Source organism: Schistocerca americana, chromosome 1 (assembly GCF_021461395.2).
Source record: "Schistocerca americana isolate TAMUIC-IGC-003095 chromosome 1, iqSchAmer2.1, whole genome shotgun sequence".
NCBI classification, from domain to species: Eukaryota; Metazoa; Arthropoda; class Insecta; order Orthoptera; family Acrididae; genus Schistocerca; species Schistocerca americana.
The window spans coordinates 1,013,823,080-1,014,111,437 of record NC_060119.1 but is presented as its reverse complement, the minus strand read 5'-3'; the positions used below and the strand labels follow the sequence as shown (position 1 = coordinate 1,014,111,437).

Here is a 288,358-nt window from a genome sequence, read left to right as displayed (position 1 = left end):
TTTATCTCAGTAAAAATGAATATTCAATAAATTAATAACTTGCATTTCACCGAATTTCATTTCGGTATATTCACTGCGCCATACGGCACGCGCAGCTAACAATCATACGGCACTACGGAGAGACTTTTGCAACACCCCGTATTTTATACACAGCGCGCGACTCACCGCCTTCTAACAGATTGTTCGCATGAACGCTGCTATTATGGAGAGAAAATACGCGTTTTTTTACGCAAACTGTAATGATTAATTGGTTCTCAGGGGTTACTAGTCATTTATGTACTAACTTTCACAAAGGAACATATTTTTAATGCTTGTTGTTGTTGTGGTCTACAGTCCTGAGACTGGTTTGATGCAGCTCTCCATGCTACTCTATCCTGTGCAAGCTTCTTCATCTCCCAGTACCTACTGCAACCTACATCCTTCTGAATCTGCTTAATGTATTCATCTCCTGGTCTCCCCCTACGATTTTTACCCTCCACGCTGCCCTCCAATACTAAATTGGTGATCCCTTGATGCCTCAGAACATGTCCTACCAATCGATCCCTTCTTCTGGTCAAGTTGTGCCACAAACTCCTCTTCTCCCCAATCCTATTCAGTACCTCCTCATTAGTTATGTGATCTACCCATCTAATCTTCAGCATTCTTCTGTAGCACCACATTTCAAAAGCTTCTATTCTCTTCTTGTCCAAACTATTTACCGTCCATGTTTCACTTCCATACAGGGCTACACTCCATACAAATACTTTCAGAAACGACTTCCTGACACTTAAATCTATACTCGATGTTAACAAATTTCTCTTCTTCAGAAACGCTTTCCTTGCCATTGCCAGTCTACATTTTATATCCTCTCTACTTCGACCATCATCAGTTATTTTGCTCCCCAAATAGCAAAACTCCTTTACTACTTTAAGTGTCTCATTTCCTAATCTAATACCCTCAACATCACCCGATTTAATTCGACTACATTCCATTATCCTCGTTTTGCTTTTGTTGATGTTCATCTTATATCCTCCCTTCAAGACACCATCCATTCCGTTCAACTGATCTTCCAAGTCCTTTGCTGTCTCTGACAGAATTACAATGTCATCAGCGAACCTCAAAGTTTTTATTTCTTCTCCATGGATTTTAATACCTACTCCGAATTTTTCTTTTGTTTCCTTTACTGCTTGCTCAATATACAGATTGAATAACATCGGGGAGAGGCTACAACCCTGTCTTACTCCCTTCCCAACCACTGCTTCCCTTTCATATCCCTCGACTCTTATAACTGCCATCTGGTTTCTGTACAAATTGTAAATAGCCTTTCGCTCCCTGTATTTTACCCCTGCCACCTTTAGAATTTGAAAGAGAGTATTCCAGTCAACATTGTCAAAAGCTTTCTCTAAGTCTACAAATGCTAGAAACGTAGGTTTGCCTTTCCTTAATCTTTCTTCTAAGATAAGTCGTAGTGTCAGTATTGCCTCACGTGTTCCAGTATTTCTACGAAATCCAAACTGATCTTCCCCGAGGTCGGCTTCTACTAGTTTTTCCATTCGTCTGTAAAGAATTCGTGTTAGTATTTTGCAGCTGTGGCTTATTAAACTGATTGTTCGGTAATTCTCACATCTGTCAACACCTGCTTTCTTTGGGATTGGAATTATTATATTCTTCTTGAAGTCTGAGGGTATTTCGCCTGTCTCATACATCTTGCTCACCAGATGGTAGAGTTTTGTCAGGACTGGCTCTCCCAAGGCCGTCAGTAGTTCCAATGGAATGTTGTCTACTCCGGGGGCCTTGTTTCGACTCAGGTCTTTCAGTGCTCTGTCAAACTCTTCACGCAGTATCGTATCTCCCATTTCATCTTCATCTATATCCTCTTCCATTTCCATAATATTGTCCTCAAGTACATCTCCCTTGTATAGACCCTCTATATACTCCTTCCCCCTTTCTGCTTTCCCTTCTTTGCTTAGAACTGGGTTTCCGTCTGAGCTCTTGATGTTCATACAAGTGGTTCTCTTATCTCCAAAGGTCTCTTTAATTTTCCTGTAGGCTGTATCTATCTTACCCCTAGTGAGATAAGCCTCTACATCCTTACATTTGTCCTCTAGCCATCCCTGCTTAGCCATTTTGCACTTCCTGTCGATCTCATTTTTGAGACGTTTGTATTCCTTTTTGCCTGCTTCATTTACTGCATTTCTTCTTCTACTGTATTTCTTTCCCCCATTCCTGTCAATTGTTCCCTTATGCTCTCCCTGAAACTCTGTACAACCTCTGGTTCTTTCAGCTTATTAAACGGAATATTTTTCTGTATTTACTATTCGTTATCTGCAAGACAAAAATCTCATCTGCCGTTAAGCGGCCAATCTTAAACATACTCAACTCATTCAGTACGAAAACATTAATGAATGGAATTTGTCTTTACTTTACTAGCTTTGAAACTATTAAAATATCAAAATAGAGAAGACTCCCGCATTTACATTTAATATTTCAGACTGAATTTCTAACTAAAAAATATCGTCAGCGTAATGGCCGACCAAATGCTGCTAGGGAAAGAGAGCTGCCCGCAACACGAAGTTCTGAAATAGAGTTGTTAATTACAATTAATGTTGGCTATTATAGGCGGTGCTCACTGCTCATTAGCAACACTTTTTAATAACAATTGGACATATATTCTGATAGCTTATAGACAGACTTACATTAATATAAGACTGTGACACAATGGCGGCCTTCCGCTAGACGAAACAAGCTAGGAAAAAAAAATCTAACCCAAAAAATTATCGCTGTTCTTCTTGATCTACATTACACAAATATTATAAACAAAAGGCTATTTGTTAAACGCATCGTTGTTTGCGAGCTTTACAGCTAATAAACTACACTTTGTAATATTTGATATTCATCACGCACCCGGACGCAGTCTTTCAATAATTTATAGTTCAATCGTCACTATTTTTTTAACACACAATAAACCTTTAACTTTTCTCGAAATGTCAATTTATGTGACGTTCCGTCACATAGTCTAATTTGAATAGTGGATTATTGATTAATTTATGTAGCAGTTTAGGGAAAAACTGTCACATTGTTAAGTCCTTTAGATACAACAGCTGGCTATCGATACATGTTACACTTCAAGACGAGCTGAGCAAGTTAACAAAATGGTTCAAATGGCTCTGAGCACTATGGGACTCAACTTCTGAGGTCATTAGTCCCCTAGAACTTAGAACTAGTTAAACCTAACTAACCTAAGAACATCACACACATCCATGCCCGAGGCAGGATTCGAACCTGCGACCGTAGCGGTCTCGTGGTTCCAGACCGCAGCGCCTAGAACCGCACGGCCACTTCGGCCGGCAGCAAGCTAACAGAATCAGTGCCAAACAAGAGGCAGGATGTCGAGAGAGCAGCACAGAAATTTGCAGAACAAACGTTGTTAAGGTACGGAATTCCGTCAGTGCTATTGACCGACCAGTGTTGAAGACGGTATGTAACTTATTAAGGTTCTGGAAGATCAATACCTCAGCATTTCACCAACTGACAAATGGGATGCTTAGAGCACACGGAATGCTAGTGGAACATTTGCGACACTTCATAAAAAGTATTTTTATATTTAATATAACGTCCCATAGTAGGACTGGGTACACACCGTTTAGGAAAAAGGAATCCTATAGGAAGTGTAAAGAGCTGTCGGGTATGAATATGTTTATGATATACAGGACATAAAATCCCGTCTGAGGCCTGCGATCATTTCTATGTTAATAATTGGCAACCAGTGCTGTACAATCGCAATAAAGTCAATTGACTCTCTTATTAGAACATGTTACGCGTTTCGGGATTACACCCATCTTCAGACATCTGTTACAAAAAAGTACAAAGCATAAGTGAACAGCACACTCAACATCAACGTTACAGAAAATAAGTCGGATCATATGCGTTATATACCACAAACTTCAACTCTATACTAACCAACTAGGCGTACAACCTTGACAACTCAAACAAAGTGCCCAATAACGTATAACTGCAACACAAGCAGTTTTGAAGCAGAGCGTATACTGACGCTAAACAAGTCAACTAGCAGCGAAGCGCCCACGGTAGGGGGCGCTGCATGGTCATGTGCTCCATACGTTCACATGTAATTTAATAATAACACACTCAGCATATAACATCTAGCAGGGTGTAATTACGACTAGCAACCGGAATGGTACTTCCGTACACGTTAACACTAAAGGGCTTTTTTAAAAATTTTTTTAGAAAGTTCAAAATTTTTACATTGGCATACATACCTATAGCCAGTAATGGCACTAAGCACAAGTCAAACCATATGTCAATATAAAATAAATAATAGGGGGGGGGGCGGGGGTGTTCCTTCATGAATAGACCTTTCAACCTACCATATCTCTAAAAGAATACCACCAAGTTAAAAACAACCAACATTATCCATCATAAACTAAGACCCTGTGATCGGCTCGCGTACACAAACGTCTTAGGCGCCATCTGTTAAAGCCAACGGCAACCACCTCGCCGGCAGCCGTCCGCCTATCAAATTACAGCCAAGTGATATTCATGTGCCATGATTGCCCAAATAGAAGCCCTCAGACAACAACTTACACCCACGTGTGTGTTTTGGGATTTTATGAAAATGTTCTTCCTCTCAGCATTAAACTCTTTCCAGTTGGTAGACGTTCAAACTGGCGTCCGGCCATCCAGAATTAAGTTTTCCGTGATTTTCCTAGATCGATACAGGCCAATGCCGGGAAGATTCCTTTGAAAGGACACGGCCAATTTCCTTCGCCATCTTGACACAATCCGATCTTGTGCTCCGTCTATAACGACCTCGATGTCGACGGGACGTTAAACCCAATCTTCCTTCCTTCCTTTAGAACGACAAGTTCTTTTATATGACAAGACGGTAAAATGAGGTTGTTCAGCGATATCTAGATGCACAATTCCATATGAAGTGGTTGCAGTGGGCCCACCCAATGTGACACTTAAGATGGTTAGAAATAAGCAGACGAAAATAAACGCAAACCGGTTGAAGCCTTTTTATTAACGACAAGAAGAGTCGATAGGAGACAGTAGCAGGAGGGACTGTTTTTATTTTACTGAACCTATGAGCCGCGGTCCAAACAAAACTGACCTCATGGGTGCTGATACCGCTAGCGGATGTTGAACACCAAATCACATGAAAACTCATCTGTGATTTATTACCATCATCAGTTCAAGGTAGATACCACGATTACCGCGGATAATTGTGATGTATGTGAATCTGGTCACCTAGAACTTAGAACTACTTAAACCTAACTAACCTAAGGACATCACACACATCCATGCCCGAGGCAGGATTCGAACCTGTGACCGTAGCAGTCACGCGGTTCCGGACTGAAGCGCCTAGATCCGCTCGGCCACCGCGGCCGGCTCGTCCAACAGTGCAGCGAAAGATTAAGCAACGTATATATCAGTAGAACAGAATGCAATTCTTTTAAGTAATGAATTGGATAGTAATGTAGCCAGATTAGAACAAAATAAATACTTAATTCAGCAGTTAACGAAACGTAGCGACCAATGAGTAAATATTAAAAAACTGTATGAATGAGCTGGATCAATTCATTGCATATTCACTAAATGCGACGGATGCAGGGCTAAAGAGAAAGGCTGTGTTCGTTACCATCAACAAAAAAATGAAACATATAGCCTCTTCATTTAAAGAGTTAAGTACTGAGTATAAGCAGTTGGTAACCGTCATCGTGCACACACAAAATGGGATTCTAGTGCAACACATCATGAACCCTATACAAAACTTAAAATATTTAAGATTAACTGAAGACGATCTTAGAAAAGTACGATTCACCATATCCTTGTCAGACGAATATGGATACATGCTTCTAAAATTAATCGATGTGGATTCGTTAGCAGTTTATAGTGGCGATGATCAATTTATATAGAATGTTGTACTCACAACAGCAGCAAAAGATGATACAGGGAAATAGATTTATATATAGCTAGAGTAAGAATATTTACTATTACATGATTTTAAGAACTTGTTTGCTAAACTCACAGCAGATCTATTACAATCCATTGCTAAGGGAACAAATATGTAAACATTCCTTTGTAATGCGATCCGTGTCCGAACAAGGCGAGTTGAATTTCAGTTGTTGCAAAGTAAGAAAATTCCAAGAATCTGTATCAGAAAATCAACTATTTCAGGAAATGTGTTAGTGATAATGAATGGCAAAACATTAGCCCACAGGACCATGGCCGTGACCATTTTGTTTGAGGAACAAGCTTCCAGGGCCATTCACTTACACGTTTTGGGATTATTAAAACCTCATACAAACTGGAAAGATTATAGATCCCTGGCATACATCCACTCATACAGAATAATACACCAGTGTCACTAGAAACGGGCATTGTCCCTAGTATCGCAATGGAAATCGATTGTTGTGAAAAACTAGAGAAGAAGTAAGTATATCAATGGTACCATTAGAATTGCCATGAAGACATGTAACAACTAGGTTAGATGACCTAAGGGTGGCAGGTAAAAGATTGGAGGATATGGACCAGTTGATTGATGATCATCATCATCTTCTTCCAAGGATTAAATATCGTAATTACCTCTTCCGGTCTCTATCATCCATCCATCTCTTACGAGGTCTACCTAGTTCTGTCTTTCCAGTCGGCCGATAGGCCATTATCTTTTTTGGCGATCTATTTTCGGTCATTCTCTCAAGATGATCCTTCCATTTCATTCTATTCTCTTCTGTCTTGCCATTAACTGAAAAGATTTTTAAATCTGATCTTATTGTTTCATTCCTTATTTTATCCATTTTATTACAGCCTCTTACATATCTCATGAGCTTCATCTCTGCTGCTTATACACACGACTTTTTTTGTTACTGCCCATGATTCGGAAACGCATAAAAGTAGGTACAGCCATAAATTTATAGAATTTCATTTTTGTTTTTTTCTTGTTTCTCTTCCCAAAGTTTTTCCAGTTGTTTGACAGACAGCTTGATATTTATTAACCTTCCTCTCAATATCTTTGTCATAGTTAAAACTAATGTCACACCTTCTTAACTGAAGTGGGATATTTGTTCAAAATTTTTCTCATTTGTTATTACTTTCGATCTGAGTGGATTCTTTGCTTTGAAAACCAGCTAACTGATACAGAGTAAAAGGAAATGGAGCAGAAGAGAAGTTTCCAGAATGAGATTTACACTCTGCAGCAGAGTGTGAACTGATATGAAACTTCCTGGCATATTAAAACTGTGTGCCGGATCAAAACTCTAGCTCAGGACCTTTGCCTTCCACGGGCAAGTGCTACACCATTTGAGCTACCCAAGCACGACTCATGACCCGCCCTCACAGCTTTACTTCCGCCAGTACCTCGTCTCTGGCTGTGAGAACGGGGCGTGAGTCGTGCTTGGGTAGCTCAGATGGCAAAGTTCCCGGGTTCGAGTCTCGATCCGGCACACAGTTTTAATCTTCCAGGAAGTTTCAGAAGAGCGGTGTCAAGTTCTGTAACTACATATAGATGCTTAATCTTAACCATAGTATTAGTTATAGGTTGCTGTTCCTTGCATTTCTCGTGTTGTAAATACATATATAGGTGTTCCAGACCTTTTTGGCAGTAAAAGTTGTTGTCCGTCAATGTGTGTAATAGTACTGTAGTTAATACATCTGCGTCTGCTCAGCTGAGAAGTACAAATGATGTCATCTGTGAGAGCCACCCTCATGAAGAAAAAGATAAAATATACTTAAATAGTAGAAGGTATAAAAAATATATGGATATCATGTAACTAGATTATAAGAAACATCAAGTAAAAACTAATTTATTTGTAGATTTAAATGAATTAATGACAAGCTGCATAAATGATCATGAATTCTTTGAAGAGGAAAGTGTCATGGCTGTCAAGGCCACAAATTTCCCCTCTGTGTTCCAAAATCATCTGTGCTAAGCATCCTAAGAAACCTCCTCTCTCACACTGCGTTAAAGAGTGACTTAGTAGACATCGGCCAACATTTCGTCGACTTCCTGATTGCGACACACAGGCCATACCTTATGACCGAGCAGGTGATAGGACGTGTGCCCGAACTCGACGAGTATTTGTAAAAAGTGAATGAAGGGGGAACAATTATGTCGTAATTTTATAATACAGTTGTTGACCTCAGACAGCGTCGTACAACACAGATAAATTTAAGTAACAATAAGTCACTTTCAGAATTTATTATTTTCATTTATTTGCGGTCAATCGAATGAAGCATCAAAATAACAGGCAGTTGATGTAAGACCGCACGCCTTCTTTATCCATCTCTTTCAATTCAATGAGTCCTGTCCATCGGCCTCATTGGCGCCTGTTTCTATAGTGCTGACGAGCAGACTGAACACGTGCACGTCACATGACGTCCTCACGGAGTCCCGCTGTCACACGGTCGGCAGAGAGTCGCAGGGCCCCCTGCGAAGCAGCTTCACGTCTGAAACACACACAGGCAGGTTTCAATTTCTAGAGCACTCCAGGTAGCTACTACTGTGGTTGATGTTGTTGTTGTTGTGGTCTTCAGTCCTGAGACTGGTTTGATGCAGCTCTCCATGCTGCCCTATTCTGTGCAAGCTCCTTTATCTCCCAGTACCTACTGCAACTTACATCCTTCTGAATCTGCTTAGTGTATTCATCTCTTGGTCTCCCTCTACGATTTTTACCCTCTACGCTGCCCTCCAATGCTAAATTTGTGATCCCTTGATGCCTCAGGACATGTCCTACCAACCGATCCCTTCTTCTAGTCAAGTTGTGCCACAAACTTCTCTTCTCCCCAATCCTATTCAATACCTCCTCATTAGTTACGTGATCTACCCACCTAATCTTCAACATTCTTCTGTAGCACCACATTTCGAAAGCTTCTATTCTCTTCTTGCCCAACCTATTTATTGTCCATGTTTCACTTCCATACATGGCTACACTCCATACAAATACTTTCAGAAACGACTTCCTGACACTTAAATCTATACTGTGGTTGATGCAGTAGAATATTTCACTTTCACACTTGTGACTGTACGGGAAATTAATCGCTATTTTCTCTTTTTGACAGTATATATAGAGAATGAAGTAGTTTCATGCAAAATCGGGGATAAATTACATCTTATGCAACACACCGGTTGATTACATCTGTTTTATCCACACGTGTTTCTGAATTTTCTGTTATATTCAGAGGGTTTTACTTTTTATTCATTCTCATATGACACTATCATTTATCACCTTTGATATTTTTATATCTGCTATGCATTCTAAAGCTTGTCATGATTTCCGATGCTGTAGACTTGCTTCCCTTCTTTCAGACATGTTAGAACACTTGCTTCTTCCGTTGTTGCTATTTATAACTTTTGCACACGCATTTCCTACATTTTATCATAAAAATGGAAACCATGATAAGCTGTAGAATCTATGATAAACATAAAAATACTAACGTAAATAACTGATAATGTCATGTGAGGAAGAATAATAAGTAAAACGCACTAAAGATAGCACATTCAGTGCCGCAACATGTTTAGGTAAAGTGAAACTAATCAAACGTTGTCTTGTATAAGACGTAATTTCTTTGCAATTTTTCTTAGCAAGCATGGGAAGTAAGAACACCTACCACAGCTGAAAGAGTATTAAACTTTTATGTTATTTAATATTTCATTTAGCACTATTAAAAATTTGTATTTTTGTAATATTACGATTACATTTTGTAAATGAATGTTTAAAAGTTGGGAACTGTTTGGCGTTAAGCTGGGATAAATATTCTCTGTAGGCGCAGTATGAAGTGCACATTATTCTGTGACTGCAGGAAAGCTTTCGGAACTTCTGGTATGTTACTACAAACATATTTTAATGTTTTTATATGTACCGTTGAAACCATAAGTCCTTTACAGCCTGTTATAAAAATAGGACTGGAGGCGAAACAAAGGGAGAAAATGACACGGACATGATACACGAGTAGCATTTATTAAAAGAATGGCGTTTTTCGTTACCACGGGATCACTTCCTCCTCCGAATTCCAAAATCGTGTAAAAAAAGTAAAATCAGAGCACTTAAAAAAAAAATCTGGGAGTTAATTTTCCCTTCGTGCTGTTCGAGAGTGGAGCGGTAGAGAAATAGTCTGAAAGCGTTGACTGGACCCTGTGCCAAATACTTACGTGTGAACTGCAGAGTAATCATGTAGAGGTAGATGTAGTAGTGTAAGCGTAAACGTGACAAAATTAGCTTAAACAGTATGAATGACACAATAAAATTTCTAAATGCATAATCACCTATTGTGTGGCTCCTTTTTTTTGTTGTAGTTCTCATTGTCTAATGTACTCGTAAGTGACATATGTAGCTACGAATGAATGATGAACTGATTACGTACCTGATCCTAATCACGAAAGTAGGTGGAAGCGTATAGACAACATCACCACAGTAAACAGCCGCAGTTATATCCTTCGTTTACATTTTAACTTTTGGAAATGAGTAGGTTTTTAGGACAAACTTCGCATCTTCTCACGATCAGACAAATGTTCATAACAATTAGTGTGGGCTACGTCAAAATTATATACAGGCAGTGTGTATGAGAAGACCATAATTGGGTAAAAGCATTGATTGCAGTACTTTCACAATATTCTCTTGTTTCTGATTCATCAAAACATGGAAATGTTCATTAACTCAAAACTTCGATGTACTAGATTTTTAACAACTTATATTAACGTAGAAAAAGTACTTTCTGTCACTCGTAATATGTTTATTTTTCACGCAAAATTTCATGTAATTTAATACTTTCTTGCATAATTTGCCTTGCCACCTCAATTGCCTTATCAGCTCTTAGTGAACTGAAGCTTGAGAATATATGTCAATTGCAATGAGCTTTTCCATCGGCTTGGTATACTACCAACAAAGCATATGAATTAAAATTTCTCGGTGATTGACGTCGCAGAATAACTGGCGTTATCTTCATGGTGGATATCATTCCTTCCATGGATGCTGCTATGCCATTATTTTTTAATCCCTTCCAAATATTTCTGGATAATTGTAACATTTAATTTTCCCCCGCCATGCGCTGCGGCTAGCGGAGTTTATGTGTGAGTGTAGATGTATATGGACGGCGTCCCACAAAAAAAAAGGCTAACGAGAAATTTGTGATCAAAAATTACATTATTGTTGCAAACATGACGGGAAAACTAATGGACAGCACTTCCACAGAACCACTTTACTTCGTTTACACCTCTGGAAAATAATTAGTAGTGTTACAATTCCATCGGAATGTGTTGTTACGTTCGCTATCCAAAAAATCCTCCCAGTGTGGTGATGTCCCAATTTACGATGGCCTTCAGAATCTCGAAAAATTGTCCGTCTTAATGCTTAATTTTAATATCAGCAATGAAGTAAGAAGCGTGCGGGCTTTTCAAATACATTATAATGAAATGGTATCAGTGTTGGTGGCCCTCAACTACGCACCCACAGACTCAGAGTTCAAATATTGTAAGTTGTGGCTGGTTTCGTTGTCTAGGGGCTGGGATACGTAGTTGTTGCATTACAAGCCAAATACTGCTGAATCTACAGTATACAATATGAATATACACATGAATCCAATGGTCGAAGGTTCCTATCACTCGGCAATTGCGAATGTAACGTAGAAATTTATAAATGAAAGACTGCAATTAAATAAAATCTGCAGGTACTATCTTAACGACTTTAAATGATGAGTATGATAGAAGTACTTTTGAGAATGTGGTCTATTTCTGCAAAACACTTACTGGTGTCGATGGTCCACCAATTAAATAAAATCTAAGTTGAATAACAGGGAAACAATAGATTCCTACTGCACGTAATTAGTTGTGAACAACAACATAGCCTGCGAGATATTCACTTCTAAACGCACACTACGTCTTCACTGTAGAAGCCACGGAAACCTCACAAGTGCACTAGTCGGCACTACGTAGTATTTCTATCTGCCGCAGCCACGCGCAAACCGTGCCACACTCTCCAAAGTCTCTGCCGCGGCTGTGCGTCTGTCGCGCCGTCGCGTCCAGCACTCCACGTGTCCTGCGCCATACCGCCCCCCGCGCTGCTCTCTTCAGAACTCTCCTCCATTCACCCCGGTAGTCGCCTCCCTTAGTAACGAGCGCATTAATTGGCGATAGCCCTTCCGTTATGTCTCCAAGCCAATGCACACTCACAAACATTTTGAAACACATTCGAAATACTGGATTTACATTTAAATAACTTGAAATTAAATAAATATTCCTATGGCTCAACCATAAACACGCTCTAACATACATTATTAAATACGTAAACAAATTAAATAAACATATATCAAAGGAGTGAACAAAAGGTAGGCCAGTAGCCTAATGTCTCTGTGCTTTCTGAAACACAGTGAATATTTGACCAAATTTCTTCATGAAGAGTATATATCGGATATAAACAAAGACATAAACGAATAAATATATTTATAAGCATGCTGCTACCGTTTTTTCGTGTAACATGGAGTAGTAATAGGCCACTTTGACCTCCAATAACGCATGTACTATTGAAGTTACATGCCTGTAATTCATACCAATTTAGGTTCACACTAATAGCTTTCAAAAGACATGTCGATCGGCGAAATCGGACGAATCGTTTAGCCTTTGGAAATTCGTTGCTGTGTGCTGCTTGTATAATTTACTGTCAGATATTAAACTTTAAACTAATAAAGATATTGAAAATCTGATTTCACCAACAAAATCGTAGGGCAAATAATAGTAGTATACATGTTTCTTTTTGAGGTATCACGATCCATCTGGCTACTATTAATTTCAATAGGAACTGTGAAAAAGACACAGAGTCAACATGGAATTCCCAGCCACGCGCTCGGGCTCGACCCTTTTTGCTTCGGCCAACGTCCGGAACCAAGTGGTGGGCCTGGAATATTTTCAGAGTGTCACAATTCGCCCGTTACCTCACAAACGTTAAGCTAGGTGTGTTCTTACTGCTAATCACCGCTTTCCATATTCGTGACATGTATGAATTGTTGTGCCTTCCAAGAATCTGATCATAAAAGCAAAGACTGCGACAAAATTATATTAAAAAGGAAAACTGTGGAATGATTCTTCAGAACAGCTTTGCGAGCTCGAACCGTGGCATGTAAGTCCAACATACTAGGTCTAATTATCAGACTTGGTAGAATGAAGGAAAATTATTATTTATAAACACTTAAATCAAGTTCATTAGTCACTCCTTAACAACTATAAACAATAGTATAAGTTGATCGGCTTCAAACAGTATTCTCAAATGTCCCTGAAATGTCGCACATAAAGAGGCTCGGATAAAACATTACTAAGAACTATTGATTGAAAAAGATGAAAAACAGGAAACAATTGCAACTTCAGAGAGAGAAAGGGATCATCTTGTGTTTCAAGGAGATGACACCACACCAGAGGCACTGAAACAGATGAACAACAAGAAAGTTGCAGGGCTGGTGATCTTAACATAGAACTCCTTCAAAAGGGATGATTAATGTCGCCACTAAGGCTCTTAACACCGCGCTCCGAAGAAGGAGGAAGAAATATCTGTGAGAACCATACAGGAACAACCCTACTAAGTACTTTTTACAAACTTTACCCAAGAATTATCCATAGCAGAGTGAGAAAGATAGTTGGCGCCCTCCTAATGGAAGGACAGAATCGTTTTACAAAGGGAGAATCTTGTAGCGACAATGTTGCTATTGCACGTCAGCCAATCGAAAAACGAGGCGAATACAACCTAGAGACTTACATTGTATTCATATGGAAAGGCATTCGAAGTGTAAACAGGATCTGGAACATTATGAGGAAATGATGGTATCCTACACATTTAATACAAGTAGCAAAGAGTTTTATCAGTACACAGAAACTGCAATAAATGCTGGGAAACAGAAGACAGGACCAATAGAGATCAGAGGAGTGCGACAAGGGTGTAGCCTTTCACCTTCCATATTCAATATAGACACACGTGACACTGTTTCGTAGTAAACAAGATGTCAGATTAATACCACGACACGTAAATGCTGTGCTGTTTGTCGATGACTAAATAATTATTCAAAAAAGAGGACATGACCTCCAGTTTACAACACATCACCTAAATCAAATTGGTAAGTACTGTAACGTAAAAATTTTAAGTAAAAATAACTGAAGAAATGGCCTCCAAAGGAAATTTTCAGTATGCTCCAAAACAGCACAAAGTAACCCATCAATAGAACAGGTGTCATTTTTTCAGCTGTTAGGCTACGTTATTAGCTATGAATATGAAAACGCCACTCATTAATTAGTTTCAAACGATATGTGGCACAAAACACAGAACACTGTGTGATAAGACAAGGGAGGATACAAAGCTAGAATTTTACGAATACAAAGCAATGGCTAATACAGTTCTAATATATGGGTGCAAATCATTTACATTAACTAAGATAGACAATAAAAGAATGCAATCGAATAAAAAGAAGATTTTAATGGCAGTTGAAGAATGTAATCTCAGAGATCAATTAATACTGAACAAGATTATAGGAGACGAACTTAAAGTATACCGCATAAATGCAAAAACAGAATAAGGATGCATAGAATGGAAACAGTACATCAACAGAATGATAGAGGACGTATTAGTTAAACAAGGTGACAAATTATAAACCAATACAAAATTTAGATGTGAAATGACTGAGGAAGAGATGGCTGAGGTGAAGGCAGTATAGGCTGTAAGCCCACTCCATGAAGGGAGAGGAAGAAGAACAAGAAGAAGAAGAAGAAGAAGAAAAATGGAATGAAATAATGGAAAAATAGAGGAAAACCAACACCAGAACAACACTCTCGATATAAATCACTAATATGGACTACGAACGTATGTTAATGAATGCCAGTTCATGATCACGCAATATTTCTTTATATTTAAAACACCTTAGCACAAATTTCCAAATTTCTGAAGGAAAGGTATATGTCTCCAAGGCATTCTACATTCACCAAAAAAATCTTCCTTTCCTCCCCAGTAATGACATTCACGTGCCTCATGACTGTCATATTTTTGCGGTCTTTCAAATATTTCCTAATATTTCAGTTTAGTCATTAATTTTCTTTCATTTACAGGAGCATAGAGACTTTTGATGTGGTTGTTACTTGCGCATTACTTAGTTCCCCTTTAGCAGCTCACCCTTTTATACACTGTCATATTCATAACACACTATTTTCTATAGATAGCAGATTATTTTTCCTCTCTCTCTTCCACATCTTACCTCGCTCTAGATTTTTTTTCAATTTCCTCGCAGCAGTCCATAGGTTGACTCTTATGACGTTCAGATTTGAATCCACAGTCGTGGATTACGCTTTGGGGCACTCAACATTTTTTATCTTTTGGTGCGATCGGCGAAAGTTCTATCTTATGGACAGTTTACATGGACAGTTTTTAGATATATCACAGCACAAGTGTGTAATTCCTAATCAGATAATTTTTTTGAGATTCCAAACACAAGGTTAGGAAGTAAAATTAAATATGCACATCGTAACTCCTTTGCTATATGAACATGACATTGTAATTTCAAGGCTGTTTCCAGTAGCCCGCATCTCGTGGTCGTGCGGTAGCGTTCTCGCTTCCCACGCCCGGGTTCCCGGGTTCGATTCCCGGCGGGGTCAGGGATTTTCTCTGCCTCGTGATGGCTGGGTGTTGTGTGCTGTCCTTAGGTTAGTTAGGTTTAAGTAGTCCTAAGTTCTAGGGGACTGATGACCATAGATGTTAAGTCCCATAGTGCTCAGAGCCATTTGAACCATTTTTTTGTTTCCAGTATAAGATGTGTTAGGAATTTATTACGTGTTTCAAGACTTATTTGAACATGTGTAACAGTTTTAAAATAAAAGACTTTCGCTTGGAGTTTCAAAATAGAAGTCCTACTGAACTACCAAAGAAGGAGCGGGTAGATATATGTGAAACGTATTGCTCGGTCAGTTAGATATTATCATCCTCAGCAACAGCGGAAAAAGCTTTCAACAAAAGTGCTTTGCTGGTAATGAGTGTCGAAATAGAAAATATAAAGAAGTTTTAGAAATTCAATCAATGGAGCAATATCATTGTATGGAAGTGAAATCTAGACGAATTATAGGGGCAGAACAAGATCTGAATACATTAAACTGATTTTGTAAAGTAATGACTGTCATTAGTATCCAGTAAAGATGGAGGACATCATATCTGTCGACCAATAGAATCGTATTGAAAAACGCTGAAGACACATGAAACATTTTACTTTGTTAACTACTTCAAAGGAAAATGACGTCAGTGGTATCTCCATCGACTAACCTTAGAATCAATATTTTACTTTCACTACTTCATGATAGTTAAGTAATCTTACTTCTAATTAGTTGAGCTACGTTATTCAAAGTTTGGACCGACGTAAGAAACGTGGACACATCCGTGCCCCGTCTCTACGAGAATCAAATAAAAACTGCACATTATCGGGGGGACAATTGATATGTTGAAGAACATCAGTAACACTATCTTTGGCAGTCAAAACTGTATACTGAAACGACTTTTCATAATGGCTTCCTAGGTGCTTAATAGATTTCCGTTCCGTCTCTGAGTAGTCGTTTGGTAGTCAGACTAAGCAATATGTGAACTTGTAATATTGGTAATTTTCGCCTCACAAACATTAGTACACGCTCAGTAGTAAACGCTCGATGGCCTGTAGCTATCAAACAATTGTAATGTAAAAGAAATGAACCGTCGCATAGCAGCGACAGAATCTATTATTCTTTATCTTTGCTGCTCCTGTGCGGCGGTTGTAAATCTCTGTGTACACGTATCGATTAATGATATAAAGAGAATTCTGCTGTTTCAAGACAAATGAGGCCTTGAGCGCTTCACCTTTTACTCTTTCTATTCCATGAAAGGCGGACGCGGACTTGCTGCCTTCAGCAATTTGTGTTTTATAATTTGTGGAAAGTATTCTGTAAATGTGCTAATTGTCTTCTTAATCAGAGAACATATCTGTTTATGTAATTAATTACGAGTAGGGACCATCAAGAGGACATTAATCTCAAGTATTTCCTGTCGTGTGCAAAGCTTTTGTTAATACGCACCAGCTACTTTAACTGTAATATAAGAAGGTACGTTGCATTAAAAAACGTGTGTTATATATGAAGTGAGCTTATTTAGACAAATTATCCTTAATTGTCTCCATCTCCTCATTTCTTGAATATTAATCATTTTGTATCAGTTTATCTCCAGAACTTACGATCATGCTGATGGACCGAACGCAGCATTGAGGCAGGAGGAACATAATCGTTTTCCTATCATTTCTGAATCAATCCGTTTTAATTGTGTAGTAATGTTTTGTCCGCCCCCGGTAGCTGAAGGGCACCGGCACGGTAGCTCAGCGTGTTCGGCCAGAGGGCCGGTTGGCCTCAGTAATAAAAAACTGAGTGGAAGGATCAACAAACGAACTTGAATGGATGTCATGTGACGTCCGCAACGGCCAAACACAACGATCAACAACAACAACAACAAAATGGTCAGCGTGACGGATTGTCAATCCTCTGTGCCCGGGTTCCATTCCCGGCTGAATCGGGGAATTTTCTCCGCCGAGGGACTGAGTGTTGTGCTGTCCTCATCATCGTCCTATCATCCTCATCGACTGCAGATCGCCGAAGTGGCGTCAAACTGAAAGACCGGCACCCGGCGAACGGTCTGCCCGACGGGGGGCTCTAGCCATACGATTAAAAAATAAAAGTATTGTTTTTCTTTTAAAGTCAGTAAATCTTTTGGTCCCATAGTGTCGATGTGGGTATGACTGCATCGCGGTCATGAAAACGCGCGGAAATGATAATGTTGCTTCCTACCAATCTCAAATAAATTAATCTGCTGCTCTATGTCCAAGGAATGTCAGGTATTTAAAAAATATTTATCAGGTGAAATAATCATTACAGTGACTTGTTACGATAAGACAATACAATCAATCTCATTATATCTTCAACACTATATTTTTTGTAACACTGCAAGCTACACTTCAGAGGGATCACATTGTCACGGAATTGATTGGAAGGTCAATGACTTTCAGTTCTTTTTCTTACTGTAAACCATTTCATTCCTCAGCTGTCTCATCTTAGTTCATTACATGTCAGCTGCCCTTTGCAACTTACTTAACTTAGTTTCCTCTCAGCTATCCTGCGAAATATGTTCGCTGGATGACCATTGCTTACTCTTAGTTTGTAAACAGTATTACCACTTTTAATTAACCAAGACACAGGGCCTCAAAACCGTAACTGAATTATTGTTGAATGTGTTCGAATGTTATTGGAAAATGGTTCCATGACGTTTCCTTCGGTTAATTACGAGTAATAACAACGGGCATTGAAATAAATGGTTGTAGCTCAGTCATAATTTGCATTAAGGAGTACCTTTTTTAATTTCCTGATGGTGACTAGTTTCGGACACCTAAGTCCATTTACAAACCATCCGTGTAGTGTGACAAAACAGGCGAAAGCCTATGTATAAAAATTGCCCCGGTACTATGGTCGATTCAACAACTGCAAATGGACCGCGTAGGACAGACATTGCATTGGATGTATTTCTTATGTGATCTGCTTACTGTTGTTGAACCGACCACAGTGCCGATTTGATTGTCTCTTCCGGGGCAGTTTTTGTACATAGGTCTGTATTGTCACACGATACGGATGGTTTCAAAATGGACATAGATGTGCGAAACTAATCACCATCAAGAAATAAAAAAAGGTTCTTCTGCCTTCTTATGACGGAACCACCACCATTTACTTCAATCATAAAACAATTTGCGGCCCTATTTTTTACCTGGAGCATGCTGGAAGTTCGTAAACATGAATTGTGCTGAAAGGATCACGATGATTTCTCCTTAAATTGTTGAAAAACCGTTTCCTGGGATGCTCTACACTTGTCCATATATTCAAATTCTTGAACAACCGCTATCAGTGCTGTCTTACCAGCCTTCACTTGGCTCACTTATCAGTCTTCATTCGGCTGACTCAAATTTTCAAATGTGTGTAAATTCCTAAGAAAATGAAGTGGCTCTGAGCACTATGGGACTCAACTGCTGAGGTCATAAGTCCCCTAGAACTTAGAACTACTCAAACCTAACTAACCTAAGGACATCACACACAGCCATGCCCGAGGCAGGATTCGAACCTGCGACCGTAGCGGTAGCGCGGTGCCAGACTGTAGCGCCAGAACCGCTCGGCCACCAGCGGCCGGCTAAATTCCTAAGAGACCAAACTGTTAAGGTCATCGATACCTAGGCTTACACCCTACTTAAACTAACTTAATGCTAAGAACACACACACCCATGCCCGAGGGAGGACTCGAACCTCCGGCGGGAGGGGCCTTCGGCCGACTCATCGGTCGCTGTTGTGGATTTTCTTGTCTTTTCTTAAGATGCGATCAGTACATTGTCTCCTCCTACGCATATCTCGCTAAAAGATCATGAATGTAAAATTAGGATTCAGGGTCAATTGGAGGCTTACTGACAGTCGTTCTCTTCTCGGATCAATCGCAACTGGACCTGGAAAGGGGGAAAGTGACAGTAGTACACAAGTAATCTCTGCTGCTCACCATAATGTGGCTTCTGGAACATAAGTGCACATCTGTACGACACTTAGAAAGGAACCACACTGTTTGTGATTCATTGGAGATGCATCTTACTATTAGATGCAGATCGGTAGGTGGACAAGAAGGTGGGCCATGTGGGGGTGAGGGTTTTATGTGCATGATGTTAATCTTGTGCCAGGATCGATATAGGAGTTTTGGTGTGGATATTCTGAGGATTGAGTTTTAGGAGTTTGGAGATGAGAGTACGAGAAAACGATGAGGTTACGAGTAATCCACAAAGAGGATGGGACTCGTAGGGAAAGTAGATGGTAATAAGAATACAATTTTGCACATATTGCAGGATTAGGTTTCTTGACTAGATGAGGAATATGTGTGTATTTGGGTTCAGGGTGTGTAAGATGTTGAGTGTGGCAGCCACACATGTTCAGTAACGAGTGAAGATATCATAGGACATTGCTGCTCAAGTTTGAAGAATGACTCGGACTTCCACAGGTGTTCTAGGGAATTTTGAGAAATAAGGGACATATTTACCTGTAAAGGGAGCATGTGACTGGAGGTAATCATAAGCTGACGGCGGGACTGGGAGCATAACGTTCAAGGATTAGCGAGGAGCGATAGATTTTGGAATGAGCGGAATTGCATGCCATAACAGTAAAGCTACAAATAGGTATGTAACAGTTTCGTTGCTATGAGGTATACTGATGGATGACTGTCACATTTTTGTCATGTCACCAGTTAACCCGCGTTTACTCAAGAGTCTACTACCTGTCTACCATCGCCCTTGGAAGAGACTAAGTCATGGTTCCCATTGAGGGGCGATACGATATGCGACGCAATAATCAGTATGACTCATGATACAACGCAGAAGAAACCTGCTTTGCTGGAGCACGTAGAAACATAACTGAAGCGACTTAATTGATTCAGACTGTGACGACAGCGATACAACACCGATACGGTTCTCTGTCGCATCCCCCACCGCAACACAGGGTGCTGGTTGCTCCACGCAACTGTATCATCCGATACATGGGGAGGGAAACTTAACGTCCTCTGATGTGCCTCAAAATTAATGGTTTTATGTAGATGAAGTAAAGCCGCATCTGTCTTGGTAGTTAGTTTATCAGTAAAACTTTCAGTTTTAGTGTGCAAATTAAAAATCACTGTTATGGAATTCGTACATGTTTCCCACGGTGCACTCTTTCTCATACGATTTTGAGGAAACTGTTGTGTAAAATTAAAAAAAAATTAAAAAATAGATTTTCTTAGCTTATTATAATCTGATATCACAGCTTGATAATAAACTGGTTTTCGTTTTAGTACTGCCCATTGTTAGAGTGATAATCCGTGCCTAAATTTTTGGGAACACTTTTGAAGGTGCTGAGGGAGGTAGAATGAGGCAGGTAGTGCTCTACTTTTCAGTCAATCTTTTAAGTATAGAGATACTGGCGTTTTTATTCTCCGATAGGACCATTTTTCCGCTGGTTTCCTTCTTTTCCCTGCTGCAGCAGTGCATTTAACTCATATAAGAGACATGTATTAGTCAGTAAAACTTTGGTAGTTTAATTATGTGGAATTGAAATAACGCAAAACCAATTTTACACCTCACACCGGATTTTACTATCAAAAGAATTTGCATGTGCTTCAGTACTACAATATGGGGTTCCAAGATGATAACGGAGATACTTTGGAGCAAATTTCTCCGTGGTAGTTCACTTTATAAGTTACGTTTTCGCCGCACATCGGATTTTACGTGGGTATTTTACGTATACAAGTAGAGTAACTTTGAACCTCTGTGTCTGGGAAACGGATGAAGATATCAAGAAAATTTACAAGGTTGTTCTGTTCGAGACAGGGATCTTAGGAGTACATGGTAAAAATGTCAGCCATTTTTTGTGTATAGCCATCTTGGAATCCTCGGCAGTGTTTTGGTCAGTTGGTGACGGTGAAAATATAGCAAAAACCCTTTTGGGGGGTTTTCCGGGGAAAAGCCCATGAACTAATGATGCCTCCGTAAGTCCCATCAGGCTCGCCGAACACCACATCAAAAATAACCAACCGATTTGCTCTAGCGTAATAACCGTGCTTTGACCCTGTACTGGAGGGTAGTGACACTAAGACGATCCTTCTGTTGGGTACACCAATAGATTCCTAGCCCAAGGGCTATCCAGAGTACTTGGCGCTACCTTTTTATCAACATTAGAACACGAGGTGTCAGCATGCTGTTCCATGCATACCGATATTCAATTTGATAATGGAGGATTGCGTGAGGGTAAAAACTGTAGAGCAAGTTCCAGTGGAATACGTTGCAGTGGTTATTGAGGGATTAAGAGGTTCAAAATGGTTCAAATGGCTCTGAGCACGATGGGACTTAACATCGAAGGTCATCAGTCCCCTAGAACTTAGAACTACTTAAACCTAACTAACATAAGGACATCACACACATCTATGCCCGAGGCAGGATTCGAACCTGCGACCGTAGCTGCCTAGAACCGCTCGGCCACGACGGCCGGCAATGAAGAGGCTCACAGTGTATAGACTAGCGTGGAATGCTGCATCAAACCAGTCTTCGGCCCGAGTATCGCAACAAAAAATGAGTTCTCGATGTTAATGACTGACTTCATGCCAAGGCAGTAAAGAAAACGTGACTCTCTCATTACAGTTGTATATAAGATTTGATGTTTCAGCTCTCTTAGTGAATGGTGTATGCGCGTGAGTGGTAACACACCTGACGCCACGAGGAGGCATTGGATGGCGCAGCTCAGGGCTTCAGCGTTGCTGTGTGTGTTGCCCTCGCTGTCACACACTGGGTCGGACACTGGCGGCGCGCTGCAGGTGCACGTGGCCACGCCAGCACCATCTGCTGGAGAGCCAAAGAGTCAGCAGAGTCAGGAGATGGCCGGCAGATAGCAGGGCACACTTACAATGTATTCTATAGCTAAAGCTGCAAGAGTTTGTGTGTCCCATGGATACCCAACTTCAGTGCTTAAAAGCTTTCAGCGTACGGTATCATTTAGCCTGTAACCGTCATTCATTTCCCTAGTACCTTTACGCCATTTTTATTTGTTGCAAAAAGTACATACATTTTGTGTTTTGTAACATTATCATTTATTTAGCTATTATATTGGTCTTTTCGATATGGCAGTGTTTGCCTTCCTGGGATTCCTTGTAATCTCAACAGTGAAACCCAGATTAACACACTATCCAACATATTTAATTAAGGAAAACTAATCGAATGATACTGCCTGAAAATCTCCACCATTTGGCTTAATGTTGAGTTATATTTGCCAACTGAAAATCATTTCCAGTCGTCACTGAGCATCTTATTCTCCTCTGTCACTACGAATCCACCGACATCTGAAATCGCTATTTTACCTCCATAAAATTTCCCCCTCACTTCAAACAAAACTTTCGACACCCGCATTATTACCAATGGCTAGATTACTGCTACTCTTCACGATTTCAACATACACAACAGTTCGTTTAAAACCCTCGTTCCACTCCTGCACGGAACAGGTCCAAACCAAAATCTATGGCTTACAGTGCCGTTGTATCACTAATGTCTTTGGTTGCCACTCTGATACAATTAGAAGCCGACCTCTTCTACATCACTCCCTTATAAGGTATCATTCAATCAGTATCCATACAGGTAGCCACTCAGCCTTATTTCAAAATATTCTGATCATTGGTCTCTCTCTGCTGCCTTTCTACAAAATCCCTGATGCAACAACTACTTATATTCTTGTCTTAATGATCTTGTTGATTTTCCCCCGTGCCTGAGCACATATTAAACCCTACTTAAGGGAATATGCCACAAGCAAAAGTCTGAAATCTACTAAATCTGAACTAAAGCGCACATATTAGGCAACTCAAGTTCACAAAGACTACCTGGTGTAACGCTGGTTTCAGCTTTGCACAGTAGTGTCGAATCCTGCATAACAGCCACAACAGCCATATTTTTCCTGACAAATTAAAGCCGACTTATTTGATTCCTGTCCATAAGAGAGGCGTTCAATCAAATCCATTTCATACTTTTTTATCAGTATACTAACATCGTTATTCCACCTATTGCTGTCAACTCCTAATACTTAAAAATCACAAAAACTTAGCCTGGAAACCTCATGTATCTATGAGGAAATTCACTACAGACTAGCGACAAAAGACCCTGATTCGACACAATCTCACTTTAGTCCACAGAGCCCCATAACGTACCCATTAGGACAGTGGGGCGAATTTTGGCGTTAATGGGCTATGGCAGCAGACGATCGACGAGAGTGCCTTTGATAAAAGCACAACATAGCCTGCAGTGCCTCTCCTGGCCACGTAACCATATCGGTTGGACCCTAGACATGGCCTGGTCAGATGAGTCGCGATTTCAGTTGGTAACACCTAATGGTAGGGTTCGAGTGTGGCGCAGACCCCATGAAGCCATGGACCTAAGTTGTCAAAAAGGCACTGTACAAGCTGGGAAGGAGGAGGGGGGCTCTATAACTGTGTGGGCTGTTTTTCCATGGGATGGACTGGATCATTGACTGGAAATGGTTACGTTCAGCTACTTGAAGACCATTTTCAGCCGGATTTTGCCACCTGTATCGCCCGGGTTGCCAAATCGAACGTTTATGGTGTGTAATCGAGAGGTCAGTTCGTGCACAAAATCTTGCACCGACAACACTTTGCTTTATGGACGTCTATAGATACAGCATTGATCAGTATTTCTACAGGCGACTTCCAACGGTTTGTTGAGTACATGCCGTGTCGAGCTGCTGCACTACACTGGGCAAAAGGAGGTCCGACCCGATACTAGGAAGTATCCCTTGACTTTTGTCACGTCAGTGTACGTATCGTGCCGTTTCTCACACAGCCAGCAACTCGCGATTCCAGTTGCGCATATCCCGAGAGGTCCCTCCTTCTTCACAGACTGCACACCTCGTGACAACTAAGTTCCCTCACTCTCGTAGACTAAAACGCTTTGAATCTAAATTTACTTATCTTGCCAAACATAGGACTTGGTTTCAGATAGAGGAAATTGACATACACATAGGTTATTAATATTTGTCTGAGACAATGGAAAATTTTTTCCCTAAAATAATTTGAAAATATTTTCAATCCTCCGCTGGCAAGGTTTTTAGGAGGTTACTCTTTATTACGAGAAAAATGCCGGAACTAGAAATCTCCTTCTGTAAATTCCTAGTTAAAAACTCCTTTACCCCATTTCCATCTTGCCGGGATTTCGCGGAAAAGAATAAGTTTCAAACCAGCTCGCCCTGCCCTCATGAAGAGGGAACGAACGATGTGAAGGACACAGAAGTACTCGAACCATTTCAGGGCCACAATCCCCATCCAGCAATCACTCAATCTTCTCCTCCTTTACAGCAGCGGAGCTATCCGTACCACTGCTGTGTAGATAGAGAACAACAGAGTAAAATTTGTACGATAGAAGGTAAACCCACACACAAAAGTTGAAAATATACTGTGCTCTGAGGAATAGTTTCATTTATATAAGAATAATGAAGAAAAGTTTAAAAGGGTACAGATTGTGGCCAAGTACAATTGAAGGCGGGGAGGACTTTCCGGCTGGTTTTATACTCGTACATATATTGTAAACGAGACATCTAATATATAAAAAAACTGGACAAGTCCGAGTAGGAATGGAGCCCTGAAAATTTCGCAAAAACTTCGTTATGTATATTGATAGTTCATCTGCACGTTATGGTGAGTGAGCTTGCGAGTATCAACATACGTGACAGAAATGGCTGATACGTTTTGATCGCATTGACTTATAATGGACCGTAGACCTAACTATTTGACATAAATTTCAACTTGATACCTCCACCCGACTTCACGCATAGCCGGACTGAGGCATATAGGCAGTCATTTTTCCCTCGTTCTGTTTGGGAGTGGAACAGGGAGAGAAGGTGGTAGTTGTGGTATGAGGTACCCTCCGCCACGCACCGTATGGTGGATTGCGGAGTATGATGTAGATGTAGGACTGACGGACGGACGACAAAGTAATAATGGTTCCGTTTTTACCGAGTGAGGTGCGGTACTCTAAAAATTAATATTTCTTTGTTTGTACGTCTTCTAAGCGTCCTGTACAATTCAGCCGATTATGATGAAATTTCTGTGAGTTGTAGGCGCGCCCACGAACGTTTCTGAGTATCAATAGATAAGGATCGATCAAAGAGTTTCCGTTTGAGGGCGTTTCTGCAGCGTACCGAGTCAGGTGGCGTAGTGGTTAGCACGCTGGACTGACATTCGGGAAGACGACGGTTCAAAACCCGCAACCAGCCATCCTGATTCACGTTTTCCGTGATTTCACCAAATCGCTTCAGGCAAATGCCCGGATGGTTCCTTTGAAAGGGCACAGCCGACTTCCTTTCGTAATTCGATCGGACCGGTAGCTTCGCTGTTTCATCTCCTCCCACCAAATATACCAACCAACCATCTGCAGAATATAAGCAACGTAGTGTGGCTCCGTTGCGGGTATACAGGGGCCAGAAACAGTCTGAAAAGCTTGTAAGGATGTTGCGAGGTAGGTTGTGCCGAGAAATAACTGTTAAGAAAAAAATTAGATACGTTGCGCCGTTTACGAGTTAAGTAACATTGAATTTAGCCAATCGGACCCAACGTGCTTGTTATTCTTTTCTTGCCTGCCATAGGACAGACACTGGTAGATATATATGCGCGTTTGACACCATGTCTGTCGAAAAACACCGTTGTGGAATGTTGCACCAAGGTTAAAATGGTTCAAATGGCCCTGAGCACTATGGGACATAACATCTGAGGTCATCAGTCCCCTAGAACTTAGAATTACTTAAACCTAACTAACCTAAGGACATCACACACATTCATGCCCGAGGCAGGATTCGAACCTGCGACCGTAGCAGCAGCGCGGTTCCGGACTGAAGCGCCTAGAACCGATCGTGCACAGCGGCCGGCTTGCGCCAAGGGATGCAAATTCCTTCATGATAACGCACGTCCCTGTATCGAAAATGCCGTAATGCAGATGTTACGCAAAATCAAGTACGAGACGCTCGAGCACCCGCCCTATAGTCCTGATCTCTCCCCACGCGATTATCACGCCTTCGGTCCCTTAGAAAAGGCCTTGAAGGGTCGACGATTCCTGTGGGACGAGGATGAGCAGCAGGCGGTTACAGACTTCTTCACGGCAGCAGAACACGGCGTTTCACCAAACGGATATCTTCGACTTGGTGCATCGGTGGTGTGATTCTCTCAATGCTCACGGCGATTTTGCCTGATTGGCATACCGATTCTTAGTTGTATGGCCGCAGAACGGAAACTATTCGATCGCCCCTTATACGAGGGTAATCTCAAAAGTAAGGTCCCTATTTGTTTATACGAGGGCTATCCATGAAGTACATTACGTTTTGTAATTAAAAATAAAAAAACTATTGGAATTTTTTTTATTATATAGAGATGAAAGCCACACTTAAATACTACTTTTCTACATAGTTGCCATTTAAATTAAGGCACTTATCGTAGCGATGGACGAGCTTGGAAATTCCTTCGTCGTAAAATTCGGCCGTCTGCGCCTTCAACCACGTGGTTACCTCTTCTTGAAGCTGTGCGTCGTCATCAAAACGCTGCATAGCCAACCACTTCTTCATTGCTGGGAATAAGTGGAAGTCGCTCGGTGCCAGGTCAGGACTGTACGGCGGATGAGGAAACAACTCCCACTTTAAAGATTCGAGAACTTTACGAGTGGCATTTGCCGTTTGGGCCCGGGCGTTGTCGTGAATCAGCAAGATCTTTGAGCCCAACTTTCCCCTGCGCTTGTTTTGTATTGCTCTTCTCAGGTTGCGCAGAGTTTGGCAATACCTTTGAGAGTTTATTGTAGTGCCTCTTTCCAGGAAATCCACAAAAATCACACCTTTTCTGTCCCAAAAGACAGTCGCCATCACCTTCCTTGCCGACATTGTCTGCATGCATTTCTTGGGTTTTGGGGGGGAATTTGTGTGCCCCCACTGCATTGACTGCAATTTTGTCTCGCAGCTCACATGCTTAACCCATGTTTCGTCACCAGTAACGATGCGATCGAGTAATGAGTCGCCATCTTTCTCGTAAGCGTCCAAAAAAGTTAACGCTGCAGCCATTCGCTGATTTTTGTGAATCTCTGTCAAGATTTTTGGTATCCATCTTGCACAAAACTTATGGTAACCAAGCTTTTCGGTAATGATTTCGTGCAACAAATTTGGTGAAATTTGTGGAAAACTCATAGAGAGTTCCGTTATTGTGAAATTACGGTTTTCACGGACCGCGGCATCGACTTCTTCAACAAGTTCGGCAGTCACTATGCGGGGTCTTCCACTTCGTTCTTCGTCGTGAACGTTAGTTCGACCATTTTTAAATTTTATGACCCATTCACGCGCTCCACCTTCAGTGATTATGTTGTCCCCATACACTTCACAAAGCTGCCGATAGATTTCTATCGGTGTACAGTTTTTTGCAGTCAGAAGCGTTATTACAGCACGCACTTCACACTTCGCGGCATTTTCAATTAACGCTGACATTTCAAACTGTCACAGTATCTCAACGGAGTACAGCACGAATCTCTCACTAGCACGGCAGGATGGCGACTGAGCGGCGGAATGCCATGACACCAAGATGGCCACGCTAGCCCTGCCCCTAACGGACACAAACGAAAACGTAATGTACTTTGTGGATAACCCTCGTAAGTACATAGACCTGTTTATTTCTACAATTGTTTACATCAGTTTACATCTTGAACATTTAGCTATTTTTCGACATAATCACCATTTCTGTCGATGCATTTTTGTAGACGCCGTGGCAGTTTTTGTATGCCCGTGTCATACCAGCTCGCCGCCATGCTGTCCAGAAAGTTAAGGATTTCTTCTTTCACCTCGTCGTCGGAGCTGAATCGCTTCCCGGCCAAATGTTCTTTTAACTTAGGTAACAGGTGCCAGCCACTGGGCGCCAAATCAGGACTGCAGGGTGGGTGGGTGAGTATGTTCCTCTGGTACTGTTGCAGGAGAGCAACGGTTTGCCGAGCGATGTGTGGGCGAGCGTTGTCATGGAGAATGTGTACGCTCTTGCTCAACATTCCTCTTCTCCTGTCCTGAATTGCCCATTTGATTTTTTTTCAGAGTCTCACAGTACCTGTCAGCGTTAATTGTGGTCCCAGTGGGCATAAAGTCGACCAAAATTACCCCTTTCCGATCCCAAAAATGGTTGTCATAACTTTATCGGCAGACTGTGTTTGTTTGAATTTCCGCGCCTTTGGCGAAGAAGGATGCAGCCACTGGCGTGATCGTTGCTTGGTCTCAGGTGTAAAGTGGTATGCCCAGGTTTCGTCACCCGTGGCAATTGAATCCAGAAAGTTGTCCTGTTCGGCTGCAAGGCGGTGAAGAAATGCGTGGGAAGCATCAACTCGTTGCCGCATGTGGCCCTCAGTCAGCATGCGTGGAACCCATCTTGGGCACACCTTCCGGTAGTTCAATGTTTCCGTTAAAATTCTGTGAGCAGTACTACGGGAAACCTCAGGAACCAACGTGCAGAGATGATCCAGGGTGATCCGCGAATCTTCACGCATGCTTTGCTCAACCTTCAACACTGTCTCCTCAGAAATTGACGGCCTCCCGCTCCTTTGTTCGTCGTGAATTTCGGTCCGACCAGCTCACTCACCGTAAATTTCCGTCAATTGGCGATGGATTTCAATCAGCGCAGAGCCCTTTGCGTTCAAAAACCGAATAACTGCAAGCAATTCGCACTTGGCGGTAACATCCAACGGCAGCTCCATTCTCAACGGCTGCCAAGCCAGGACTGAGCGCCTCAGCGCGGCGTGCGCATGTTTACACACAGCGCGTGAAGCACCCTTCATAACAGTGTGACCAACTGCCACACAAGCAGAGTCCTGTACTTACAAAAAAACAGGAAACCTTACTTTTGGGATTACCCTCGTAATTATAAAAAAATATTGTATGTATGTGTGTATCACACCAGTAGACTGGTTTCTATCAAACTTGGTAAACATTTTGAAAGAAGCACCGTGGGGATAAGAACCAAATGCCTCCTTAATGCTGGAGGTGGGGGTGGGGCGATCTGGGGTAACATAGAAGCGTAATGTAGGAATCTCTTTTCAACAAAATTTTGTATAGTCATGACTCTTTATTTGTATAACATTACTGTGTGAAAGGTATTCCCGTACTATTCCTAGAGGTGGCGGTGAGAAGACGTGACATATACAGCTGTTCGATAAAGACTGATGTTAGTATCGAATCCATAGTTTTCGTGGTCTCTAGTCTCATTGATGACAGCCCCGATGGCGTTTCTGGCCTAGGGCTCCGTAGAGGGTGGGGGTGAAAGGTAGTCCACATTCCTTAATTTCCGGAAAGCATTTATCATGGTGCCCCACTGCAGACCGCTGACAGAAGTCCGAGCATATAGATGACGTTCCCTGATATGTGAGTGGCTCGAAGACTTCGTGCGAAACAGAACCCGGTACGTTGTTCAAAAATGGCTCTGAGCACTGTGGGACTTAACATCTGAGGTCATTAGTCTCCCAGAACTTAGAACTACTTGAACCTAACTAACCTAAGGACATCACACACATCCATGCCCGAGGCAGAATTCTAACCTGCGACCGTAGCGGTAGCGCGGTTCCAGACTGAAGCGCCTAGAACCGCTCGGCCATAAAGGCCGGCCGGTACGTTGTCCTCGACAGCTAGTGTTCATCAGAGACAAAGGTATCTTCAGTAATGCCCCAGCGAAGTGTGACAGGAACGCTCTTAATCTCTGTACACACAAATTATTTGACGGATAGTGTGAAGCAGTCTTCGAGTTTGCCGAAGATACTACGGTGTACTGGAATGTTTCATCGTTGACTGCAGGAGAATACAAGACGGATGTTTTCTAGTTGGTGTGATTAACAGCAGCTTTCCCTAATGTACAAAAGTGTAAGTTAATGCAGATGAAAAGGAAAAACAATTCTGTAACGCTGGGATACAGCATTAGTACCGTGTTGCTTCACACAGCCATGTCGATTAAATATCTAGGTTTAACGTTGCAAAGCGATATGAAATGGAACCAGCATGTACAGAAGGTAGTACAGAAGGTGAATGGTTGACTTCGGTTTACTGGGAGAATTTTAGGGAAGTGTAGCTCAACTATCAAGGAGACCGGTTATAGAACAGCAGGGCAACTCGTTCTTGAGTATTGCCCCAGTGGTTGGGATCCCCAAAAGGTTCGATTAAAGGAAGACACAGCAAAATATTCAGAGGCGGGCTACTGGATTTGTTACGGGTAAATTCGATCAGCACGCTAGTGTTGTGGGAACGCTTCCTGGACTCAAATGGGAATCCGTGGAGGGAAGACGACATTCTATTTGCAAGGCGCTGTTGACAATATTTAGCCAACAGGCACTTGAAGCTGGCTACAGAAAGATTCAACTGTCACTGACATTTTGCGTAACGACCTCGAAGATAAGGTAAGAGAAATTAGGGTTCATACGGACGCATATAGGCAGTCGTTTTTCTCTCGCTCCATTTGCGAGTGGAACAGGAAAGAAAAACTATTAGTTGTGGTACAAAGTACACTCCGCCACGCACCATGCGATGGCTTGCGGAGTATGTATTTAGATGTAAATGGATGAAATGACTTATCGGCATTTCTCTGTAACGCCTAAGGCACTTTCTACTAAACTTGGGACACATATCATTTGGTACTGGGAAAAACATTACTGTTACTGTAAGACACCCGTAGTATCCCTGTGGCTGAAGGTGTAACGAGACGGGTGAGATGGAAACAGTAACTGAGGGACGCCTGGAGCTATACCTACCACATTTGGTAAACCGCTGATTCATTATTTGTGTTACAGGCTGTGAAAGCAACATATACCCTGTACTGCCCCCATGGAGGGGAATCGGGATGAGATGGGGTTAAATTGTAAAGAATGTTCCAAAACGACCTGTTGGTATTTCGTTTAGCTGACTAGAAATAGTTTAAAAGTACGAAGTACAAGTTGTCTCTTATTTGTTCTGCTCTTTGTCTCAACCATGCCACGAGAATGAGCACTGCATCGAGACGAAAGTTTTGTCAGCGTGTTTTGGGGACTCAAGATAATGCCGCACGGATGCATACATCTCTGAAGTGGCTTTGTGTAAATCAGCGAAAATTGTCTTGACTGATGTTCACTCAACTAGAACAATGGGTTCGGTCTTGATATTCCTCCGGTGCTACCATGAAGAAATGGAGGAATTTCTGAATGGAATCTTGACTGGGGACGAGGCAGTAAGTGGTCTCTGAAACTAATGCAGTAATTCCGCTAACAAGTCCAAAAAACGATGATTACAGTTGTTTGGTAGCGTAAAGAAATTTTGACAAGAGATTTCATGAGATTAAAGCCTGAGAATATCACAGGTTTACTATCTTCCTGTCAGGAAACTCCGAAAGTCAATCCAAAGCAAATTGCGCGGGAGATTACCGAAGAAATAATTTTCTTTCACGACAGTGAGCGACCTCTTAGTCTGAATCAAGGAAGGGAAAATTCAGACTTCTCAGACTTTCTGGCAGTAACATTTTTCAATGTCGTCCCTATAATACACTAAATAAAGGCCTATGAAACTTCTAACAACCTTTTTCTCAACACGTACTAATCGTATAAAGATGAATGAGGCAGCGATAGAAATTTTTTTAACCGAATTCTGACATTGCATGCCGATTGCACGCTAAAACTTATTATTTGTGGAATATTATAACATAAAAAGAGTCTTTTATCTATCATAGACAAATGCAGTTCGTAGCTTCCCTCTGTCGGTGGCAGTCAGTATTGTGAGAGGCCGACAACTCTTGCCATCTCGCGTCAGTTCCGTACACTACGTGGAGCCGAACGAGTGTCTATCTCCGCCTCTCCTTTTCATATTATCGTATTAAAGGTACCATTTTCTTTGTTTTAAGGTACTTGCTGACTGGATAATTTGTATCCGGCGGGGTCATAAGTAATAACTGTGTCCGCTGCAGTAGTCTATTACCTCACCCCGTCGTACAAGTTAACTTTTCTAAACGAATGTACTTTCCGAAATGACAAACACACATTGAGGTGACAAAAGTTATGGGACGCCTTCTAAAACCGAGTCGGACGTTCTGTTGCGCGGCATAGTGCAGCAACTCGACGTGGCATGGACTCCACAAGCCTCTACAGCCTCCCATAATTGCGAAAGTGTTGAAGGTGCAGGATTATGTGCACGAACTGACCTCTTGATTATGTCCCATAAATGTTCGATGGGCGACTAAAAGTTCTTCTAACCAGTCGTGAACAATTGTGGACTGGTGATATGCCGCATTTTCGTCCATAAAAATTCATTTCTGGTTTGGAAACATGAAGTCCATGAAAGGCTGCAGCTGGTCTCCCAGTAGCTGAACATAACCATTTCCAATCATTGATCGATTCAATTGAACCAGAGGAACCAGTCCATTCAATGTAAACACAGCCCTCACCATTATGGAACCTCCACCAGCTTGCGCAGAGTCTTGCTGACAACTTGGGTCCATTGCTTCGTGGCGTCTACAGCACACTGAAACCCTACTATCAGCTCTTACCAACTGAAATCGGGACTCATCTGACCAGTTCACGCTTTTCCAGCCATGTAGGGTCCAACTGACATGGTCACGAGCGCAGGCGCTGCAGGCGATGTCGTGCTATTAGCAAAGGCATTTGGTGAGTCGTCTGTTGCCATAGCCCATTAACGCCAAACTTCGCCGCACAGTCCTAAGTTACACATTCGCCATACGTCACACATTGTTTTTCACGTTTATTTTAACGCCGCGTTGCTTGCTTGTTAGCACTGACAACTCTAAGCAAACGTCGCTACTCTCGGTCGTTAAGTGAAGCCCCTCGGCCACTGCGTTGACTGTAGTGAGAGGTAATGCCAGAAATTTGGTACGCTCCGTATACTCTTGACACTCTTGATCTCGGAATATTGAATTACCTAATGATTTTCGAAATGGAATTACCCATGCGTCTAGCTCTAACTACGATTCTGCATTCAAAGTTTGTTAATTCCTGTCGTGCGGTCATAAGCACGTCGGAATCCTTTTCACGTGAATCATCTGAGTACAAATGACAGCTCCGCCAATCCACTTCCTTCTTGTACTTTGAGTGCTTAGCTGTGTGGTAAGGTGCTTGCCTCCCCTGCACTGGGCTTGGCTACGATTCCCGGCTGGGTTGGAGATTTGTCTCCGCTCGAGGACTTGGTGTTGTGTTGTCCTCATCATCATTTCATCCTCATCATCGGTCTCAAGTCGCCCAATGTGGTGCCGACTAAAAGAAGACTTGCACCTAGGCCGCCGAACCCGAGTGGGACCTCCTGGTCAACAATGCCATACGATCATTTCGTTTCACTTGGTTTATTTGTCATTGTCGCTTTGAATAGTGATTTACCTATTGCTACTACTTACTTCACGTCGTCCAATTCATTTTTAACACGTTTGCTTTTCATTCCCACAACTACCCTCATATCAATTGCTACACTTATTGCAAATACTGTTATTACGATTTACAACTACAGGAGTGCGATATTTGCGCATGGGTCCCCTATTTACAATTAATGCTCAGCTGACTGACACCGGGAAAACTTGTAATAGCACAGATAAACCTACCGCCATCTACTTACAAGAAGACAGTTTCTATTAAAACTACATTTGCGACCACTATAAACAAGCCGCAGGATTCTATTTACCGTATCCCGTCCTTACTCACAGACAATTGTGTATAGCTTTCTCAATGGTAACTAAATGAAGTAATATTTTTGTATCCGTTTTACAAAATGAAAAACAAAAAGTAGACGAAGATTACATTCTTACGTCAAATATCGTTTACACCCAGTTACTGTAATGCTCTGTAAACAATTTTGTTCAAAATTATGTACATAGAAATGTATATACTATGATGTATCATAAATTTATGATCATTATTTCACGTAGTTCGGCTCATTTTTAAAGGTGTTTTCATTCCCACAACTAGCATCATCCCAACGACAACATTTACTCCAAATACTGTAGTTATTTACCACTACAAAAGTGCGAAAATTTCGCACGGGTTTCCCGGTACTGCTGTAATGAGAAACTTAAATTATCAATGAAGAAATAGAGCGAAAAGGTACACAACAAGAGACGTGACGTGTAACTTACCATTAGTCGCACCTGCCACTGGTGTAGACGAACTCGCTGTGATGAAGGCTGGGATGGGCTGTTCTGTTGCCGTTGTGTTAGAGACGCCGGCAGTGGCAGTTGTCAGTGTATCGTTTGCTGCTGATATGATTGTCACAGTCGTCGGCGTGATGGCTGTGGGCGTAATGGGTGTCACCATGGTGGCCGTCGGTGTAATGAGTGATGGTGTTGTGACTCTCATCATGGTGTCCATCACCATGGCAGCTGCAGCCGCAGTGTTCGTCACCATGGTGTCTGCCACTGCGGTAACCGCCAGTGTAGGAACCGATGCTGTCGTACCTATTTCTGTGGACCGTGTTTCGACGAAGATCGTCTGCGTGACGGCCACAGGTGTGGTATCAGTCACCGTGGTGCCTGTGGCTGTGGTATCCACTGTTACGACATCAGCCACCCTTGTACTTGTCGTCACAGTACCTGTCATCGAGGTATCCATTCTCCTGGTACCCGTCGTCGTGGTACCTGCAATTGTGGTACCCATCGTCATGGTATCTGCAGTTGTGGTATCCTTTGTCATGGTACCAGTGCCGGTGGTAGCTGGAATTGTGGTATTCGTACTCGTGATATCCGTCTTCGTGGTATCTGTCGCCGGGATACCCGTTGTCGTGATACTCCTTGTCACGGTAGCAGCAGTCGTAGTACCTGATCTCGTGCTGTCCGTCACCGTGGCATGCATTGTTGTAGTGCCCGTCATCTTGGTAACCGTCGTCGTAGTACCCGTCGTTGTGGTACCCACTGCTGTGGCAGGCGTTACTGCGGGGACTCCCTCTGTGGAGACCACCAGTGTGGACTGCGTTGGCGCAGTGGCTGTCACCGTCGCGCTACTCGGTATCGCTTCTGTCGGCATGGTAGGGGTGGCCGTGGTGCCAGACAAAGTAGCGTGCGTCGGCGTGCTGGTTGTCAGTATGTCGTCAGGTTGCATTGCTTCTCTTAGTGTATTGAGTATCGTTAAGGTATCATTCGACTGGGTTACCGTTAGTGTCGATGTTGTTGCTGTTGCATCTTTCTCCTTTTTATGCTTCAGTGATTGGAATGCTTTCCTGATGGCTGCGAGGATGCCTCCATCCACAGTTGTGATCACCAACACTGTAAGAAGAGCGGGTCAGTTTAGTCATTTACAGCAGCCAGAAAATCAAACATCGTCACTAAATATGAAACTTCCTGGCAGATTAAAACTGTGTGCCCGACCGAGACTCGAACTCGGGACCTTTGCCTTTCGCGGGCAAGTGCTCTAGCATCTGAGCTACCGAAGCACGACACACGCCGGTACTCATAGCTTTACTTCTGCCAGTATCTCGTCTCCTACCTTCCAAACTTTACAGAAGCTCTCCTGCGAACCTTGCTGAACTAGCACTCCTGAAAGAAATGATATAGCGGAGACATGGCTTAGCCACAGCCTGGGGGATGTTTCCAGAATGAGATTTTCACTCTGCAGCGGAGTGTGCGCTGATATGAAACTTCCTGGCAGATTAAAACCGAGCGTGAGGCGAGCTTCGGTAGCTCAGATGGCAGAGCACTTGCCTGCGAAAGGCTAAGGTCCTGAGTTCGAGTCTCGGTCGGGCACACAGTTTTAATCTGCCAGGAAGTTTCATATCAGCGCACACTCCGCTGCAGAGTGAAAATCTCATTCTAGAATGGTCACTAAATATTTTGGATACCTTATGCATTACTGCATTTTCCGACATAGAAGGAGTATTATAATCAATTCAACAAATGCGTCATTTAACTTAGGATTTAGGGAAGCACCAATAGTACACAGTACATATTTTCTTTTAAATATGTATATGTATTACTTATTCTAGTTTTACAATATGTTCTCTGTCTTTATGAATCTCCTCATTACAGATCTACGAAACAGGAAATATATCTAATCTACTCTAATCAAGCATCCAAAAGTTATTGAAAATTACTATACCTTGCCGTTACATTCCTATAATTGTTGGTAATTCACGATTTATTTGCAGTTTCGGAAGATATTTCCAGTTCTGCCTGATATGTAGGCAAAGTCGACCCAAACAAAGACTTCCTTTTCTCTAGCTTTTTTTAAGATATTTTCAGTTCTGTTATTTCATTGTCGCTGTTGGTATAGTGCCAGTAGGTATGTTATCGCTCGCCTAGTTAGTGATGCCAGGCCACGTACCATCCGTGAGCATGAAGGCATCACTATATTGTCCATGGTCGTTGTGCATTTTGTTGCGGATGGTGTCGCCATTGTATTAGCCGTTTGGGCGGTAGAAGCTGAGGTGCCTGTAGAGCAGCCTAATGGCGGCTGATCGTTCGGTGTACATTGCGACTTTCAGTGACAACGGAAATATTTGCTTTGGCTCTCGTTGAGAACGAAATTGTTAAGTGTAATTTTATATATTAGGTAATAAAGTGGTCTCAAATTTGTCTAGTATTCCATTCACTTTGTAAGTAGGCTCTTTAGGTTTTTATGTTGGTAACGTCACGTAGCGCTCTGTATGAAAATCACTGACTGTGCGTGCTGTGCTGTGTGTAGTCGGTGGCTGGTTGGACTCATTGTTGGAATATTCGATATTGTAGTGTTGGGCAGTTGGACGCGAACAGCACGTAGCAGTTGGAGGTGAGCCGCCAGCAGTGGTGGATGTGGAGAGAGAAATGCTCGAGTTTTGAGAGGTTTCTATTAGTGGACGATCTGGAAGTGTGCCCGCCAGAAAAAAGAAATTTGCAAAGATGGAGGTCATGAATTAATATATATATATATATATATATATATATATATATATATATAACATCTTTTCTTTATATTATATATATATATATAATTATGTGGACATGTGTCCGGAAACGCTTAATTTCCATGTTAGGTCCCATTTTAGTTTCGTCAGTGTGTACTGTACTTCCTCGATTCACCGCCAGTTGGCCCAATTTAAGGAAGGCAATGTTGACTTCGGTGCTTGAGTTGACATACGACTCATTGCTCTACAGTACTAGCATCGAGCACATCAGTACGTAGCATCAACAGGGTAGTGTTCATCACGAACGTGGTTTTGCAGTCAGTGCAATGTCTACAAATGCGGAGTTGGCAGGTGCCCATTTGATGTATGGATTAGCACGGGGCAATAGCCGTGGCGCGGTACGTTTGTATCGAGACAGATTTCCAGAACGAAGGTGTCCCGACAGGAAGACGTTCGATGCAATTGATCGGCGTCTTAGGGAGCACGGAACATTCCAGCCTATGACTCGCGACTGGGGAAGACCTAGAACGACGAGGACACCTGCAATGGACGAGGCAATTCTTCGTGCAGTTGACGATGACCATAATGTCAGCGTCAGAGAAGTTGCTGCTGTACAAGGTAACGTTGACCACGTCACTGTATGGAGAGTGCTACGGGAGAACCAGTTGTTTCCGTACCATGTTCAGCGTGTGCAGGCACTATCAGCAGCTGATTGGCCTCCATGGGTACACTTCTGCGAATGGTTCATCCAACAATGACTCAATCCTCATTTCAATGCAAATGTTCTCTTTACGGATGAGGCTTCATTCCAACGTGATCAAATTGTTAATTTTCACAATCAACATGTGTGGGCTGACGAGAATCCGCACGCAATTGTGCAATCACGTCATCAACACAGATTTTCTCTGAACGTTTGGGCAGGCATTCTTGGTGATGTCTTGATTGGGCCCCATGTTCTTCCACCTACGCTCAATGGAGCACGTTAGCATGATTTCATACGGGATACTCTACCTGTGCTGCTAGAACATGTGCCTTTACAACATGTGGTTCACGCACGATGGAGCTCCTGCACATTTCAGTCGAAGTGTTCGTACGCTTCTCAACAACAGATTCGGTGACAGATGGATTGGTAGAGGCGGACCATTTCCATGCCCTCCACGCTCTCTTGACCTCAACCGTCTTGACTTTCATTTATGGGGGCATTTGAAAGCTCTTGTCTGCGCAACCCCGGTACCAAATGTAGAAACTCTTCGTGCTCGTATTGTGGACGGCTATGATAGAATACGCCATTCTCCAGGGCTGCATCAGCGCATCAGGGATTCCATGCGACGGAGGGTGGATGCATGTATCCTCGCTAACGGAGGACATTTTGAACATTTCCTCTAACAAAGTGTTTGAAGTCACGCTGGTACGTTCTGTTGCTATGTGTTTCCATTCCATGATTAATGTGATTTGAAGAAAAGTAATAAAATGAGCTCTAACATGGAAAGTAAGCGTTGCCGGACACATGTCCACATAACATATTTTCTTTCTTTGTGTGTGACGAATGTTTCCTGAAACCTGAAAGTTTGGCCGTACCTTTTTGTAACACCCTGTAATATATATATATATATATATATATATATATACAGGGTGAGTCACCTAACGTTACCGCTGGGCTGGATATATTTCGTAAACCACATCAAATACTGACGAACCGATTCCACAGACCGAACGTGAGGAGAGGGGCTAGTGTAATTGTTTAATACAAACCATACAAAAATGCACGGAAGTATGTTTTTTAACACAAACCTACGTTTTTTTAAATGGAACCACGTTAGTTTTGTTAGCACATCTGAACATACAAACAAATACGTAATCAGTGCCGTTTGTTGCATTGTAAAATGTTAATTACATCCGGAGATATTGTAACCTAAAGTTGACTCTTGAAACCTCCGACGTTCAGTTGCGTGGAGGACGTGGAGGACGCATAAATTGGCCAGCCCGTTCTCCTCATCTTACACCTCTGGACTTCTTTCTGTGGGGTACGTTAAAGGAGAATGTGTACCGCGATGTGCCTACGACCTCAGAGGATATGAAACAACGTATTGTGGCAGCCTGCGGCGACATTACACCAGATGTACTGCGGCGTGTACGACATTCATTACGCCAGAGACTGCAATTGTGTGCAGCAAATGATGGACACCACATTGAACATCTATTGGCCTGACATGTCGGGACACTCTCTATTCCACTCCGTAATTGAAAACGGAAACCACGTGTGTACGTGTACCTCACCCCCCATGGTAATGTACATGTGCGTCAGTGAAAAAGACCAATAAAAAGGTGTTAGCATGTGGACGTAATGTGCTGTTCCAGTCTCTTCTGTACCTAAGGTCCATCACCGTTCCCTTTGGATCCCTACGTAATTCGGTGCTCTCCGATACACACGATCGAACAGCGGAGGAGTGGTACTCAAGCGTCAACTTTAGGTTACAATATCTCCGGATGTAATTAATATTTTACAATGCAACAAACGGCACTGATTACGTATTTGTTTATATGTTCAGATGTGCTAACAAAACTAAGGGGGTTCCATTTAAAAAAACATAGGTTTGTGTTAAAAAACATACTTCCGTGCATTTTTTTATGGTTTGTGTTAACCAATTACACTAGCCCCTCTCCTCACGTTTGGTCTGTGGAATCGATTCGTCAGTATTTGACGTGGTTTACGAAATATATCCAGCGGTAATGTTAGGTGACTCACCCTGTATATATATGATGACTTTTGAACATTATTAAGGTAAATGCATTGTTTGTTCTCTATCAAAATCTTCATTTGCTAACTATGCCTATCAGTAGTTAGTGCCTTCAGTAGTCAGAATCTTTTATTTAGCTGGCAGTATTGGCGCTCGTTGTATTGCAGTAGTTCGAGTAACGAAGATTTTTGTGAGGTAAGTGATTCATGAAAGGTATAGGTTATTGTTAGTCAGGGCCATTCTTTTGTAGGGATTATTGAAAGTCAGATTGCGTTGCGCTAAAAATATTGTGTGTCAGTTTAGTGATGATAAGAATAAATAAAGAGAGAAATGTCTGTGTACGTTCAGTTTTGCTCAGCTGTTTGAAAATCAAATAACGTAAAAGTTTACCAGCACAGTGATTCATAATTTTTCTAAGGGGCCGTTTCATATGTCGACCCTTCGCCGAAGATACCTCACTGGAATCTTCTGATTTTTTCTTGTGGTTTGAGTAATTTATGTAGTTATTGTTTATCGCTAGCGCATAATTGTAGAGAGAATTTCCTTTGTAGTTGTAGTTTTTCATTGTTGTACTGTAAAACAGTTGTGACATAGATGTAGATTTGCTCCAAGTATTTCGCAGCCGCGACTCCAATTAAGTAGATGTTATTTTCAGTGCTATGTTAATGTTTATTTTTTATTTTTTTTATTTTACTCTTCAAATTTTCCTTTTCTGTGTTATCGCGTGAAATATTGTGACAATTGTGTAGGGATTATTGAAAGTCATATTGCGTTGCGCTAAAAATATTGTGTGTCAGTTTAGTGATGATCAGAATAATAAAGAGAGAAATGTCTGAGTACGTTCAGGTTTGCTCAGCTGTTTGAAAATCAAATAACGTAAGAGGTTTTCCAGTACTGTCATTTTAATTTTTTCTAAGGGTATGTTTCAACTTAAACATTTGTCAACAGAGACTGTAAAACACGAAGAATACTCAACATTTGCAGGAGCGACTGCTTGCAGCACTTGGGCCAAGCTGCGCCACATTCGTGGTACCGCCATACAGTACCCCTATTTTATCGCTGCTGGGAACACTGATATTCCTCGATTTTCCTTTAACTTAACATGGTACCAGACAAAGATGAAGCTAGTCTATTGACTGGCCCGACAAAATTCCATTTAAAGCAAACTTAAATTTGTAATAAAAACCAATTTACACTCATGAGCCAATGTACACGTTATGACAAAAAAAGACACACCGCGAAGGAATTATTCGAACGGGATGGAAATTGGTATTTGTGATGTATATGTACAGACAAACAACTGGGTACTGCTTCAGAAGAATTTGGCATTTATTCAAGAGAAAGAACTTAACAATTTGAGCAAGTGTATAATGCGTTGGTCCCCCTCTGGCCCTTAAGCAAGCAGTTAATTGGCTTGGGATTGGTGATAGAGTTGTTGGATGTCCTCTTGGGGAATATCGTGCCAAATTCTGTCCAACTCGTGCATTAGATCGTCAAAATCCCGAGCTAATTGAACGGCGCTGCACATAATTTTCCAGACGATCACAATTGCAGGGACCTTGCTAGCCAAAATAGGGTTTCACGAGCACAAAGAAAAGCAATAGAAACTTTCAGCGTATGTGGGCTTACATTGTCTTGTTGAAACGCAAGTCCAGGATAGCTTGCCATGAATGGCAATAAAACGCGGTATAGAACATCGTCGGGGCACTGCTCTGTTGTAAGTGTCCAGTGGATGACAACCAAAGCGGACCTGCTGTGAAATGAAATGGCGCCCCAGACCACCACTCCTGGTTGTCGCGCCATATGGCGGGTGACAGTCAGGTCGATACCGCACAGCTGTCTTAGCATCTCCAGACATATCTTCGACCTGGAAACACATTGACTGAGGAATATTGTCTGCAGTAACGAGTCTCGCTTCGAACTGAGCGATGATCAGAGAAGAGACGCCTCGGGCAGCGAGGAGATACCAATCTGACTGTCGCCCCCTTTACGGCCCAACAGCTAGGTTTGATGGTCCGCTATGCCATTTCATTTCATAGCAGGTCCGCTTTGGTTGTCATCCGAGGCACCTTGACAGCACAGTGGTATGTCGGCGATATTCACGCACCGTTTTGTTGCCTTTCATGGCAAGCCATCCTGGACTTAGCATTCGGCAAGATAGAGCCCGCTTGAACACGGTGAGTTTCTGTTGCTTGTATTCTCTCTTGCCAAACACTACCTTGGCCAGTACGGTGGCCAAATGTCAGCCCAATTGAGAACGTTTTGAGCATTATGGGCAGGGCCTTCCTACCAACTTGGAATTTAGATGATGTAAGGCGCAAATTGAACATAATTTGGCACGACATCCCTGAGAATGACATCCAAACTTTCTATCAATCAATGCCAAGCCGAACATCTGCTTGCGTAAGGACCAAAGGTGCACCAACGTGTTATTGACTTGCTCGATTTTTCGAAGCTCTTTCCCTTGAATAAATCATGTATTTTTTCTGAAATTTTAATAATTTGTTTGTCTGTACATGTGTATCACATCTACCGATTTCCGTCCGATTGCTTCATGGTGCATCATATCATTTGTTTTTTCCTTTGTCTTAGAGCGTATTGTGGCCACTATCCATCGTGAGATTAACTAACGTTTGGTAACTCAGGTGCGGCGATGATAGCATATAAGCGAAGCAGAGGAGAAAGGGGGTGTCATTCCAGCGACGATACGAACCGCAGACGGGGAATTCCACTAACATAAGCGACTTTATTATAGGGGATATTGTTATGGTCTGGCACCTGGGAATGAGTACCTCGGAAATGGCTTTTCGTGCTACTGTTGTGAGTGTCAATGGAAAGTGGTTGAAGGACTATGAAACCACGAGTAGACGGCAAGGTGTTGGACGTCCACCCATCATCACAGGATATGAAGGTCGCAAGCTTGACCGTTCTGATTATAAGGACAGGCGTTGAACTGTCGTGGATCCAGTTACAGAGGTCAGTATTGGTGCAGGCACAAGTGTTTCGCATCACACCGTTCGGCGCACATTGTTGGACACTGTGGTTACGAACGAAATCGTCAATTACTATTGCAGTGGACTGGACCGTGGGTCAATCGAAACGTGTCGCTTGGTCGGATAAATCGAGTTTCTTCCTACACCAGGTGTTTAGATACGCCAGGGTTCAGGCGAGGGCTGCTCGATACATGCTCCACGCTACAGTTACAAGCCGGTTGGAGCAATGTAATGCTTAGGGGAATATTCACGTGGGCTTCCACGGGACCTACGTTAATGACCGGCAGTGATGGCATCATCGAGCAGGATAACTATTCCTGTCATAAGACCAGAATCGTGCTACATTGGTTTGAGGAGCATGGTAATGAACTCACGTTGACGTCTTGGCCATCAAAATTGTCTGATGTGAGCGTGATGGAACAGACATGGGATGTCCTCGGCCACATGTTCCTAATTTACGGGAATTGTGTGCCCTGAGTGCAGACGTCTGGTGACACATACCTCTGAAAACATACCACCTAGTAGTGGTATCCATGCCACTGTGACGGTACAAACCACCGTTACTAGATGAATATTTCTAGCATGCGAGGATTGCTTTGTGGAGAGCGAGCGCGCTACATGGCGCGCAATTTGCGGAAGCGCGTGGCGCGCCCGCGCGAGATTTGCAACGGTTGATGGGATGGTCTCCGCCGCCGGGAGGCCACGTGGCCCGCAGCTTGGGACATTGTTTGGTTTTTCGCGCATTACGCGAAAACTATGTAACTTACGGTGAAGAGCGATGCGGCAGTGGATTGTGGGCAGCAATATGCACCTTCTGAAAGATCGGTCCTTATTTCAAGTCACGCAAAATTTATAGTAACCTCAAAATCGGTTAATATCACGACTACTGAAAGGTTAATGAAAATAGTAAATAACAACTTACAGGGATGAGCGAACACTCATTAAAAACGTTTCGTCATAGCGGATCGAGTCATATGTTAAGATTCATAAATAATTAAGCCCATAAAGAGCAATCAACAAAGTCTGAGGGAAAATTGTTCATAAAATTCAATAGAAAATTCGTGACGTAAAGAATGGCACTATATAATATTTTGGGTGGCATCACACGTATTTTAAACTAGTTAAGTTACACTATACACTTAACTTGCAATAGTTTTCATTGTTTGCAAATTATTATTAACATTTATCGTCCATAATTAATTAATTATTATAGATATGAAGATCTAGAGCAGCGCAATGTGTAGAACGCTATACATTACGTCTAAAAACGGTGCTCTATGCAGTTCCATTTTAAAACTTTGCAGCACAGATGTAAACAAACAAATTTGCGCTAAGTGGCGAAATTTTGCAAAAACTAAAACTTGATTTACGGGCGATAGAATAATCCTAGAAATTAATGTAATATAGTAAGTAAGATGTACTTTTTAGCGTGGTTCCGATGGTGTACTTGTTTCTGTCGAGGGATGTATGTATCAAAATTTGTAACCTTAACTGGTGAGAATGGTACTTAAATAACCAGGGTGGCTGACGTCCGAGCCTATATAAGCGAGCGGCCATCTTGAACAACGGTCATTCGTTGGTCAGTCGTTTGGGAGGGTGGGTGGCGAGCAACCCCACTTGAGGGTGGCCCATGTGCTTCTTTGAGAATTCTTTTTCGTGCCGATATATTTCGACAAAGAGTATTGTTTAATAGTGCAATTGTGCAAGCATATATTTGGTGAACTGGAAGTGCTACGATTATTTGTGTGAGTACGATTTACGAGGTATACATCGTCGTAAGTGAACATGTGGCGAACTGCGATTTCGCGCCAAAACTGTTAGAACAAATAGGGCAGTGGGACGTGTGGTTCTGTTCGAATTGATTAAGTAATTTTCGTTTATAGCAGCCTACATTACTGCTATTGGGGGCTCGGAGTCAAATTATTATTAAAGTAAAACTGTAAACCGTCTCACCAGTGCTAATTTCATTGTGTGAAAGAAAAGGACTACGCCAATAAATAGTGATTGAACTGTGTCGTAAAAATCTGATTTTGCTATAATAATCGCCTAATTTTTGTTCCCTAGCATAAACTGTACTCATGTCTGAGTGAATAATTAATTCAAAAACTATAACTAATGCGCGGGTGTGGATGATTATTATAGTAGATAGATGGAATATTTTGCCGGCCGAGGTGGCCGAGCGGTTCTAGGCGCTACAGTCTGGAACCGCGGTACCACTACGGTCGCAGGTTCGAATCCTGCCTCGGGCATGGGTTTGTGTGATGTCCTTAGGTTAGGTAGGTTTAATTAGTTCTACGTTGTAGGGGACTGATGACCTCGGAAGTTAAGTCCCATAGTGCTGAGAGCCATTTGAACCATTTGAAATATTTTGAGGTTGTCGGTTACTCTGAATTCAAATGCCGAACTGAACAGTCTACCTTTATCTGCCGAATTATTAAGTGCATTGTTAGCTGTACATTTTACTACGACAGAGAGTTATTGTACTACATAGGAAGAGTTAAAGAAATGTTTGACAGATTGAATATTTATAAAAAAAAAAAAGGTTAGAAGACTATTAATGAACATCTCTGTATAGTGTATTTCACGTAAATATACATGAACAGTCAAATAATCTGCAGCAATTAAAGCAAATTTAGCCAAAGATAGGAAATGAATAATCCGAGATATACATTATTACTTACGCACCAGTTGAGAAACCCTGCATTGTTCGGATATTTATTTATCGCTGTGCAGGAGCTGTTTTTGACTTATAAAGCTTCTTTGCAGACAACATTTGAAGTAGTATGATTGCAGAAATGAACGAAGAGCTTGTTTCCATCACTAAGACAGGGAGGTCTATGTTGAGCTGGCCGTGCGTGAGAAAAACAACTGACACTTAAGGTCCACGCCCGTAACAGGCAGCGTTTGAGCTTGTGCTTCGTTTATGGTCAAGGCATAACATGCGCTCACCAAGAATTGTTCACAAAACGCAATTGGTAAATCTGTATACTCTAGCCATGTGAATTCATTGTTATTATGTATTCGTAAGATATTATTGCGGCGCTTAATTCTGTCACTGGGGCAGACTGCCGAAAATACACCTATTAATGAGTTAAAAAAATAACAGCGGCGTGTTCAGTGTGCTACAAGACTCACAGCGCCTTCTACTTGGTGCTTAAAATAGGATTCCTTATTACTGGAGTAGACATCCGAAGTACAAAGTTGAGCTGACGATTTTGGATAAAAGGTTAAACTGCGATATCTTTCTTTTTTGTGTTACGATAAAGCCTGTATGTTTCCCCAAGCTACCCTCTGGTTATCTCTGAAAACCCCATGAAAATTTCTCTGGTAGCTTTGGCGATTAGCATCTTTAAACCGACATTAAATCCCTCTCTCTTTTTTCCGTGATCAGATTTTGATGAAATGAAGCTTACATGTCGCTCCAAGTCACGCCAAAGTTACATGTTAAAACACCACGAAAATTCTAGTAGTAATTTTTCAGTTTAGCGCGGTCAAACAGATAAAGACAGACACGACGATTTTACGGTTTTATTGTTGTTGTTGTTGTTGTGGTCTTTAGTACTGAGACTGGTTTGATGCAGCTCTCCACTCTGCTCTATCCTGTGCAAGCTTCTTCATCTCCCAGTACCTACTGCAGCCTACATCCGTCTGAATCTGCTTAGTGTATTCATCTCTTGGTCTACCTTTACGATTTTTACCCTCCACGCTTCCCTCCAATACTAAATTGGTAATCCCTTGATGCCTCAGAACATGTCCTACCAACTGACCCCTTCTTCTAGTCACGTTGTGCCACAAACTTCTCTTCTCCCCAATTCCATTCAATACCTCCTCATTAGTTATGTAATCTACCCATCTAATCTTCAGCGTTCTTCTGTAGCACCGCATTTTTAAAGCTTCTATTCTCTTCTTGTCCAAACTATTTATCGTCCATGTTTCACTTCCATACATGGCTACACTCCAAACAAATACTTTCAGAAACGACTTCCTAACACTTCAATCAATACTCGATGTTAACAAATTTCTCTCCTTCAGAAACGCTTTCCTTGCCATTGCCAGTCTACATTTTATATCCACTCTACTTCGACAATCATCAGTTGTTTTGCTCCCCAAATAGCAAAACTCCTTTACTACTTTAAGTGTCTCATTTCCTAATCTAATTCCCTCAGCATCACCCGGCTTAATTCGACTACATTCGATTATCCTTGTTTTGCGTTTGTTGATGTTCATCTTATATCCTCCTTTCACGACAATGTGCATTCCGTTCAACTGCTCTTCCAAGTCCTTTTCGGTCTCTGACAGAATTACAATGTCATCGGCGAACCTCAAAGTTTTTATTTCCCCACCGTGGATTTTAATACCTACTCCGAATTTTTCTTTTGTTTCCTTTACTGCTTGCTCAATATACAGATTGAATAACATCGGGGACAGGCTACAACCCTGCCTCACAGCCTTCCCAACCACTGCTTCCCTTTCATGTCCCTCGACTCTTACAACTGCCATCTGGTTTCTGTACAAATAGTAAGTAGCTTTTCGCTCCCTGTATATTACCCCTGCCACCTTCAGAATTTGAGAGAGAGTATTCCAGTCAACATTGTCAAAACTTTCTATAAGTCTACAAATGCCAGAAACGTAGGTTTGTCTTTCCTTAATCTATCTTCTAAGATAAGTCGTAGGGTCAGTATTGTCTCACGTGTTCCAACATTTCTACGGAATCCGCCTCATCTTCCCCGAGGTCGGCTTCTCCCAGTTTTTCCATTCGTCTGTAAAGAATTCGCGTTAGTATTTTGTAGCCGTAACATGATAAACTGATAGTTCGGTAGTTTTCACATCTGTCAACACCTGCTTTCTTTTGGACTGGAATTATTATATTCTTCTTGAAGTCTGAGGGTATTTTACCTGTCTCAAACATCTTGCTCACCAGATGGTATAGTTTTGTCAGGACTGGCTCTAAAGCTGCATGCCCTCGGGAAAAATTACGGCTGTAGTTTCCCCTTGTTTTCAGCCGCTCGCAGTACCAGCACAGCAAGGCCGTTTTGGTTAGTCTTACAAGGCCAGATACGTCAATCATCCAGACTGTTTCCCCTGCAACTATTAAAGTCTCCCCTGCAACTATTAAAAAGGCTGCTGCCTCTCTTCAGGAACCACACGTTTGTCTGGCCCCTCAACAGATACCCCTCCGTCGTAGTTACCTACGGTACGGCTATCTGTATCGCTGAGGCATGCAAGCCTCCCCACCAACGGCGAGGTCCGTGGTTCGTGGGAGGGGGGTGGGGACGGTTTTATTATTAGTATAGATGATGTGTCGACAGAAGTGCCGACACAGTGTGGTTTGAGGAGACCGAAATACACGCGATAAGCTCACGCAGGATGGCGTGAGGTCTGAAACAGGATACGTAATGAATGCTATAAAGAAAAGTACGTAGCTTCTGGAATACTTAACTTTAATCCATCATTGTGGTACATCGTTCTTGATGAGACATGCTTCATACGATAACTATCAATTGCTAGGGCGCCTTGCTAGGTCGTAGCCATTGACTTAGCTGAAGGCTATTCTAACTATCTGCTCTGCAAATGAGCGAAGCTTCGTCAGTGTGCATAGCTAGCTACGTCGTCCGTACAACTGGGGCGAGTGCTAGTAAGTCTCTCGAGACCTGCCGTGTGGTGGCGCTCGGTTTGCTATCACTGACAGTGGCGACACGCGGGTCCGACATGTACTACTGGACCGTGGCCGATTTAAAGCTACCACCTAGCAAGTGTGGTGTCTGGCTGTGACACCACAATAGATTTATACAAAGAAGCAGACAATCTATAATCAAGAATATCTCCGAAGCAGCAAAATCAGAGAATTACCACGCTTGTATAGCTTCAAAAAACTCAATATGACAAAACTAAATTTTTTGCGAGAAGTTTTCCCCTCCCATCAACTTAAGTGTACGAGATAGGTCGCAGAAATAGGTGTTAAGAAAGGTTATGAAAAAAATATTTATGAACAGTGACCACTCCTAACGAATGTCATGTACACGACGACGAGTGTTTGTAGCAATTCCCATTGCATTCGAGCGCTTATGTCTGCTGCATTGCATTTGGAATTGATGTTAAACTAGAGCGTAGTACTACACAGCCTAAGAGAACTGTCGGCCGTATATATATATATATATATATATATATATATATATATATATATATATATATATATATATAGCAGTATCGACCACCGTATATATATATATATATATATATATATATATATATATATAAGGTGGTCGATACTGCTACCTCTGAAAGTTTCTTGATATGATCCCTTAAACCTGCCCAAGCAATTTTCTTAAGCAAAAGTATTATTTTAATTCTTCGTCTCTTTTTGTATACTACCAAAATAGGGGATCACGAATTCTGTCAGTTCAGAAATATTACCATTACTATTTTTGCTACTATCAGTAATTTGAATATGTTTTATAATTGTTAACTTTTAAAAGGTAAATATGAATATGACAAAAATACTATTGAAATTTCCTGGCAGATTAAAACTGTGTGCCGGACCGGGACTCGAACATGGAACTTGAGTTCCGGTGCGGCACATGGTTTTATTATGACAGGAAGTTTCATCTACATCTACATATACGTGACTACTCTGCTATTCACAAAAAAGTGCCTGGAAGAGGTTTCAATGAACTACCTTCCACTCTCGAAAAGCGCGCGGGAAAAACGAGCACTTAAATTTTTCTGTTCGAGCCCAGATTTCTCTTATTTTATGGTGATGATCATTTCTGCCTGTGTAGGTGGGTCCCAACAGAATGTTTTCGCAATCGGAGGAGAAAACCGGTGATTGAAATTTCGTGAGAAGATCACGTCGCCACGAAAAACGCCTTTGTTTTAATGATTGCCCCTCCAGTTCACGTATCATGTCTGTGGCACTATCTCCCCATTTCGCGATAATGCAAAACGAGCTGCCATTCTTTGTACTTTTCCGATGCCATCTGTCAGTCCCACCTGATGCGGATCCCACACCGCACAGCAGTACCCCAGAATAGGGCGTACAAGCGTGGTGTAAGCAGTCTCTTTAGTAGACCTGTTGCACCGTATAATTGTTCTGCCAATGAATCGCTGTCTTTGGTTTGCTCTACCCACAACATTATCTGTGTGATCGTTCCAATTTAGATTATTTGTAACTGTAATCCCCAAGTATATAGCTGCATTTGCAGCCTTCAGATTTGTGTGACTTATCGCGTAATCGAAATTTAGCGGATTTCTTTTAGTACTCATGTGAATAACTTCACACTTTTCTTTATTCAGCATCAGTTACCACTTTTCGCACCTTACAAGTATCTTATCTAAATCATTTTGCAATTCGTTTTGGTCATATGATGACTTTACTTGACGGTAAATGACGGCATCATCTGCAAACAATCTAATAGGGCTACTCAGATTGTCTCCTATGTCGTTAATATAGATCAGGAACAACAGAAGGCCTATAACACTTCCTTGGAGAACGCCGGTATTGCTTCTGTTTTACTTGATGACTTTTCTTTTATTACTACGAACTGTGACCTTTCTGCCAGGAAATCACGAATCCAGTCGCACGTCTGAGGCGATATAGCATAGGCACGCAGTCTGATTAGTAGACGCTTGTGAAGAACTGTGTCGAAAGCCTTCTGGAAATCTAAAAATATGGAATCAATTTGACATCCCCTGTCGCTAGCATTCATTACTTCCTGAGTATAAAGAACTAGAGTTATGTGTCGCAAGAACGATGTTTTCTGAATCCGTGCTGAATATGTGTCAATAAATCCTTTTCTTCGAAGCACTTCGTAATGTTTCAATACAGTATATGTTCCAAAACCCTGCTGCAAATGGACGTTGATGATATGGGCCTGTAATTCAACGAATTACTCGTATTTTCCTTATATGGTTATTGGCGTGACTTCAACAATTTTCCAGTCTTTAAGTACGGATCTTCCTGTGAGCGAGCGGTTGTATGTAATTGCTAAATATGGAGCTATGGTAACTTCCTGGCAGATTAAAACTGTGTGCCGGACCGAGACTCGAAGTCGGGATCTTCGCATTTGCCGGCATCCACCCTCACAGCTTTAATTCTGCCAGTACCTCGTCTCCTACCTCGGCACACAGTTTTAATCTGCCAGGAAGTTTCATATCAGAACACACTCCGCTGCAGAATGAAAATCTCATTCTGTTCTTACCGTTGTTTACAGAGACTTGACGACTATTTCATGTATGTGTGTCCAATGGAAGTGTAGCGCAGCATTTAGTAAAAGTTACTTGGTCTGCCATAGTACCGCGTATCTTACTTTTCGAAGTGCCCTCGTATCTTGAGCTACCCAGCGTTAATGACGTTGTAATACCGAGTAACAGGAAGGGACGCACATAAAAATGCAGAACGTATTTTTAGTAAGATTTTAGAAAATACACTCAGGTTTATGTACTTCTGCGACTTGAATTGTGTAGAGACTAATTAGACGGGAAAAGACATATCCTTCATTGGGATAGCAACAGTATTTGACATTACTAGTAAATTTTTCTGGGCTGAAGATCGCTCCACGGAGTAATATGATGAATGAACTTTTCGGCCACTGTTCAGGTGGCTTTCTTTAGTGTATGTGACAATGTATTACATATTCCGGTGAAGAACGTTTAGAATAAAGGTACATCATTTTACTGTATGACGCTGCCATCAGCTCACTAGAATTTCGCGGGAACTGACTCCGGTCGCGAAAGGCTATGTACAACGGGTAGTGAGATGAAAAGGAAGTAGATGGAAAATAAAAACTGGCCAGGTGCGAGTATGACTCGTGCACTAACGGTTCCACTGAAACTTAATTATGTACCCAGACAGTTCGTCCACTCCGGGAATCGAGGACTTCGACCATTTTTGCCTGTTATCGACATTGATACTGGCAAGATATCGGTCCCAGGCAATCCAAGCTTTTCGAGAATGCTTTAATTTCAATAATGTAAATGTGACATAATGTCATGCAGGACGCAGGCGAGTATTATTATAATATTCATTCAAGATGACTGGGTCGCAGTGGTAAAAGTCAAACATCAGGCAAAATGACTTTATTGCTCATATGAAGCGTTTCGGAATTTATCGTTCATAAGATCTTGAGGATCGATTGCTGGGCGTAGACTAGAGCGCGAATGTTTGTTCCATGTACAGCTTGAAGCACCATATCTACGTACAGTAATCGCTGCTGGATATCAGATGTTGGATAAATTTCGAAACGCGTCATATGAGCAATAAAGTCATTCCTTGCTGATGTTTGACTTCCAGCTTTGCGACCTAGTTAGCCGGAAAGCATAACTACTGTTTATTTTAATTTCAGGTTTGACGTCGGACAACAGATGATAAGAGATATACACTCAAGCGCCAAAGAAACTGGTATAAGCATATGTATTCAAATACAGAGATATGTAAACAAGCAGAATACGGCGCTGCTGTCGGCAACGCCTATATATGACAAGTGTCCGGCGAAGTTTTTGGAAATTTGTGGTAAATTCAAAAATGGTTCAAATGGCTCTGAGCACTATGGGACTTAACTTCTGAGGTCATCAGTCCCCTAGAACTTAGAACTACTTAAACGTAACTAACCTAAGGACATCACACACATCCATGCCCGAGGCAGGATTCGAACCTGCAACCGTAGCGGTCACACGGCTCGACACTGTAGCGGCTAGAACCGCACGGCCACTCCGGCCGGCTGTGGTAAGTTCCTATGGTACCAAACTGCTGAGGTCATCGGTCCCTAGGCATACACACTACTTAATCTAACTTATACTAAGGACACAACACACACACATGCCCGAGGGAGGACTCGAACCTCCGACGGGAGGAGCTGCGCGATCCGCGACAAGGAGCCCGCGACTGCGCGGCTACCTGGCGCGGCCTGCTGCAGTCGTTAGATCGGTTACTGCTGGTACAATGGCAGGTTACCAAGACTTAAGTGAATTGGAACGTGGTGTTACATTCCGCGCACGAGCGACAGGACAGTACCTCCGAGGTAGCGATGAAGTGGGGATTTTCGGGTACGACCATTTCACGAGTGTACTATGAATATCAGGAATCTGGTAAAACATCAGTTCTCCAACATCACTACGACGGATAAAGATCCTGCAAGAACGGGACCAATGACGACTGAAGAGACTCGTTCAGCGTGACAGAAGTGCAACACTTCCGGAAATTGCTGCGGTTTCCATTTCTGAGCCATCAACAAGTGTCAGTGTGCGAACCATTCAACGAAACATCATCGATATGGGCTTTTGGGAGCCGAAGGCCCATTCGTGTATCCTTTATGGCTGCACGATACAAAGCTTTACGCCTCTCATGGGACGGCCAACACCGACATTGGACTGTTGATGACTGGAAACATGTTGCCTGCTCGGACGCTCTCATTTCAAATTGTATCGAGCAGATGGACTGTACGGGTATGGAGACAATGTCATGAATCCATGGACCCTGCGTGTCAGCAGAGGACTGTTCAAGCTGGTGGAGGCTCTGTAATGGTGTTGGGTGTGTGCAGTTGGAGTGATATGGGACCCCTGACACGTCTAGATACGACTCTGACAGGTGACATGTACGTAAGAATCCTGTCTGACCACTTGCATCCATTCATGTACATTCCGACGGACTTGGGCAATTCCAGCAGGACTATGCGACACCCCACACGTCCAGAATTGCTACAGAGTGGCTCCAGGAGCACTCTTCTGAGTTTAAACGCTTCCGCCGGCCATCAAACTCCCCAGACATGGACGTTATTGAGCATATCTGAGATGCCTTGCAACGAGCTGGTCAGAAGAGATCTCCACACCTCGTACTCTAAGGGATTTATGGGCATCCCTGTAGGATTCATGGTGTCAGTTTTCTTCAGCACTACTTCAGACATCAGTAGACTCCATGCTACGTCGTGTTGCGGCACCCCTGCGTGCTCGGGGGCCCCTACACGACATTAGGCAGGTGTACCAGTTTCTTTGGCTCGTCAGTGTATTTCTGTGTGATATAATTACAAATTAACAATTTTCCGGATTTCTGCCTTTACTTCTACTGTGGAATCTTGCTTGTTACCTAATTCCATGATTCCAGGTCAATGTGAAGTCCCCTACAGATTTTGATGAGTGAATTTGTGAGTATCAAAATATGTGACATAAATGGCCGCACCTTTTGATTGAAATGACTTAAAAGCTAATGTTTATTAGCATAGGGACTATAGAGCTTAGAACGTGACATAAAATTAAACTTGCGTGTACCCATGCTTGGGAAAAAGGCGTCGTAACAGATGGACAACAAGCGATCCTATAAGGGTTCCGTTTTCTACATTTAACCCACTGTGAGACAGTGTAGTCAGTCTTGCATGGAAAAATGTTTGCTGTTGCCTACGGAACCATGATTGTGCCCAGGCGTGCACCTCTTCGCCTGAAGCAAATCAACGGCCACGAATACGTTTCTTCGGGGTTCCAAAATAACAGAAATCTCGTGGGGATATATAGGGACTATGTTAGGTGGGCATGTCATTTTGATTTTTTTAAGTTATCAGTGTGCAAGTGTGTGTGTGAGAGCGAGAGAGGGAGAGAGCGTTATGTTAATGTTAAACAATCTTTGGTCTTGTTGTGGCACAGTCTTTGTCTCTGAGCAGTCTGATACATTCTTGGTTGAAGTGTGGGAGGTGATGGACGTATTCAGCATTGCCATGTTGCCTTACGATTGTATCTGTTAGATGAAGACAGATTTATTGCAACGGACAGCGAGAATGAACATGATGTATACATTGGAAGGCGAAAAGAATATAAATTTTGAATAATGGTTGTTATTTCCGAAGAGAAGATGTTTCAGGTAAGACTGCGGCACTGAGCAGTTAATTTGTGAGAACAAGTATTGTCAACTAGTTTACTCTCTTAGAGCTGAGAGAAAGACCACCCCACTACCTTGAGTCATTTACTAAGATATCAGCTAATTAAGCTGTTTGGTTTTTAATAGAAATTCTCTGTTGACGTTGTGCCCTTTTCAGATCATTGTTCACTTTGTTAAGCATAGTACTGTTCAGATCAACGTTATATGTGAAGATAACTGGAAGCTTTACTCTGTCTTTTTGAATACATACTTCATTCTAAAATCGTTGTTTTGGAACATCATTTCATAGCAATATTTACTCTGCCCATTCCACTGTTAAAGGTTTATCATTACGCATTACCACATTTACACCTTGTGGTATGCAACAGTTTGAATATTTATTTAGAAATAGAAAACTACCTTAGCCGCTGTCTGCTTGATGTTCGCTGTTGTGCTTTGAGCACTCTGCAACATTGTTGTCAAGAGATGAGGTAAGTGGAAATTTTGATTAGGATCAGATAATTGTTTTGTTTCAGTTATGCATTTAATATAAAGAGAAATTGTATTCAGACCAGTTACAGTTCAGTTCAAATTAGGTTCTGTTTAGTCAAAGGTTAGCGTTGTACTTTAAGTTGGATAACAGTTGCGAGTACATAGATTTGGTAATACGTAGAAGTTTTATAGAGTGGGAGGTAAAGTTGGGCTAAATTTCAGAGATAAACCTATAGTGGAGAGGTTACCATTGTATGGGTGACGTGTAAGGGGGTCCCAGCGAAACTTCTGCAGCGTACTCGATATAACCTTGGGAACATGTGGGCGGGTCGTGGAGCCTTGAAGAAAGATATCCGTGATTGTCAATTTGTTTCGCACGAAGAGGTGTACACCTCGGCACAGTCATGATTCCGTAGGCGACTGCAATCATTTTTCAATGAAGACGCTGATCATCTTGTCTCACTGTGGTATAAATGTATGAAAAATTATAGCGATTTCCTTTGAAATAATGAACAGTTTAATTACTTTTTAAGGTTTCTCACAACAATCGGTAAAAACGGTAGCCTTATAACATCACTTCGTTGTCAGTCAATCTGTATGTCTACCTGCCCGACTGTTAAGACCACTCCTTCTCAAGAGCGGGTAGAGGTACCAAGCCGAAATTTGTGTCGCATCATAAGGTTTACGGTCCCTTGACGGTGTAAAAATCATTAAGCTTCTAAGTCATTGCAATCAAAACATACGGCCATATAGTCATATTTTGATCCTCAAAAACACACTGATCAAAAACTGTAGATGAACTCTCTATATACATATTGATCCTGATAGTTTAGCGGTAAAGTACTTGCCTGGAAACTGACAGGTCGGAGTATCTAATCTCGGTCGGTCCACTGATGTCTGTCTTCGTTTTACCACTAGCCCTCACCTCTCACCGATGGAGGAGTTGCCAGAAACAACACGTGATTTGGACTCCTCGTGAAACTGCAGGTCCCCTTTCACCGGTTGGATAACTGGGATAGATTAGCGACACGCAAGTCGCCGAAGTGACGTCCAATAGAAAAGTTTGGACCAAGTCACTGAGTCGCACACACACACACACATACAGTATGTTGCTTTATCATTAAACCTTATAAAAATATAAGAACAATTAAATGTCAGCAGTAGACGAGACTCACCGCAGGTCAAGGCCAGGACTATAGACGGCTTCATGGCGCAAGGCTGCAGCGGCTACTGGCGAACAGTCGGTAGCTCACGGACTTGACCACACTTTCGATTGCCGTCCCATACCGTTAGCCGGGGGACGGCCCCAGGTATGCACGAGCTACTCCTACGTCACACGTTGCTAGCTTCTGTGACGCAGCAGGGAGTGAAGTAGCAGCAACACACGAGACCACATAGTTTACATCTTGTCGAGGACAGTCCTTGCGTCCGCAGCTCGTGGTCGCGCGGTAGCGTTCTCGCTTCCCGCGCCCGGGTTCGATTCCCGGCGAGGTCAGGGATTTTCTCTGCCTCGTGATGACTGGGTGTTGTGTGATGTCCTTAGGTTTGTTAGGTTTAAGTAGTTCTAATTTCTAGGGGACTGATGACCAAAGATGTTAAGTCCCATAGTGCTCAGAGCCATTTGAACCATTTGAACAGTCCTTGCGTAGCTAAAAATAGGTTCTACGTTTATCTGTATTCCATCTTTTACTGTTGAAAGCATACTCAAAATTCATTACCCTCCAAGCTCGAACAGGGAACGAAGCAAGGGGGAAATACTATTGTGTTTAATGTAGAATTAGCCAGTAATACAGGGTGATCAAAAAGTCAGTAAAAATTTGAAAACTTAATGAACCACGGAATAATGTAGATAGAGAGGTAAAAATTGACACACTTGCTTGGAATGACATGGGATTTTATTAGAACAAAAAAAAAAAAAACCGAAGTTCACAAAATGTCCGACAGATGGCGCTGGACAGCAAAACTGCTACCGTGACGGGTGAGAGGTACGCCGATATGTTACAGAATCGCATCAACCACAGCCTGGCTAATAAACACCAGCTGGAACGTACGATGTTTATGCAGGATGGCGCTCCACCCCATATTGCTAGACGCGTGGAAGATCTCTTGCGCGCGTCGTTTGGTGATGGTCGTGTGCTCAGCCGCCACTTTCGTCATGCTTGGCCTCCCGAGTTACCTGATGTCGCAAGTGTATCGTGATCGACCGACATCTCTAGGGATGCTGAAAGACAACATCCGACGCCAATGCCTCACCATAACTCCGGACATGCTTTACAGTGCTGTTCACAACATTATTCCTCGACTACAGCTGTTGTTGAGGAATGATGGTGGACATATTGAGGATTTCCTGTAAAGAACATCATCTTTACTTTGTCTTACTTTGTTATGTTAATTATTGCTATTCTGATCAGATGAAGCGCCATCTGTCGGACATTTTTTGAACTTTTGTGTTTTTTTTTTTGTTCTAATAAAACCCCATGTCATTCCAAGCATGTGTGTCAATTTGCACCTCTCTATCTACATTATTCCGTGATTTATTCAGTTTTCAAATTTATGCTGACTTTTTGATCACCCTGTATATCCGTTCTTTTTGCTTAGCAAAAATTGCCCAGAAAGTCGTGTTGTCTGGAGTAGTTTGAAATGTCGTTAAGTTTCTTCACCTGCACTACACGGGCAAGTGGAAAGGGGTGTGGCGGAGGGTACACTCGGCGTGGCAGTGTCATTTTCCCTTCTTGTTATTATATTCGGTAGCGGATGATGCGATGGGAAAACATCGTTGCTACAGCTGAGCATGAGCCAGAATTTCGCAATTTACATTGCATGAAATACGACGGCTGCTCAATAACTAATGCAACACATTTTTTTCTGAAAGCACGTTGCTTTTATTCAGGATTCCAATAAACTATGTTATTCCTCACTCTCTTAGCTTCAAAATACTGTTATTCAGCATAATTATGTTCAGTGCGATGGCTTTACGCCACCTTACCGGGAAAACTTGTATGTCCACATGGCACCACTCAACTGGTCGACGTCGGAATCATTGTCTAGCTGCATCAGTAACGTCCCCATCATCCATATACTGCATCCCGCAGAGTGCATCCTTCATTCGGCGAAACGGATGGAAGTCAGACGTTACGAGAACCGGGCTGTAGGGTGGATGAAGAAGAACGGTTCAGTGAAGTTTTCTGAGTTCCTCTCAGGTGCACAGAATTCTGTGAGGCCTTGATTTGTCACGTCAAATTCTTCCGCACTTTTGTAGCGACAAACACGCTGAAGTTGTTTCTTCAATTTTCTGAGATTAGCGCAATACACTTACACTGATATAGTAGTTGCGCCGTGACGGAGGACATCAAACAGAATAACCCATTTAGAATCCCAGAAGTCTGTCACCATGACGTAACCGGTCTTTTTCTTCGGAGGAGGAGAGATGGTGTGGTGCCACTCCATGGATTGCCTTTTTCTTCCCGTTCGAAATGATGAACCCATGTTTCATAGCCTGTGTCAAAGTTCGACAAAAAAATTGTCACCGTCAGCATCGTAACTAACTAGCACATATGGCCCTTCGTTGTTCTTCATGGTTCTCTGTAAGGCGGCGGCGTTGAACGCAATGGACACACATTACAGTACCCCAACTGGTGGATGAGTGTTTCATCACCGCCAACAGAGGTCCAGTTGTGTAACGAGGTGTTTGATTGTGATCCGTCGATCACCTCGAGTGAGAGTGTACTCACATTCCAAGATTGGAGGAGTCACCACTGTTGAACGGCCGGCCGGTACGCGACAGATCGGACGGATTTGTGGAACCTTGTTGCGATTATGATGGACGCATCGCCCAACGACTCACCGTGCTTTTGTTCACTGACAAGGCTACGTAGATGTACTGCAAGCATCTGTGAATACGTACAATGCTCCGTTTTTCCGCCAAAAGAAGCTCAGTTGCAGCTCTTTGCTTAGAATGCACCTCCTTTACAGATCCCGTTTTGAAGGCTATGTGTAGCGCTGCCACCTACGGGAAATTCTTGAAACTACAGGTACTGATGCGGGGAAATTCTCCGAAGTCCCACAACAAATTTCACAGTTTTCGAACTGAACCTGTCCAAGAAACAAATTCTTTGCGTTGCATTACTTAATGAATGTCCCTCGCAATATATTTCGTTTCGGAACTTGGATATGGGGGTCAACAACCACTGGTCTTGTTTGTTCGTTCATCTAATGATGATTAGTGAACACAGGGTTGTCGTAGATTGAATACTGTAATCCCCAAATCCTCGAAAAATAACAGAAAAATATACCTATTCAAAAAGCAGATAAAATTCAATTGACGGCTTCCTGAGAAACAATCTCCACTCATTCCAAATTAATAATATAAGTGTAGACCACATGTGGCTTAAATTCAAAGAAATAGTATCGGCAGCATTGAGAGATTTATACCAAATAAATTAACAAACGACGGAACTGATCCTCCTTGGTACACAAAACGGGTTAGAACACTGTTGCAGAAACAACGAAACAAACATGCCAAATTTAAACAGACGCAAAATCCCCAAGACTGGCGATCTTTCACAGAAGTTCGAAATTTAGCGCGGACTTCAATGCGAGATGCCTACAACGAAACTTTGTATAAAAACCTGACAGAAATTCCAAAGATATTCTGTTTGTATGTGAAGTGTGTTAGCGGCAAGAAACAATCAATACCTTCTCTGCACGATAGCAATGGAGATACTATCGAAGACAGTGCTGCCAAAGGAGAGTTACTAAACACAGCCTTCCGAAATGCCTTCATAAGAGGAGACGAAGTAAATATTCCAGAATTCGAATCGAGAATAGCTGCCAACATGAGTAACGTAGAAGTAAATATCTTCATAATAGTGGAGCAACTTAAATCACTTAATAAAAGTAAGTCTTCTGGTCCAGACTGTATACCAATTAGGTTCCTTTCGGAGTATGCTGTAGCATTAGCTCCATACTGAACAATCATATACAACCGTTCGCTCGACGAAAGATCCGTACCCAAAGACTGGAAAGTTCCACAGGTCGCACCAATATTCAAGACAGGTAGTAGGAGTAATAGACTAAATTACATGCCCATACCGTTAACGTCGACATGTAGCAGTATGTTGGAACGTATATTGTGTTCGAACATTATGAATTACCTCGAAGAAACGGTCTATTGACACACAGTCAACATGGGTTTAGAAAACATCGTTCCTGTGAAACACAATTATCTCCTTATTCACATGAAGTGTTGTGTGCTGTTGACAAGAGATTTCAGATCGATGTTGAGTTCCATAGTGCTCAGCGCCATTTGAACCATTTTGATTCCGTATTTCTGGATTTCAGGAAGGCTTTTGACACTGTAACACACAAGCGATTGTAGTGAAATCGCGTGCTTATGGAATATCGTCTCAGTTATGTGACTGGATTTGTGATTTCCTGTCAGAGAAGTCACAGTTCGTAGCAATTGACGGAAAGTCATCGAGTAAAACAGAAATGTTTTCTGGCGTTCCCCAAGGCCCTTTGCTGTTCCTTATCTATATTAACAATTTTGGAGACAATCTGAGCAGCCGTCTTCGGTTGTTTGCAGATGACGCTGTCGTTTATCGACTAATAACGTCATCAGAAGACCAAAACAAACTGAAAAACGATTTAGAAAAGATATCTGAATGGTGCGAAAAGTGGCAGTTGACCCTTAATAACGTAAAGTGTGAGGTCATCCACATGAGTGCTAAAAGGAACTGGTTAAACTTCGGTTACACGGTAAATCAGTCTAATCTAAAAGCCGTAAATTCAACTAAATACCTAGGTATTACAATCATGAAAAACTTAAATTGGAAGGAACACACAGAAAATGTTGTGGGGAAGGCTAACCAAAGGCTGCGTTTTATTGGCAGGACACTTAGAAAATGTAACAAGTCTACTAAGGAGACTGCCTACAATACGCTTGTCCGTCCTCTTTTAGAATACTGCTGTGCGGTGTGGGATCCTTACCAGATAGGACTGACGGAGTATATCGAAAAAGTTCAAAGAAAGGCAGCACGTTTTGTATTGGAATAATAGAGAATTGTGCAGGTGATTCGATGAACCCTCTGCCAGGCACTTGAATGTGATTTGCAGAGTATCCATGTAGATGTAGATGTAGCAGTTCTCGTTTATGGTAATAAACGATCTTTCTTGTTACTCACTTAACGAGGGCCAGCGGAACATCTATGGAGGTAACCAGAAAATAGCCAGGAAACTAATTACTTGTAATCTGCTGTCCTCTTGCTAGCATCTAAGCTACTGTGCAGAAAAATAACTATGTATAGCTTGAAGAGAAATTAAGCCGTAATTTACCTTATGGGAAATTCTGTGTTGAATTAACAAAAACTCCTTCAAGGATAAATAAATGAGTATTGATTCGAAACGTTCCACATAGCTGTAAGATCTTCACAAAAGATCAGTGACAGTACCTTGCAACTGTTGAAACTGAGTGCCTATGAAAGTTTCTTAGCCCAACACAACGACTCGAAAAGTTCTCGGCAGATCAATTCATCCCAAATGCTATAGACACGTTTAAACAATTTGATTTACAGTGAACATTTTTACGTTCCCTTATAACATGCGAAATGTTTTTTTCATGCCAAAACAGACATGAAATTTGTGAAAATACAAAAATACCCCGAAAAGTACGCTTACACACACACACACACATATATATATATATATATATATATATATATATATATATATATATATATATATATATATATTGGGCCACAGTATCGTAACATTATTCTGTTCCTGTCTTTAGTATAATGTATTACCGATAGTTTTTGTAATCGTTTTAAACGGTTATCATGTTACAAATAGGTTGAAATGACCCAGTCTTGAACACACTTCATCCATAAAATCTGTCGTTGAACGTGTGGGTGGTGCAATTTGGCAAGTCGATAGCGTTTTCAATAAAATATGCCTGTGTTCAGTTTTGTAGTATCAGGACATTTGTACGGCAAACTAATTACAAGTAACATAGACGATCCACCATTGTTAGATTTTAATTACTTATTACAAGATTGGACTATCTGTGGCTTCAACCATGAGCATTATATCAATTGACAATTCTGGAAATTAAGTACGTAAAATTGTTGATGCTTATTTTTATGAATTACAATTAACGTTTTAAAAAACTGAAGCTTGTTTATCAATAAAGGTTTCTTCTGATTCTAATTTCCACACAGAGTAATAGTTTTGTCGATTTGCGAAGATAATATCTCGCAAACATTCAGTTCGCACTGATTAAAGAATGCGTTACACAAAAATGTTAATCACTTTTAAATTGAGTTGATTCAAATACTACGACATATTTTCGGTAATATTACGTTAAAGGCTTCTAAAATACTATTGCTTTTCTTCCTGAAAATTCTAGAAGTGTGAATGTTTGCGCTTGTTTACACACCAGTTTCAGTTAAGAACTTTAATTTATACTTCACAATGAAATTACAATGTGAATCTGCTAATTATAGTCTAAAGTCATAGTTTTGACCAGAGGTCATCGATACACAATGATCAATGGGGGAATCGTACTTTATAGCTGACACGATATCGGTAAATATTGACTACGTTGTTCCATTCTGCTACATTACAAGGTGCTGCCTAACATGGGCGGCATCTTTCACGGGGACATTGCCCCAGAACACTCATATTTATGTCTGTTCAAGCGTAATTGAGGTCCATAGAAACTCCAGCCATCCTTTGACTCAGTGTAAACATTATACAATATCCGTCATATTGTCTTAAAGAAGAGAAAGTGATGCCGGTTTTCGCCTTTGGCTGCTACCGGAAGATCATTGGATAACAAATTCTACAGAATTACAGAATTTTTCTCCAAACGGATCAAAAATCACATGTATCCATTTTGTACGGGCTACACCTATGTTAGACGCCATTTTAATCAAGTTCTTTTGCTTATCCTTATTGTGATAGCTGTCTGTAAATAAACGCTACCAGTTGAGATGATTTTCATTACTGCCACGTGCAGAACTGAGGTGTTCTCATAACAGCCACACAGGTTCGTTAGGAATGCGTAAGAAAAGAATTTTTCGACATGCTGAGACGCGTCATTAGAATGTTCTTGAGCACACTGTGCAGCGTTTAGCCAACTTGCTGTGGAGTATGACCTAATAGATAATCGGTTGCTTTCACTAGTCGTCATTTGCGATTCTGCCTGCTCTACGCTTCAGATGAGTCAAGCAAGCTAAGAGTCACGCTATCGTAACAGCTGACTTTAATTTCACGTCCTTTTTGTTTTGGATTACTTCTAGTTTAAGTCTGAAAGGAAAAGTACGTAACTACAGTCTGCAAATAATTATCTCTCATATCTTACCAGATAGATACTTATAAAGGCAACAGAAGATATTTAAGCCTTTCCTGACAACAAACAGGTACCATTCAGCCACATTTTTGTAGAAGGCAAATTAGGGGTTAACATCCAGTCGACGATGAGATTAATAGAAAGTAAACAGAAGCTCGGACTGGTGAAAGATGGCAGTGCAAATCGTCCGTGGTCTCTCAAAGGAACCCCTTCGGGATTTGCCTTAAGAGGTTTAGGAAGCCCACGTATAAGCTCAGCTGGATGACCGGAATGAGACCTACATCTGCATTTACGTCTATATCTGTGCTCTGCAACTACTGTGAGTTTCATGGCAGAGGGCACGTCGCACAGTGCCGGTTACTAGGGCATTCTCTCGTTCCATTCACGTACGCAGCGCGGGGAGAATGATTGACTAAACGCATCTGAGCGTGAAGCAGTTAGTCTAATCTAGTCTTGCAGATCCCCAAGGGTGCGATACTTAGAGGGATGTAGCATACTCATAGATAGATACATCACTTAAAGTGTGTTCTAGAAACTTTCTAAGTAAGTTGTGCCGTGATAGTTTGCATCTGTCTTCAAGCTTCTGCAAGTTCACTTCTTTCAGCATCTTCGACATCCTCTCCCATGGATTAAACATATCTTTGATCATTCGTGTTGCCTTCTTTGAGTCCGTTGAGTATCATATGTTAGCAGTCCTATTTGGCACGGATCCCACACACTTGAGCAGTATTTGGACAAGTCGCAATCTCCTTTGTACAATGATCGCAATCCGCTAGTATTCTATCCATGAACGGCTTTCTGCTATCCGCTTTACCTACGCCTGAGACTATGTGATCGTTCTGTTTCATATTCACACAGGTGTTTGTATGAGTTGATTGATTCCAACCGTGATTCATTGATATTGTAGTCATAGGATACTATGTGTGTACGGTTCCGTACCCGAATCGGTAAAAACGGAGCCATTTTAGGATCACTTTTCGTCCGTCCGTCTGTGTGTCTGTCTTTCTGTCCGACTGTTAAAAATTGATTTTCTCAGAAACGGTTAGAGGTATCAAGTTAAAATTTATTCCTTGGTGGCGTAATAAATATACACTTTTAAGTCAATGTAACCAAAAGATATGCCCATGTATGTCACATACGTTGATACTCGCAAATTCACTTCAAAACCCATAGTATATTTTCAGTTGGTTCAGAATCACAAATTTGTAAAGAAGCAACCAAATTAAAAAATCTGAAAACCGTTAATTTATAATTGCATCACACGAAAAGGAGTTTTGTCATTTGTTATCAGACTGACTGACTGTCTGTCCGCCCGTCTTTTATGACCCTTTTTTCTCAGGAACGAGTTGATGTATCAGTTTCTCACATACTAATATCTGTGGTTTCTTGGCGCTAGAATAAGCGGTAGCTTCTAAGTAACTGGAAACAAAAAATACGACCATTTACGTCACATTTTTTATACTCGCAAATTTACTCATCAAAAGCTATTTTCCCTTTGCCCCAGAATCATGAAATTTTGCAAGAAGCAAGGTTTCACTATACAACCAAAGTAAAAAATCGGAAAATTGTGAATTTGTGGTTATATCACACAAAAAATTGCCATTTGTTATCTGACAGTCTGTCTATCCGTCAAGCGCCCTTTTCTCAAAAACTGGTAGACAAATTAAATTTAAACTCCTGTCACGTAGTAACGTCTATAGTGTCTTGGCTGTGTAATAAACGTAAGCTTCTAAGTAAATGCAGTCACATTTCTTGATGCTTGCAAACTCACTCATAAATATGTAGAGAGTACTTCATGTTGACCTAGAATTATGAAAATTGGCAAGAAGCAAAGTTTCGCAGTACAACCAAAGGACAAAATCCGAAATGGTTAATTTGTAATTATATCACACGATAAAAATATTTCTTTTTTCATTCGTTATCCGACTTCAAACTGGAAATTAAAATCTTCTCGAAAGTCTTGGAAGGCCTGAGAGCGATATCTTGTCAGTATCAATCTCCATAAGTGGCAAAAATTATCGAAATTCTCGATTCCTAGAATGGATGAACTGTCTGTAAACATAATTAAGAATTGTACGGAATCCTCGTGCAGAAGTCCTAGTCGTACTTGGCCATTTTTTCGTTTTGTGAAGTGCACAATTTTACATTCCTGAAAATTTGAAGGGAGAGTCTATTGCCTTTATTTCTGCGACACCTAGCCAGTTCATAACTGCATAGAGACTAGGAATTTGTGACCGCAGTCTACTATATGTTCCATCAGTATTCCGCTAGCCACCTGACTGTGAGTGACGGAGGGTACATCTGGTACCATTAACTGATCCCCTTCCCTGTTTCATTTGAAAACGGCTCGCGGGAATAATGACTGTCGGCAAATGCAAGTGTTGTGTGACTCGGGCCTCCCGTCGGGTAGACCGTTCGCCGGGTGCAAGTCTTTCGATTTGACACCACTTCGGCGACTTGCGCGTCGATGAGAATGAAATGATAATGATTAGAACAACACAACACCTCCAGTCCCTGAGTGGAGAAAATCTCCGGCCCAGTCGGGAATCGAACCCGGCCCCTTAGGACTGACAGTCTGTCGCGCTGATCACTCAGCTTCCGTGGACGGACTGACTGTCGGTAGGCTTTCCTATTAGCTCTAATACCTCGAATTTTCTCGTTATGGTCATTTCACGAGCCGCATGTTGGAGGAAGCAATATGTTATCCGACTTTGCCCGGAAAATACTCTCTCGAAATTTCCAAAGTAAACCTCTCCGTGATACACAACGCCTCTCTTGTAACGTCTGCCAATGGAGTTTGTTTAGTACCTCGCGCCAACTTGACAATCCTGTGACGGAACACGCAGAATTGATTATGGCGAACAAGCTGCCCAACAGCGAAGGAGAACATTCATGTTTGATTCACCTTTGAAGTAATAGCTGAAAATCTGACGCAACCCTATCCCGCCCCCAACCCTCCCCCCCTCCCTCCCCCCCCCACCCCCTCCCTCCCCCCCCACCCCCTCGCTCTTTTAAAAGGATAAATGCAGCTGCCGCAGTGGTTAAGAGACACCGTAATCTTATTCGGCAGGTCCGGCGTTTGAGAATTTAGGACATACTTCGACTGTTTAACACGCATTCAAAATGCGAGACCGTTTCAGTGGGGTCACCTTACCAAGTGCCTTGGCAAAATACTGCCAACATAAACTGACTAATTCAGAGATGTGGGCACTTTGCGTGATATTAATGTTTCAAATTGCTTCATACATTCTAAGACAAAAACACACCACGAAAGAAGTATCTGAATAGGACCGAAAACGGAAGTGTGATGTGCGAGGGTTGCCCAGAAAGCAATGCACCGCATTTTTTTCTCAGACGGAAACAATGCTACGAACCCGAAACGTTACGTACGTATTATTTGAAGTCTCCTGAGTGAGCGCGCCAAGTTTGCGTGGAGCAGTAGCGTAGCGGTAGCGTTTCTGCCTACCACCCAAGGGACCCGGGTTCGATTCCCGTCAGCGTACTGGGTGTTGTGTGTCCTTCATCTTCATTGACCCGCAAGTCGTCGGAGTGGCGTTAACTAAAAGGAACTTGCAATACGGCGGCCGAACTCCCCCACATGGGCCTCCCGGCCAACAATGCCACACGATCATTTCATTTCATTTCAGTTTCAAAATTGCCTTTCTAGGTGATGTATGTTCAAGCAACGTGCCGTCATTGAATTTCTCACTGTAGAGAAAGGAATTGTGGGAATATTCACAAACGCTTGTGTAAAGTCTATGGAGCATCTGCTGTAGACAGAAGTGCAGTTAGTCGCTGGACACGGAGGGTGAGGTCATCAGAAGGCGGTTTGGCGGAGCTTCATAATTTGCAGCGGTCGGGGAGACCATCCACGGCTGTCACACCTGTCACGTTGCAGCGAGCTTCTATTTGTTTGGGCCATTAAAGGATGCCATTCGTGAAAGACATTCTGAGGACGATGAGGGGCCCACAAAGTGAAGCACTGGGTCCGCCACCAGGACAGGGATACACGCCCTTGTTTCTCACTGGCTGAAGGCCATAGAACGGGATGGAGATTGTGTTGAAAAATAGGGTGTGTAGTTAAAACACCATTCTTTCAAATGGCTCTGAGTACTATGGGACTTAACTACTGTGGTCATCAGTCCCCTAGAACTTAGAACTACTTAAACCTAAGTAACCTAAGGACATCACACACATCCATGCCCGAGGCAGGATTCGAACCTGCGACCGTAGCGGGCACGCGGTTCCAGACTGTAGCGCCTATAACCGCACGGCCACTCCGGCCGGCGCCATTCTTTCATGAGTGTAGTTCTCATTATGTTCAATAAACAATTGTTGAAGAAAAATGCGGTTTATTACTTTCTGGGCGAACGTCGTACATGTAAACAAAAACAAATAACAGTTTCACAAAAACGGGATCATTTATTCAAGAGAAAAACATTCACAAACGGAGAAAGTCAATAACGCGCTGGTCAGTCTCTGCCCCCTATTCAATCAGTGCCTTGAATTGATTGACAGAGCTGTTGGATGTCCTCCTGAGGGATATCGTACGAAATTCTGTCCAATTGACGCGACTTATTAAGAAATAGAACCCAGTACGTTGTCCTCGATGGTGAGTGTTCATCGGAGGTGAGGGTATCATCTGGAGTGCCCCAGGGAAGTGTGGTAGGTCCGCTGTTGTTTTCTATCTACATAAATGATCTTTTGGATAGGGTGGATAGCAATGTGCGGCTGTTTGCTGATGATGCTGTGGTGTACGGGAAGGTGTCGTCGTTGAGTGACTGTAGGAGGATACAAGATGACTTGGACAGGATTTGTGATTGGTGTAAAGAATGGCAGCTAACTCTAAATATAGAAAAATGTAAATTAATGCAGATGAATAGGAAAAAGAATCCTGTAATCTTTGAATACTCCATTAGCAGTGTAGCGCTTGACGCAGTCACGTCGATTAAATATTTGGACGTAACATTGCAGAGCGATATGAAGTGGGACAAGCATGTAATGGCAGTTGTGGGGAAGGCGGATAGTCGTCTTCGGTTCATTGGTAGAATTTTGGGAAGATGTGGTTCATCTGTAAAGGAGACGGCTTATAAAACACTAATACGGCCTGTTCTTGAGTACTGCTCGAGCGTTTGGGACCGTTGGGAGCGTTAGGGCCCGTACAGAGGCATATAGAGAGTCATTTTTCCCTCGTTCTGTTTGGGAGTGGAACAGGGAGAGAAGTTGCTAGTTGTGGTACGAGGTACCCTCCGCCACGCACCGTATGGTGGATTGCGGAGTATGTATGTAGATGTAGATAGTCAAAATCTCGACCTGGTTAGACGGCCCTGCTTGTAACGCTCCAAGAGTTCTCAGTTGGAGAGGGATTGGGCAACCTCAGAGGCCAAGGCAGGGTTTGGCAAGCACAAAGACAAGCAGTAGAAACACTCACCGTGCGCGGGCGGGTATTATCTTGCTGAAATTTAAGCACATGACGGCTTGCCATGAAGGGCAACAAAACGGGGCGCAGAATATCGCCGACGTAGCACTGTGCTGCAAGGGTGTTCCGGATGACAACCAAAGGGCTATGAAAAGAAATGGCACCGCAGACCATCACTCTGGCTGTCGGGCCGCATGGCGACTGATAGCCAGGCTGATATCCGAACACTGTCCAGGTTGTCCCCAGACACGTCTTCGGCCTGGAATTTCATTGACTGGAGTAGATTATCTTCAGTGATGAGTCCCGCTTCGAAATGAGCTCCGATCACCAGCAAAGACGTGTCTGGAGGTGCTCCAGACAGCGGTAGGATACCAACCTTACTGCCGCCCACCATACGGCCTGACAACCAGAAGTGGTGATCTCGGGTGCCATTTCTTTTCATAGCAGGACCCCTTTGGTTGTCATCCGTGACAATCTTGCAGTAGAGCGGTACATCGACAATATTCTTCGCAAGTTGGCCTTCACCACGGGGCATCCTGGGCTTACATTTCGGCAAGATAATGTCTGACCGCATACGGCGAGAATTACTGCTGCTTGTCTTCCTGCTTGCCAAGCCCTACGGTGGCCAGCAAGGTCGCCGGATCTCTTCCCAACTGAAAACGTTCGGAGCATTATCTGTAGTTCCCTCCAACTATTTCAGTGTTTTGACGACCTGGCGCGCCAATTGGACATAATTTGGCTCGATATCCCTTAGGAGTACATCTATCAACTCTGTCAATCAATGCCACGCCGAATAACTGCTTGCATAATGATCTGAGGTGGAGCAACGCGTTATTGAGTGGCTCAATTATTTTTTATTTTTTAAAAATTGTTTTAGAGTGTACATTCAGGTGGACAACAGTTGTACATCCGTATACTTACACCAGCTGCTGCATGATTTTTGTCGTATTAATTGCTGCGCCATATTGGATTATATTATTATATCAGGAAAAATACATTGGTAACCAATAACGAAGTAAGCGAGTATTGTATAAAAAGTATCAGTTTGGCAAGAGAACTGTAACTTGGATTGATCATAGTTGATTCACAGTGGTGGAAGCATCAGGTATTCAGCTTGGATATTAAAACTTGGTGTTCTCACTTGCCATAGTCATGTCGAGTAGTGATAATGAGACGTCAGAAAAGAGACGTTAACAAGCCTAGAAAGAAAAATCAGTTTGAAAAAAGGTTTTTCATTCATAACATGACCCCCAGCGACATGTGTTATTAAAACTTGGTGTTCCCACTTGCCATAGTCGGGTCGAGTAGTGATAATGAGACGTCAGAAAAGAGACGTTAACAAGCCTAGAAAGAAAAATCAGTTTGAAAAAAGATTTTTCATTCATAACATGACCCCCAGCGACATGTGTTAGCTTTCCTAATTGACGCCATTTCAGTGGCTTGCTTGATAAGCAAAGAACCGGTCTCCACAAATGTCACCGATAGATACTGAGCTCCCGAGCACAGGAATAACGGCCAGAAAGCTGGCGCAAGGCTGTGAACTGTTCGCCCGAATGGCGAAAGCCACCCTCGCTTGCGATGTTCGGCGGAGAAAGTGTTAAGAGTGAGAGCGAAAGCGAGACTTTGGCTTTACGATAACTCATTTTCTTCTGCGTGGACCCCTCAGCCTCAATAAATTTGAAGAACGGAATTTTTCCACTAGGATGTGTATCAAACTTTTTATTTTTTACACTACAGCTTTCGGGTACTGCCCATTCCGGACGTGTCTCTAGTACCACATGTGGCTACGTCATCATCATTAATATAAACAATCGCGTGCCATGAATAACCAGACAAACCACAGTCGTCTAAAGTCCTCATCTTGCAGGATTTCCTATGAACACAATATAGACTTTTTTTTAAGAATAAAGCGCCATTTGACTGTTTGTTACTATATTAATCTTCTATGCTATCCAGACCACAGCTTTTCTGCCATTATCAAGTGCAATGCTAAATGTTGTTAGCATTGTACTTGATAATGGCATAAAAGCCTGAATCTGTTTAGCACAGAAGATAAGTACGGTAATACACAGTCAAATGAAGGTTTATTCTTTTAAAGAGTATGGCGTGATTGTGGCTCAACACCGTCGAGAACTGTTCACACGTATACACTCACTCACGTTGATTGTGCGCATACAGTGCGTTTCGTAGGAAGTATTGCAATATGAGGACGTTTGACAACTGTGCATTGCCCAGTTGCGCATGGCACGCGATTTTTTAAAAAATTAGTGACGGTGATGTAGTCACATATGATACTAGACACACACTTGGGAATGGCCAATCCCTGAAACCGGTAGTGTGCAAAATAAAAAGTTTTATGCACAGTCTCATGGAATAATGTCGTTCTTCGAATTTACATTAGCTGTTAGATGAACCGTCTTAAGTTGTGTAGGAAGTTTTAATTTTCCTACGCCACTTAAGACGGACCCTATAACAGTTATTGTAATCACATAAAAGTTGCAGACCTGTTTCAACCCCAGATACTGGAGATACGAGACTTTGGCTGTCACTGTAAGCCATAACGCACGCTCTTGTCACTATAACTCACCAGTTAGATTTGTTGTAATACCATTGCACCCTAATTCTAAAGGCTTCATGGTACTATAATAACAAATATTTTGATGGTGGACCGTACAAAGGACGTTTCAGTGCAAGAATCTCTATGTTTTTTTCCGATAGAGTAATTAAGAAACGACTTAGTATATAATTACCCTCATAAAAGTCCATCGTTTTACCACTGCGCTCGAACATTCTATGCAATTATCGCCATAAACTGTGAACTCCTCCCTTCCCATTTAAGTAGTGCGCAGTGTCAGTTTACCAGGAAATGCTGACGCTCTACACAGATGAAAGCTTTTCATGATAATGAATAGATCCGTGTGAACAATATGAGGTGTAAGGCCGGCAGATTACAGAGAGGTGAAACTGGAACACTCGTTTTGTGTGACAAACGACTTTTGTCAATTGCCAAGACCCTCTACAGGCAAGTAGTTGACGAACTGATTCAGAAGGATCAGTGCACCACTAAACAACAAAACTGTTCCACATCTCACAAGGAGGCATGACATACTGTCTCATTTTGTGGTTATCGCAATGTCTGTTCTTGCTAGGTCGAGCCGTATGCTTACAACCGAAACGAAAAGTTACAGATGAAAGCTCGAGATTTTGCTCTTTTTCGGTACGAGAGAGAATGTGAAGCTTTTCTCCAAAACAGTGAAAATGTATGTGCAAAATTTAGTGCACGGCTATGAAACCACTAAAGCGGTAGTTTAGGTAATATCACCACAAAACCGTACAGTACTGTGGTCGAGGAACTAAACTGCTCATAGAGACACATGGTGATAAAAATACGTTCAGGAGAATTTAATATGTTGAGCAGAACGGGCTGTTGCAGCTTGGCCCCGATAGGCCACTAAAATGTTCCGCGCCACCGAACACGAGATAAGTTCAGTACCGCAACTGTCATACACCCAAAGTTCGATGTCCTGTGACTTCCATTTTTACCTGAACTTACAGATGTCCTGCGTGTGACACCTCAATGACCCAAACGTTGAAAATAAAGTAGCAGTTTGGATTTAGCTGGGGAACGGTGACAGTTATTTACTATGTGGTAAAAAACAGAGGAATCTGTGCTGACACCCTGACAATAGTTTATTAAATAATTGTGATGTGTTGTTGCGGTCTTCAGTCCTGAGACTGGTTTGATGCAGCTCTCCATGCTACTCTATCCTGTGCAAGCTTCTTCATCTCCCAGTACCTACTGTAGCCTACATCCTTCTGAATCTGCTTAGTGTATTCATCTCTTGGTCCCCTCTACGACTTTTACCCTCCACGCTGCCCTCCAGTACTAAATTGGTCATCCCTTGATGCCTCAGAACATGTCCTACCAACCGAACCCTTCTTCTACTCAAGTTGTGCCACAAACTCCTCTTCTCCCCGATTCTATTCAATACCTCCCCATTAGTTGTGTGATCTACCCATCTAATCTTCAGCATTCTTCTGTAGCACCACATTTCGAAAGCTTCTATTCTCTTCTTGTCTAAACTATTTATCGTCCATGTTTCACTTCCATTCATGGCTATACTCCATACAAATACTTTTAGAAACGACTTCCTGACACTTAGATCAATACTCGATGTTAACAAATTTTTCTTCTTCAGAAACGCTTTCCTTGCCATTGCCAGTCTACATTTTATATCCTCTCTACTTCGACCATCATCAGTTATTTGCTCCCCAAATAGCAAAACTCCTTTACTATTTTAAGTGTCTCATTTCCGAATCTAATTCCCTCAGCATCACCCGACTTAATTCGACTACATTCCATTATCCTCGTTTTGCTTTTGTTGATGTTCATCTTATACCCTCCTTTCAAGACACTGTCCATTCCGTTCAACTGCTCTTCCAAGTCCTTTGATGTCTCTGCCAGAACTAGAATGTCATCGGCGAACCTCAAAGTTTTTATTTCTTCTCCATGGATTTTAATGCCTACTCCGAAGTTTTCTTTTGTTTCCTTTACTGCTTGCTCAATATACAGATTGAATAGCATCGGGGATAGGCTACAACCCTGTCTCACTCCCTTCCCAACCACTGTTTCCCTTTCATGTTCCTCGACTCTTATAACTGCCGTCTGGTTGCTGTACAAATTGTAAATAACCTTTCGCTCCCTGTATTTTACCCCTGCCACCTTCAGAATATGAAAGAGAGTATTCCAGTCAACATTGTCAAAAGCTTTCTCAAAGTCTACAAATGCTAGAAACGTAGGTTTGCCTTCCCTTAATCTTTCTTCTAAGATAAGTCGTAGGGTCAGTATTGCCTCACGTGTTCCAACATTTCTACAGAATCCAAACTGATCTTCCCCGAGGTCGGCTTCTACCAGTTTTCCATTCGTCTGTAAAGAATCCGTGTTAGTATTTTGCAGCTGTGACTTATTAAACTGATAGTTCGGTAATTTTCACATCTGTCAACACCTGCTTTCTTTGGGATTGGAATTATTATATTCTTCTTGAAGTCTGAGGGAATTTCGCCTGTCTCACACATCTTGCTCACCAGATGGTAGAGTTTTGTCAGAACTGGCTCTCCCAAGGCTGTGAGTAGTTCTAATGGAATGTTGTCTACTCCCGGGGCCTTGGACTTAGGTCTTTCAGTGTTCTGTCAAACTCTTCACGCACCATCATATCTCCCATTTCATCTTCATATACGTCCTCTTCCATTTCCATAATATTGTCCTCAAGAACATCGCCCCTGTATAGTTTCACAGCAGTGTTTCGTATTAAGATATTCTTCATGTTTGCTTTTACCTGATTATGATCTCGACACACCATGCTGCCAAGCTCCAGTCTTTTTTTTATTACTATAAGCTCGGAAATTATAAAAACAAACTGCATACTTAACCGTCTCGTCTAACCTCAGTTACTTGATTATATCTGTACATATACAGAAGGATCCATAGTTCAACAAGACGAGTTACAGGACGTGCTTCTATACGCCCTCATATCTAAGCCAGGGAAGTCTTCGAACTACTTAAAAGCCCTTTAGTTTTTACGGTTGAGACAACGACAATTTTTGAAGCACTAAGTTTGCAAATTCATCTCTCTTTTTAGATACATTAATAGTGTCAGACTCTCAGAGCGTCGAAACTTCGTGGCAGATCAAAACTGTGTGCCGGACCGTGACACGAACTCGAGACCTTTGCCTTTCGCGGGCAAGTGCTCTACCAACTGAGCTACCCAAGCACGACTCACGCCCCGTCCTCACAGCTTTACTTCTGCCAGTACCTCGTCTCCTACCTTCCTTTCATATCAGCGCACACTCCGCTGCAGAGTGAAAATCTCATTCTAGATCTCAGAGCGTCCTTAAAAATATTCAACAATGGAGATGGAGTACAAACGGCCAACCGTTATATAGTGGATGTGCTAGAATTTGTTCACAGAAACGGAGGAGGCAGTCCATTCATCTGCTGGGAGTGAGTCCAAGTCGGACTCCGCCGTTTGAGAAGGTTAACATCTTATCGAATCAAGCTGCACATATAGGAACTGTCTTCGATACAATATTACCATACCGAGCGAGGTGGCGCAGTTCTTAGCACCCTGGACTCGCATTCGGGAAGATGACGGTTCAAACCAGCGTCCGGCCATCCAGATTTAGTTTTTCCGTGATTTCCCTAAATCGCTTCAGGCAAATGCCGGGGTGGTTCCTTTGAAGGGGCACGGCGGATTTCCTTCCCCATCCTTTCCTAATCCGAACTTGTGCTCCGTCTCTAATGACCTCGTTGTCGACAGGGCGTTGAACACTAATCTCCTCCTTCTCTTCCTCCTCCTCCTCCTCCTCCTCCTCCTCCTCAAATTTCCGTATACAGACTACTTACATGAGGTCAAGAGCTAGGAAAACATCAAAGGCAAGAGATATTTAACGTATCGCAACGAACGAGAGGGGTATATCAGGCAACATTACAGACTCAAATTTCTACAAGGCCGTGGTCTGCGGAAACACATTTGCACCGATCACTGATTTCCTCCATCATTCGACTCTGGTTATGCCATGTCTAATTTACTCTACAGTTACAAAGGATCCACGTTTACGGTTTTCCTGCATGTGAGAGTAATTCTGAGTCAGAAACCGGTGCAAACCGTATCTCGTTTTCATGTCCAAATTTGACTGTGAAAGATCGAAATTTTTGAAGACATGGAAGAATGTGGGATATCACCTTTCTCAATCAGTATCTTCTACTTTCTTTTATAAAGACATTCGGCTTAATGAAGTTATTGCCTATTTCCTTAGGAATATAGGGAATAATCTGTAGCTTTTAATAGTATTCGTATCATCTTTTCTCCTTACCGCTTGTCATTAAAAGTTAGAAACAGAGTGAATTCATAATATAAAAACACCTAAATTACTTGCCATGGAATCTGTAAAAAATTTACTGGGGAAAAAGTTGCGTAAACTTGAGCTTTTAAATATCCATTTGTTACTTTCTACGTTCAGATAAATATACAATATGAGCATGTGTTTGGCTAAATAGAGTATAAACTCTGGAGATGGTTCAAATGGCTCTGAGCACTATGGGACTTAACATCTGTGGTCATCAGTCCCTTAGAACTTAGAACTACTTAAACCTAACTAACCTAAGGACATCACACACATCCATGCCCGAGGCAGGATTCGAACCTGCGACCGTAGCAGTCGCGCGGTTCCGGACTGAGCGCCTTAACCGCGAGACCACCGCGGCCGGCAAACTCTGGAGACAACACAAAACAAATGAAGAGTTTGGTGCAGACAAGGGCAGGGTCATCCTTAACACATCCAGTAGATAAACCCGGCACAAGCCGAGTAATCGCAGAACACGCCCTAATTACGCAGTCTTTTACGCGTAGCAGTAATAAGGTTTTTTTCATTCGTTTCGATGTGTAAATACATATACGACTTAGAAATGGAACGCATAGATGTTAAATCAGGGTAGTACTATATGAGCGGCTATAACATATACATTATCTAGAATACGAGGGGTATTCAATAAGTAATGTGACACATTATATTCAGAAAGCAGCTTGGTTTTATTCAGGATTCCAATGCACCAAATTGTTCCCCATTCTTTTGGCTACAAAATCCTAATTTTCAACATAACCTCCGCTCAATGTGACGGCCTTAGGCCTCTTTCTTGGGAGTGCGTGTATACCCGCATGGTACCACTCTACTGGTCGACGGCGGAGCCAACGTCTTGCTGCATCAGTAACCTCATCATTCACGTATTGCTTCTCACGGAGCGCGTGTTTCATTGGGCCTAAAAGATGGAAGTTGTAAGATGCAAGAGCCGGGCTGTAGGGTGGATGAGTTAGGTAACACACCTATGAGTACCCGAATTTGTGGAAGAGTGTGTCAACACTACCAACAGAGACGTCCAGTTGTGCAGTGACTGTGATCTGTCGATCGCCTAGAATGCGAGTGTCCGCAAGTTCAAACACTGCGGGAGTCACAGCTGTGTGTTCGACCGACAGGCACGTGGGAGAACGGGCACGTTTGCGCGACCTTGTTGTGATAATGACAGACGTCTCGCCCAACGATCCACCGTGCTTTTGTTCACTAGCAGCTCTCCGTACACATTCTGCAAGCGCCTATGTTTAAATGCGATGATGTGGTTTTCTACCAAAAGAAATTGAATAACACTTCTCTATTGCACTTGGAACGCACCTCAATTGCAGCCGCCGTTTTGAGGGCTACGTATAACGTCGCGACCAATCGGAATTGCATGAAACTGTAGGGGATGAAGTGGGAAGGCCCCATATATTACTGAAAATTCTGAGCCAAATAACTGACATGTGCATAAGCTATTTCATTTTGTTATTTACATGTTTATTATCTGCAGAACGCGCACACATAGTATGCAAGAACTTCTTGTCTTGTGGCCCATCACGAATTCCCCCTATGCGCCAACCTCTTAATTTCAGAGTGGACCTACACCCTACGACCTCAGTTATTTGCTGGATGTATTCCAATCTCTACAGTTTTTACTCTTTGCGGTTCCCTCTAGCAAAGTGGAGGTTAATCCTTGATGACTTAACACGTGTCCTATCATACTGTTCCATCTCCTTGTTGTCCGGCCCCGGTAGCTGAGTGGTCAGCGTGACGGAATGTCAGTCCTAAGGTCCCGGGTTCGATTCCCGGCTGGGTCAGAGATTTTCTCCACTCAGGGACTGGGTGTTGTGTTGTTCTAATCATCATAATTTCATCCCCATCGACGCGCAGGTCGCCGAAGTGGCGTCAACTTGAAAGACTTGCACCAGGCGGCCGGTCTACCCGACGGGAGGCCCTAGCCAAACGACATTTCATATCTCCTTGTTGGTATTTCCCACAATTTCCTTTCTTCGCCGATTCTGCGGAGAACCGATTATTGGTTATCTTTTCAGTTCACCTGACTTGCAAACGCTTAGATTCTCTCCTGCTCCGCTTTTGTCACTGTTCATGATTGATTATCATGCCACTCTTTGCTCAAAACGTACGATCTCAGAATATTTTTCCTCAAATTCAGGCCTATGTTTTATACCAGTATAACCTGTAGACTTCTCTTGACCAGGAAAGCCCTCTTTGCCTATACTAGTCTGCTTTTTATGGCTTCCTTGCTTCGTTCGTCACGGGTTATTTTGCCTCCAAGGTAGCAGAATTCCTTCACTTCCTCTACTTTGTGACCAACAACTCTGAAGTTACGTTTCTAGCTATTCTTGTTCCTGTTGCTTCTTGTTATTTTTGTCTTTTTACTGTTTATGCTCAATCCATAGTCTGCAATTATTAGACTGTTCTATTGAAAAGATTCAGTAACTGTTCTTCACTTTCACTGAGGCTAGCAATATCATCAGTGAATCTTGTCACTGATATGCTATCACCTTGAATTTTAATCTCATTCTTGAAACTCATTTTTATTTTCTCCACTGCCTCTTCGATGTATATATTGAACAATAGGGACGGAAGGGTACATCGTTGTATCTCGGTCTTTTTAATTCGTCCATTTAGTTCTTGGTGTTCCAACGTTATTGTTCCCTCTTAGTTCTTGGCCATATCGTACTTTAACCGTGTTTGCCTGTAGCTTAACCATGTTTTTCTCAGAATGTCGAACGTTTTGCCCAATTTCACATTATCGAATACTTTTTCTAGATCGACAAATCCTATGAGCGTATCTTGATTTTTCTTCAGTCTTGCTTCCACTATCAAATGCAAAGTCAGAACTGCCTCTTCGGTGCTTTTACGTTTCCTAAAGCAAACTGATCGTCATGTAACAGTTCCTTAGGTTTTTTTCCCATTCTTCTGCGTATTATTCTTGTCAGCAGCTTGAGCTGTTAAGCTGATAGTGCGATAGTTTTCGCTCATAACTGCCCTTGCTATCTTCGAAATTGTATAGATAACATTTTTTCGAAAGTTTGATGGTACGTCGCCAGTCTCATAGGTTCTTGACACGAATTTGAATAGTCGTTTGGTTGTCACTTCCCCTAATTATCATAGAAATCCCTATGGTATGATGTCTATCCCTTCTGCCTTATTTGATCTCAAGTCTTCCATAGCTCTTTTAAGTTCTGATTCTAATACTGAATCCCCTATGTCTTTTTTTATCGATTCCATTTTCTTCTCCTACCAAGTCATGAGACGAGACCACCTCTCTAAATATATAAATATGCAAATACTTTTCAATTTATTATCTGTAGAGACAATTGAGAAGAAGCCGGCCGGTGTGGCCGAGCGGTTCTTTAGCGCTTCAGTCTGGAACCGCGCAACCGCTACGGTTCTAAGTTCTAGGGGACTGATGACCTCAGATGTTAAGTCCCATAGTGCTCAGAGCCATTTGAACCCAGACAATTAGAAGAAACACATGTGCAAAGCAGAAATATAGCTGTGTGTGAAGGACGCACAGGGAGTTAGTAAGCACATCTGAGAAATAATCATAATACACTGGCGAAAAAAAAAGTGCGCACCAGGAAAGACGACATCGATTTTGTTCTGATGACGGCATATGCCACCTGGGATATAGTAGCGTACTTACTGTGGTTTCAACGTTGTCCGCCAATAGATAGTTTCGTGGGGTAGCTATCAGAGCGCCATCTGTGTCTACCCTTTACTATCGAATGATCACAGCCAGAAGACTCAGTGTGGTGTAGATGCGTGAAGCAAGCAGGCAACCGTGCCACAGAGATGCACTTATCCTTCCTGCAACCAACTGAGTGAGTTTGAAAGGCTTCATATTGTGTCCAACGGGGTAGCGGTACGGTCCTTTCGGAGATATGCCACACAAGTTGGACGTGCCGCATCAGTTGTGCACCGACGCTGGTATCAGTTGTCACGTGAACATTCCGCCAATAGATAGCGTCATGGCATGGGTACCAGATCGTCATCGGTGTCTACCCTTTACGAGCGAATGCTCACAGCCAGAAGTCTTAGTGTGGTGCAGACATGCGAAGCAAGCAGGCAACCATGCCATGACGAGATTCTGGACATGCAGGCAGCACAGACGCCCGTTAGGATCGTCGTATTGTAAGGGGAGCAATGGCAGATCAAACAGTTATCACTGTACGTTTATAAGAGGACTTGTGAGCCCAGACGTGTCAACACGAACTGCTGCAAACTGGTTATTAGCAGTGAGACACCCTGGAAGTCGCGAGCTCTATCTTCTTAACTCGTGTTTTCTATTGAAAATCTAGTGCTTATATTCTTGTTAACTTTACTATTACAGAGATCGCGTAAACTTTATTTTTTTTTAATTGGTCCTGTGTGCAACAAATAACTTACTTGGTCTTTCTGCTGCCACTGCTTGATCTGCTGGATTCCATTATTTAACAAAAACATAAAAAACCTATTATTCATGCTGAGTGCAATGCATGTTCTCTATGGCGGCTCCTGGTGTTGCTGCGGCTACTGCTGCTTACTGCAACTACATGTAATTCAAGAGAAAGGGTTTGGTCAAATCTAAACTCGATAAATGATAACCCAAACAAGTAATTTCTTTTTTCAAAAACTATATTCTGAAAGCGATTCTTTCTCATTCAATTAACAAAATGCTAGAAGCTCTTTGAACAATCGCTTCGTATGTAAATCTGCCTCCAGTGGCATTAAAGCAATATTACAAATTAATCAAACTCTTGAGACAGACTGAAATACTTCTCAATTAAATACATAGTGAAACAATTCCCTGCCAATTACAAAAGAAATCAGTGACAAAAATCAATACTTAGTCTATTCGCCTAACAATGGTTTCCCTTAAGAATTCAACTCCTATCATTATCAAAATTACCGTCTGCTGCTACGCACATACACAAAACCCTTTTCTTTAAATTAATAAGCGCGCTGCAAATTATAAAAAATATCAACTCAATACCAATTCCTGTGTCGCTGTTGGCGGACACGGCAGTACGGCAGCTCAGCGACGTCCCCTCGCCCAACCACAGCATGCGGGCTCCTACACTGGCTTCCAAACTGCCACTAATTAATCCGTGCGCTGCAAAGCGCGCCAACAATATCTAAGATTCCAGAGCTTGTGTATGCGCGCTGTAGCCAACTTTTAAATCCTGAGAGAGTATTGCCAACTCTCAACCCCTATCCATCTTCCACTCACGCTGCGGTGTCGACATGCGCAGCTCGACCTGCGCTGTCGTAGGATGCGGTCTCCAGCGATGAAAGTGGACTCTGGCTGCACTTAAGTCGTTTGCGCGTACGACGTAGACCTGGTAAACGCTGCCTTCTAGGACGCATTCGTCCAAGACGCACTGGCCCCATCCCAGGTCTTATGCTTTGGGGTGAAATAAGCTACAACCGTTGTTCATCATTGATGCTTTGGAGGGAACCAGCGCTCGCTAGGAGCAGAATATTGTTAGACCCGTTTTTCGTCGTTCTTGGGACAGGAAGATGATGTATAGTTCCCACGGGTTAATGCTCGTCCACACACTGCCCGTGAGACTCAATTTGCCCTTCAAGACGTGTAGCAACTTCCCTGGCCAACACGATCTCCGCACTTGTCTCCAAAAGAGCACGCTTGGGATATGATGGGAACCGTCAACAAGCAACTCTTACAGAACTACGTGAGCAGATGGAGCAGGCGTGGAATAGCGGACCCGGGGACGTTATTCGCCATCTGCACGATCGACTGGATGCCAGATTCAGTGCCTTCATTGCTGCCCTTGAAGACTACGCCAGTACAAATATGGGTGTTTCAGCATGGTTCGATACCTGGTACCTCAGAACCACTTGTGCTATTGATCCGTAAATGTAATAATTTCGCCTCGGGCATGGCTGTGTGTGATGTCCTTAGCTTAGTTAGGTTTAAGTAGTTCTATGTCTAGGGGACTGATGACCTCAGATGTTAAGTCCCCTAGTGCTCAGAGCCATTTGAACCATTTTTGTAATAATTTCATGTACTTCATATGCACTATCGTAACAATAAATCTTGAATGAATTGGAAACCTCTAAAAAGGTGTGTTATTTTATTTCTGGCAATGTAATTCAGGGTGGCCCAATGGCGTGACATAGTTCTTAGAATTGGACGCCAATTCGGTGCCTTGGTTTTCACTAAGCTACTCTAGTAATCCTACACATCATTATACAAAAAATGATCCACCCCAGGACACATCAAAGGTCGTGAAACGCCACCTATAGTCTTGATAATGGCCTCAGTTCGGCAAAGAAGGGAGAGACCCTACGAGTTTCTTCAGAAATGCCATTTCCATCTCAAGCTAGTCATTGATGGTTAGATCCCGCACAGCTGTCAAATTACGGGGATGTTGGGCGCTACGTTCCACACACGCACTTCCAAACAGCCCCAAATTTTCTCGAAGCGATTAACAACTGAGAGCTGGTAATTTTTCGGGCCATTTGGTGTGAGTGGATGAGTGTTCGTCAGACAAGGAACAAATGCATGCAATTCTGCATCACAGCTGTTGTCATCTTGGAAGACGGCAATATTGCTGATGAATTCTTTGAAGAAGTCGAATTTTGGACACCTCCAAATCGCCTCAGGAAGAAGAAGAGTTCACTAATAACACTTTTCACTCCAGGTTACAGACCTCCTGTGAAACTCCCGCCCACCTGTTGCATGGTTACGTGACTCTTGTCACTTTTTTTATCTGTCATTGTATCAATTGTACTGCGTAATTCTTTATTGTTACATAATGGAACGTATTCCGACAATAACGTTTGTTGCATTATTGTCATCTTCAACGTCTAAACATATTACGCCTGCCTCGCCCAAGAGGAACTCCAATAGCTAGCACACAATACCAAAGCGCATCGTTGACGACGCCGTGGCTTACCAACTCTAAGGAGCCCAGCAACCAGTTGGTGGTAACTACGTGTTCCAAGTGCGCCCATATTCCTCACTTTTACGTCTGCGACCTGAACGAGAACTACTCATCTGTTTTGCATTCGAAGTTAAAATCAAATGGTTATTTGCATTGGTTCCGACCATCACAGACTTGCCGATGCTACTTGGAGTAGTTGGAATTGAGCATAAGAATATCAATATTACCTCAAGGCCAATAGAGGTCACAGAACTTTTAACACAATGTTTGTGGGAATGCTGTTGTATTTTGCGTGCATTGCTGTAATGTAATCTTGTAAAAAAAATTTTAATGTGAACACATAAGTAGGAGGGCATTGCGGGTACGAATTAACCTTCGGAGTCAGATTAAAACTGAGGCAAATGCGCATGCCATATTTCGCTCAAAAGCCATTCCAGGAATGATGACATCCAGTCGCGTGTCAAGATCAGAGAGGCGAGGGGAGGCCCTGCTGTTCAGGATGAAACGCCGTTAGCTGTAGCATCAGCAGCGATCAGCTGGGATGAAGAAGAAGACTGTCGGTACGTATTATGTCAGTGCATGTCATTATTATTATTGTTATTATTGTTAAGAGTGTATACTTCATTAAATTTGGTTGTTTTGCTATAATTGTTAGAGATGCACAGCAGCAGCTGCAGTCAACAGGGTGGGCGGCGTTTCGAGACCATCCTGTAGCAAGAACAGTCGGAGCCCACAGAAGTCTTCCTGACCTTCAGGACTTGACGTCATCTGACTGTACAGTAGCACAACCACAGCAGCCAAGTCCTACAAGAGTACTGTTATTCGGTAATGTATCTGTCACTGGCTCTAAACGTGCAGATGTAGGTTTAGGACCTGACAATGACTTTGAAGCTGTTACAAAGGTAGAAAATGCACAACATGCCGGTGCTAAAGTGCAGAATTTGTGGCATGAATGGAACTACCTATGCAGTATGATGAAATATAAGAACAGGAAGATGACAGACAAGTATGATGCATGTTACACCCCTATTGACGTTCACATGTTTGGTCGTAAAGTGTCTGTAGTAGATGTGTATCGTGAGGCAATGCTAGAATTAATTGATGGGACACGAAAATACGCTTAAAACATGGACGTGTTGTCAAACTGAAAGAACTATACTGTGCATTATCAGTTGCCGCTGATAGATTGTATGTTTTGCGTCAATACGTGAGAGGAGAGTAATATGAATATATTGTAATTAATGTGAGTTTATGGGGGATCAGAGCAGTACGCTTGTTAACTTGGCCAGATTCTCAAATAGTTTAGCATTATGAGTTCACCTTACCCAATCGTGGCCCCGGAGACCGATGATGTCTCACCTCAGCTGTTTAACGAGTACATCCGCCGCAGGTTCACGTGCACCCACTGCCCTCAGCCATTCAGTCGACATTACGCAAGTGCTTATCACTTTCGCGCCACCACCCCTGCACCACCCGTTGACCTGTACCTGTGCTGTGCGTTCTACAGACTTCTAGCGACAACAGGCTACCCATGTTCTGCATTACTAAAGACTGGAACTGTCTTCAAGAATGAATGGCACATCGCTACCTTAACAGATTTCCTTTGTACTTTCACTGCACTTACAAGAAAGCAACAAGGCAACCGGATTTTTGTATGTTTTGATATATATTATTTATAATGCGGCTGGTGGAGGGGGTTTTCGAATCTGCATGAAGAATGATTGAATAATTAATTTGGCAGTCTGTTTTTCTTGTTCTTCTAACAACTAGGGATATTAAATTTCACAATTTCACCAGTGATTCTTCTGCTATCCCGACCGCCGGCATAAGGCTTCATCATGTCTAGTTTCAGTGCTTAATTGGTAAAGAGTGAGACAAAAGGGTGAGGGGCGGGGGGGGGGGGGGGGGGGGGGGGAGGGTGCGAATCCACAGACAAAGAAAACAGACAGATTTGGTATGATGTTCCATATACTGATTCAAGGCAACACATTAAATGAGAGGTAGCCCGTTGCGCGTGAATAATGATTACAGTTCGCCAACGAAGTTACGAAACTGCCGAGACTCGCCTTGCTGCAGGTCAAGACAATAATACTGAAACAGTAAAAATGACGAACATAATACTGAATGGTTCAACCCCTGCATTAAAAGAGAGTGCGCCGACAGATAGCTGAAATACTAAAGTCATGAGGATTGATGAGAGAGCAGCCCAGGCAGGGGCGGTTAAGATGGCTTATACGGAAGTGTGATACGATTCCCGTAGCAACCATTTGGCGTACACGTTATCGCGTCGCGTCGGGATTACTGCCGATTAGCGCGCAGAAAGTAATTACGGACCGTGCTGTATTGTGTCTTGCGATCAATAGCCGCTGCCTACGAAACAAGCACGCACATCTGTGCATAACGGCTGCGCCTCACTCGCGGACGATGGTCACGAACTGCCACCTATCAAGCACTGAATTCGACTGGTGGGTCGAGAGCGTCTCCCGTCACTTTCGCGTCCCAAGCGTCAACGACACTGTGTACGTCCGCCGAAAGGAAGAGAAGCTCTGTGACCGACCCAACAGGCGCGCCTCTCGCGCATTCGTTCCGGCCGTGATGGCAGTTTGGACGTCCTCGTAGTCGTGACGCCTGGAATAGAGGATGTACCATAAAAACGGCGGGCGGGGAATGTGACTCTGCGCCGGTGGCTAAGAAGAAATGAGATTCAGACTAACGACTACTTTATTAGAATTGTATATTAATACCTTCAGCTGCTAACAGGCTTTGATATATATCAACGGGGACAGGTGAAAATGTGTGCCCCGACCGGCACTCGAACCCGGGATCTCCTGCTTACATGGCAGACGCCTTATCCATCTTTTTTTTTTTTTTTTTTTTTTTTTTTGCAGGAGAAACATAAACCTTTATTATTCACAAAATAAACATAGTACGTCCTGTCACATGATAATTGTTCTGGAAGGATCCTTGCTGCCGTCCTACCATGCAGCATGAAATAACAACAAAATCGAAGTGGGGCCACCTCCGGCACCCTAAAGAAAAGTATTTTGGATATGAAAACAAAATTTGAAATACATCCATTTGATAACTGTTCAAGCGCGAGTTTTTCGCAAGTCGCATACTCGCATAGTGTTCTTAGTCGATCACTTTAACTTGGTCGGTTTCACAAGACAGCACCGCCGCTCATCTTTGCGCACCCGGCACACCCCAGGTATATGGCGGGTCCGCAAAAACCGTTACTAGGAAATTGGCATACCAATCCTTGTACTTTTGTAGCCGTAATAGTTTTGTGTGTCCATCTTGTAAGTATTGCCAGTAATCCAGGACGTTCAGTAAGTTCGTGCGTGTGTCTCTATAGATGTAATGGACCGTCATACCTGTGATCCACGCCACCGCGTTCGTCTTATGACGCGGAAAATACGTTTCCTCTGGAAAAAATACTATGTCAGAAGAGACTGCTATATAGATAGTGCGCCGCATGAACGCTGTTATCTTTCTTGCGAGAGTCCAGACAGCCAATGCCTCGCCGCAGACCAGCCGATGGTCGTCCGTATCCAGCACGCCGCATTGCGGACACAAGGGTGAATCCGCCAAATGTATTGCGTACTTTTTATCATTTGTAGGGTATTTTCGGTTGACGACAAGGTACCATGTTGATCTGACTGATGTAGGTAGGTGGGGGTGGTGGACCGTGCGCCACACCACGTGCCAATTAATAGCTGGATGTTTGCGTTCCACCCTATTCCGGGCGATCTGTCGAAGGAGCAGATGGAACACGTCCTTCGATGTCGACTGTCGGGTCGTCGGTAAACACTCTCGAACGTAACTGTGTTCCACGATGAACGTGCGCACATACGTTAAAGGGGGCGATATATGGCCGACACTGACTGGAGGAAGATGCGATGTTGGTACGAGTTCTTCGATGATCGTCCCCGTAAGCGACTGGTCCCTGTTGCGCCACCGTTTGAGCATAGTATTAATAAACATGGCACGCGCCTTCTCGTGCACGTTCACTAAACCAACGCCCCCCTCTCGCGCTGGGAGGGTAAGCGTGTTGTACTGTACCTTAAAGAGTTGTCCGAGGCACACATAGTACCCAAAAGCCGCCTGAATCCTCATAGCCATCGTACGCGTCAAGGGGAGAAGGTGTGTCAGGTGGCACATCATGGGCGCGAGATAAAGGTTGACGAGTAACACTCGCTGCAACATATCCATCGACCGTAGGGCGTTTAGTCTTACTGCCGTGCGGACTCTGAGTAACAATCTTCGGTAGTTGTCCGCAGCCGTTCCCGCTGTCTCTTTATGAAAGGTGATACCCAAACAGCGAAGGGTTTCCACCGCAGGTAAGGGTCCTTCCGTTCCTGGTTCTAGGCCACGCCCCACATGCATGAATTGTGATTTTCGGTAGTTGACCACACTTCCAGCTGCCATCCCATACGTCTGTAGCCAATCCAGTGCTGTTTGAGTCTCCCTCTCATTCCGTACGAGGAACACAATATCATCCGCATATGCTCTGCATTTGAATGATAAATGCCGTAGGGAGATCCCGGTAAGACGGCGGCGAAGGCCTGCGAGGCACGGTTCTAAGGCAATCGCATAAAGGAGGATCGACGAGGGGCAACCCTGTCTCACTGATCTTAAGATCGTAAAATACTCAGTTCTCCCTCCGTTGACCACCATCGCTGATCTGGCGCCGTGCAACAGCCGCATCACAGCATTGGTCAATAATGGCGAGACACCCATCCTGTTCATCACCGCCGCGAGGTACACATGATCCACGCGATCAAAAGCATGATCGAAATCTACAGCAACCATTGCCCCCCGGAGGCGGCATGCAGCCGCGAGGGCGACGACGTCACGATAGTCTCCCAAGGCTGTGTGGATATTACTGATGCCGCCAAGGCAAGTCTGATCTGCATGTATTCGATTCTCCAGCGACTTTTTGATACGACTTCCCAGGATGCGCATGAAGATCTTGTAGTCACTATTAAGGAGGGTCAAGGGGCGATAATCACAAGGCCGTTTGCCACCACGGGGCTTCGGTATCGGTATCATGAGTCCTTCCGTGAACTGAATGTGAACCGGTACTTCTTGCCGCAGAAGCTCATTAAACATACATAGCCACATCGGTGTCATAATGGTCACGAAGGCACGGTAAAATTCCAACGGGAATCCATCTGGACCTGGGGACTTGTTGCAAGCACCTCGTGTAATCGCTTCTTCCAGCTCTTCACACGTAATTTCGGATAACCCGTCTGCTTCCCCGTTCACAGTCGTCGCGTCAGGGATCTCTTCCAGGACGTTCCCCAGCTCCCTCTGACCCTCCCCGTTGCTCGCATAGAATCTGCTAAAATGATCCGTGAACGCCTGTGCTATGCCCCTTTGTGTTGTATAACGACGTCCATCGCCGAGATCGATCTCATGTATTAAATTCCTGCGTCTTCTTCGTCTTTCCTTTATCACGTAATGCATCGAGGGAACCTCGTTGGGCAGGAAATCCTGCGACCTCGCGCGTATCATCGTACCTGCCATCCTCTGCGTCGCAAGTTGTACCAGCTTCGCCTTAACTCGGTGAACGGCCGTCTGGCGTTCTGGTGTAGGTGGTTGAGCTAACAGCTCCCGGAGAGCCGTAAAGTAAAACTCAGTGGTCGTGCGCTGCCATTGAGAAACCTCCTTCCCATAACCTATTAACGTCCTCCGTAAAGCTGGCTTCGCGCACTCGATCCACCACTGCAGGATAGAACCGAAAGAATTTCGTCGACGGAGGCAGCCATGCCACGCGTCCTCCACCATGCGTCGGCATTCTGCATCTCGCAGGTGGGAGACGTTCATCTTCCAATTACCCCTCCGTCTCCACACCTGCTGTCTATCAAGGTTAACTGTACAAATATATGCCTCGTGGTCTGTAAACGCTGTCGGCCATATTTCTGCGTCCACCGTCGACACTGCTAACGCCCTTGAAACGTAGATTCGATCCAAACGGCCCGCGGAGTGGCTAGTAAAAAATGTATATCCTGGTTGGTTGCGATACTTCAGGTCCCATGTATCGACTAATTCCATCCCGTTGACCAGCTCCCTAAGTTCTTGGCTAGTAGTATAGTTAGGTTGTTGGTCCTTTCTGTTAAGCACACAATTAAAATCTCCGCCGAGTATGCAACCATCGTATCGTCCCTGGAACAACGGTGCAACCTCATGGGCGTAAAAATCTGCTCTGTCCCTTCTCTTATCCGAACCTGACGGTGCGTATATGTTGATCAAACGTATTCCTCCTATGGTCACGGCCGTACCACGGGCAGAAGGCAAATACTCTACTTCGTCTGCACGTATCCCTTCCTTTAATAGTATAGCTGTACCAACGCCTCTCTCGTCACACGGGGAACAGTAAATGTCGTAACCGTAAAAGTCCGAGGGGGGAAGTACCCGAACTTCTTGTAATAGTGCGATGTCTAAATCCGCAGCCTTTATCATGTCACTGAGCATCTTGATTTTCACCGGCGTCCCAATGCGATTGATGTTAACAGACCCTATCCGATAAGCTTGGTGCATGGCGGTCAACGTAGATAGGGTACCGTACGGTCGCTAATTTTGCCGTACATAGGCTGCTGTCGGACTAACGTCCCCCGCCGTCCCCTCATATAGTCTGCCATTATTCCGTGCACCCTGCCGGTCTTACACCGGGAGAGTGCGTGGGAGCAGTTCCTCCGGCATCATCTGTTCCCCAAGGGGGTGGCTCTTCTGACCAGTCCCCTAGTGTCCCATCGTTGTCGTGCGATGCAGGCGCCGTAGCCTCCTCAGTATCCTGTTGCCGTCTATCGAGCTCCTTCGCTGTGTCTGGAGCATCGTCAGCATTAGGTCGTGCCGCCGTCCCGCTGGCCACCGTTGCATCCACGCGAGGTAGTTCTTCTGTATCCATGGTCGTCTGTTCTTTACCCGTAAACTTCTCAGAATTGTCTGCTAGATCAGAGTGATCGTTCTCCACCGTGAGGCGGCGCTTCTTCCGGCGTTTTGGTGAGCGCTGTTTACGTTGCCGGGCCTCGGAATCAGAGGTCAGCATGGTCTCCAGTTGTTCGTGGGGGACGTCAGAATCGTGCGCCGTCGTATTTTCGACGTCTGCAAGTGCCTTATCTGAAGGGGCCTCAAGCGGAACCGAAGAGAGGGCGTCCTGTGACTGTTGCAGGCGGTCCAGCGCAACGTCGTCTTTCTGTGGCTCGCCACGATCCGCCGCTGTCTGTGTGGTCTGGTACGCGTCTGTCTCGCGGCTCACGTCATCGCGTAATGCGGCGACGTAAGTCATGGGGAGCACAGTCGGATGCGGCGTGAGGGGTGGATCATCCCGTGGCAGCTGTAATAACCTCCGTTGAGCACACTCAGAACGTATGTGTCCCTCCTTCCCACATCCAGAGCACGTCCTTGGTTGTCCGTCGTAAATGACAATCGCCCTACAACCGGCGATGTACAAGTATGACGGGACGTGTTTTCGGAGTTCAATCCGTATTTGTCTGACGCCATTGAGGACAGGATACGTCTTGAAGCTCGCCCATTTTTCAGCCACGTGGGATAGGACCGTTCCGTAAGGACGCAGGGCGTCTGTCACCAATTCTTCTGGCACTTCGAATGGTAGCTCAAAGACGCGGATCGTTCTGAGTCCCATGCCGGCGTGTTCAACTGTTACCGCTCCAACATTCCCGTCCGAATGACAGAAACGAAGTCCTTGTCTGTGTCGAAGTAGTAGTTCGTCACATGCCGCTTCATTTATAAGCTTGACATAAACCACGCTGCTGACTATAGATAAGTGGATTCCAACTAGAACGTCAGGTTCGATTTTCACCTCGTCCCGTAAATAACGTTCGATCTCGTAAGCCTTAGGTCGAGCATATTCGTTAACAAAACTAAATTTCAGTGTCGATTTGCGGAAGGACAAGGCCATGATTCGTTCTATGTATTACCGCGACACACCGCTACACACGTAACGTAAACGCTTCCCACGCCCGGGTTCGATTCCCGGCGGGGTCAGGGATTTTCTCTGCCTCGTGATGGCTGGGTGTTGTGTGCTGTCTTTAGGTTAGTTAGGTTTAAGTAGTTCTAAGTTCTAGGGGACTTATGACCACAGCAGTTGAGTCCCATAGTGCTCAGAGCCATTTTGAACGTAACGTAAACACCTCTCGCGCAGACTTGCGGCAGGGACGTAAACACCGTCCGAACCGCTGCGCCGCCGAAGGCTGACTGAGCCACTGAGGGCACAGAGGATAGTGCGACTGCAGGGACTATCTCGCGCACGCCTCCCGCGAGATCCACATTCTCACCTGTTATGTCCACACACTATTTTCGTAGTGTCCCACCCCAACACACTTATTACTCGCGGAAGACATTCTTACCAAGTCCCGAAGAGTTCGGGCAATATGTGTGCATCCGCTCAGAAGAAGGTCATGTCGGACATGTCCGAAAGAACAGACTATATCCATTTAAGTATAACGACTACTTTAGTCTTATAGTAATTGTCATATTGTACCGCGACGTGCTTGGATTGAGTACGACTCCTTGCTGATGCAAATTTTTAAACGAAGTTGCATGTTCTACGTGAAGACAAATACATAAAGATGAAACAGTATTCTCTAATGTTCTAAGTAAAAGAATCCTTTATTAACAATCTTTTATCAAAGATCAGTAGTTAAGTATTTACAGGGTGTTTCAAAAATACCGGTGTATTTGAAACGGCAATAAAAACTAAACGAGCAGCGATAGAAATACACCGTTTGTTGCAATATGCTTGGGACAACAGTACATTTTCAGGCGGACAAACTTTCGAAATTACAGTAGTTACAATTTTCAACAACAGATGGCGCTGCAAGTGATGTGAAAGATATAGTAGACAACGCAGTCTGTGGGTGCGCCATTCTATACGTCGTCTTTCTGCTGTAAGCGTGTGCTGTTCACAACGTGCAAGTGTGCTGTAGACAACATGGTTTATTCCTTAGAACAGAGGATTTTTCTGGTGTTGGAATTCCACCGCCTAAAACACAGTGTTGTTGCAACAAGACGAAGTTTTCAACGGAGGTTTAATGTAACCAAAGGACCGAAAAGCGATACAATAAAGGATCTGTTTGAAAAATTTCAACGGACTGGGAACGTGACGGATGAACGTGCTGGAAAGGTAGGGCGACCGCATACGGGAACCACAGAGGGCAACGCACAGCTAGTGCAGCAGGTGATCCAACAGCGGCCTCGGGTTTCCATTCGCCGTGTTGCAGCTGCGGTCCAAATGACGCCAACGTCCACGTATCGTCTCATGCGCCTGAGTTTACACCTCTATCCATACAAAATTCAAATGCGGCAACCCCTCAGCGCCGCTACCATTGCTGCACGAGAGACATTCGCTAACGATATAGTGCACAGGATTGATGACGGCGATATGCATGTGGGCAGCATTTGGTTTACTGACGAAGCTTGTTTTTACCTGGACGGCTTCGTCAATAAACAGAACTGGCGCATATGGGGAACCGAAAAGCCCCATGTTGCAGTCCCATCGTCCCTGCATCCTCAAAAAGTACTGGTCTGGGCCGCCATTTCTTCCAAAGGAATCGTTGGCCCATTTTTCAGATCCGAAACGATTACTGCATCACGCTATCTGGACATTCTTCGTGAATTTATGGCGGTACAAACTGCCTTAGACGACACTGCGAACACCTCGTGGTTTATGCAAGATGGTGCCCGGCCACATCGCACGGCCGACGTCTTTAATTTCCTGAATGAATATTTCGATGATCGTGTGATTGCTTTGGGCTACAGGAGGCGGCGTGGATTGGCCTCCCTATTCGCCAGACATGAACCCCTGTGACTTCTTTCTGTGGTGACACTTGAAAGACCAGGTGTACCGCCAGAATCCAGAAACAATTGAACAGCTGAAGCAGTACATCTCATCTGCATGTGAAGCCATTCCGCCAGACACGTTGTCAAAGGTTTCGGGTAATTTCATTCAGAGACTACGCCATATTATTGCTACGCATGGTGGATATGTGGAAAATATCGTACTATAGAGTTTCCCAGACCGCAGCGCCATCTGTTGTTGAAAATTGTAACTACTGTAATTTCGAAAGTTTGTCTGCCTGAAAATGTACTGTTGTTCCAAGCATATTGCAACAAACGGTGTATTTCTATCGCTGCTCGTTTAGTTTTATTGCCGTTTCAAATATACCGGTCATTTTTGAAACACCCTGTATATTTGCAATGAAGACTGGATTATTGTGTCTTATATGTAACTAGAAATTAGAAGACGTGCGTTTTTCATGAAAATGACAGTTGGATACGTATTAGTTAGCATGTAGGTGAATTTTAAATTTACATGATGCAGATATTTCAACGGAAAAGAAATGAAAAAAAAGACCGAAACGATATTTCAAGCAACGATTACCACTCTCGAGCACAATCGACTTTTTTTTCATATTTGTGTATCTTACATTTCACAAAAATGTTCATAGAATATGCACAGGCCGGGAATCGAACATAAATCGTGACAGCCGATCAGTCTACCACAGAATCACTCAATCTGCCGAAAAAGCAACCTAACTCTACGTTAATAAAGAAGCTCGGAAAACTTCCAAGTCGATTTCCTCGAGAATTTTCGAGTGCTGCTTCGAACTGCTGTGGAAGATGAGTATTTGAGTTCTGAACTTCACATACCATAAACATAAAAAATTACAAAAATTCCGATGGCCATGTGGTCTCTGTTTTCCGCTATCTAGTGCTTAGCGTACTAAAAATGATTTTGTGCATTGGTTCTTTGTCGCATGCTAACTATCTACGTCACTGTTAAGAGGCTGCTGGCTGACAGAGATGAACACACTACTGCTACTTGTGTAAAAGCATAATTACCACGAAAGTAGACTAGTCAACATTGCTGTGTCAAATACTATGGGGCACAGTGTCGTGATCGTGGTTGTCAAATGAATCCCAATGTGTACCTGTGTAACATATAATACACGATAGTTCTTTTCTCTGCATATGAATGTGTCGTGAATGATTAGTTCATCATTCAAATAACTGCTTAAGATGGTGTGGGCAAGAAAACAAATCCTTATCGAAGAGACTAGACGGAGTTCGACAGTTACCGTGTCATCTGAAGAGCTCGGTGAAATTAGACGACTTGCGCACAAGACAAATCTATCCGTCCAAAGTGACCTGACCTGTCAAAACATGCTGTAGACCACTCTACACCAAGTCAGCAGCACAGTGTACATAACTGCCGGGTTCAAATTTGCTCCCACGAAACAATGACAAACGCAAGACGAACTATCGAAAACTGTAATGACGGTACTTCTCGCTGTCGTAGTAGAAAATATTGTCACACTGACTGACATGTACGTCGTGCCACATAGCAATATTCAGTTATTTACTCATCATGACAGTCTTAAGAAGTGATGTCTCAAGTTCTGTCATCAGTGATAAGAAAAAATTTAGCGGGTATGAGTGGAATTTCAGAACATTTACAGCTAGGAATTACATACTTCCACGAGTAGCATAATATACTCTGAGGTGACAAAAGTAATAAGATAGCAACATGCACATATATAGTGGCGGTAGTATCACGTACACATGACATAAAATAGCAGTCCATTGGCGTAGCTGTCTTTGTGCTCGGGTGACTCGTGTGAAAAGCTTTCCGACGTGATTTTGTCCGCACGACGGCAATTAACAGACTTTCAATGCGGAGTGGTGGGTGGAAATACACGCACGAGACATTCCATTTCGGAAATCGTTTGAGGATTCAATTTCCTGAGTTCCACAGGGTTGTCAAGAATACCAAATTTCAGGCATTAACAACGCAGTGGCCGACGGCCTACACTTAACAACAGAGAGCAGTGGCGTTTGCGTAAAGTAGTCAGTGCTAACAGACAAGCAGTCTTGCGTGAAATAACCGCAGGAATCAATGTGGAGCACACGACGAACTTTTCCGCGAGGACAGTGTGGCGAAATTTGGGGTTAAAGGGCTATGGCAGCAGACGACCTACCCGAGTGCGTTTGCAAACAGAATGACATAGCCAGCAGCTCCTCTCCTGGGCTCGTGGCGATATCGTTTAGGCCCTAGACGACGGAGAACCACTGCCTGGTCAGATGAGTCCCGACTTCAGTTGGTAAAAGCTGATGGTAGGGTTCGACTGTGGCGCAAACCCTACGAACCCATGGACCCATGATGCCAAGGCACATTCCTTTACATGGAATGGACTGGACCGTCTGGATCTTCGGGTACTTGGAGACCAGTTGCATCCATTTATGGATTTATGGACGTCATTTTCCCAAACAACAATAGAATTTTTATGGACGACAAAGCGCCCCATCACCAGGTCTCAATCGTTCACGATTGGTTTGAAGAACTTTCTGAACAGTTCAAGCGAATGGTCTGGCCACCCAGATCACCCGACGTGAATCCCATCGAATATTTATGGGACATAATCGAGAGGTCAGTTCGTGCACAGTATCCTGCGCCGGCAACATTTTCGCAATTATGGAGGGCTACCGAGGCAGCAGGGCTCACTGTTTCTGCAGGGACTCCAGCGACTTCTAAAGTTCATGCCGCATCGAGTTACCGCACTACGCGGAGAAAAGGAGATCCGTCACGTTATTAGAAGGTATCCCATGACTTTTGTCACCTCAGTACAATGCATTTGGATTGTCAAAACAAGAATTTCGAAACAGAAGCCCACGTACCCTAACTGGATTAAAGCAATACTAACAGGACACTATAATAGAAAATCTTCGCGAGGGTGTTCTAGCGTATATTATTGCAGTTTAAAATCCATGGGCGTGCAACAGACCATAAACCGATGTTCTGCTTATAAATCACTTGAAACAACCTTTCGCGGTTACTAAACAACGTAATTGTATAACGCTATTGTTAGGTGCGTTCAACAAAGCTTTCACTGCAATGAAATTAAAGATGACCAGTTTTATAGAGCTGAATGCCATTTTTCCGAACTTTTAATTTAAATCCAATTGTGTTCACTGTATGAGCTGTAAATTGTATGAAAAATAAACATTAAAACTTGTTTTTACGTCTTCTAACAATTTTAGTGGGAGGAAAATTTATTGAGGGAGTAGGGCTTGTGATGGGACCAACAGAAAATGACGTAAATGGCAAGAAAAGGTTAAATATTGAAATATATTTGATGATGAGCAGACTTCACATTTTCTGAATCACAAATAAGGGGACAATTTCTTGTTCTTATTGAGAGGAAAACATGTGTGCGCTCCTGCTTCTGCGTGAAACATTATCTTACTTACTGCTAGTAGAAATGTATTTGAAATGCAAACTTTTCGATTCTAGACGCTACAGTCTTGAACCGCGCAACCGCTACTGTCGCAGGTTCGAATCCTGCCTCGGGCATGGATGTGTGTGATGTCCTTAGGTTAGTTAGCTTTAAGTAGTTCTAAGTTCTACGGGACTGATGACCTCAGAAGTTAAGTCCCATAGTGCTCAGAGCTATTTGAACCATTTTTTGTCCCTGCGCACGTTTCTCAAACTGAACATAAAAAATAAACCGGCCATCAACTATAGCGCTTCAGTAGACATGATTCCATCAGAAGTGCTATGTGTTTGTCTTCCTCTGACCAGTTCATCCAGGAATTTACACGGGAATTAACAGTTTAATATGGAATCCTACCCAATGAATTACTTGCGATTTTTCACAAAAACTAAACAGGGTCAGAATCGAAAATGACGTTCCTTGCCAGAACAAATCATTGGAAGTCTGCCGCTGCTTGTATAAGCACAAAAACGAAACAACAAGGCAAAATTGTCGTTGTCTTTGTTGCTAGTGCTAATCAGAGATGAATTCATCCATTATAAAAAGAAAACCATTTATATTTATTTGGCAATAGTACAAAAAGTCTCTATAAAAATTATGTCTGGTACAGTCATTTCACGCGTCATACGCGTTGTCAGAGTATTTGAAAGAAATGTTAAATACATTTATATATATGTATAACAGAATATATGGCAATTTATTTGGCAGTAGTGGCTCTTCAGCATACTTCAAATAATTTTAGGCCACTGGTCACGATCATACGATACGTATGTCCTTCTTTAGAATTTTTTTAGTCTTCTTGCTTTGCTTTCTCCGCTCCAGTATTTTGACTATCTCAGGATCTGTAAAGCAAAAGAAAACAGAAAAATCATTAAAAGTTTTGCCTCTTGTAGTCACGGCCCAAAACTGTGTAGAGTTACCAGTTGCACAAGAAATGTTTGGAATGAAAAATAAAAATCATCAGCTTTCCGCCTGTTTACAGAAACTACAGTAACATTCAACAAATGCATTGTTCTGATGTAAATCCTGTGCTGAAAACTATAGGATCATTGTGATAGATGGTTATCAATCAGTCGTTCCAAAAAAACATCCCATTTTAAGTTTCATTACGTCTATGAACGAACGTGAGTGATGCTTTTCATTTCTTGGATATACCATTAACAAACATACAATTTATTGGACACCAGAGAGAACAGTGAGTAATAACTTTAAAGGACTCACACTAAATACAAAAGTCTAAAAGAGTATTAACTGCGCAACTCAAGTAAGATGATAGCGCAATAATGGACTAATACACCTTTATTAAAAGTTAAAGGCCAGTGAACCAGAAATGTATCGTGTCTCAGTTTATTAAGAAATTTGAAATATTAGAAGAATTAAAATAAAAGGAAAGAAAAAGTTGGGTTTCCCACATGTTGTTACCGCGAAATAAGTTATAAAAGAAAACAATAATGAAAGGCATCTTGCTGACAATAATGAAAGGCACCATGTTAATACACTGCAATCTGAGGTGGTTCAAAGATTCACGGAAGAAATTGAACTCATGTTCTTCGTTAGACGAATATTTTAGAACAAAATACACATTTTAAATGTCTGGACAGAGAACTAAACTTTATGGTGTCTTCGAACAGAGAAATAATTTTAGTTTGGATTTGATATTGAATAAGATAGTATGGACACTAAGTACAAGGTGTTCTTTTATCATCATCATCAGCCAATTCAATCATTAAATGATGTGGCCTCTTCGAGTCGTGGATTCAGGTAGGCTTTCAGCAGTCTTCTCCAAGTGGGACGGTTATGGGCAGTTCTCTGCCAGGTGTTACCAGCGATCTTCTTGATGTCTCTGTCCCATCTGTCTGGTGGTCTTCCTCTAGGCCTCCGGTGCTCTCTCGGACTCCACTCCAGTACTAGCTTCGTCCATCTGTTGTCTTTTCTTCTTGCGACGTGGCCAGCCCACTGCCATTTCAAGGAACCTACTCTCTCTAAGATGTCATTAACCTTCGTCACAGACCGGATGTCATCTGCCCTTTTCCTGTCCTTTCTTGTATAGCCCTGCATTGATCGCTCCATGGCTCTCTGTGCTGTCCTAAGTTTCCCTTTTGTAAATGAGTTCAGTGTCCATGTCTCGCAGCCATACGTCATCACAGGAAGAATGCATTGATCAAATACTTCTTTCTTCAAATTTACTGGCATTTTTGATCTGAATACTTTTGAATTCTTCCCAAATGCTTGCCAGCCAAGCTTGATGCGTCGATAGATTTCTGGCCTTATGTCTCCCTTCATATTTATAATCTGGCCAAGGTAGACATATTCACTGACCTCTTCTAGTAGACTGTTCTTTTATACATTGAAGTAAATGTTATTTTACATATTAATAAGCTCTACTGAGATTATATATTTCAATCTCAAATTTGAAAATTCACGTGAATCATTATTAGGCTGTGTCCCAACGTGTCCTATCACAAAGTTCCTTACTAAAAAAATCTACAGAACTTCGAGCAACAAAGGTACATCTGCACGCCGAATCTCAAACACAAGTGCCGGGCAAAACAAAATAAAAAACATTTTTAACAAGTTAAATGCAGTGATGATGTTCTGTTCAATACAGTAGTAACAGCTTAACTTCTGCTCTTGACTAAATCAGGAGTTGCATATAGACAAAAGACAAGTACGATCTTTAACATGAATATAATCTTTATAGTAAAACAATCTAAGCTACGAGGATTTGCAGATGACATGGTTTCCTAGTTAAAGGTGGGAGAGAACATGTGTAAGTATTAAATGTAATCTGCTCAGTAACAGGTGTAGAATTTGGCTAAAAAATGTGCAAATTACAACTCAAAACCATTGGAAGTGGCAAGAAAAAGAGTAACTACTCGAATAACATAACCAATAGTCTTGTGGCTGAAGCTCTATACTTTTCTGCATTTGCTCCCTAATGTATAATATGGAAATTTGGTTCTGCCTTGAGCAAACACAATTCTTCTTGTTTGAATACCCAAACATGTTTCAGAGAAATTTCTTCATCTCCAGTGGGTTCATACTGATATTCAAGTGGCTGTCTGACATTTACGGTACAATTATTATTTTTCTCCAATTTGCATCCGTAACTAATCAGGGTTTCTCAGTGTTATGTGCCTGTGGTTGTCTTAGCTCTGACGTGCTTTCTGAAATGAAAGACATACCCAACACGTAGCAACAAACAGATCAATAAGAACACACAACCACAGACACACAGAACATCAACACAGAGAACACAAACGAACACTACACATCTGAACTAAAGATATCTACAACAGTACACAAATGGCACCACTCACCTACAACAACAAAACAGCCCATAGTATTGGCATTATATTCAATAAACAAGGACTGAAAATAGCTTACATAAAAAAACAACTATACACAAAAGAAACTGAGGACAACCAACACTGACACAACACATCTGGAATCGATCCACTTACATGTCAAGACTGCAGCTCAGTTTATATTGGACAACATGCAGAAAATTTCAATATCAGGTAAACTGAAAACAGAAGGGAACTTAAGAGTAACAGCGTTCATTCTACATTTGCTGATGAACACGTGGGCATGAAACACAAGTCAAGAGACATAATTTCAACAGAAAAAAATTACCATACACGTAAAGCAATACCCTGCAATGGAACCCTACTCTCAGCTCTAAAAGAAGTAACAGAAGCTCACACAGACACACATACACACAAACATACGCACACACACACACACACATATGCCTCCCTCCCCACCAGAACCCATTTACAGTGCACAATTCGTAATTCCCATCCAGAACACACAGAATAAAATGGCAGAACAAGTGAACATCAGACAGTGAGTCAGTGTGTGTTAGGGAACACAGCCCAACCACTCTGTAGAAGCATGAAAAATGTAAATCAACAAAAAATAAGTACAGATCTATACATACCCCCTTACTCTTCACCAATTTATGAAGCACATCCAGAATCACCATACATCTAACACACTTTCGAAAACCAATACTTAAACATAAAAAATTGTAGTTAAAGAATGAAACAGTGACTCTCTTTTGATGGTGGAGCGTAAGACAATGACAGTAATATTATAACACAAAATCAGAAAATAGAAGAAAGCAATAATTTCACTTTAGGTTTAACATTTTGACAAATTACGTACCACAGCACTGAAAAACCATGATCAGCTGCGGATGACAAGCCAGAGAAAAATAGTAACTGTATGGCAAATGTTAGCCAGCCACTTGAACATCAGTATGTAATACTAAGGTATATAATTTCCGGATAATATTTTTCTGTTAATAATTTTACCAATGCCAATATAATAATCTCAAAGCCTGTAATGTATTATGACACAAAAATTTTAATATGTTGACAGAGAATAAACGAACCCGCTGAAGATGGAAAACCTTCTCCGAAACATATTTGGGTATTAAAACAAGAAGAGTAGTGTTTTCTCAAGACAGAACCGTAATTCCGTATTATATAACTAATATTGGTGATGAAAGGAGAAAATATAAAAAAGCAGCAAATGTAGCAGGCGAGAGGGAATACAAATGTCTAAAAAACTGGATAGACAGGAAGTGCAAATAGCTAATCAGGAATAGCTAGAGGACACATGTACACCTACAACAGCGTCCTTTGTAACAGTATTTGGATCAAGAGGGAGAGAAAGGTCCAAAATTAGATAGTGGGACAATATCTGTGATGCCACAGCTAAAATGAACATCACTTCTGAATGAACGACGAATGCAGTCAACAGAAAGAATTCCATGAGGCTCGTAGAACAGGCATGCGGTCGGAAGACACTTTCGACACGGAAAGTTACATAAAGTGAAGGGACACGAGATGCAAAGAAATGTTACAGGAAAAATAGCGGAAATTATACGACCAGTTATCGAGAAGTTTAGGGCAGTGTGAAGCCACTGTAGTGCTATAGAAAGGAATACACGTTAGAACAAAACAGCAGTGCGAGTTGCGGGGTGGCTGACCTGTCTTGCCCGGCTCTCCGAGCGGCAGGTAGGTGATGATCATGCGCTCCAGGGCGGCGCGGTCGTTTGGGTTGTCGCCGACCTCGACGTCGCTGAGCGGGAGGTACGCCACGGCCAGAGTGCGCTTGCGCTTCTTCCCGGCAAGCCTCTTGGCGTTTATCTTCTTCACCTTCTTCACCACAAACATCAGCAACGCGTCCTCCTTCACGGGTGGCAGCCGTCTAAACAGACAAAGTGTAATAAAGGAGGGACAGCTTTGTTGCGTTTTCTTTTTTCTGTCTTTCAATTCCTAAATTAACTGATATTTACGAAAATGCTCCAAAACCAACTCTAATCATTAGTCGTGGTCTTCAATTTCACTCTATGTGGTAACTAAACAAATTAAGAAAATATTTACACACTAAAAATTGTAAACGTCGATAGAAAATTTACCTCAAAAGCGACTTTGCAACTGTGTTAAAATAACAGCAAATCACCAGAAAGCACGATAGAAAAGATAATTTTAAACACGAAAATTCTTTATTTGGAGGATATATATTTAAAGTTCCCGCAGCGACACCTGCCGTAGAACACACTAAAGAACAAATGCATACACTGTGTATGTGGATTCTGACCAGTAACGAGACACTTGAGCATCACAAGTTGTATTCAGAATGATCACCGGCAGCGGCAATACACGCTTGCAGTCTAGTGTCTTGTCGCCGTCCGCTGTGGCCGAGCGGTTCTAGGCGCTTCAGTCCGTAACCGCGCGCCTGCTACGGTCGTAGGTTCGAATCCTGCCTCGGGTATGGATGTGTGTGATGTCCTTAGGTTAGTTAGGTTTAAGTAGTTCTAAGGCTAGAGGATTGATGACCTCAGATGTTAAGTTCAAAATGGTTCAAATGGCTCTGAGCACTATGGGACTTAACTTCTAAGGTCATCAGTCCTCTAGAACTTAGAACTACTTAAACCTAACTAACCTAAGGACATCACACACATCCATGCCCGAGGCAGGATTCGAACCTGCCACCGTAGCGGTCACGCGGTTCCAGACTGTAGCGCCCTTAACCGCTTGGCCACACCGGCCGGCAGATGTTAAGTCCCATAGTGCTTAGAGCCATGTCAACCATTTCTCTAGTATGTTGCGTGTAGCTGCTCCAGCTTACAGCTGCAGGATTTTCCGTTCATCAAGTACATTCTGGCTGTTTATTGGTCCATTGTAATCACTTATCTTTGTTCGCTCTCCTATTCGTGTCAGAAATTCTATTACTGCTTCTACAAAGGTATCTGTTCTCTCGTAGCCACTTCTCGTTGTTTGTTGAGGACGGTATAGGTTTAATGCAAATGCGATCCGGTTAGACCCCTTGCGTCGCGTGGGTATTCCCGTAATATACCGTAATCCTTTGAGTTATGATGCAGCAGAGGTTTTTTTTTTTTTTTTTTCCTTACACCTGTACTGCCTGTTCGTGGCTTCTGCGCGGTAGAGTGGAGTACTTCCAGTTACGCATGTAAAGGCGGTGCGCTTATTGGCGTCCGACTTATTGAATAGTCCATCGTGTTCACTGTGATGACAATGGATTTATTTTCCTGTGACAAGGGAGGAAATTCTATTTGTGTTGCATTCGGTAGTGTCTGTTTGATCTGTTTGTCAATGTGGGTGAGCAGTTCGGCTAATGTGTAACGATTTAATCGTATGAGTATATATAAATGTAGAATAGAAATCAGTAACGGGCTAAGGGCCAAAAAACTGATTCTAAGTTATTACTTTTTTTTACAAAATATCTTAAAGAAGAATCTCACCATTTTTTTTGTTTTGTTTATTGTCTTCAGTAAAAGTCACACAAGTATGCAATTTTTTAAAGGTTCCTTCCTTTTATCAATGAAAACCATTATTTTATTCTGAAAAACTCAGTACGTACTAAACGACATATAGGTATCGGCAAAAACGAGGTAAGTGCCAAGCATTTATCAGTTCTTTTTCATAATAAATATTTTACTGTTACGGTACACTGTGACTGAATTATTTTTAATCCTTTTAATTTTATGGAGCACAAAGCGGGTTGAATTGACTAACTGTTCGAAACATGTTCTATTACGTACTTCAAAATACGGCAGCTGACAAGCTGATAAGCTGTTTTTACATTGTTGTGACAGTAAAACAAAGTTCTTTATTATCTCAGTGCTAAAGCCTTTCTTGAAAATCTTGTAGATGCTCCAGTCCTCAAATTCGTAAAACATTGATCTCTTCTTGACGATGCCAGGTGCAATTTCTCTTGTTCGAATCCAGCTGCATTTGGAAACATTTATTTTCGTTGTGTTAGTATGTGTATCGGCTGCTTTTTTAAAATAAAATAGTCCTCAGGCTGGAGCACAGTAATCACAAACTACTGTTAGGTGTCGCATTATCCGTACGTTACAAGGTCCTTAGGTACTTGAACCTCTGAGTTTCTTCCAGCCTCTTGCATTTTTCAATCCAGGCAAAATCTCAGTCACATGCTGCCAACAGTTACAAAGCTTTGTGTCATGTAGCCTGCTTTAGCTCATCCTGTCTTTCGGGCTTTCTATGCACTACTAAAAATACTCGTAGCGCTTAGTCCGCTTTTCTGGTTGGCAACGGCAATAAGCTTGGCTTTTTTCAGCACTTAGCTCGTTAATGATTTCCATCCTACAGATATAAAAAAAAAAACATACGCAGTTTTTAACTCACACACATCGGACCTCTAAGAAAATTCTGAAATTTTCGCCAGAACAGGTTAATTTTCCCCGGGGGTAAAGGGTGCTCAGTTCCAAACCTAATATCTCGAACACCAAGTAAATCTTCAACAGGAATGTCTGGAAAGTAAAAACTTTTCCCTCCGCAAATTATTCAACGATCTGAAGCTTCCGTCTCCATCTCCACAGAACCAACAAAGACTTGTTTTAGGCTCTTTACTGTCTCATCAATTCTCGATGCGGTAGGGGCACTGCACCTCATTTTCAACGGTTCTAAGGGGAATACTACACCTGCCAGCTGATTTACCTTGGCTTATTTCCCTGATAACCACAGCAGAGACGACAAGCTGCAGCGTAACATCGTTATAAGTTAGTTAGCTGCGGCGTCCCAACGGGGTCCTAATGCGCCTTTCCACTTCAGCATCATGTAACACATAACTGAAAACATATTATCTGGGAGAAACACGAAAAAATTTAGAAAACTGCGAAAATGTGGCTTGGCAGGGTTTCACTAAGTTTCCTGATGCTATAATGCCAAGTGATATTATTAGATCTAAATGCAATGTAGTATTTATATCTAAACGTGATTCTGAAAGACAATAATATGCAAAACAACTAGCTTTTACGCTGATGAGAATGCATGACCAGTTCGAGTCACTTTTACAGATTACCAAAAAATTACCTCGTTTCAAATGAAAGCAAAAACACCTGTACAAATCAGTAAACACGTGAAAATGCTGAAAAAATACAAATAGTCCTTCTTAACCACCATTGCATACAATGCAGACACTTGTACCTCGACTGGTTGCTTCAGGAATTTGGCTGAGTGCCAAATACAATCGTTTTCAAAAACCGGGCCGCGCGGGATTAGCCGAGCGGTCTACGGCGCTGCACCCGTGGACTGAGCGGCTGATCCCGGCGGAGGTTCGAGTCCTCCCTTGGGCATGGGCGTGTGTGTTTGTGCTTAGGATAATTTAGGTTAAGTAGTGTGTAAGCTTAGGGACTGATGACCTTAGCAGTTAAGTCCCATAAGATTTCACACACATATGAACATATTCAAAAACCGGCAAACTTGTATCACGTGGTAAAATTGTCTCAGTTGACAGAATATTGAAATATTGTTCACTACAGGCCAGCCTACCCTATTTAGTGGAATAATTGATCCCGTGTTAGTGCAATAGTTGGCCCCACGTTGAAAACAGCGAAATGTTTATTTTAGAGCGGAAATATGGTAGCTACCGAAACCAAGGCGTCTAAGAACAGATATGAAGTGTTCAGCGAAACCACAAAAGATGCTGCTGCAAACGGGTTATCCAAAATAATCAGGTACACGAAATGAATTATATGCACTGAAATGAAATGAATGGGTCGGTTTGGATGAAAGTGTGATAGATTTCCGTTGCTATAGTCTCATTCAAAGATACGAGACAGCTGCAATGAGCTGTAAAATGACAGTTGTAAGATGAAATGTTTCACAAAGGAACAACAGAAATTCTTACACGAAGATGGGAAAACTTTCGCCACAGTTTTGTATTTGAAATACAGAGACTGCCATGTCAGTGGGACTTAATTATAAACTAAATAAATTGAATATTTGCTCTCCTCCGTGAAGTATCACAAAAACCTTAACTTGCCTTAGAAAATGATTTACTTTTTTCTGAAATTAATTACATACTTACACTGTGAAAACATTTTGGAAGAGAGGAACATCCTTCTTACAGGGTTCTGTTTTGCACTTCTCCACTTTCTTGAACCGCTCTTTTGGCGAAAATTTTAATTTCACATAGATCTTCTTAGAAACTGAAAAACAGGCACACTGACTTAAAGACCATACTCATACATGTGGAAAACAACTTACGAACTTAAACAGCTTAATATGTTTCTCCACTCCATGTCCGGCATGATTCAGCAACACTAATCCTACTTTCAACAACATAGACTACCTTATCAATTGAAAATTAGACAACTTAGAGCCTTTATGACCATATAAATCCAAAATTAAATACTAGGCCAATATTTCAGTAACAGAACTTTTGTGTTTATTCATTACAGTACGTACTTAAGGCAAGACAGTCAATCACATTCCTAGAGGATAGTTAACCAGACATGTGACGGAATCGAACATTTCTTGACAGGCAGCAAAGCAGCACCATTACTTAAACATCAGTGTCTTAGTGGGCAGTGTTACTTAACAGTCTCAGACTTTGTGCGGCTGATGAAGTTATCTGATTGGAAGTATGGCCCGGGAAAAAATATTAATAAGTTACAGTTACATCTCAAAAAAAAAAAAAAAATCAACCTGGTACATCAGTGGAGAATAAAACTGCACACAAATTTCACATCATTTAGCTCCTATAGTACAGTTCTGCCCTTCACATTCACAGCACGAGGCTACTCGAGTCATACAGTTATTCGAGAGTGACCGTGTGTAGAGGTATGAAGTGGAAGGACCGCGATACCGTTTGTCGCCCACCTATGGAGAAAGTTTTTTTAATAACTATGTTAGGGCAACGTGGTTCTTTGGAATTAATGCAAAAGAGCTACTTTATAGACGTTTCTGTGGCAAGTATTAATGTTTTACGCCAAGGCTGGAGTATACAAACACTTCGATTTCTTGAGAGGCCCAGAGCACTTTTAGATATGATGCATTTTAAAAAAGATACTATATATTGGTTTGTTTTTAAATCTTTTCGGCAATATTTTACACAAGCTCACGATTTTATTCTAATGTGCATCGACGGGACTAAGCAGGAGCTGCTCAGTGGTCTTCACTGGCCGTGACCTCAGGATTCGCCTAACTAGCCAGTACAGGGTCTACAGACAGAGGAAACGGAGGATAGGTGTAAAGAGCACATTGAGAGCCTCTACGAAGTAATAGAACAAGAAATGAAAGTCGATGTGGAAGACATAGGGGACTCAGTATTAGAGGCCGATTTAACACAGCTTTGGAAGAGATCAAATTAGGCGTAAGGCATAGATAAAATTCCTTCGGAATTTGTAAAATAATTGGGGAGGAGGGGGGGAAGTAGCAACAAAAAACTATTCGGGCTGATGTGTAGAGTGTACGAGTCTTGCGGAATACCATCAGACTTTCCGAAAAACATCACTCACAAAATTTCGAAAATAGCAAGATTCGACAAGTGTGAGAATAATGACACAATCAGCTAAACAGGTCAAACATCCAAGTTGCCGACAAGAATTAAGTAAGAGAAGAATGGAAAAGAAAATTGAGGACCTGTTGGAAAGATAAAGACACCAGAATGGCAGTCCTGACGTAGCGCTTGATAATAGAAACAATGCTGAAGAAAAATTAAGACACATTCATAGGCTTTGTCGACCTGTCAAATGAGTTCGAAATTCTGAGAAAAACTGGCGTAAGCTACAGGGAAAGACGAGTAATATACGTTATGTTCAAATGTCTAGAGGGAGCAATAAGAATGGAAGACCGAGAGCGAAGTGCTTGGATTAAAAAGGATGTAAGACAGAGAAGCAAATTTCTCCCCTAGTGTTCAATCTATACATCGAAGAGGTAATCACAAAGAAAAAAGAAATTTTCAGGAGTAAGATTATAATTCAGAGAGCAATGGTAAGATTCACTAATGGCACTGCTATTTTCATTGAAACCAAAGTTTAACTACAGGACTTGTTGAACGGAATGAACAGTCTAATGAGCACACACTATGGACTAAGAGTAAACCGAAGAAAGACGGAACTAATGAACAGCTGCAGAAACGAGATTAGCGAAAAACTTAAGACCCAAATCGGTGGCCAAGAAGCAGACCAGTGAAGGAATTCTGCTACCTTGGAAGCAAAAGAAATCATGACGGACGAAGCAAGGAAGACAAAATGGAGACTAGCAAAGACGAAGAGGGCATGTCTGCCAAGACAAGTCTACTAATACCAGATAAAGGCCTCAGTTTGAGGAAGAAATTTCTAAGAGTGTACGTGGGGCGTTCAATGAGTAAGGCAATTATTTTTTCCTGAAAGCAGGCTGGTTTTATTGACGATTGCAATATACCATAATATTCCCCACTCTTTTCACTAAAAAATCCTATTTTTATACATAACCTCCGTTCAGCGCGACAGCCTTACGCCGCCTTACTGGGAGAGCCTGGATGCCCTCATGGTAGCACACTACTGGTCGACGTAGGAGCCGGCGTCTCAGTGAATTATAACCTCCCCATCACCCACGTGTGCTTTTCGCGGAGCGCATCCTTCATTGGACCGAACAGGTGGAAGTCGGAAGGTGCGATATCCGGGCTGTAGGGTGCATGAGGAAAAACAGTGCACTGAAGTTTCGTGAGTGTCTGCACGTTTCGACATTGCAGACTTATGTCAGGCCATGCGTTGTCATGGAGAAGGAGAAGTTCTTTTGCATTTTTATGGCGACGACCACGCTGATGTCGTTTCCTCAATTTCCTGAGGGCAGCACAATACACTTCAGAGTTTATCGCTACAACACGACGTAGGACGACAAGCAGAATAACCTTTTCAGAGTCCGAGAAGACCATCGCCATGACTATACCGACTGAGGGTGCAGCTTTGAACGGTGTTGTGACACTCAATGGATTCCTGTTTTGTTTCCAGTCCGAAGTTAATGGTCGCATGTGTCATAGCCTGAGATGATGTTCAGCAAAATATTGTCACGGTCAGCTTCTTAACGCGAAAGCAGTTCCGCACACATGGTCCTTCGCTGATCTTTATGGTCTTCTGTTAGTCGTCGAGGAATCCAGCGGGCTCACATCTTTGAGTACCGCAAATGGTGGACGACTGTGTCGACACTACCAACAGACACGCCCAGCTGAGCAATGAGGTGTTTGATTATGCTCTATCTACCACCTCTAATGAGAGTTTCGGCACGTTCCAAAACTGCAAGAGTCGCAGATTTGTGCTCCCGGCTGGCACGCGGTAGATCGGACAGGGTTGCGTGACCTCGTTGCGATAATGGCGGACGCCTCCCCCAACGACTCATCGTGCTTTTGTTCACTGTCAGGTCTCCGTAGACATTCTGCAAGCACCTATGAACATTTGTGATGCTCTGGTTATCAGGCAAAAAAATGTCAATGACATTTCTGTACTTGGAACGCACCTCCGTTACAGACGCCATTTTGAAGGTTACGTATAGCACCGCCATCTATTGTAAATTCTTTTTTGGAAATTTGTGGTAAGTTCTCTGAGGTGTGGGGTTGATCTGCTATTCTGTGCAACGGATTAATCTGAAATGTACCCTTTACCCTGTGGCTCCTGCAAGATGCAATTTCCACCCCAACACTACTAAAGAAGTCAGACAGACGCTCCTAACGTTCTAAAGAGAAATGCCTGAAAAACTTTCAGCAATAAATATCTTCTGGAGTTGTCCGCTGTAAGGAAATGACACAAAAATTTACTAAATTTCTTACATAACTAGTGGGATGCTTGGGTACTAGAGTAGTGCTAGTTAGTGTAAGAAAAACAAGAAACTAACGAAAGTTATTATTTATTTTGCAAAAATTCTGAGAAATCACAATGACACTTTTAGTTATGAATTGAACAAGTTATATCCTGGTTCTTTTCGGAATGTGAAGTTACCTCTCAAGGATAGGATTCGCTAATGAAATTTCTATACAAAGTTTAAGATGCTTGTTGCCTTGGCAGAAATGGCTGAGAGGTGCGCCTACTCGACTTGAATAATTATCCTTTAGAATGTTGCTAGGTACGGTCGAGGCTGTCGCATGTGAAATGCAGTGAAGTGTACTGTTGTGGAGGAAATACGGGGCTCGCAAGAGCTGTAGCGCACAATACCGTACGCTGCGATGATTGCTGTCTGCGCCGCTCGCTGCTGAAAAATAAAATAACTCTCGTTCTATCTGGATTGATCTTCGCCAATTAAACTCTCCCTATGCCTTGATGAAGTCAAGGATTCCTATTCGCCCCTAGTCTAACTATTGGCGTGGTACACCGGTCAAATAACCAGTCCACCACAATGCCACTCAAAATTCGCTCGCAGGCGTTTAACTATAACAATGTCCATTTACACCGCACAATGTGTCGGCCAACACAGTGAACAACGCTTAATAGCAAGGACTCAATATAGAGTCGCCCTTTGATTCGCTCTCAACACAGGTGCTCTCCCAGTGCAGTACTGAGAAGAGACTTGTTCCTCGCTCTTTTGAGTACACGTACGAGCGCGCACGCTCTCGTTACGTGTTCTCGCTCCAAGAACGACAACGGAACGGCGCCTCTCCACGCCAGACGTGAAGGGGTATACCTTTCGGTCTCTTCCATTATTCCGTCAGCTCAAGGGGGTCAGAAATATCGTCTGCCAATCAGCATTGCTCTTCTAAAACGGGAGAATGACGTTTCGTTTAAGGCGAACAATCCGGAAACCTATAGCTTTGCCATTTGGCGTTTGCTGTCTCCCTGTGAAAATCTCTGAAACTGCGTGCTATGTGTAAAGAATGCGTAGGCTGGCCGCTCCCACACAATGTAGCGGAATTTGCTTTTAACCCGAACACGGGGTCGTTCCCCCCTTTCCACTCGGGCCCACGGTGTCCGCTACGGACGGTCACTGGCCGAGATGGGCTGGGTCGTCCTCTGAAGGTTTCTGCTCATCAGTTGACCGTTCAGCAACTTGCCTTTATCGAAACAGATATGTTTAACAGCTTCCAACTCCTCGATTAGATTCAACTTTTTCCCCTTTTGATCAAGGTGTAATATCCTCAAATTTTCTAGTGTGGGAGACTGGTGCCATTTAGACTTAAGATGTTCAGCAAACGCAGAATTCTGTTTAACATGGCATATTTTAGTTAGGATGTGCTCGCTGAACCTATTTTTAAGCATCCTGCCGGTCTGGCCCATATGCGACATTTCACAATAAATAATTTGTATACGCCCGGCTCTACATACTTGTAATTATGGGGGCCTCCATTGTGAATGTAATTATGCTGAAGATTATTGTCAGTAGTGAAAACAACACGCAAATTCTGGTTCTTTACAAGCTTAGCCAAATCATAAGAGGGATTCTCCATGATCTTCACAAATCTGACCTCAAGAGCATCTGGACGAGGAGACCTCTGTGCTCAGCTTCTGATCTCTTTTTTTCTTTATATAGCCTATCAACTAGTTTATGACTATCGCTTACAGACTACAGTAGTTATACGGAATACGGAGAGATATGCAGAAACAGAGTAGCGTAGAGAGCCGCATCACTCCAGTGTTGCGTTTACATGTACATAGATAATCCGCGAGCCACCTTACGGCGCGTGGTAGAGAGTACCCTCTACCTGTACTTGTTATTTCCTTTCCTTTTTCAGTCGCAAACAGAGCGACGGAAAAACGATTGTCTGGATGCCTCCATAAGAACCCTAAATTCTCAGATCTTATCTTCGTATAGCCGTCCGCCCCTGGTAGCTGAGTGGTCAGCGCGACGCCATGTCATACCTAACGGACCTGGCTCGATTCCCGGCTGGGTTGGAGATTTTCTCCGCTCAGGGACTGCGTGTTGTGTTGTCCTTATCATTATCATTTCATCCCCATCGACACGCAAATAACTGGTGTCAAGTCGAAAGACTTGCACCAAGCGAACGGTCTACCCGACGGGAGGCCCTAGCCATACGGCATTTCCATTTCGTATTGCCAACAGCCTTGCCGCAGTGGTAACACCGGTTCCCGTCAGATCATCGAAGTTAAGCGCTGGCGGGCTGGGCTAACACTTGGATGGGTGAGCATCCGGTATGCCGGGCACTGTTGGCAAGCGGGGTACACCCAGCCCTTGTGAGGCAAACTGACGAGCTACTTGTTTGAGAAGTAGCGGCTCTGATCTCCTAACCTGACATACGGCGAGGAGAGCGGTGTGCTGACCAAATGCCCCTCCATATCCGCATCCAGTGACGCCTGTGGGCTGAGGCTGACCCCGGTACCGTGGGGTCTTCCAAGGCCTGTTCGGACCGACACTTTTATCCTCGTATTCTTTACGCTCAATGTATGTTGGCGGCAGTAGGATGGTTCGGCAGTCAGCTTCAAATGCCGGATCTCTAAATTTTGTCAATAGTGTCTCTCGAAAAGAACGCTACCTTCCTTCCAGGATTTCCATTTGAGTTCCCGAAGTATCCCCATAACACTTCGTGTTGTTCGAAATCAACGGTAACAAATCTAGTAGCCTCTGAAATGCTTCAATGTCTTCCTTCAATCCGACCTGGTACGGATCACAAACACCCGAACAGTACTCAATGATAGGTCGCACCAGCGTCCTATATGCGATCTGCGTTACAGGTTTTTCCTAAAATTCTCCCGATATAACGTAGTCGACCATTCGAATTCCCTACTACAGATCTCACATGTTCGTTCCATCTCATATCGCTTTGCTACTTAAGCCCAGATATTTAAACGACTTCACTATGTCAAGTAAGACACTAGTAATACTGTATCCGGACATTAAAGGTTTGTTCTTCCTATTCATCCGCATTAACTTACATTTTTCTACATTTAGGGCTAGCTGCCGTTCAGCACACCAACTGGAAATCTTATCCAATTCGTCTTGTAGCTTCGCATAGTCACTCAATTTCGACAGCTTACCGTACACCACGGTATCATCAGCAAACAACCGCAGATTAATGCCCACTGTTATCCAATTCATTTACACTACTGGCCATTAAAATTGCTACACCACGAAGATGACGTGCTACAGACGCGAAATTAAACCGACAGGAAGAAGATACTGTGATATGCAAACGATTAGCTTTTGAGAGCATTCACACAAGGTTGGCGCCGGTGGCGACAAATACAACGTGCTGACATGAGGAAAGTTTCGAACCGATTTCTCATACACAAACAGCAGTTCACCGGCGTTGCCTGGTGAAACTTTGTTGCCATGCCTCCAGTAAGGAGGAGAAATGCGTACCACCACGTTTCCGACTTTGATAAAGGTCGGATTGTAGCCTATCGTGATTGCGATTCATCGTATCGCGACATTGCTGCTCGCGTTGGTCGAAATCCAATGACTGTTAGCAGAATATGGAATCGGTAGGTGCAGGAGGGTAATACGGAACGCCGTGCTGGATCGCAACGGCCTCGTATCACAAGCACCATCTTATCCGCATGGCTGTAACGGATCGTGCAGCCACGACTCGATCCCTGAGTCAACAGATGGGGACGGTTGCAAGACAACAATCATCTGCACGAACAGTTCTACAACGTTTGCAGTAACATGGACTATCAGCTCGGAGACCATGGCTGAGCTTACCCTTGACGCTCCATCACAGACAGGAGCTCCTGCGATGGTGTACACAACGACGAACCTGGCTGCACGAATGGGGAAACGTCATTTTTTCGGATGAATCCAGGTTCTGTTTACAGCATCCTGATGGTCGCATCCGTGTTTGGCGACATTGCGGTGAACACACATTGGAAGCGTGTATTCGTCATCGCCATACTGGCGTATCACCCGGCGTGATGGTATGGGGTGCCATTGGTTACGCGTCTCGGTCACCTCTTGTTCGCATTGACGGCTCTTTGAACAGTGGACGTTACATTTCAGATGTGTTACGACCCGTGGCTCTACCCTTCATTCGATCCATGCGAAACCCTACATTTCAGCAGGATAACGCACGACCGCATGTTGCTGGTCCTGTACGGGCCTTTCTGGATAAGGAAAATGTTCGACTGCTGCCCTGGCCAGCAGATTCTTCAGATCTCTCACCAATTGAAAACGTCTGTTCAATGGTGGCCGAGTATGTGGCTCGTCACAATATGCCTGTCACTACTCTCGATGAACTGTGGTATCGTGTTGAAGCTGCATGGGCAGCTGTACCTGTACACGCCATCCAAGCTCTGTTTTGACTCAATGCCCAGGTGTATCAAGGCCGTTATTACGGCCAGAGGTGGTTGTTCCGGCTGCTGATTTCTCAGGATCTATGCACCCAAACTGCGTGGAAATGAAATCACTTGTCAGTTCTAGTATAATATATTTGTCCAATGAGTACCCGTTTATCATCTGCATTTCTTCTTGGTGTAGCAATTTTAATGACCAGTAGTGAATGTATATGGAGAACAACATTGCTCCTATCACACTTCCTTGGGGCACTCATAATGATACCCTTGTCTCTGATGAACACTCACCATCGAGTAAAATGTACTGGGTTTTATTACTTAAGAAATCTTTGAGCCCCTCACATATCTCGTATGCTCGTACCTTCGTTAACAGCCTACAATGGGGCACCGTGTAAGATGATATCCGGAAATCTAGAAATATGTAAGCTGCCTTTTGCCAGTGTTAGGACTAAAGCCATCAAGAACAACGACGAGAGTAGCAGATACTCACGGGTGGGGTGTAGGTGCGCGGCGTGCATGATCTGCACGCAGAGCGGCGTGTAGCCGTCTGCGTCCGGCTGCGCCCTCAGGGCTCGGACGCCCAGCTTGCCGAGCACGTCCTCGGCGCCGCTGCCGCTGGCGCTGCCGCCGTCGCTGGCGCCGCTGCCCTCGCCGGCGTCCCCGGAGGCGGCCAGCTGCTGGTTGCGGCGCAGGCGCAGCGTGTGCAGCAGCTGGTGGCCGTCCTGCGTGTACGGCTGCAGCAGCGCCGACACCTCGGCGCGCACCCGCGACGCCGGCCCGCAGCCTTCCTCGGCGCAGCGGTCGTCCGCCCGCGACACGAACGACACCAGCTGCTCGCACTCCTCGTGCAGCCGCTGGAACCACGACGCGGGCTCCTGTGGACACCCACGACACCCTCCTGCAATACTGTCGCTTTTCGTAGACGGTTCTTTTTAAATACAGGGTGTTACAAAAAGGTACGGCCAAACTTTCAGGAAACATTCCTCACACACAAAGAAAGAAAATATGTTATGTGGACGCTTAATTTCCATGTTACAGGTCATTTTATTACTTCTCTTCAAATCACATTAGGGATTGGGTTGTTTGGGGGAAGAGACCAAACAGCGAGGTCATCGGTCTCATCGGATTAGGGAAGGATGGGGAAGGAAGTCGGCTGTGCCCTTTCAAAGGAACCATCCCAGCATTTGCCTGGAACGATTTAGGAAATCACGGAAAACCTAAATCAGGATGGCCGGACGCGGGATTGAACCGTCGTCCTCCCGAATGCGAGTTCAGTGTGCTAGCCACTGCGCCAGCTTGCTCGGTCAAATCACATTAATCATGAAATGGAAACACACAGCAACAGAAAGTACCAGCGTGACTTCAAACACTTTGTTACAGGAAATGTTCAAAATGTCCTCCGTTAGCCATGATACATGCATCCACCCTCCGTCCCATGGAATCCCTGATGCGCTGATGCAGTCCTGGAGATTGGCGTATTGTATCACAGCCGTCCACAATGCAAGCACGAAGAGTCTCTACATTTGGTACCGGGATTACGTAGACAAGAACTTTCAAATGCCCCCATAAATAAAAGTCAAGAGGGTTGAGGTCAGGAGAGCGTGGAGGCCATGGAATTGGTCCGCCTCTACCAATCTATCGGTCACCGAATCTGTTGTTGTTGAGAAGCGTACGAACACTTCGACTGAAATGTGCAGGAGCTCCATCGTACATGAACCGCATGTTGTGTCGTACTTGTAAAGGCACATGTTCTAGCAGCACAGGTAGAGTATCCCGTATGAAATCATGATAACGTGCTCCATTGAGCGTAGGTGGAAGAACATGGGGCCCAATCAAGACATCACCAACAATGCCTGCCCAAACGTTGATGACGTGATTGCACAATTGCGTGCGGATCCCCTCAGCCCACACATGTTGATTGTGAAAATTTACAATTTGATCACGTTGGAATGAAGCCTCATCCGTAAAGAGAACATTTGCACTGAAATGAGGATTGACACATTGTTGGATGAACCATTCGCAGAAGTGTACCCATGGAGGCCAACCAGCTGCTGATAGTGCCTGCACACGCTGTACATGGTACGGAAACAACTGGTTCTCCTGTAGCACTCTCCATACAGTGACGTGGTCAACGTTACCTTGTACAGCAGCAATTTCTCTGACGCTGACATTATGGTTATCGTCAACTGCACGAAGAATTGCCACGTCCATTACAGGTGTCCTCGTCGTTCTAGGTCTTCCCCAGTCGCGAGTCATAGGCTCGAATGTTCCGTGCTCCGCAAGACGCCGATCAATTGCTTCGAACGTCTTCCTGTCGGGACACCTTCGTTCTGGAAATCTGTCTCGATACAAACGTACCGCGCCACGGCTATTGCCCCGTGCTAATCCATACATCAAATGGGCACCTGCCAACTCTGCATTTGTAAACATTGCACTGAGTGCAAAACCACGTTCGTGATGAACACTAACCTGTTGATGCTACGTACTGATGTGCTTGATGCTAACACTGTAGAGCAATGAGTCGCATGTCATCACAAGCACCGAAGTCAACATTACCTTCCTTCAACTGGGCCAACTAGCGGTGAAGCGAGGAAGTACAGTACATACTGACGAAACTAAAATGTGCTCTAACATGGAAATTAAGCGTTTCCGGGCACATGTCCACATAACATATTTTCTTTATTTGTGTGTGAGGAATGTTTCCTGAAAGTCTGGCCGTACGTTTTTGTAACACCCTGTATACTGGCGAAACAAAACGCAGCATCAAAAAATAATTAATGCACAGACTGTTTCAAAAAGAATATACGTATTACGAAGTATTATTTTGTTCAAACTATCGATTGCTGCGCCTCGGCCAGGCTATTGGAGAAACTAATACATACTCTAGTTTATATTAATAACCGCCAGATGTCAGTTGTCTTATGTTTTGCTTAGAGAGCCTGTATACGGAGAAGTGTCCATAGGTGAAGTTGCCCGTGATTGGTTGATTAGCTTTGGTAGAAAAATGGCGCCAAACGTCTCTCGCGCTTCCTATGTTCGCTGTGCTTTTGAGTTGAATTGAAGTTCAGAGGACTTTTGGAAACGATTAACAGGTATTTGAATTATTGAGAGACTTGTTATGTGTTGTGCATGCATGTTCGATTTAGTTGTATATCGTTTTTAGTACGTAATTGGCGTTTGCGATCTTAAATACGAGTTGAAATAATGAAGCGTTTTGTGATGAAGTCGGTAGGCCTACATGTTTGAAGCAAACACGTTAGTAATTGTACAGTATTGTTTTTGACATCTGTAATTCGTTCTGCAGATGTTCGTAAACGATGCCCGGTTGTGCTGCATTTGGTTGTTCCAATAGAGGCGAAGGTGGATTTCGCATGTTAGCATTTCCACGCAATGAAGAAAGACGAAAGCAGTGGGCAGTCGCAGTCAACAGGGCTGACATAAATCAAACAGGAGCCTTGTGGAAACCAACCAAGTACTCTTATCTGTGCGAAGTAAGTCGTTTTTGCTTTTTACTACATATAAAACAACTTGCAATATACATAGTTAAATTTGAAAACAGACCTGTAAATTAGCTGTGTGAAAATTATTATAACACATTATTATTATAAACAAAGGCATTTAACGAATGATTTCGCCACATTGTCTTGTGCTTTTGATTCGGTGAGTGTGTACTCCACTACTCCACTACTGGCCATTCATAAGTCCCGCCCGCAGTTTGGCAGAAAAATGGCCGCCGTATCGTCCGGTTGGCCACTCTCTCCCTATACACGCTCTCTAGTTTTGCTTGGTAAACGTCATATGGTTAAAATGGCTACTCCGCAGCGGGAATCATTTTGTGTTCTCGAGTTTGCGAAGTGCAATTCCGTAATTACAGTGCAAAGACGTTTCAAGTTGAGGTACCAAACTGATCCTCCGAATGGAACATTCGCAGATTGTATCGACTGGTTCTAGATGCAGAATGTGTATGTAAAGCAAAGAGTCCCGGCCACCCTCGTGTTCCTGAAGAAAATGTTGCACCAATTCAAACTGCTTTCCAACGGAGTCCTTCAACTCGTCATGCCAGTCGGGAGTTACAACTGCCTACAACAACAATTTGGCGTGTTTTGAGACGTCGGTTGGTTATGAAGCCGTACAAGCTACAGCTGTTACAAGCTCTGCGTCCTGATGACAAACGCAAACGTGTGGCGTTTTGTAACGAGATTCTTGATGCTACTGACATTGATAACACTTTCGCAAAACGCATCCTGTTCAGTGATGGAGTGACTTTCCATGTTAGTGGCCAGGTAAACAAACACAATGTTCGAATTTGGGGCCTACAGGACCAATATGCAGCCATTGAACATGTACGAGATTTGCCCAAAGTCAATGTGTTTTATGCGATATTCTGATCATCTGTTTAGGACCCTTTCTTCTTTGATGGATATACGGTTAACGGTCAGCAGTATCTCGCTATGTCACAAAACTGGTTGTTTCCAAGGCTGCACAAAGACTACTTCGTTTTTCAACAAGACGGGGCAGCCCCTCACTGGAGTCGCCAAGTGCGTTAATATCTGAATGAAACTCTACCGAACGGTTGGATTGGTCGTCAAGGAGCTGGTGACTTGGCATGACTCAACTGGGCTCCACGGTCACCATACTGACTTCTTCCTGTGGGGTTTCGTTAAGGACAACGTTTATGTACCACCATTCTCACGGAACCTGGAAGAGTTGAAGAACAGGATCCTACACCCATAACATCAGTTAAGAAGGATATGCTTGCCCGAGTATGGGAGGAATTTGAATATCGATGTGATATTGTTCGTGTCGCTGATGGAGGACATATTGAACATCTGTAATCTGCACTTGAGAAGTTCGTAAATATGCGTGTAAATCTTCATATTCGTATTTCTTAAAGTTTAATAAATATGTGCAATCCAAATACATGTATTCTTTTTGAAACACCCTGTAGAGTAATAAAATTTCGGGGGTACATTTCTCTAGCCAACATTTCAGTGATTAACATTGCTAGATCACAGGTTAATGTTGGCGGCAGATACGTCATTGCATACGCTGGTACGTTAATAACCGGTGTGATGGCCAGAGCACCGAATGCAAGGTTGCAAAAGTGAATGCACTGTGTTGTAGAGGTGTCAGTTTGTGGGTTAACGGTCCATGCCTGTTGCACTTGTCTGGTCAATACAGGGACGCTTAATGCCGTTTGTGGAAGACGCTCAAGTTGTCCGATGATGTCCCATATGTGCTCGATTGGAGATAGATCTGGTGATCGGAAAGGCCAAGGCAACATGTCGACACTCTGTAAAGCATGTTGGGGTACAACAGCGGTGCGTGTGCAAATCTTATCCCGTTGCAAAACACCCCCTGGAAAGCTGTTCATGAATGGCAGCATAATAGGTCGAATCACCAGACCGACGTACTATTTTGCAGACAGGTGTGTGGGGAAACCGTGAGAGTGTTCTTATAGTAATACGAAATTCCACTCCGGACCGTAATTCCAGGTGTAGGCGTACTGTGTCTAGCACACAGTAGTTAGTTGCTGGTCCTCAACTGGCCTCCTTCTAACACATGCCATCGCTAATAATCCTCAAGCTGTAACCGACACTGTTCCCATCTTGCTCATGGGAGATCTCAATGTGCGTGCTGGCGATTCGATTACTTTCTTGCATTAAAGAAAGATATAATGAAACATAAATAAATTAAAGTGGAGAAGAGCTAATCATTTTTGTCCATTGAACGAATTACGTATTAATAACACATACTTCGACCATAAACGACGGGATAAAAACATATCCAAGCACTCAGTATACTTCACGGCAATTGGCCTTCATAATGTTGCAGTTTTAATGGTCAGCAATGTAAATTTATCTCACGCCTCCTCTGTATTTTTGTAACCATTCACATATACAGTACAAGGCTCCCATACACTACTGGCCATTAAAATTGCTACACCAAGAAGCAATGCAGATGATAAACGGGTATTCATTGGACAAATATATTGTACTAGAACTGACATGTGATTACATTTTCACGCAATTTGGGCGCATAGATCCTGAGAAATCAGTGCCCAGATCAACCACCTCCTGGCCGTAATAACGGCCTTGATACGCCTGGGCATAGAGTCAAATAGAGCTTGGATGGCGTGTACAGGTACAGCTGCCCATGCAACTTCAACACGATACCACAGTTCTTCAAGAGTAGTGACTGGCGTATTGTGACGAGCCAGTTGCTCGGCCACCACTGACCAGACGTTTTCAGTTGGTGAGAGATCTGGAGAATGTGCTGGCCAGGGCAGCAGGCGAACATTTTCTGTATCCAGAAAGGCCCGTACAGGACCTGCAACATGCGGTCGTGCATTATCCTGCTCAAAAGTAGGGTTTCACAGGGATCGAATGAAGGGTAGAGCCACGGGTCGTAACACATCTGAAATGTTACTTCCATTGTTCAAAGTGCCGTCAATGCGAACAAGAGGTGACCGAGACGTGTAACCAATGGCACCCCATACCATCACGACGGGTGATACGCCAGTACGGCGACGACGAATACACGCTTCCAATGTGCGTTCACCGCGATGTCGCCAAACACGGATGCGACCAGCATTATGCTGTAAACAGAACCTGGATTCATCCGAAAAAAATGAAGTTTTGCCATTCGTGCAGCCAGGTTCGTCGTTGAGTACACCATCGCAGGGGCTCCTGTCTGTGATGCAGCGTCAAGGGTAACCGCAGCCATGGTCTCCGAGCTGATAGTCCATGCTACTGCAAACACCGTCGAACTGTTCGTGCAGATGGTTGTTGTCTTGCAAACGTCCCCATCTGTTGACTCAAGGATCGAGACGTGGCTGCACGATCCGTTACAGACATACGGATAAGATGCCTGTCATCTCGACTGCTAGTGATACGAGGCCGCTGGGGTCCAGCACGGCGTTCCGTATTACCCTCCTGAACCCACCGATCCATATTCTGCTAACAGTCATTGGATCTCGACCAACGCGAGCAGCAATGTCGCGATACGATAAACCGCAATCGCGATAGGCTACATTCCGACATTTATCAAAGTCGGAAACGTCATGTTACGCATTTCTCCTCCTTACACGAGGCGTCACAACAACGTTTCACAGGGCAACACCGGTCAACTGCTGTTTGTGTATGAGAAATCGGTTCGAAACTTTCCTCATGTCAGCACGTTGTAGGTGTCACCACCGGCGCCAACCTTGTGTGAATGCACTGAAAAGCTAATCATTTGCATATCACAGCTCTGTAGCACGTCATCTTCGTGGTGTGGCAATTTTAATGGCCGGTAGTGTATATTATATACACTGAGGTGACAAAACTCAAGGGATAGCGATATGCATCGGTGCAGCTACCATTTGTACTCATTCGATTCATGTGAAAAGATTTCCGACGCGTTTATGGCCGCACAATGGGAATTAACAGATTTTGAACGCGAAATGGTAGTTGAGCTACACGTATGGGACATTCCATTTCGGAACTCGTTAGGGAGTTCAGTATTCCGACAGCGTCAAGATGTCCCGACAATAGAACATTTCCGGCTTTACCTCTCACCACGCACAACGTAGTGGCCGACGGCCTTCACTTAACGACCGAGAGCAGCGGCGTTTGCGTGGAGTTGCGGTGCTAATATACAAGTAACAGTGCGTGAAATAACCGCAGAAATCAATGTGAGGCTTGCGACGAATATATTCGTTAGGATAGTGAGGCAAACTTTGGCGTTAATGGGCTATGACAGCAGACGACCGACGCGAGTGCCTTTGCTAACAGCACGACATCACATTCAGCGCGTCTTCTGGGCTCGTGACCATGTCGGTTGGACCCTAGACGACTGGAAAACCGTGACCTGTTCAGATGAGTCGAGATTTATGCTGGTACCAGCTGATGGTAATGTACGAATGTGGCGCAGGCCCTACGAAGTCAAAAAAATGGCTCTGAGCACTATGGTACTTAACATCTGAGGTCATCAGTCCCCTAGAACTTAGAACTACTTAAACCTAACTAACCTAAGGACATCACACACTTCCATGCCCGAGACAGGAGTCGAACCTGCGACCGTAGCGGTCGCGCGGTTCCAGATTGAAGCGCCTAGAACCGCTCGGCCACACTGGCCGGCCCTACGAAGTCATGGACCCAGCTCGTCAACAAAGCACTTTGCAAGCTGGTGGTGGCTCCATAATGGTGTGAGCTGAGTTTACATGGAACGGACTGGGTCCTCTGGTCCAACTGAACCGATCATTGACTAGAAATGGTTAAGTTCATCTACGTGGTGACCATTTGCAAACATTCATGGACCTCATGTTACCAAACATGTCACTAGGCCACAGTTGTTCGCGACTTGTTTGAAGAGCATTCTGGACAGTTCGAGTGTATGCTTTGGCTGGTCAGTTCGCACAATAAATTCTGAATATCTAATACTTTTGCAATTATTGACGGCTATAGAGCCAGCAGGGCTCAATATCTTTGCAAGGAACTTCCAACGACTTGTTGAGTCCATGCCATGCCATGCTGCTGACTTACGGCGTGCAAAAGGATGCCCGACGTGATATTAGAATGTATGCTATGACTTTCGTCGCTTCAGTCTATACATGCAAATAGCAGAGCGTAGCTGTCGAGTGCGTACTGCTAACAAACAGTTGAGATTATACAGTGAAAGATACTGTAACTGAAGTGTATTCAGATTGATATCAGCAAGCGAATGAGAAAATTCTAATGCCGACTGTGGAGGGCGGTGAAAGGTAGGTGTACAGTTGAGCCGATCATTTCGATGAATATCGCCATTTGGCGACAGATACAGCTGCACAGGCGTGGCAGTAGTACGAGCCGTCTAGGCATCCACTGAACTTTTATCAGAAACGCATAAATTACAGATAAATCCTCTCGTTTTTACACTGTCCTGCATGAAAGCTCACTGCTTCTTCAGTGACAACTCCCATTCCTCTAAAAAAATTGGTTTCGTGGTCGGTGGCTATGAAATCCACGTAGGCGCACAACCACGTTTACTGGTTAGCTAGGTGTTGAGCATTCAGCGTTAACTCCTTCCGTTCGTTCGTACAGCGCGCCTTCTCTTTGCCATTGTTGGATGTTAACATAACGCTGGTGAGTATGTCCCAACCTGAGCGATAGTTTCCATTGCTAGAAGAGGCTTGTACTGCAAACGTTCGTGTAAAGACGCCAACAAGACGAATAAGATATGTGTTAGTGTTGAGCACCGCGGAACTACCTACGGTCTCGTTTAGAATGATCGCAGCTGGAGCTACAACTTATGATGGAACCGGATCTTCACTATTTTTCAATGAAGTAACTGAACTTAACACAAGAAATGAAACAGTTATTTCATACTTTGTCAATAACTGAATTTCTTTCACAATCGTCTTCGAATTTCTGCAGACTCGAGATTAGGTAGTAAAAGGGTTAGCACACAGAAAGTTATAAAGAGACATAGATAAAATGTTAAAATTAATTGTTAATAGTTGCACTGTTAGGGTAAAAAATGTAAATACACTTACCTTGTTCGTGACAATTTTAATACTGAAACGGAGAAAATTTCTAATGAAAAAATAACTGGATAGTTACGGAACACTGCCCACTACAAGTGTTTTTTCGCTGACAACATTCATGATAAGAAGGTTTAACAGCAGCGACCTATGAACTGTTCCAACTCGAGTGTAAATAACAACTGAAAAAGCAAGCTAAGTAAAACGTGCGTTGCTAGAAAGAAACGTTGCATTTTGAATCACATTACCATGCGTAACAGATCTATAATGCATTAGAAACAGTTGATGAAACAGGATCTGCTCAAACGAGATTTTTAAATGTTAACACACACTGGAGTTATAATGGGGAGCATTAGGTTCCCGCCCCCTTCTAAACGGTCTAAATTAGGTTTCTCTTAGTCCCTCTAAATTATTTCAGGCAAATGCAATAAGATTACGGCTAATTACCTTTCCGAATATGACACAATTCGAGCTAGTACTGTGTCCGCAATGGTCTTGTTTCCGTAAAGCCTTTCCTTTCTTTCTTCCTTGGTTTCTTTTTTCATTTTCAGTATAGCCAAATACGTATTCATGTTAACTGATAGTCGTGCATATCGACAAACTTACAAAGTATCTTGCAATCACATGGCTGAAGAGAATTATGAAAACTTCCGAAATGAGGTCTTCGAGGATTACTCGGTGGGATGCATTATGGTATGTGTGCTCTTGATTTGCATAGTTAGATCATTGATCGCTCATCTATATATCTGAGTGACTGGTAGTAGCGAAGATAAAAACGTATTGCCTTTCACCATGTTGCTGTTTAGGAACTATATTCTAGAACGTTATGTGCAAACTAACGTAATATGACTTTTCCCAGCAGTTTTCCGTGAACAGTAGGTACCACTTCTTGCCACTCCCTTTCACTCGTTATGCCATCGATTGAACAGCTGTAAAACTTGTTTGCTCATAGACAGGTCACGTGCTACAGCCACTCTCCCTTCGTGAAATGTAGACTGATAGGATACAGAAGTGCGGATGAACTTTTCTAGGTTTAAACCGATCAGGACTACTTACGTCGTCGAACGCTCAAGTTGCCCACACTGTGGTTATCAGGGACAAGCTACTGACTGCCGAGAATAAATCGTCATCCTTATTTTATAGGACAGGTATCCTAAGAGGGCTATTTCATAAATAATGAACATAATTTTGTTTATTTCCGTGGTTGTTTTTTGGTCATTATCGCTTTACCGTCCTGCAATATAGTTTCCCTGCTTCTCAGTGGTCGTGTCCCAATGTGGGGAAAGCTGTCCAAATTCATTTAAAATGCTGTTTTTGTTCAATTGGCGAATGGCTCAGGTAACAGCATCAGGAAGTTATTCCACAGATTAATAACGGAGCTCTCGAATGGGTTGTTTCAATTTTGGGAATAAATCAAAATCTGGTGGTCTGATGGCATGATGTAGCTTGCATGAAGTAACACGTCCCAATTTCATTCGGGTAGGTTTCCAATTGCGACACCGGTAATGTGCGGCCGATCTTTGTCCTGGTGATTGAGCAACCTGACATGGGGCAACTGAGAGCAGGTTTCCTGCATTTTCTTTTAAGTTATTTAACAGATTCTTGACGATATACTCCTGCAGCAATATGAAGTTTAAAGGAGCTTAATATTACTTATGCACATACGCAAATGACTGAGCAAAGAGTAATTACTACAGCATTAATAAGAAATACATGGAACACATACACTGAGGTGACAAAATTCATCGGATACCTCCTAGTGACGTGTCGGACGTCCGGCATAGTGCAGCAGCTCAACGCGGCATGGGCTCTAAAAGTCGTGGAAGCCTCTACAGAAATAATGAGTCATGAGGCGTCTATAGCCGTCCACAATCGTGAAAATGTTGGTTGTGCGGGACCTTGTGCACTAACTGACCTCCAGATTATGTCCCATAAATGTTCAATGGGATTTATGTCGGGCACTCAGAGTGAGCAATAATTCGCTCAAATTGTTCAGAATTCCATCTTTGTTTGGGAACTTTAAGTCCATGAATGGCTTCAAATAGTCTCCACGTAGCCGAACGTAACCATTTCCAGTCACTGATCGGTTCAGATGGACCAGAGGACCCAGTCCATTCCGCGTAAACGGCCCACAACATTATGGAGCCACCACCAGCTTGCACAGTGCTTTGTTGACGAAGTTGGTCCACGGCTTCGAAGGGTTTGCACCACACTCGATCCCCACCATCAGCTCTTACCAACTAAAATCGGGACTCATGTGACCAGCCCACGATTTTCCAGTCACTTAGGGTACAACCAAAATGGTCACGAGCACTGCAGGAGATGTCATGCTGTTAGCAAAGGTAATCGTGTCGGTCGTCTGCTGCCATAGCCATTTATGCCAAATTTCAGCGCGCTGTCCTAACACGTATGTTCATCGTATGTCCTACATTAATTTCTGCTGCTATTTCACGTAGTGCTGCTCTCGGTCGTTAAGTGAAGATCTTCGGCCACTCCGTTGTCTGTGTGAGAGGCAACACCTGGAACTTGGTATCCTCGGCACACTCTTGACACTGCGGATGTCGGAATATTGAATTCGCTATCGATTTCCGAAGTGGAATGTTCCATCTGAGTACAAATGATGGCTCCACCAGAGCGCTGCCCTTTTATACTTTGTCTACGCGATACTACCGCTAACCCATTAATCTCCTCACCTCAGTGTATAGAAACACCTCGCACAACGTGTAACAACGAACCATGGAAAAATAACAAACTCTCAACGATAATAGTTAGTCGCTTTCGATTTCTTTATTTTAAATTTTATTAGACATCGCGACTTTAGTTTTCGCCTTGTAGTAGAGGACTCATCCCTGACCTAGTGGGATTACATATTTGCATGTGGAACCTATATTTTGTTTCTTGATATGATAGGAGCAATCATTGTTCACCCCACACCAATTAAGCGTTTCAAGAAGGCAACCGGTCGAGACGATCGGCGCTCTTTCCTCGTCCATTCCTTTCAGCCTGCCAAGCAGATCTAACAAGGAGATCGCACGGGAATAGGATTTTTAATTTTTTAGTTTTGTAGTACCGGTACTTGAAATATCGAGAACAGTTCGATGTAACTGTCAAAAATTCTTGAGGTGCGTCGAATACCCACAGTGTCTAACTTCAAAACTTCAGATATTTGAAATTCTGCCAACAGTCGTACTTTGGGCGCTACTACGATACGTCACCGATTGAGACGGTGTAGTGCTTAAAACGGAGGACTCGAATCAGGGAGGAGCGGGTTGCAAGTCCACAACCGGCCATCTACACGTACATTTCTCGTAATTTCCCGATATCGCTTAAGATAAATGCGGGGTACTTTCCTTATAAAGAACGCAACCGATTTCCTTCATCATCAGGAGCTGCGTTCCGTCTCTAATGATCCTGTCTCGGACAGGACGCAAATCCTAAGATTCCTTCTTCAGATTTGTCTTCACGAGTTGTCGGTGGCTACTGACTCTGCAAAGGAGTACTGCAGGGTTTAGCTGATATCAATTTAAAATTTTCTCGCTATATTATCGCTCCCTGATCGATTAGGATCATTCAATAAACAATGCGCAGGTCAACAACATTGCGAAGTAAATGACGCGTCGATAGTGGTGGTTGTGTCAGCTGCAGGCAAATGTTTGCTGAAGATGCCCATGTTTTGTTTTGTAATGACAAAAATTGGAAATTGCTGCCGTGTACAATGAAGGCTGAGAATCAAAACTCACACATTAAGATGGAAACTCCACGTGGCAATAATCTAACCAAAATCCACAGCATTTTAAGTGAACTTTAAATTTTTTTTACGGTTCTTGTAGTTCTTATACAGTGGACGGTAGCTCATTTTCTCGTTGGGCTAAACGTTTTCAATAGGCCGTTTGAGCATACACAACAACCAAATGAAGGAACACCGAAAGCATCAACAGATGAACCACCTTGTGACAGACGCTCTTCAAGACGATCTTCGTGGAATACCTGAAAAAAATTCTAAAGCTGTAGGTATGCTGTCAACATCTGTATTCCCTGAACTGACAAACTAGTTGAAAAAGAGAAAAATTTCTGCACGTGTGCGAAACAGGAGTGCAAGCACTTCAACATTGTATTCTTGCTGAAACTAAGTTAAGCCAATCAGGAAATGATCACTGCTGACGGAGTTCCACGTGCACCAGATACTTACTTATCATTAAAACCAGAATTTATCAAGAGATTACGAGTCCAGATACACGCAAGTAGCATACTGTGTACTAACTATTCGCCATTTTTTATAAAGAAGCTCACACACAGGTCACTGACGCATTGCATAATTGCAAATAGTCCGAAGTAGCGGCAACCGGAAAGTCAGTGTCAGTAAATGACAGTTGCGGAATTATTTTGTTAATTGTCTGCCGAAGTGTCGGTTATGTGCTTTAACTTCCATCAGAACAGATTTTTGTCTGTTATCTATGACTTCTGTTAACATGTACCTGGAATTTCTGTCAGTGGATCATATTGGAAATGTCTCGGCACGTTCTCAGGCCGTCTCACACAGCCGTCTAGTGCCACCTATCCACATTCATCGTCCACGTCCTCCATGCTCGCTAGCTCTTAGTTTCCGGCTGGTGGTCGAACGTAGGTCTGAATCCGCATTGAAGGTTGTGGCTGCAGTGTTCAACGAGGCGAATCAATTATATGAATGTGTGGAGTCTATATTTTTGGTCATGTGTCCTGTTGGCGCAGCGGTTAAGGCAACTGGTTAGAAAGCAGGAGATTCTGGGTTCGAGTCCCAGTTCAGTAAACATTTTCACTCCTCACTGTTGCTTGCGAGCGAAGCCCTGAATCAGCTGCTATCATTAGCATTTACCTTTTCCTTTCCTATCTCCCATTCCCCCTTCTATTTACATAATATGTATCACACTTGCGGATCCGGCATGGTGTCTATAGCCTACTTGTAGACGTATGCAAAAGAACGGACACCGTGCAACATTTTTCTGTTTTGTTATTGTACGAAGACGTTGCGCAAAGTGTTTTTGTATATCTTGCATGTAGTTTTTTTTAATAATGCTATAGCAATCACTCTTTTCTTAGTCAGTTTTTTCTTGTCCAACCATGGTGTATGTGAAGAAATTATATTCAAATGTACTCCTTCAAATGTCACCTAATAGCCACTTATTAAAAACAGAATTTATTTCCTACTCTCACCAGAATCGATAGTTCAGAGCGAAAAGTTCTGCATTCGCTACAACTTCCTGGCAGAAACAACTCATCAGTCATGGAGTGACGAACTGATTGTAGAATGCAAGTCTGCTTCTGTTGATCGAGTGTCTTCTCTCACGTCCCTTGTACAAGTCCGTTTTTCCAAATTTTATTTCTCTCTGCTACAGAGTCTCACGCAATAGTCTGTGCAAACTCTGCTTTACTATCGGGAACGTTCGGTCGAAGATTGTTATATGAAATTTTAGAATCTGCTCCCCAACCAGGAAGGATATTTTTAAGCCATGAAACGCTTTCCCGTGACATGAGAGAGCAATGTGTTGCCTGCGTGGTTTTGCATCTGGATGACACAGTTTCTCCCTCGCAAAAAAAAAAAAAAAAAAAAAAAAAAAAAGTGGAACAACTTTAAAACTACCACGCTGCCGCCCAAAATGAAAACATCGAGACAGCTTTTATTTGCCCAGGACTGTTTTCTCTAGCTTTCTTGGCAGGCCTGTCGGTAAAAACTCGCCGCCAAGAGGTTCTCTTTAACCGGAATAGGGTCTCGACAAATAATTAATTTTGCTTTGTCTGGACGCATAAAATTATTTCCAAACCGAGCTTTTTAGAAAATCATCCCCCCCCTGTCAGACAACATTTGCAACTGTAAGTACCTGGAGCCACACGCGACCGTCTGGAACCACAGCGACAAAGTGTCAAGGGCGACAGAGAGTACCTGTCGTTGAGAGGTCAGCGCACTGCTCTCTCCTCGGATGCACCTCCATCCGGAATTTGCTCCGTTCCTAGTAACACCCCCGCAGTCCACAAACGGCTTTCCAGACGGCTTTACAATGACTCGTCAATTTCTTCTCCAGAGACATTTAATAAAGAAACATGTAACTAGATATTTATATAAAAAGATGAAATCAGATGTTTGTCAGCGACTCAATCTTCACAACCGTTGTTATTACCCATGATCCTAACGAACAGATTCTACACTGACAGAAGAAAACTCTCAACACCAAAATATAATATATGTAGAGTAATGAAACTTCCGGAATACTTTTATCTAGGTAACATACACTCCTGGAAATTGAAATAAGAACACCGTGAATTCATCGTCCCAGGAAGGGGAAACTTTATTGACACATTCCTGGGGTCAGATACATCACATGATCACACTGACAGAACCACAGGCACATAGACACAGGCAACAGAGCATGCACAATGTCGGCACTAGTACAGTGTATATCCACCTTTCGCAGCAATGCAGGCTGCTATTCTCCCATGGAGACGATCGTAGAGATGCTGGATGCAGTCCTGTGGAACGGCTTGCCATGCCATTTCCACCTGGCGCCTCAGTTGGACCAGCGTTCGTGCTGGACGTGCAGACCGCGTGAGACGACGCTTCATCCAGTCCCAAACATGCTCAATGGGGGACAGATCCGGAGATCTTGCTGGCCAGGGTGGTTGACTTACACCTTCTAGAGCACGTTGGGTGGCACGGGATACATGCGGACGTGCATTGTCCTGTTGGAACAGCATGTTCCCTTGCCTGTCTAGGAATGGTAGAACGATGGGTTCGATGACGGTTTGGATGTACCGTGCACTATTCAGTGTCCCCTCGACGATCACCAGTGGTGTACGGCCACTGTAGGAGATCGCTCCCCACACCATTATGCCGGGTATTGGCCCTGTGGGCCTCGGTCGTATGCAGTCCTGATTGTGGTGCTCACCTGCACGGCGCCAAACACGCATACGACCATCATTGGCACCAAGGCAGAAGCAACTCTCATCGCTGAAGACGACACGTCTCCATTCGTCCCTCCATTCACGCCTGTCGCGACACCACTGGAGGCGGGCTGCACGATGTTGGGGCGTGAGCGGAAGACGGCCTAACGGTGTGCGGGACCGTAGCCCAGCTTCATGGAGACGGTTGCGAATGGTCCTCGCCGATACCCCAGGAGCAACAGTGTCCCTAATTTGCTGGGAAGTGGCGGTGCGGTCCCCTACGGCACTGCGTAGGATCCTACGGTCTTGGCGTGCATCCGTGCGTCGCTGCGGTCCGGTCCCAGGTCGACGGTCACGTGCACCTTCCGCCGACCACTGGCGACAACATCGATGTACTGTGGAGTCCTCACGCCCCACGTGTTGAGCAATTCGGTGGTACGTCCTCCCGGCCTCCCGCATGCCCACTATACGCCCTCGCTCAAAGTCCGTCAACTGCACATACGGTTCACGTCCACGCTGTCGCGGCATGCTACCAGTGTTAAAGACTGCGATGGAGCTCCGTATGCCACGGCAAACTGGCTGACACTGACGGCGGCGGTGCACAAATGCTGCGCAGCTAGCGCCATTCGACGGCCAACACCGCGGTTCCTGGTGTGTCCGCTGTGCCGTGCGTGTGATCATTGCTTGTACAGCCCTCTCGCAGTGTCCGGAGCAAGTATGGTGGGTCTGACACACCGGTGTCAATGTGTTCTTTTTTCCATTTCCAGGAGTGTATTTAAATGATTAACATTGCAAGATCACAGGTTAATGTAAGTGCGAGACTAGCCATTGCAAATGTGAAGTGCTGGTACATTAATAACCGGTGTAAGCGTCAGAATTCTGAATGTAAGCATGCGGACGAGCATGCATTGACTTACAAAGATGCCGAATGTCAGTTTGTGAGGTGGGTCTCCTTGCTGATGAATTTTATCGATCAAAACTGGAACAGTCATTGCTGTTGGTGGATGATGTCGACCGATGATGTTCGATATGCGCTCGACTGGAGACAGATCTGGTGATCTAACAGCCCAAAGCATCATGTAGACACACTTTAGAGCATGTCGGGGTACAACTGCGGAAAGTGGGCGAGCGTTATCCTGTTGGAGAACTCCACCTGGAAAGCTGTTCATGAATGGCAGCACAACAGGTCGAATCACCATACTGACGTACAAATATACAGTCAGGGTGTGTGGGATAACCATGAAAGTACTCTTTCTGTCGTACGAAATCGCACCCCAGAACATAAATTCAGGTGTAGGTCCAGTGTGTCCAGCGGCGCAAAAAGGTCGATTGCAGACCCTTATCAGGCTCCTTCTAACCAACCCACGGCCTTGACTGGCACCGAGGCAGAACCGGTTTTCATCAGAAAACACAAAAAATCTCCACCCTGCCCTCCAGTGAACTCTCGGTTGACACCACTGAAGTCGCCAATGGCGGTGGTTTGGGGTCAGTGCAGTTCGTTGCATCACTGTGGTGTCAACTGCTGCTCGAATTGCTGCCGCAGATTCAGTACTACGCCCCAGAGCAGTAAACCGATTTCGATGGTCTTCACTCTCGGTATTGCCATCTGGCTGTCCGGAGCGCGGTCTCCTTGCAACCATACATTCTCCTGGTCACCGCTGCCAGCAATCATGTACAATGACTACATTCCTGGCACGCCTTTCTGCAATATAACATTCAGTTTCTCATAGTCCTATTATACGACCTCGTTCAAACTCAGTGAGGTGTTCATAATGGCGTCTCTGCAGCCTTAAAGGCATTCTTGACTAACGTCAACTCACCACGTCAAAATCTCAAAGGTAATCAAAGCTCACGACAGTTACAGTGTGTATTTAAAGCAAACTTGATTCGCTACTAGCGCCATTCTTGTGCGACTGGCACGAAATTTGAATAGACATCATCTTTCAGATACAGAAGCGCGCCTACCAACTTACGTTTATGTCACACAACTCCCTCATGGTGTTGCGATTTTTTGCCGTCGCTGCACAGACCGGTTCAATCATCACACACGTTTCAATAAATCGGTACAACAAAAAACGAAACGTGAAAAGTATCAGTCTAACCGTTGGGTAACGCCTTGAACCTGGCGTCGCCCTTTCTTCCACATCTTCATAAGTACACAGAAGACACTTCTATCTTCCAAGATGACCACAGTCATGAAACTTCCTGGCAGATTAAAACTGTGTGCCAGACCGAAACTCGAACTCGGGACCTTTTGCCTTTCGCGGTAAAGTGCTCTAGCAACTGAGCTAACCAAGGACAATTCACGATCCGTCGTCACAGATTTACTTCCACCAGTACCTCATCTCCTACCTTCCAAACTTCACAGAAATTCTCCCACGAAACTTGCAAGGTTAGCTTAGTCACAGCCTGCTACTCCGCTGCAGAGTGAAACCCTAATTCTGGAAACATCCCCCAGTCTGTGGCTAAATCATGTTTCTTCCAGGAGAGCTAGTCTTGCAAGGTTCGTAGGAGAACTTCTTGGATGGTAGGAGACGTGTTCTGGCCGGAGTGAAGCTGTGAGGACGGATCGTCAGTCAGACTTAGGTGGCTCAGTTCGTAGGTCCCGACTTCGGGTCTCGGTCTGGAACACAGTTATAATGTGACAAGAAATTTATATCAGTGTACATACTGGTGCAGAGTGAAAATCTCATTCTGACTACACACGTGTTCATAGGGCAGCAAGAATACGTTTTGGGTTGACGAAAAGTACAGAACATATCGCAGTTCGACTATACCCATAAATCATTCAATCTCAATCACAAGTAAAACGTTCGGGATTAATTTTATGTCCTGTGCGCTTATAAACAAAGTGCCACTACCAGATTTTTGCTTTACCAAAAGTACAGTTCAATAGCCAGAACACGGTAGCACTGGGAGGGAAAGAAACATAAATGAATGTGTAAGAGACAAACTGGAAGCTGACGACTTCTCCTTTTGTTTGTTTATTTCTTTTGCACATAACTAGAACCGTACATCGTTTTCAGTCTATTGCATATTTTATGTCCTCAAAGAATATACATTGCATTCTATAGGTAGTAAAAATTAGTTGATAGCACAACTTCTGCCTTACTATGTAACCAAAACACCTTTGATGCAAGTACAGTTTACATGCACAAGCGTAATAATAATATAATTATCGTTATTCTTTAATCAATAGAACATTCTTCATCGTAATCAAATGAAAGAGTTTGCTGTTATTATTGATAAATGTGAAAGTTGTTTAGGAATAAGAGAAATATGTTTTATATAAGTTTGGCAAAGTATTGAAGCGATATATGATACATTCTTGTTTTTGTTCCTTTTTTTAATATAACATCCCTCTATCTCACGTTACGTATCAACGATTTTCCAATACAACCAGAATTAAACATTAACGATTTCAATTTTGGTCTGAATATTTTTCATTTTTACGTAACAGACAGGAGGATACCTACGTAAAACAAAAATGTTCCATAGGTCTCGGGGTAATTTATATACCCACACTCAGTTTCTACCTTTGGAGAAAAGAGAACCACTTGCATGAATATCAAGAGCTCAGATGGAAACCCATTTCTAAGCAAAGAAGGGAAAGCAGAGAGGTGAAAGGAGTATATAGACGGTCTATACAGGGGCGATGTTCTTGAGGACAATATTATGGAAATGGAAGAGGATGCAGATAAAGATGAAATGGGAGATATGATACTGCGTCAAGAATCTAACAGAGCACCGAAAGACCTGAGTCGAAACAAGGCCCCAGGAGTAGACAACATTCCATTAGAACTACTGACAGCCTTGGGAGAGCCAGTCCTGACAAAACTCTACCATCTGGTGAGCAAGATGTACGAGACAGGCGAAATTCCCTCAGACTTCAAGAAAAATATAATAATTCCAATCCCAAAGAAAGCAGGTGTTGACAGATGTGAAAATTACCGAACTGTCAGTTTAATAAGTCACAGCTGCAAAATACTAACGCGAATTCTTTACAGACGAATGGAAAAACTGGTAGAAGCCGACCTCGGGGAAGATTCCGTAGAAATGTTGGAACACGTGAGGCAATACTGACCCTACGACTTATCTTAGAGAAAGATTCAGGAAAGGCAAACGTACGTTTCTAGCATTTGTAGACTTAGAGAAAGCTTTTGACAATGTTGACTGGAATACTCTCTTTCAAATTCTAAAAGTGGCAGGGGTAAAATACAGGGAGCGGAAGGCTATTTACAATTTGTACAGAAACGAGATGGCAGTTGTAAGAGTCGAGGGACATAAAAGGGAAGCAGTGGTTGGGAAGGGAGTGAGACAGGGTTGTAACCTCTCCCCGATGCTATTCAATCTGTATATTGAGCAAGCAGTAAAGGAAGGAAAAGAAAACTTCGGAGTAGGCATTAAAATCCATGGAGAAGAAATAAAAACTTTGAGGTTCGCCGATGACATTGTAATTCTGTCAGAGACAGCAAAGGACTTGGAAGAGCAGTTGAACGGAATGGATGGTGTCTTGAAGGGAGGATATAAGATGAACATCAACAAAAGCAAAACGAGGATAATGGAATGTAGTCGAATTAAGTCGGGTGATGCTGAGGGAATTAGATTAGGAAATGAGACACTTAAAGTAGTGAAGGAGTTTTGCTATTTGCGGAGCAAAATAACTGATGATGGTCGAAGTAGAGAGGATATAAAATGTAGACCGGCAATAGCAAGGACAGCGTTTCTTAAGAAGAGAAATTTGTTAACATCGAGTATAGATTTAAGTGTCAGGAAGTATTTGTATGGAGTGTGTCCATGTATGGAAGTGAAACATGGACGATAAATAGTTTAGACAAGAAGAGAATAGAAGCTTTCGAAATGTGGTGCTACAGGAGAATGCTGAAGATTAGATGGGTAGATCACATAACTAATGAGGAGGTATTGAATAGAATTGGGGAGGAGAGGAGTTTGTGGCACAAGTTGACTAGAAGAAGGGATCAGTTGGTAGGACATGTTCTGAGGCATCAAGGGATCACCAATTTAGTACTGGAGGGCAGCGTGGAGGGTAAAAATCGTAGACGGAGACCAAGAGACGAGTACACTAAGCAGATTCAGAAGGATGCAGGCTGCAGTAGGTACTGGAGATGAAGAAGCTTGCACAGGATAGAGTAGAACGGAGAGCTGCATCAAACCAGTCTCAGGACTGAAGACCACAACAACAACAACAACAACACTCAGTTTCTAGACGGTTCATCGCTTCCGGTTTCTGGGGGAATCTAAGACACTGATCGCACACTTAAAGAAAGCGATCGTTATGAAGTAACGCCCGATAGGTATGCAACACACACACCTAACATACAGGTAATGAGGGTACGACCTTAACTGACCAGAGCTACAAAGGAAAACTGCCGTAGCCTACGCTTACTTATGATAGTCAACAGTAGCGTACCGCAGTCTTGGAGCTCTAGGCGGTACTTACGTAGAGGTGGTCGTCAATGGCCTGGCGCACGGCGGGCCGGAAGCTGTCCCAGGCGACGTCGAGCAGGCGGCAGAGGTGCCTGGGCCGCAGCCGGGCGTACAGCACGGCCAGCGTGTCGTCCATGTGCCGCAGCCACGCCTCGCGCTCGCCGCCCAGCTGCTGCGGGTCCAGCAGCGCTCGCCGGACTCCGCACACCACCTGGCTGCACACAGGGGCCACGCTGCACACGTTGGCTACGTTTCTGGCATCGAGCTGAACGAAACAAGCTGTCAGGGAAAAAGAGTTTGCCACCACCTGGATACCTAATGCGCGCAGGGCTAGATTCGAGGGGAGCAAGGAATGAAAGAACAGGTCTTACCAAAAGACAGGGTCCAGTCACAGTAATGTGACCACAGCCTATATTCGACGTCAAAGTGCAATAACCTATCACAGAAGGCAACTGGCAGCATTAGAATGAACGGTATATTTAGTGTGTTGCTGTGGGAAAGGGGTGGGGGGGGGGGGGCGGGGGGAACATAGAAAACAGTACTACAGTCGGTGTCACATTGCAGAAACAAAGTGTATTGTCTGTTGTTAGAAAGGGCGTGGTAATTAGCTTTCGGGCCAAGGTTCGAAGCATTTCTGAAACAATTCACACGCCGCCGTGTTTAAAGTATAGTACGTATGGCAAAATGGCACTATCCAAAACTGGTGCAGAGACAACTGTGGTGCATCACGCGCCATAGATGACAGGGGCGAACAACGGCTGCGGAGACGTGTAAGGCGAATAGATGTGCAACTGTTGAGCAAATGACCGTCCCTATGAACCAAGCAGCTACCAATGGTGTGTCCTCAACAACCGTTCAGCGAACGTTGCTGCGTATGGACCTCCACAGTAGGAGCATGGTTCATGCAGTAATGATGACTGATGCTCATCGGCGACGGACGCTGTAGTTTGCACGCTAATACCACAATTGGGCGTCCACTGAGTGGCAACAGGTGTTCTTTTCAGATAACAGTTGGCTCAGTCTGCATCTACCTTTGGGGACCATGTCTAACCTTCCATCCAGTTTGTTTCTCCACGTCACAATGGCATCTGCCAGCATGACAATGACATGCAACATTTCACACAGCTTGCATTCTAAGTGTGTGGTTCGAAGAGGGTGAGTTTACCGTACTACCCTAGCCACCAGAGTCCTCAGATTTGAACCCAGTCGAGAATGTCTGAGACACCTCGATCGGGCTGTTTGCTCTCATCCGAGAACCCTAGCGAAGTTGGCTGGGGGCACTAGAGTCAGAATGGCTCCACGTGCCTGTCAGTACCTTCCAGAACCTCGCTGGCTCTCTGTAGAGAGCTACTGAGGCCTTTGACTTGTGGTCACATTAATGTGAATGGACAGTGTAAAAGGATAATCTGACTCAGAAATGCAAACAATAACCACAATAAATGCAGTCTGTTCGAAAGTGCATATTTTTCCACACCTGTAAAATCAAAATCCGCAGAAATTTTTCCCGGGGTCAGGGAGGTACAAGACTCTATATTTGTCATTTGTGATATAAATCAGTTGGTCAGTTCGGAGACCTGTCATAGCACAAGAACTACATTTTATAGGTGGCACAAAAGGCTTATTATACCCCAGAGAAGGGATGTTTGTCCACTTACGTTAAGAAGTGTATGAAGTGTATGGGAATTCTGTAATGAATAAAAATCGTGTACACCAGTTTCCATGGTGGCGTGTGTGTGTGTGTGTGGGGGGGGGGGGGGGGAGGCAGGGGGGGTACAAGAGGTTTTTCTCCACAACGCAATAAAGACTTTGCCTGTCCCATTCTTCGATAGAACTCATGAAAATTATGAGGGTGTTCCTACAAAAAAGCATTGCAAGTTACATCAGGTCCCAAGCATGCTTATTCGGTTTCACGTCAGCAAATAAACCGCATTCATCCATTTCGGCTGATTCCTGCCTCTGGTAGGAAGGTATTCAAGTGCGGTGAGCTTGGCCATTTTCACCTGTAAAAACGAACCCTTCTCCCAAATTCTGACCATTGACCCAGCTGGAGGATCCTGTTGCAATACTGGACTGTTGTTAAATTAACCCCCACAGCGATGAGAGGCTGTCTGTCTCTGTAGGAGGACTGAGGTTCCATCCTCGTACTGCCAGTGATTTTCCTTGGTGTGAGGAGTGGGGTGAACTCAGGCTCGTGATACCAGCTGAGGTCCTACTTGAGTAAGAAGGTCTGGGAAGCTGACAGCAGCCGGGAGAGCAGTGTCCTAACCCTATGCACCTGCATACTGCAGCCGCTTGGTTATTACTAACACATTTGATAGTATGTTAAAATATTATGTGTTTACTCATGCCAATTTGTGTGGAACATTCGGTTTCTTCTTTTTATATAGATAACAGACTATAAGAAAATAGCAAATGAATAAATAACTCAAATGACGCCACTGGGAGGGGGCAGTAGACGGAGCTTTAGCGATGAGAGGCGTCCGTTATAGTTACAAGATACTGGCACAAAATCCAACTCTCATACCTCCCTGGTGAGCCTGTGAAACTACATTCCTGGGGAAAGTTCATTGCTACTTAGCAGCCGCCACATTCCTCTCTGACGATCTTCTTAGGCGCGCAAACCCTGCACTCCTCGGTGGAGAGAACCCACTATTGTTGGCTCAGGTTCAGTTCCTAGTTATACCAATTTCTTCGTGCACCAGTTTTCTAGGGAGCGGCTGATAGGTACTGTTGATTAGAATGGACACCTTGAGACCAAATTTATCGTGTAGAGACAGTTGTACACCGATTATGTACTCACAGTTTTCCCAGTTGCCTCCAAAAACACAGTGGATAGTTATGTTGCATTCTTTTTGAGGTAACTAAGAGCCATAATTTGTACGTAGAGGTCATCAACTAGTTTTATTGACTGTCGGCGGCCACTATGTGTGGATCATCGATGTCCTTAGTCTCACGATAGATCTTGAATGTTTGAATATTGTCTCTGTGGTGTAAGCTACGTCGGCGGGCAACTTGCCGTGCTTACAATCGTTCATGCACTAGAGTGACAATATTCCCTTGGAACTCACTCTTTGAGACAACGTTGACAGACTGGACATTATAGACTAGCATCATTATGGTTTTCACAACTGGAGACAGAGCTGTAGTGTACTGGGGTTGCAGATGTATCTCCTTCACATAGATGGACTTATACAGGGTGTTACAAAAAGATACGGCCAAACTTTCAGGAAACATTCCTCACACACAAATAAAGAAAAGATGTTATGTGGACATGTGTCCGGAAAAGCTTAATGTCCATGTTAGAGCTCATTTTAGTTTCGTCAGTATGTACTGTACTTCCTCGATTCACCGCCATGATTTCATACGAGATACTCTACCTGTGCTGCTAGAGCATGTGCCTTTACAAGTACGACACAACATGTGGTTCAAGCACGATGGAGCTCCTGCACATTTCAGTCGAAGTGTTCGTACGCTTCTCAACAACAGATTCGGTGACCGATGGATTGGTAGGGCTGACCAATTCCATGGCCACCACGCTCTCCTGACCTCAACCCTCTTGACTTTCATTTATGGGGGCATTTGAAAGCTCTTGTCTGCGCAACCCCGGTACAAAATGTAGAGACTCTTCGTGCTCGTATTGTGGACGGCTGTGATACAATACGCCATTCTCCAGGGCTGCATCAGCGCATTAGGGATTCCATGCGACGGAGGGTGGATGCATGTATCCTCGCTAACGGAGGACATTTTGAACATTTCCTGTAACAAAGTGTTTGAAGTCACTCTGGTATATTCTGTTGCTGTGTGTTTCCATTCCATGATTAATGTGATTTGAAGAGAAGTAATAAAATGAGCTCTAACATGGAAAGTAAGCGTTTCCGGACACATGTCCACATAACATATTTTCTTTCCTTGTGTGTGAGGAATGTTTCCTGAAAGTTTGGTCGTACCTTTTTGTAACACCCTGTATAAGGATTTCCTGTAGCCGAAACGTACTGAGAAACAGATTTGCGACCGAAAGAACACAAACTAGGGAAGTAATGAGAGTGGTGAAAACGGGATTTAAGCAGCTTATTTGTGCAAATATGGCGCTTTCCTGTGTTGAAAACCGGATCCCATTTCAGACGGAGGCATTTCGCAAAAGTTAAATTTGTAATAAGAGGGGCGTTCAATAAGTAATGGAATCCCTTTCTTTTCTGAAAGCAGGTTGGTTTTACTCAGGATTCCAATACACGATATTATTCCTCACTCCGTGGGCTACAAAATCGTATTTATTTAACATAACCTCCATTCACTGCGACGGCTTTACGCCACCTTACTGGGAAGGCTTGTATGACAGCATGGTACCAGTCTACTTGAGTACACCAGCTGGTGGACGACTATGTCAGCACTACCAACAGAGACGTCCAGTTGTGCAGCGAGATATTCGATTGTCATCCGTCGATCAACTTGAACGAGAATGTTGGCATGTTCCAACATTGCAAGAGTCATAGCTGTGTGCGACCGGCCGGCATATGGGAAACTGGACAGGTTTGTGCGATCTTATTGCTATGATGACAGTCGTTTCACCCAACGATTCACCGTGCTTTTGGTGACTGCCAGGTCTCTGTAGACATACTGCAAGCGCCTATGTATATATGCGATGATCTGGGTTTCCGCCAAAAGAAACTCAATGACCGCTCTTTGCTTGGAATGTGCCTCCGTTACAGACGTCATTTTGAAGGCTACATATAGCGCCGCCATTTATCGGCACTTTATGAAACTGCAGTGGCTGAAGCGGGAATACTGAACGATGTCCCACATCATATTTCGCAGTTTTTCAACCGAAATGTACCGAAGAAAAAGGTGTTGCATTACTTATTGGACGCCCTTTGTGTCTTTCTCAAGGTGATAGATGTGGAAGTAATTTCTTAAATCTGGAGATAAATTTTTTGTGCTTTGTTAGTTTGCGCTTTTTTCGTCAGTCTCCGCGTCGACTACCCTAGGCATGAATGTGCCAGAAAGGGTCGCGTCGGCGCTCTGGGCTGACCTTGCGGGCGATGAAGTCTATCCTGGCGCAGAGGTGGACGGCGAGCGTGTTGGCGGTGTCCTCGATGGTGTCGGCGAGCCTCTCCTGCAGAGCCTCCACTTCCTCCGGCTCCGAGCTTCGGGCCGCCACATCGTCCAGCGACAGCTCCGCCAGCTGCTGCACCAGGAAGGCGCGCGCCTGCTCCATGTTGCTCACCGACACGCACAGCTGCAAACGCACACCGTCACATATTTAATTAGTGCTGGTGTATACTGCCTGGAAGACGTGATTACATTGATTACAGTGAAAAGTCTCTGCAGCGATGCCCAATTTTCGGGGGCAATACCTAGTGGGCTGAGACGTGCAGTTGGATTGAGCTGGGAGGCGTGCTGGAGTAGTCTGTGCACTTGTGCAAAGGCTCTGTGCCACGGTGGCGTGGTGCATACCGCATTTTCCTAGTGAGGAGGCGACTCGGGTTCGAATCCTAGCTTTGGTACAAATTTTCAAAAATGGTTCAAATGGCTCTGAGCACTATGGGACTTAACGTCTGAGGTCATCAGTCCCCTAGAACTTAGAACTACTTAAACCTAACTAACCTAAGGACATCACACACATCCATGCCGGAGGCAGGATTCGAACCTGCGACCATAGCGGTCGCGCGGTTCCAGATTGTAGCGCCTAGAACCGCTCGGCCACTCCGGCCGGCTTAAAAATTTTCATTGAGCGTTTCAGTTATATATAAGGATTACTGTGTATGCACATGTTAGTGAACACTCTATACGTACTCTTCCTACCTGTGACATTTAAGTATGTATAGTGTGTTCACTTAAAAGGGTCCCCATCACGTAGTTTATTCTGTAAGTAATATTTTATTGCCAAACTTACGTCATAAGTTACTATAAATTACAGCAGCTGTTGTAAATGTTGTCCATCCGTCTCTATGTACTTGTCGATGCTTCTGACCATGTTCCTGGGTACTCTTGTGAGATTTACACTGTCTGTTTCGTTTATGGCTTCCATAATGTTTGACTTCAGTTCCTGCAGAGTATGGGGATCGCTACTGTAAACAATATCTTTCAAGCAGCCCTATTGAAACGAGTCTGGACTACTAAGATCAGGGGATCGTGGGGGGCCACAATCCTGTCGAAATGAATCTTTCACCGAAAAATTCCTGTAGCATCTCCACAGCAGAGCGAGATGTATGGCAAGTGGCGCCGTCCTGTTGCAACCAGTAGTCGCGGTCATCCTCTTATAGTAAGGCTATGCACTGTTGGATAATTTCTCGGTAGACAGTAGGAGCCACAGTTGTTTCAAAAACCAAAGTCCTTTTATTCGTAGTCTTGATACTGTACTCCATAAGCCTTTTTCTTGGGAGGGGGGGGGGGGGGGGGTTAGAGGAGACTCAATGAAAGTGTGCGGGTTGTTAGTACCCCAGTTCCGGTGGTTCTGGCTATTAACGTACCCACCAAGCTTTATCTTTAAAATACACTTCGTCTAAAACGCCACTGTTGCCTTTAATCAGGGTTTTGAACCATTGAAAGTATTCTGTCATAATAAGCGTTATTCAGTGCATGGAAAAAAACTGAATGCAGTACGGATAACATTTCAGTATTACACTGAAATGGAAAAAGTCATGGGATAGCGATATGCACATATAAGCTCAGCGCGTTGGTGGAGCAGTCATTTGTTAGTTTGCTGATTTCATGTGAAAAGGTTAGCGAGGTGATTAAGACCGCAAGACGGGAATTAACAGACCTTGAACGCGAAGCTAGAAGCAAGGGACATTCCTTTTCGGAAACAGTTAGGAAATTCTATTTTCCGAGATCGATTGTGTTGAGTGTTTTTGCGAGAATACCAACTTTGAGGCATTACCTCTCACCACGGATAACGCAATGGCCGACAGCCTTCACTTAACGACCGAGAGCATCGACATTTGCGTAGAGTTGCCAACGTTGCGTGAAATAACCGCAAAAATCAATGTGGCACGTACGACGAACGTATCCGTTTGGAGAGTGCGGCGAAATTAGCCGTTAATGTGCTATGGCAGCAGACGACCGACGCTAGGGCCTTTGCTAACAGCATGACATCACTTGTAGCGCCATTTCTGGGCTCGTGAACAGATCCTAGATGACTGACTAACCGTGGTGATTTCATTTGGTAAGAGCTGATGGTAGGGTTCTAGTGTGTCGTAGACCCTACGAAGCCATGGACCTAAGTTGTCAACAAAGCACTTTGCAAGATGGTGGTGACTCAATAATGGTGTGGCTGCGTTTACATGGAATGTACTGGGTCCTCTGGTCCAACTGAACTGGTCATTGACTGGAAATGGTTATGTTCGGCTATTGGACATCATTTGCAGTCATTCATGGACTTCAAGTTCCCAAACAACGATGGAATTTTTATGGATGACTATGCGCCATGTTTCCGTGCCACAGCTGTTCCTGATTCTTTGGAGAATATTCTGGACAATCCGAGTGAATGATTTGGACAGCCAGATCGGCTGACATGCATCCCATCGCACATTTATGGGAGATAGGTCAGTTCGTGCATAAAATTCTGCACCGGTAACACTACCAAATTATCGACGGCTGTAGTGGCAGCATGGATCAGTATTTCTGCATGGGACTAGCTGCGCTATGCCGAGTAAACGGAGGTCCGATACAATATTAGGATGTATCCCATGACTTTTGTTACCTCAGTGTATTCTCTATACAATATGGGATGAACCAAGTGAAATGTTCTTTTCCTGGCTTAAACTACGCTAAGAGTTATGGGGAGTTTATGTAACTGCTGCTTTAACATACTGAATGGCCTGCCTTTTTAAAACTGAGTTTCGTTTGACACGTTTCTTCTGTAACATCGAACTTGTATCACGAAATTTTGTAAGTAACTTCTGACTAATACACGCATCAAAAAAAATTTTCCACCACCTCGGTTCCGAGAATTCCGGAACCTGTACAGAAAATTGGAATAGAGATCAACATAATCATTTTCGCCCCTTTTTATTGCTCATGAAAACCACATATTGCATGTTGTACCACCATACAGCGAGACCTTTAGAGGTGGTGCTTGCTCCAGATTGCTGTACACACCGGTACTTCTAATACCCAGTAGCAAGTCCTCTTGCATTGATGCATGCCAGTATTCGTCGTGGCATACTATCCACAAGTTCATCAAGGCACTGTTGGCCCACATTGTCCCACTCCTAAACGGCGATTCGGCGTAGATCCCTCAGAGTGGTTGGTGGGCCACATCTTCCATAAACAGCCCTTTTCAATCTATTCCAGGCGTGTTCGATAGGATTCATGTCTGGAGAACATGCTGGCCACTCTAGTCGAGCGATGTCGTTATCCTGAAGAAAGTCATTCACAAGATGTGCACGATGAGGGCGCGAATTGTCGTCCATGAAGACGAATGCCTCGCCAATATGCTGCCGATATCGTTGCACTATCGGTCGGAGGATGTCATTTACATATCGTACAGCCGTTACGGCGCCTTCCATGACCACCATGTACATCGGCCCCACCTTGCTGCACTCGCTGGACAGTGTGTCTAAGGCGTTCAGCCTGATCGGGTTGCCTCCAAACACGTCTCCGGCGATTGTCTGGTTGAAGGCATATGCGACACTCATCAGTGAAGAGAACGTGATGCCAATCCTGAGCGGTTCTTTCGGCATGTTGTTGGACCCATCTGTACCGCGCTGCATGGTGTTGTGGTTGCAAAGATGAACCTCGCCATGGACGTCGGGAGTGAGGTTGCGCATCATGCAGCCTATAGGCTGTTTGAGTCGTAACATGACGTCCTGTGACTACACGAAAAGCATCATTCAACATGGTGGCGTTGCTGTCGGGGTTGCTCCGAGCCGTAATCCGTAGGTATCGGTCAACCACTGCAGCAGTAGCCCTTGGCCGGCCTGAGCGAGGCATGACATCGACAGTTCCTGTCTCTCCGTATCTCCTCCATGTACGAGCAACATCGCTTTGGTTCACTCCGAGACGCCTGCATACTTCCATTGTTGAGAGCCCTTCCTGGTACAAAGTAACAATACGAACGCAATCGAACCGCGGTATTGATCGTCTAGGCATGGTTGAATTACAGACAACACGAGCCATGTACCCCCTTCCTGGTGGAATGACTGGAACTGCTCGGCTGTCGAACCCCCTCCGTCTAATAGGCACTGCTCATGCATTGTTGTTTACATCTTTGGGCGGGGGGTTTAGTGACGTCTCTGAATAGTCAAAGAGACTGTGTCTGTGATACAATACCCACAGTCAACTTCTGCCTTCGGGAGTTCTGGGAACCGGGGTGACGCAAAACTTTTTTTGATGTGTGTGCTTCTCACTTGTGCTTCCTTCTCAGATTTCTCCGCCAACACATATCATTACATTTCATCAAAAAATAGTTTCAATCTCGAAGACACGTTCTTCAACAGTTAAGTGTATTTTAACAAATAAAAATACACTATTACGCAACCTTGTTCAAAAGCCAATGCTCAACAGTGACTGGCACAACTTAAGTGCTCAGGTAACAAACAGGCCTGCCGCTTCAGCTCGAGTGGTAGTAACAATATAAACATTATTTCACCCTTCTTACACCAGTACATGCATTTCAACAACAATATTCATTTAGTACTAAATTCTGAAAGATGGAGCCTCTTTTAATTTGAACACTTTGTAAATTCTCAAATGAACTGAAGGATCGACAGAAGAAACTAACTTACAAGAGCGTATTTTATGTTGCAGCGTGCTATATGTTTTCTTAAAATCAATAAGATTAAACAAATCATACAATAGACTAGGCTTTCTAGTGACAGATATGGTAAAACTTGTCGCCAGCATGTGCTGCATTCGAAAATACAACGTATAGTTGAGCAAACCAATCTTTACTAAACTGAGGGATAGTAATGTTTTTCGTCTAGATACTGCGTCACCTTAGCATATGTCTTTCGAATACACTCAAAGCACAGGGTGTTTTGGCGACAGTAAAACCGAGTTTTAGAGAAGTGTAGATTTGAAATCTACATCTACATGCACGGTAATCCATAAGTACCTCCGGGGCTTAAGTAGACGATTGCATGAAAACTAAAGACATACATAAAAGTGACACATATCGGTGAATACAGAATCTCTCCAATTTTCGACTGGTCATATATGCGTCGTGGCGGAATTCCAATAGGAAATGGGGGGGAGGGGGGGGGGCAGGCATGCCAGAACATGTAGACCAGTGTCGTCAAACTTTTTTTTTAAAGAGCCAATAATGACATTTCCGGGCAGAATCTCTGGCCGCATATCTTATTATTTGTTGATAACCAACATAAAGTATTGTATTTTGAGCCCGCAGTCAACTATTTGCAGTAACGGCGCCGTACGTTAGCGGCCAGTTAAAAGTCGGCGCCATTGGGAACGCTTCGTGTCAATTGTTCTCTGTTTCCGACTGCTACCATTCTTAGCGAAAAGATGCTGTGTTTTCTGTGTAAGCGGATGACTAACTGACTAACAACAGTTTTTGTACTTATATTTAGATGCATTATGTAGTATAAGACAACATCACGAATGTTTACTAAATGTTTTGAATACCCTTTTCGTCTACTCGTTGAGTTGTATTACAACAGCTGTAATTTAATTTTTTATATCTTTGCTGCAAATCTGAAATGCATTTGAAGATGACATAGACTGTAATGAGCATCGCGAATCCATGTTACGTCCGTCTAAAAATTTTATCACAGCAGCTTTGTGTGGTAATGCGATGTATACCAGGACATTACTGGGATTGTCTGACGCCAGTATTGTTACTCGCTTAGAGCCACCCATTGTCCTCCACTGAGTAAACGTGGAGGCGCGAACCCACCATACCACACAAAGAAGGCCGTTACTCCCTAGCAATTAGCAAATAACATTGTGACGACCTCTAGAACTCCTAAGATTCGATCACATACAATTAAGGTCGAAAACGAATTGAAGGCTCTCAAATTAGCCTTTAAAACTGAGTCAGACTATTCCAGACCATTCAGCAGTAAGGAAATTGTTATATAACTAGGGAAGGCCGAAATGCACGCTATAAGCTCACGCAGGATGGCGTGAGGTCTGAAACAGGATACGTAATGAATGCTATAAAGAAAAATACGTAGCTGCTGGAATACTTAACTTTAACCCATCATTTGTATACATCGTTCTTGATGAGACATGCTTCATACGATAACTATCAATTGCTATGGCGCCTTGCTAGGTCGTAGCCATTGACTTAGCTGAAGGCTATTCTAACTATCTTCTCTGCAAATAAACGAGGCTTCGTCAGTGTTGCATCGCTAGCTCAGTCGTCCGTACAACTGGGGCGAGTGCTAGTAAGTCTCTCGAGACCTGCCGTGTGGTGGCGCTCGGTCTGCGATCACTGACAGTGGCGACACGCGGGTCCGACATGTACTAATGGACCGCGGCCGATTTAAAGCTACCACCTAGCAAGTGTGGTGTCTGGCGGTGACACCACAGAAATGACAACAGCTCTCAAAGAAACGAAAGCTAGGAAAGCATCTGGTTTGAGTGCATCCATTCGGAATTCCTCATCCACAGCAGGAAACAATTAAGAAATTGGCTAGCAGCGTTCTTTACTGATATATTCCAAACTGGAAACATATCCCATGATTTGAAAAGAGCAAAAATCATTCCAAACTGGAGAGCCACAGACCCATTGCTTTCCTTAGCACAGTATGTAAACTTTTGGAAAGAATACTGTATAACAGTATCAGCCACAAAATTTTCCAAAAGCTGCCTGTTGAACAGCCAGGATTTCGCCCAGTCGGCACCTGCACCGACCAGTTTCGCCCACTGACAGCTTTAACAGAAGCTGGATTCCAAAACAAAGAAAAGACTTTAATGGGTTTATAGCTCTAAGAGCGGCTTATGGTACTGTATGGAGGCAACGAGTTATATTCAAACTTTGAAGAGTCGTAACATCTCTTAAAATTGGAAACTTCATCAATGCTATGTTAAGCAATAGAAGTTTCCAAGTTCTAATGGGTAATAAAATGAGCCCTCTGATGAAGCCTAATAATGCCGCTCCACAAGGATCAGCGGTAGCCCCTCTTCTATTTTCCCTGTACATAGCAGATCTGCCTAAGACAACATCAATGAAATTTGGATATGCTGGTAATTGGGCTCTTGCTTCGACTCACAAAGGCCTGGGCATTAATTAGTCTGTCTTGACTGAAGACCTACAAATTGTTGGAAAATACTTCTGTAACTGGAGAATACAGCCAAGTGCTGCCAAAACAGAAGTTACCAACTTCCACCTTAGCAGCAACCTTGAAGACAAGAAAATAAAGGTACATTTTGAAGGGAAACAACTGTACCATAACAAATGTCCACGTTAACTAGGAGTCACTCTTGACAGTATGCTCAGCTTCAAATAGAACTTACTGTAGACTGCAGCTAAGATGAAATCACGAAACAACATCGTGCAGAAACTTCGTGGTACGACATGGAGATTATCAGCTCCAGCGCTAAGGACATCTGCTCTTGGACTGGTGAACCCGCTGGCAGAATATTGCGCTACAATCTGCATAAACAGTCCACACACCAGACTCTTCGATATGTAGCTCAATCAGACTATGTAAGTCACAAATACTCCAACTTTCTGGCTGCCTACTCTTAGCCATATCGCTCCCCCATTTTTGCGCCGTGAAGATGCTCTCAAGCGGGAGTTTACAAAAATAGCTGGTGATCCTTACCTCCCTTTGTATGAGGAAACAGACTTCGCTCACGTCACCCACTTCTAAAACGTGCAAAATCTCTGGTGGACAACGGAGCAACAACAGCAGACCGATCGACAGAAGTATGGGGAATAATGCGACCCCAGAACAGCTGAAGATGCCCTGCATTTCGACCAGGACATCAGGTTTTGAAGAGTATCGCAAGGTCTCGTCTGCACACGTTAGAATAAGGACAAATTGTAGAAGATGTGATGACTCGATATACAAATGCGGATGCGGACTAACAACATTGCCCAGCTGTGACTGTGGTGCAGAACGACGAACTTCTGAGCACATCATACGTACGTGCACAAAACGATCCTTTCCTGGGGATCAGGAGGACTTCTTGATAGTAACCAAGGCAGTTGGACATAAGCCTGTGACCTTCCGTGCTTTGTAAATAATGTAAATTTAAACATGACATGCTTTTCTACATGTTAAATATCTATATACACTCCTGCAAATTGAAATAAGAACACCGTGAATTCATTGTCCCAGGATGGGGAAACTTTATTGACACATTCCTGGGGGCAGATACATCACATGATCACACTGACAGAACCACAGGCTCATAGACACAGGCAACAGAGCATGCACAATGTCGGCACTAGTACAGTGTATATCCACCTTTCGCAGCAATGCAGGCTGCTATTCTCCCATGGAGACGATCGTAGAGATGCTGGATGTAGTCCTGTGGAACGGCTTGCCATGCCATTTCCACCTGGCGCCTCAGTTGGACCAGCGTTCGTGCTGGACGTGCAGACCGCGTGAGACGACGCTTCATCCAGTCCCAAACATGCTCAATGGGGGACAGATCCGGAGATCTTGCTGGCCAGGGTAGTTGACTTACACCTTCTAGAGCACGTTGGGTGGCACGGGATACATGCGGACGTGCATTGTCCTGTTGGAACAGCAAGTTCCCTTGCCGGTCTAGGAATGGTAGAACGATGGGTTCGATGACGGTTTGGATGTACCGTGCACTATTCAGTGTCCCCTCGACGATCACCAGTGGTGTACGGCCAGTGTAGGAGATCGCTCCCCACACCATGATGCCGGGTGTTGGCCCTGTGTGCCTAGGTCGTATGCAGTCCTGATTGTGGCGCTCACCTGCACGGCACCAAACACGCATACGACCATCATTGGCACCAAGGCAGAAGCGACTCTCATCGCTGAAGACGACACGTCTCCATTCGTCCCTCCATTCACGCCTGTCGCGACACCACTGGAGGCGGGCTGCACGATGTTGGGGCGTGAGCGGAAGACGGCCTAACGGTGTGCGGGACCGTAGGCCAGCTTCATGGAGACGGTTGCGAATGGTCCTCGCCGATACCCCAGGAGCAACAGTGTCCCTAATTTGCTGGGAAGTGGCGGTGCGGTCCCCTACGGCACTGCGTAGGATCCTACGGTCTTGGCGTGCATCCGTGCGTCGCTTCGGTCCGGTCCCAGGTCGACGGGCACGTGCACCTTCCGCCGACCACTGGCGACAACATCGATGTACTGTGGAGACCTCACGCCCCACGTGTTGAGCAATTCGGCGGTACGTCCACCCGGCCTCCCGCATGCCCACTATACGCCCTCGCTCAAAGTCCGTCAACTGCACATACGGTTCACGTCCACGCTGTCGCGGCATGCTACCAGTGTTAAAGACTGCGATGGAGCTCCGTATGCCACGGCAAACTGGCTGACACTGACGGCGGCGGTGCACAAATGCTGCGCAGCTAGCGCCATTCGACGGCCAACACCGCGGTTCTTGGTGTGTCCGCTGTGCCGTGCGTGTGATCATTGGTTGTACAGCCCTCTCGCAGTGTCCGGAGCAAGTATGGTGGGTCTGACACACCGGTGTCAATGTGTTCTTTTTTCCATTTCCAGGAGTGTATGTATTGGGAAAGAAAAATGTTTCCTTGTGTGACGTAACGCTAACAAAGCACTAAATAAATAAACCACAGCTGCTGATCGCGCGAATCGCCCACGCCCGTAAGCTGTCAGTACAGGAAGACAAACAATAAAACACGCCCCTCTCACATCGTCTAACCCAGCAGTCGCCGCGCTGTTTAGACTTCTGACCCTGAGTTAAGCGACCAACTTTGCTTAGCTCACGACAGAAATCACGAACACCAATTAAAATTAAACATACTTTAAAGTATTATTGTCTCTGTAAGCATTTTTGCTTGTTAATGAATAGGAAAACTACGCTTTTGAGAAACTCTTAACGTTAGTTGTCATTTTTGGATTTGGCTGTTAGTTACTAGGTGCACACTATTACCAAATGCGACTAGTGATGGAGACAAATCATCCGCTCAGTTTTGTAACATCAAATTACTTCACAGCTACCGATAGGCAACCCAATGAGCATATTTCCAAAGCGAGCTACCTTCGCTGCACCTTCCCCGGGCACTTCGAGTCAGCGACTTCAGTTCACTGCATGCACGTATTGATATTCGCCGTACCACAAACGGAGCCCACAATAAGCGTCTCTAACGCGAGTTAAAAACTTGGGGAGATGCTCTGCCCTCTATTTTCTGTATGTCGTTTAGTTTTCGAGACGTCATCTTCTGAAACCCCAGGGGAATTTATAAATAACCATATATGTATTCCGCATGCCACTGCCAGTGCATGATGGAGAGTACTTTGTACCAATATTACACTACTGGCCGTTAAAATTGCTACACCAAGAAGAAACTCAGATGATAAACGGGTATTCATTGGACATATATTTTATACGAGAAATGGCATATGATTACATTTTCACGCAATTTGGGTGCATAGATCCTGAGAAATCAGTATCCAGAACAACCACCTCTGACCGTAATAACGGCCTTGATACGCCTGGGCATTGAGTCAAACAGAGCTTGGATGGCGTGTACAGGTACAGCTGGCCACGCAGCGTCAACACGATTACACAGTTCATCGAGAGTAGTGACTGGCGTATTGTGACGAGCCAGTTGCTCGACCACCATTCACCAGACGTTTTCAGCTGGTGAGAGATCTCGAGAATGTGCTGGCCAGGGCAGCAATCGAACATTTTCTGTATCCAGAAAGGCCCGTACAGAACCTGCGACATGCGGTCGTGCATTATCCAGCTGAAATGTAGGGTTTCGCGGGGATCGAATTAAGGGTAGAGCCACGGATCTTAACATATCTGAAATGTAACGTCCACTGTTCAAAGTGCCGTCAATGCGAACAAGAGGTGACCGAGACGTGTAACCGATGGGACCCCATACCATCACGCCGGGTGATAGGCCAGTATGGCGATGACGAATACACGCTTACAATATGCGTTCACCGCGATGTCGCCAAACACGGATGCGAGCATCAAGATGCTGTAAATACAACCTGGATTCATCCGGAAAAATGACGTTTTGCCAATCGTGCACCCTGGTTCGTCGTTGAGCACACCATCTCAGGCGCTCCTGGCTGTGATTCAGCGTCGAGGGTAACCGCAACCATGGTCTCCGAGCTGCTGCAAACCTCGTCGAACTGTTCGTGCAGTTCGTTGTTGTCTTGCAAACGTCCCCATCTGTTGACTCAGGGATCGAGACGTGGCTGCACGATCCGTTACAGCCATGTCGATAATATGCCTGTCATCTCGACTGGTTGTGATACGAGGCCGTTGGGATCCAGCACGGCGTTCCGTATTACCCTCCTGAACCCACCGATTCCATATTCTGCTAACAGTCATTGGATCTCGACCAACGCGAGCAACAATGTCGCGATACGATAAACAGCAATCGCGATAGGCTACAATCCGACATTTATCAAAGTCGGAAACGTGATGGTACGCGTTTCTCCTCCTTACACGAGGCATCACAACAACGTTTCACCTGGCAACGCCGGTCAACTGCTGTTTGTGTATGAGAAATCGGTTGGAAACTTTCCTCATGTAAGCACGTTGTAGGTGTCGCCACCGGCGCGAGCCTTGTGTGAATGCTCTGGAAAGCTAATCATTTGCATATCACAGCATCGTCTTCCTGTCGGTTAAATTTCGTGGCTGTAGCACGTCATCTTCGTGGTGTAGCAATTTTAATGGCCAGTAGTGTATTATTTTCTTTCCTACTTAATTTTCGAAGAGAGCAAAGGGAAAATTACTGTATACGCCTACGTATGCGACCTAATCTTTCTTACCTTGTTCTCTTGTTCCATACTCAAGATACATGATGGCAGCAAAGTTGTTTTAATATCTTCTTTGCATATAACTCCTTTAAATTTACCCAACAAAGGATGTCGTCCTGTTTCCAAAGATCCCTTTTAAATTCCCTTTAGTAACACTCTTATATGCACTGTACTGACCTCTTACGATCGTAGCAGTGGTATTCTGAATTTTTTCGATGTCTGTTCCCACGGCTACTTGATACAGACTCCAAACGCATGTATAGTATGTCGGATGGTCGGTTGGTTGATTTGCCGGAGGGGCCCAAACAGCGAGGTCATTGGTCCCATCGGATTAGAGAAGGAGGGGGAAGGAAATTGGCCGTGCCCTTTCACAGGAACCAGCCCGGCATTTGCCCGGAGCGATTTAAGGAAATCACGGAAAACCTAAATCATGATGGCCATACGCGTGTTCGAACCGTCATTGTCCCGAATGCGAGTCCAGTGTGCTAACCACTACGCCACCTCGTTCGGTATGTGGGGTGGGATGGTTGTCGTTGTAGTAGTGTATACCCCTGGGATGCAAAATTAAAATTACGGTAATTATAAAACAGAGTGAAGCTCCCTATGCAATTATGCGCATTAACTTTCGAAAGGTAATGAAACAAGTCGTACAACGGATAACATTTTATAATATCTGAATTTAACAGGGGTAGTCGCACTCTTAGAAGTTAATAGTCATGCATGAAATACACAGGTCAACCACCTCGCGACACCGCATTTTAATTAAGGGAGGCACCTGAATGAAAATGCATGCTAATAAAATATGCTATTTAGTTCCCTTCACATGAATTCAGGTGGGAAAGAACTTAAACAACATAACAATAAACGTAAAATTAAAGACACAAATTATGTCTAACTCCGATATTGGTACCAATTTTAGGATCATGTAATGAATATTGCCAATAGTCAAGCGAAGAACGTATCAGAAAGTGTGATGAAAAGTGAACTCGGAAGAACAAACACCGTTCACAGATTCAAAGTGCACCCTACAAATCATACAGTTAACTACGGTCATCGTTCACCAACTCCACACGATTAGTAAATACCGCACCCATGAACTACGAGTATTTCACGGTAAAGCATTACTAGCCAAATCTCACCAAATAAACTTCAATCAATCGGCTGCAAGCGCCCAAGCTACGAGCTTCGGTTCATAACATTTATTTAACTTTGCATTTATTGTTATCTTGTTTAAGTTCTTTCCCATCTCAATTCACGTGAAGGGAACTAAATAGCATATTTTATTAGCATGCATTTTGAAAAAAAAAATGGTTCAAATGCCTCTGAGCACTATGGGACTTAACATCTGAGGTCATCAGTCCCCTAGAACTTAGAACTACTTAAACCTAACTAACCTAAGGACATCACACACATCCATGCCAGAGGCAGGATTCGAACCTGCGACCGTAACGATCACGCGGTTTCAAACTGAAGCGCCTAGAACCGCGCAGGCCAGTTCGGCTGGCCATGCATTTTCATTCAGATGCCTCCCTTAACTAAAATGTGATGTCGTGAGGTGGTTGACCTTTGTATTTCATGCATGACTATCAGCTTCTAAGGGTGGGACTGCCCCTGTTTAATTCAGATTTTATAACCCATTTTCGCGTGTGCGGCCCACGAGGATGCCAGCAAGACCATCATTCGTGGCAGCAGGAAGTAGATACTGTAGACTCAAACTCTAACTTTTTTCTCACGTTTTGGAAAACTCCAAGTCATCCATCAACGATGGTACTGATTCCGAGTGCCATCTAATCTCCTGACAAGTTTTGCCAAGATTGCGACCGTCGCCCCAATGAAATTTCAAGATCTCGACAGTGCGGCAGCAAGAGTGAGATTTTTTGTTCATTTTACAGGTGGTTTGACCAGAAGTTAAAACTGTCTTCCTAGCCACACTCCAGAGCAGCTGTTGACACATTGAGATTTGCGGTTCCTACGGAAAATTTCCCATCACCGATTTCCTTAACTAGAGGAGACATTCTTCCATGCAGGCATCGCAACATTGCACGGGCGCTTTCTAGCTACCTGATGCATTACCTCCTATCGCGTTAACATGGCCAGCAACGAGTTGGGGGAAGCCCGAGGGTGGAGGTTGCGTCAGCCCTGAACACTACTCAAGGTTATATGTTTACGGCTGTGGTGGAGGTCGACTGTTTGCCTCCCTCCACCGTCTCTGCTAGGCTGCTGCGCCGTATAAACGGAAAAATACAGCTTCTCACAAAGTGGAGTAAACAGCTAATTCAGTTCCTAGCTTGACTATAAGCAACATGTGGAATTACATATGCATTTTGCTATTAGTGGTACGAATTATGAAAAGAACATCTCAGTTACGCACTCATTACGTGGGGAGTACTATTAGAGCATAAAAATATGGATAAAACACGTAGGATGGCGCTACATGAATTATTAAACCACCTTACAAATACTTTAGAACCTGGTCGCACTTACGTTTTGAGAGCGATTTCCTTTGCAGATACATTACATTTTTTTAGAAACCTTCCAACAGATCTAAATCTTCCGTTTGTCGTCTTCTGCAGTATCTATTATATGCGGCTGCCCTATTTAATATCGTTTGTTAGTATTGTCCCTAAATAATTAAACGATGTCAAGTACTCAAAATTTTCGGAACTACCAAGCGAGGTGGCACGGTAGTTTGCGCAGTGGACTCGCATTCGAGAGGACGACAATTCAGATCCACGTCCAGCCATCCTGATATAGGTTTTCCGTTATTTCCCTAAATCACTCCAGGCAAATGCCAGGATGGTTCCTTTGCAAGGGCAAGGTTTTCCATATATGCTACTTTTCTGACAGTTATATGACATTGTCAGAAATGTGGAATACATGGAAAAAATGTAACATCCGATATACAACTCCAGTGTACACCTGGGAGAAAGTAATAATTCCAAAACAGACTGGATATGACAGCAACGATGTTACATAGCACCTGCTGATGGCAATTTGCCGAAATGGGCTCATCGTGAATGAGATAAAATGTAAACAATTTACATAGTAGTGTAGCTGGCTATTATTCACAATAATCATGTCAGTAAAAGACATATTTCGCACTGCGGGCCTCAAAGAACAGAAATGGGAGAAAACCTTTATTGAATATTTTGTTTGTAAGTAACTGATTTCATGAGCTACTGCAAGCTCGAGTTATGTTCCGGAGGAGTGTGTATGCGCAGATAGCATTGGGAGAGAACACGGCTGGTTTACAGCACTGACGCTGGAAAGAGATATATAGCGAGGCGCCTGCCAGTCTGGTTCTGCGTCTGGAAACTTCCATAACGTTGGAGCAGTAATACTACCGTAGACTGTCTAGGAGGTGAGGACGCAGTTTTGCTGCGAGGACATCCCTTCCATTGAAGAATAAGATCGTCCATTTACCCGAGTGAATGGGGGAGGGCGGGGGGAGGGGTGGATTTTAAAAAAACGATGATTAGTGTTTTAAAGTCCCGTCGACAACGAGGTCATCAGATCTTTTAAGAAATCTACATTGAAATCTTCGAGCGAACTTGATGAGAAATTATGTAATGTACATTTTTTACTTACTGCTGCAGGCTTTCTTGCGTGCTGAGAACTTCCCTACCAAAAGAGCAGCAGAATTCCGTTTGTTCATAACCCCTTTATGTGATTATTCGTAATAATTCTTTCAAGAAGACGACGGCTTATTCGTTCTCCTATCGCCTTCTGTCGAATCTGTTCATACCGCATTTCTCAAATGATTCCCATTGAGACGTGACATTCAACAACAAATGAAAACATAAATACATGTTGTGGCAAAGCAGTCCCTCTAATTTTAACATGACTCACATGTTGCACCTGCTTCACCTCCAACGAGTCGCTTTCGTATGCTGTCCTCTTCAAGATCTCCTCGGCGTAGTATGTGCAGCATCTGCAAACGTCCTGCAAACAATGGACTCGATTTAACTTCCGCTCACAGGTCACTGCTTAGCTCGGCACACTTGAAATTAATTGCATAGACTTCAATGAAAACTAAGACAAGCTATACTCACAGTCAGTAACTTCTCAAGGTCCTTCTTGTTACTGTAGCTTTCCACTGGTATTTCTCTGACCTGAAACAAAAGGGTGTGGTATTGGTCCAGGTGCAGCTACAACACGTACTCTAGTATTTCTTCATCAGACGAGTAGATGCTGAATGTATTCACAAAACTCTGTAGTAAAGCGTTTAGCACGATTCATAGTGATTATGGTAGTGCTCAGGAAATACTGTGCGATGTGATGATGCGTCAGCCGCACGAAACGAGATCTAACATAAAAGTAATGACTCTGTTCGCTTTGCTTAAAGAATTGTTTCTCGCGTTGTACACAGTGAGCATGAAGTCTTTCCTTCATTACAACAATTTATTCCTGAGGAACTAAGCCAGATACAGCTGAGTGGTTTCTTCCAAATTGCAGCTTAACTGATAAAGTTTTTTATGGAGACTCTTCCACATGCCTATTCGTTTTTCTGCTAATGGAAGCTTGACTCAAATAATTTTTGTGGATATACTTTTAGGCTTGATCTGACAGCTCAGTTACATTAATCTCAAGCACTGGCATTATTTCAACACACACTAGGGGCTATTTGTGCACCAGATCTTGGATGAAACCTTTCCAGGCAGATGGATCGGTACAGACGCTCCAACAACGTGGCCGCCACGTTCACCTACATAAGCACTCTTGACACTTTTTGTGGTGTTACGTTAAGGATAAAGTGATCGGTTTACCAGTTCCTCATGTGCAGACTCTTACGGCACGAATATTAGGTGCTGTAGAGGCGGTGGCGAAAGATATTTTGGTAAAGACATGGAGAGAAATTGAGCATCGCCTACATGGTCTACGGGCAATGAACGGAGCACATATGGAAATGTATCCATAAAACAGTAAAAATATTAGCTTTGTGACAAGAACTTTAAGTATATAACTGTAAACTACACGTATTTCTAAAATTTCCTGTTTTCGCCATACGATAAATAAATAAAAAACCATAAAAAACTCGACTAGTTAAGCTGCCATTTGCAGGAATCACATAGTTGTATTTACCACAGTTCCTTACTAACAAATTTTTGTAATCAGGCAAAGACTTCATGCTCACCCTGTATAGCACTTAGTTGTTTTTCGATCTTGAACCGTCCTGACGCTGTCACAGTGCCTGACGTACTCAAATATCTCAGTAGCAGCGGACAAGAAGTGCACTGCAGCCGTGTTCTTGCACTCTTGTGAAGAGACAAAAGCAACAGAGGTCCTGCACAGTCTCACAGACAAACGATATGTACTGGTACGTAGAAAGATTGTGAATCACACTGTCTCTTGATTGTGCGTAACTGTGGCGAAAATGTAGTATACAGTGACAAACAGTGTTTTGAACATCACTAATGGAACACACTGGGAAAACAAACAAACTGAAGCTTTGTCAGATGACGTTCAGTTTGGGTTCAGAAAAGGGAAGCAGTTCTGGCTCTGCGCTTGGTGATGGAAGTTAAGACTTAAGAAAATCAAAGACAACTTGATCGGAAAAAGTAATATACTACAAAATGTTTGAAATCCTCAGGAAAGCAGATATACGCAATAGGCAAAGTCGGTTACGAATCAGGAGGAAACAATAATATCGGAACATTAAGAGAAAAGTACTCGTATTAAAAAGGGCGTTAGGAAGAGACGCAGACTTCCTCGTTTTTCGTTCAACATGTGTATTGAAGAGGAGACAACGAAGGAAATAAAATAAAACTTCGGAACTGGTGATTAGCCTCTTAGCTATGGAGACGGTCATGTTTCGTATTTGGGATTGGTTACAGCACTTGTAGCATTTGAAAAATGTCATGGTCATACACAAAGAAGAATGGTAGACCTAGTACTGATCGTTTCGGAAGCAATTAAAGACTTTCCTCCAAAAGAAGAACGTTTCTCCTCACTCTATTGGTTGACTTACGTAGTACAGCTTTATGCACTCAATTTGATAAGCATGGTGAGAGCTCAGAGCTCCTTGACCCAATTTTCTCTGCTGCATTTACAGTACAATTATTATTTCTGAATAATTTTAATTTTTATACTGTTCAAACAAATTTTTGACTGTTCTTGTTAACAAAGGAAAATATATCCAAACTAGCGAACGCGGCAATGTTTCGTAATTGCTAGATACGTAAGTTAAATTAGATATACAGCCTACAGCCCAATCTCCATCTCTCCCCTCTCTATCCATCCTCCCCGTCTCTTTGTTCATCTGCTCCTCCTCCCGCACTCTCTCTAGCCAGCTCCTCATCGCCCCCCCCCCCCCCCACCCCTCCTCTCTCTCTCTCTCTCTCTCTCTGGATTTCCTCCTTCCCCCTCTATCCATCTTCGCCTTCCCCTCTCTACGACAATTTCCTCCCCCCTCTCTGTGCATCTCCTCTTCTCCCTTTAATTGACCTTGTGTCTTCTTTATTGTTACTGCAAACGAAACATTGATTGGGAATTGAAGTGACTTAAAGTGAATGGGCACATCGGTTGACTTCTCCAGCTACATCTACATCTACATCTACGTGATTACTCTGCTATTCACAATAAAGTGCCTGGCAGAGGGTTCAATGAACCACCTTCAAGCTGTCTACCTTTCCACTCTCGAACGGCGCGTGGGAAAAACGAGCACTTAAATTTTTCTGTGCGAGCCCTGATTTCTCTTATTTTATCGTGATGTTCATTTCTCCCTGTGTAGGTGGGTGCCAACAGAATGTTTCCGCAATCGGAGGAGAAAACTGGTGATTGAAATTTCATGAAAAGATCCCGTCGCAACGAAAAACGCCTTTGTTTTAATGATTGCCACTCCAATTCACGTATCATGTCTGTGACACTATCTCCCCTATTCACGATAATACGAAACGAGCTGCCCTTCTCTGTACTTTTTCGATGTCATCCATCAGTCCCATCTGATGCGGATCCCACACAACACAGCAATACTCCAAAATAGGACGGACAAATGTGGTGTAAGCAGTCTCTTTAGTAGACCTGATGCACCTTATTAGTGTTCTGTCAATGAATCTCAGTCTTTGGTTTGCTCTACCCTCAACATTATCTATGTGATCATTCCAATTTAGGTTATTTGTAACTTTAATCCCTAAGTATTTAGTTGAATTTACAGCCTTCAGATTTGTGTGACTTATCGCGTAATCGAAATTTAGCGGATTTCTTTTAGTACTCTTGTGAATAACTTCGCACTTTTCTTTATTCAGGGGCAATTGCCACCATCCGCACCATACAGATATCTTATCTAAATCATTTTGCAATTCGTTTTGGTCATCTGATGACTTTACTTGACGGTAAATGACAGCATCATCTGCAAACAATCTAAGACGCCTACTGAGATTGTCTCCTATGACATTAATATAGATCAGGAACAACAGAGGGCCTATAACACTTCCTTGAGGAACGCCGGATATTACTTCTGTTTTACTCGATGACCTTCCGTCTATTACTACGAACTGTTACTTTTCTCACAGGAAATCACGAATCCAGTCGCACAACTGAGGCGACACTCCGTAGGCACGCAGTTTGGTTAGAAGACGCTTGCGAGAAACGGTGTCGAAAGCTTTCTGGAATTCTAAACATATGGAATCAATTTGACATCCCCTGTCGATGGCACTCATTACTTCATGAGTACAAAGAGCTAGTTGTGTTTCGCAAGAACGGTATTTTCTGAAATCGTGCTGACTACGTGTCAATAAATCGGTTTCTTCGAGTTACCTCATAATTTCGAATACAATATATATTCCCACAACCCTACTACAAATCGACGTTAGTGACATGGGTCTGTAATTCAACGGATTACTCGTACTTCCCTTTTTGGGTATTGGCTTGACTTGTATCTGTGAGGATAATGGCTTCAATGACAATAATTTGCATAGTTTTATTCTGCGAACGGGTAGGATTAGAAAGTTTTCGATCATTCATATTCCATATTAGTATACTAATTATTAGGCGAAAAGCCAAAGACACAACTGTCACGTTCCTTGTTAAAACCGACTGTGCGAAAGAAACAAAATAGCATATTGCTGTGTACAATTTTTGTTTAAAAGTTATATACAAGGAGAAAGTACATATATGGGGAAAATGTGTATGTGTGATGGTTAAACGCCTTGCTACGTTCGCTACAACTGCCTGCAAGGAATAAAACGAAGCCGCACAAGTCCACAAAACAGCACACCATTTTCTTTCTCTCAGCAAGTTTTAACAGAAAATCTTTATATTTGTTTAAAAAAATGAGTATTATTATAAGTCTGTCCGAATATTTGTTACAGTATCTTGAAAAATTTGAGGTAAATCATTCAAATATTTTTGTTAATAACGTTTCCCTGTTATAAATGTATACAAATATTTAAAAAATATATAGCCTTTGTCGATCCAACAGTTTATTGCATCGCGTAAAAATTTGATGTAAAACAGTCCAGAACTATTCGATAGTTTTGGTAACAACGTTAAACAACGTCATGTCTTTACACTAAGGTGACAAAAGTCATGAGATGGCGATATGCACATATATAGATGGCAGTGGCGTCGCATGAACAAAGGGTAAAAGGGCAGTGCATTGGCGGAGTTGTCATTTATACTCAGATAATTCACGTGGAAAGATTTCTGACGTGATTATACCCGCACGACCGGAATTAAAACACTTTGAACGCGAAATGATAGTTGGAGGTATACGCATGGGACTTTGCATTTCGGAAATCGTTGGGTAATTCAATTTTCCGAGATCCACAGTGTCAAGAGTGTGCCGAGAATACCAAATTTCAGGCATTACCTCTCACCACGGACAACGCAGTGGCCGACGGCCTTCGCTTAACGAGCGAGAGCGGCGGCGTTTCCGTAGAGTTGTCAGTGCTAACAGACAAGCAACACTACGCAAAATAACTGCAGAAATCAATATTGTGCGTACGCGAACGTATCCGTTAAGAAAGTGCGGCGAAATTTGGCGTTAATGGGCTATGGTACCAAACGACCGACGCTAGTGCCTTTGCTAACAGTAGAAAATCGCCTGCAGCGCCTCTCCTGGGTTCGTGACGATATTGTTACTACCCTAGACGACTGTAAAACTGTGGCATGGTCAGATAGGTCCTGATTTCACTTCGTAAGATCTGATGGTAGGTTTTGAGTGTGGCGCAGACCCTACCAAGATATGGACCAAGGTTGTCAACAAGGTCCTTCTCAAGCTGACGGTAGCTCCACGATGGTGTGGGCTGTGTTTATGTAGAATGGACTGGGTCCTCTGGTCCAGATGAAGTGATCATTGACTGGAAATGTTTATGTTCGGCTATCCGGAAACCATTCGCTGCCATTCATGAACATTTCACCAGGCCATTGTTGTTCGAGATAGGTTGGAAGAAGATCCTGGTCAATTCGAGCGAATGATTTGGCCATCCAGATCGCCCGACATGAATCCCGTCTAACGTTTATGGGACATAATCGAGAGGTCAGTTCGTGTACAAAATGTTGCACCGGCAATACTTTCTCAATTATGTAGATAAGGAGGCAGCATGGCTCAATATTTCTGCAGGGGACTTCCAAAGACTTATTAACTGCACGCCACGTCGAGTTGCTGGACTACGTCGGGAAAAGGAAGTCCGACACGATATTAGGAGGTATCCCGTGACTGTTGTCACCTAAGTGCAATGTCAGCGGTGGTAAGACACTACACTGATAGTGCAAATGGCTCTAAACACTACTGGACTTCACAGCTGAGGTCATCAGTCCCCTAGACTTAGAACTATTTAAACCTAACTAACCTAAGAACATCACACACATCCATGCACGTCGCAGGATTCGAACCTGCGACCGTAGCAGCAGCGCGGTTCCGGACTGAAGCGCCTAGAACCGCTCGGACACAACGGACGGCTGCACTGATAGAAATGGGAGGCGTTACAACATGAACACATTCACCAAACGTTGCTTGAACGTTTATGGTGGCGATCGCAACACAGCATACACAAATGACGTGTGCGTGCAGCTTATTGCGATCTCTCGAACAATTGGCGCGAGGAACATGGGAGCATCAAACAGTAGGATAGCATAGATTGTTGGCTGGAATGCAGTGGGTGCAAGACAAGAGTGTGGCAAGTGGAGTGGTCACGGCGTCTTTGAACGACAAAACCACGAGAATTTCGCGGATTTTTCGACTGCCACTGATGGATAAACTATTCCCATTAGCAGCACTCCCTGCAGAGGATAAGGGTGAGCGTCACCAGGAACTGTGGGGCAGATTATGGGACGTCCATGTTTTTCGTTAACTCAAATTTCGTGGGGGGGGGGGGGGACAAAGATTCCTGTAAAATCTTACCAAATCTCATTCAAAGGGGGATAATGAAAATCTCACATCAACTTTATAATTCAGAGATTGAACACTATTTACAATATTAAAGTGCCGATCAGTCTTCATGGCCTGCCTGAATTGCAATGAATGCCTTACACGCGTGCATTTCCGGCATTTCAAAATGTATAACAAGTGCTACACAAGCGTCACATTCCATTCGGTGAGTTCCGTGCCGCGCACGTCAAAATCATTGAAGGTCAGTCCGTGAGTCAGTCATCATATTCTGCAACGTATATTAAGCCGATGTCACTGTGGTGAACATGAATTAGTATTAAAATTTATATAATACGTGTGTTAAGTGGCATGCCTAGAGGTCTAAACACACATGTGAGCAAGAAGTTAATCGTTTGTGGAACGAAGCTAAGATGAAGTTCACGGACAAGAATTCTTTTAGCGATAATATAAATCAAGAGATTGAAAATCTGTGTAATAGCACGGTCCAAAGGAAATTACAAATAATGTCGTCTTTCATCTGCAGAGTAACTAAAGATTCAATGATACACTACTGGCCATTAAAATTGCTACACCAAGAAGAAATGCGGATGATAAACGGGTATTCATTGGACAAATATATTATACTAGAACTGACATGTCATTACATTTTCACGCAATTCGGGTGCATAGATCCTGAGAAATCAGTACCCAGGACAACCACCTCTGGCCGTAATAATGTGCTTCATACGCCTGGGAAATGAGTCAAACAGAGCTTGGATGGCGTGTACAGGTACAGCTGCCCATGCAGCTTCAACACGATACCACAGTTCATCAAGAGTACTGACTGGCGTATTGTGACGAAACACGTTGCTCGTCCACCACTGACCAGATGTTTTCAATTGTTGAGAGATCTGGAGAATGTGCTGGCCAGGGCAGCATTCAAACACTTTCTGTATCCAGAAAGGCCCGTACAGGACCTGCAACATGCGGTCGTAAATTATCCTGCTGAAATGTAGGGTTTTTCAGGGATCGAATGAAGGGTAGAGCCACGGGTCGTAACCCACCTGAAATGTAACGTCCATTGTTCAAAGTGTCGTCAATGCGAACAAGAGGTGACCGAGACGTGTAACCAATGGCACCCCATACCATCACGCAGGGTGATACGACAGTATGGCGATGACGAATACACGCTTCCAATGTGCGTTAACCGCGATGTCGCCAAACACGGATGCGACCATCATGTTGGTGTAAACAGAACCTGGATTCATCCGAAAAAAAAAAAAAAAACGTTTTGCCATTCGTGCACCCAGGTTCGTCGTTGAGTACACCATCGCAGACGCTCCTGTTGTGATGCAGCGCCAATGGTAACCTCTGCCATGGTCTCCGAGCTGGTACTCCATGCTAGTGCAAACGTCGTCGAATTGTTCGTGCAGATAGTTGTTGTCTTGCAACATCCCCATCTGTTGACTCAGGGATCGAGACGTGGCTGCACGATCCGTTACAGCCATGCGAATAAGATGCCTGTCATCTCGACTGCTAGTGATACGAGGCCGTTGGGATCCAGCACGGCGTTCCGTATTACCCTCCTGAACCCACCGATTCCATATTCTGCTAGAAGTCATTGGATTTCGACCAACGCGAGCAGCAATGTCGCGATACGATAAACCGCAATCGCGATAGGCTACAATCCGATCTTTATAAAAGTCGGAAACGTTATGGTACGCATGTCTCCTCCTTACAAGAAGCAACACAACAACGTTTCAACAGGCAACGCCGGTCAACTGCTGTTTGTGTATGAGAAATCGGTTGGAAACTTTCCTAATGTCAGCACGTCGTATTTGTCGCCACCGGGGCCAACCTTGTGTGAATGCTTTCAAAAGCTAATCATTTGCATATCACAGCATATTCTTCCTGTCGGTTAATTTCGCGTCTGTAGCACGGTCATCTTCGTGGTGTAGCAATTTTAATGGCCAGTAGTGTATTTAATGTATACAATATACCAATAAAAGGACAAGTTTTTAGGGATCCATCGAAACGGTTAATACTATCTCCGTGTAGCCTTTTTGTCCATCTGTCACTGCTTGTCTCTTCGTTCAAATACTACCCAGAGCTGACATGTTTAAAATAGTGTACCTAATTAGGTAACAACACTGTTCAATACCTTTTCTAAATAAATCATAGTTTCATGAAAGTGTTTTGATCAACGTTTGAAATAAATTTTTAAAATTCATTTTTACGAATTTTTACCCAGCCACGAGATAAACCTCACGAAAGGGGCAGCAGGGGGTCCCAACACATCTAACCAAATCTCACCAATGAGGGAGGGTGGGTCCAAATTTAAAGAAAACCCCTCATACAGTTAATGGACGTCCCTTTACAGGAATCTGGCTTGAGATCTCGAGTCGCCATGGGTTGTACACCGCTGACACCACGCCACACTCGACACAGACATGCGTGATGTAGAGGCAGAGTAACTGGGCCATTTGTGGAACTATGCGGTGTTCAGCGATGAAAGTTGCTGCTAATTCTTTTGGTCAGGCCGACGCCAGTATATCCGTAGACAGTCTAGTGAATGGTCCCAGGAAGCAGCTCTTCTCGACACTCGTATCTCCACAAACCATGTGTGGAGGTATTCCACGTGACAACAAGGCTTATTTGACAGTTCCTAAAGAGGGGCTGAAAGTATGCCAGTATATGGCAAGAATGATACGTCCTGTTGCCATAAGCATCATGACCGTGGTTTAACAGCGCAATTCGGATAATGCTCAGGAAGCAAAGACAGTTGCACTCGCGGTACAAGAAAGATCGGAAGAATGAGGACAGGCAAAAGTTAGTAGAGATTCGTGCTGCTGTAAAAAGAGCGATGCGCGAAGCATACAACCACTACCACAGTCATACCTTAGCAAAAGATCTTGCTGAAAACCCAAGGAAATTCTGGTCTTACGTAAAATCGGTAAGCGGGTCGAAGGCTTCCATCCAGTCACTCACTGATCAGTCTGGCTTGGCAACGGAAGGCTGCAAAACGAAAGCTGAAATTTTAAATTTAGCATTTGAGAAATCTTTCACGCAGGAGGATCGTACAAACATACCGCCGTTTGAGTCTTGTACAGATTCCCATATGGAGGACCTAGTGATAGACATCCCTGGGGTTGTGAAGCAGCTGAATGGGTTGAAAATCGCCAGGTCCTCATGGGATTCCAATTCGGTTTTACAGAGAGTACTCTACTGCATTGGCTCCTTAATTAGCTTGCATTTACCGCGAATCTCTTGCCCAACGTAAAGTCCCGAGCGACTGGAAGAAAGCGCAGGTGACTCCTGTATATAAGAAGGGTAGCAGGACGGATCCTCAAAATTACAGACCAATATCCTCACTATCGGTTTGTTGCAGGATTCTCGAACATATTCTCAGTTCGTATATAATGAATTTCCTTGCGACAGAGGAGTTGCTGTCCATGCATCAGCACGGCTTCAGAAAACATCGTTCCTGCGAAACGCAAATCGCCCTTTTTTCACATGACATCTTGCGAACCATGGATGAAGGGTATCAGACGGATGCCATATTGCTTGACTTCTGGAAAGCGTTTGATTCGACGCCCCACTGCAGACTCCTAACTAAGGTACGAGCATATGAGATTGGTTCCCAAGTATGTGAGTGGCTCGAAGACTTCTTAAGCAATAGAACCCAGTATGTCGTCCTCGATGGTGAGTGTTCATCGGAGGTGAGGGTATCATCGGGAGTGCCCCAGGGAAGTGTGGTAGGTCCGCTGTTGTTTGGTGAATAGCAATGTGCGGCTGTTTGCTGATGATGCTGTGGCGTACGGGAAGGCGTCGTCGTTGAGTGACTGTAGGAGGATACAAGAGGACTTGGACAGGATTTGTGATTGGTGTAAAGAATGGCAGCTAACTGTAAATATAGAAAAATGTAAATTAATGCAGATGAATAGGAAAAAGATTCCTGTAATGTTTGAATACTCCATTAGTAGGGTAGCGCTTGACACAGTCACGTCGATTAAATATTTGGGCGTAACATTGCAGAGGGATATGAAGTGGGACAAGCATGTAATGGCAGTTGTGGGGAAGGCGGATACTCGTCTTCGGTTCATTGGTAGAATTTTGGGAAGATGTGGTTCATCTGTAAAGGAGACCGCTTATAAAACACTAATACGACGTATTCTTGAGTACTGCTCGAGCGTTTGGGATCCCTATCAGGTCGGATTGAGGGAAGACATAGAAGCATTTCAGAGGAGGGCTGCTAGATTTGTTACTGGTAAGTTTGATCATCAGCGAGTGTTACGGAAATGCTTCAGGAACTCGGGTGGGAGTCTCTGGAGGAAAGGAGGCGTTCTTTTCGTGAATCGCTACTGAGGAAATTTAGAGAACCAGCATTTGGGGCTGACTGCAGTACAATTTTACTGCCGCCAACTTATATTTCGCGGAAAGACCACAAAGATAAGATAAGAGAGATTAGGGCTCGTACAGAGGCATATAGGCAGTTATTTTTCCCTCGTTCTGTTTGGGAGTGGAACAGGGAGAGAAGATGCTAGTTGTTGTACGAGGTACCCTCCGCCAAGCACCGTATGGTGGATTGCGGAGTTTGTATGTAGATGTAGACTACAGTACCAAATGGCGTATTCTGGCAGGATAACGTAGGAACCCAAAGTGCAGTTCTCACCACAGACTCCTTGACGAATGTATTGGTTCTCGACTGAGTTGCGCGGTCAAGTTATTTTTCACCCACGAAGCACACCTGGAATGCGGTATTAAGACATATTTCACAGAAGATGGGATGAAAAACATAGGTAATGTGAAGGTAACTACAAGGAAGCCATGGGTAACAGAAGAAATACTGCAACCGATCGATGAAAGAAGGAAGCAAAAGAATTTTCAGGGAAATTCGGGAATACAGAGATACAAGTCACTTAGGAATGAAATACATAGGAAGTGCAGGGAAGCTCAGGTGAAATGCCTACATAAAAAATGTGAAGAAAACAAAAAAGAATTGGCTGTAGGGAGGATTGTCTCAGCGTATAGAAAACTCATAACAACCTTCGGTGAAATTAAAAACTAGGACGGCAAAATTAAGAATGCAATGGGAATTCCACTGTTAAATGCGGCGAAAAAATCGGATAGGTGGAAAGAGCTCTATGAGGAGAAGGACTTGTCTGAAGATGTGATAGTGTAAGTAGACTGTTTAGGTTTTTATATTGGTAACGCCACGTAGCGCTCTGTATGAAAATCACTGACTGTGCTGTGTGCAGTCTGTAGCTGGTTGGCATTGTTGGAATATTCTCTATTGTAGTGTTGGCGTGAACAGCGCGTAGCGTTCTGCAGTTGGAGGTGAGCCGCCAGCACGGGTGGATGTGGGGAGAGAGAAGCCAGAGTTTTGAGATGTTAATATGATCGGACGAGCTGGACGTGTGTCCGTCAAAAAAAGGAAATTTGCCAAACTGGATGTCACAATTTATACATATATATTATGACTTTTGAACACTATTAAGGTAAATACATTGTTTGCTCTCTATCAAAATCTTTCATTTGCTAACTATATGCCTATCAGTAGTTAGTGTCTTCAGTAGTTAGAATCTTTTATTTAGCTGGCAGTATTGGCGCTCGCTTTATTGCAGTAGTTCGAGCAACGAAGATTTTTGGGAGGTAAGTGATTCATGAAAGGTATAGGTTATTGTTAATCAGGGCCATTCTTTTGTAGGGATTATTGAAAGTCAGATTGCGTTGCGCTAAAAATATTGTGTCAGTTTAGTGTTGGTCGGAATAAGTAAAGAGAGAAATGTTTGAGTACGTTGAGATTTGCTCAGCTGTTTGAAAATCAAATAACGTAGAGATTTACCAGCACAGTCATTTATAAATTTTTCTAAGGGTATGTTTCAATAGAAGAAGAAACCGGAGTCGGTAGGGAAGAGATAGGGGATCCACTATTCGAGGGAGAATTTAAAAGAATTTTGGAAGACTTAAGATCAAATAAGTCAGAAGAGATGGATAACATTCCATCGTAATTTCTAAAAATCACTGGGGAAAATGGCAACAATTTGTTTTGATCTTCTGATGACTTTACTAGTCGATAAACGACAGTGTCATCTGCAAACAACCGAAGACGGCTGCTCGGATTGTCTCCTAAATCGTTTTTATAGATAAGGAATAACAAAGGGCCTGTAACACTACCTACGGGAACGCCAGAGAACACTTCTGCTTTACTCGATGACTTTCCGTCAATTACTACGAACTGTAACCTCTCTGACACGAAATCACGAATCTAGTCACACAACTGAGACGATATTCCGTAAGCACTCATTTCACGCAATTTCACTGCAAGACGCATGTGTGGTAAGTGTCAAAAGCTTTCCGGAAATACGGAATCAATTTGAAATCATTTTTCAATAGCACTCAACACTTCATGCGAGTAAAGAGCTAGTTGTGTTTCATATGAACGATGTTTTCTAAATCCATGTTAACTGTGTGTCAGTAGACCGTTTTCTCCGAGGTAATTCGTAACGTTGGAACACAATATATGTTCCAAAATTCTGCTGTATATCGACGTTAATGATATGGGTGACCAACAACGAAGTGCTCAGATTTAAATGGGTGTAAGACAGGAATGTAGTCTTTCGCCTCTACTGTCAATCTATTCGTCGAAGGAGCAATGACGAAAATAAAATATAAGTTCAAGAGTGGGATTAAATTAAGGGTGACAGGATATCAGTGATAAGATTCGCTGATGATTTTGTTATCCTCAGTGAAAGTGAAGAAGAATTAGAGGAGATGTTGGGCGGGATGAACAGTCTAATAAATGTAGAATATTGATAGAAAGCAAATCGAAGAAAGACGGAAGCAGTGAAAAGCAGCAGTAAAGGGAACTGCGGAAAACTTAACATCAGAATTGGTGATAACAAAGTAGATAAGATTAAGGACTTCTGCTACATAGGCAGCAAAATAGCCCATGATGGACAGAGGAAGGACATAAACAGCAGACTAACACTGGCAAGAAGGGCATTCCTGGCCAACAGAAGTATACTTGTAACAACATAGGCCTCAATTTGAGGAAGAAATTTCGGACAACATACGTCTGGAACACAGTATTATATGATGGCGAAACATGTTCTGGGGGAAAAACGGAACACAAGACAATAAAAGTATTAAAAGTGTGGTGCTAAAGCAGAATGTTGAGATCAGATGTACTGACAAAGTAAGGAATAAGAAGGTTCTCCGCAGAATCGGCGAGGGAAGGAATATGCGGAAAACACTGACAAGAAGAGGGACAAGATGATAAGACACCTGTTAAGGCATCAGGGAATACCTTCCTAGGCAATAGAGGGAGCTGTAGAGAGTAACAACTGTAGGGGAAGACGGAGATTGGGATACATTCAGAAAATAATTGAGTACGTAGGTTGCAAGTGCGACTCTGAGAAGAAAAAAGAAAAAGTTTGCACAGGAGAGGAATTCGTGGTGAGCCGCATCAAGCCAGTCATAAAACTGATGACACGAAAAAAAATAAAAAAATACTTTCATACCAAACTCCACCCTACAATTTTCATAAGATTTGCAGGCATGACAGTTAATCCCTCTAGATGATATCTGGAGCTGTTTGGCGTCCAACCAATGCAAAAGTGTGTCATGTGTGTGAAGGTCACAACTTATATTGGTGCTTCAAACTATTACACGTTCCATTTCCGTAAGTGTATTTCGAAAATATGATTCTAGTGGTCATTCTGGCAGACAAGTGCAGATGGTCAGTCACCTGTCCCATGATGTCCGCGAGGTCGACGACGGAGCTGCTGTAGCGCACAGATCGGTCAACAGGCAGCAACTCGTCCAACTGGACGGCGCGCTCCACCATTTTCAGTGTCTCGCTCAGCCACTGCTGGTCGCCGCGGTAAAAGCCGTGCGCGAACCGCAGCGTCGACACTGACCCCCTTTGTCCTCCTGGAGGGCTGCAACATACGCATAGACACATATATACACTACTGGCCATTAAAATTGCTACACCAAGAAGAAATGCAGATAATAAACGGGTATTCATTGGACAAATATATTATACTAGAACTGACATGTGATTACATTTTCACGCAATTTGGGTGCATAGATCCTGAGAAATCAGTACCCAGAACAACCACCTCTGCCTGTAATAACGGCCTTGATACGCCTGAACATTGAGTCAAACAGAGCTTAGATGGCGTGTACAGGTACAGCTGCCCATGCAGCTTCAACACGATACCACAGTTCATCAAGAGTAGTGACTGGCGTATTGTGACGAAACAAGTTGCTCGGCCACCACTGACCAGACGTTTTCAGTTGGTGAGAGATCTGCAGAATGTGCTTGCCAGGGCAGCAGTCGAACATTTTCTGTATCCAGAAAGGCCCGTACAGGACCTGCAACATGCGGTCGTACATTATCCTGCTGAAATGTGGGGTTTTGCAGGGATCGAATGAAGGGTAGAGCCACGGGTCGTAACACATCTGAAATGTAACGTCCACTGTTCAAAGTGCCGTCAATGCGAACAAGAGGTGACAGAGACGTGTAACCAATGGAACCCCACACCATCACGCCGGGTGATACGCCAGTACGGCGATGACGAATACACACTTCCAATGTGCGTTAACCGCGATGTCGCCAAACACGGATGCGACCATCTTAATGCTGTAAACAGAACCTGGATTCATCCGAAAAAATGACTTTTGCCATTCGTGCACCCAGCTTCGCCGTTGAGTACACCATCGCAGGAGCTCCTGTCTGTGATGCCACGTCAAGGGTAAACGCAGCCGTGGTCTCCGATCTGATAGTCCATGCTGCTGTAAACGTCGTCGAACTGTTCGTGCGGATGGTTGTTGTCTTGCAAACGTCCCCATCTGTTGACTCAGGGATCGAGACGTGCCTGCACGATCCGTTACAACCATGCGGATAAGATGCCTGTCATCTCGACAGCTAGTGATACGAGGCCGTTGGGATCCAGCACGGCGTTGCGTATTACCGACCTGGAGCCACCGATTCCATATTGTGCTAACAGTCATTGGATTTCGACCAACGCGAGCAGCAATGTCGCCATACGATAAACCGCAATCGCGATAGGCTACAATACGACCTTTATCAAAGTCGGAAACGTGATGGTACGCATATCTCCTCCTTACACGAGGCATCACAACAACGGTTCACCAGTCAACGCCGGCCACTGATGTTTGTGTATGAGAAATCGGTTGGAAACTTTCCTCATGTCAGCGCGTTGTAGGTGTCGCCACCGGCGCCAACCTTGTGTGAATGCTCTGAAAAGCTAATCATTTGCATATCACAGCATCTTCTTCCTGTCGGTTAAATTTCACGTCTGTAGCACGTCATCTTCGTGGTGTAGCAATTTTAATGGCCACTAGTGTACATCAAGCCCGGTTCCCCAGCTGTCAGTCTACGGGTGGCGCGTTAGGCTTCCCTCTAACGTTACAATAAGTAACAAAAGCATCCTCTCCACGCTGCTGGTAAATCATCCGGGTTGAATGTTTGTGGTCCAGATATATTCACTTACAATTAACCATCCTTATGGGACAAAAAGGTAATTACCCTCTCTGGTCTTAATGGTGGTCTCAACTTGGCGGCAGAGAGAATCCACCATTTTCTTCAGATAGACCATATCCTTCTTAAGCCACTCATTGATAATTAGATCCCATATGGCCGCCAAACGGTGGGAATGTTGATTGCTACACTTCAGCCGCTGTTACGTTTAGTTCCACACATTTTCTATGGAATAAAGATTGAGGGATTTAGCTGACTACTCAAGGTGCTGAGTGTTTGTCAAACCATGGCGGTATGCGTGCAGCCCTGTGACACAGTGGTTATCTCGGAAGACGGTAGCGTCCACAGCACGCTCATCGTGGAGATGTGGAATAAAGGCGTATTGCAAGTCCACACTGATATACCAACAAATCAGGCAGTTTTATTTGTGGTGTGGTCATGGGTACATCCAAACGCTATAGCTTTTTCTGTCATTCTGACACGTCTCCATGTTCATCCGTACAACCCAGTGGCAAATAGGCACAACTTCACTTCAACGAATCTTACTGTGCGGGTTCTACACTACCGACTAGCACCATTTCACTGCCATGAGTCAAATCCGTAGTGGAGGTCACGTGACTGCCTACATCGACTAAATTACCTACAGTGCTCTTATAGAGATGATGGATATTTCGTCCAGTGACCCTGTATTCGCCGTATTGCGCCCATTCTGTCAAATCCTCCATCCTTTGTCATTATAAGCTATACCAATTCCCTGATCTTTCACCGCAGTCCACGTGTGGTCCAAGGCTTTGTCCTCTCTCCTCTCCTGTGTATGCTGCACACCACCATGTACTTAAACAGGCTCCTCCTGGTCACTGCATACAGCACGCCGTTAACATCACTCTCTCGCAACGGACACCCAAACCTGATGTTAGCCTTCCAATTCAACCAGAGGCTCCTCAGGCCTAATCCTTCCAAAACCAAGGCGACATTTATAGAACAAACCACCCACCGCTTCCGTCCCTATGACTCCTGCCTACCCATTTAAGGATAATAGGTCCTAAGATTATAGGTGGAGGATGTGCAGGCACTGTCTTCAAGTGGGACCAATCTTCATCATCATAGTGCGACTGTGATGTGGAACACCAGACAGTCGTTCATGTTGTATCAACATGTCCTACACGTGCCTAGAAGGGTCGTTTCCATAATTCCCTGACAGTAACGAATGATGTGATAATATACACAGAAGACCTTGATGTCCATACGCAGCTGTAGTAATTTATGTTATGTTATGCTGGAGACTGTGCTTAAATATTGACATGTAGTAGTTTTGTAAAATTTATATACGTACCGTCATATCATAAATAAACCATTTATGACGCTTCAGTTTATAAATGCATTAAAATAACGTGTACTAACACAGTAACTGAGGGAACATGACGTAAATTTCAACAGGACGGAGCACCATCGCACTGACACCTTCACGTAACGGCATTTCTTAGAAATGAGCTGCCTCAGCGGTGGAATGGCCTGGTGAAGGACGTACAGCCCTCGCATTGCACCAATAGCCTCCATCCCATGATATGCCATGTTTTTTGACGGGGTTTCGGATGATTCCACCTATGTCCCTTCCCTTCCTGCGACTTTGGGTGAAATGTAACACTGCCACGTCGTACGGCAACAGCAGTGAGTGCCGTAAGTCCAGAATGGCTCGCAAGATTATGGAACGAGATTGACTATCATCTGTATGTTTATCGTCCTTCCGATACAAAACACATTTATAATTAATTAAAGATAAAGTGAACCATACATAGCAAGCGTAATTGTAAAAAGTGCCCTCTGGTTCTATGTGCATGCATGTATTATACAGGGTGAACCAGAACTCCACTGACAAACTTTCAGAGGTGGTAATGTGGACCAAAAAGAAAAAAAAATATCGACTAAACTTTAGCTCTAAAATACGAAGGTCATTTTTACAGCAAGAACCGACTTGTAATTGAGTAAGAGAAACTTTCTTTATGAACGTAAATTGTATCACAAACTACAGTATGCACGTCTTTCACTTTTCAACATGTTTACCATTAACATTTAAACATTTTCCGAGTCGTGGCACCAGCTTCCGGATCCCAGCATCAAAGAATCTGCTGCCTGACCGTTAGACCAGTTAGTAACAGTTTCTTTCAACATATCATCATTTTCCAAGCGCTTTCCAACAAGAAATTCCTTCAGTTTTGGAAACAGATAAAAGTCTGATAGTGCTAAGTAATGGCTGTATGGTGGATGATCCAGTTATTCCCGACCGGCCCCTGCGGCCGAACGGTTCTAGGCACTTCAGTCTGGAACCGCGCTGCTGCTACGGACGCAGTTTCGAATCCTGCCTCGGGCATGGATGTGTGTGATGTCCTTAGGTTAGTTAGGTTTAAGTAGTTCTAAGCGTAGGGGACTGATGACCTCCGATGTTAAGTCCCATAGCGCTCAGGGCCATTTGAACCAGTAATTCCCAATTAAACCTGTCAGCTGCGTCTTTGCTCTTGCCGCAACATGAGGCCGTGCATGGTCGTGAAGCAAAACGACGCCGCTAGAGAACAGTCCCCACCGGCGATTCTGAATGGCACGCCGAAGCTTTAATACTGTTTCACAGTAGTTCTCAGCGCTTATTGTCATACCTCTTGGCAAAAAGTCTAACAGAATTATGCCTTCCGGTCCCAAAAAACCTTGGCCATGATTTTCCGTGTTGAATGTTCTTGTTCGTTGTTTCCTTGGGGAGTTAGAATGATTCCACTCACTGGATTGACGTTTATTCCCTCGAGTGTAGTGCGCAATTCACGTTTCATCGCCAGTCAGAACTCTTCACCATCGTTGTGGTAGCACTCCAAAACGGACAAAGAATGTGCCATTCGCTTTGTTTTGTGTTCGTCTGTCAACACTTCCGGCACCAATCTCGCACATATTTTTTGCAGTGAAGTTTGTCACTAATAATGTGAAAAACTACTATTTTGAAATTTGTGTGAATTTCTGATGCACCTCGCCTGTTTTGGCGAATTGTCTCATCAGCTTCTTGTGTCAAGTCTTCATTCATGACAGTAGGCCATCAGATTGTTCTTCGTCATAAACATTTGCCCCTTTTTGATTGAACAGCCCACACCATGTAAGCACATTTCTATCATTCATTACACCTGCACCATGAACTTCAATCTGCCGGTGAATTTCAACACGACGAACTTATTTCGCATTTGAGAACCGAATAACCGAGAGCACTTTAAAATCGGCTGAATTACTAAGATGGCGATTAACGAAGCAGTCTAACCAAACAACCAACACGGGCAGAGATGAAACTAATAGTTGCGTAGTGAGAGAACTCATGTTGTCGTGTTCGAAGGCCATTTTCATCCAGAAAGGAAGATCCCTGAAAGTTGTTCGATCGAGAGCGGAAAAGGTGAAAATCTGAGGGCACAAGATCAAGTGAATAATTGGGTGCGGAATGACTTCTCAGCCCAACTCATGTATAGTGCTTTTGGTCAGTCTACTGGAATGCGAACAGGAGTTGTCTTGGTCGTTGTTCTTAGATTGCGTCTGCGAGACGTCTCAGTTGTAGACAGTAAATGTCAGCAGTGATGATTACACCCCTGGGAAATAATTTGTAGAACACCACAGCATTGCTGTTCCACCGTATGCACAAAATTTATTTTGTACGGGAGTTGCTTTGTGCTCAGCCACTCCTTTCTTTTCCTTTTTCCATTTCTTGTCAACAGTAACGATACAGGACAGTTATGGTTGGTGTTGTTCAAGAGCTCAAATGGCTCTGAGCACTATGGGACTAAAAATCGCAGGTCATCAGTTCCCTAGAACTTAGAACTACTTAAACCTAACCAACCTAAGGACATCACACACACCCACGCCCGAGGCAGGATTCGAACCTGCGACCGTAGCATTCGCGCGGTTCCGGACTGAAGCGCCTAGAACCGCTCGGCCACCACGGCCGGCCCAAAAGCCAAATGACGACGAGCAAGCAGAGGGCACATATGGCCACCCGCTGATTTTTTTATTTTGACTTAGAGCATTCGGTACCCATACATACGATTTTTGGACCTTCTCCTATCGCATGAAAATGTCGCACGATAGTGGAATCAGCACAGTTCATCATATTTGCCAGTTCTCGAGTACAGTGAAACGGATCACTGTGGATTAATGCGCTTAAATGATCTCCATCAAACCCGGAAGGTCTTCCTGAACATGGAGAGTCACTAATGTCAAAATTATCCTCCTTAAAATGAGAAAAACCGTTTTCTTGCTATGCTCTGTCCAATGGCATTATACCTAGACACTGCGCAAATGCTTCTATCTGCCCCCGCTTCTGTCATTCTTTTACTCAACTCAAACAGAAGAATACGTCGGAAATGTTTCGGTTTCTCCACATGGCACTCCATTTACTAGCGTCCACAGCTATACTCACTATCGCCAAATGACAAAATGACAGTATGTAAACTCAAATAGCAACAGTGAACTACAAATACACTACTGGCCATTAAAATTGCTACACCACGAAGATGACGTGCTACGGGCGCGAAATTTATCCGACAGGAAGAAGATGCTGTGATATGCAAATGATTAGCTTTTCAGAGCATTCACACAAGGTTTGCGCCGGTGACGAAACCTACAACGTGCTGACATGAGGAAAGTTCCCAACCGATTTCTCATGCACAAACAGCAGTTGACCGGCGTTGCCTGGTGAAACGTTGTTGTGATGCCTCGTGTAAGGAGGAGAAATGCTTACCATCACTTTTTCGACAAGATCGGGTTGTAGCCCATCGCGATTGCGGTTTATCGTATCGCGACATTGCTGCTCGCGTTGGTCGAAATCAAACGACTGCTAGCAGAATATGGAATCGGAGGGTTCAGGAGGGTAATACGGAACGCCGTGCTGGATCCCAACGGCCTCGTATCACTAACAGTCGAGATGACAGGCATTTTATCCGCGTGGCTGTAACGGATCGTGCAGCCACGTCTCGATCGCTGAGCCAACAGATGGGGACGTTTGCAAGACAACAACCATCTGCACGAACAGTTCGACGACGTTTGCAGCAGAATGGACTATCGGATCGGACACCATGGCTGCGGTTACCCTTGACGTGTCAGCACAGACATGCGATGGTGTACTTAACGACGAGCCTGGGTGCACAAATGGCAAAACGTCATTTTTTCGGATGAATCCAGGTTCTGTTTACAGCATCATGATGGTCGCATCTGTGTTTGGCGACATCGCGGTGAACACACGTTGGAAGCGTGTATTCGTCATCGCCATACTGGCGTATCACCCGGCGTGATGGTATGGGGTGCCATTGGTTACACGTCTCGGTCACCTCTTGTTCGCATTTACGGCACTTTGAACAGTGAATGTTACATTTCAGATGTGTTACGACCCGTGACTCTAACCTTTCTTCGATCCCAGCGAAACCCCACATTTCAGCAGGATAATGTACGACCGCATGTTGCAGGTCCTGTACGGGCCTTTCTGGATACAGAAAATGTTCGACTGCTGCCCTGGCCAGCACATTCTCCAGATCTCTCAACAATTGAAAACGTCTGGTCTATGGTAGCCGGCAACTGGCTTGTCACACTACGCCAGTCACTACTCTTGATGAACTGTGGTATCGTGTTGAAGCTGCATGGGCAGCTGTACCTGTACTCGCCATCCAAGCTGTATTTGACTCCATGCCCAGGCATATCAAGGCCGTTATTATGGCAAGAGGTGGTTGTTCTGGGTACTGATTTCTCAGGATCTATGCATCCAAACTGCGTGAAAATGTAGTCACATGTCAGTTCTAGTACAATATATTTGTTCAATGAATACCAGTTTATCATCTGCATTTCTTCTTGGTGTAGCTATTTTAATGGCCAGTAGTGTAAGAAATGACAATCTATAAACAAACCCCTGACGACCGGAATACAAACATGAAGAACAAAAACGCTACGAATTTACGCGTCAACTTAATAGTATTGGAAATTGTCAGAATGTTTCTGATACGCCGTGTGTGCTGAACACAATGCAGCCGCGTAGCAGTAGCACAGATTCAGCCTTCACGCACTGTCGGTGATACATACATCATCGGTGATATTAATAGCGGTTGACGTGGGTACGATGCAGACAGGCAGCTATAAAATGAGTCTGGGGTACGCGTGCCCGGCTTCCGGCAGCTGCGTAGCGAGAGGCGCGGCCGCGTCACGTGGTCCCGCCGATCACGCGCTCCGCACGGTACGGCTGCCAGCGCTGCGTCCTCTGCCGCTTCAGGGTCGCTGACGTCGCCGTGTATCGGTGTAGCGTTACAGCAGCTGAGCTAGCTGAGATGGGACACGGACAGCAAACGGGTCTCTAGCGGCCTTATGGAACAAAACTTCCCACATTCCTCTAAACTGATTTAGCAAAAATACTGCAAAGCTAAAGCAGAGTTGTCAGACACGAATTTTTAACTGCCACTCGTCTTGACTATGAGACCAGGGTCTTAACTAAAACGTAAAGAAGGAAACACAGCGATAAAACTGCAGCTTCAGCAATTCTGTTCTGTACCTTTCCGAAGATCGACAGTAAGTGCAAAATGGCTAAGCAGGGATGGCTAGAGGACAAATGTAAGGATGTAGAGGCTTATCTCACTAGGGTTAAGACAGATACTGCCTATAGGAAAATTAAAGAGACTTTTGGAGAAAAGAGGACCATTTGTATGAATATCAAGAGCTCAGATGGAAACCCAGTTCTAACAAGGGAACCTCCCCATCGCACCCCCCTCAGATTTAGTTATAAGTTGGCACAGTGGATAGGCCTTGAAAAACTGAACACAGAGCAATCGAGAAAACAGGAAGAAGTTATGTGGAACTGTGAAAAAATAAGCAAAATATACAAACTGAGTAGTTCATGCGGAAGATAGGTAACATCAAGGAAAAGTTTGAGCTCAGGAGCGCCGTGGGCCCGTGGTTAGCGTGAGCAGTTGCGGAACGAGAGGTCCTTGGTTCAAGCCTTACTTCGAGCGACAATTTTTTTTATTTTCAGACAATTATCAAAGTTCAGGTACTCACACATAATCAACTTCGTTCTCCAAAATTCCAGGACATGTTCAGATTTGCTTGGACATATGGAGGATTTGACGATCTACACAAGGAAAAATTAGAAAACGTTAAAAACCGTTAAAAACATGTGTTTTGACAGAGCATAGGGAAACCTCTGCGACAGTGAAACTGTTGCATTCATTTGTTGCAATATAGTGACACACTCTTATGTATTCATCACTTTTTTGGGAGTGATTATCACATCCACAAGAAAACCTAAATCGGGCAAGGTAAAACCCATTCGCCAAGTGTACAAGTTAGGTGGGTCGACAACATATTCCCGTCATGTGACGCACATGCCGTTACCAGTGTCGTATAGAACATATCAGACGTGTTTTCCTGTGGAGGAATCGGTTGACCTATGACCTTACGATCAAATGTTTTCGATTTCCATCGGAGAGGCACGTCCTTTCGTCTACTAACCGCACGGTTTTGCGGTGCGGTCGCAAAACACAGACACTAAACTTTTTACTGTCAACAGAAACGTCAATGAACGAACGGACAGACCATAACTTTGCGAAAATAAAATTTTCGCGCGAGGGAAGACTTAAACCAAGGACCTCTCGTTCGGCAGCTGCTCACGCTAACCACGGGACCACGGCGCTTGTGAGCTCAGACTTCCCTTGATGTTGCCTATCTTGCACATAGATTACTCAGTTTGTATATTTTGCTTATTTTTTTAATAGTTCCACACAACTTCTTCCTGTTTTCTCGATTGAGCTGTGTTCAGTTTTTCAAGGCCTATCCACTGTGCCAACTTATAACTAAATCTGAGGGGGGTGCGATGGGGAGGTTCCCTTGTAAGCAAAGAAGGGAAAGAAGAAAGGTGGGCCGGCCATTGTGGCCGAGCGGTTCTAGGCGCTTCAGTCAGGAAACGCGCGACTGCTACGGTCGCAGGTTCGAATCCTGCCTCGGACATGCATGTGTGTGATATCCTTAGGTTAGTTAGGTTTAAGTAGTTGTAAGTTCTGGGGGACTGATGACCTCAGATGTTAAGTCCCATAGTGCTCAGTGCCAGAAAGGTGGAAGAAGTATACACAGGGTCTATACAAGGGCGATGTACTTGAGGACAATATTATGGAAATGGAAGAGAATATAGATGAAGATGAAATGGGAGATATGATACTGCGTGAAGAGTTTGACAGAGCACTGAAAGACCTGAGTCGAAACAAGGCCCCTGGAGTAGACAACATTCCATTAGAACTATTGACGGCCTTGGGAGAGCCAGTCCTGACAAAACTATACCATCTGGTGAGCAAGATGTATGAGACAGGCGAAATACCCTCAGACTTCAAGAAGAATACAACAATTCCACTCCCAAAGAAAGCAGGTGTTGACAGATGTGAATATTACCGAACTATGAGTTTAATAATCCACGGCTGCAAAATACTAACGCGAATTCTGTACAGACGAATGGAAAAACTGGTAGAAGCCGACCTCGAGGAAGATCAGTTTGGATTCCGTAGAAATGTTGGAACACTTTAGGCAATACTGACCCTATGACTTATCTTATAAGAAACATTAAGGAAAGGCAAACCTACGTTTCTAGCAGTTGTAGGCTTAGAGAAAGCTTTTGACAATGTTGACTGGAATACTCTCTTTCAAATTCTGAAGGTGGCAGGGGTAAAATACAGGGAGCGAAAGGCTATTTACAATTTATAAAGAAACCAGATGGTGGTTATAAGAGTCGAGGGGCATGACAGGGAAGCAGTGGTTGGGAAGAGAGTAAGACAGGTTTGTAGCCTCTCCCCGATGTTATTCAATCTGTATATTGAGCAAGTAGTAAATGAAACAAAAGAAAAATTCGGAGTAGGTATTAAAATCCATGGAGAAGAAATAAAAACGTTGAGGTTAGCCGATGACATTGTAATTCTGTCAGAGACAGCAAAGGACTTGGAAGAGCAGTTGAACGGAATGGACAGTGTCTTGAAAGGAGGGTACAAGATGAACATCAACAAAAGCAAAATGAGGATAATGGAATGTAGTCGAACTAAATCGGGTGATGCTGCGGGAATTAGATTAGGAAATGAGGCGCTTAAAGTAGTAAATGAGTTTTGTTATTTGGGGAGCAAAATAACTCATGATGGTCGAAGTAGAGAGGATATAAAATGTAGACTGGCAATGGCAAGGAAAGCGTTTCTGAAGAAGAGAAATTTGTTAACATCGAGTATTGGTTTAAGCGTTAGGAAGTCGTTTCTGAAAGTATTTGTATGGAGTGTAGCCATGTATGGAAGTGAAACATGGACGATAAATAGTTTGGACAAGAAGAGAATAGAAGCTTTCGAAATATGGTGCTACAGAAGAATGCTGAAGATTAGATGGGTAGATCACATAACTAATGAGGAGGTGTTGAATAGAATTGGGGAGAAGAGAAGTTTGTGGCACAACTTGACTAGGAGAAGGGATTGGTTGGTAGGACATGTTCTGAGGCATCGAGTATTGGAGGGTAGCGTGGAGGGTAAAAATCGTAGAGGGAGACCAAGAGATGAATACACTAAACAGATTAAGAAGGATGTAGGTTGCAGTAGGTACTGGGACATGATGAAGCTTGCACAGGATAGAATAGCATTGAGAGCTGCAACAAACCAGTCTGCGCACTGAAGATCACAACAATAACAACCCTTCCCAAGTGAATTTACTATCGAGTTGTAATCCCAGAAATTTAACACTGTCAACATCTTCTATCAGCATGTCTTCATTATCAACACGCTGGAATGAAATCTCTTACAGGTTCTGAACCTGTGAATTAGCTTTAAACTATTTGTTAATGGTAGCAGCCATTTCTAAATCTGTACTTGACTTGCTATTTATTGTAATGTTTGTGCCATCTGTAAACAAAACAGAATTAGCATCAGGCAATGTAAAAGACGAGAGGTCATTAACGTAGACAAGAAAAGGCTACGGACCTTGAGGAACACCACATGTAATTCATTCCCAATCAGATGAAGACTGTTTACTCCACAAGTATGTCGCAACGGCACCACTTGTTTCCTGTTAGTTAGATAAGACTCGAACCATTTTGCAGCTTTTAACTCTGTGAATCACAGCATTCTCGACCATCTATATAATAAAGACCGAAATGTCCGACAGCTATCGAAAATAAAGCGGAAACAATCATTTATCCCGTCATCCTGGGTATTTTTCATTGCACTTTGAGAGCTTCAATGTGTATGCCCTCCGCGAGCGCTTATGACTGCCTTATACCCACGTGGCATGCTCCGAATAATTCTGCAGAGGTCACCCTGTGGTATCCGTTCCCAATCTTTAATGAGAGCACATGGAAGTTCTTGAAGTGTCTGTGGTGGAACAGAATGACCACGAACACGTCAGCCAATTATATTCCACATACCCACGATGGCGCTTAGATCGACACTCACTGCCGGCCATTCCATTACTTCAGTGTCCAGGCTTCGCATGAGATCGCTGCTGACGCCCGCCACATAGGCCCTGAGACTAGAAGGAATTCAGGGCCACCACCGTATGCTGCAGCCACCACGTGGTCCAACAGGACCTGTTCGATGTGCTGTCTGGCAGTAAGAAGACTATGGACAAACACTGATGCCTCCCCACACAACCTTGAAAATCTGTTGATTTCCTGGACAACATTTGGTCGGTAGCGCTCACCGCGGGTCTCCACACACGGACATGGTAATCAGTAATCACTGTGCGTCAGAGAATATCGCGATACGTCTGTGAATAAGACGTTCAACCAGTGACGAAATTGCCGTTTGACATGGGAACGGCACAACTGAAACCCAGCTGCAAGATGTTGTCGTGTCAGACTGGTTATTCAGACAGGACGTCTGCGTCCTAAGTTCCTCTCTCGCATCCTGTTCATTACAGTAAAATCGGACACAGCGGTTCAAGTGGCCGGTCGGAGATTGTCTTGCAGTGCTTTGGCGGTATCCGCACGACGCCGCAACGCAGACATGGCCTGATGTCGGTCTTCGCGTGGGATTGCAATGCGTCGGCGACCTTGCCCAACCCGCCTTGTGTAGCGATGTATCTGCCTGTAGCGTGTCCACAACCTATTAAGGACACATGAAGAGGCATTAGTATCTTCAGCAACACGACCGAAAGTAAATCCTTTTCGGATCAACCATACCGCCCTTGCAACTTGCACTGCATTAAGATCTCGCATTGCATGTGCTTGGTTGTATACAGTATCCACAAATGACAACTACATCTACATCTACATCTACATTGATACTCCGCAAGCCACCCAACGGTGTGTGGCGGAGGGCACTTTACGTGCCACTGTCATTACCTCCCTTTCCTGTTCCAGACGCGTATGGTTCGCGGGAAGAACGACTGTCTGAAAGCCTCCGTGCGCGCTCTAATCTCTCTAATTTTACATTCGTGATCTCCACGGGAGGTATAAGTAGGGGGAAGCAATATATTCGATACCTCATCCAGAAACGCACCCTCTCGAAACCTGGCGAGCAAGCTACACCGCGATGCAGAGCGCCTCTCTTGCATCTGTGTACCTCACCAAAAAACACTGGGGCACCGGTACTTACGTGCTTCTGAGGGTCACTTGCTACTGTAATGTATAACACAGCCAATAGATGGCGAATGGTTTTACTTGTAGCTTGCACTGAAAACGTAGATCTCAAGCAATGCATTGAGCCCACCGGTACCGCTTGCATCGAAATAAATTTAACATACCGGACGTTGATACGCGTGTTCTCTTAGTCCTATTTTTCGAGAGACGTTTGGGAAAAGCTCACTTCGCTTGTTTGGAACAAATGAACCTTGGGCTACTGTAATTTTTTCTGTTTCAATGTAGTGGCAGAGGACAGACGTAATTAATTGTTCTCGCACTTTGCTGTATATTAACAGTGTGCGTACTCCGTGGGCCAACTCTTAACAAACTAGAAAAAAAAAATCGAAATCAATACGAGTACCTTTTACGATTTATAACGAACAATATGGTTTAGCTTCCTGCACGAATTTTCCTGTTTTTATTTTATTTTTTGTCTTCACTCCGCCGGAGAGCAAAGCCCGTCACGATATTTAACTGCTACAAAGCATTCTACAGCAACTAGATGAAGTGTAAAGTTTCAATTAATCTATCTATACCATCACGAAGAACAGCCACAGCACAGATCAATTAAATATTGTTGATAAAAATCGAACTGGTGTTTCATGGTGTAAAAATTTCCATTCAAATTCGTGTACTACGTGAAAAGCTACGAGAAGAGCTACATTGTCCCAAAAAGACCTTATGTTATTTTTTATTTATTTTCATCGGCACATGTGTAAATACCAATACTCAACTAAGTAGTTCTCTCTTTCTTGATCGAACTCAAGAGACTGTTGAATTTCTCAAGCAAGCGTGCCCGCAGTACTCCCCTGCAGTTAACTGGAGGCAATTAGTATGAACATCTTGCACACATTTCGGACGTATTTGACACAGTCTACGTTTGCTTAAACTGTACGTTACTTTCTCTTGACCAGCATCTCCTCAGCAGAGATCAGAATAATTGAAAATAAAAGACAAGGCGCTCACCTTGGGAACCTGCTCTGGCTGCAGCTGACCTATCTGCAGGATCACATGATACCTCGTGAGCAGCAGACAAGTTTCTAACTACGTGCCCCACAGCTTTCAACGTTTCCGTAGGATGTGTGATGAGCCATATGAAAGACTTTGGAGCTGTAAGACTGTCTAGCGCTGCAGAGGTCTGAATACACTCTGAATTGGTTCCATAAACTCCGAAAGAAACTGCTGTAAAAAAAGCGCATGTCTCATGTAGCGCTTCGAAACAAACGAGAAATATATCGTACAACAGATCATTTTTATTAGTAGTGGTTTCCCGCTGCAAGTTGTATGACGATTTTGTCATAAATACTGTTAAGTTAGAGTTCTCTATGTAGTACACTGCTTTCACAGTACAAAAGTCAAGCATTTACATATACCGATAAGACCGACCAACAACAGAAACAAACAATGCTTCAGCATTGTTTCAGAGCTAGTCTTAAACTACAGTAGAGAGTCGTATTTGTTTTTTATATATTTGTTTTACCAGACAAAGTTTACAGCCGCGAGATCATCCCTTACCGTAAGTAGTGCTCATCGTCACAAGTTTACTGTAAATAAATGGCATCACACAAAAAGTGATAACTTCACAAACACAGTTCAAAGACTAATGATCTTATTAATGATAATTCTGAAATAAAAATTGGTAACATGATGTGTCCTATCCTTAGTCATCGACGTTTGCACACCGAGAACAATCTGCTAGTAAAAACTGACCTCCTGGTGCAAGAATGCAATGATGTGTGAAACGTGTAGAGGTGGATTCTTTTAACAAAATCAGTAACTGTCTTAATAAATTTTATTTGAATCTGCACACAAACCTCGCAATTCATCTTACGTTATTAGTTTAGCCTTGTAGCATAATATAACGTTGCCTTTTTTCCACTAAAAATTATTCGAAAATTAAAACTTTCTATAACGTGGCACGATGGTGGAGCTATGTGTTTGACTACAAGTTCAAAAGATCAAGGTCGATAACCCTCGGGACCAGATTGTTTCTCTGTCACTTATGTTTTCTTGCACCTTCGAGAGTGTCCAGCGTACGCAAAAAAAAAAAAAAGAATGGTTCGGGATCTGAGTGACGCTGTAGATACCCATATTACGGCTGTCAGGAAAGCGAATAGGAGAATGCTTCGTAAAGTACTGTGGTGTTCAGTTCAACCTTCGAGCCGAGGACAACTTTACTTTTTTATTATTTTTTCCACATTCGCAATTAAGGTGTATATTGGATACGTTATATTGATACACAAAGAATTAAGGCGCTCGCCAAAAGTCATGCTATGATTCTTCCGCAGTTTCTGATATGTGAAGCACTGCCGTCCAGAGGAATGTGTTAATAACAGTGATTGATTATGAGCTCCTAATTAGGTATAAAAGTTATCTAGGTCATCCAGTATTTCAGTGAAATGTTGAAGTAAGGTAGACAGAATTTAAACTTCACTTTTGAATGACACCAACTTTTTGCTACGACAGCTATTTCGTCGACTCCGCAACACCAGGAGGAAAAGTGAGGCTTATTTATAACCAGTTATCTGCAGTGATAACCTCCACCCTCTCTGGTGGCGCCAGCTTCCTTCTGTGTCGCCACAGCGGCAGATATTGTCTTCTGCCTCGACTGAGTTAGCCACCGACCAAATAATGTCAGAGTGAAAGTGACTCCGCAAAAAGAAGAAACGGGTTCACGTGTCACAAGAGCTATTTAGCTTGTTCTGAAACTGATTACCCGCCTTCTTAACAAAAAAAATCACGTTTCATATAACATTGTCAGTACGCGTTACAAAGTTGATAATTTGGAGACGAGAAACAAGGACCATAAATGCAGCAATAACGATGTACGAGTAACTCCGTAAGAACTAACAAGAGTTCTTCGGAAACTCTGGATTAAAAAAACGCATCACGAGAGATATTGAGCTCTTAAATATCTGAATATGTAATTTCTTTCCCTAAGACTCATTTGTTAGCTTCCTTAAATTAAAAAAAAATCTGTGGAAGGCAAATATTATTCACCGCAGATTATGCAATCATGCAAATGGTAAATATCTACAAATGACCCAGTTGCGTAAAATGCGTGAAATATTTCCGAACAACATACAATTTCAGATTTTTCTTCAACGAAATAAAGTGTGCCTTACATTAGAGCTATTGGATGTACCTTACTCCTACAATATGCCAGCTCTATTCGTTTACGAAACCAAACTCGCGTTTGAGGCTGGAGTGCACAGGACATCAGGAGGCGATGCCGATCGACCTCTATGGAACTGTTTGTGACCCCAGAGGTGAAACTTATTTCGATATTTGAGGTTGGCTGGAATGCCAAAACCTTGTGACGTATAACTCATAATCAGCGATTTCTACGATAATATTATTGTTTAATTTCTATGTATCTCGAAACAAAAATTTTAGAACACATTTAGTTCATCTTCAAAAGTCACATGTTTTTGTCATAAAATTTTTTTACCGATTGTGCGCAGTTCTTTTCTTAGTTAGGCTTAGTCTGCCACTGTATATTTGTTAATGCGGAAGTACCGAGTTCGATGATTACATGACAAAAATAGTGATATCATTACATTTTTTATGAAGAGCGATGTAGTGAAAATAAAAGTGTGGACTAAATACAGTAAAATATTCTTTACATGGGAACATGAAGTCGCGCAGATTCCATGTGTCTTAAGATACAGGTGTAACAATCATTGCCAAGAGTATGAGAATAACTTTTTTAATCCAAAAGCCTGAATTACTTACAAGAATTAAAATTTAATTGTTAGAAATCCTTCTGGCTACACAACGCCCATTTCATCTTAGTTTTGAACAGTGCAAGTAGCTGCTTAAAGCCCCTTATATCAATGTTGAAATGACAAGTTACCAATTTTACATTTTCGTTAACCATACTCGCTACTACAGAAATAACTACACAAAATAAGATTCATGTAACTGTATAGGAAGATCCAGGAAGTGAGGCGACTTAATATCGTGCCAGGAAATGTCGAAACTCGACTTCCATGCCCAGGACAATAATGTACAAAAATTCCTTAATGCTCATTTTTGAACTCCTGTGCATAAATATCGGTAGCAGCAAGTTCAAAATGCAAGAAGTGTACATTCGTAAGCAGTGGCGCGGCATGCAATCACAGGGTAACACGAGCACTTTCCTGTCGATAGATACTGAGATCTGTTCAGTAATCTCCAGATCAGGTGACTTATGGAAGCAAGCAAGCCGGCCTCAGTGGCCGAGCGGTCAGTCTGCTTTCGGCTGCGGTGGGGCCAGGACGTCCGCTGCGCCCCGCCGTTCGCGACCGTGAACGCTTGCTTGTGTTTACCTTTTTGTGGCGCGAGTTGCATTTGTTCTAAGTTCAGTGCGACTATGGCACACACATGGCGCCACAATACGATCAAAATTACTTTTCAACCAGATCATGCGCGTCCTCGAGCCTATGAAATAGAACAATTCATACGCGACGATCTACGTTTAGATCCGGCGACTGTGGTCGGAATACATTTTTCTATAACGGCGAGCGTGGTTTATGTTAAAATGACCAGTGCAGAGATTTGCGAGACAGTGGTGTCTAAATACTCAAACTCACTCAGATTCAAACATTCTGACGGGCATATCGGTGCAGTGACGGTGGACCATGCAGGCATGGGCCTAAGGACTGTACGGGTTTTTGAGCTCCCCTTCGAGGTCCCAGAGGAAGTTGTCAAGGACGCCCTCCGACCATATGGCAATGTTATCAGCCACGTTGCAGAAAAGTGGCAAACTTTCTCGACGTACAAGGTCTACAATGGTGTGCGCCAAATTAAACTTGAGCTCAAGAAACATGTGCCGTCCTATTTGAACATCAGTGGCTGTCGTGCAATCATCATGTACGACGGTCAACCGCGTACCTGTTCCGGATGTGGGCAGGAAGGCCATATTCGATCGAGCTGCTTACAACGTAGAATTACGCAGATACCAGTGGGAGACTCCGTTTCCCCGACGGGGACGACAATCCTGCCCCTCACGTACGCTCAGATGACGATGCGCACCATAGATGAGGACGAAACTGGCGATCAGACACTTCCATCGACGTCAGAAGTACCAAGGGAGGAAGAGAAAGGACCCCCTATGCCAACCCATATGTCGCCCCCTCCACAGCAACAACAGCAGCAACAGTCCCACGGAATCCAGACGCAACATAACATTCAGAACGCGATGGACGTGGAAGCGAACATTGTCCCGACCGCGGCTTTCCTAGCGGAAGGTGATACGACGCCGGATTGCCTCCCACATTCGGATACGGATGTCCACGTTCGAAAGCAACATTCGCCTCGACGACGCAAGCGACGTCGGCGGACCCCTTCTGACGATTGCCTCCTACACACGGCCGGTCAAGAAGGTGACATCTCCTCAGACGGCATGGATAATGCGCCTGCTGAGGATCTAAGTGGTGTAGACGGTTCACTTGCCCATACTACCAGTGCCCAGTTACAACTTGCACCACAGATGCAGCAGGTCGCGTCGATGGATGGCGCTCCGTCTACCTCTACCAAAGACGACGTACGTGAGAGAGATTTGGGTGCCGATCAGCTACACAGTGTCGTGTTGCACCCACTGTGGTCGGACGATGTTGAGGAACTTCCTGGAGAGGGCACGGGTGACAGGGGAGGGGGTGGCATTGGGGATGTCACTCCCAGCGTGACAGACTCATAATTTGTAACGGGTTTGGTGAGTCCGACATCTCTTGCGGTTAACTTTGATTGCCATGGCGTCTACCCTAGGTGAAGAGGCTAGGCAGCACACATTTCGCCTTGTCACCATCAATATCAACGCGATAAGGGCATCACACAAACTGACAATGCTACAACGCATGCTCGATGCGGCGGACATCGACGTGGCCCTCTTACAGGAAGTATGTGTCGCTAGTTTCCCTGACTTCTACGGATATACCGCCCACATATCCCAAGCCTCTTCTACCGACTGTGGCGTGGCTAGCCTGCTACGGGACGGCTTGGCGGCTACGGACGTACTGTACTTACCGAGTGCAAGAGCCATGGCAGTAACTGTCAACGGTGTCCGACTCATCAATGTATATGCCCCCTCAGGATCAGGGAGACGGAGATATCGGGCCCGCTTTTTACGGAAGATATTACGCGTCTATTTATGGGCCGCATAAACGATATGGTGATCGGAGGAGATTTTAACTGTACATTATCTCCGTCTGATCAGCAGCCACACCACGTCCCGTGTGCGTAATTGGAAATGCTAGTGCGTGACCTCCACCTGATCCACTGCATTCACCGACCGCACAGCCTATAATTGCACCATTGCCCTCCAACCTGCACGTGTGTGGCGCAGTAGGCCCCCCTGGAAACTGAACGTCGCCCATCTGGACGAGCTGGCATGTAAAGGTGCTGTCGAAGAGTCGTGGAACGCGTCCTTACAGCGTCGTGGTCGTTACCGATCGACCCTCAGTTGGTGGATTGAATGTGCGAAGCCTGCTCTTAGGCGCACCTTCATGGCTTACGGCCGGAAGGCGGCGGCATGGAGGAGGAGCACAGAAAACTTTTATTACACCGTCCTACGGGAATGTCTTGCTACGGAGCCCTCACCTGACAGGCAGATCATAGTCAATCGCGCGAAAGCGCAGCTCGTCTCCTTAGCACTCCATCATTTACAGGGCGCTGTTATACGGTCGCGTGCTCCAGACATGATACAATCAGAAAGACCATCTATGCATCACGTGCTCCTAGAACGCAGAAGACGCCATAGGGCACTGGTAACCGACATGATAACGGACGACATACGACACGTGGCAGAACAAGCAGACATAGCAGAAGCCTTCTATGGGCAACACGCTCAACTTTATTCAGCAGTGCTCCCTGATATGACGACGGTAGACGCCGTTTCAGCACATGTCCACGGTACAGTTCCAAAAGGCATGGTACCGACTTTACTGGGAGAAGTGACAGAAGAGGAAGTGCTCGACGCCATTGGTAAAGGTGCTCCCCATAAATCACCAGGAATCAATGGATTACCATTAGAGTTCTATCAAGCATTTAAACAACTGTTGGTACCGTGTTGGGTTGAAATTTGTCAGGAATTGATGTCCCCGGGTATACCGTGCCTGCACCGTTCTTGGAAGGTCTGATTGACCCCATCCATAAGCCGAAGGAACGGAATCATGTCCGCGATTATCGCCCCTTAACGTTATTGAACAGCGACTTCAAGATCTTTTCGAGGCTGCTATCAGAACGTATTCGCGGCACATTATTGCACGTCCTGTCCAGCGATCAGATGTCTTTGGGGGGACCCAAGAACATCAGAACTGCGTTATGTCGTTACAGAGATCTCATCTCCCTTGCACGGGTGAGACGTTTGCCGGCAGCCCTGGCGTCTATCGACTTTGGCCAGGCTTTTGACCGTGTGGGCCACACTTTCCTCACCGTCGTTATACGGCGCATGGGATTCCCTGACCCCTTTATCACCGTGTTGACACGCCTTCTGCATGGAGCAACTTCTCGAGTTCTTGTTAATGGAAGACTGACGGCACCCATGCCTATCCGCCGATCAGTACGACAGGGATGTCCACTATCAACATTGTTATTTGCATTGGCTTTAGAACCTTTGTTGTGTGGTCTCCGAGACAGGCTCACTGGGATACAGTTCGGCGACTCCATATACCGCTGCACCGCACATGCGGATGATTTGATGATCGTCATACGTGGAGCTGACGATATGGCCGCAGCTTCGAGCTGGATTGCAACCTACGGTACAGCTTCTGGTAGCCAAATCAACGTTGACAAGTCTGTCGCATTGAGCATCGGGATTGGGCTACCGCAGGAACACATTGCCCTCTTACGCTTCAGTGATACTGTCCGCTGCTTGGGCTTAGATTTCATGAACGACATGCGACGCGCGACGACGCTAAGTTATCGGCGCCTTCTTAACCAAATTAGGGTCGGAATTGCAAATCAGCGATTGCGATCCCTCAACATCGTATTATGCCAATGTATACCTTGCGTCCCGCATACCGCATGTTGCGCAAACGCTACCCATTCCGAACCTTATGGCTCGTAGCATTATGGCAGCACTGGGATACTTCATCACCGCTGGTATGTTACTGAAGATCAGATACGTATCTCTTACCCTCCCCAAGGAAAAAGGTGGTCTCGGCCTAGTTAATGTCCATGATAGGGCCATTGCCCTCTATGTTAGCTCACATTTATGTCTGCTGCGCCGTTGTCCTACGAGCCTCACGAGATTGCTTCTGACGGCGCTACGACCTGCTTCACTAAGAGCGCCCCTCTTTTATATAGGACGTTTCTATTTAGAACAAAGTTATTGCAGTGTAGCGCTCACGACACCACAAATGGCCACAACTCGACGCCTATATCATGACATGCTAAAACTCCGCCCCCTAAATGTGGTCGAACTAAAATATCCTGACCTACGGTGGCGCGTGGTGTGGAAGACTGTACACGATGCCATGCTTGATTCCGATGTCGTTTCCCATTGGTACGTAGTCGTTAATGGGGAGCTGGTGACGCAAGAACGTCTCTACAATATCCACATGGCAGAATCTCCCAATTGTGTGGGTTGTAATACGGTAGATTCTGACGAGCACCGCCTCAGCTGTGGAGAGGCGGAACCGGTTTGGCACCTAGTGCGGCAGATGCTGGCTTATCTCTTGCGAGTTAGGCCGGAGCATATATCTGCACGCACGTTATTGTTTCCGGATGAGACATTTTACCCCAAGATTCGAACCAACTCCGTCATCTGGATACGTGGACATGCGGTCCATTACCTCTGTCGTGACGGACACAAGAATTTACTTGACTTCTGGCTCTATTTGCAAGAAAGACATCATGCTATTTCCGGGCATACTAGACATCGACAATGCTTCGCAAACTACCCATGGAGTGCCTTTCACAGCCCGCCGTGTAGCTGGAATGTTCCAGGCAGTGGCAGATGAGATCAGAAATAACTGCAAACGATTATATATGGAACAATCTTTATCAGTGGGCGCAGTCGCTGGGAGCCTAACTACGAAGTGGCAGCTTTATTTTCATGTTACTTCTGTTTACTATCTTCGATGGTGTCTTCATTCACTTTTAGTTTTCCAGGCTTGATTAACTATGACTGTTCGCACATTGATATCTATATAAATAAAATAATAAATAAAAATTCAAAAAAATTAAAGAAAATAAAATAAAAATTAAGAAAAGTACAAAAATAAAAAAAGTACCTTCTGCACCCTACTAGAAATACCCTTCCCCCCTTCCTTCCCTCGTGTTTTTGTGGGTTGATGCACACACGTTAGTTCCGTATAGTGTAGTTTCTTCACATTTTAGTTGGTGGGTGGTTACGTATAGTTAGGAAGGCAACGCCTGAAGAGGTAAGAAGTCATTTTTGTTTGGCAGGGACACAAGTGGCGATGCCAAGTAGGGATGGCTATGATTTTGTTTTATTTCTTTTGTTAGGTAAAAAAACACGCGGAAGGTACTTAAAAAAATAAAATAAAAAAAATCGGTTCTAGGTGCTACAGTTTGGAACCGCGCTACGGCTACGGTCGCAGGTTCGAATCCTGCCTTGGGCATGGATGTGTGTGATGTCCTTAGGTTAGTTAGGTCTAAGTAGTTCTAAGTTCTAGGGGACTGAGGAACTCAGATGTTAAGTCCCATAGTGCTAGAGCAATTGCTTTTGAAGCAAGAAAATACTCTGACGCCCGTGGATTGCTCATCGAAGCATTGTTACACAGCTCGGGGCGACAGGATGGTACACTCACATGTAGAACGTATAGCTGCCCCTCTCATTGGTCTGTGTCAGAAGCTGAGGCAGCCTTCATCGTAGCTGTGAGCTGGAGTCCTCCCTTCCATGCTTCTTTCTGTGCCCTCAGGCGTTTGGCCAACAAAAGTATTTCCTTTGCGTGTCGGCTCCTGAGTCCCACATATTCTACTCACAAAACCGTCATTAATCCAGCTGAAAACCTAGCGAGGTATTCCACGTGAACGTTTATTTCTTTGGTGGGAGTCGATCTTTATAAGAGTCTAGAAAAGCCTCTTACAGCCTGCCGCCTCTATTCTCGGCCCTCGTCAAGTAAAACTTTTTTCTGGCCAAATTTTCAGCCAACAAAGAAGCGCACACCGTTCAGTGTCCCAAACTATGGTTCATTTGTCGGTTCATGTCCTGTTCCTCCGACGAGACAGTAATAGCGGGAGTACAACACAACAAATTTTATTTTAGAAAAGAAAGTTGGTATCCTGTCCACAATATGTATAATGAAAATAGCTGATTTCTTTTAATTTTCTGGACTGGAAACCATGTAGGCGTGCGACTGTTAAATTCCGACAGAGCCGCAATTTTCCCTCGTCAGCTTTTCGTTTTAGAAAAATAGTTTTCGACTTTCGAAACCGTCGCCTGTTTTCTACTCTCCATACATCTGGTGACATTCTTTGGATTAATGGTTTCGGTCATCTGAAATGCTTAGAAGCACGTGGGATTACCAGGACCGAGTATCTGTAACTGCTGCAAGAAAATCAGAAAGGTAATCATGTGTAGTGCCATACGTCAGCTAAGCGGAGATCTTTCATTGGCTATGCTGTGCACCTAGTAACTGATGTATCTGACGGCGCGCAACTAATTTATAAAGTTGCCGACGTCATCGCACGTTACTATGCCGTTAGTACAGCCACTTTTTTCTCGTCATGGAATCGTTTGAGTATTACATTTGCCGTGGAGTGTCGTTTAAGTGGGTAAAGAGTTCAAAAACCATTTTAAAATCCAGCATGCAAAGTATGCAGAACTCAGTGATAACGGTAAATGATCGTTTTCGCAAAAACACTGAAAGAAAATAATGTGTAGTGTACAATTTAACCGTAAGCTATTAATTAAGAGACCTTTAGATATGAGTATTGTGTGTTGTGTATTACTGAACTTAATGAGATGCATGAGTTTACTTATTCAGCCCCGGCGAAGGTTCGAGTCCTGCCACGGGCATGGGTGTGTATGTTTGTCCTTAGGATAGTTAAGTAGTGTGTAAGCTTAGGGTCTGAAGACCTTAGCAGTTAAGTCCCATAAAATTTCACACACATCTGAACATCTGAACTTATTCAGTTTCCGAAGTACTAGGATAGTTCCGAATTGGGGAATTTGCTTAAGCAGATAGATACTCGAGGTAGATACTCCAGATGATAATTTTTTTGAAGCTTGCGTGCGGATTTGAGTAGCAACCAGACTGAGTTACGTCGTTCTTTCAGGCGTCGTTTTGGATGGAACTTAGTACTTTCGGTAACTTCCTTCTCAGTTAACTGCAGAAAGGAGAACCAATATTTTTCGTCTCCTGTTATTTACTTGCCACGAGTCTATTTATAGGACTAAGCAGAAATATTCACTCTCACTTTGACAGTTTCGCTTGGAGCCGATGACATGCAATTCCTCATCTAGTCTGAACAGAGGCTGAGAACAGTGGATCTCCAACGAGGCGCCATGTTTTCTTAAGTTTTATTGTGACAGTGTGTAAACAAAGTAGAGCACTTAAGAGGTAGTACATCGTTTTTGCACATACCTGTATACATAGCTGCGGACTGCTGTTAATTATTCGTTAACTATGCAGATTGGAAGATACCTCCCAGAATGACGAAATGAGGAGACGACAAATCTCACCTGCCAAGTAATATACTATCTGCTAATGCTTTCCTGCTACTTGCAATGCCCGACATCGCTAATGTTCGGACCCTTCTAATTCTTTGCTTTCGACGATAACGTCAAACAATTACCTCAAGCTATCTCTGTCCACACGTCTAAAGGGTTTAGCATTGGATTGGTGCATAAGTTCATTGCGTTTTTGCATAAGTCGATACACGTAACAGAGACATTAGTTATTGATAATATATTCTTCCTCACTATTTTCAACAGTCGTCCAACGCTGGGGTAACTTTTTGATTCCGTGACTGTAGAAATCAGTTGGTTTCGAGGCGAAGAACTCATCGAGCTATGTTCGGAGCGCATTTTCGTCCTATAAGGTAGTTCCTTGAAGGCTGTTCGATAGAGAGCGGAAAAGGTGAAAATCAGAGGTCGTAAGATCAGATGAATAAGGTGGCTGCGCAATGACTTCCCAACTCAACCTCTGTATAGTTTTTTGTCAGTCTAGAGAATGCGGGCGGGCTTTTGCGTGGAGTAGTAACACTTCACGCAGTCTTCCTGGTCGTTGTTCTTGGACTGCGTCTGCAAGACGTCTCAGTTGTTGACAATAAATGTCAGCTGTGACGGCTAGAGCTCGGGAAGGAATTCGTAGTACACCAAACAGTCGCTGTTCCATCAGATGAATAACATTATCTTTTGCGGATGTCCGCAGATCTTTCTACAGGGAGTTGCTACTTTGTTTGGGTTCAACCACTCCTTTTTTCCCCTTACGTTAGCATAAAAACACCGCTTCTCATCACCAGTAACGATACACGATAGGAATAGTCGGTGTTGTTCACGAACCAGTTGATGACGAGCAGATACAGATGCACATATGGTCACCCGCTGATTTTCCTGGTTTTGGCATAGAGCATGCGGTACACAGATACCCGATTTTTTTAACCTTCCCCTACTGCATGCACATATCTCACGACGATGGAATGATCGCAATCCATCACCTCTGCCAGTTCTCGACTACGCTGACGTACATCACTGAGGATTAATGCGTTTAAACGATCCTTATCAAACCCCGAAGGTCTGCCTGAACGTAAACAATCACTAATGTCAAAACAATCCTCCTTAAAACGAGGAAAGCATTTTCTTGCCGCACTCTGTCCAATGGCATAGTCCCAATACACGGCTCAAATGTTTCCGGCTACATCTCTCACCTCACTAGTGAACTGAAATAGAAGAATAAGTCGAAAATGTCCGACTTCTCCGCTTCCAAGCGTCCAGGGTTTCACTCACTACCTCAAAATGACAAAATGACAATATGTAAACTCAAATAGCAACAGTGAACTACAAATAAAAAATGACAATCGTTAAATAAACCCATAGCGATCAGAATACCAACATGCAAAACAAAATGGCTAAGAACTTATGCACCAACCTAATAACTCAGGTGTGACTGCAATAACTGCGCCGGCCGGGGTGGCCGAGCGGTTCTAGGAGCTACAGTCTGGAACCGCGCGACCGCTAAAATCGCAGGTTCGAATCCTGCCTCGGGCATTGATGTGTGTAATGTCCTTAAGTTAGTTAGGTTTAAGTAGTTCTAAGTTCTAGGGGACTGATGACCTCAGATGTTAAGTCCCGTAGTGCTCAGAGCCATTTGAACCATTTTTCTGCAATAACTGCTCTCTCTCAATTATCAAAACTACACTGAAGCGCCAAAGAATCTGGTATAGGCATGCGTATTCATATACAGAGATATGTAAACAGGCAGAATACGGTGCTGCTGTCGGTAACGCCTATGTAAGACAAGTGTCTGGCGAAAGTGTTAGATCGGTTACTGCTCCTACAATGGCAGGTTATCAAGATTTAAGTGAGTTTGAACGTAGTGTTATAGTCGGAGCACGAGAGATGGAACATACCCTCTACGAGGAAGCCATGAAGTTGGGATTTTCCTGTATGACCATTTCACGAGTGCACCGTGAATATCAGGAATCCGGTAAAACATCAAATATCCGACATCGCTGCGGCCGGAAAAAGATCCTGTAAGAACTGGACCGACGACGACTGAAGAGAATTGTTCGATGTGACAGAATTGCAACCCTTCCGCAAATTGCTGCAGTTTTCAATGGTGGGCCATCGACAAATATCATCGTGCGAACCATTCACCGAAACAACATAGATATGGGCTTTCGGAGCTGAAGCTCCACTCGTGTACCCTTGATGACTACGACACAAAGCTTTACTCCTCGCCGACATTGGACTGTTGTTGACTGGAAACATATTGCCTGGTCGAACGAGTCTCGTTTCAAATTTTATCGAGCTGAAGGACGTGTATGGGTATGGAGACAACCTCATGAATCCATGGATCCTGCATGTCAGCAACGGACTGTTCAAGCAGGTGGAGACTCTGTAATGGGGTGGGGCGTGTGTGGTTGGAGTGATATGGAACCCCTGATAAGTCTAGGTACGACTTTAATATGTGACACGTACGTAACAATCCTGTCTGATTATCTGCATCCATTCATGTCCATTGTGCATTGCAACGGACTTAGGGCAATTCCAGCACGACAATGCTACACCCCACACGTCCAGAATTGCTACAGAGTGGCCTCAGGAACACTTTTCTGAGTTTAAACACTCCTGTAGGCCACCAGACACCTCAGACATGAACATTATTGAGCATATCCGGGATGCCTTGCAACGTGCTGTTCAGAAGATATCTCCACCCTGTCGTCCTCTTACGAATTTATGGACAGCCCTGCAGGATTCATGGTGTCAGTTCCCTCCAGCACTACTTCAGACATTAGTCGAGTCTATGCCACGTCGTGTTGCGGCACTTCCGCGTGATCGCCGGAGCCCTACACGATATTAAGCAGGTGTACCAGTTTCTTCGGCTCTTCAGCATATATGGATGCAAATTTATTTACCATGTATATACTATTCCATTTAAACCATACATATTTGCACAATTTGTCACAATTTTCAATACTATTTATAATTTAATCCACGCATTGGAACTCTATTGCACTCTCTTTAGTCTAAATTATGCTGTTGTATTTATTATTATTCGTACCCATATATTTCCCAGCTGATCAGCACACGAAACCAAAACCTTTGCTGTTTTATTAGGTTCTGCTGCAATATCTGCTCCCGCTAACACGCAATGAGTCTGATGCCATCTTGCTGACAAAATCTCATATGGCCCGTCAGATTGAGAACTCATTCTTCCGGGCTTATTTTAACACGACTTGCTACAGGATATCTACTACCACACCACAGCAGCTTTGTAGAAAGGTAGAAAATGATTCCAAGTCATTTTCGTTGGTTCGTTTGGAAACCATAGTCTCCACGCATATCTATACGTTTGGTCCAAGGAGTTTTCATTTTTTTATTTATATCACGCGGAACATAATTTGCGTCAAACTCCACAGAATACTGACAGAATAACGACCACTTTTTATGCAAGTTTTTCCTACTAAGCTAAATTTTGAGATTGGTGAATCTGATAAAGACAGTTAGATCTAAATTTTGAAAATAGGATGGATGAGGATTCAATCTGAAGCACCATCACATGCAATTTTGTAAATTTGTAGAATAGTGTCCAGGAGGAATCGTTTCTGAGCACAGAGAATACACATTTGCCTTTGTGACTTCTGCATGTTGGACGGAGCATATTCATGGCCAAGAGCACCTTTTTGTGTACCAATCGTGATTGTTTATTATTCAAATAGCATTCCAAACAATGTAGCATTACAACCCCAGTTATGGATTTTCCGTTTCCCAAGTAATCAATATTAAAGCAAAAAAAAAAAAAACTTCACCTTATTGGCTGACAAAACAGCCTTTCCCCTGTTCGATACATTCTCGTCGGTCTTTGTCGACTTCTTTTCCTGCTGTTAACATATTGGTTGTGTCCACTACCCGGAGCAATCGTCCGGTGCTTGCCATTAAACATTGCCAAACACAGAGTAGTAACACTCTTCCAGATACGCTTTAGGTCAACACTCAGCACCTGTAGTGGCTTTAGGCCACACAGATTCTTCATTCCTAGATTTTAGTGCCCCACTTTCTCAGCTTTCTAGTCGACTTTCACTCTGTAGTCTTGCTTTACGATATATACAGGGTAATTCAAAATTCATGTCCCATAGGACAAAATTTATATTACTTGGCCCTTAGGACAAAGTCGTAATTGGTGGAGATTGCTACAATACAAGAGAAAGCGCATGCTACAGATGCGCTTTAATCGGTACAAACAAAATGTTACGTCATCGGTGACTGACAACTTGAAACTTAATAGTACAGTGCAACCGCCACCCACGGTCAGTTGTTCGCATGCTCCTCTAACGCAAACTGAATGTCACCCTGTAGACAACTCCTCTGAACACGGGAACGGACACTGCTGTGTACTGACTGTTGGTATTTCTCTGTTAGTTCTGGTGATATTCTCCTGCACGTCAATTAATATTCTTGGTTTGTTCGTGTACACTGTAGACTTGAAGTGCACCCCAAAGGAAAAAGTCCACTGGCGTAAAGTCTGACGACCTAGGTGGCAATTCTACCAGACACGTCTAGCAGTCCAACTCCCAGGAGAAACCTCATCCAAAAGTCGGCGGACGCGTCGTCTGAAGGTGGAGCAGTTCCATACCGCTGTGAGGAAAAAACCTACATCTCCGTTCGTCAGGCAGGTTGTCCAAATAGGATGGTAATGTTTCCTCGAGATGATGTCTGTAGCGTGCTGCAATGAGCTTGCTATTAAAGAATATGGGACCAATCAATGAGAATATCATCATGTATGCCGCACCACACATTTAACCTAATGTTAGTCTGAGTGTATGCCTCGGCAGCGAGACGGGAAAAATTTTTTGGGAAATTTGTGGTAACTTACTATGGGACCAAACTGCTAAGGTCATCGGTCCCTAGGCTTACACTCTACTTAATCTAACTTGAACTAACTTAGGCTAAGGACAACACGTACACACCCACGCCAGAGGGAGGACTCGAACCTCCGACGGGGGTAGCCGCGCGTACCGTGGCAAGGCGCCTAAACCGCACGGCTACCCCGCGCTGCAGCGAGACGGGGATTGTCGTTTACCCAATTGAAGCGTTATGTCCTTTCATCCTAGCATTCAATTGGGAACTAGCTTCAAAGCTGGAGAAAAGACAGCTTCAAGGTACGCTGACAAGTGCGTCTTTCTTGAAACCATTCGCAGAATTGTACCTGCCCGTCAGGATAATCACCATGGAGTTCTTACACAAAGTGGATTCAGCAAGGATGGGAATGATTAGAGGACATTATCCTAGACATCGACGGTTGGCTGGTGTCGCATTTCTGTGCCACCTACCTTGTTGACCGTGTCGGAATCACTATGAGCCAACATGACTGCTGATTTTGTGGTCCCATTGCTGTAGGGTGGTCCGGAACACAAACCCTTCCACAAACGGCCAATCATTTTGGGATTAGACCTACGTTGGTTTGGTTGTCACCTGTGGTATTCTGCTGCTGTTTCCCATTGATTCATGCCTGCCGCGTGAATGACAACCATTTCCGCCATCTGCTGATGTGTGTACATTGCTATACGAATCAATATTCTGCAGAGCAGCATCACAGTACACAGCTGTGGTAACTGGTGCGCCTTTAATACCCTTCTATAGGATTTCGTTAGTCACTTGCCTCACAGATAACGGGCTATGTGGTAATATCCACTGCACGTGACTAATCATTTCGGTAGTGTAGTGGTGCTAGGTCATTCCTCTCATTGTAGAACTGTTTAATGACGACACTAGTCTCTTTTTTTTTTTGTGATTCACTGTGCCGAATGAAATGACTTCAGCTACCAGTCAGCACTTGGTTTCGTGGCGCATTTCCTTCAAAGTCTGTTCATTACTGCCACACGAATCACGCTTAACAACAACGACGACGTTTGGAAACGTCCCGCGCAAGTCATATTCGTGTTTTTCGACTTCAGTGTGTGTATGACTAGACGAGTGGCCAAGTGTGGCAGTGCCGAGGTGACGCCGCGTACCTGATGTCGTTGACGACGTCCAGCGGGTCCTGGGTCCGCAGCTTCTCGAGACGCCGGCAGATGATAGGGTCCACCGGCGGCAGCTCCAGAGCGGGTGGCTCGCCGGCCGCCACGGACGCTGTGACGTCACCAGCAGGAGGCGTTGGTGCGGCGGACCTCTGCAGCCGCTCCGACTGGAGCCGCCCCGGCGCGGCCACTGGTTCGCGGACGACGCGACGCTGGTGTCCATTGCTGGGCAAGCAGTTGTTGAGGGTCGTCTCCGCCTGCACAGGCAGTGTATCGTTAGGATGCTGTATCAAAAGCTGCCTCACATAATGCTAACACTCTTCGATCGGAGAGAAAGCCAATATCGGAAGACAATGGGTGTGAATATTTCTATCTAAAGCTAAACTAAATCCAGTAGGCGTTGTAATAGGACTTAATGAGGGACACTATGAACTGTTCGGTACCACTCAAGGTAGCTTTCCGGAACACCACCTGAACCACATTACATGGAAGACAGAATGTAATGAAACATCTTTTGATCATAATTTATGATCAGATGTTATTGCATACATTATGTACACTATGTAGTATAACTTATTAGCTTACCAGCCTACAAGGTAAAAGTAACTAATCAGTGTCTGTAATTACAAGTAATGCTTTATTTCAGAATCAGCACTTTGATAATGGTTATAAGAAAACTAATTATGTATCTTTTGATAACTATAAGTGAAGATGTCATAATAATGTTAGCATCAAATTTCACAACTTGTGAACAAATTAATCACCAAAATCAAATTATTTCATATAAAGCCAAGTTAACAATTTGAAATATTTCACAACATCAGATGCAATTAAACTCACGTACTATCTTAGGGAATTATTAAAAATGCCAGACTCAGAAGATACGTAATTAATTTTGTAATTACTCCTTCTAGACATATCTAACATAAACAAATGACCTTCTTGAGATTCTGACAAAGTTTTTGTATAAAACGTGAAGCTTGTAATCTTGTTTCACAGTCTATGAAGTTCTCCAACTTATGCTAGCACAAAAGGAATATGTAATTTAGTGTCATGTATTGTTAACCGCATTTCATCACTTTTTTCGTCTCAAAACATAAAAATCAATTCTTGAACTGTGTTCATTGTAAAACAACAATTGGTTACTTCAAAATTGTATTGGCAGAATATTTAGTAGTGAAATAAAGTGATCGTATGGTATGTATTTTCTAATGACACTTTCTAATTGTAATTCGATATATCTACATTATAAACAATGAGACCAAAAGAGCATGTATTGTCAAGAAAGTGTATAAGCATTGCTGCATGTTAAACCAAATAAAGTTCAGTTGAGTTGTTGTTCTCTGATGAATGCCCGTGTAATTATGTTTGAGAAAATATACGACTCTCAAAAGGAAGATATTTCTGGAGTTGACTTTCATTTAAACCCTCATAACCCCATATGCACAGTTTTCAGGACTATCTGGAAGTGAATTAAGCGCCCCAATGTACAGTTTCTGCAACGTGGTGGAGACTTCCGTTATAAAACCTAAGTAATCAGCCTTCTGAAGTTTACTTAAATTGACAATACTGTGGGTATGGGAAGGTGCTGATGGTTTTACTGGACAAATGTCAATGTCAATTCATTATTTATTAATAGAAACAAAATGTGAACATTAAGCTTAATTGTAAGAGCGATTTCATCTTGGCTGACAACAACAGTTCGATCGCGAAATATATTCGATCACATCTGACCATAGAATAACTTTAATCTTTGATCTAAAAATGGTACCAAAATATAGCGGGTGAGGCAAGTAAGACAGACAACCCTTAATGTATCCAGAACGATTTAATGTATCGAGGTGCGGTTTTCGCCTAGTATCATGGGCAATAAGCGTACTTCCTGACTTTTGCAAGCTATTTTTATCGTTTATAGACGCCGCATTACGAAGCCGACTTTTTTTTTCTAATGTAGCCATGTTCTTTTTCTGTGGAATTTGAAAGAAGCTTCTAAGAGAACTACAGTGACATAATATGTTTGGGACTTGATCAAACAGTATCAACATAACAGCGCCGCAAACCATTTTCTCGCCCTGAGGAGAAGAGGCTCCTCAGACTTCTGTCGTATAATACCAAATGTAAGGAAGTATGTAACTCAGGTATGGTTCATGTATTTATTATCATGGCTGTCCCACCAAGAGCTGGAGATGTCAACCCTGAGCATTGCTGCACGCTAAAAAGTGATTCTGCAGAAACAATACTACACGTTGTCTTCGTTTGCAAAGATACTTCTGAATGCTTAGCACATTCTGGGTACTCTTCACCACAAAACCGCATCGCTGCTCTAATAGTTTGGCGACATTCGCGATAATCGCCATTCACTTCTTCGACTACCATACACATTGCGAATGAGTCAATAGCATTAAGAGCAAGTTATCTGATTGCTACAATAGCAGAACACAGACTAACGGGCTTCGAGTGCACAGGTAAACACGACAACCATACCTGAATTATATGTTTGTTTCAATTTGGAAGGCAGACGTTTATGGAACCCTTTTTCCTGATGGTGGAATAGAGGTTTGCGGCATAGTTATCTTGATACTATTTGATCAAGTCCCATAGATGATAGGTCATTGAAGTGCTCTTAGGTGCTTCTTTCAAATATTACAGAAAAAAGAACATGGTTTTTTTTTAATTTTTTTTAAATGTCGGCGTCGTAATTCGGCGACTATAAACGATAAAAATAAATTGCTAACGTCAGGTAAGTCACCAAATCGTCCGCTATAAATTAGCGGAAACCGCACTTCGATGTATTTATGATTTCTGAATATATCGCAGGTGGCCTGTCCTACATACCCCATTCTGTGTACAGCTGTAATCCGTCAAGCGCATTACATTTAAAAAAAGAACAAATAAGTAAAATCAGCCACACATAATTATACTATTAAGGCTCAATGATTCGCAAAATGTGATAACAAAACTGAGTGGCCAATGACGAATATGAAGACAAAGAACTTTATGGCAAATATTTAAATTTATAATAACACCAAGTTCGCGACCAGTGGTAACTTTTCGCTGTGAATCATGAAGGCATTTACGAGCAACCATCAAATTCTTTAAAGCAAATCTTAACGCAAAAAATCTGCGCAAAAAACGCTCATGGCATATCCATCAATTAGATTGACACACATCGATGTGTTTACAAAACCTTGGCGCAACTGGCCCTCTAAAGTTAAAGGAATCAAATGGTGGTACCCTGATATCAATGGCTCATATCGAACTATCTGATAGACAGCCTCAGCACTACCAGAGCAATAAATATTTAACAGTAGTGGAATGGCGAAAAACTGCAGAATTTAACATCTCTATAAAACCTTACATCCCTTTGCACCACTTAAAACTCACGGCTGCAGACATAGGTAGCTAAATGAGAAGCCAAACTTAACATTAAGTTCTGAAACAGAGACGAACAAGAATTAAGTTAACATTGCAAAACTGGCCTTTCTCTTGTATCGGAGACGAAAGAATTCAAGGAAAAAATACTCACACACAGAGTTTAACAAGGACACTGGCTCCCGCATGGATGGAATACTATCACAAGTGAAGGAATGACACAAACATGGTATAAAGGACACCAAATTTTGTGGTAAGTTCCGATGGGACCAAACTGCTGAGGACATCGGTCGCTAGGCTTACACACTACTTACTCTAACTTACGATAAGAATAAAACACACAACCATGCCCGAGGGAGGACTCAAACCTCCGACGGAGGGAGCTGCGCGAACCGTGGCAAGGCCCCTCGGACTGCGCGACTACCCCGCGCGGCAAGGATACCAGAAAGAAAACAATTCCATACGAACCACAATGACCGACCAAAGAAAGTAGCTCACACACATGATCGACCTCTTGCAGCTCAGCTGAGCAGCATGCTAATGTGATCCTGTGCCTTTCGCATCCGCTCCAAGTGGAGCATGACGGGGATAGCATGTGCGCGAATATCTTACTCCACACGCAGTAGCTATAAAATGGGAATCAGACAGGTTATATTCATTGCTGGCGATTACGCAGCGTCCATTCCAAGGCACTCAACAGGACCCTGTATTCCCTTAGTCGTTTGTAGGCAGAGTCGTTACCGAGAGCGTACACCAGCCAAAGCTGCCTTACTTCCGCTTCGGCCAGAGATAACAAGCGCCGTAGCACCCAAGCAGGAAGTCCGTCTCAGATCGACTGCCAGAGGCGTGCTAGTACGCCACAGTTAGTAATACAATATGATAACATGATTCAGGCATAGAGAACAGGAGAAGTTCTACGTTGCGGCGCCATCACCTGAAGGAATAACTAGAATATGTTGAAAGTCCGGAAGCAAAGGAATTGGTTCAACGTCCTGTTGATGCTGACGTCATTGTAGAAGAACGACAAACTTTAATTAGTCATGGATGGGGAAGTAATAGACCGTGCCCTATTCTGAGAAGTCATCCCAGGATTCGCCATAACTCACTTAGGGTTCAAATGGTTCAAATGGCTCTGATTACTATGGGACTTAGCTTCTGAGGTCATCAGTCCCATAGAACTTAGAACTACTTAAACCTAACTAACCTAAGGACATCACACACGTGGAGAGATACCGATCATGTGAACACATCTTTGTAGGAGACACCTAGAACTGTCCCTCGTCAACCACGAGAAGGGTGTTGAGTAGAATGATAGGTCAAATTTGCTCTGTACCTTCAAACTCTCCCGTCTCTTGATTACATCATGTAGATACAGACCGAAATGAACAGGTGACAGGCAATACTAATCATCTCGTTAATACTTAGTGGTTCTGTGATCACGGTACCAATACTTAAAGCATCGATGTTCTTCTACATAGTTTTGACGACATACATTAAGTACTTTCAAATCCTCTCCCTTCTAATATACTCTACAGTTTTGGAAGACTTACTCTAGTAGAGGTCTTAGTAAAGTCTAGGAAAAATCACAGATTTCGTATGAATTCGAAACACTATGTCTATACAAGACATGTCTCTGATAAAACTTGTTCCCCCTTCACTGATCATGGTATCGGTTATCAATAAGGCATTGTAATTTTATTTCCATAATTCCATACACTTAAGCCGTGTAATTACTAGTATTGTATTTTTAGGTGTTCTCAAAGAGTGATGGAACTCTCGAAGTATTCTGTTCTTTTGGAACTTTTATCCTCCGACGCATGAACATTAATTGGAGGATCGAAGCTTTAGTTTTATCCTTCTTATTTAATGAGGTCTACACTAATTTTATCTCCCACAAAAGCACTCTTAGTCTCAGGCTTATTAAGGTATTGTCGCGTTCTTTCACTTCACACCAACTCTTCCTTTTGTCCTCTATGTTTGTACTGTGTCAGAGACTGTGTGATGTCTCCCCACCCCCGCCCACCTCATACCTATCCTTGCACTTCCCGTTTCTTTCCGGTTCAACGGTTGTTGGTTTTGTTGCTTGCAGTCAGGAGACCGGTTTGATGGAGCTCTCCGTGCGAATCTATCCTGTGAAAGCCTCTTCAATTCTGCATAGTTACCGCAAGTTAAATCCATTTGAATTGCTTAAAGTATTGAATCATGGTCTCCCTTCATAATTTTTTACTATCGCACTTCCCTCCATTACTAAAACAATTATTATTTGATGCCTCACGACCTGTCTTAGCAAACTATCCCTTCTGTCAGGCAAGTTGTGCCATAAATTCCTTTTGTCCCTGATACGATTCATTAACGTCTCCTTGGGTATCCATGTGCGTATCTATACTTCGGAATTTTTTTTTATAACTACACAATTCAAAATCTTCTCTATTGTTCGTCGTCCAGTTTTCATTTCCATTAGCGCTGCATCCCAGGCAAATATTTTCAGAAAAGTCTTCCTAAACCTTTACTGTATACAATCACCAGACGCTTCTATTTTCCTTAAAGCTTTCGATACATTTGTATCCATTGTAATCCGCCATTGAGAATTAATCTGCTGTTCCAACAGCGAAATTGGTCTACTGCCTTTAACGTCTCATTTCCTAATCTAATTTGACTGCATTCCATTTTATTTCAGGCAGTTTTAAATTTACAAAAGGACACTGTCTCTCATTCCTCACTGAGTTTTTCAAGAAGTTTTCATCGCTGGTAAGGGTAATATCGTAACTGCTGATCCTCTCCTGCATTATTCCTAACAATCACAGCTTACTGTTGTCTGCTTTAAACAACTCCAGAGTTCCGTAATAGTACGTCACGTTCTATTCATGCAGGTAATAAAACGTGCAAAAGCAGATATGCACTCCAAACACCGTATTTCTCGTTTCTCTCTTCTCCACATCACGCTTCTTTTAGCTGCCTTCACGTCCAACCGTACTGCCAGCTTGAAAACACGCGGACAGACGCCTTTGCTTTCGGTGCGTGCTGTATCGGCAACGAACAGCTTGAGAGGTGAGCTAAACAGGGAGCCGTTAGCAGACGAGGCCCTCGTGTTGCGAAACTCTACCGAGAACCCGCAGACACCTCGCAGCACTTTCCTGCCCTAGGACGCAATGAAACCTTGCGAAGACTTCAACTCTACTGACGCTCACGTCTTCGCTGTTTTTGGCAGTGACGTATGTAGGTGAGGATTCCCCGGTTTATTTGCGGTCTGACACTTCCTGTCGCCACAGCAGTAGTACGAGTAAAGACGTGGCCGTAGCGTGAAGTCAGGAGAATGCTGGTCGTCTGGTATGCAGTCCATGCATCCAGGAGACGCTCGCACGATAAATGGGATTATGACGTTATTGCAGAATCTCTTAGGAGAAAAACAAATGATGGTTTGTAATGTAATGTAAGAAAGCCTTAGTATTACTGTTAGATCGAGCGCTCTTCTTTTATTCTCATAGAGAAAGATTGTATTAGCGACACGTTATTGGACTGAATTGTACATGCAGCTACGAAACAAACATCTGGACACGGATGGTTGAAAGTGAAAATACGTGTTCAGTCATCATTTAATAATTTGGTACAAGTCGTTAGCCGGAAAGCTCTAGCAGTCTAAGTCACATTTTGGTAGTGAAGAGCTGAAGTTCCTAGGATATCTTGTGGGAGTGAACGCTATTAAACCTGACCCTGTAAGAATTTCAGCAATCAAGGAGCGTCGAGAACCAAGATACGTGAAACACATAATGTTTCAAGGTCAAGTAATGAATGAACCGTGTCTTCTAGCTCTACTTAAGCGAAGAGCGATATGGGTGTGGAACGATGATGCATCCAGAGCTTTCCAGGATATAAAAGATGCCTTGGTCAATTCTTCCATTTTAAAACACCCAGGCCGGCCGCAGTGACCGAGCGGTTCTAGGCTCTTCAGTTTGGAACCGCGCGAGCGCTACGGTCGCAGGCTCGAATCCTGCCTCGGGCATGGATGTGTGTGATGTCCTTAGGTTAGTTAGGTTTAAGTAGTTCTAAGTTCTAGGGGACTAGTGACCTCAGATGTTAAGTTCCATAGTGCTTAGAGCCATTTGAACCATTTTTTAAAACACCCAGTGACAACTGAACCTTTTAAACTATCTACTGACGCCTCAGAATATGAAATAGCTGCAGAGTTATTTCAGGGTGAATGGAACCAAGAACTAGGTGAACATAGAACTATTTCTTTTGCAAATATGAGCATGGATCAATGTGAGCCACTGAAAAAGGGTTACTTGCCTTACTACGGAGTACACAAAAGTTTGAAACATTACTTTGGGGATCCTATTTGGTAGTCTATGTAGATCATCACCTTCTTAATGGAGAGTAGATTATCACATCGCACGTTGACGCCCTGGGTACTTTTTTCCAACAATTTGATATTGAAATTAAGTACATTAAAGAAGTCAGAATCGGGTACCAGATGCTTTATCTAGATTTCCATTATGAATGAACGAAATAAGGCGAACTAAAGGACCCGGTGTTACATTTACTACGAATTTCTTATACACGTGTATACATACGACCAACCTATAGGCCCCAACACCAGGAGTTTCTTGTATGCTGATGACCTTGCTCTTGCCACTCAGAACTCAGACTTTGAATCAGTGGAGAACACCCTCACGAATGCCCTTGAAGATCTATCAAGATACTATAGCACAAATCAGATTAAACCAAACCCCTCAGAGACTCAAGTGTGTGCTTTTCATTTGAGAAATAGGGAAGCTATTCGTAAGAAAGGTACAAGTCGTTAGAAGTTGAGTTACAACATTGCTACACCCTAAAATACTTAGCAGTGACGCTGGATAGATCTCTTACCTTCAAGAGACACTGCATGAATTGCAAGTTGAAACTTTCCACCAGAAACAACTGGCAATTATAGTGGGGCAGTCAACTTGAAACCGCCCGAACCTCTGCGTTTGCTTTAGCCTATTCTGCAGCAGAGTACTCTTTCCTATTTGTTATAATTCATCGGATACCAAATAAGTAGGTGTAGCTCTCAAGGACATCTGCAGGATGATAACAGAGTGCTGGAAATCTATTCCTGTCGAATGGATTTACCACCATGCAGGAATAGCACCAGACCACACGCCTCTCCAATCCACATCCTCAACTGAGGGTGACACGACAGTCGGACGGTCCCGATGGGCCACTTGTGGCCTGAAGACGGAGTGTTAGGAATAGCACCACCTCCCAATTGAAGAGTAATTGCGGTGAAGAAGGAAAGAAAGTAAGTGGAACAAGAACAAACTAATCCCCTGTATGGGAATGAACAGCATTCGCAGCGACTGAAGTCAAGAAAGTGTCTCATTAGAACATCAAAGGCACTTACTACCGCTGCTGCGTCAGGGTGCAACTTTGGAGGGATAAGACTTCCCTTCCCTCCGGTTGGAAAAGAGTTTCTGAAACTCTGCCTCCAGGACACGACGAGGAATGGATGACCTAGAAATCTTTGAATAAGCTGTGGTCAGAAGTGGCTAGATCAAGGTTTAATCTGGCAAGATGGATCACAGTACAGAAAACAATGTTAAGTGTGATTGTGGAGACGTCCAGACTGTCCAGCACGTACTTCAGTGTCGACTGCGTACAACTTCCTGAATTGCAGAAGACTTCCACCAAGCGACAGAAAATGGACTGCAAGTGGCCAAATTTTCATCAAAGACTATACGACATGTTAACTGTTCACCTATGTATGTTTCTGACACGAGAATAATAACACAAGACGAAGTATGTATCCTAACCAGAAGGATAAAGCACGAAGTCAGTGTTGATGCATGTTTCAGAATGAAATTTCAGCAATGTCAACAGGGACATTTAGCCTTGTAGAGAGCCTTTCGTGGAAAATAATAGATCAAGTATTATTTTGGCGAGAACATCAAAAGCCCCAAAGTGTTGAATTACAGTTAACAGCGTTCACATACAACGCATATGGACATTTTAGATATCGTAAGTGTATAGCTCATATGGAGAAGTGTTATTATTTTACAGGTTTGAGCAAAAAAGTCACACACAGACAATACAAACTTGCTAGACCTGTCAGAAAGTAAAAGAGAATCATGGTGGCATACATTATACTATGTATCCGATTATACCAAAAGGATTGCATGATTTAACAGCATTGATTTCAGCGGCCTTTGCCATCCAGTAGAGATGGAGTTACATATGTTTATGTACTGGTTGAATGCTAGTCCAAATATGTAACTTTATATCCGATCAAATAAGCCAACACCCTACAGTAATCCACTAAATGCGTAATTAATTTAATGATGTCGGGTAACTAAAGAAACTTTTAACTCATTTAAACAATTTACAAGTAATAACTTTAAAAAATTCTTAGCACTGGAAGGAATACGTCGCATAACCATACCTAAATATCGAAACATTGTAAATATATCATGAAAGAACTGGGTAGGTTATGTAGGACATACTGTTCAAGCAGACATACAACCTAGGTAAAGAAAATACCAGAGTTCCAAGTAACATTTAATGAACTTCCACATTTATCTACTGGTTTATCTTCCATCGAAATACTGCAAGGTATATTCGTAGGCGAGCCATTGTTGAAATTGTTTAAATGGTAAGAGGATGATAATAACATACACCGAGAAAACGTAGACGATATTGTAAAAGAAAATTCACAACAAGCAGCAGAAAAATGGAGCGTAAATATAATGAAAAAGCTACGACACCCAACTCTGACGTGGACGACTTGGTAGTAATCAAGGAAGTACACTACAGCTCAAATCTGAAGAAAGAACACACAAGTTTTTCCCTCAATATAGCGGTCCTTACACTGTTTTAAATGTACCATATCCCAAAGCAGTTTTCTTGTTCGATCCAGAAACAGATCAAGAAAAGGGATTATATAATACTATTACGTTAAAGCGACAGAAGTCGCTATTAAGTTAAACTGAGAAAGAAACACAGTAACAACGAAGATCTTTCTTAATGGGGAAGGTGTGTAAACAAATACTGTCAACTGTTATTTAATCGGCTGCTAACAAGGGAACCTCACCATCGCACCCCCCTCAGATTTAGTTATAAGTTGGCACCTTGGATAGGCCTTGAAAAACTGAACACAGATCAATCGAGAAAACAGGAAGAAGTTGTGTGAGACTATGAAAAAAATAAGCAAAATATAAAAACTGAGTAGTCCATGCGCAAGATAGGCAACATCAAGGACAGTATGAACTCAGGAGCGCTGTGGTCCCGTGGTTAGCGTAAGCAGCTGAGGAATGAGAGGTCCTTAGTTCAAGTCTTCCCTCGCGTGAAAAAGTTTGAACTTTTATTTTTAGACAATTATTATCTGTCCGTCCGTCCGTCAGGGTTCAAGTCTTCCCTCGCGTGAAAAAGTTTAATTTTTTATTTTCAGACAGTTATTATCTGTCCGTCCGATGCGAGGTAACTGTGCCGTAGTATGAGGACGCTACACCTAAACACTTCTTTGGGAGTGATTATCACATCCACACGAAAACCTAAATCGGGCAAGGTAGAAGAATCTTTTTACCCATTCGCCAAGTGTACAAGTTAGGTGGGTCGACAACATATTCCTGTCGTGTGACGCACATGCCATCACCAGTGTCGTACAGAATATATCAGACGTGTTTTCCTGTGGAGGAATCGGTTGACCGATGACCTTGCGATCAAATGTTTTCGGTTCCCATTGGAGAGGCACGTCCTTTCGTCTACTAATCGCACGGTTTTGCGGTGCGGTCGCAAAACACAGACACTAAACTTACTACAGTGAACAGAGACGTCAATGAACGAACGGACAGATAATAAATTTGCGAAAATAAAAAAAGTAAACTTTTCAGTCGAGGGGAGACTTGAACCTACGACCTCTCGTTCCGCAGCTGCTCACGCTAACCATGGGACCACGGCGCTCCTGAGCTCAGACTTCCCTTGATGTTGCCTATCTTGCACATAGATTACTCAGTTTGTATATTTTGCTTATTTTTTTCATAGCTCCACACAACTTCTTCCTGTTTTCTCGATTGATCTGTGTTCAGTTTTTAAAGGCCTATCCACTGTGCTTACTTATAACTAAATCTGAGGGGGGTGCGATGGGGAGGTTCCCTTGTAAGTATTCTTGTAGGGTAATAGCGCTGGCCGAAGAGACGGGTTACTTGCCATCATAGGGTAAAAACAATGTGTGAAGTTGAGAATTGGAATAAGGTCATGAACGCTTGTGAGTAATGCTCTCGTGAAAACAAAGCAAAAAGACGTGCAATAAAAATATAACACATTTCCAGTATAAACAGAATGTGACAAACCGAGTGGACTCAGTGACAGACTCCTGCTCTCGTGAGACAAAGGACATGGACAAATGACAAAAGTCAGTCGTGTCACGTATACAACGGGAATAAAAGATACATCAATGGAATAATGTGTGATGGACTCAATTAGCCACATAAACAGATAAAATCCACACGTAGTGTGTGAATTATGTTGGTAGCAAGCTACATTTTGAGATATGTAAAGGAGATACAATTAGCACACGATGCACGTCGAAAACACTTGCATGAGAGAAGTACAAATGAAAATAGTTACTGATACTACAGGGCAGAGACAGTGAGCAGTATAAAGAATACATAGAGTGACAAGAAAAAAGATGTAGACATCATAATAGAGTAAAATTAGATGAAAGTAACCTCTTCGGCCCTGTTCAATAAAGTTGTTAAAGATGCTGACCAGTACTATCCGACAGAAAGAAAGCGTACAAACAATGTGGACTCACGAAGGATTGATATTATGCGGGTAGATGGATCCTAGAGACCTATCTATACCATAGGTCGCGTGCATTCACAAGAGAAATGGTCCGTACTGCTTTTATGAAATAGTGCGGGTGGATTCCTTTCACTTGCGCAGTACTTATCCAAGAACGCAGTGATTCACCTATGATACAATAAAAAAGAATTTAAGTAGGAGTTAGTGTGACAAGTGATCACACTAAAGAAGAGGATATCATATATAAATAGAAAATATAACTTCAAATGGTTCAAATGGCTCTGAGCACTATGGGATTTAACATCTGTGGTCATCAGTCCCCTAGAAGTTAGAACTACTTAAACCTAACTAACCTAAGGACATCACACACATCCATGCCCGAGGCAGGATTCGAACCTGCGACCGTAGCAGTCGCGCGGTTCCGGACTGAGCGCCTAGAACAGCTAGACCACCGCGGCCGGCAAAGATAACTAAGGAGATTTATATATCCCCAGATGTAACTTGAAATTTCGAGATGTACCCTGTTGTTGATAAAACACAGAGTAGAATTAACTAGTGTTCTTGTTCTTAAATATTAACAACTTTGGATTTTATACTCAAATAAAAGGAAATATGAAACTTTTCCTAAAGGAATAAATGTATGAGGGATTTTTTTTATCTACGAGGGTAACAATCATCCAATGTGTAGTATCAATAATTCGATTAAATCCGTACGTTATAGTATTTAAGGAATACTTATTAGTGTTGTAACAAAATAGTACAACAATTATGTATAATGGGTACTAAGTGACAACCGGGGAAATGAGATATAGTAAAATATAATAACATACGTAATAAGGAATAAAATGAACGTCAAAAGGGAATGTAATAAGAAGGTATTTATATGCCATGTAATATGTTTAAATTCTATATTATAAAAGAAAATGTATAAAGCGACATCTTTAGCTTGAGCTCAGGGATATGTAGTGCAATAGGACGTTGTGAGTAAATCCTGTTGCGCTATATGAAGACTTGTCGCGTCAGCTAAAGATGTTCGGAATGCTTAAGTCAAGTAAGGGGATCAAATATCGACAGACCTACTGTGCGTACCGTATCTGTTCCTACAGAGAGGGCTTACAAGGAAAGATGTAGCCAGGAGAATGCTGACTTCTTACTTGGCGCCTGGTATGCAGTCCATGGACCCAAAAACACGCGCACAGAATAAACGGGATTTTGAAATTATAACGGAATCTCTTAGGAGAAAAGAAAATGATAGTTTTTAAAGTAATGTAAGAAAGCTATAGCATTACTGTTAGACCGAGCGCGATCTTGTTTGAGTTCTCTTAGGGAAAGGATGTATTAGCATCATGTTAATGGACTTAACTGTAAATGTAGTTATGAAATAAAGATCAGGGAATGGGTGGTTGAAAGTGAAAATATGAGTTCAGTCATTTGATAATTGTGTATAAGTCGTTAGTAGGAAAGCTCTAGCAATTCCCTACAGCAGAGAAGACGTTGCAGAAAAGTTCGCACGGGAGTGGCACGGAATAGCTGCTCCACAAACATCTACACGGCGACCGGAATTACAAATAAGCCAGATTCATCAAAAAAGGTAATCCTTCAACAGAACATTGTGACGCACGGTACTGGATGCAAGAGAAATAGTACCGTGCGAGACCAAACTAAACTAAACCAACTAACACAACCAAACCCCAATTTTTTTTTTTTGCCGTATATTCTTGACTAACATCAACTCACCGCTTCTAGTCCCAGAAGTACCTAACCCTCACGACCGTTAGAGGGTGTATTCAAAACAAACCTGATTTGCATCCTGATAGTGGCGCTTCTCTTATGCGACTGGCGCGAAATGTGAATATGCAACATTTTTCAGATGTAGAAACACGCCTACCAACTTTCGTTATGTCGCATAATTCCTCCTTGGTATTTCGATTTATTTTCCGTCAGTGTATGTGACGTAATGGGATGCAGTCAAACATTTTCTGATGCAGCTGTGTAAATCTTCCCGAAAAGCACGTCGAATATGCTTGTAGCGCCAAACTAACAGTTCTTAACCCTGCCGTAGTCAGATTGCCTTGCGCCACGCAAAGCGTGTAGTGTAATTTATGAAGTTCTCTTCCAATGAGACTCCTCGTCTTCATACAGCAAGTCTTCCCGCCTATAAACCGATTTGCTTGTAGATGCTCTTGTGCATATGCCTGCAAGAACAATTATGTACTCACACTACCGCATTCTTGCACTCTGGGTGTTAGACTGCATTTGCCATACAGTCCCCCCTCCCCCCCCTCCCCCATGTAACACTTAATTTAGGTAATAAGCTACCTCTGTTATTTAAAAGTAATTCTTCTTTCTGTCATCGTTGTGTATGTGTCGTCATCCCTCTTCCTTAGTCGAATATAGGCAAAATACTTCCTAGTCTGTTGATTTACTCTCATTTGTTTCACCACGAAGCAGACATCTGACGTGAAGACTTGGTACACGTTTGCTGTCTCACACTGGGATACAGTTACATCCTATGCGTTATTCACTGGTGTGCAAAATTTAAGGACGAAAATACGTTTCGCATGATGTGTAACTGCTAAGTAACATAGCTCGATGAACCTTGGACCATTCATAGAAAGAACTGCTACAGTACAGCGCAGAAGGTAACTGAAGGGAATATGCAATGAGCTGAAAATAAATGACCCTTTTATTGGCTGGTTCAAATGGCTCTGAGCACTATGGGACTTAACATCTATGGTCATCAGTCCCCTAGAACTTAGAACTACTTAAACCTAACTAACCTAAGGACATCACACAACACCCAGCCATCACGAGGCAGAGAAAATCCCTGACCCCGCCGGGAATCGACCCTTTTATTCAAAGATAATACTTACAAAGAAGTCACCGCGATTCATTATGGTCCCTTGGACTTTATAAATGCTGGGACATGTTTGTAGTTCCAATGCTCGACGTATCCTCATATGACAAGAGAGGAGATAACGGAGTGAACTCAGGATAGTTTTCGATCTTCATCGTTTTGGTGGTCCAAGTGTTATGCTGTACGGAGGTATAATGTTGCATGGGTGTCCTGACATCCAAATCTTTGAACACGGTACACTCAATGGTCAGAGTTATTGTGACACTGTACTCCTTTTACATGGGTATCTTTTCGGCGATGTATTTGTTCGAATGGCTCCGAGCACTATGGGACTTAACATCTGAGATCATCAGTCCCCTAGAACTTAGAACTACTTAAACCTAACGTAAGGGCATCACACACACATCCATACCCAAGGCAGGATTCGAACCTCCGACCGTAGCAGTCCCGCGGTTCCGGACTGAAGCGCCTAGAACCGCTCGGCCACAACAGCTGGCAGCGATGTATTCGGATTTACCATTTTTATGGATGACAATAGACGACCACATTGAACATCACAGTTGGTGGACGACTTCGAACGAAAGGATATTCAACAAAACAGCTGCATGCCCGTTCCTAGACATAAATCCTATCAGCATTGAAGCATGTCTTCGCATAGAAGAGTGTCATTTCTCTTTGTCTCATTGTGCATGTCTATCAGGAACCTTCTTTACTTCATTGGGCAGTGTTACTTTGGAATGGGTTATTTTTTGAAACTTACTGTGGTCCTTAAGTTTAGCTCATCAGTGTACATTCTGCACTGAGATGACAAAAGTCGTGGGATACCATCCAATACCGTGTCGGACTTCCTTTTGCGGGCCGTAGTGTTGCAATTTGACATGGCATGGAGTCAAGTCGTTGGACGTCCCCTGCAGATATACTGAGCCTTGCCGCATCCAGAGCCGCCCATAGTTGCGAATTTGTTGCGGGTCAGGATTTTCTGCACGAAATGAACTCTCCATTATATTCCATAAATGTTCTATGGGATTCATGACGGGTGATCTGAGTGGCCAAATCATTCAGTCGAATTGTCTAGGATGTTCATCAAACCAGTCGTAAACAATTATGACCAGGTGAGCTGACACCGTTGTTTGGGAACATGAAGCTTATGAATTGCTGCATACGGTTTCTAAGCAGCGAGCATAACCATTTGCAGCCAAAGATCGGTTCAGATGGACCAGAGGACCAGGTCAATTCCATGTAAACGCAGCTCACAGCATTATGAAGCCACCACCAGCTTGCACAATGGTAGACAACATAGGTCCATGGCTTTGAGAAATTTGCGCCACACTCGAACCCTACCTTCAGCTCTTACCAACTGAAATCTGGACTCATCTGACCTAGCCAAAGCTTTCCATTCGTTTGTGGTACAACCGATATGGTCACAAGCCCAGGAGAGGAGCTGCAGGCGGTGTTCTCCTCTTAGTAAAGGTAGTCGCATCGGTGGTCTGCTGCCATAGCCCATTACCGTCAAATTTCGCCGCACTGTCCTAAGGGATACCTTCGTTGTACGTCCCACAATGATTTCTGCCGTTAATTCAAGCAGTGTTGCTTGTCTGTTAGCACTAACAGTTCTACGCTGCTCTCTGTCGTTAAGTGAATGCTGTTGGCACAGAGTTGTCTGTGGTGAGAGGTATTGTTTGAAATTTGGTATTCTCGGCACTGAAACTGTGGATTGCGGAATATTAGGACCCCTAACGATTTCCGAAATGGAATGTCCGATGCGTCTAGCTCCAACTACCATTCCGCGTTCAAAATCTGTTAATTCTCGTCGTGCGGCTATAATCACGTCGGAAACATTTTTACATGAATCACCTGCGTACAAATAACAGTTCCTCCAAGGCACTGTCCTTAACGCCTTGTGTACGCCATACTACTGCCATCTGCATATGTGCATATCGCAATCCCTCGATTTTTGTCGCTTCAGTGGATGTACTTTCCCTTGAACTGCTTTCTAAATCTGATGTATAGCTACTCATAGAAAGTGAGTGAGCTGACACAATGGTTGAGGCGCTGGACTAACATTTCACTGGAGCCAATCCTGTCATTCCTCGTGATTTAAGTTTCCCGTGATTTCCCTGAATCACATTATACAAAGTAGTGATTTTCTCTTTCAGTAGCCCACTGTTAATTTGTTTCCTCAGTTTCCTTAAAGTCCTATAGTATTCCGTCGCTAATGACTTTCTTAACGACTCTAGGCGTACACCTTTACATAACTGAATGTTTACTTCTAGATTTCACATTCATTCACAGTAAGTGTTTACTTATGTGAGTGAGTATTGTAACACCTCCGTTTTTATCCCGACCTGATCTGATCGAATAGCAGCCCAATATTTATTATTAACATGACCGTGAACCTAATGGGGCTGGTAATCGGAATTGACTGCTACGGAAGTTGTTACTTTCCAGTTCGTCCTGTTCAATACTATAATACTGAATGTATGGTAATAAGGAACACCAACACAGTTTTACTAATTACGAACTTATATTCTTCTCAAAACACAAAAAGGAGACAGCCACTGCCTTCGTCATACATATCTAATTACGACTAATCTCAGCACAGGCTTTCTTCCTTTGCCATTATCGTCACACGCTCATCCATCACTACATCCAACACTGCAGTCCAAGGCACTAGTAACGTCACTGATCACTTATACAAAGATACTTCATCACTTTCCCGTAATTTATTTATTATTTAGGGGACTAACCACGGCGATGGTGACACCCTTCTCGCTTAAAAACCCTGTATTCCAGTAATGACCTCCACACACACCATTCCCGCCAACCACTCTGGCGCATCTCGACACTCGCTCTCGCAACACGTCACAATCGATTGTTCGCCCTATCGACCTGTGCCGAGTGCAAAGTTATGGTAAGGGCCTACGGACCCCTTACAGTATGAAACCAAGAGCAGCTGAATACTGCGCATGAGTGTGTTCAACTTGCAAAACGTACATTATTAGAATGAATTTGCGGTGGACACCAAAAGGCAGTGCAATCACCATTATCGTGGCATATGGTCCAGATAATGTTCCTGTGACACCCTCCATCTCATGATATGCCAACAGTGGCTTGAAAACTAGTTAATGGCGCAAAAAATAACTCATATCAAAAATGTAAAAAAATAAAAAAGGCATTGGCTGCATATTATACCCATATAAATCGCCTTTTCTGTAAAAGAGGGACTAAGTAGCAAGCGGTGTAGTGTAGAGTGATGCAAAACTTTCAGAGGAACATAGTAGGGCAGCTCAGAATGCGGCAACTTAACATACCTGTTTGACTGGTCCCTCTCGTGCACTGGATCCACCGTGGGCTGGCGGCAGGCTTCGCAGCTCAGTGCCGTTCGACAGGGCCGTCACCTTGGTTGCCAGCACTGGAGACGGTGCATCCTCAGCTGGAGCTTTGCCGCAGCACAGCCAGGGGCAGCAGCCTGAAATGTCAACATCAACATGGAGAAGATTTCAAGGGCTAAATGCAATAAAGGGTAATCTGTGTTTCTACCGCAGGAGACTGAGTAGGAGTGCTACACCGCCATTCTTGGTTAGCTACGGGTATGGCGGCCATTATCTTTCGTGTAGTCTGGTAGTCTGATAATAAAGCACGTGACTGGAAATTGAAGGTCGTGGGATCGAATCCCTCACCCTAGCATTTACCTCTTACATCGAGGAGATTCGCCAGAAACAAGTCGTGGTTCATATTAAACTGTAGGTCACTTTTCCCCCAGTTGGATAAGTGGCGTAGTTTAAGACACTCAGGTCTTCGAAGTGTACACTGAAGCGTCAAAGAAACTAGTATAGGGATGCGTATTCACATACAGAGATATGTAAACAGGCAGATTACAGCACTGTGGTCGGCAACACTTATATAAGATAACAAGTGACTGGCGCGGTTTTTAGATCGATTACTGCTGCTACAATGGCAAGTTATTAAGATTCAAGTGAGTTTGAACGTGGTGTTATAATCGGTGCACGAGCGATGGGACTCAGCGTCTCCGACGCAGTGATGAAGTGGGGATTTTCACGTACGGCCGTTTCACGAGTGTACCGTGAATATCAGGAATCCCCGACATCGCTGCGGCTGGAAAAAGATGCTGAAGAGAATCGTTCGGCGTGACAGAAGTGCAATCCTTCCGCAAATTGATACACAAATCAATGCAGGGCCATCGACAAGTGTTAGCGTGCGAAACATTAAACGAAACATCATCGATATGGACTTTCTGAGCCGAAGGCCCACTCGTGTACCCTCGATGATTGCACGACACAAAGCTTTACGCCTCGCCTGCCCCCGTCAACACCGACATTTGACTGTTGATGACTGGAAACATGTTGCCTGGTCGGACGAGTCTCGTTTCAAATTGTATCTAGTGGATGGACGTGTGCGGGTATAGAGACAATCTCATGAATCCATAGACCCTGCATGTCAGCAGAGGACTGTTCAAGCTAGTGGAGGTTCTGTAATGGTGTGGAGCGTGTGCAGTTAGAGTGACATGCGACCCCTGATACGTCTAGATACGATTCAGAGAGGTGACACGTACGTAACAATCCTGTCTGGTCATGTCCATCGCGCATTCCGACGGACTTGGACAATTCCAGCAGGACAATGCGACACCCCACACGCCCAGAATTGCTACAGACTGGCTCCAGGAACACACTCCTTAGTTTAACCACTTCCGCTGGCCACCAAACTCCCCAGACAAGAACATTATTGAGCACATCTGGGATGCCTTGCAACGTGCTGTTCAGTAGAGATCTCCACCCCGTCGTACCTCTTACGGATTTATGGACAGCCCCGCAGGACTCACGGCGTCAGTTCCTTGCAGCACTGCTTCAGACATCAGTCGAGTCCATGCCACGTAGTGTTGCTGCACTCCTGCGTTCTCGCGGGGACCCTACACGACATTAGGCAGGAGTACCAGTTGCTTTGGCTCTTCAGTGTATCTCACTATGATTAGTGCACTGAAGAATACCGAATCAAATTCTTGCGAGTTCTGCGTTAAATTTTACTTTCTTCCGAAACAGCCAATCATATCAGGTGAAACTAGAGCTATGTCACTTACTGCTGTGTATTGCTTAGTAAATGATAGTCGTATTGTAATTAACCTTCTGTGATAGGATATAAAAGTTGACCATAACAGGAAGAAAATAAAACAAAAGGAGAAAAACCGGGCAATCAGTGTAAAAGATAGTCAGCTTCTTCCAATGAATCGGAATTTGATCATGCATACGATATTAAGAGTAACTTCAGACTTATCGCAGATGATGCAGCTATCTACAGCGAAATACAGTATGAACGAAGCTGTACAAATATTCAGTCAGACCCTGATAAGATTTCAAATTTGGTTCAATGATTGGCAGCTTACTTTAACTGTTCAAAAATATAAAATCGTGCACTTCACTAAGGGGATATAATATTAGTGGATCTGTAAACTCATACAAATACTTGGATATAACACATAGTAGGTACAGTCATGTGTAATGCTGATAGAAGACTTCCATTTATTTATTTATTTTGTGGATTACTAGGGAAGTGCAAAGAACCTACACAGGATATTGCTTACAAATCGCTCATGCGAACCGTCCTGCAATACTGCTCGAGTGTGTGGAACCCATACCTTATGGGATTAGCGGTGGATATTGAAAGTATATAGAGAGGGGCAGCACGAAGGGTAACAGGTTTGCCTGACCCGCGGGAGAGAGTTACTAAGATGTTGAAAGAGCTGGTGGACTCTTGAAGACAGACGGAAACTGTCCCGAGATAATCTACTGACAGAGTTTATAGACACGGCTTCAAATGATGGACCTAGGACTATACTACAGACCTGTACATATTACTCCCCTAGGGATAAAATTAGATTAATTTGAGCAGGCAGAGAGGCATTTAAGCAATCATTTATCCCGCATTCCATTCGTCAATGGAACGGAAAAAAACCTAAAAACCGGTACAGGTCACGTCCTCGGCTATACACTTCACAATGGTTCGCAGATTATAGATGTAGACGTGGATATAGATGTAGAATTGTGCTGTCTGTATAGAAAAGTGGTAACGTCTCTTCAGAATAGCCCTGATTCAAAGATAACGAGAAGCCGTGCATTGCGCCTACAACATCACAGCCGTTATGAGCAGAGCCTGGTCGTTTGGTGAACTTTTACAACATAATGATCAAGCACACGACGTGGAGAAGTTTCGCAGGACAGAATCCTCGGACACAATGAAATAGTTTCAGCATCATTGGTGAGCTCCAGGCAGTCATTTCAAAGAGTTTACCGGCAGTCTCCAGACACAAGATGTAGGCCATAAGAGGCCAATCACGAGTAACGACGTGACAGATATCCCGTCTTAACTGTGTGATGAAATTCAGCGATGGCTCTAAGAATTTTGCCAGATTGATGAGTTAAGTTACAGAAAGTAAGACTCCAATTACAGAGAGATGTAACGGTGTGGCACAAATCACGTTTATTTCTTTCGCAGTGTTATCCCACTCATCGCATAGCTCATGTATGACAAGTATTGATCATCGTCCGATTGACACTTGTTTCTTTGTTGGGATGTCCTGTCTATCACTACAATGTGACCTTAATCTACGTGGAAGTACGTCGTGTCGTTCTTAAGCTGTGAATAATGGAAACTTCCCTTACTGTAGATTCAAAACAGTTTATGTGTCGTCTTTCCGAGTCGGAGAAGGGATGTGATGACCATCAAAACACACACCTAGGTTTGGCAGTGCATCAAACTAACAGTAGCTAATCTGAAACGGTGCCCTGTACGAACGTAGTTCTTGTCCACGTCTTTTAAATAAGCGCCAATATGAGACTAATGTTTCAGCATATGAAACGAAAGGCCAAAACAGTTCGAATTCCTACTGTAATTTTATTTTAGTGGCCCAAAATACGACATACATCTAAACTAAACCATTTTAATAACAGAAATTCTTTTCTGTTAACGAAGGAAGGTAAAGAAACAAAGTTAAGGTTTAACGTCTCGTCGACAACGGAGTCGTTAGAGACGTAGCAAAAGCTCGAGTTGGGGAACGAAATCGGCCGTATCGCATCAGAGGAACCATCCCATCATTTGCATTAATCGATTAAGGGAAACCACACGAAACCTAACTGTGAATGGTCTGACGGAGATTAGATCCAATTTTCCTTCAAGTACGACTCCAGCGTCTTAACCCCTGAGCCACCAGATATAGTGCTGTTAAGAGGGGGCGTACAGGAGGATGTTATAGTAGTTACGAAACGGAGTACCGTCAGCAAAGAGACAATACGATCACGTTATCCAAGGTTTGCCAAATCGATACCGGCAAAGACTGGATTATTTTTTTTATTAGTAGTAGGAACGAATTCTTTGACCCACATTTCCCAACCTAGTTAGGGCTTAGTCTCGAATAATTTGTCTGATGAAGTTTGCCAACAATTCAGAAGTAAAAATAAAATGAGCGGAAAAACTGTAATCATTGAAGGAGGAAAATACAACTTGGCACATGTGCGGCACGATCAGAGGACAGAGATTTAATTTCCTGAAACAAGACGCAGTCGACAGTTAACTACACTTAAAATCGTGCATGAAGAGTAGACTTCGCACAAACAGGGACTGAATGCAGTATTTGGCTTGTCACTACAGCACTCCCGCGCGGTGGCTGATGGGAGAGCACTTAACACTAAACATTGTAGAAACGTCATAACAATCAATTGACTGCGTCAGGTCCTATCTGCATACAAATTTCATTGACGAATTTCTGTCTAATATTTTTCATCGTCTACGATTTATGAACTACCTCAAGAATAAGGTAATCTAACAATAATAATAAGAGAGCAGTGTAACATCTAATAAATAATTCACTACCATATCTTGAATAGAGGACTGATTATTGATAGTATCTGTAGCATACACTACAGTTTGATTTCAAATATTTTATTGACACCTAACAACTAATAATACACACAGACGAACAATCCAGCAAAAGAAAACTATGTCATTTAAAAAAGCGCATGGTAAGCAATATAAACAAAAAGGTATCGGATCTTCTAAAGCAACCACAAAGAAGAACGTAACGATAATAACAAAAGAGATATAGCAATGTTCTGATGACAATCACGTTACTACTTCGAGGAAGGTAAAAAGAATTTATTTTTGATAGAAAGCTTCGTCAACACAACAGATAATTTTTTTCTTTAGTTAAATGTTTAATTATTGAAACAATACTGAAGGTTAACGGGTATTATACCTGTGTTTTCCATCTGATGGACTCGATTTTTCTTGCGTCTTGGTGTTACGGCTTGTAAGTGAAGATATCACGTCGTTTGAATGCTGTTAGTAAGGATGAAGAACGCTGCACTCACTTCTATCAGCTGCACATTGTCATTCAAACTTCTTCAAAATAGACCGAGCTGTACTACTTTGAAATATATCAAAATGTTGGTGATGACACGCTACAGTAGAAAAATACGGATAAAGATTTTCTGCACTAACATCTGGGTTAAAATGTCGTTATTTATACGCATAGTATAGTTATGCATCAAGCATTTGAGATACACCATCAGAGATAATACGTACAGTCATGAATGTGGAATAATATTTGCATGATAATGGTGAGTACATAATACTTAATTCGTGCGGTGGTCATTTGAGGACGGAGCAACTGTCACGAACTGTCCATATGCAACCTGACAGGCATCTTGCTCAAAGATAAACTCTAAACGCCAACGATCTATGGTTGTAAGCTTCGTTCTGAGAAGCAAGGAGGTTAAGAAGCGACTTAATCGTATCGTTAATGAAAAGCTTAAATCTGTAATCTTGCAGAGATTCTGTCTACTTTATTCTGCTCTCAACAAAAAAAGTTCTTGTTACGATGTATAATGAATATTCGAGTTCACGTATTCCATTTTCTTTTATTGCACCTTCCCTTTTCTATATTTCGTGCCGAGGATTACAAACAAATCTCTCATTCTCCTCTATTTATGTACTGTAGAAACTCTGTGAAACATTGAATTCTTTAGGAACATTTAGATGTTTTAAATACGTTAAAGTTGGCCGTTTACATTAATGTACATTTCGTAGAAATTTGTAAAACGTTTGTGTAGGTAAATTTATTGAACGGGGGATGGTGACGGCAGGGCAGGGATATAATGGTATTGCTTGAGAAACCGTGTTCAGCGATGAGACAAATAAAGAAACCAGCCTCACTTGGAGCTCAGAAACAAATGCACTCACATGAGTTCTGTAGTGCGCGTGTCATCGATTCTGCCCGCCTAAGAACGAGAATGCTCTCTAAGTGAATCAAAACGAAAATGGTGTCTTAGTTTCTAAATCCATAGCTTGATAAAACTGTTGTAGAGGAATTATGATTTCAGCAAAACTTCGCCACTTCCCATACCACTATAGAACCAAATTCCTTCCTGCATGAAGAGTTCTCATTTTAACATTACTTTCTAGTGCCCAAAACTGGCCACCTCGACCGCACAATTTAATGTACTGTGATTCGTTGCCATGGGAGTATGTTATACGATAGTATTTCGAAAATAAAGCTAAAAATTTAGTACTATTTAAGCAGAAAATGTGAAGTATTGACAGTGAAATCGATGGTGGCATCAAAAGAGGTGCGGTGAATTTAGGATAGAAATCGAGCGTATGAAGAACTTATGAAGAGGGTCTCGTGACGAACGTATTTTCCATGCTCAGGTATCAAGATGTAATGATCAGCTGTATTATCCTTTTCTTTTCTCTACCTGTTAAACTGATTTAGAGAACGATAAATGTGGTTTCCTTTTTAATCTCTCTTCTGGATCATTGTTAAGATACCTTATAATTGTTGTCTTGTGACAGCCAGAGCGAGAGCATCAGCAGCAGCGAGTACTGTTTGTATAAAGCGTTTATTTTGCATTTTGTTTACGACCTTCCACTAAGGAAGGGATTCTATTTGTGTTCATCTGCTCTGCATAGTAACTAACAGTTCTTGATAAAACGTTACGTAATTTTCGTGTTAGATTTCTTAGTGTTTTCTTGATCGTTTAGAACAGAAAGCGCCCTAAAACCGTCTTTTGTTTGTTTCGCGGCCGTTAGCCACTAGTCACTTGAATCAGCAGTTGTCTTGTGACAGCCAGAGCGAGAGCATCAGCAGCAGCGAGTACTGTTTGTATAAAGCGTTTATTTTGCATTTTGTTTACGACCTTCCACTAAGGAAGGGATTCTATTTGTGTTTATCTGCTCTGCATAGTAACTAACAGTTCTTGATAAAACGTTACGTAGTTTTCGTGTTAGATTTCTTAGTGTTTTCTTGATCGTTTAGAACAGAAAGCGCCCTAAAACCATCTTTTGTTTGTTTCGCGGCCGTTAGCCACTAGTCACTTGAATCAGCAGTTGTCTTGTGACAGCCAGAGCGAGAGCACCAGCAGCAGCGAGTACTGTTTGTATAAAGCGTTTATTTTGCATTTTGTTTACGACCTTCCACTAAGGAAGGGATTCTATTTGTGTTTATCTGCTCTGCATAGTAACTAACAGTTCTTGATAAAACTTTACGTAGTTTTCGTGTTAGATTTCTTAGTGTTTTCTTGATCGTTTAGAACAGAAAGCGCCCTAAAACCGTCTTTGTTTGTTTCGCGGCCGTTAGCCACTAGTCACTTGAATCAGCAGTTGTCTTGTGACAGCCAGAGCGAGAGCACCAGCAGCAGCGAGTACTGTTTGTATAAAGCGTTTTTGTACTTATTTGCTGCGCTTAGCATTTAAATAGTTTTTCTGGGAAAACCTAGCGCAGTTTTCGCGTCTCGTATTTCAGTGAGTGTTTCTTGATTATCAGAGTAGCTCATCAGAAGATTATCTTGGGAATTTGTCACCGTATAGAGTAGGGTAAACATAGTCATGTGTAGGGACTGTGGTTGTTGTGAGCGGACGCAAGGAGAATTGGCCACTCTTCGGGGGCAGGTGGAGGCTTTGTCCGTTAGGCTCATCGAGCTCGAGGCGCAGGCGTCGGCTCGTAGTGGCGTTGGGGCAACTGTGGTGAGACCTATGCCTACTTCGGTGGCCTTGGAATCACATGGAACCCCTGATGTCGCTGCGTCTTCCGGCAGTGAGCATCTTACCGGTCAGCCATCACTCCAGGGTGAATGGCGGACAGTGGTGGGCTCGCGCGTGCCTGGCCGAAAGGCGAAGGTGGGATCTGGCCGCGTGGCAGCTGCCTTACCCCTTTCCAACAGGTACGGGGTGCTTCCTAGTGGTGATGACATCGTTTCCGAGCCACCACAGGATGCCTCGCCTGTTGGGCCAGTGGCCGATTCTCCGGCAAGGTCCCGACAGTCACAGAGGGCGGGCCTATTAGTTATAGAGAGCTCCAACGTTAGGCGGGTTATGGAGCCCCTCAGGAAAATAGCGGGTAGGTCGGGGAAGAATGCCAGTGTGCACTCGGTGTGCTTGCCGGGGGGTCTCGTCCGTAATGTGGAGGAGGCCCTTCCGGCAGCTATTGAACGCACTGGGTGTGACCGGCTGCAGATAGTAGCACATGTCGGAACGAATGACGCCTGCCGCTTGGGTTCTGAGCCCATCCTTGGTTCCTTCCGGCGGCTGGCTGATTTGGTGAAGACAACCAGCATCGCACGCGGAGTTCAAGCTGAGCTTAATATCTGCAGCATAGTGCCCAGAGTCGATCGCGGTCCTCTGGTTTGGAGCCGTGTGGAGGGTCTAAACCAGAGGCTCAGACGACTCTGCGACTATAATGGTTGCAAATTCATCGACCTCCGTTATTGGGTGGAGAACTTTAGGGCCCCCCTAGACAGGTCAGGCGTGCACTACACACCGGAAGCAGCTACTAGGGTAGCAGAGTACGTGTGGCGTGCACACGGGGGTTTTTTAGGTTAGAGGGACCCCCCCTTGGGCGAAACGATAAAATACCTGACGGCTTACCAGAGAGGACATTATCATCGTTGATAAAGAACGTCCGTCCTCAGAGACCAAAAACAGGAAAAGTTAACGTAATATTGGTAAACTGCAGGAGTATCCAGGGCAAGGTTCCTGAATTAGTATCTCTTCTTGAAGGAAATAGTGCGCATATAGTATTAGGAACGGAAAGTTGGTTAAAACCGGAAGTGAACAGTAACGAAATCCTAGACACAGAATGGAATATATACCGCAAGGATAGGATAAACGCCAATGGTGGAGGAGTATTTATAGCAGTAAAGAATTCAATAATATCCAGTGAAGTTATTAGCGAATGCGAATGTGAAATAATCTGGGTTAAGTTAAGTATCAAAGGTGGGTCAGATATGATAGTCGGATGCTTCTATAGACCACCTGCATCAGCAACCGTAGTAGTTGAGCGCCTCAGAGAGAACCTGCAGAACGTCGTGAAGAAGTTTCGTGATCATACTATTGTAATAGGGGGAGACTTCAATCTACCAGGTATAGAATGGGATAGTCACACAATCAGAACTGGAGCCAGGGATAGAGACTCTTGTGACATTATCCTGACTGCCTTGTCCGAGAATTACTTCGAGCAGATAGTTAGAGAACCAACTCGTGAAGCTAACGTTTTAGACCTCATAGCAACAAATAGACCGGAACTTTTCGACTCCGTGAATGTAGAAGAGGGTATCAGTGATCATAAGTCAGTGGTTGCATCAATGACTACAAGTGTAATAAGAAATGCCAAGAAAGGAAGGAAAATATATTTGCTTAACAAGAGTGATAGGGCACAAATCGCAGAATATCTGAGTGACCACCATCAAACGTTCATTTCTGAGGAAGAGGATGTGGAACAAAAATGGAAAAAATTCAGAAACATCGTCCAGTACGCCTTAGATAAGTTCGTACCGACTAAGGTCCAAAGCGAGGGGAAAGATCCACCGTGGTATAACAATCATGTACGAAAGGTACTACGGAAACAAAGAAAGCTTCATCATAGGTTTAAGAGTAGTCGAATCATAGCTGATAAGGAAAAGCTGAACGAAGCGAAAAAGAGCGTAAAGAGAGCAATGAGAGAAGCATTCAACGAATTCGAACATAAAACATTGGCAAACAATCTAAACAAGAACCCTAAAAAGTTTTGGTCATATGTAAAATCGGTAAGCGGATCTAAATCCCCTATTCAGTCACTCGTTGACCACGATGGCACCGAAACAGAGGACGACCGAAGAAAGGCAGAAATACTGAATTCAGTGTTCCGAAACTGTTTCACTGCGGAAAATCGTAACACGGTCCCTGACTTCAGCAGTCGCACGGACGCCAAAATGGAAAATATTGAAATAAACGATGTCGGAATTGAAAAACAACTGCTATCACTTAGTAGCGGAAAAGCATCCGGACCAGACGAGATACCCTTAAGATTCTACAGTGATTATGCTAAAGAACTTGCCCCCTTTCTAGCAGCAATTTATCGTAGATCGCTGGAAGAACGTAAAGTACCTAGCGACTGGAAGAAAGCGCAGGTCGTTCCCATTTTCAAGAAGGGTCATAAATCAGATGCGAATAATTATAGGCCTATTTCGCTTACGTCAATCTGTTGTAGAATAATGGAACATGTTTTGTGTTCTCGTATTATGACGTTCTTAGATAATACAAATCTCCTTCATCATAACCAACATGGATTCCGCAAACAGAGATCATGTGAAACTCAGCTCGCCCTATTTGCCCAAGAAATTCACAGTGCCGTAGACACTGGCGAGCAGATTGATGCCGTATTCCTGGACTTTAGGAAGGCATTTGATACGGTTCCGCACTTACGTTTAGTGAAAAAAATACGAGCTTACGGAATATCGGACCAGGTTTGTGATTGGATTCAGGATTTCCTAGAAGAAAGAACACAACATGTCATTCTTAACGGTTCAAAATCTGCAGATGTAGAGGTAATTTCGGGAGTACCGCAGGGAAGCGTGATAGGACCTTTATTGTTTACAATATACATAAATGACTTAGTTGACGACATCGGTAGCTCCGTGAGGCTATTTGCGGATGACACGGTTGTCTACAAGAAAGTAGCAACATCAGAAGACTCGTACGTACTCCAGGAGGACCTGCAGAGGATTAATGCATGGTGCGACAGCTGGCAGCTTTCCCTAAACGTAGATAAATGTAATATAATGCGCATACATAGGGGCAGAAATCCATTCCAGTACGATTATGCCATAGGTGGTAAATCATTGGAAGCGGTAACGACCGTAAAATACTTAGGAGTTACTATCCGGAGCGATCTGAAGTGGAATGATCACATAAAACAAATAGTGGGAAAAGCAGGCGCCAGGTTGAGATTCATAGGAAGAATTCTAAGAAAATGTGACTCATCGACGAAAGAAGTAGCTTACAAAACGCTTGTTCGTCCGATTCTTGAGTATTGCTCATCAGTATGGGACCGTTACCAGGTTGGATTAATAGAAGAGATAGACATGATCCAGCGAAAAGCAGCGCGATTCGTCATGGGGACATTTAGTCAGCGCGAGAGCGTTACGGAGATGCTGAACAAGCTCCAGTGGCGGACACTTCAAGAAAGGCGTTACGCAATACGGAGAGGTTTATTATCGAAATTACGAGAGAGCACATTCCGGGAAGAGATGGGCAACATATTACTACCGCCCACATATATCTCGCGTAATGATCACAAAGAAAAGATCCGAGAAATTAGAGCAAATACGGAGACTTACAAGCAGTCGTTCTTCCCACGCACAATTCGTGAATGGAACAGGGAAGGGGGGATCAGATAGTGGTACAATAAGTACCCTCCGCCACACACCGTAAGGTGGCTCGCGGAGTATAGATGTAGATGTAGATGTAGATGTAATTCTGTTGACCACTTGGAAATCCACGGACCGCAGAAGTATGTTCTGTACCTTAGGAAATAAATACTGTGTGCCGAAAGTATGAATCAACTTACTGACTCACTGACTCCCGAGAGATATGTTACATTGTTTCTTTTGTGAATGAGGTAAACTTCATGCTATGTGGTGTAAATGCTATTTTTGCTTAGCAGAACCGCTAAGCAGTTCAAGAATTATCGTTTCAATAGATAGCTGCATGCTGAAAAATTTACGTAAAATGTATTATCAATGTTATAAATAAGTAAAAAGTCATATCTTGCAAGATTTTGAAAGGCAGCAGTAAAGTAAAAGTAAAATTAAATAACAATTTATGTTATTAGCCAGGGATTCTGAAATCATCACTGCACGACGTATGTATCGAATCCGCTGTAGACAGATTTTTGACCTTAGTGAAAGCCCCATGTTTCATACATGATTAAAGTACGTGTTTTATAAGGCACATCTGTCCAAACAGAGAATGACTATAGTGTCTTATGGCATGGTTTACTAATTAGGTAAACTTCGGTAGAATTGTAAATTGTAGTACGTTACAGAATGTCCAGCAATATGGGTATCCTTAAATCCTGATACAGACCATGTTTTTCGAATAAATAGGTGAAAAATAATTGTAGCCTTACAAGTAAGTTGTAGATGTGCTACATTTTCCGGCGACCAGCTTAGAGCGACAGCCACATAATAGCTGAAACCGCAGAACAAAAAAGATTAGTGTTTAACATTTCATCGAAAGCGTGATGATTAGTAACCGAACACAAGCTCGGAAAGAGCGCAGGATGGAGACGGAAGTAGTCCGTTTCCTTTTCAAAGAAACCATACCGGCATTGGCTTTGATAAGTTTGGAAAAACCACGGGAAACCTAAGTCTGAATTCCTGACGGCACGGCGAGAAACTGAACCTGTTTGGGCGGCGGAAGTGCAGAATGGGCGATTCCGTAAGGAAGTCGGAGAGGTAGCCGATGCTTGGGAGGGGAAGATGGGATTCCCCTGCCCTTGCGCGCCCCTCCAAACCGGAGACAGTCATGACGTATGCAAAGGAGAAGGAGGGGAGGTCACATGTTGTCACGTGAGCAACAGACCAGGGCTAAAGCAGTCGTTAGGAGGCGTCGATGACGTCTGAACGGGAGGGAGAGTGGGAGTACCTTGCTCTCATGCGTAGAAAACGGAACGGTCACTGACGACGTTCTCTGTATGCAGACTGACTGCTGCCAAAACGAGCACATATTGCTCTCAGATTTCTCGGTGTTTCCAAGTCGACGTAGTGGACATTCTGGGGTGTGGAGGTCGAGAGTACCCTGGTTGCACAGGAAGTGACAAGTGAATATGCTTGCAAACGAAACGTCGGTGCCATCAACAGTGTCTTCTGATTCACGTACACAATGGAGCGCTTTATGCTATCAGAAAACCGTACGCTACTACAGTGCCGCACAGGATGCACAATGGCACACAGTAACAACGCACTGGATGTTCAATGGAACTAGCTGACAGAATTTGTCGAGAGTACGGGCACTGCACGTAGACTTTTTGCCCTGATCCACTGTGAACAGACTACTATGTACCAAATTTCGTAGCGTTACATCTCTGTCCTCTTCCAGTACCGATTGCAAGTGCCAAACATCCTCTTTGTGGTGCTGAACGTTGCTCTGAACTTTTGATATGTTGGCAACAGAGTGAGTGAATATCTGATTATGCTCTCGTTCGTAGAGTTCAACTGGTCATACAGCAAGTAATGCGCGTCCTAATGCCGCGTGTCTCCTAACTGATAACAGAGTGTGCTAGCTGGGAAGAGATCATAGCGCCATCATGCCACATACTACACGCATTTTAGGCTGAGATCTCCGACGGAAGTAGCACGTTTATGATAAGGCTAGAAACAGCTGGATAGCTGAATAAATTTTCAGTATCGCGGTATACCTAGCAAAGGGTGCACTTGTGATTTACATCTACATTCACACACATACTCTCCAAGCACCCCTATGGTGCGTGGCGGATGATACACATACCACTACTTGCTATTTCCTATCCTGTCCCACTCGCAAATAGAGCGAGGGAAAAATAACTGCCTATAACCCTCCGAACGAGCGTTAAATTCTCTCCTCTTATGTTTGCGGTCCCCACATGCAATGTACGTTGGTGATAGAATCGTTCAGCATTCGGCATCAAATGCCGGTTCTCTAATCCTCACTAGGTCTCGCGAAAAGAACATTGTCTTCCCTCCAGGGATTCTCATTTGAGTGTACGAAGCATCTCCGAAGCACTTGCGTTCTGATCGAACCTATAAGTAACATATCAAGCAGCACACCTCTGAACTGCTTCAATGTCATCCTTTAATCCGACTCTCTGGGGATCCCAAGCACTCGAGCAGTACTCAAGAATGAGTCGCACTAGTGTTCTACATGCCGTCTCCTTTAGAGAAGAGATCCACTATCCCAAAATTCTCCTAGTAAAAGGGAGCCACCATTCGGCTTCCCTGCTACCAACCTGACGTGCTTTTTGTGTTTCGTATGCCTAGGTATTCAATCGATGTGACTCTGTCAAGCTACACACTGTACTCGAAAGTTACAGGGTTATTTTTACTACTCATCCGCATTAAGTTATATTTTTCTACATTTAGAGGTAGCTGCCATTCATGACACCAACTCTAAATTATACCCACGTCATCCTATACCCTCGTACAGTCACCCAACGACGACATCTCGCACACCACAGCGTCATCAGCAAACGCCAGTAGATGGCTGCTCATCCTGTCCAGCAGATCATTTATGTAAATGGAGAATAAGAGCAGTCCTGTCATACTTTTCTGGGGCACTCCTGGTGTTACCCCTGACTCCGACGAACACTCGCTGCATGGTGACTTCTATTGCTGCACTTCGAGCCAGTCACAATTACATACCTGGGGACCTTGCTTCTTTCCCAAACTTGGGCACATTCCGAATCTTTCACTTAGCAGCGGAATGTATTATGCTCGAATGAGGGCTCTTGTCTCATTGACCAAGCTGTGCAGGCATGATTCACGATGAGTGCGACATCCTTTCTCCCAGTAATGCCATAACAAGGTACGCTATAGCGTCTCTGAGGAAGGCGGAAAGCAGCGAAGAGGAAGTGACAGGATAAGAGTTACTGAGACAAGTGGTTAGCAGCTCCTGGAGAACACAGTAAAAGCAACCAACCGGATTCGTGTCCCACTTCGAAACAATACTTTAACCAGACGGAATGCTTCTACGCAGTGTCTTAGACGGAGCGAGTCTAACATTCCGGAGACATGGAGACAGAATCATGCAGTAGTAGCGATATTATTTGTGAGGCATATACATCGACGAGTCAAAGCATTACAAGATTTCGTTCCGTTTGGTAGCCTTGCGGGCTGGGTCCACGAGAAATACGGGCCCTGCGACTAACTTGTGACGTCACATTTGTCGGCTTGTCAGCCACACTTCACGAACGCTCGCTCCGTGCGGGAAATTAGTATGTAATTGAAAAGGTACCCACCGAAGGTCTTAACTCTGTTGAGTGCTAGAGAGAGGGCTAGCGTGCATGTAAACGGGCAGTCAAGAATTTTTAAACTCGCCGGAAATAGTTACTCATTTGCCGTCGTAGACAGCCACTGGCACTCATAAGACCTGCAATTCACGTGTTGTGACGTAGGCGCCACGGCTGTCTTTCTCGTGGGTCTCGGTTTTGGCCACGTGACGCTGCAAGGGCAGTATCTAAGCGAAGCAAGGACAACTGGGGAATCACTCTGGCGACGTAATCGTGCCGTTAAGTGGGGGAAATCCAGTGGCATTAGCGGCTTTGACTGTTACGGCAGATTGTTACGGCCAGGTGCCTGGGAACGAGCATCACGGAAATGGCAAAGCTGGTCGGTTGTTTACGTACTCTCGTGAGCAACTATGAAAAGTGATTGAAGGTCGATGAAATCAAGAGCAGACGTCAAGCTGTCGGACGTCCATGCGACGACACAGAACATGGAGGTCGGAGGCTCCGTAAATCAAAGTGACGGGTCTGGCGACAGAGTACAGTGTTGGTGCAGGGACACAACAGACAATCCAAATGTATTTCATGTTATAATTGCGTAGGCTTCCGCGGCCAGTCAGTCGACATAAAAGTTTTACGGGTTTGGAACCACATAACTAATGAGGAAGTATTGAATAGGATTGGGGAGAAGAGAAGTTTGTGGCACAACTTGACCAGAAGAAGGGATCGGTTGGTAGGACATGTTCTGAGGCATCAAGGGATCACCAATTTAGTATTGGAGGGAAGCGTGGAGGGTAAAAATCGTAGAGGGAGACCAAGAGATGAATACACTAAGCAGATTCAGAAGGATGTAGGTTGCAGTAGGTACGGGGAGATGAAAAAGCTTGCACAGGATAGAGTAGCATGGAGAGCTGCATCAAACCAGTCTCAGGACTGAAGACCACAACAACAACAATTGCTGCTATAGAAAAACCAACGTTTCGACCACGATTGCAGCGGCCCTCTTCTGGGTCTAATGGACCTAATGGACCCAGAAGAGGGCCGCTGCAATCGTGGCCGAAACGTTGGTTTTTCTATAGCAGCAGTAGTTTTTACATTTTGACGCGGTACCAAACCCATAAAATTTTTATGTCGTATTTCATGTTGATCCAACTTCATCGTCAATTATGATTGTAGCAGGCAATAAATCATGGTGATGAATAGAAACGTGTGGTCTGTTCGGGTGAATCATGCTTCTTGTTAAACCAGGTCGATGATCGTGTCCGAAAACGCCGTCATCCAGGCGAAATCATGCTTGATACATGCACCGCGCCACGGAGGGGGCCTGTGGGAGTGATATTATGTAATGGGGGGACATTCAACCAGGCTTCAGTGAGATCTGTGGTAGTAATACGAGGGCAGTTTGATAAGTCTGGCAAAAAGTAAGAAAAAATGTTTGTTTCGTGAACCGCTCACCTTACTTCTCGACAATGTCTCCTTTGAGGGCTGCACACTTGGTCCAGTCATCCTCCAGCTTCTTCATCTCATCGGAAAAGAGGTTCTGTCAAATTCTGTAAAATACTAGTCGATTGCAACTATCACTTCCTCATTTGACAAAAGTTTCTTCCCAGTCAGCCAAAGCTTCCAGTTAGTGAACAGGAAGAAGTCACTTGGGGGCTATGTCTGGTGAATAGGGAGGATAAGGAACCAGTTCAAAGCCCAGTTCATGCACTTTCGCCGTTGTTATCGCTGATATGTGGGATGCTGCTTTATCCTGATTAAAGAGCAACTTTTGCCTTTTTTCAGCCAAAGAAAGTTTCAAACCAACGAACAAGAACTGTAATAGCATCCAGTTAGGGCTCTGCCTTTTCCCAAGATATGTTTGAGGATTATTTCTTGGGAGTACCAAGAAATCAGTGGCCCTCGCCTTACCAGCTGACACAATGGCCTTCGCCCTCTTCAGTGCACTTTCACATGCGTTTGTCTATTGCTTTGACTGCCGTTTTGACGCTGGTGTGTAATGAAGGATCTAGGTTTCATCAACAGTCGTAAATCGAATCAAAGCCTTGTAGATTCGGATTAAACAGTGTCAAACATTGCGTTTAAATGTTGTGCTGTATGTGCTTTTAGTCTACTGTGAGCAATCGCAGCACCGCTCCTTGCACACATCTTCTTCATAGCCAATTCTCCTGTAGGGTATTATGCATCGCTCAGTTGAGATGTCTGCGATCTCAGCAATCTCAAGATTTTTTTTTCGGCGGTCTTGTATTACCACATGACGGATATTGAGAATGGTTTCCTTCGTGGTGACCTCAACTGGACAGCTGGTCGCGTTTCGTTTTCGGTGCTTGTCCGACCACGTTTAAATTCATTCATTCAAAAGTAAACGGTCTTCAATGATGGTGCAGTGTTGACGCATACCTCATCCAGTTCCATTCTGATTTGTGCAGCAATCCAACCCTTCAAATGAAAAATTTTAATGACATCACAAAACTCGATTTTCTCCATTATCAATCACAGTCGACAATGACCAGTTCAGACGACTGTCAACAATTAACTGTACGCTCTACATTGTTGAAACTTTTTAACGATTGTTGGAATAAGTAAGCTTACCAACCATGAAGGTGAACAAAGATGTTTCACTCTTTCATGGAAATTTACCCGACTTATCAAACCATACTCGCAAAAGTCTCCATACCAGCTGTCGAACACCTTAACACTATTGTTAATCATCTACATCCTTTAACGCTTGATCTCTTAACCTGATGCTGACGGCACCTTCCAACTTGATAACTGTCAGTGTACAAGACCATAAGCGAGATGCAGTGGTTTGAGGAGCATTATAACGAACTCACTTTCATGTCTTGGGAACGAAATTCACCTAACCTGAATCAAATGGAACATATCTGGGGCCTTACTGGAGACCTGGTCTTCGGCCACACACCACCGACCTGTAACTTAAGGGAATTGCCCGACATGTGGGTAGACACCTAATGTCGCATACCTCTGGAACCTAGCAAGAAATTGTCGAATCCATACACTGCAGAATTGCTCCTGTATTGCGTTCCAAAGGCGGACTAGACGCTATCAATCTGGTGATCATGATGCTTTGGCTCATTAGTGTGGTTCTGTCATCAGTTGGCGTGACAAAGGGATCGCGGGAAACACGTAAAGCAGGTATGGCGATTAATCCTCTACAAAAAATTAATACCCAACCTAGAGAGCACCTCGTATCGCGGTCCTCAAGTCTTAGTTTCGCTGATTCCCGAATACAACTATTACCGCGCGTTTACGGATCTGAAAACTCTGATCTGGAACTCTGTGTGGTTATATGTTGTAGTGCAAAACGATTCTGACTTCCTTCGTCGTTACTGATTTGAGTACACGTTCATGCTCTGCGACATTTTCGGCCATCGGCTTACCGTCAATTTTATCTGTCACACGATACGCCGTTCGCAACACGAACCTGCGTAGTTTGTGCCACGCAACAACATAAAAGCGATGGCGTAAATCGCTGTTTATGGTAAAATACTGGCATTTGGCTTCCAGCTTGGTGCTAGCCTTTGGATGTGACGCCACTTCGGTGGCTTAGGTGTCAATTTTGTAGCTTCTCAGAACACCTCGTTCCAGAACTTTCCGCACAGCTGTATTCAAGGTCGTCACCACAAACTGAACCCGGAACATCCGCATTAGTATCCAGCATCACTAAGTTATTTTTGTGATAATCTCTAGATCACGGGGAAAGCCGCACTGTTTATGGTGATTTTCCCGTAGTATATTCCATATATTAAACAATCGCCTGCATGTGAAAAGTTTTCTACGAGCCACGAAGCAACGTGTTTCGGTAATTAAGATGTACACTATCTGATCAAACGTATCCGGACAGGTATTAATGGACATTAAGAGGCAGGTGAGTCGATCCTTCGTCTGTATGACGACCTGACCTTTGCTGGTGACACATTCAGTGACGTGTCTGAATTTCTGCGGAGGAATGGCAGCTCGTTCTTCCTCCAGTGCAGAAACCAGACAAATGTTGTACGTTGGGTTCCGGAGCGAAATGACTGTTCTAACATATCCAAAAGATCATGGAATGATGGCTTTCACGGCAGGCGTTGTCATCATTTAACACTTACGGGCTGAGATGCCGTGGTCCACACACAGGACTCTCCCCTGACGTTTTGCCTTCGACTGCGGAAGGCATCTTCCGAGGACAATCGGCGAACTGCAACGAGAGCGCGAAAAGACACACACACTGATCGTTATCTGCAAAAAGCTTCTAACCACCACCCAAGACATAAAAGAGGGGTGATTAAAACATTAATAGACAGGGCGCACGAAATATGTGAACCAGCTCACTTAGATGACGAGATTGAACACCTTATAGCGACCTTCAAGAACAATGGGTATTCCAACAGAGAGATAGATGGTGCACTACACGCTAGACTGAAAACCAGGACGGACGAGGATCGACATCAACCCAAGGGGAAAGTGTTCTTTCCATTCATCAGTAAGGTCACTGATAGCATTGGAAAAACTTTAAGAAAGTACGATGTGGAAACTGTTTTCAGATCCACCTCGATAATAAAAGAATGTTTAAGCTCCTCTAGCTACACCAGGTGTCTGTAAAATTCCGTGCCGTTGTGGTAAGTTCTATATAGGCACAACAAAAAGAAGCTTCAACACCCGTCTGGGTGAATATAAAAGGAACTGCCGCCTCGGACATATTGATAAATCGGCTGTAGCGGAACATGTGTTTCAGGAAGGTGATCATGAAATAAAGTTTAGTGAGACGACCGTCATAGCAAAGAAGTCGCATTATTATGCGCGAATGTACAGATAGGCAATTGAGATTGCCAAACACTGCAATAATTTTAATAGAAAAGATGAAGGCATTAAGCTGGAGAAGATATGGATGTCAACATTACAACAACAGCATGACAATCGATTAATTTCAACTGAGAAAGTTGGCAATATCAGAGATCATAGCACAGCCGACGTCACGTGATTGACAGCGGCGCCCTCTGGATGTCTTATATATATGGCGCTCACTCGTGCTCTAGATGCAGTTCGCCGACTGTCCTCGGACGATGCCTTCCACAGTAGAAGGCGAAACGTCATGGGAGAGTGTTGTGTATGGACCATGGCATCTCAGCCCGGAAGTGTAAAAGTGTTATCCAAAAGATGTTCCATTGCGTTCAAGACAGAACCCTGCGAAGGCCAGACCATTTCAGGAATGTGGTTCACAACCGTCGCTTCATAGCTGCTACTTTATTACAAGGGGTGCAATCATCTTTTCCAAACTGTTCCTCTAGTGTACGTAGTGCACAATACTACAAAATGTGTCATATCCTTCTGTATTTAGCGTTTATTTGTGCATAATAAGAGGACCACACCCTAAACACGAGAAACACAGCCACGTACACCACCTACTCCGTAATTCGCTAGTGGCACTACATCTACATCTACATCTACATCTACACACACACTCCGAGAGCCATCGTACAGTGCGTGGCGGAGGGTACCCTTTACCACTACTAGTCCTTTCCTCTTCCACTTGCAGATAGAGCGAGGGAAAAACGACACTGTATATGCCCTCGAATGAGCCCTGATTTCTCGTATCTTATCTTCTTGATCCTTACGTGAAATTTATGTTGACGCAGTAGGATCGTTCTGCAGTCTGCTTCAAATGCCGGTTCTCTAAATGTTCTCAGTAGTGTTCTTCGAAATGAGTGTCATCTTCCCTGCAGGGATTCCCACTTGAGCTCCCGAAGCATTTCCGTAACACTTGCATGCTACCGGTAGCAAATCTCGCAGCTGGCCTCTGAATTGCTTCGATGTTTTCTTTCAGTCCGTCAGTCTGCTGAGCGCGGTCACGACCCATCAGTCTGCTGAGCACGCTCAGCAAGATCGTTGACAAGGTAATATTAAAACGACTCACCAGGCACTGCATCACAAACGACACCCTGAGACCGGAGCAATTCGGTTTCAGGAATCACCACTCAACAACACAACAACTCCTCCGCGTCATTGAATACATAACACACGGGTACAACAAAAACAAGGCAACTGGGGCGGTGATCCTGGACATCGAAAAGGCTTTCGATCGTCTATGGCACAACGGCCTAATACGCAAACTTAGCGACGCAGGGTTCCCCGACAGGCTCGTACGTCTCATACACTCATATCTCACGGACAGGAGTTTCAACACCGACGTGCAGGGCAAACAATCGACACGACATGGTATACAGGCAGGAGTACCCCAAGGAAGTATCCTAGGGCCCTTACTGTTTAACCTCTACATTAACGACCTCCCAGCTACACATAACACGACGGTAGCAATCTACGCGGATGACACTGCCATCCTTGCGCAAGATTGGAAGCCGTCTAACATTAACTCACGACTACAGACTGCACTCAGAATGGCGGAGCCTTGGCTGGTGAAATGGCGTGTTAGAGTAAGCGTCGACAAGTGTGAGGCCGTTCTGTTCACTAGAAGACCGAAGCAACTGCGCAAACATCAGCACTGCAACCCAATAACACCACACACACGCCCAATACGTTTCCGCGAGAAGGTCAAATACCTCGGTGTCTGGCTGGACAGGAAACTACTCTGGGAGGACCACATTCAACACGTGACCAACAAAGCTAACGCGAGGCTCAAACAACTCTACCCTATGCTTAACAGGCGTAGCACGCTGAACAGGAGGGCGTCTAGGTACATGTACATGACACTTATTAGACCCCTGATGACGTACGCAGCCCCTGTCTGGGGATACGCTGCGCCCACTACGCATCGCGGACCTTCACCGGGAATACCGGCTAGATACTATCTTGCAGGTGTTCCAAAAACTCTCCACACGACTGTACAATAACACGAGACACTCGCACAACCCGTTTATCCATTCTCTGGGTAACTACGACCACAACCATAGATAGAAGCATAACAGACCAAAGACATTACTGGCTAGGAACTAAACATCTATGGTCCATAGAACGCTAACACGACAGTACTGGCAAGCCCCTGCAACACAGTATTACTGGAAACCCAGATGTGCGAGTAGCCGAAAAACAGGCAACCGCAGGGAAATCGTACTGTACACAGCACGCAAACCAGCCACACACACCCCCTACACCGTCTGTGAGCCGATCTATGACCGATCGCCCACTGATCTACAACGACCTTGAACTGTTGCAGGGACGCAGCAACTGCAGCAAGCGCCGCAACAAGCTCCAACAACGACAAAGGTAACGATGCACGATACCTCGAACTAACACAACCACACCTTGCATGCACTGTCGCAGATAGCAAGCCGCTACTGCCCTTACTACCCGTCCTACTGTCGCAGAGGTTTTTTTTCCCTTGGCTCTTGCCTTGGCACTTTTTTTCTGCCCTTACAACCGCTACCCTTCAATCGTTTTCGACCACTTCTATCTCCTGATGGACCATGTTAGTGAGTAATCTTACCCAGACGCATGGGCAACATCACAGCCCGCATCCTGTGACGCCTGATTCAAAAACTAACATGTTTACGGAGGTGACAGTAGAACTTTTGGTTTGGTCACCACGTTGGTGTGGGCGTGGAGGGGCCCCATCCTTTATATTCTTTCAGTCCGATCTGGTGCACTCAAAAGCAGGTAGCGCTAGCGTCCAGATGAACCACGCATTCCTAAAATTCTCTCAATAAACCGAAGTCGACGATTCGTCTTCCCTATAACAATCCTCACATGTTCGTCCCATTTCATATCGCCCAGATATTCAAACTACGTGACTGTGTCAAGCACTACTCTAGTAATGCTGTGTCGGAACTTTTCTGGTTTGTTTTACCTACTCATGCGCTCTAACTTACATTTTTCTAAATTAGGAGCCAGCTGCCATTCATCACACCAACTAGAAGTTTTGTGTAGGTCATTTTGTATCAACATACAGCCACTTATCTTCCACACCTTCCTGTGGACCACAGCATCATCAGCGAACAAACACAGATTCCTGCCCATCCTGTCTGGCAGATCATTTATGTATACAGAAAGTAGGCAACGGTCCTATCGCACTTCCCTGGGGCATTCCCCTGTTTCCGATGAACACCATTGAGGACAACATGCTGGATTCTCTTACTTAAGTGCCTATTCCGTATGCACGTACCTTCGTTAATAGTCTGAAGTGGGGTACCGCGTCGAATGCTCTTCCGAAATACAGAAATATTGAATCTGCCTGTGCCCTTTATTCATAGTCCGCAGTATATCTGAGCCGTGCGTGGCTCGTGTTCCCGCCGTCATCTATTTTCACCCTGTTTTTTTTTAATGTACTTCCACCTTACTACATTAATTTAAATTACTACTGTCACTGAGTTGCTGCCTTGGCTGACTGTGAGCGGCGTTAGCAGCGCGTATCGATATATCCCCTCTCGTAGTACCTTTGCTGGACTGCTATTTCTTCCCGGTCGTTCTCTGTCGTAAGCGAGTGGAGTTGGTCGGAGTTGGGATTGGGAGTTTGTGTCGGCAGTTCGGGTCGCGAGATCGGGCTGCCAGTTAGTTGGAAGGCGTCTGGAGCGCAGTCCGGACCTGCCACTCGGGGAGTGGCAATGTGGCACTAGGGCACTCGGAGCAGCAGTGAGGTCTGCATCGACATGGCTCGCCCGACCGTTGCCGCCATGCATTACTTGAGCCGGGCCACGGACTTGGTGGATCGTCGGTCGGTCGCCCTACCGGATGACATGTTTTGGCTCGCCGATAGTTCATGAGTCGGCTATGTGCAGTGCGGCACTACTGCAGTCGGGTCGGAGTAGCAGCGAGGCCTGTGTCGACATGGCTCGTCCGACCATTGCAGCCACGCATCACCTGAGCAGGGCCACGGTCTTGGTGGATCGTCGGTCGGTCGTCCTACAGGACGACGCGTTTGAGCTCGCCGATCGTTCTTGAGTCGGCTGCGTGTGTGTGCATCGACTCCCGATTTGTCTTCGTGTGTGCTTATTTACTGTTGCGTATAGTTCAGGTCTTTGTGCAAGTGTTTGCCAGGTTGTGTGTGTAGTTGGTGTTATTTCCACTGATGACCATTTGAGATGTTGTCGGCATTCTGAGAGGAGTCGGTCTGTTGGTGGGGACCAGTGAGGATATCTACGTGTGGCGCGGTCGGCTGGGTCCGCCGCCGTTCCCTGCGCAGTGTCGGAGCGTGTGTGGAGCTGTCCGATCGCTACGAGCTATGTGGTTCACCGACTCAGGACGTTAAAATTTAGTGGTGTTTTAAGTACTCGAGCCACGTCCGTTCATGCTGTGTCGTTTCTTGCGTTCTCACAGCTTAATACATTTGCATATTTGATTGTGGATTATCACGTTTGTAACATTGCCGGTTTGTGTTCTCATGTACTGATTGACGGGAAGCAAGTCGTTGTGTCGATCGGTCCGTGGCTGTCCCCTGGTTGGGTTCCGACGCATCAAGTATAGTTGAGCTCACCACCTGTCTCACCTAAGTGAACGAGGGCAGACCAACCTCCCTGGAGGCCTTCTAGGTGCCACCGATGTTTAATTATCTGTCGTCAGCTTTTTTAAATTGAAGGCTTATGGTTATTGTTCGTTTCTTAAAATTTTGCAAAGTTAATTTTTAAATTTACCTTTCATGCTTAAACACTGAGGCCTTCTGCCTTTAAAGATTATGGTAATATATTTTGAAATTTTGAACTCTGATTGTGGCCCTCAGCCATTGGTACTGCACCTTGCACATGTTGTTTCTTTAAATAATTTTGTTGCTATCTTAATTGGATTTATCTTGTTGATTTTTAAGGTTTCTTGTTGTTAAACATGCTGGCCTCACCGGCCGCTGTGGCCGAGCAGTTCTAGGCGCTTCAGTCTGGAACCGCGCGACCGCTACGGTCGCAGGTTCGAATCCAGCCTTGGGCATGGATGTGTGTGATGTCCTTAGGTTAGTTAGGTTTAAGTAGTTCTACGTTATAGGGGACTGATGACCTCAGACGTTAAGTCCCATAGTGCTCAGAGCCATTTGAACCACCTCCCTTTAAAAGTTATGGTAATATATTGTAAAATTTTGGAAATTAATTGCCGGTCCTCAGCCATTTGTATTGCACTTTGCGAATATTGTTTTTTGGATTACTTTAATGCTATCTTAATTGGATTTTTATCTTGTTACGATTTCTTGTTGGAGGCCTTCAGTCATGAAAGAGTTGCTAAATTACAACAAATGACAATTAGAAGCAGAAACTGATCTCAACCCTTGGCCCTTTCCACAATCCTATTACCTGTTCTGCCCAGCGGGTTCAGCGGGCGTCTCAATATCATGTGAGAAAAGAGCAACTGGGTTCGCACGAGCAATGCTTTCTAAAGCCGTGCTGATTTGTGGACATGGGTTTTTCGGTCTCTAGGAAATTACAATCGTACTCAGAACATGCTCTAGAACTCTTCAGCAAACCGATGTTAAGGATATTGGTCTGTAATTTTGCGGGTCCGTTCTTTTAGCCTTCCTTATATACGGGAGTCACCTGCGCATTTCTCCTGTCGCTTGGCTTTACACGTATTGGCAGGTAACATTTTCCAAGCATTCCCCAAACCCAGATCTTTCCATCGGATTGCCACAAGGTACGGCGTGATTCGTCCCACCAAATCATTCGTTTCCAGCATCACTGTTTACACTACCTCAACTGCCACATAGCACTGACTAGAGAGACGTGTGGCTTACGAGGAGCTGCTGCCCCACTGTACCCCCATCTTTAGCTCCCTATCCACAGTCATTGTGGCAGCTGGACTGCCGAAGCACTCTGAAACTCACGGGTGATTCCTTTTGCTGATTTTAGGAGATTTTTTAGAGCCACCCTGTGCAACGCTCGATGGTCCCTCTCCCTTAGCACATAATGTCTGCCTGGTCTTTGTTTAGCTGTGGTTCTTCCTTCTCTTTTCCACTTCGCACTCACATCACCAAAAGCTTTAGAACTGCTGAAATGTCTCTGATGGCTTCGTTAGTTGACATCCAATGGCTAGCCTACGTTCGAAGTCGCTGAGCTTTTCTCAACGTCCCATTCTACTGTTACTGCTTGTCTACACAATACAATACTCCACGCCTCCAAGGTACTGATTGATATGCCTCTCGTGACACCTAGTGATCAATTCTGTATTACTGGCTCTGAGCATTATGGCACTTAACATCTGAGGTCATTAGTCCCCTAGAACTTAGAAATACTTAAACCTAACTAACCTAAGGACATTACACACATCCATGCCCGAGGAAGGATTCGAGCCTGCAGCCGTAGCGGTCGCGCGGTTCCATACTGAAGCGCCTAGAACCGCTCGGCCACACCGGCCGGCAATTCTGCATTACATAGGGGTGTCCGTATTCTTTTGGGCTGGGTAGGACTGAACCCATCGTTCGGTCATCCTGTCCAACGTTGCTTTCGACACCGTTCCTCACAAGCGTCTTCTCATCGAATAAAACAGAAGTAATATGCGGCATTTCCCAAGGAAGTGTTATAGGCCCTGTATTGTTCCTGATCTATATTAACGACATAGGAGACAATCTGAGTAGCTGTCTTGAATTGTTTGCAGGTGATGCTGTCATTTACCGTCTTGTCAAGTCATCAGATGATCAAAACGACTTGCAAAATGATTTAGATAAGATATCTGTATGGTGCGAAAAGTGGCAATTGACCCTGAATAAAGAAAAGTGTGAAGTTATTCACATGAGTACTAAAAGAAATCAGCTAAATTTCGATTACGCGATAAGTCAAACAAATCTGCAGACTGTAAATTCAACTAAATACTTAGGGATTACAATTACATATAACCTAAATTGGAACGATCACATAGATAATATTGTAGATAGAGCAAACCAAAGACTGCGATTCATTGGCAGAACACTTAGAAAGTGCAACAGGTCTACCAAAGAGAGTGCTTACACCACGCTTGTCCGCCCTATTCTGGAGTGTTGCTGTACGGTGTGGGATCCGCATCAGGTGGGACTGACGGATGATATCAAAACAGTACAAAGAAGGGCAGCTTGTTTTGTATTATCACGAAATAGGGAGATAGTGTCACAGACATGGTACGTAATTTGGAGTGGCAATCATTAAAACAAAGGCGTTTTTCATTGCGATGGGATCTTCTCATGAAATTTCAATCACCAGTATTCTCCTCCGATTGCGAAACATTCTGTTGGCGCCCGCCGACATAGGGAGAAATGATCATCACGATAAAATAAGAGAAATCATGGCTCGCGCAGAAAAATTTAAGTGTTCGTTTTTCCCGCGTGCCGTTCGAGAGTGGAACGGTAGAGAGACAGCTTGAAGGTGGTTCATTGAACCCTCTGCCGGGCATTTTACTGTGAATAGCAGAGTATTCACGTAGATGTAGATGTGTTTGGATTCCCTCACTGCAGACAGGTGTTTGCGTAAATTCTGCAGCATGACCACGGCTTCCTCCTCTCCCCTCCATCCCAGTTACGCCTGTACTCGGTGTCCGCAGGATGTTAAACCGCTTCGTTGAGAGGGCGAATTTCAACAACATTTGGCTCTACAGAGTTCTCATCACTGAACAGTACGCCTCACGTTCCTTTCTGTAATATTTTGATAACACAAGTACTTACTGCGTCACAGTCATTTAGCTTTCGTCTTTTTAATATCCTTATCTGATATTCCATATGCATTGTCTGTAAAAGGGAAGTTATCGAAGAGGAAACGGTGATAGATCAGCGAACTAACACGCTCACTGCCTCAGATTTCGATGCCTCAAAACAAAACCAGATCTTTTTGAGTGCAAGTGTTGGTGTGAAACTCGCTTTAGAAACGAGGAACGCAACCATGCACATATTAGAAACACATTCTAATCGATAAATTTCAACTTCAGTATCTCGGCTTACAAAAAACACAGGGAAAGAAGAACGAAAATTTGAGATATTACCCTTTCGGTATTAAAGGCGGCAGTATTTTGCGGTTTCCGGACGCGCAAAATGAGGTCATAATTTTTTGACTTTGTAGGTTACACTAGTGTTTTCACACTGTGTCATATCCCAGAGACTAATGATCCGATATAACTGAACCAACCGTTGTTTTCAAGACATTGTATATGTCATAGCTCATTCTGGAACCCAAATATATACAAGTATACAGGGTATCCCACAAACGAATTTAGACTGTTTTACCTGCAATGACTCATGAGGTGTAGACGACAACAAATTCAGTTGTGATTATATACTGCTCTCATGACTAGTGTGTGCAGCCACTCATTTGCTTCTTGTTTAATTTCTGTTCACCGTTACTACGCGAAAACGACAAGATTGCTGGAAACTTGTCCTTGCAGCAGGGGAAGCGTATTTTAAAATATTATTGGAAATGTGAAAACATGAAAGAAGTGCAGAAGCGATGACGGGCAGAATTTAATATTGTGCGATCATCACGTGTAACGATAAGAAAATTAGGCCACAAATTTGAGAGGGGAGGAAGGGAGTGTGGTCTGAAAAAGGGCAGAGTGGCAAGAAGAAATGAGCAACGTACGAAAGATGGGTGGGCGCAGTGGTACAAGCCTTTACAAGACCCGCAAGGAAGGCCATACGGCGAGCTGCGCGTGAGTCGGGCGTAAACAAATCAATTGTTCACCACACTTTAGAGCAATCGTAATGGAAACCCTAGAAGGTTGCTTCAAACGATGAATGAGGGCAATCAGCACAGGCGCCTCAAATTTTGTGAATAGATTTGCAATAGTGAACAACTGACTGATGTCATTGGTCATTTGAACTCAAAAGTACCAGCAATTGGCATAACTGTGTGTACTGAGCAAGAGATAATCCCCATGCTGCGGAGGAACGAGCTGTTAACGTTACTGGGTCATCAGTTTGGTGTGGTATGTCTGTCAGGGGACTTGAAGGGCCAGCCTTCTTTGAAGGGACAGTGACAGATGAAAATTACCGTACCGTGTTGCAGGACCGAACTACACAGCTGTTCGCCAACTGTATCGAGATGAAGGATGCTTTTTTCAGGATAGGCCGACGAGGAAGCGTTGAGTTTCCACACATATCTCCCGATATGACGCCGTTTGACGTCTTTCAGCGGGAAACTGAAGGACAACATCTGCCCCACAGAGTCGCGTATGCTGGATTACTCGAGAGAGACGACTGGTTGTGAATCCACTCCAATGGCAACTATAAACATGTATGCCGATCTGTTCCGCAGCGTTGCAGACGCTGTACCGCTGCCGATGGAGAACATTCTGAACATCTTCAACAGAAAAACATCGTGAGTAATGTGGTGACCGCGGAGCGAGGTGGTTAGGTCAATGGACTCGCATTCGGAAGGAAGACGGTTCAAACAAGCGTCCGGCCATCCTGATTTAGGTTTTTCATCACATGGGACATTCCATTTCGGAAATCGTTTAGAAATTCAACAGTCCGCGATCCTAAGCCTCAAGATTGTGTCGAGAATACCAAATTTTAGGTATTCCCCCCCCCCCCCCCCCCCGCCCCCCCAACAGGGAAAATGAAGTGGCCGACGGTATTCACTTAACGACGGAGAGCAGCTGCAACTGTGAAGAATAGTGAGTGCTAACAGAGAAGCAGCACTGCGTATAATAACCGTAGATGATGATGACGATGTTTGGTTTGTGGGGCGCTCAACTGCGCGCTTATCATCGCCCGATAAATTCCCAACCGTTGCTCGGTCCAATCTCGCCACTTTCATGGATGAGAATGAAATGACGAGGACAGCACAAACACCCAGTCATCTCGAGGCAGGTGAAAATCCCTGACCTCGACGGGAATCGAACCCGGGACCCCGTGCCCGGGTAATAACCGTAGAAACCGTAGAAATCAATGTGCGACATACGAAGAACGTATCCGTTAGGACAGTGCGGCGAAATTTGGCGTTAATGAGCTGTGGCAGCAGACGACCGACGCGAGTGCCTTTCTAATAGCACAACATCGCCTGCAGCTCCTCTCCTGGGCTCGTCACCATATCAGTTGGACCCTAGACGACACGAAAACCGTGGCCTGGTCAGATGAGTCCCGATTTCTGTTGGTAAGAAATGAGGACAGGGTTCAAGTGTGGCGCAGACCCCAGGTTGTCAACAACGCACTATGCAAGCTGGTGGAGGCTCCATAATGGCATAACGGTGCGGGTTGTGTTAACATGGAACTGACTTGGTCTCTGGTTCAACTGAATCGATCAATTACTGGAAATGGTTATGTTCGGCTATTTGGAGACCATCTGCAGCCATTCATGGACTTCATGTTCCCAAGATGTCGTTTCATCTGGTCACAATTGTTCGCGATAGGTTTGAAGAACATTCTGGATAATTCGAGCGAATGGTTCGGCCATCCAGATCGCCCGACATGGATTCCGTCGAACATTTATGGGACATTTTCGTTATTATGGCCGAATGGCTTGGTATTTCTGCAGGAGACATCCAATGGCTTGCGGAGTCCGTGCTAATTCGAGTCGCCGCGCTACGATGGGCAAAATGAGGCTCGATATGATATTAGGAGGTATCCTATTAATTTTGTTAGCTCAATGTAAATTTTACTGTAATTTAAATATCTTCGTAGGTATTAAACACGACGAGGACAAGCTATGTATGGGAAATGGATATGAAACTTGGCAACTGCGTTTCGTAGACGATGGGCTTCCAGTTGTGCAGTCCAAGTGAACCAGTGCTTGTCTCCTAAGCTTCGTGTGCATGACTTACTTCCAAGAGCAGTGTCTAGTAATAGTGGATATTTGTGCCAGAATACCGAAGCACCACGCTATCTTAAGGTTCATGAATAATTCACGTAGTAAGTGCGTCGCTAGAAGTGAAAGTAAAAGACTTCTGTCCCTGTTTCTCGCCGGTCTGCAACTCCCGTCGCGTTATTTTATCCCGAGACAAGAAGGCTGTCTAGAGCGTAGGATGAAAAAAAAAAACTTAACTTGACTGAAGAGAAAAAAGAAATAACTGCTGGTACCCAGTTGCCGCGAGGCTCTGTGTGAGAAAGTGTAGCTGCACTCTGTTTCCCAGCGTCTAGGTCAGGACAATGCCAGAGTGACGAGTGGAAGCCTTGGCCAAGCTCCGTGCGGAAGTGGTTTGCTGTCGACTTCCTCCGCGCTTTGTCGAAACCACCCGCTACGTAGTTATTCAGAGATACAAGCATTCCATAGGTCAGCTAACGGTCTCTTAACAAGCAGTACACAAGATGATGAACAGTGAAACAGAGAGAATTAACGATTGCTCCATCAAGTTGCTCCACAGACTGTGCAAGTGTTGTCCAGCAACAGAAATCAGATGATCTGGAGCTGATCCTTTATGATGCGCTGCGTAAGAGTGGTAGGACATTACGCGACACCCGAATAACTGTGTTGATTTGTCAGGGTACCCTCACAGAAAAATTAACTTCAGGCTTAACAACAGCTATGAAAACAACAGCAGTCTGCATTGTCGTAGTTATTACATGTTGTTTGTAACGTACAAACATTATAAGCGTTTCATTTTCATACTTCCCCGGATTAATCATCAAAAGATTATGCATAGGTGTATATAATACCATTATAGATAGTATGCAAGCATCTTAACGAGAGACGTCAATCCAGAAATAAATAGCATAAGATAATAATAAAAATTAAAATGTGATCACCATGCTGTCCACTAAGCATAGCAGATAGGTTAGTATTATTTGTAGTTCAGTTACAGTTATTCTTTTGTCTTGTTGTATCATTTCCATGTGCTGTAGAAATTTTGTTCAACGGCATCCCTGCTGTCACAAGCTTCTTAAACAACAGTTATGGCATTCTAACAACTTCAAAGTTTGCTCTTGTTTCTAAGAAGGCCAAAAAGATTTGCAACTAATCTTGTGAAAATATTTTCGAATTTTTATGCTCTTGTTTCTGCTACACGTCAAGTTGGAAAACGACAAACGAATAGCGGTTTGTCCTCATGAACATTTTTTGAATGTCTCTTCGTTTTTATTTATACGATCAGAAACAGAACATCGAAGTGTGATTCGTCATAACAGATTCTCTTCCCTATTTAAAACCTCAGAAACAATCAAAGTATTGCTGCAGAGCTTAGGTCATCATTACAATAAATAATTTTTTGCTCCTGTTACAGGTCTTTTAGTTCACTGCAAAATTATCTTCACTCCGTATTTTAAAGTTTTAAATATTTGATTGACGTATTCTTCAGTCTGTTGTTGTCACTCAGAGAGCATTGGATCACACGACATCAAAGTGGGAAGTCACGGCAAAAAAATCGTGTCAAGCGTAAACCAGAATGGGACATCTGATTTAGAATTCGTCTCTTCGCAGTCATGTGGTATTTTAGAGCTGAGTAACATTCTTTTATTGATAAATGTCACTGAAATGGTTTAGATCTCATTTCTTTTCTTATTTGCGTCGATTTTCCTTATCTGAGCAGCATCCGTTTTATGATTTATCACTGGCTTGCCAGTATTTTGTTGATGGCTCTTCAGTCTATCTTCACCTTCCATATTTACCATGGAATTTGCATGTAGTTGTCAAGGGCTACAAAATGAATCTTTTAGAAGGGTCTGAAAAACATAAACACTCCTACCTAAATTCAAAAGATTGCACTGAAAAACTGACACTATTTTTATTGTATAGGACCCCTCATAAATAGTAAAAATTAGCCCATTCCTTTTGAATATTAGAAATAGATGCCATATTTTTCAAGTATATTATATATAACCTCTTTACGTACCTTAGTTATACTTTTTATGTGCTTTTATACATGTTCCTTGCTGCTAGCAAACAACTTGAATACGTACATAAATGTGATTCATTTATTGTGAATTATCAATCTGTCAATCTCCGTTTATTATAATCGCATACAATATGTAGATCTTCGGATATGTCATGGCATTATGATTCTGTACAGAAGACAATGAGACGTGGAACTTAGGGAAGGCAGAATTTGGTGTGTAAGTTGCCTTACTCAGTTACCGTTGGTTGCTCAGTTCTTTTTTTAATCACGTATACCTTATTTGAAACCAATTGTAAATGAGGTTGACAATAATGAACAATTATCAAATTTGACTATTAAGACACAATGTCGAATAAAAAAATTCTTAAACAAGTTCCACTCAAGTCTGAAGGCCTTATTGACCAGAAATTCAAATTATTTGGCTCTGAAGGTCTGTATAGAAAGTTCTTAAGAAGATTAAAATATTAAAAAAAACACACACTTATCAAATTTTCTCTATTAAGAGACAATATCTAATTAAAAAATTTCTTTAGACAGATTGCATTCATGGCTGAAGGCCTTATTGACCAGAAATTGAAATTATTTGCCGGCTGAAGGCCCCAATAGTAATAACTCAAAAACAATTTAACAGCTGAAGGCCTGGATAACAATTCTTCAAGAGCTACTAAAATATTTTTTTTTTTGAACACAATCATCACAATGTGATCAAACCAAGAGAGAAGTGGGCCTCAGACAGTGCTCCAAGGATTGGCCTGCAAAAAGTCGCTCAACTTTGTAACCGACGAGACAGGCAGCCAAGAGTTGTATTCACCTAACCGGATGGCAACTCAAACTAGTGACAGCTTAAACGCAGACCAACACTCTTGCAAAATCTACCTAACGTCTAGTAACCAACACAACGATGAAATGACCCAGCCAAGGTGGAACAGACGGACAACACTGCGTCTTCAGAATATGGTGTTCAGAACATCCAGAATCAGAAGGAGCCACTAAGACCAAGGTAGTCCAAAGGAAAAAAATATCCGAACAACAATCTAGGAGGCTGTCGAACTACACGTCTTACTGTACAGCAGCAGCAAGGCGAGGAAAACTACACTGCCGAGAAAATACTCTAACTTCCAGGGCAGCTAAATGGGGCGTTAGCGGCCACTAGTCAGAAAAATACCGCTGGTTGAACTTCACGAATAAACACAAGGAATTCAATGATAATAATAAGAAGTGGAGGACGGTTAGTTAATTTTGCCACCTCCAAACACTCCACTCGCTGCTCTTCGTCTCAGCGACCCTGCGAGCAGCAACGCACGAACGAACGGTGTCATCTCAAAATGGTGGAGGTTTCACTACTGGGTTAGTGTTCACTCAACTCAAACATCCTGGGTCCAGTGGACAACGAGCTTGTGGGCCCCACAACTGCAGTCCCTCGATCTGGCAGTGCCTGCGTGCCACCAGCGGCCCCAGCTTGTCGTCGTGCTGCCGGACCTCCCTCCAACTCCGTCTCAGGAGAACTAAACGACACACTTCCTTCCCGGAAAACACTTGGCGTTCCTCCACAGATAGTACCACCGTACTAGATATCGATAACCTCTGCTGCTGCCACTCGCAGACAGACAACGCTAGCAAACGTAGTGGCGCCAGTAAACACAAGAAGAAAACGAGACGCCACTATCCCTATTACATGATGCCAACCTACTAACGGCACCAATGCGAGCCGCAACACGGCTCAGATAATGACATCTGATAAGCCAGTACTAAGTAAGCTTTTGTAATACACTTTTTATACTTTACATAAATGAATGGCCAATGTCTGATGATTTAAAATATCCGTAATTTTGTAGGCTCCTGAAAATGAGAGATTGATCTGTAGAAATCAGTAAATTGAAAGAAACATTTCTGTGCATCTGAGGACTCAAATTTATTCTGAAATATAGTATACCACTGTTGTGAGAAAATAGCTGTTCCGGCGAAACCACAAGCGCCGGAACGAAGATGTGGAACTCAAGAGCAAAGAAGGCGGTGAGGAAACATCGGCCAATGGTGCGCGGAGTTGGAACGCGCCGCGCCAAGAGCGACACCTGGGAAGAAGGGAATTAAACGTCGCTCCTGCTAGCCTCGGGCCTTCAGATTACCCGAGTCTGCGACGAACATTTGTGCTACGCTATCAGAGTGTCACGATCCATATCAAGTGCTTACGTGAACTTTGTGTATAGCAAGAACTTTACTTTTTTCATGTCGTCCCTCGTTTGCGACTACTATTTGTGAATCTTCAAAGTTAAGTATTGTCAATTTGCTTTCTAGAAATAAAACTACTAATGTTATTGGTTTGAATTGTTGTATAGCATTCCGAGAACGCTTCATCCCATAGGCACCCTATTAGCGACGAGTGGGCAAAAGCCCACAATAGCAGCTAGGAATGTCTGATATACTGATATATACTGAATATACTGAATATATACTGAATGTCTGATATACGAAAGATATACTGTTCCTGCTCGTGATCCTGAGATGCTTCGTCTGTTGATAGCTGTGTGGACGAGTCTGACATCTGGCTACGTATCCCCACTCATTGTCCTGGCGTGACGGTTAGTCTCATTACTACCATCATGTCCTACTCCGAGGCTGTCCTCTCCTTGCAAATAAAGTGTCTGCAGCGTCTGTAATTCGACACCATGCCAAGTACACTACTGGCGATTAAAATTGCTACACCACGAAGATGACGTGCTACATACGCGAAATTTAACCGACAGCAACAAGATGCTGTGATATGCAAATGATTAGCATTTCAGAGCATTCACACAAGGTTTGCGCCGGTGGCGACACCTGCAACGTGTTGACACGAGGAAAGTTTCTAACCGATTTCTCATACACAAACAGCAGTTGACCAGCGTTGCCTGGTGAAACGTTGTTGTGATGCCTTGTGTAAGGAGGATAAATGCGTACCATCGCGTTTCCGACTTTGATAAAGGTCGGATTATGGCCTATCGCGATTGCGGTTTATCGTATCGCGACATTGCTGCTCGCGTTGCTCGAGATCCAATTACTGTTAGCAGAATATGGAATCGGTGGGTTCAGGAGGGTAATACGGAACGCCGTGCTCGATCCCAACGGCCTCGTATCACTAGCAGTCGAGATGACAGGCATCTTATCCGCATGGCTGCAACGGATCGTACAGCCACGTCTCGATCCCTCAGTCAACAGATGGGGACGTTTGCAAGACAGCAACCATCTGCACGAACAGTTCGACGACGTTTGCAGCAGCATGGACTATCAACTCGGAGATCACGGCTGCGGTTACCCTTCACGCTGCATCACAGACAGGAGCACCTGCGATGGTGTACTCAACGACGAACCTGGGTGCACGAATGGCAAAACGTCGTTTTTTCGGATGAATCCAGGTTCTGTTTACAGCATCACGATGGTCGCATCCGTGTTTGGCGACATCGTGGTGAACGCACATTGGAAGCGTTTATTCGTCATCGTCATACTGGCGTATCACCCGGCGTGATGGTATGGGGTGCCATTGGTTACACGTCTCGGTCACCTTTTGTTCACATTGACGGCACTTTGAACAGTGGACGTTATATTTCAGATGTGTTACGACCCGTGGATCTACCCTTCATTCGATCCCTGCGAAACCCTACATTTCAGCAGGATAATGTACGACCGCATGTTGCAGGTCCTGTACGGGCCTTTCTGGATAGAGAAAATGTTTGACTGCTGCCCTGGCCAGCACATTCTCCAGATCTCTCACCAAGTGAAAACGTCTGGTCAATGGTGACCGAGCAACTGGCTCGTCATGATACGCCAGTCACTACTCTTGATGAACTGTGGTATCGCGTTGAAGCTGCATGGGCAGCTGTACCTGTACTCGCCATCCAAGCTCTGTTTGACTCAATGCCCAGGCTTATCAATGCCGTTATTACGGCCAGAGGTGGTTGTTCTGGGGTACTGATTTCTCAGGATCTATGCACCCAAATTGCGTGAAAATGTAATCAAATGCCAGTTCTAGTATAATATATTTGTCCAATGAATCCCCTTTTATAATTTGCATTTCTTCTTGGTGTAGTAATTTTAATGGCCAGTAGTGTAACATACACACAGCCGCAAAAGAAGCTGAAGTCGTCTGTCATTGGCCATGTTTGCAAACTGCGGACTGGGATTATGGTCGTTAAATGACTGCCGCGCAGGATTAGCCGAGCGGTCTTAGGCGCTGCAGTCATGGTCTGTGCGGCTGGTCCCGGCGGAGGTTCGAGTCCTCCCTCGGGCATGGGTGTGTGTGTTTGTACTTAGGATAATTTAGGTTAAGTAGTGTGTATGCTTAGGGACTGATGACCTTAGCAGTTAAGTCCCATAAGATTTCACACACAATTGAACTAATTGATAAATGACTCTGTGTAAGCCGATCGTATGCAAATATACAAAATTAAATAGATAATAAAAAATGTATGACGGCTGTCTCATTCGTCTGAAGTTTTATTTTTCTTTCATCTATTTCGCTGAGGCTACACATTGGTGAAATCTTGAATCCTTTTCTACATAGATCTTCAACCATCAGGTCGGTTGACATCAACTCGCCGGGTTTTCCAGTCTTCGGCCTTCCTCTTGAGACCAGTATAAGTGGTGCAGCTGGTATCCTTCATGATCTGTTAACTGTATTCCAGTCTCGGTCTTCATCTCGTGTTCCTCCTCTCCGCTGTCCCATTCAGTGACATCTGTAATGACACAATCATGTCTCAGCAGACGGCCGACCCATGCGTCCCTTCCGTGTTGGATAAGCTTTCAGAGACACGGCTTCCCGTCTACCAGTCTGTGGAGCACCTCTTCATTTGCTGCCTTGTCCATCCAGGCAAGCGTAAGCATTCTGCAGTCGCAGCACATCTCAGATACTATTATGTAGTGTTTTCTGCATCTGCGAGTGTACATGTTTCACTTTGGTTCAGCAAGACATTTCAAACAAACGCCTATTTGTCGTAGCTCCTGATATTTTTCTCTATGCAGCGGCAAGTGAAAGGGTTTCTTCTCTCGCTGAGATCATCCTTTGCCTGGTAGATTCAGCTTGTAATACCTTTCTTTCATCTTCCAACTAATGTAATTTTACTCCATACCTGGCGAAGGATTCGACAGTCATTAATTGTTAGGTGGGCACTGAGCATCACTGTTGTGTCTTCTCACCAGTATGATTTTTGTATTAGCTTTACTAATTTTCATGTTATAGGAAGAGCTGAAGGGATTTCCATCTGCCGGCCGCGGTGGCTGAGCGGTACTAGGCGCTTCAGTCTGGAATCGCGCGACTGCTACGGTCGCAGGTTCGACTCCTGCCTCGGGCATGGATGTGTGTGATGTCCTTAGGTTAGTTAGGTTTAAGTAGTTCTAAGTCTAGCACACTGATGACCTCAGATGTTAAGTTCCATAGTGCTTAGAGACTTTTGAAACATTTGGATCGCCATGATAACGAAGGGGACAACTCCTTGCACTGGATCATTACTAGTGACGAAACATGGATCCATCATTACGAGCCGGAGAGTAAACGGCACTTTATGGAATGGAAACATCCAAATTCGCCGTGCAAGAAGAAGTTCAAGACCCAACCGTTCGCAGGAAAACTGATGCTTGCGGTTTTTTGGGACGGTCAAGGTCCATTGCATAAAAATTATGGGGAAAGGGGCATAACAATAAACAGTGTACGTTACAGTGAGATGCTTACTGCCAGTCTAGAGCCTGCAATTCGAAGCAAACGCCGAGCATTGCTGTCAAAAGGTGTCGTGTTGTTGCAAGAGAATGCCCGTCAGCATACTGCTGTCCACACTGCTGGAACGCTCCAGAAACTTAAATTTGAAGTACTGGATCATCCTCCATATAGTCGATTTTGTCCCTTCTGACTATCACTTGTTTGGTTCACTCAAACAGGCACTAAGTAGCCGCCGATTTGCCTCGGACGAAGCAGTGAAAGAAGCGGTGCATTCCTGGCTCGCAGCTCAACCGAGAACCTTCTTTTTTGAGGGCATCAGCAAGCTTGTACGACGATGGACCAAGTGCGTTGAGACGCAAGGAGGCTGCGTCGAAAAATGATGTTCTTGTAAGTTACCTATTTGGTTACGATAAAATTTTATAACTACTTTGCGGAAAATAATTGACTTACCCTCGTATTCAGTCCCTCCAAATGCAGAACCTACTCGTACGTCTCAATCACGACGATATCTCGCACGGTTAGGTACATAGACTGAGGTGACAAAAGTCATGGGATAGCGATATGCACATATACAGACGACGGTAGTGTCGCGTATACGAAGTACGAGGTGTTCCAAAGGTTTCTCCGCAGTGACGTATGATTGTTAGCCGCGCATGCCGTATGATTGTTCGCCTGCCTGGGTTACTTCCCATCAAGTGGACTTTCCCAACATTCCTCTGTTTCGTTTATCTCAGTCAGCGTCAGTAGTATCGTAGGTGTGTGCCGTTAAGTATTGACGTGAGCGTTTAAGTTTAGTTCCTTTGTTCATTTGTTTCGTTTTTGTCACTGTTAAAATGCTAACCATTGAAGAACGTGGTGTTCAAAGCTGGCAGTAAATACACAGTTTCAGTTTGTTAAACATTTAATTCAGTTTTCGCGGAGACAACAGTCCCACATCGCGGTACCGTGCGAGACTTGATTAACAGATTTCGAAGTACGGGTTCAGTAACAGATGCACCGAGAAGTGGTCGTCCTTGCGTTTTATCTGAGGATAAACTACTCGATATTTCCGATAAAATGTCCATGAGTTCGAACAACTCAGTAAGAAGTGTCTTACGTGAAATACTGAACAGTTATTTTCAACAAGATGGTGCAACTGTGCATACAGCTCGCGCTTCAATGTCACTGCTTGCTGATTTTTTGGTGACCGCATAATCTCACAGGGACTTTGGCCCCACGATCGTCTGACCTAACATCACCTGACTTTTTCTTCTGGGGTGCAGCGAAAGTATCTGTCTATAAAAACCATCCAAAATCCATCGATGAACTGAAAAGTGCAATATCCACTTTCACTGCTTCTGTTACAGAAGAAATGTTACAGCTTGTGTTTGGAAACATGATTAGACGGATTGAATTGTGTATTCAACAACAGGGGGCACACTTTCAACATTTAACGTGAAAATTTGTAAGTAAAAATGAATATTCAATAAATTAATAACTTGTATTTCGCTGAGATTCATTTCGGTATATTCACTGCGGCATAAGGCACTCGCGGTTAACAATCATACGGCACTGCAGAGAGACTTTTTGAACACCCCGTATGAAAGCACAGTGCACTGGCGGAGCTGCCATTTGAACACGTACTCAGGGACTTCGTGTGAAACGGTTTCCGACTTGATTATGGCAGCACGACGGGAACTAACAGACTTTGAACGCGGAATGGTAGTTGGAGCTAGACGCATGGGACATTCCATTTCGGAAATCGTTTGCAAATCCAATTTTCTGAGACCCGCAGTGTCAAGAGCGTGCCGGAAATACCAAATTTCAGGCATTGTCTCTCACCATGGGCAACGCAGACATTAGCGAAACAAGTGACAAATAAGGGTGCTTTTCAAACACGCCAAATTTGTAATAAGTCAATGAGGGAGAAACTGTCCTTTTAAATGTATGCAGATAGAAAGGCCTTCACTGAACGACCGAGAGCAGCGGCGATTGCGTAGAGTTGTCAGTGCTAACAGACAAGCAACACTGCCTGAAACAACCGCAGAAATCAACATGGGACGTGCGACGAACGAATCCGTTAGAACAGTGCGGCGAAATTAGCGTCTATGGGAGCAGACGACCGATGCTAGTGCCTTTGCTAAAAGCACGGCATCGCCTGCAATGCCTCTCTGGGATAGTGACCATATCGGTTAGACTCTAGACGACAGGAAAATCGTGGGCTGGTCACTTGAGTCCCAATTTCAGTTAGTAAGAGCTCATGCCAATGTTCGAGTGTGGTTCAGATCCCACAAAGCCATGGACCTAAGTTGTCTACTACTCTGCAAGCTGGTGGTAGCTTCATAATGTTATGGGCTGTTTTTACATGGAAAAGATTGGGTCCTCTGGTCCAAATGAACCGATCGTTGACTGGAAATGGTTATGTTCGGCTACTTGGAGACCATTTGCAGCCCTCCATGAACCTCATGTTCCCAAACGCCGATTTTTTGTCACTAGGCCACAGTTGTTTGCAATTGGTATGAAGGACATTGTATACAATTCGAGCGTATGATTTGGGCAGCCAGGTCGTCCAACATGAATCCCATCAAACCTTTATGGAACATAATGGAGAGGTCAGTTCATGCACATCCTGCACCGGCAGCACTTTTCGCTATTATGGACGGCTATAGAGGCAGCATGGCTCAGTATTTCTGCAGGAACTTCCAACGACTTGTGTCCATGCCAGTTCGAATTGCTTCACTACGTCACGCAAAATGAAGTCCGACACGTCGTTAGGAGGTATCCCATGAGTGTTGTCACCTAGGTGTAAATCTGTTGGTTTCCCTGTGAATAATTTGTGAAACATCATTAATTTAAAAATTCACTCATTTCCCAAGTGAACGGTTACTAAATGAGTGCAACAGACTTCAAACTCACTCCTCTTCGTGACACTGCCATAATCAACTGATTGCCCAATTCATTTTTGACAAGCTGCCTCGGGTTCTTCGGCCGATGTTGGACGATTTTCCTGACGTTTCGCCAGTGCGAGTGGCTCCATAGCTGGTGGTGGACTGGAGTCGAGCTTACGGCCCCAAATTATATGCACTTGGCGCGCTAGCGTCCAAGGGCTTTTCCATAGTCATTACCGCTGCGGTTCTCCCCTTGCTACCTGCAACGGTCGTTCGCTGCCGCACGGGAATTCAATATCCGTTCACGTCGAGATTTATTTCTTATTTTCATGTTTGTGTATTTCCTTAGCTTTCCTGAACAAGCGGGTGTGATAGCGCTTCTCTACAGCGTGAACCACTGTGTGATTACCGAGCGAGGTGGTGCAGTGCTTAGCACAATGGAATCGCATTCTGGAGGACAACGGTTCAAACCCGCGTCCGGCCATCCTGTTTCAGGTTTTCCGTGATTTCCCTAAAATCGCTTCAGGCAAATGCCAGCAAGGTTCCTTTGACACGGCGCGGCCGACTTCCATATCCATCCTTCCGTAATCCGATGGGACCCATGACCTCGCGGTTTAGTCCCCTCTCACAAACCAATCAACCAACTAACCTACGTGATCAGCGCTTGCTCAGCCACGGATGATTTCTCCACATGTCCCAACCTGCTATGCCCGTTATGTTCAGTGATCCTGGCGTTGAAATATTGTCCAACCATTCCAACATCGACCTTTCCACTTGTACTGGCACGAGTAGTGATCTGTCAGTTCGTACTGGTATCGGTCCGTATGTGTCGGTTTTCGATACGCGCTGTGTCCCAGGTTTTCATCATTCCTCGTGACCAGCTCATCCAGAGAGGGTAGCTGTTGGTCCTTTTCGACCTCGACGGTAAATTTTTTTGGTGGCACGGAGATCGTTCAGGTGTCATAGGAAGTGACCGAGCCGTTCCACACGGTGCCTGCACACAAGGAAGGTATCGTCGACGTATCTGTACCACACCCTAAGTTCACAAGGTGCTAAGTCCAACACCTGTGCTTCGAAATGTTGAGTGAAGAAGCTGGTCACCACAGGACCGACACCCACAAACTGTCAAATCACCACTCGAGCCAGAAAAGATGCATGAAACGAGCAAGACGAATATGTGATCCGCAACGCGTCATGTGCGACATGTAGTATGTAGAAACGGTTCTGAAGAGCGATGGATACTCCATCAGTTACATAGGAAGTGTCACAGAATCGAACATATTTGTCAGACGCGATACTAACCCGAGATTAGCGAAACAATCGACAAATTCAGGGGATTTTTCAAAGATAAAAATTTGTAATAAATTATTGTGGGAGAAACAATTCTTTAAATGTTTACAAATAGAAAGGTTGTAGTACTACCATCGTTAAAAAGTGACAAGAAATACTGGAGCGTTACAAAGTCGTTGCCTCCAATTACCGATGACCCATCACTCGTGTAGTCAAAGGTCTCCACACTGTGTCGTCGTACCACCGAATCACGACTGTCTGATTTAGATACGTTTATATAGTTCTGAAACGTGAAGGATTGTCTTTGAACTACACAGCAAAGAGAAAAACGCTAACCGCTATCTCACGTGGTGTACAAATGCAAATGGTGCAAATGGCTCTGAGCACTATGAGACTTAACTTCTGTGGTCATCAGTCCCCTAGAACTTAGAACTTCTTAAACCTAACTAACCTAAGGACATCACACACATCCATGCCCGAGGCAGGATTCGAACCTGCGACCGTAGCAGTCGCGCGGTTCCGTGGTGTACAAAGCAATGCCGCAACATTATTGGCATAAATGTTTCCCCAGTATCATGTTGTGCATGGAAGCTTGAGGACTGTCTTCTGGACGCCAGTTTCAGGCACACCAAGGTCCGACAGAGAAATACTGTGGTAGAGGAGATACCATGTGGTCCTTTTTCTCGAAGCTCTGTCACTATAGAAGGTTAAGAGGATTTTCTGAAAGCTTACAGGCTACCTTCGATAGCAGAGCAATTCCAAAATGGGCATTGAGTGAATCATCTCGAAAAGAATCCTCATTTACACTCTTCAACCAGAGGAATGTACTTTAGACTTGCACAGAACTGTAGGTCCAGGGGGCAATCGCAAAACAGAACTCATGAACGACTGCCCTCGTCATAACTCTCCGTAAGATTAATGATGATCGATTTCCGAAGAAGATCTTTCTATTAGTAACCTGAAGTGCGTTGAGGACTGTGGAGACTGTTATCAACACTCGGTACGATGGATATCCATAAGAGTGCATGATGTGAGGTGGATTCAAAATTTACATTGACTGCAGTTTTGTTTGTACTTCTATGCCTTTTTCAGCACGTAGTCTAACCTTATTGACGTATGCCATATTCCTTTTTACGTTCGCAAGCATCTTAAAAAGCCGATGAAGTCCGCGCTAGAGCTTCCAGAGCTAAAATGTAATAAGTTTAAGACTTTTCGCCGTATACTAAGAGCAACAGCGTCGAGAATATTCCCGTCTCCCTTTAGCTACTGCTTGCGCCCCCGCAAATTCCTTCCGTTGTTTGCCATCCTCTAGTCACACACGTACGCACGGCGAGCGCTGAGAGTGAGGTGCAGGCATCCGAGAATATGGCGCGTCATGCCGTTTTCCAGCTGGAAGGTTGCCGCAGCTTACGGTGAAGTTGCGAGCTCTGGAGATATACGGTTACTACTGCCGCTGCAAAATCTGTTTGTCAACGGTGACAGTGCTGCATGCTGCGTGAGCATATATCTTGTCAGAAGGCATCTCGCTTGCATATGGGCCCAACAGAGCTGCCCAGCTGATCTTTGAAGCAGCAGAAGTAACTGGCCAAAACAAGCCACATATATCTCATATCTTCTCATAGTATCTATTAGTTTCAAATTCCTTAGCTGCGTAAAGCTAAGTGTGGGAATAGAAGCGACACAGTATATATGGTTTGCCAATCATCAGTTAGAATACTGTGGTTAACTAGAGCTATGGAAAATATTACAAAGTTCTGTCATACTGAAGTTTGCACACACTAATACTAATGTGTCAATTTCTTTCCTACACGAAAAGTTTTCTCAGTTGTTCAGCACAGAACTACACCCACTCACAGGGCTAGTAATTGCGTAAAGAGGATGGTAACAGATTTCTGTATCTCAAGGAAGAGTTACAAAGCGATGCTGAAAAACAGTAGCTGGCAAGCGCCACTTTCAGCAAAACACTTCTCGGTTTCTGACCGCGTCGTTGTATTCTTTTGTGGACTAACGCCCAGGGCACTGTTGAAAGTGGCCTTCAATAGGGTGCTGTGTTTGCTAAATACAATAACAAACAGCATGCACTGCAATCTGTCGCAAGTCAGTCGCAAAAGAAACAAGAATTGCCTTCAATAGGGTGTTGTGTTTGCTAAATGCAAAAACAAACAGCATGTACTGCAATCTGTTGCAAGTCAGTCGCAAAAGGAAACAAGAAGCAGTAAAACATAGAAAATAGCGTTATACATGTTATAAAAACTCACATTTTATGATCAAAACCTTTGGTCATTAATATGGGATGGGTCCACTCTTCGCCTTAATGACTGCTTGAACTCTGCGGGGGACACTTTCACTGATGTGTCTGAATGTCTGTGGTGGAACAGCAATTTATTTGTCCTAAAGAGCAGAAACCAGAGAAGACAGTCATATTCGACGCTCAGTTTTGGAGTGAAATCAACGTTGTAACTCATCCCAAAGGTGCTCAATTAGGTTCAGATCGGGACTCTTTTCAGGCAAGTCCATGTCGTGAACCTATTATCCACAAATCGTTGCCTCACAAATACAACTTTATAACAGAATATATTGTCATCCTTTTACAAACAATCATATTCTCCGAACTGTTCCTCTAAGTGATGTATAAATGCATAGTTTCGCGGCGATATGAATTAATAAAATTTTCTCGGGCTTCCGGCCGCGTCAGATGGTTAAAATCGTACGAGCTTTCGACCGAGCTCTCGTCAGTCATTGTGAACTGGTAAGACTGACTGCTGTGTCGCCGTGTCCTCTAAGTGATTTTAAGTGCAATAAGGGGACCACACACTAACCAACAAAGACACGTCCATACCATAACACCACTGGCACTACACATTGATGACCTGCAGCCGTCTAGAATGAAATTAGAATTATATCAATACCTTCAGCTGCTGACGGGCGTTGATATATACGAACGGGGACAGGTGAAAATGTGTGCCCCGACCGGGACTCGAACCCGGGGAGACACTACGAATGTAGTGTGTGGACAGCCGGCCGGTGTGGCCGTGCGGTTCTAGGCGCTTCAGTCTGGAACCGCGTGACCGCTACGGTCGCAGGTTCGAATCCTGCCTCGGGCATGGATGAGTGTGATGTCCTTAGTTTGGTTACGTTTAGGAGACTGATGACCACAGATGTTAAGTCCCATAGTGCTCAGAGTCTTTTTTTTTTAGTGTGTGGACATACAAGGTGAGAATGTGGGTCTCGCGGGGGGCGTGCGCGAGATAGTCCCTGAAGTCTCCCTATTCTCTGTGCCCTCGGTGGCTCAGTTGGATAGAGCGTCTACCATGTAAGCAGGAGATCTCGGGTTCGAATGATACAAAGTGCTTCTCACCAAACATCTGTCATGCTCGCAGCCAAATCAGTGTCAAAAGTACACCCAGTAGTACTACCAGTTTTTTAATTTTTTTCATATTGTCTAGGATACAAGCATTACTTAGTGGAAAGTGCCAACTACTCATAATTTTTTTTTAAAATGATTTCCTTTGCCTTGTGCCCTATAAAATTTATATTATTTACTCACACTTTTCTTTCTGCTTCTCTTATATAATATGACAAAATTTTCTCTCTTCTTCAATTTATGTATGGTCTGTAGTATATGTAAAAAAGTTCTTTCCACTTCTGCTCCATCTATCATGCTAAAGTTTCCCTCATACTGTCCCGCCTAACAGTGCAAACTAGAGGAAGAGATCAAACCAGAATGCACAATGCGCCTGTGGCATCACAAGTGCATGACATACAGAAACATGAACTCAAAATCAGTGTGTCGATGCTACATATAAATTATTATGCCTGTCCTGCAATGTTTTACCAAAAAAAAGATGACAAATGGTCATGTAAAAGGGTTCAAGGAACAATAATAAGAGAAAAACGAAAAAGGACATAAAAACAAAAACCTATAAAATGATAGTAATGTTAACCAACACATGGAATATAATAGGTTAATAGAATAAAATGTGTTTTTTTAAATGTATCGTTGTTAATATGTTTAAATAAATATATATGGTTACAAAAAAAAGAGTCCCGCTCGGTGCACACATTTTCACGCGTCCCCGTTCATATATATCAACGCCCGTCAGCAACTGAAGGTATTAATATAATCCTAATTTCACAGAAATGTGTGGCTAGGAGCTGTTCAGCCACTGCATCCCATTCTTTTTACATCTCCCTACACACAATCACTGTGCTAGCTGGACTACTGGTAACACTTTGGAACTCACGAGCGATTTCTTCCGATGAATTCACGTGACTTTTTACAACGACCCTCCGCTATGCTCGACGGTTCCTGTCGGCCAGCACACGAGGTCTGTCTGGTCTTGATCTAGCTGTGGTTTCCTTCGCATTCCCACATCACCAGCACCCCTTGGGCAGCTGTAGAGAGGCTGAAATGTCCTTGATGGATTTGTTTCTCGGGTGACATCCAACGATCAGCTCACGTTCGAATTCACCGAGCTCTCTTGAACGAACCACTCTGCTGTTACTGCTCCTCCACTAAAAACACAACTCTCACCGCTTCGTTTTATACCCGGCGCGTCCGCTTCTCGTGACGACGGTTCAATCCCGCGTCCGGCCGTCCTGATTTCGGTTTTCCGTGATTTCCCTAAATCGCTCCAGGCAAATGCCAGGATGGCTCCTTTGAAAGGGCACGGCCGACTTCCTTCCCCGTCCTTCCCTAATCCGATGAGACCGATGAACTCGCTGTTTGGTCTCTTCCCCCAAACAATCCAATCCATCCGCTTCTCGTGATATCTAGTGGTCTGCTCCGCACTAATTGGGGTATCCGGATACTGGTGATCAGATGGTGTATTTTGCTCACTACTGCTGTTTTAATTACTACACACGCGAGTTAATGTTTTCATTTCATTAAAACACAAAGTTTCTGCAGTCGGCTTGTATGTTATCGTAATGCTATGACGTCTCTTTGATTGTTTGTCAGAGTCGTGCAGCGTTTAAACATTACTGAGTTAATTGCAATCAGATTAACGTAAACACATGACTAACAATGGAGTAGTATCAATATATGACTCACGGGTCTGCCGCCACCCTAAAGTATTTCTTCTAGGCATCTACTCGACATTGTCTGGTAGGTGTTCCTGTTTATGGCTAACCTCAGATTTTACAGTCTCCTGTTATGTAGAGGACATCTACCTTGATGAAAGTATTTACGACCTGCTTTAGACCCAGAGACTACAAGATTTTCAAAAAAGTAAGAAAAATAAAACAATAATCACGCATGCAACTGTAGTTGTAACCCTCAATCGAGGTTTGTGGCAAAGTATGACGTTAAACTTAAATTTATCCATGTTATATGGATGTTATTTGAGGACTGCTCCTGTATTGTAAGATTTTATGAAATTGTATATACTGCAACAAACACTTGTTGCGAATGTTTTAGTGGCACGACGCGTATTAGCAACACGCTGTCATCACCAGGTCCATTTAAAGTTATTTTTATATCGTAATTAATATGAAGTTAGGCTAGTTTCCTTTTCTGTGTGTGCCAGTGAGGTAATGTGACGGAAAAGACACCTGTACAGGAAGATAAATACACTACGTGATCAAATGTACCTGGACATCTGGCTGAAAATGACTTACAAGTTCATGGCGCCCTCCATCTGTCATCCTAGAGTTCAATATGGTGTTGGCCCACCGTTAGCCTTGATGACAGCTTCCACTCTCGCAGGCATACGTTCAGGTTTCTTGGGGAATGACAGACTATTCTTCACGCAATGCTGCACTGAGGGGAGGTATCGATGTCGGTCAGTGAGGCCTGACACGAAGTCGGCGTTCCAAAACATTCCAAACGTATTCTATAGGATTCAGGTCAGGACTCTGTGCAGGCCAATCCATTACAGGGATGTTACTGTCGTGTAACCACTCCGCCACAGGCCGTGAATTATAAACAGGTGCTCGATCGTGTTGAAAGATGCAGTCGTCATCCCCGAATTGCTCTTCAGGAGTGGGAAGCAAAAAGGTGCTTAAAATATCAGTGTAGGCCCGTGCTGTGATAGTACCACGCAAAACAACAAGGGGTGCCAGCCTCCTCCATGAAAAACACGACCACACCATAACACCACCGTCTCCGAATTTCACAGTTGGCACTCTACACGCTTGCAGATGACGTTCACCGGGCATTCGCCATACCCACACCCTGCCATCGGATCGCCGCATTGTCTACCGTGATTCGTCACTCCACACAACGTTTTTCCACTGTTCAATCGTCCAATGTTTACGCTCCTTGCTCCAAGAGAAGCGTCGTTTGGCATTTATTGGCGTGATGTGTGGCTTATGAGCAGCCGCTCGACCATGAAATCCAAGTTTTCTCACCTTCCGCCTCTGGCCTAACAGTCATAGTACTTGCAGTGGATCCTAATGCAGTTTGGAATTCCTTTGTGATGGTCTGGATAGATGTCTGCCTATTACTCATTACGACTCTCTTTAACGCTTGGCGGTCTCTGTCAGTCAACAGACGAGGTCGGCTGTACGCTTCTGTGTTGTACGCGTTTCCCTTCACGTTTCCACTTCACTATCACATTGAAAACAGTGGTGCTAGGGATGTTTAGGAGTGTGGAAATCTCGCGTACAGACGAATGCCTGAAGTGACACCCAATCACCTGACCGCGTCCGAAGTCCGTGAGTTCCGCGAAGAGCCCCATTCTGCTCTCTCACGACGTCTAATGGCTACTGCGGTCGCTGATACGGATTACCTGGCAGTAGGTGGCAGCACAATGCACCTAATATGAAAAAAACGTATGTTTTTGGGGATGTCCGAATATTTTTGGTCACATAGTGCACACTAAAGTGTGTTCATTGTGTGTCGAACATGATTAGTTATTTCATTAGCGCATTTACTTACATTTTTGGTGCTCATTTTGTTGTCTGGCACATGGAGCACAGTATCGAATACACCAAAACTTTGTACTTTCATAATTATTTGTTTAGATCAATTCAAAGAGTCTCAAAAGCTAGGATAAGATAATTTCTATTGTTAAAGCAGTAGTGTACAGTGAAGATGAAACATTTATATCTAGATGTATTTATGTCATGGCAAATATAAAGTAGTTGGTAAGGACAATTTTTTCCAATGAAATACTCATTCAACATTGGAGAAGTCTTTAAATAAATTAATATTATTACTTTCAAGTTTATCATTACGTACATGTCTGCATGTACTGCGACTGAATGAATGTTTCCAATTCTTCATATAATTGGAAGTATTCATTCATGGCACGATACATGGGGAAATGTTACTAAATGACAGACTTGACCAAAGTAATGATAGTAACTTTCTAGTTATATGAAGACTTGGAAATATTCATTCATGGCACGGTACTTCTTACTAAATGATAAACGTGAAAGTAATAATAATCAAAAACTTCTCCAATGTTGAATGCCTATTTCACTGGAAAAAAAAAATTGTCTTTACCAACTACTCACTTTATATTTGCCATGACATAAATACATCTAGATATAAATGTTTCATCTTCACTGTACACTGCTGTTTCAGCAGTAGAAACTATTTCATCTTATCCTTTGAGATTCTTTGGACTGAGGTAAACAAATGATTGTGCAAATGTGAAGTTGTGATGCAATTGATATTGTGCTCTGTGTGCCAGGCAAGAAAATGATCAACAAAAATGAGAGTAAATGCACTAACAAAATGACTAATCTTGCTTAACACTTAATGTACACACTGTAATATATTTGTCTTCCTCAATAGGCGTCTTTTCTGAGAAATAACCTCGCTGGCACACACACTAAAAGAAACTAGCCTCACTTCATATTAATTACAATGTAAAAGTAACTGTAAATCCACATGATGATGACACCATGCTTCCGAAAATCGTTCTGCGAATAAAATATTAGTAAAAAGTGACTGTTACAGCATATATTATTTCATAAAAATGCATGACGTTGTTCAGCAAATAATGTGTTCATAAAACCATGTATTGTGTGCATTCCGTATTCATCTTCAGAAACCTAATTAAATGAAATTGCACGCCAGAGGATTTTATGTAAATCACTGCCTGACAATCAGTAAAGCTTCTAGCGACACCTCCTCCCATCCTTCATCCTTGTCCAGTTCTGTTAGAGTTCCCTGGCCTCGGCTTAAGCGAGACGGACTGTACTGTTCCATCCTTTGCTACACACTGTTGTACTTTTACTGCTTACTGTATTACGTAACGCGTCTGTCATAGTTAAAACATGCCTGGTTTTACGTAAGCGAAGCTCGCTGACATTGCATCTTGCTTATGACGCCGCTGGTGCCATGGTTTGCTGCATGCAGAGGTTCACAAACAAACGACTACAAAATCCCAGAAAATTTATTGTAGGTGATAGACGATTCGATGCTGCAGGTTCAATGACGTACAAATATTGAACACTCTAATGTGCCCAATAAACTGACTTCAGTGCTTACATCATTTGAGCACAAACGATGCACCGCTGGTACATTACATCAAAAGACTTGCACGGAAGTCCTTTGGCGTTGTGGAATTTAAAACTTACGCAGCTTATAGATCTTCCCATGAGATTTCGGGCGAACTGGTAGCAAGCTATAGGCTTCGTGCCATGTGCTCGAAATTTTATGGATCATCCTCTACCGTTGTTAGCAAAATTCTGCTCTTACAGCCGGCCGAAGTGGCCGTGCGGTTAAAGGCGCTTCAGTCTGGAACCGCAAGACCGCTACGGTCGCAGGTTCGAATCCTGCCTCGGGCATGGATGTTTGTGATGTCCTTAGGTTAGTTAGGTTTAAGTAGTTCTAAGTTCTAGGGGACTAATGACCTCAGCAGTTGAGTCCCATAGTGCTCAGAGCCATTTGAACCATTTTTTCTGCTCTTACACCCTATATGCATCGGGTGCGCGCACGGTAAGTTAACCCTCCATTTCATGAAGTATATGAGCAGTAAAAGAATAACCAAGGAAAAATAAGTCGCAGAGGCAAAACTCGCCAAATGGCTTGTTAGCTGAGATCGCGTAGGAGCTGCGTTGGCGGTCCACAGAGAACGAGCTACTTGGGTGACCTTGGGGCGTAACACGATAACGAGCTCGGTCAATAAAAACAGTAAAAGAAGAAGAAGGCCTACCCAGCGGCTCCATTTCCACAAAGGCTGTCTGGAACATAACAGTGCAATTTAGTCGCGCAGGTTTCGGTACACACTTGGCTTCGTAATTAAACATTTTAATGTTTACTCACTCACCGTTAAGTTAGTGCTTCACATAGAAGACTGGACTGAACTCTATCCCTTTCTCGAAGAGTAGTCAGATGTCTACCGATATGCTTAGCGGGCTGAGTTTAATTTTGTTTTCTTCGCCCTTCTTCAATAAAAGCACAATTCACGAACAGGAACATGTATTCCGGCCACAGGTGAGCGTATTACAATACTAGTTTCAATTCCAGCTCAAAGACCATTAAATGTATCCAGCTGCTTAACTGACATGTTCCGTCACGTAGTAAATAAATCATTCGTACACTTCATGCCGGATACCATGCTCGACGATTATATCTCATTACATGGATCCTGCAGCGTAACGTACAGTTTATAATATAATCAGCCGCGCAGAGAGAAAGCATCCGCTCTACCTTAGTTAGCCTGGGGCTGGGTTAAAATATCGCCACTGCAGCCTTCTATTAGGATCCTCTCAGTTTCGCTGAACCACTTCAGACGAATGGAAAATGCTTCCTTCATCGAAACCAGTAGCTACTCTATCTTTCATTATTATGTTCAAAATGGTTCAAATGGCTCTGAGCACTATGGGACTTAACAGCTGTGGTCATCAGCCCCTATAACTTAGAACTACTTAAACCTAACTAACCTAAGGATATCACACACATCCATGCCCGAGACAGGATTCGAACCTGCGACCGTAGCAGTCGCGCGGTTCCGGACTGCGCGCCTAGAATCATTCTTATGTAATTGACCCACTGGTCTGTCTCCACTGCCTATAGTATACAATCCTCAAAAAGAAACTTCGGCAACTTTATCTTAGGATTTAATGTGCCAATCGCTCGCAACTACTTTGACACTGCCATTAGCTAAACTGGAAAAGTTTTGCAATTAGCAGTATTCAATCAGATGACGGGCCTAACGCAGAGAACAGAACGAAAGACCAAGACTTGCAAATCATTCCACAAGAAACTTTTACACTGCCTTTACTCAGTACGACAATTTGGACAAAATGGGTACATCCACAGTGATAGGAGAGAGGAAAACGCATCTAGCAAGCCTCCTTCAAGATACATATCCGTTTCATTACACTGAGACATACGCTGTGTCCAAAGGACGCGGGGAATAAGCGGATATTTATCTCACTTCCGTTTTGTCAGAGCTTTGTTTATACGACCAGAACTCCACATTTTGATAATCTCTATATACGAGAGCGTGCTGAAAAGAAATGTCTCAGGCATTTTAATTCTTGTCTCGATATCGGTTGAGACATTACATGTCACTCATATTACCCGGTCACCATTCCTTCTTCGCTGACGCATGTTGCAACGCTCTGCCGCTAGAGCGCTCTGGGCCGGCCAGAGTGGCCGCGCGGTTAAAGGCGCTACAGTCTGGAACCGCACGACCGCTACGGTCGCAGGTTCGAATCCTGCCTCGGGCATGGATGTGTGTGATGTCCTTAGGTTAGTTAGGTTTAAGTAGTTCTACGTTCTAGGGGACTGATGACCACAGCAGTTGAGTCCCATAGTGCTCAGAGCCATTTTAGAGCGCTCTGAATTGTAGAGTGTAACATGGTGGTGTGCAACGTAGCTCTTTCGGTGCGAGAGAAACAGCGGGCTGTAATAGAGTTTCTAACCGCATAAAACGTTCGTCCACGCATGGAGCATCCAGTCCTTCAGCATGACAATGCCAGAGCACACACGAGTGCTGCGACATCAGTTACAATCCGACGCATTGTATTCACTGTCATCGATCATCCTCCATACAGTCCCGAATTGGTCCCATCTGATTTTCATCTGTTTCAAAAACTTAAAGAACACCTTCGAGGACTTCGTTTGGATAGTGATGAAGTGGTGCGAGCAGAGGTGAAGTTGTGACTCCGTCAACAAAGTCAAACATTCTGCAGTGACGGTCAACAAACTCGTTGGGAGAGCTGTCTTCGCCGCGAGGATGACTATATTGAGAAGCAAATATGCATACATGAAGAATAATGATGTGGAATGTTAATAAAGTTTGTTTTATTAAAAACACTATAAGAATTTTCATATAAAAATGAGGCTTTTCAACACGCCCTCGTATATTTCTGTAGCAAATATAACTGTGATTTTGCGTAATCCAACTATAAATTTCATCGAGGAAGTTTCCCACAGTTCCAGAATCGATACATGCGTATACTAAGCGCTCAATGAAATTACTGCGACTGTGTTTTGTGTCAATATCCAATTTCATTCCCTGAAATCAAATGGTTTGGTCAAGCGTTGAATAATGAATAGGTCCACGTTTACATTGTGGATAGTCAGCTTGTACTTCTGAAACTAAACAGTTTAGTCACGTAAATCATGTTACAGCCTTAGAAAGTGTGTACGGATTCTAATCTGACAAACGCATATCGCAACACAGTTTCGAGTTAGTACTACGCAAAAGGAGCGCTTTGTTATTACTAGGAGCACCACTTCATCTTCGTTAACACTCAAGGCCTTCGCAGTTTCATGTGTGAAGGCGCAATTTTTGCGGTCAGAATACAACCTTATACAGTAACGTCATAAACTTTTTCATTACAGTTGTGGCTCGCAGCTTCGCTCGAGAAATCTTTAGGCTGTTGGAAAGTTCATCTTAAGAGATGTACCTGTGGTCAGTAAGAAACACACGGAATGCAAAGTTGTCAAACAATTGAAGAAAATCGTCAGCAACAAAGTTGTTAATACGAAACGTTACTTCAGTCGGAAAAGGATGAGGGGCGGCTTTGCCTGTAAACTTGATGATTCCACTTATGTGATTTAGGCCAGGTGCCTGGCGCAAATAGTACTCACGCTCTGAGATTTCTGTACAAATTGAATTATGTATATAGATTGCTCATCCAACCCGGGACTAAAGAATGTCGACAGTTTTTGCCTGTTACCAACACTGATACTGGCCGGATATTTATCTCATTCGAGTATGTTTTAATTTGAGGTTTTAAGTCAGTTACCAAATGACAAAATTTTTTGTTGTTGTGATGTAATTACAAATTCACAATTTTCTGATTTGTTGCTTCACCTGTACTGTGAGACCTTGTTTCCTGTCAAATGTCGTGATTCTAGGTCAACGGGAAGTACCTTACTAGTTTCGATGATTGATTTTACGAGTACCAAAATATGTGACGTAAATGGCCGTATCTTTTGATTGCGTTCACTTAGAAGCTTACATTTGTTACACCACCAAGGGACCTAAAACTTTAGAATATGACATAAATTTCAACTTGATATGTCTACTCACACATGAGGAAAAGGGTTTTTAACAGGCATAGACATAGAAGCGGAAGGACAACAAAGAGATGAGATACAGAACACTCAAAATAAACGCAAATATCTCACTATATTCTATTAATACTATTTCAAGAATTAATCTCAAGTCAAAAATCTAGACAATACGTAAGCTTCCTACGTATCGCTGACGTAGGGATAGTGAAGGTAAGATTAGGTTACTTACAGCACCCAAAGACATTTAAACAGTCATTATTCCCGCATCCCGTATTTGATTGAAACAAGAAGAAACGTTAACACACCATTTAAATTACCCTCTGCCAAGCACTTCGCAGTGGTCTGCAGAGTATATAAGTAGATGTAGAATCCTAATATTCCACCAACTGTCACCTGGCCTACTAAAAGTTAAAAATTTCTAAATGATATTGTCTGTAATTTAGATCCGTAGAATTACTTTCAGTGCCTTTAAAAGCTGTGCATGCGCATCTGCAAAGCGAACGTTTTTATTTTTTCTTCCGACCTTATTCCATAGAACATTTCGTGTTCTCCACTAAATTAAGTAGATACTATTTAAATCTTAAGATATTTTTACTGAGGTTCGGTAGTTGACTGCTTATCGTGCGCCAGCTTTTATACTTTCGAAGTAAAAGACATCGTTCTGAGTAAGAGGCAACATTCATTTTGCCATCCAAGATCCCAAAGACTTTTTTTATACCCTTCATTTGACTACTTTGGCTACCATCACCTCATGACGATGTTAAAAGTCTGACACGGTTATCACTTGTGACCGAAGGACGGTACTCTGCCGAGCTACATGTTATTAGATGTTTGATGTAGGAATCATATAATGACGCTCAGTGATGAAAGTTAGTCATGTATGAATTAGAAAACACAAATATTTGTCATCTAGACCGAACTCTTTAACTAAAGTTCAATCACTTCGTCATATAGCTTCTTGTCACGAAGTAGAAAACAGAAAAAATATTTGTGATCTAGACTGAACTCTTTGTTTAAAGTTTAATCATTTCGTGATACGGCTTCTTGTCACAAGACGCAAACCTACTACACAGATTACAGCAGCAGCTGTAAGCTCCATAGGTCTCAAAAGATTAAGCTGCTACTATCAACAGCTGTGTGAACAGACTATGGAAAACTGCAAGCCTGCTATACAAACTATTCATGACAATCAAGACGCATTTTGTATATATAGTGGAGGAGACCAAACTACTGAAGGAAACCAAATTACTGAACCTATAATATCAGCATGTAGTAAGTTAAGAAAAGAGAGGGACACACTAAAGAAGCAAATAACTGAAAAACATGAGGATGATTGCCCATCAGTAAAGTAGATTCAGTTCATAAATTCAAAACAGCTTTTTCAAACTTTTGTAATTCAATATGAAACAGAGTTGTATGACAATCTTCTGGCATTAACTATATCTTCATGTACATATTGAACAACCTATATACATGGTGTTTCAAAAAGGACTTCACAGCTTTGAAAATTCATATAAATTGATTCGTAGCACCTACAGAGGTGATTGTAGTGTCCATTTGTAGGGAAATACATAAAGTTTTGTCTCGGGTAGTTCGCTAGTGCCGAATCGCACCGTAAAGAGCGCTGGCGGCAGTTGCGTTAGAGATGACTGCCTTCACTGGACCTGAGTATGTTAGCTGCGTGTTTTGGTTTGAAGAATCCAAGTCGGCGACAACAATTCAGCATAATTTTTGTACAAAGTACGCTAAAGATCCTTCTAGTAGGCCTGCAGTTTGTGAGTGGCATAAATGTTTTGCAGAAACAGGGTGCCTGGTAACATATGGAAAATCATTAGGTCGCCCAAGCACATCTGACGTCGCTCAGCGAGTGAGACAACGATTAGCCAACAGCCCTACGAAATCGACCCGGCGTGCATCTCGCGAACTGCAAATCCCACATACGACTGTTTGGCATGTGTTGAGAAACCTTTGCATCTGAAACCGTACAGATTGACGATCGTACAAGCAATAAAAGACACTGATAAATTTCAGGCAAGAACATCTGTGCGGATATTTAAAATCGATTACATGAGAATGAAAATTTCTTGGACAGAATCATCTTTTCTGACTAGTCGACTTTTCACTTAAGTGGCAAGATTAACACACGTAACTGTGGGATCTGGGACAGTGAAAAACCACATCAAACATTGCAACCTGTTCGTGATAGCCCTACACTGAACGTTTTTTGTGCAAGAACAAAGTGAACGGCCCCTTTTTTTCTGTGAGAGAACCATCAACCTGGATAGGTTTTTTGATGCCACAGATCGATGAAGATGACCAAGAACGAAATGTTTACTTCATGGGTGATAGTACACCATCCTACTACCTGGCTGACGTCCGGGATTTTCTCAGTGACCGCTTTCCAGGTCAATGAATGGCTGTGTTGCACCAATTTCATGGCTCGCACTTTCCCCAGACCTGATACCACTCCCTTTTTTAAATGGGTATTCATCAAGGATATCGTATTTGCGCCTCCTGTGCCGGCTTCTCTACCTGAACTTAGAGCAAGAATTTATGCCGCCACTGAGCAGGTTACACCTGCAATGCTACAACGAGTTTGGGAAGAAATTGACTGCCGATGGGATGTGTGCAGAATAACCAGCGGAAGCCGCGTACAACATCTTTACTTTAAGGTAAAAAATCTTGATGTGTTTCCCTACAAAATAACACTAAACCCAGCTGTATATTTTCTTTCAATAAATTTATATGAATTTTTAAAGTTGTAAAGTCCCTATTGATACAACCTGTATGTGCTATAAGCTTAACAATAGCGTTATCATAACTCATACAAATGTTGACACAGTGATCAGATTGTGTCACAAAAGAAAGGTTCGATACCGAAAGTGTGTAATTTATTGAAATTGTAAATATCTTAAAGATGTGTATATGTATACAGATAAGTGGTATTTAAGTAAATTGTTAACACTTGCTGTATTTCAGTTTTGTATCGAGGAAATGGGCGTCAGATGTAATTGCATGAGTTATATTGTTTCTTTTTCTGATTCCCGTCAGATCATCGAAGTTAAGCTCTGTCGGGCTGCCGGCCGAAGTGGCCGCGCGGTTCTGGCGCTGCAGTCTGGAACCGCAAGACCGCTACGGTCGCAGGTTCGAATCCTGCCTCGGGCATGGATGTGTGTGATGTCCTTAGGTTAGTTAGGTTTAACTAGTTCTAAGTTCTAGGGGACTAATGACCTCAGCAGTTGAGTCCCATAGTGCTCAGAGCCATTTCTGTCGGGCTTGGCTAGCACTTCGATGGGTAATCGTCTGGCTCTGCCGAGCGCTGTTGGCAAGAGGGGTGCACTCAGCCCTTGTAAGGCCAACTGAGGAGCTACTTGACTGAGATGCCGCGGCTCCGATCACGAAAACTACGACGGCCACGAGAGCGGTGTGCTGACTGCATGCCCTTCTTATCCGCATGCAGTGACGCCTGTCGGTTGAGGATTCTTCCGACTAGTCCATCTTTGCGTAGATGGTTGCGGGACCTCGGCTATTCAGTACAAAGTGTCGAAATAAAACACCTTCAGCCCTCTAAAAGTACAGTAGTTATTTTATTGAGCAACCAGTTTCAGCGCTACATTACGCCATCTCCAGGCCCCCTGACCGACGTGAAGGAAGAATCTCAACTCTTGCCCAGTCAAAATAGAAGCCAGAATTCAGTGACTGGTTTCCGTAGATTTTTGACACAGCGATTTCTTCTATAACAATTTGCCAAACAGGGATTTATTTATTTATTTTGTGTTAGTTGCCGGCCGGTGTGGCCGAGCGGTTCTAGGCGCTCCAGTCTGGAACCGCGCGACCGCTACGATCGCAGTTCGAATCCTGCCTCGAGCATGGACGTGTGTGATGTCCTTGGGTTAGTTAAGTTTAAGTAGTTCTAAGTTCTAGGGGACTGATGACCTCAGATGTTTAGTCCCATAGTGCTCAGAGCCATTTGAACCATTTTGTGTTAGTTATGTTGTGTCTTTTTAATCTAAAATGCTACAGCTGGCGTTGTAAGTTACCGACAATCATGTAATATACTAATGTAATGGAGCACGTTAAATGAACGAATAAGCCCAATATGTCATGAAAGAGAGTATTATTGATCAAGTAAAATCGTTTGATACTGTTGTCTGGAAAACAATGACCGACAGAGTCATTCACATTGTGACATTACTGTTACTGTGTGACATTGGGTATACCATTTCACTTTTCTGCGGCTATTTCACAGTTATCTAGTGAGTATACCAGAGCAGTATGTCGAAAGAGACAGTCCTGTGCCCGCCATCTGAAGCATCTCTACACCCTCCCTTGTCGGCAGAAAGATCATTGCTGAATCTCATTAGCTCGAGCAGGTCAGCTCTGGGGAGTTTGCAGAAACCAGGAAGCGACCCACAATGTGGCTATTGACAGCTGGGCTCGCATCTGTGCCTCCAGGGGTCATTGCACGCCACGGCCGCCCCACAGCTCCCAAAGAATGACTAAACACGGCATTTTCTGCATGGCTTCGAAAGATAGATGCCGCGACGCCATCTTACCAGCATGGAAGAATCAGTTAAGGTAGCTGTAAGATTTTGGTTCAGGCAGCAGTACAGCGTCCGTGTAGACAGTGCTCTTCGTATGTAAGGCTGACCGGTCATGAAGATACGCTCCAGTCGAGTGCCAACTTCGTCTTCAAATATGAGCATCTTGTACGCAAAAGGAGGGAGGTTACGTGGACTTTCCCTTACTTTTGATTTGAGCAGGAATTCTCGCACACCAAATTGACAATAGCAACCCCTGGCCCTCCTCCAATCCCCTAATGTATAGATTTTAAAGAGTGGAGAGTTGAGGGCCACGAACATACAGGGTTATTACAAATGACTGAAGCGATTTCACAGCTCTACAATAACTTTATTATTTGAGATATTTTCACAATGCTTTGCACACACATACAAAAACTCAAAAAGTTTTTTTAGGCATTCACAAATGTTCGATATGTGCCCCTTTAGTGATTCGGCAGACATCAAGCCGATAATCAAGTTCCTTCCACACTCGGCGCAGCATGTCCCCAGCAATGAGTTCGAAAGCATCGTTGATGCGAGCTCGCAGTTCTGGCACGTTTCTTGGTAGAGGAGGTTTAAACACTGAATCTTTCACATAACCCCACAGAAAGAAATTGCATGGGGTTAAGTCGGGAGAGCGTGGAGGCCATGACATGAATTGCTGATCATGATCTCCACCACGACCGACCCATCGGTTTTCCAATCTCCTGTTTAAGAAATGCCGAACATCATGATGGAAGTGCGGTGGAGCACCATCCTGTGGTACGTTTAGCTCCCTGCTTGCTTTATTCGTCGACTTCCGCGGGCTACGCGTGAAACTTGCCCGCACGCGTTCAACCGTTTCTTCGCTCACTGCAGGCCGACCCGTTGATTTCCACTTACAGAGGCATCCAGAAGCTTTAAACTGCGCATACCATCGCCGAATGGAGTTAGCAGTTGGTGGATCGTTGTTGAACTTCGTCCTGAAGTGTCGTTGCACTGTTATGACTGACTGATGCGAGTGCATTTCAAGCACGACATACGCTTTCTCGGCTCCTGTCGCCATTTTGTCTCACTGCGCTCTCGAGCGCTCTGGCGGTAGAAACCTGAAGTGCGGCTTCAGCCGAACAAAACTTTATGAGTTTTTTTACGTATCTGTAGTGTGTCGTGACCATATGTCAATGAATGGAGCTACAGTGAATTTATGAAATCGCTTCAATCATTTGTAATAGCCCTGTAGATTCTGGCACACTATTATGGGGTGTCGAGGGGATGGCATCATCTCCGGTCTCCGCTTGGTGTTGGTCGGCCATGGTAATTGTTTAAGGAAGTGTAAGTAGCGCAATTTCGAAAGTGCGATCCAAATCCAGTACAGTTCGTTACTTGCCTATTCTGCCATGCAATTTGTGTTGGTTACTTTCGTTAAATTTGTAGCTTCTCAATGTAACGTTTAATTCGATTACACGCACTGCTGTTGTAAGATCTTGTTGCGCTAGCTTCATATCGCCTTCCACAGTTTTTTGGTAACTCTCACTGAGTTAGCGTTATTGTGTAATCTAATTTGAACTACAGGAAATTTTTTCTCTATTAATCTCATTGCGATTCATGCCAGTCATTATAACAGATAAATCTCAGTCTTGACTTACGTTTCTAGACCCTTTATCTTGCCGTACAACTTGTGCTGGTTAGGCGACCCACCAAAAACAGATACAAACGGTTGGATTCCCAGCTGGCTCACTTCACCGTGTCGGCGTTGTCCTCGTGCACAGTGGCCCACTAGAATGATATCTTACTTATCATATCATAAAAACAGTGAGTATTGCACTCGTTCGTCTTATAATCAGTATGAGTCATTTTATCCTGATGTTCGTATCAGTGTAATGAGCATTATATTTGCTCGTCCTGCATCAACAAGCCGTACTTTTCAAATGTTGTCGCGTGAAAGTAACGAGCATTGCACGGGTCGGCTTACATCAACGGACAGTTAACTTAGAACAGTTAAGCATAAAAATAAACGTTCCATTTGATAGTACTCATTGGACGCTGTGCCTTTACGTAAAGCGATAACTGTGCCAAGTGTAACTGTTTGCGATGACTGTCCATAGAGCGTAAGAGTTTGCTTATTGCGCTGATGACAAAGTGAGACAAGGGATACAAGGAAATCCGGTGCCAGTACATAGCAAAATCCCCTGGAATCGTGCCAGAGGCGGTCTCCGTAATTAAGATCCCCATCTGGCGGACTCGTGAGCGACCGTCACATGTCCTCACCCGATGACTCAGTTGCGCAATGTTTCACATGCCACTTACGCGCGCTCTGGTGATCAGAAACTGTTGGTCATGACATCTGCATTCTTTGCAGGTGAAATACTAGAGATGAACACATATTAGCGTGTTTTAAGTTCCTGGCCTTACGGAAACGGATTAGTAGATATCCACGAAGTGAACAAACTACTCATTAGTACCGTTGGTGTAGGATGCTCCTGCAGCTAGACTGTGACAACAAAAATAAATATGCTTACAAGTGGAGGTATGAGGATCGTATCAAATAATTCACAGGTTGGCAGCACTACGGAGTGAATGACGTGTCGATAATGTTAGTTATGTCGGCTACAGGACAAGGCTTGCGAAGGAAGCTCCTGTTTTGTTTTCGGCGATATGTTTTGCTTTATAATACTTCTTGTTCTTCGGCACTACAGACCTTGGTGGGCCTTGGCCTCCTCAACAATCTTCATCGATATCTCTCTGTTCTCAGCTTTTTTGTTCCACCCACGGATTCTCAACTTGGCAAGGTCAGCCAGCACATTGTCCATTCATCTAATACTGCAATTTATAAATGGTGTCCGCACTGATTTCTGGTACTGTAACTGTCTGTCGTTGAGCTGACGGTTTTCACCAAAGCCGTGTGAGCTTAAACAAATTGGAGTTCCAGTACAGCACTCGTGGCTGCTGCATCGCGGTCGCAAAGTGGGGCCGAGGCAGTTCCAGATAAGTTTTACAGCCTGACGATAATTTGTGGATTTGTAATTTTAGACTGACAATGTCCACTATGAACAAACTGCAGTTACTGTTATTCTGAAGAGGTTGGGTTATCGCGACTGAAACCTAGGTAAATTCTAGGTAAACGGTGCAACTGAGGCTATTGATTATTAAAATTAAAATTAATAGTTTCATTCTTAAAGATAGTTTTCCTCATATCATTATACCGTATGGCATTATTGAATGCAAATATGTCGACTTACTGATTTGTCTCTCCCCAGCTTAAATGTTCAAATGTGTGTGAAATCTTATGGGACTTAACTGCTGAGGTCATCAGTCCCTAAGCTTACACACTACTTAACCCAAATTATCCTAAGTACAAACACACACACCCATGCCCGAGGGAGGACCCGAACTCCGCCGTGACCAGCCGCACAGTCCATGACTGTAGCGCCCCAGACCGCTCGGCTAATCTCGCGCGGCCCAGCTTAAATTCTCATCAGTATGGGCACCTAAGAATTTTGAAGTATCCGCACTATCTATTATTTTTTCACCGTGTGTTACGTGTTGGCGTAGTATCCCTAGATGCGCGGAACTGAATATGTTGTGTCTTTTTCAAACTAAGGGTGTGACCATCCACAGAAAACCAATCAGCGATACTTCTAAAGACCTAGTTTACCGTTTCTTCTGTTTCTGCATGCATGCATGGACTGATTACATCTGCAAAAAAAAGCTGATTCTTCTTGTTGTATATTAGACCGAAGACCGTTTACATGTATGAGGAACAAGATTGAACCTAATATTGAGGGGACCCGAGATGTGATTTCTCCCAGTCAGAATAATGTCCATGGACTACATTGGTTGAATTACTAAGCACAGCTTTCTGCATTCTTTTGGTTACGTATGATATTATCCTTTAGATGGCTATACCATTAATGCCTTTTTTTGTCGTCAGTTTTTGACTGGTCTGATGTGGCCCCCCGATGAATTCCACTCCTCTGCCAAACTATGCATCTCAGAGTAGCACTTGAAACCTACGTTCTCAATGCCACAAAACTTCAGTTTATCTAGGAGAATACCCGTGTTTGTTCAACATCTGGTTGAGATGGACGTGCATCCACTGACAGTCACAATTCCTGTCGAGTTGGAATCCTATTGTCATCGTCAAGGTATGACACTCGTCACGGTCCCCGTCGTTATTATCGTTTTACGAGCACTGTCTTCAGGCCGTGTTACATGACTGATAGTGGCACACCATTCCTTGCAGACACGTTAGACAGTCCACACTGATACACTAACAAATCGGGCAACTTCATCCACGGTGGCGCGTCCAAATAGGAGAGCTGGTCTCTGCCGTCCCTGACACGTCTCTTCGTCGATCCACGCAACCCTATGGCACAAGGGCACTACTTCATTTCCATGGCTTACTTCAGGGGGACGGTCGATTCGCATGATGACTTGCTGACAGTTCGACACAATGTACAACTCTCCAAAGATAACAGTTAGGTGTGGATAAATATTTTGTCCGGTGAGCGTGTAAAATAAAAGACATGGAAATAAATACCAGTTGCATATTAAATATTTTCCAAGATTCTACCAAACGGATTAGAAACAACAGTGGACAGTCATTTCGGTGAATGTTAAAGTGCTTTTAGGAAAGGCAGATTATGCTGCTGATTACGACATTGAAAAGACAAAGTAGCAATGTTTGTTGATTTGAAAAAGTCTTTGATTCTATTGAGAGAGACACTGTAGGTAAATAAATCCGAGAATTTGGTGTAAACTTCGAATTAGCAAATCTAATTTGTGAAAAACTTCAGTACAATGTAAAGTGAAATTTATTGGAGAAATATCTCAATCCTTTGAAATGAACAGAGGTGTACGGCAAGGTGGTGGCCAATGCCAAATTCATTTTAACAATGTTCCAGAAAAAAAAACCTGATACTTTGGAATGAAAAACTGAATGAATATAAGACTTCACCAATAAGGCTGGAAAGAGGAAAAAGAAATTTATACATATTACAAAAATGTACGTACAAATTTATTACATTCGTGCTACTAACTGTATTCGCAATAAATTTCGTAGACAGTATCTACATACGGAGCTAAATGCACAGACAGAATTACATCATGGTACCACACAGGGTTCAGCAGACATGATGTCATAAATACTGATATGCGTGAAAAACTGCCGCATTGTGCATGACGTTTAAATTTATTACTTCTTTGCTACTAACTCTATTCGTAACACATTTTGCAGTGAGTATCCATGTAAGCCGCTAAATATACCTACACAAATATATCGTTGTACGACACATAGATCAAGTGACACGACGTCATTTACACTCTGACCCGTGAAAAAATGCCGCATCATACGTGAAGCTTTAATACATTTGTTCCCTACCCTTAAGACACTCCTGCAGTCGATTCAACTTAAGGAAATCCCTGACACCTGGCAGCACCTTTCACACGTTTCAACGGCGAAGCTCAAACAGCTGAAGACGAAAACAGTCGCCATCTCCAGAGCTATGAAGAGGTGTTGTCAAAGTGGCGTTTACAAAATCGCGTTGTAGACACGTGAAACAGCTGCGCCCAGCATACAGAAACTGTTCGGGACATTATCCTACAGCCGGCCGAGGTGGCCGAGCGGCTCTAGGAGCTACAGTCTGGTACCGCACGACCGCTAAGGTCGCAGGTTCGAATCCTGCCTCGGGCATGGATGTGTGTGATGTCCTTAGGTTAGTTAGGTTTAGGTAGTTCTAAGTTCTAGGGGACTGATGACCTCAGAAGTTAAGTCCCATAGTGCTCAGAGCCATTATCCTACAAACACAGTTCGTTTTTTGTTTTCGTTTGTAACAGAAAACTTGCAAAATGAATACCCGGGCAACGCCGAGTTTGTCACCTAGTATTGGAATAAGCTGTCTCGCATTTACAGATGACTTCGTTATACTTTCAGAAAAGTGACATCTGCTGTAATACAGATCAGTCCTTCAGATAAATAACCAGTACGTTCTGCTTAAGAATTTCTGGAGAAGAAAAATTGCATTATCGACAAACATTAGATATGCACCGAAATTTCTGAAAAGAGATATCGGTCAAAGAGTGAAGGCTACAAAATTTAAAAATCTTGGGGACGTAATCCAAAATACGATTTGGAAAAAATCGCTACAAGAGTATGGAAAGGGCCTATACCGGAACTAGAGACAAGAGAATGTCTAGAATTAATATTTACAGAATAAGAACATGTACCCTCCACAGATCAAAAGTGAGACTGCCATTGTGGGTATGGAACCGGTCAAAATAAGTCTTAAGCACATTTACAGTTAAAAGTACATTAAATTTGTCACCAAAAATCAAATTTTCAATACACTTATGTGCATGTGATAATTCTTAGGCTATTGTAACCATGCATTATGAAATTTAAAAAAAAAATAAAAAACATTTTATAGCACTTTGTACAGAAGTCAGTTTGCACGCAATATTCACACTATGTTATATTATTAATAACGTTCATGGGTTTAACTGGTTCTGCTATGAAATTCATCATCACTGGCGTGGACAGAGTTGGCCACCAATAAATCTCTTAAACCCTTCTAAAACTGAACTTTATTATTATTTGAACTTTTTATGGCTGCTGGCATGTTATTGAAAATGTGTATTACTGAATAGTGGACACTTTTCTTAGCCAAAATAAATAACTTTAAATCTCTGTGGAAGCTATTCATACTTGTGGTATTGATTCAATGAACTGAGCTGTTGGTTTGAAAATAATGACAAATTTCATTAATGAAAAAATACATTGGGAAGCAGTAATTAGTATCTCCAGTTCCTTAAACAGCCCTCTGCTGGACGTCGTTAAGTTCACACCACAAATAATTCGTATTTCACGTTTCCGGGCTCGAGAAACTTTGGCTTGGCTTGATGAACTACCCTAGAAAGTAATCCCGTGTGACATTATGGAGAGAATGTATCATAATATGCTGGTTATTTTTATTTTTTTATCACCTATTTCTGGAGACATTTGCTTAGCCAATAGAGATTTTTAGACGTTTAAGCAATTCTGTAATCAGGTCATCTCAATTAAATTTATTATCAAGCTCTAATCCCAATAATTTAGTATTATCAACTTCTTCTATCTGCTTGTCACATTTTAGACATATACAGGCAGAAAATCTTTTGCAAGCTATGAACTGCATACAGTTTTTTCAAGGTTTGGTGACAGGGAAATGGCTAGGAACCATATATTAATATCCATGAAAATTTCATTAGCCGATCTTTCTAAGGCTACACTTGATTTACCACTTACTGCAATGTTTGTTCAATAATGGTTCAAATGGCTCTAAGCACTATGGGACTTAACATCTGAGGTCATCAGTCCCCTAGACTTAGAACTACTTAAACCTAACTAACCTAAGGACATCACACACAGCCATGGCCGAGGAAGGATTCGAACGTGTGACCGTAGCAGCACGTGATTCCGGACTGAAGTGCCTAGAACCGCTCGGCCACAGCGGCCGGCATATTTGCAATGTTTGTATCACCTGCAAACAAATCAAACTTGGCCTCTGGTAATGTTGCTGATGAAGCGTCATTGATACACGCAAGAAAAAGTAAGGGCCCTAAGACGGAACCATGGGGGACACCACACGTTATTGGTTCTCAGTTGGATGGTGCCTGACAGTTTATACGTCCCTTTCTTATTGACACTCTTTGTTTTCTGTCAGCGATATAGGACTTGAACCATTTTGCAGCATTCCCCGTTTTACCGTAATATTATAAATTACTTAAAAGGATATTGTGATTTACACAGTCAAATTCGTTTGACAGATCACGAAAGAGTCATTCTCTGAAGTTCAAAAATGGTTCAAATGGCTCTGAGCACTATGGGACTTAACAGCTGAGGTCATCAGTCCCCTAGAACTTAGAACTACTTCAACCTAGCTAACCTAAGTACATCACACACATCCATGCCCGAGGCAGGATTCGAACCTGCGACCATAGCGTTCTCTGAAGTGATGAGATGGCAGGAAGAGAAAAAACAGTGAACAGATGAAACAGTACTGGAAGAAAAGAAGAGAGAGTAATTAATTAAAATTGGTACGTGGTCCTTCGTTAGCCCATCCGAGAAGGAAAGAAGGTATGTGCATCATTTATATAATTACCCACGAATGTCACTGCGGTTAAGCCTTGAGTGAGAAGTGGATGGGATGCCGGCAGTGAACTTACGCATCGTCTACAGGGGCGGACAAAGAGAGCACTGCGAGGAGACAGTATTGTGGTGACTTACCCGTTGCAGGCATCTCCGGGAGCTGGCGCTAGTGTAGCGCACTCGCCGCCGGTCGGCAGTGTATTATCTTGGGCGCAGCGCGCGTCCTGTCCTTTTTATCAGCTGCTGCTGCGGTTGCGTTCGCGCCGGCTCGCGCCGTGGTACGCGCAGCCTCTGCGGGAAGAGACTGCCGCAGCGGGCAGCAACTCCGCACCGGCACCCAGCGCCTGGCCCCCTTCCCGCACTCGCTTTCTTTCGCCTTGTTGGCTCCGGGACGGAGAAAGAGAGTCCAGTCGGTCCGGCGAGGCGCCGCTGTGGGCGTCGGCAATTCTTGCCAATTACGCGGTAATTCCCCGCAGAGCGTAGCACGCGGCTACAGTTTGCTTTACGCGTCGCTATGACGTAGGTGCGGGTGGGGGCGGCCGGGAGGGGAGAGAGTGGGGAGGCAGAGAAGCCGGGGAGGGGCGGCGCGCAAGAATTCGGCGAAAACGGAGGTCGTGCGAGGTTAATTCTGTTCAGCTGTTCCTCCAACTTTCGCACCGGAGCACTCAGCACGCTCCGGCTGCGTGAGTGAATCACTTTTCAGAGGAAGTTAGAACTTGATATCCCATTATGCTACGTGCTGTTCTTGGATACACTAGTGGTTAGGCCGGTATTACACTATCAAATTTC

General features: G+C 43.6%; 2 protein-coding genes and 1 long non-coding RNA gene across 3 annotated transcripts; 1 reads left to right on the top strand and 2 right to left on the bottom strand.

Annotated features, from left to right (window-relative positions):
* Positions 1-8,182: 8,182 nt before the first annotated feature.
* Positions 8,183-22,354, bottom strand: LOC124551082. The gene is made up of 2 exons (XR_006967769.1): positions 22,273-22,354; positions 8,183-8,445 (listed from the first exon to the last, which is right to left on the bottom strand). It is a non-coding gene; the product is annotated as an uncharacterized LOC124551082 (long non-coding RNA).
* Positions 22,355-34,762: 12,408 nt separating this feature from the next.
* Positions 34,763-52,539, top strand: LOC124595988. Its single transcript, XM_047134936.1, has 2 exons — positions 34,763-35,648; positions 52,517-52,539. The coding sequence occupies exons 1-2, from the start codon at positions 34,763-34,765 to the stop codon at positions 52,537-52,539; spliced, it is 909 nt and encodes a 302-aa protein (XP_046990892.1).
* A 44,372-nt stretch (positions 52,540-96,911) lies between these two features.
* LOC124616245 (protein unc-13 homolog 4B-like) lies at positions 96,912-288,034 on the bottom strand. The gene is made up of 12 exons (XM_047144552.1): positions 287,708-288,034; positions 219,986-220,143; positions 201,665-201,927; positions 170,653-170,845; positions 156,646-156,705; positions 156,443-156,535; positions 140,761-140,967; positions 135,748-135,945; positions 114,363-114,747; positions 105,745-105,865; positions 101,375-101,595; positions 96,912-97,217 (listed from the first exon to the last, which is right to left on the bottom strand). The coding sequence occupies exons 1-12, from the start codon at positions 287,718-287,720 to the stop codon at positions 97,132-97,134; spliced, it is 1,998 nt and encodes a 665-aa protein (XP_047000508.1). The 5' UTR covers positions 287,721-288,034; the 3' UTR covers positions 96,912-97,131.
* Positions 288,035-288,358: the final 324 nt, after the last annotated feature.

Coding starts and splice junctions, on each gene's coding strand:
- LOC124595988 (XM_047134936.1), top strand. CDS start 34,763: ATGGGCTGTTCTGTTGCCGTTGTGTTAGAGACGCCGGCAGTGGCAGTT. Junction 35,649..52,516: donor CGTCGGCGTGCTGGTTGTCA/GTATGTCGTCAG, acceptor TTTTAATTTCAG/GTTTGACGTCGGACAACAGA.
- LOC124616245 (XM_047144552.1), bottom strand. Junction 156,706..170,652: donor TCGCGGACATCATGGGACAG/GTGACTGACCAT, acceptor CTTTTGTTTCAG/GTCAGAGAAATACCAGTGGA. Junction 105,866..114,362: donor CGCGCACCTACACCCCACCC/GTGAGTATCTGC, acceptor CCTGTTTTTCAG/TTTCTAAGAAGATCTATGTG.